Source organism: Musa acuminata, chromosome BXJ2-3, assembly GCF_036884655.1.
Source record: "Musa acuminata AAA Group cultivar baxijiao chromosome BXJ2-3, Cavendish_Baxijiao_AAA, whole genome shotgun sequence".
NCBI classification, from domain to species: Eukaryota; Viridiplantae; Streptophyta; class Magnoliopsida; order Zingiberales; family Musaceae; genus Musa; species Musa acuminata.
In genome coordinates, this window is record NC_088340.1 from 42,445,814 (window position 1) to 42,715,403 (window position 269,590).

Here is a 269,590-nt window from a genome sequence, read left to right on the forward strand (position 1 = left end):
CATGTACCATGTAATATTCGATTACAGAATCAACATAGAAATATATCACTTAAGAAACTCCTAGAATCAACTTAAAAGAACAATGAAATCAACATGTATATCACATTTGCCTGCTCTATTGAAAGATGGAAGTTTGTGTTACACTTGTAATCTTTGGTGTGGGCCACTTATCTGGAATCTCGTGAATGAGATATCCTGTAGACCATAAATTGCTGGTCCAAATTATCCACCCCACTCATGGTATTCTTTATACTTAAGCATATATATATATATATATATATATATATATATATATATATATATATATATATATATATATAGTCCAATCAACAAATTCAGGCATAGTCCAACAAGTTGTGTATGTGCAGTATCCAACACGCAGAAGTGTCGCTTTCCATTTCCAAGCTTTTGATTGGTTGGAGCTTTCTCGATTTCCATTTCCCTTCGTGACAGGTAGATTGTGAAATGGATGACGCTGTAGTGCTCGGACAAAAGAACATGAGTCAACATTCATGATTTCACTATAACTAAAAGACGCACTGAAACAATGAAATAACAATGGGCACAAAATAAATGCTTAAGAATAGATTGCGACTTGTCTTTTAGGCGTCTTTAAGAAGATATCTGTTTCCATATTTGATGCTACCATAAGTCCTACAGCACCCGGTAATTAGCCAAAGAGTACCACCACCATGATTCCTTCGATAAGCTCCACCCAGTTTCTGCTCCTCTACCTCGTCCTCCTCTTCGTCCCCTCTCCGACCGTTGCCTTCACGTGGCAAGTTTGCAGCACAAGTGCCGGCAACTTTACTGCCAACAGCACGTATGAGTCCAACCTCAACCTCCTCCTCTCCTCCCTCGTCTCCAACGGTTCCGCTCCTGGCTTCTTCACCGACACCGTAGGACGGATACCCAACCAAGTTCAAGGCCTCGTCCTTTGTCGTGGCGATACTAACCCCACCACGTGCCGTCTCTGCCTTAGCAACGTCACGGTGAAGATCCTCGGGCTCTGTGCCGACAACAAGGATGCCGTGGTTTGGGAAGATGAGTGCCTCCTTCGCTTTTCCAACCGGCAGTTCCTCAGCACCTTAGACAACGACCCGACTGGTGCCTTGCCAAACTTGAACCAGGTAAACTACGAAGCGGATCGGTTCAACAAGGTGGTGAACGAGTTGCTCGACAGCACGGCTGATTGGGCGGCGTATAACTCCACGAAGAGGTACGCGACCGGGCAAGCGTTCAACGTGACGCAGGAGGTTCCGACTATATATGGCCTGGCGCAATGCACGCCGGACATGTCGACGAGTGACTGCAGGCAGTGCTTGAAAGGCGTGTTACAGGGGCTCCCACGGAGCCTCAAGGGAGCTAGGAATCAGGGAGTGAGGTGCAATATAAGGTTCGAAGTTACCCCCTTCTACGAAGGCACCCCCATCATATCGCTCCTTTCACCATTATTGACGGATGCAACAGCTCCAACACCCAATCCTGCCGTCTGTCCAACCGGGAAAGAAGGTAAATATGCACCCTTATCACAATTAATTAATTAATTATATACATAGATCCATGGCAAATAGGCGACACTCATTCATTCTATAAGAGCCTAGGAAAGTATACCACTTGCTCTAATCTACCATTCAACACACGATCGATCAAGACAGGGCAAATCGAATAACCCGTGCTGCAAAAGAATGGCTATCGTAATAAAAGGGTTTTTGGCGTGTCCGCTAATACAATTCACATTGGTGCAGGAAAAACGAAGAAAACAACTATAGCAATTTCGGTATCCGCAGTGAGCGCAATACTGCTAATCTCCATATTTTGCACTTGGTACAGGAGATCGAGGAAGCGGGCAGTGAAATCACCTTGTGAGTGACTGACTCATCTTTTCCGGATGTCCCGTCTCCTTCGTTGCAATCGGCTAGTGCTTTGTGGAAAACCATTTGTAATTTACATTCTTGACATCGTCTGCTTAATTTGTCATAGATCAAACTGACTCGGAGCAGGCCACACAAGTGTTTGAGTCATTACTATTTCGTCTATCTATACTGCGAGTTGCAACAGGCGACTTCGCCGAAGCGAATAAACTTGGAGAAGGTGGTTTCGGTGCAGTTTACAAGGTACATCGGCACCATATTCTCCTCCTATTTCCAATTCAGTGTCCTCTTGTTTCCATTCTTCCGCTTAACCGTGAAGTATTGTGCAGGGACTACTGCCGGACGGACGAGTGATAGCGGTCAAGAGGCTGCTGAACTCTGGGCAAGGACTTGGAGAGCTTAAAAACGAGCTGCTTTTGGTTGCTAAGCTCCAGCACAGGAATCTCGTAAAACTTCTGGGCGTTTGCTTGGAGGAAGAGACGATGATTGTGTATGAATACGTGCCTAATTCAAGCCTGGACAAATTTCTGTTTGGTAATTCACGCTCTTAATGTGCTTTCTTTACAACTTTGATATCTGCAGTTCAAAATAAGAAAAAAGAAAGAAAAACTAAACCTTTATGATTAAGTTTGGAAGTAAAAGTTTTTGCCTCGATTCCTTTTTTATGGAGCAGATGCTGTAAGAGGCAAACAGCTTACTTGGGGAATTCGATACAAGATCATCTGTGGAATCGCTAGAGGCCTGCTTTATCTGCACGAGGAATCTCAACTAAAAATCATACATCGAGATTTAAAAGCCAGCAACATCTTGTTAGATGCAGATATGAACCCCAAGATCTCAGATTTCGGCTTAGCGAAGCTTTTTGACATTGACCAGACTCAAGGCACCACCAATCGAGTCATGGGAACCTTGTGAGTGGACTGGTCCAATGGTGTACCTATTATTTGCGTTACCTAACCAATCTTAATTCCACTGCAGTGGATACATGGCTCCGGAGTACGTGATGCAAGGCAAGTTTTCGATCAAGTCAGACGTATTCAGCTTCGGTGTTCTGGTTTTGGAGATTTTGACAGGAAGAAAAAACAATGACTCCCATAATCCAGAAGTTACTGAGGTCCTTCTAAGCTATGTGAGTAACCAAGTGGAGTCACAAATCACATTGATTGGCTTTGCATTACTACCGAAGTCTAATTCCGACTTTTGTGATGCATTTGAGTTGAGTTTCAAGTTATCATTTCCTTTGCACAGGTATGGGAGAAATGGCAAGACGGATCAGCCTTGGAGATAGTCGATCCAGCCTTGGGTGGTCACTACCAACAAAGCGACCTGTTAAGATTCGTGCAAATTGGGTTATTATGTGTTCAGGAAGATCCTTCTGATAGGCCAACTATGTCAACGATAGTTGTGATGCTCAATAGTGAAACTGTCTCTCTCCGAGCTCCTTCACAACCTGCATTTTATATGGGGAACGGTAACAAGGTTGCTACAATGTCAGTAAACCAAGTTTCATTATCAGAACCAGAATTACGATAGATAATAAAAGGACAATGTTAATCCTTCTTAGAGCGGCTACGATAATGCAATACATATTTTGCTTGTTTTATGTGACATTATTGCAATATGTAATTTCAAGGTTATACTATTAGATCTGACTTTGGCTTCCAAATTAGTAATTTTGGTTTCTAAATTTTGAGAGTCAAAGTCAACCAATTTTGATATCAGAATCAAAATCCATGAGCAACGTACAACTAATTTGACCATGGGACTCTTTTTTTTAATTATTCTTAAATTTTTAGGAATTTTATTTTACAAGAAACATAGTTATTTTTTCAAAATAAATTTGTGTTCAACAAAGCAAAATTTTTTTTATGAGAGTATAAACTTCTTATGCCTATCATTCGGGTGCTAAAGAATGATAATTTAATAACCATCTCAAGGAATATTTTCGTTGGTAATCAGAATTCCTGCTTGAGTTTGTTTGGTCAACAAACGTTAATTGCTTCAACATATTTAATGACCACAAAATAATTTTCCTTGACTGCCACAAAATAAGTTTGGGAACGGACTCAAAATTGAGTCGGATTCGGGCTCGAATCGAATCGACTAGGGATGTTGACCGAAGTCAACTTCTCACCGGCCCCACCTGCGTTCCTCGCCGCAGCCGTTCCTGTCGCCTGCGTTCACATAGTGCACCGCCGCACGGGGGGGCGTTTCACGCTCGCAGTCCTCCCCGCGGCCGCTGCCCGCTGTCTTCATCGCCGCCTCCCCGTGCGCCCGCACCACCCCCCGTAGCCACAGTCGGCCGCCGTAACCGCCCACGTGCAGTCGCACCTCTCCGCTCTCAGGCACCGAGCCCTCCACCTTCCCTTGCTCCTATAAATGGAGCTTTGGGGAACAACAGCGAGGGAAGCGAAGGAGATAAGAAGAGAAGTGAAGTGAGGATGGAGCCCAAATCCGACCAAAGTTCTTCTCCGGCGACAAGTCCGGTCGCCGATCTCCGTCGCCGGCCTGTCACAGTGCTCATTGCAGCAACCTGCGGAGGAGGAAGAAGAGGAAGTTGACTGGTCAACACTGATCAACTTTGATTTGACAGGGGTAATTTTGTTTTATTGGCAAAATTTGGATTTCTTTTCTAAGGAAATCGTGATGGTGTTGTTAATTTTTTATTATGATTTTTCTTCTCTTTGTGGATGTAAAAAACAATGCTTATGTCAATCACGTTAAATCGTCTGTCCTGTCATTCGATTTTCTCATCGACTCCATCTATATCGTAAAATTATGTAACATATTAATTCTTTCAACAAATAGTATCATAGTCTTAATGGCGGATATGAGATATGAGATCAAAAAATTAGATCGAAATATAATTACTCTATGATAAAGATGAAAGCTATCTTAATAAACAAGAAATTTCATAACACTCCCTGAGAAAGAAAAAATAATTGGATACCAACTAAGAGAAAACAAAAGCTGATCAAAGTGTCATGACAACCATGGAAGGTTATCGCAAAATAAACAACGGTAGAAATTTGGGCCATGAAAGAAGTTATAGACTTACAGTTAACAATTGAAACTTAAAAGGGAGAAGTACGTCCATGAAAGGAGATAAAAATAAATCTAAGTCAAGGAACATTTAGTGCTACTATGGCAAACAAAAGGTCACATCAAAGTAACTATAGAGCTTTGAAAAAATAATAATAATTCGAAGAAAAACATATTGTTGAAGTCTCGATAAAAAAAAATTGAGACGAAGGTACTTTTGACTTTCACATGTCACAACAAGTCATGTTAGTTCTTCACTTATGAACCCACCTAAGGAAAAGAAGATGTATTTATGAAGAATAACTTGTCGTGTAAGGTCGAGATTCCAAAGTTAAAGAGAAACTTAATTCCTAAGGTTTGACTACTCTAGCCAATGAGCCCAAATACAACCAAAATTATTTGGCAACAAGTCCGATCGGTCATACTTCGGTCACTGTGCTCATTGCAGCAGATGCAGAGGAGAGGACGTTGACTGGTCAACTCTGGTTAATAGGTCAACTTTGGTTAATAGGGTTAATTCTATATTTTTTTCTTTTTGATTATATTTGACATGCGAAAGTCCCAACTACTCTTCTCGTGATAGGAAAATGTGTATCCACACTATATTACTAATAAATAAATTAAAATTTTATTTATAATAATTAAGCAAATGTGATTCTGGATTCATTGGTCAACAAAATCTCATACGTTAATGAATCATTCAACTCTTACACCTTTTAACATGAGTTGATTTGTTTTCTTTCACGATTGAAGACAACCGCTAACATTCATCAAATACCCAAGTCTCACATATTAATCAATCAACTCTCATTCACGTTGACTTGAATGCATCGAAGTCTCCAAGAGACAGATATGTGTCTCATTCACGGTGACTTGGACGTTACCAAAATGCAAGACTTTCTCGGTCACACAATACAAAGTTTGGATGAGTGTTCACACCTTATTCAGTTATAGGTAACTACTACTTTCCAACGTCACACCACGTGGAAGTTAAAAGAGGAAATCAAGGAGTGGAGGCCTTTGATCATGTCATGAGAAATGTCCTACATTTCAACATCGCATATCTTCTTGACGTGCACATCGTGGAACATCAATGATTATTTTTTTTTCTTTTATATGAAAATACTTTCAGATTATTTACTCAAAGAGTCGGTCATAATTAGCTTTTTACCTAAGAACATTCTTTTTCAGGAGTTTACTTGGGATCATCCTTAAGACAAAAAGAGAAAAAAGTATGTTTTTTTTTTAAGATTATCTGGTGGTTTTATAGGGTTTGAGTGTGAACCTATCCAAATTCGTTATAAAAATATCTCAAACCATCTAAAAATAGAAAAACAAATGAAAATCATGATTAAACTCTTCACATCTAAATATCTAATATTCATCAAACACCCAAGTCTCACATATTTATCAATCAACTCTCATTCACGTTGACTAGCATGCATGCATCAGAGTCTCCAAGAGATAGATATGTTGTGTCGAGCAAAATGCGAATTTCTTGGTCACATGATAGAAGTTTGGATGAGTGGTCAAACCTTATAAACTCATAGGCAACTTATTTCCACATAAAAGGTGGAAATTAAGGTGCAGAGATCTTTCTTGACAATTAGCCTTTTTCATCGCATATGCAACCATTGAATATCCATGCTTTTCAACACCGGAAATCTTCTTGATGTGTTCATCGGAAACATCAACATTTACTTTTTTTTTCTTTCATATGAAAATGTTTTTAGATAATTTACTTAGAAAGTTAGTCATAATTAGCTTTTTACCAAGAGCTTTTTTTTTTCGGAATTTACTTGGGAGCATCCTTAAGACAACAAGAGAAAACATATCCTCTTTATTTTAAAGATTGTTACGTAGTTTTATAGGATTTGAGTGTGAACCTATCCAAATTTGATTTAAAAAATATCTAAAATCATCTAAAAATAGAAAAATTAATGAAAATACTACTTAATGTTATATTTGTAAAGATTGAGGTGAGTGGACTAAATTTTATAGCCTTCTACTCATAAATAAATTATGTTACACTCAGATTGCAAAATCAACCTAAAAATTATCATATTTGACTTCACAAACTCCAAAAGTCGCTTTAAAATATAAATAGACAATAAAATCAGTGTATATATCATATTTGTTTACTCTATTAAAATATCGAGGTAAGTTTGACGAGTCTCAAGTGTTGCACTCGCAAATGAACTGGTCAATGATGGAAATTAGGGCCACCTTATATGAATCATCCAACCCTCACATCACAATTAAGTGCCCTTGACTTTGATTAAGTGCATCTTAGCCACGGGATCGATTCCACACTCGGTGTGCGCACAAGTCATAAACACCCAACTCTCACATATTGCTAATGAGATAGTAAATATAATTGCATTTGTTTGAGATTGTTTTTTTTCCAGTTATTTTTCTTAGAAAATAAGAAAAAAGAAAGAAATTCAAGTATCTTAGTATGCTCAATTAGATAAAGATACACATAGTATGATCACAAAATATAATTGTGACGATTATTGTGGACATATATGCTCTTGATATTTGGTAGCCCATCACTCATTCAAGTGTAAGTCACTTTTTTTTCTCTCTTTTTTTTTAGATGAGATTATATAATTTTGGACTCTTTCTATAATTTATTCTTATTTTTTTAGGAATTCTTTTTATAATAAAATTAATTATTTTTTAAAAAATTAAAATTTGTGTTCAACCAAGCAAACTTGTCCAAAATTTTTTTATGAGTATAAACTTCTTATGCCAACGGCGAGGGAAGCGAAGGAGAGAAGAAGCGAGGTGAAGTGAGGAAGGAGCCCAAATCCAACCAAGTTCTTCTCCGGTGTGAAGTCCATTCACCGATCTCCGTCGCCGGCTGGTCACCGTGCTCATTGCAGCAGCACCTGCGGAGGAGGAAGAAGAGGAAGTTGACTGGTCAACTTTGATTGACAGCGGTAATTTTGTAATTTTGTTTTATGGGCAAATTTTGGCTTTTTTTCGAAGGAAGTCGTGATGGTGTTATTAAACCCTCCTATGGTTTTTTTTTAAATTTTATTTTATTTTTCTTGTGGATGTAACAATGATGTTTATACCGTAATCTAAGCTATGTTAAATCGTTTGTCTTTAATTTATCCTCTATCATCTAATTTTTTTTTATCGATTCGATCTATATCTCATGGCTATATAACCAACTAATCCTTCCTTCCAACATATGGTATCAAAGTCTTCTTACCAAAGATTATTGGGTTGCCCGACCTTAATGACCTGCATGAGATATGAGATCGAAAAATTAGTTCGAAACGTTAAGTACTTTAGTAATTATGAAAGCTATTTTAATAAACTAAACTTGTGACAAAGGTAATCTAGAAGGAGGTTAGCTCTGTAAAATAGATATAATTTACAATCAAAATTGATGTGGACACTTAGGAAGTGACGTGTGAAAGTCCCAACTACTTTTGTTGTGGTAGGAAAATGTGTATCCACACTACATTATTAATGAATAAATTGAAACTTCATTTATAATAATTGAGCAAATGTGACTCCGATTGATTGGTCAACTAAATCTCTGTTAACGAATCGTTCAACTCTTACATCTTTATCCCGAATTAAATTTTTCTTTCACGATTAAACTTTTCACATCTAAATCCCCAATAAATCATGAAACACCCAAGTCTTATATACTAATCAATCATGTCTCATGTCTTATTTCTTAATCATGGAATACATCAGAGTCTCCAAGAAACAAATATGTGCTTTATTCACAGTGACTTACGCCCAAGCATAATGCAAGACTTTCTCGACCACATGATAGAAGCTTGGATGAGTATTCGGACCTTATACACTCATCGGTAACTTCTTTCCAACCTCACACCATATGGAAAGAGAAGGTCTAAATAACCTTTCATGCTAATTCATCTCTTCCAACCATTCATCGCGTAATTAGAAATATTCATACTTTCTATCTAATTTTGATTTAAAAATATCTAAAATCATATAAAAATAGAAAAACAAATGAAAATAATTTTACGTGTCTAATGATGCATAATCAACATATAATATTGACATTAATGCTTGATGGTTCGGATGATACTTTATATTTGGGTAATAGATAATGGTTCTAGTAAAACTATTCATTAAAAAATAACTATCTACTTCAATTGAGATAGTTGTTACGTGTTTTACCTATGAAAGGCTTGGGTATGAACATTGAAGACTCGATGGTACGATCATTAATACTCCTCAAGTTACATGCATTTTAACTTAAAGAGTTAGAGGGCCCTTGTCGGATATGTCTAGACTTGGTTTCATGATTCATTGACTGAAAAACTTCCAGAGAATCCTTTCGTCTTGATACTAATTTTGTGACAAAGGTGATTTGGAAGCAAATTTGTTCTATAACATTGATAGATTAACCAAAATTGACATCTAACACTTGAAAAGTGGCACGTTGAAGTCCCAACCACTCTTTTCATGGTGGATAAAAGTGTATCTGCAGTACGTTGCAAGTTAATAATGAATACATTGGAACTCCATTTACATTAATTGAGCAATTGTGACTCCTCTTGACCGGTCGACAAAATCTCCTACGCTAATCTTTATCATGAGTTGGTTGTTGTTTCACAATTAAGCTCTTCACATTTAAATCTCCGACATGCAAGACTTTGACTTGCTCCTCAGCCATTCGATGAATATGGATGACTTGCTCCACACCACATAGAAGATAAAGATTGAAACCAAGGTGTTGTGACCTATCATTGGAAGTGTCGTCCCTTCCAATATTCCACTCCACACAGAAATATCCATACTTTCCAACACGGAAAGTCTTCTTGACTTGCACGTCGGGGAACATAAACAATTTACATCCTTTTTTGTTTTGTATAAAAATATTTAGGTGTTACCAGAATGCTTTATATAAGTTCCCGATTTGTCGCTATTTTGGGGTTTCTATAACAAAAAGCAGATTGCCACCAGTTCAGCTGATGATGGAGTCAAACTAGAAGAAGATGATGATGGTGATATGCTTGAAACAATAATATTATATGTTACTAGTATTGTCGTGGGATTCATAGTTGTTTTGGGGGGGCTTCTATCGGCGTAGTGATCATGAAACAAGGCATAAGGATTACTCTCTTCCAACAAATCGAATTTTTAGAAGAAAACCCTCAGAAATCATGCAATTTATTAACCTTAAAAGAAAAAAAAAGAAAAATCGAGGGCAGTAAACGAGAAAATATCGAGAAGAAACAGATGACACCAATCCGAATGATGTTCATCAAATTAAATTTAAGTAAACTAATTTTTAAATACTTAAAAATCTTGAAAATTCAAAATAGGATGATTTGATAATTCAAAAATTATAATAAAATTTATTAGTGCGACAAGGTAATTTTTGTTTGTGTTACATATTTTCTAGTGCAAATTTTTTAGATTTTTCTTTGGTTTTTTTCGAGGTGTCCCTTCTCATATTAATCTATTATCGCTGTACTAAGCAAATGCATTACACCCTTTGAACCAATCTATTATCACTATACTATGGGTTATGGATCGATCTAATCCTCATGTATATAGTATTAATTATACTACCTGTGAATATGTTTACAATATTTTTGATATTGTCATCAAAATACTATAAGTGTACTTAACAACATTATAACTGAGATATATATATATATATATATATATATATATATATATATATATATATATATATATATTCAAAATCTAATAAAAACTTAATTCATATAAAAATAGATATCATTATTATTTTAAAAAATAAATAACTTATGTCAATTATATATTTTATCGGTCTCAAAACTTATGAGAGTAAATAATGCTGATGACATAACGAGAATATAAATTTTTGTTGCTTTGTCGGATGAAAGATTGCTGTTGTTGGTGAAGGTTTATTAGATGGACAACGAATCGATGAGCACCAAGTGGTTTTCATTGCGACTCGTTGAATAGTGATGTCCACTTGACGCTGTAGCGGTCGATGATGGGTGAATTCCCCAAAAGCCTTGGGAATTTTTTTTTTTTTGGAACATCACGAGTCTGAAAATTTTTCACTAAGCATCTCTGGTTGTATAAACAAATTTATCCTTATCATTTTAAAAAAATTATAATAATTTATCCTTAATTATGCCTTCAAACACTTTATCCATCGACCCCCTCCCCCGGCATAAAGGCACAAGTGTTTAGAAAAGGAGAAAATGATGATTAATCGTGCCTACTAGTTAATGCATGGAGACATAAATGATCAAGAGAGAGGAGGGTGATCAATCGACAAAGACATGACCAAGCATGACACAGATAAAATGATAAATTTTAAAAAAATACTATATTTTTTTAAAAAAAATTGAGATATTTGTGAGAAAAAAACTAAAGTATTTTTTTTTAAAAAAATTCAACGTAATGATTCCACATCAAAGTGGATGATGGAATAAACTTTTTGAAACTTGTCCTCAAGACCCATCGATAGACTCGATTAATTAAATTTGTCATACTCGAATGTCATTGACTTTGACTTGAATATCACCCCCACAATAAACTTCTAAATCTTCTTGACCTCAACTGCCCATGATCAAATCTACAGAGAATCCATGATCAACTTCGTGGTGTTGTCGAGTATGTTTCTGATTTAGCTTTCATGCACATCATTTCATCGTAATACTAATCTTCGGACAAAGGTTATCTCGAAGGAGAATAACTGTGTAATATCTATAAACGTGACAGCCGGTGAAAATTAATGTAGACATTTAGGAAATTAGGGACCTCTCCAACTTACATAATCGTCCAACACTCTCTGGCATTAGAATTAAGTGTTTCGCAGCTTCGATCATGTTGTTGCTTTGTGAGTGGAAGTTAGGTCCCTCTCCAACTTCCATGGATCATCCATCCTCACATCAGAATTAAGTGGGCTTTTGTTGGATATGCCTAGACACTTAGTTTCATGACTCGAAAAACTTTCAGAAAATTCTTCCATCTCGATACTAATTTTGTGACAAAGGTGATCTCGAAGCAAATTTGTTCTATAACGTTGATAGATGAATCAAAATTGACATCAACACTTGAAAAGTGGCACGTTAAAGTCCCAACCACTCTTCTACAGTAATTGAGCAACGGTGACTCCTCTTGACCAGTCGACAAAATCTCGGACGCTAATCTTTATCATGACTTGAATGTTGTTTCACAGTTAAGCTCTTGGCATCTAAATCTCCAACATTCATCAAACACCCAACTCTCACGTGGTAATCAATAACTCTCAATGACATCAGAGTTTCCAAGAGACAGATGTGTCTCATTCACATTAATTTGCACATGAGCAACACGAAAAGATGCAAGACTTTGACTTGCGTCTCAGCCATTCGATGAGTATGGATGACTTCCCTCCAACCTCACACCACATGGAAGATAAAAGATAGAAATCAAGGCATCGTGACCTATCATTGGAAGAGTCATCTCTTCCAATATTCCACTCTGTCCATATCAAACCATTCATCACGGCATCAGAAGTATCCATACTTTCCAACGTGGAAAGTCTCCTTGACTTGCACGTCGGGAAGCATAAATAATTTATATCTTTTTTTTATTTTATATAAAAATATTTTTTAAATAATTTATTCAAAAAAATCTATCATAGCATTTATCGAAGAGCATTCTTTTTTTCGAATTTACTCGAGAGCATCTTAAGACAGAAAAAGAACAAGTATGCTATTTATTTTAGGGATTTTTACGTAGTTTTACGGTGTGAATCTATCCAAGTTCGATTTAAAAAACAAAATATCTAAAATCATCTAAAAATAGAAAACCCAATGAAATTACTATTTAATGTTCTATTTACCTTCTATATTAAAATTGAGTTGAATAAGCTTTTAAGTCATTATACTCATACATGTACCATGTTATATTCGATGGCAGAATCAACATAGGAAATATATCACTTAAGAAACCTCTAGAATCACCTTAAAAATAGAAAAGAAGAATGAAATCAACATGTATATCATATTTGCCTGCTCTATCGAAAGATACAAGTAAGTTTGTGTTGACTGCGTAAATCAACGCTAGTAAATCAACGCTGGATGGAACCCTCACATCAGAATTAAGTTTCCTTTGACTTCTAACTGCGTATTAGCCACACTAAAGTACGAGTATGCATGACCTTGACTGCGTATTAGCCACTGCATCAATTCTACGGATAATGTGCGCACAAGTCATGGGGATTTCCGGTGGTGATGTGCCTATATACATCACGCCCACAGAGGTCTCCTCTCCAACCTCACACCTTCACTCTTCTCTTCTCTTGAGCGCTCAATCGATGGCTGCGGCTGGTAGCGGCAGTTTCCAGAACGGACGTATTGCCTCGAAGCGTCTCATGATGTTCGTGGCCTTACTTCTCGTCTCCTGCTGTCCCGGCAATGGCTTCGGCGATGACGATCATGTCGAGGTGGAGGGAATCAGCAGCAGTTGCATGGAGAGCGAGAGGAGAGCTCTCCTCGCCGTCAAATCCGATATGTACGACCCCGGCGACAGGTTTTCTTCTTGGACCGGCAAAGATTGCTGTGGGTGGAGAGGTGTGGCCTGCGACAACACCACCGGCCATGTCACCAAGCTCGACCTGCGCTACCCCTACACATACGATTTGTGGGATATGTTTAACGATGGGGAAACAATAGGCGTGAGCAAGGTAAATCAATCTTTGCAAGAACTGAAGCAATTGAAGTATTTGGATTTGAGCATGAATAACTTCTCGGGTGCTCCTGTGCCCAAAATGATCGCTTCACTAGTCCACTTGCAATATCTCAACCTATCTTATGCCATGTTCGATGGACCAATTCCACCTCAGTTCGAGAACCTCTCAAACCTAAACTATCTCGACCTTCACGGATGGTATGATGATGATTTTCTACATGTCGATGATCTCGATTGGCTCTCCCGTGTTCCTTCTCTTAAATATCTTGATATGAGTTTTGTCAACCTCTCCAAGGCAATCAATTAGTTTTATGTAATTAATTCCATACCCGCACTTGAAGTGTTGCGTTTGAGCCATGCAGACCTGCCATATGTTCCATCTCATTTGCCCTCTTTTAATCTAACAGCCATTGCTACGTTGGATCTGTCTTGGAATTCCATCATCACGTCGACTATGCTAAGCTGGCTTTCTAACGCCACCAGCCTCGAGAACCTTGTTCTTTCTGGCTGTTGGAGTTTCACTATCGAGTCGGTACAAGTTGCTCTAGGAGCTCTCAGTAATCTGAAGGAGTTGGATTTGTCATTCAACTCCCTTAAAGGAGAAATTCGTGAAATTCTGAACAATGTCAGTAGCAGCAGTGGCCTGAAGCACTTGGATTTGAGCTGGAATCAATTATCTGGAGATATTCCTCCAGGGAGCCTTAGAGACCTGGAGTACCTGGACTTATCATTGAATTTAATTGTTGACGTGCATATCTTAGCTTCTCTGGGGAATCTCACAAACTTGCGACATTTAGACTTGGGGGGCAATTCAATCAGTGGAGAAATTCCACCAATCGTGGGAGATGCTGTCCGATTGGAGTACCTAGATTTGTCCAATAATGGCATCAACGGAAAAATACCACAGGCCATCGGCAACCTCAGTAACCTATTGGAATTAGATTTATCAGGCAACAAAATTGTGGGAAGGATACCACCGAGCATCGGCAACCTCACCAACTTGGTATACTTAGATTTATCATACAACAATATTGTCGGTTGGATACCACCGAGCATCGGCAACCTCACCAACTTGGTACACTTAGATTTATCAAGGAATAATATTGTCGGTTGGATACCACCGAGCATCGGCAACCTCACCAACTTGGTACACTTAGATTTATCAATGAATAATATTAGCGGATACATTCCAGAGACTTTGGGTACTCTCATCCATATGGAGGAATTAAATTTGTTTAACAATAGTATTTCTGGACAAATACCAGAAACCATTGGGGATCTTCAAAATCTACGGATATTATTTTTAAGCAATAACCATATTTCTGGGCAGATACCAAAGAAGATCGGTAAACTCCATCGCTGGCAATACTTGGACATGTCATATAACAACTTATCAGGTCAGATACCAACGATGGGTGATTTATGCAATTTGACCATGTTAGATTTGTCTCGCAATAACATTGGTGGAGAGCTTATAAATTCATTCAACGGTTTGTCTACTTGTTCACGAGGTGCATCTTTATCATCCTTAGTCATGAAGGGTAACAATTTGAGCGGGATTATTCCTTTAAGTATGGGCCAATTATCTCAGTTATATGAGGTAGACCTCTCCTCAAACTCGCTGACAGGCAACATCACCGAAGCACACTTTTTAAATCTTACGAGCTTATCAGAATTGATAATCGCTTCCAACTCCTTGAATATCATGCTACCGAATGATTGGCGGCCCCCTTTTAATGCCTCCATTATCGATATGAGCTTTTGTCATCTACGAGGGAAATTTCCTACTTGGATTCAGACTCAACAACAATTGCAGAGTCTTTATCTATCCGGAGTTGGAGTCTCAGGCAACCTCCCTATTTGGTTTTCAAATTTCTCAAAAGGTTTAAACAATCTTTACTTGAGCTCCAACCATTTGACTGGTCAATTACCTTCTGCTCCCCTATTCATGTTAGATCTCTCTAATAACTCATTTGTGGGACCTATTCCATTAGACTTCAGAGAAGCTACAAACCTCAAATTATTATCTTTGTCTCATAATCATATCAATGATAGTCTGTCTCCCTTCTTTTGCAATATATATTCACTTGAAGTCCTCGACCTATCTAACAATCACTTAATTGGAAAAGTCCCAGAGTGTCATAACTCATTTCCAACCTCTCTACGATCTTTGCATTTAAATAATAACAATCTATCCGGAACTATTCCTTCATTTTTGAAATACTGTGACCAATTAATTAACCTTGATTTAGGTGAAAATAAATTATTTGATAAAATTCCGAAATGGATAGGAAGAAACCTCTCGTCATTGAAGGTTCTTCGTCTGAGGTCAAACTTATTATATGGTGTTATCCCTGAGAACATAGTGAATCTCACTTCTCTTCAGGTTTTGGATCTTTCTTCCAACAATTTATCTGGTAGCCTACCATCATCTCTAGGAAATTTCACTGCCATGGTTGAGATACAAAATGATACTAGGTCAATGATTCATGTCATCACCTATTATTATACCGAGAGCATCTTAATAACCATAAAAGGATTAAATGTTACTTACACAACCATTCTCTCGCTGATGACATGCATAGACTTGTCAAATAATCATCTCTCTGGTGAAATCCCAAAAGAATTGACAAAACTTCTTGGATTGCGCTTCCTAAACTTATCCAAGAATCATTTGACGGGAAGGATTCCAGAAAAGATGGGTGACATGACACTATTGGAATCGCTTGACTTATCAGTGAACAGTCTCACAGGGGAGATACCTTCGAGCTTTTCTTCAATGCATTTCCTCGCTCGTTTGAATCTATCTTACAACAACTTATCAGGAAAAATACCAACGAGTGGTCAATTGTCGACCTTTGACTTGTGGACATATGTGGGTAACAAAGACCTTTGCGGTACGCCACTGCCAGATTGCCATGTTTATCAAACTCCACCTGACGCTAGAGTTAAACATGAAGATGATGAGAAGCTCGAAAAATTATTGGAGTACACCAGTATTGTGGTTGGATTTGTTGTTGGCTTTTGGCTGTTTATTGGCACGCTCATCATGAAGCAGGCCATCAGATTCACTTTCTTCCGATGGATCGACAAGGCTAGCGACTTAATCTATGCTCAGTTTGCAGTAAATCTTGCGAAGCTCAAACCCAAATGGCAAACAACGACATGAACTGTGGGTAAGTGCTCAAGTGTGTCATGTTATCCTTCGTAGTTAGTCGCATCGAAATCTTGTGTTAGCATGTAATGATGTTATCATATTATGCTGTCATGATTAAGCTGAAATAAGCATCATAGATGGTCTATAATCGTTATATGTATTATATACAAAGTTCATTGTTTCATAGAGATTATTTTATCCCGTTATTGTTCTTCTTACAATAATAATAAAAAATCAACCATGTTATTATGCTCTAATGATACAATTAGACAATAAAATTGTAACAATTGTTGTGGACGTGCTCTTGGTATTTGGCCAAAATCGATGTTTTATTCAAGTACCAAATCTTTTTTTTCTAAGATGAGATCGTATATTTTGATCATCATAATTCATATTACTATGAGACTCACTCTTAAAAAAAATCATTATTAACCATTTATATATCTATTTTTTTACAAAAGTATATTTTTTGAAAAAAATAAAATCCATGTTCAACCAATCAAATTTATCCATCAAATTTTTCTAGAAGTAAATTATTATTAATAAATACATTTTCAAATTCATGTCTATCACAGTCTAGACTGCTTATTCCCATCATTCGGGTGCTAAAACTCGAGATATTTGATTATATAATTATCTTAAGAAAGATATTCTATGTTTCTTGAATGACTTTTTTTTGGCAAATCAACATTTTATGTTGTGTGATTGTTTCAGCATACTTAAGTCTTAGGTTTTTTTTTTTGTTTCTTTTTCCTGGAAGTCACATTTTGCAGGACATGCAGAGCTTTGTTTTATGTGTTATTGGAATGCTATGCATAAGTTATCAAATTTGCTGCTGCTTTGGTGTTTCTATAATGAAAGCAGATGATGCTGGAGTCAAACAAGAAGAAGATGATGATGGTGACAAGCTTGAAACAATAATATTAGATGTTGCTAGTATCCTCATGGGATTCATATTTGGCTTGTGGGGTTTCTAATGATACAGTCATCATGAAACAAGGGATAAGGATTGATATATGTGCAGTTGAAAGCTGAAGTCCAAAATAATGACAAAGAATAAACTGAACTGTGGCTAAGTGCTAAGACTGTCTATGTATATATATTCCATGTATTTGTGTGTTCTAGTATTTTGAGTCACGTATGATCATTTGGCGTTGCGTTGTTGAAGACAGCTGCTTGTTTGTTGAACTTGAAAAAGGAATGTATATTCATTAAGTATCAAACTGCTCATACTGATAGAATATTAGATTTATCCGAGGAAATCTCTCTATTTTATTGAGAGAAATTTTTTATTCAGAAAAATTCTCTCACATAATCTGTATAAATATGAGAGGGACATGTTAATGTATTAAAGCTAAAACTTCTTTAATAAAGCTTCTTCAATAATTATTCTTATCTTCTATTTTTTTTCATTACATATAAGAAGGACAAAGGCATTACATTTCTATTAAAATGCTTCATAATTAGTTATCCATCTCTAAGTTATTATAGACTACTCATTTGTGTTGAAAGATAATGATATTGATTTTCTTGGCTAGTCGTTCTATATCACTATGAAGATTTTATAAGTCTCAAGACATTCTTATGTGATTCTTTATAAAATTGATCCATTCAAGTAAGCATGTACAAAACAATTACGTTTCCCATCATCGAAGGTTGGCCCTTTCTAAGGTCTTCAAAATAGTTTCTTCCGTCGGTTTGTTTGGGTTCTTGCACTTTGCAACCCTATATCTAACTATATATAACAATCTTTCATCATAGTGGGTTTTTCTTTTTCTTCGCCCATTATAATTTTGGTGTAAGTCGAGGCTTTGTTTGAGTCACCATTGAATTTCCACAACAATGTAATAAAATATTAATTGTAAGAACAGACTGTTACTAGTATTACTATTTCTTTAGATCATTTATATAAAAATAATGTTATATTCACAGAATGGTCTGTCACACTGTGACATGTTGACATCTAAATATGGTCAATTAGTGTCCTACCAAATCATCTCGAATTGAGGACATCAAAAATTGAATGCAGTAACCTAAGATTTAATTGGATAGCAAATATCTATGAATTACTTGTCGTGATTACCAAGTTCTAATATGACTCAAATTACGTGAAGAACAACATTAAAAAAAAAATACAAGTATGAAAAAAAATCCCTGGCAGTTATGATTTGATTGTTCTATACAAGCAGAATCCTAAAGAGGATGAGTATTATTGGATTTTATCTATAAGATTGTACTTTAAAATATATGTAAAAAAGTGTTTAAGAGTTTTTGAACTCGGATTTGAGTTGAATGAGATTTATTTTATTTTATTTAATTATTTTATTTCCTGTAAAACTATTCATTACAAAATAACTATCTACTAAATAGAGATAGTTACATATTTTTACTATGAAAGACTCTAGGTAGGTATGATCCTTGAAAACTCATTGGCTAATAAGCTCTTATTATAGGTTATTGCACCTCAAGTTACATACATCATAACTTAAGAGTTGGAGGGCTCTCGTTGGATGTGTCCTTGACTTAGTTTTCTAACTCGTTCATTATAAGTTTTAAGAGTACTGCTCCTCAAAGTTGCATGTTATCATATGCATTTATGGGGCATTATCGAGCATACTTCTGATTTAATTTTTATGAAGATCATTTGATTACGTCATTTCATCATGATACTAAATTTGTGACAAAGATTATCTCGAAGAAAGTTAGTTTTATAACGTTGATAAATGTAACAGATAATCTAAATCAATGTTGACACTTAGGAAGTGGCATGTGAAAGTTCCAATTACTCTTCTCGTGGTAGGAAAATATATATCTATACTATATTATTAATGAATAAACTGTAATTATTATAATAATTTAGCAAATGTGATTCCGATTGACTGGTGAATAAAATCTCTCACGTTAATGAATAATTCAACCCTTGCATCTTTATCATGAGTTAATTTTTTTATTTCACGGTTAAACTCTTCACATCTAAATCTCCAACATTCCTCAAACATCAAAGTCTCACATATTAATCAATCAACTCACACATCTTATATTTTGTCCGTGGTATGCATCAAAGTCTCAAAGAGATAGATATGTGTCTCAATCACGTTGACTTATGCCCGAGCAACACGATAAGATGCAAGACTTTGACTTGCGTCTCAATAACATGATAGAAGCTTCAATGAGAACATATGACTTCCCTCCAACCTCACACCAAATGGAAGATTGATGGAAATTTAGGTGTTGAAAGGCATCCCGGAAGAGTAGTTTCTTCCAATTTTTCACTCAATTCATATCAAACCATTTCATGAGAAATATCTATGTTTTCCAACGCCGAAAGTCTCCTTAACTTGCACGTCGGGGAACATAAACAATTTACATCCTTTTATGTTTTGTATAAAATTATTTATCGATAATTTATTCGATCATAATTAGCGTTTATTTGAGAGCATTTTTTTTCTCCGAATTTACTAAAGAGCTCTTTATTTTAGGGATTTTTACATAGTTTTACGGTGTGAATCTATCCAAGTTCGATTAAAAAAAAATCTCTAAAATCATCTAAAAATAGAAAACCCAATGAAATTACTATTTAATGCTGTATTAGCCACGCTAAAGTTCGAGTATGCTTGACCTTGACCGCGTGTTAGCCACAGCATCAATTCTACAGCTAATGTGCCTACAAGTCATGGGGATTTCCGGTGGTGATGTGCCTATATATACATGCCCACAGAGTTCTCCTCTCCAATCTCACACCTTAACTTTTCTCTTGTCTTGAGCGTTCAATCGATGGCTGCAGCTGGTAGCGGCAGTTTCCAGTGCGGACGTCTTGCCTCGAAGCGTCTCATGATGCTCGTGGCCTTACTTCTCGTCTCCTGCTGTCTCGGGCAAGGCTTCGGCGATGAGGATCATGTCGAGGTGGAGGGAATCAGCAGCAGTTGCATGGAGAGCGAGAGGAGAGCTCTCCTTGCCATCAAATCCGATATGTACGACCCCGGCGACAGGTTTTCTTCTTGGACCGGCAAAGATTGCTGTGGGTGGAGAGGTGTGGCCTGCGACAACACCACGGGCCATGTCACCAAGCTCGACCTCCGCTACCCCTATACAGACGATATATGGGATACGTTTTGGAAACCAATAGGCATCAGCAAGGTAAATCCATCTTTGCAAGAACTGAAGCATTTGGAGTATTTGGATTTGAGCGTGAATAACTTCTTCCATGCCCCTGTGCCTAAAATGATCGCTTCACTAGTCCACTTGGAATATCTCAACCTATCTCATGCCATGTTCGATGGACTGATTCCTCCTCAGCTGGGAAACCTCTCCAACCTACACTATCTCGATCTTCAGGGATGGTATGATGGTCAACTACACGTTGACGATCTCGATTGGCTCTCCCGTATTCCTTATCTAAAATATCTTGACATGAGTTATGTCAACCTCTCCAGGGCAACCAATTGGCTTTCTGAAATTAATTCGATCCCCACACTTGAACTGTTACGTTTGAGCGCTGCAGACCTGCCATATGTTCCATCTCCTTTGCCCACTTTTAATCTAACAGCCATCTTAACGTTGGATCTGTCTTCGAATTTGAACATGTCGACCATGCTAAGATGGTTTTCTAATGCCACCAGTCTCGAGTACCTTCTTCTTTTTGGCACTACGAGTCAATTTATCGATTCGGCAGGCACTGGGAGTCTCACTATCGAGTCGGTCCAAATTGCTCTAGGAGCTCTCAGTAATCTAAAGGAATTGGATTTGTCAGACAACTCCCTTAAAGGAGAAATTCTTGAAATTCTGAATAATGTCCGTAGCAGGGACCTAAAGCATCTAGACTTGAACTCGAATTATTTATCCGGAGATATTCCACAAACTCTATGGAGCCTTGGAAACCTGGAGTACCTCGACTTATCATGGAATTTCAATGTCACTGGACATATCCCAGCTTTGCCAGGGAATCTCACAAGCTTGCGATACTTATCTTTGAAGGGCAATTCGATCACCGGAGAGATACCATCGAGCATAGGCAACCTCACCAACTTGGTATTCTTAGATTTATCATCGAATAATATTGTCGGAAGTATTCCAGAGATCATCGGTGCTCTCATCCATATACAGGTATTATATCTCAATCACAATTATATTTCTGGACAAATACCAGCAATCATTGGGGATCTTCAAAACCTGCGTAAGTTGATTTTAGAAGATAACTTGATTACTGGACAAATACCTGATACAATTGGTGGACTCCATAACTTGACGGACTTGGATATATCAAATAATAATTTATCAGGTCAAATACCAAGAACAATGGGTGGTCTGTGCAACTTAACTTTGTTGGATTTGTCTCAGAACAGCATTGGTGGGGAGCTAACCAGTCTATTTGATGGTTTATCTGCCTGCGCACAACGGACGTCTTTACTATCCATACATATGGATCGTAACCGTTTAAGCGGTACTATTCCTTCAAGTATCGGTCGAGTATCTCAATTACAATATCTATACCTCTCCTCAAACTCTCTAGTAGGTAACATCACCGAAGCACACTTTTCTAATCTTACAAACTTACTCGGATTTACAATATCTTTCAACTCCTTGAACGTGATCTTACCAAATGATTGGCATCCCCCTTTTAATGTCGAATTCATTGGCATGAGCTTTTGTCATTTAGGAGCTGAATTGCCTGATTGGCTTCAAACTCAGACGCAATTAACAAATCTATATCTATGTGGAGTTGGACTCTCGGGCAACCTCCTGATTTGGTTTTCAAATTTCTCGAGAGGGTTGTAGAGTCTAACAATTTACAAGGTCAATTACCTTCTGCTCCCCAATCAATGTTGGATCTCTCCAATAACTCATTTGTGGGACCTATTCCCCTAAGTTTTGCAAAAGATACAAGTCTCTCTCTATTATCTTTGTCTCATAACCGTATCAATGGTAATCTGCCTCCCTTCTTTTGTGATATAGTAATTCAGATTCTTGACCTATCTAACAATTACTTAATTGGAGAAGTCCCGAATTGTTATTACTCATTCCCAACCTCTTTACCATCTTTACATTTGAATAATAACAATCTATCTGGAACAATTCCTCTGTTTTTGAAACATTGTGACCAATTAGTTACCCTTGATCTTGGTGAAAATAAATTGCATGGCAGAATTCCAACATGGATAGGAAGAAACCTCTCGTCGTTGAGAGTTCTTCGTCTGAGGTCAAACTTTCTAAATGGTACCATCCCAATGAATATAGTGAATCTCACTTCTCTCCAGGTATTGGATCTTTCTTCCAACAATCTAACTGGCAGTCTACCATCATCTCTAGGAAATTTCAGGGCCATGGTTGAGATACAAAATGATATCAGGTCAATGCTTCATATCGAAACATATTATTATAGCGAGAGCAGCTTCATAACCACAAAAGGATCAACGTTCGATTACACTACCATTCTGTCGCTGGTGACATGCATAGACTTGTCAAATAATCATCTCTCTGGTGAAATCCCAAAAGAACTGACGAAGCTTCTCGGATAGCGCTTCCTAAACTTATCCAACAATCATTTGACGGGGAGGATTCCAGAAAACATTGGTGACATGAAAACATTGGAATCGCTTGACTTATCTGTGAACAGTCTGATAGGGGAGATACCTTCGAGCTTTTCTGCTATGCATTTCCTGGAACGTTTGAATCTGTCTTACAACAACTTATCAGGAAAAATACCCACGAGTGGTCAATTGTCGACCTTTGACTCTTCGACATATGTGGGTAATAAAGGCCTTTGCGGTATGCCACTGCCAGATTGCCCTGTTTATCAAACTCCACCTGACGCCAGAGTTAAACATGAAGATGATGAGAAGCTCGACAAATTATTGGAGTACACCAGTATTGTGGTTGGGTTTGTGGTCGGCTTTTGGCTGTTTATTGGCACACTCATCATGAAGCAGGCCATCAGATTTGCTTTCTTCCGACGGATCGACAAGACCAGTGACTGGATCTATGTTCAGTTTGCAGTTAAGCTTGCGAAGCTCAAATCCAAATGGCAAACGATGACATGAACTGCCGGTAAGTGCTCGAATGCGTCACTTCTTCTACTGCACCTGAATGTCGTGTTGTCCTTCGTAGTTAATCGCATCAAAATCTTGTGTTACCATGTAATGATGTTATCATATTATGCTGTCATGATTAAGCTGAAATAAGCATCATAGATTCTCTGTATGCATTACATGTATTGGTTCTAGTATCATAACATCTCCATCTATCATCACTTTGCTATCGCCCAGCCTTCGCTTATGGATTGATACATACATATCTGACAACTAAAAAGATTAATTGCAAGAGTGTATGTCATACATACTCTGTTTGCTAACGAAATAGTTAATCTACCTATATTTAATCAATGTTTGAGAGTGGAGATTGTGTTCTTCGGTTATTGTTCTTACAATATATTATCATGCTCAAATTAGATAAAGATAATGACAATCACAATATAGAGAGACAATTAGACAATAAAATTGTATACACTATGGTGGACATGCTCTTAGTGTTTGACCCTAATCAATATCTTATTTCAGCGACAAATCATTGTTTTCTTAGATGAGATTGTATATTTTGATCCTCCTTCAAATTCATATAGTATGAGACTCACTCTTCATTTTCTACCAGAGAACATTTTTTTTCTGTAAAGATAAAATACATGTCCATCTATTTTTTTTCCTAAAAGTGAATTATTATTAATAAATAAATTTTATAAATTCATATCAATCCACTCTAGACTGCTTATTCCTATCATTTGGGTGCTAAAGCTTGAGATCTTTTGATTATATAATTATCTTAAGAGAGATATTCTATGTTTCTTGATTAAGTGTTTTTTTTCATTAATCAACATTTAATGTTATGTGCGTTTGTTTTCGTATTCATAACATGAGAGTATATATATATATATATATATTGTTCCTTTTTCCTGGAAATCATATTTTGCAGGACTCGAAGAACTTTGTTTTAGGTGTTACCAGAATGCTTTATATAAGTTCCCGATTTGCTGCTATTTTGGGGTTTCTATAATAAAAAGAAGATTGCCGCCAGTTCAGCTGATGCAGGAGTCAAACTAGAAGAAGATGATGATGGAGATACGCTTGAAACAATAATATTAGATGTTACTAGCGTTGTCGTGGGATTCATAGTTGTTTCTGGGGTTTCTATTGGCGTAGTGATCATGAAGCAAGGCTCAAGGATTACTCTCTTCCAACAAAATGACAACATTTATGGCTGGATGCAGATATGTGCAGCTGAAAGCTGAAGCCCAAAATAAAGACGAAGAATCAATTGAACTGTGGCTAAGTGCTAAGACTGTCTATGTAGACTTCATGTATTTATATGTTCTAGTGTTTTATTTCATGAATGACCATTTGGTGTTGTCCAGAAATAAGGTTATTGTTTAAAGATAACATCTGAGACATGGCATCAGGATTGCTCTGTTCCAGTTGATCGACAGGACTTGTGATTGGATCTATGTGCAGGTGGCAGTAAAGCTCAAGGAACCGAAATGCAAATGGCGAAGAATGACTTGAAGAATCGCTAAGCAACTCAAGCTCATGTCATCCTCTTCATGTTATGCTGTATTTATGTTTCATGTAATTGTTGTAGTCTCTTTAGAGTCTTAAATCTATTGGCATCTTGCTGCTGGTTTTTAGTGCAGTGAAACTTAATTTACTGGAGTTTTATAGAGTTTGAGCATTCGACGCTATAAAAGCACCAACAGCAACAGCACAGGCAGCAGCCTTCCCTTTTACATCATTGATGATGGATTCTTATCTTTCAGTACTGAAACATGTTCTCTGCTGAAATGAAACTATGATGGGCTGGTTCATGCGCATGAGGTTCCACGGATTGATGAAGTTGTCAGTGATCATGGGGCCACTAATGCAATATTTTGCTTTCAAGCAGTAGAGGATCTCATCGAGAGACTGCAGCCTGTTGAGCAGAGTTGCCAGCCTTGTTGGGCTCAAAGCCCATGAATACAGCTCATAATGGGTTTTAATTAATAGCCCGCATCTCCTTTTGACCTAATCGTAATCCAAATTAGGTGAATGTGATAGCTACGATATTTTTAGGTGAAAAACTGCAAAGGCATCAAATTGCAATAGCAACTTGATTCAAAAAAAAAAGAGAAAAGGGTAGAAAAATAAGAAAGAAAAAAAAAGAGGAAAGAAGACACAGACAATACAGAGAGATTGTTCTCAATTATCTAGGCAGTATTTTCATCTAAGATTAGATCAGATCTACAGTATATTTTTACTGTAATTACTTGAAAAGAATTTAGATATTATGCACAATGATGTAATCCTTGTATTCCAGTTATTCTCTTGATATTGTTGCTAAGGCTTTAGGTAAAAGATCGAGATTTGTATATTCATTATTCTTACTATTTGCATTGGTAGTTGAATAGTGATGCCTGTTTGATGACATAGCGATTGATGATGAGCTTATTCCCCAAAAGCCTTAGTTTGTTTTTTTTTTAACATCTTAAAATTTTTCACTAAGCATCTCTCTAGTTGTATAAAAAGATTATTTGATTATTATTTTTTTAAAAAAATTATAGTAACCTAGCCTTGATTATACCTCTGCCCTTGTTTGATTGGCATGTCCATCAACTCTCATGTAAAGGCAACAAGCGATTGGAAAAGGAGAGAGAGATGATTGGTGTTGCTCGCTAATTAATACATGGAGACATAAACGATCAAGAGAGGAGATGGGGGCGATCGACAAAGCTAACTTGCAAGTGAAGACATATATGACAATGGAAAAGAAGGGGAGGGGAATGATCGATAGACGGAGATATGATAAGCACGATGAAGAATAATGATCGATATGGATAAAATGATAAATTCAAAAAATACTATAATTTTGTTTAAATTTGAGGTCTTTGTGAGAAAAATACTAAAGTGAATTTTATTTTCTTCAAATATTCAATGTAATGATTCCATTTATAATAATTGAGAAAATAGGACTCCGATTGACTGGTCATCAACAAAATCTCATAATCATTCTAACTCTTGAATCAATGAATCATTCTAACTCTTGAATCATTCAAATCTCAGAGTTGATTTTTTCTTTCACGGTTAAATTCAATTCTTCACATCTAGATCTTCAACATGAAACACCCAAGTCTCACGTATTAATCAATCTAACTCTTGTATATTATATCTTAACCATGGAATGCATAGAGTCTCCTAGAGACAGATACGTGTCTCAGTCACGTTGACTTACGCTCTTACCATCGAACCCTCACATCACAATTAAGTGCCCTTGACTTTGATTTGCATCTTAGTCACACGATCAATTCCACACGCGGTGTGCGCACAAGTCCTGGGGACTTCCCGTGGTGATGTGCCTATATATACATCCCCACAGAGGTCCCCTCTCCAACCTCACGCCTTCTCTTTTCTCTTCTTTCGAGCGCTCAATCGATGGCTGCAGCTGGTAGCGGCAGTTTCCAGAACGGACGTATTGCCTCGAAGCGTCTCATGATACTCGTGGCCTTACTTCTCGTCTCCTGCTGTCTCAGCCATGGCTTCCGCGATGAGGATCACGTCGAGGTGGAGGGAGTCAGCAGCAGTTGCATGGAGAGCGAGAGGAGAGCTCTCCTCGCCATCAAATCCGATATGTACGACCCTGACGACTGGTTCTCTTCTTGGACCGGCGAAGACTGCTGTGGGTGGAGAGGCGTGGCCTGCGACCACACCACCGGCCATGTCACCAAGCTCGACCTCCACTACCCCTACACAGACGATAAGTGGGATATCTCAGACATCATGGAAACAATGGGTGGGAGCAAGGTAAATCCTTCGTTGCAAGAACTGAAGCATTTGAAGTATTTGGATTTGAGCATGAATAACTTCTCCCATGCCCCTGTGCCTAAAATGATCGCTTGGCTAGTCCACTTGAAATATCTCAACCTATCATATGCCATGTTCGATGGACTAATTCCTCCTCAGTTCGGGAACCTCTCCAACCTACACTACCTCGACCTTCGAGGATGGTATGATGATCATCTACACGTTAATGATCTCGATTGGCTCTCCCATATTCCTTCTCTAAAATATCTTGACATGAGTTTGGTCGACCTCTCCAAGGCAACCAATTGGTTGTGCATAATCAATTCGATCCCCACACTAGAAGTGTTGCATTTGAAGAATGCAGACTTGCCATATGTTCCATCTCCTTTGCCCACTTTTAATCTGACAACCATCGCTACGTTGGATCTGTCTCGGAATTCCAACATCACGTCTGCTATGCTAAGATGGCTTTCTAATGCCACCAGCCTCGAGTACCTCCTCCTTTCTGGCTGTAAGAGTCTCACTATCGAGTCGCTACAAGTTGCTCTAGGAGCTCTCAGTAATCTGAAGGAATTGGATTTGTCACATAATTTCCTTAAAGGAGAAATTCTTGGAATTCTAAACAATGTCAGTAGCAGGGGCTTAAAGCAGCTAGACTTGAGCAGGAATTATTTATCCGGAGATATTCCACAAACTCTGTGGAACCTTAGACACCTGGAGTATCTTGACTTATCACGGAATGCCAATGTCACGGGACATATCCCAGCTGTGCCGGGGAATCTAATGAGCTTGCGATACTTATTCTTGAGGCGCAATTTGATCACCGGAGAGATACCACCGAGCATAGGCAACCTCACCAACTTGGTATTCTTAGATTTATCATTTAACAATATTGTCGGAAGTATTCCAGAAACTATTGGTGCTCTCATTCATATGGAGGTTTTATATCTCGATCATAACCAAGTTTCTGGAGAAATACCAGCAACCATTGGGGTTCTCCAAAATCTACATGAGTTACATTTAGGAGGTAACTCTATTATTGGGCAAATACCTAATACGATTGGAAGACTCCATAGCTTGGAGTACTTGGACATATCAAATAACAATTTATCAGGTCAGATACCGAGAACAATGGGTGGTCTATGCAACTTGACCGTACTAGATTTGTCTCGTAACAATATTAGTGGGGAGCTAACCAATCTATTCAATGGTTTCTCTGTCTGTGCACAACGGATATCTTTACTATCTTTATATATGCAGCGCAATCATTTAAACGGTACTATGCCTTCAAGTATGGATCGAATATCTCAATTATGAGATCTATACCTCTCCTCAAACTCACTGGTAGGTAACATCACCGAAGCACACTTTTCTAATCTCACAAACTTGTTAGGATTTACAATATCTTTCAACTCTTTGAACGTAATCCTACCAAATGATTGGCATCCCCCTTTTAATGCCAGTTATATTGGCATGAGCCTTTGTCATATAGGGGCAAAATTACCTGCTTGGCTTCAAACTCAGACGCAATTAACAAGCCTTCATTTATATGGAGTTGGACTCTCGGGCAATATCCCGATTTGGTTTTTGAATTTCTCAAGAGGTCTCTATAATCTTAACATGAGATCCAATAATTTGCAAGGTCGATTACCTTCTGCTCCCCGATTGATTTTGGATCTCTCCAATAACTCATTTGTGGGACCTATTCCCCAAAGCTTTGCAAAAGCTACAAACCTCTCTCTATTATCTTTATCTCATAATCATATCAATGGTGGTTTTCCTCCCTTTTTTTGCAACATGCAATCACTTCAAGTCCTTGACCTATCCAACAATCACTTAATTGGAGAAATCCCAGATTGTCATGACTCATTCCCTACCTCTCTACAATCTTTACATTTGAATAATAATAATCTGTTTGGGCCACTTCCTTCCTTCTTGAAATATTGTAAACACTTAATTACCCTTGATATCGGTGATAATAAATTATCCGGGAAACTACCAACATGGATAGGAAAAAACCTTTTATCCTTGAAAGTTCTTAGTCTAAGGTCAAACTTATTATACGGTACCATCCCAGTGAATATAGCAAATCTCACTTCTCTTCAAGTTTTGGATCTTTCTTCCAACAATCTGTTTGGTAGTCTACCATCATCTCTAGGAAATTTCAGTGCCATGGTCGAGATACAGAATGATACCAAGTCAGTACTTCGTATCTATGACTATTATTATGGCGAGAGCATCTTAATAGCAACAAAAGGATCAATGGTTGAATACACAACCATTCTCTCGCTGGTGACATGCATAGACTTGTCAAATAATCATCTCTCCGGTGAAATCCCAAAAGAACTGACCAAGCTTCTCGGGTTGCGCTTCCTGAACTTATCCGAGAATCATTTGACAGGGAGGATTCCAGAAAATATCGGTGACATGAAACAACTAGAATCTCTTGACTTATCAGTCAACAATCTCACAGGGGAGATACCTTCGAGCTTTTCTTCTATGCATTTCCTGGCTCGTTTGAATCTGTCTTATGACAACTTATCAGGAAAAATACCAACGAGTGGTCAATTGTCGACCTTTGACTCTTCGACATACGTGGGTAATAAAGACCTTTGTGGTACGCCACTGGCAGATTGCCCTGTTTATCAAACTCCACCTGACGACAGGGTTAAACATGAAGATGATGAGAAGCTCGACAAATTATTGGAGTACACCAGTATTGTGGTTGGATTTGTGGTCGGCTTTTGGCTGTTTATTGGCACGCTCATCATGAAGCAGGCCATCAGATTCGCTTTCTTCCGATGGATCGACAAGACCAGCAACCGGGTCTATGTTCAGTTTGCAGTTAAGCTTGCGAAGCTCAAATCCAAATGGCAAACGATGACATGAACCGCCGGTAAGTGCTCGAGGGCGTCACTTCTTCTACTACACCTTAATGCCATGTTGTACTTCGTAGTTAGTCGTATCAAAATCTTGTGTTAGCATGTAATGATGTTATCATATTATGCTGTCATGATTAAGCTGAAATAAGCATCATAGATTCTCTGTATACATTACATGTATTAGTTATAGTATCATAACATCTCCATCTATCATCACTTTGCTATCGCCAGGCCTTCGCTTATGGATTGATACATACATGTCTGACAACTAAAAAGATTAATTGCAAGAGTGTATGCCATACATACTCTGTTTGCTAAGGAAATAGTTAATCTACCTATATTTAATCAATGTTTGAGAGTGGAGATTCTGTTCTTCTGTTATTGTTCTTACAATATATTATTATGCTCAAATTAGATAAAGATAATGACAATCACAGTGTGGAGAGACAATTAGACAATAAAATTGTAACTATTATTGTGGACATGCTCTTAGTGTTTGGCTGAAATCAATGTCTTATTCGAGTGGCGAATCTTTCTTTTCTGAGATTAGATTGTATATTTTGATCATTTTCCAAATTCATATGGTATGAGAATCAATCTTCATTTTCTACCAGAGTACATATGTTTTTTTCTGCAAAAAAAAAAAATCCATGTCCATCAAAATTTTTTTTCTTTCTAAAAGTGAATTATTATTAATAAATAAGTTTTATAAATTCATATCTATCCCACTCTAGACTGCTTATTCCTATCCTTTGAGTGCTAAAGCTTGAGACCTTTTGATTATATAATTATCTTAAGAGAGATATTCTATATTTCTTGATTGAGTTTTTTTCGTTAATCAACATTTTATGATATGTGCGTTTGTTTCGGTGTTCATAACCTGAGAGTATATGCATTTTTTTTGTTCCTTCTTCCTGGAAATCATATTTTTGCAGGACTTGCAGAACTTTGATTTAGGTGTCACCTGAATGCTCCGCATAAGTTCTCGATTTGCTGCTATTTTGGTGTTTCTATAATAAAAGCAGATGATGCAGGAGTCAAACTAGAAGAAGATGATGATGGTGATAAGCTTGAAACAATAATATTTAGATGTTACTAGTATCCTCATGGGATTCATAGTTGGCTTGTGGGGTTTCTATTGGTACAGTCATCATGAAACAAGGCATAAGGATTGATGTATGTGCAGTTGAAAGCTGAAGTCCAAAATAATGACGAAGAATCAATTGAACTGTGGCCAAGTGCTAAGATTGTCTATGTAGACTTCATGTATTTGTGTTCTAGTGCTTTGATTCATGAATGACCATTTGGTGCTGTTCAGAAATAAGGTTATTGTTTAAAGATAACATCTGAGACATGGCATCAGGATTTCTCTGTTCCAGTTGATCGACAGGACTTGTGATCGGATCTATGTGCAGGTGGCAGTAAAGCTTAAGGAACCCAAGTGCAAATGGCGAAGAATGACTTGAAGAATCACTAAGCAACTCAAGCTCATGTCATCCTCTTCATGTTTTGCTGTATTTATGTTTCATGTAGCTGTTGTAGTCTCTTTAGAGTCTTAAATCTATTGGCAACTTGCCGCTGGTTTTTAGTGCAGTGAAACTGAATTTACTGCATCACCTATTGCTTCTTTTCCAGAAGCAAACCAATGGTCCACAGGAGGGCAAATGAGTTGTCATAACATATGCAACATATTACTATGAATCGAGAATTGCTCCAGTGGAAGCATCATAACTCCATCCTTCACATACATTAAATTGATTTCAGTGAGTGTTTCAGCGGATTCCAGCTGAGAACAAAGTGTGATTGTGTTCAATATATCTCGATAAGAAGATATCAGATTGGCCATGAAGACTTGCTCATGCTTTCATAATGGATTTAACCATTCAAAGTATTTTCTATGGCCATGGAAGTTGCTGTTCTGTTGTCCTGAAGCTCTCCTTAATCTAAAGGAATTGGATTTGTGACACAACTCCCTTAGAGGAGAAGTTGTTGGAATTCTTAGCAATGTCAGGAGCAGGGGCTTAAAGCATCTAGTTTTTGGAGTATCTATAGATTCGACAGGGAACGTCGATGTCATTGGACATATTGTAGAAATATTGGGCAATCTCACGAGCTCGCAATATTTAAGCTTATCGAACAATCTAATCAGTGGAGAAACTTATCCAATTTTACAAGAAACATAGTTATTTTTTTCAAAATAAATTTGTGTCCAACCAAGCAATCTTGTCCAAAAAATTTGATGAGAGTATAAACTTCTTATGCCTATCATTGGCGTGCTTAAAGATTGAGAATTGAATAACCATCTCCAGAAATATTTTCTTTGGTAATCAGAATTCCTGCTTGAGTTTTTTTGGTCAAGCAACGTTAATTGCTTCGACATATTTAATGACCACAGCGAAAAATGATTATGTGGAATAATTTTCCTTCACTGCCACAAAATAAGTTTGGGAACTGACTCAAAATTGAGTCGGATTCGGGCTCGAATCGAATCAACTCGGGATGTTGACCCAAGTCAACTTCTCACCGGCCCCACCTGCGTTCCTCGCCGCGGCCGTTCCCCGCGCCTCCGTTCACACAGTGCACCGCCGCACGCGGGGGCGTTTCACGCTCGCAGTCCTCCCCGCGGCCGCAGCCCGCTGTCTTCATCGCCGCCTCCCCGTGTGCCCGCACCGCCCCCCGCAGCCACAGTCGCTGAAGTCGTCCGCCGCAGCCGCAGTCGCCCGCCGCAACCGGCCACGTGCTGTCGCACCTCTCCGCTCGCAGGCGGCGAGCCCTCCACCTCCCTTGCTCCTATAAATGGAGCTTTGGGGAACAACAGCGAGGGAAACGAAGGAGAGAACAAGGAGAGAGATCAAGGGAGGAGAAGTGAGTAAGGAGCCCAAATCTGACCAAAGTTCTTCTCCGGCGAGAAGTCCGGTCACCGATCTCCGTTGCCGGCCGGTCAGTGTCCTCATTGCAGCACCTGCGGAGAAGAGGAAGAAGAGGAATTTGACTGGTCAACCCTGGTCAACAGGTCAACATTGATGAACAGGGGTAATTTTGTAATTTTGGTTATATTTGGTACATTTTTGATGTTTTTTTCTAAGGAAGTCGTGATGGTGTGTTGTGATGCTCCTTTGTTGTATACGTATGATCGATGTTTATATCGTAATTTAAATAATGGTAAATCATTTGTCTTTGTTCTATGCATGTCATTCAATTTTTTCATCTTCTTGATTTATATCTTGTGGCTATGTAACCAACTAATCGTTCCAACATGTGATATCATAGCCTTTTTACTAAATTATCATATTACTAGGCTTCATGGATAAGCATAAGATATGAGATGAAAAAAGTGGATCAAAACGTAAAAATGAAGATTATTTTGATAAAAGAAAAACATCATAATACTATCTTCGAGCACAAAAAAAAAAAAACAGGATACCGATAAAAAGAAAGTAGAAATTGATCAAAGTATCATGACAACTTTATTTATGTGCATATCCAATCAAGCACTTTAAAATATTACCACAAAACAAATAAGCATAAGACCTTCACAAAAAAAATGACCCTCAAGCATATTTTGTACCTATTATGAATGACAGAAAGAACCTTAATGAATCAATACATTAGTGTCTTTTAAACTAAAATTCATGGATCTTTGAGAATATGAATGTCGTCAAGGAGAAGACAATGCTATGTTATTATTATTTTATATAAATTATTTTAGAAAATAATTTTATAGTGGAAAAGTACTTACTATTTCTCTAGATATTATGATTTCAACCTAGTGTCAAAAGAAGTTATAAGACTCACAGTTAGACAATGAAAACATCCAAAACTCACACCGAAGCTTTAAACTTCAGATACAAGTAGTGAGTTTAGGAAAAAAGATAAAAGTAAATCTATATCCAAATCTAGATTAAAAAACATTCAGATTTTTACTATAAAAGGAAGGGCCACATCAAAGCAGACTGTCGAGCTATAAAAAAATACAATAATAAGAAGATAAGTAGAATACTGAAGCTTTGTGCGCAAACAAAGAGATTGAGACGGAGGTACTTATGGCCTCCACATGCCACCAGGCCACAGGATGGGTGGCTTTTGGACTGTGTGTTCATTTCGTATGACACAACATCGATGTTAGTTCTTCACTTTTAAACTCACCCAAGAAGAAGGTGATGTGCTTACGGGAAGAAACTTAACTTCATTGGATGCTCTAAGCTATGGCTACTCTGGCCAATGAGCCCAAATCGAACTAAAGTTCTTCTTTGACAAAACATCTGTTCATCGATCATTGTCACCTGTCCGTCACTTATTATCGTTGCAACAATTGTAAAGAAGAGGAAGAAGAGGAAATTGATTGGTCAACTTTGGTTATTGTTCTAACTCTCACATTTTTATCATGAGTTGATTATTATTCGACAGTTCTTCACATCTAAATCTCCAACATACATACGTGGAACACCCAAATCTCTCATATTAATCAATCAACTCTCAGTGGCATCAGATTTATGTCTCATTCACATAGGTTTACATCCGAGGAACACGACAAAAATGCAAGACTTAGACTTGTGTCTCAGCCACATGATAGAAGCTTCGATGAGTATGGATGACTTCTCTCCAACCTCACACCACATGGAAGACAAAGTTGAAAATCAAGGCGTTAGTGACCTATCATTGGAAGATTCGTCTCTTCCATCTCATTCCAACCATTTCAAATCGTTGATCACATCATCAAAAATTCATACTTTCCAAACCGATAGTCCCATTGACTTGCAGGTCGGAAACATAAACATTTGTATCTATTTTTTTTTTTTTGTAAATTAACGCTCAATGGAAACCCTCACATCAGAATTATGTTTCCTTGACTTCTAACTACGTATTAGCCACACTAAAGTTCGAGTATGCTTGACCTTGACTGCGTGTTAGCCACGGGATTAAACTGCTTGTCTTTATTTTTATTTTGTCCTCTGTCATCCGATTTTTTTACATCTATATCTCATGACTATATAACCTATTAATCCTTCCAACATATGGTATTAAAGTCTTCTTATCAAAGATTATCAGGTTGCCGGGCCTTAATAGCCACCATGAGATATGAGATAGAAAAATTGGATTGAAACGTCAAGTACTCTATTGGTAAATATAAATATTATTTTAATAAACTAAACTTGTGACAAAGGTAATCCAGAAGGATGTTAGCTCTATAACATTGATAAATATAATATACAATCAAAATCGATGTCCACACTTAGGAAGTGACATGTGAAAGTCCCAACTACTTTTATGGTGGTAGTAAAATATGAATCTATACTACATTATCAATGAATAAATTGAAACTCCATTTATAATAATTGATCAAATGTATCTCCGATTGACTAGTCAACAAAATCTCCGATGTTAATGAATCATTCAACTCTTACATCTTTATCATTAGTTGAACTTATTTTTCACGGTTAAACTCTTTATATCTAAATCCCCGACATTCATGAAACACCTAAGTCTCACATACTAATCAATCATGTCTCATGTATTATTTCTTAACCATGGAATGCATTAGAGTCTCCAAGAGATAGATATGTACCTTATTCATATTGACTTGTGCCCGACCAAAATGCAAGACTTTCTCAGCTATATCATAGAAGCTTGGATGAGTATTCGGACCTTGTACACTCATAGGTAACTTCTTTCCAACCTCACACCATATGGAAAAGAAGGTCGAAATGACCTTTCATGCTAATTCACCTCTTCCAACCATTCATCGTGTCACGAGAAATATCTATACTTTTCTTTCAACATTGAAAATCTTTTTGACGTGCACGTCTGGAAACATCAACATTTATATATATTTTTTCTTTTATATAAAAATATTTTTAAATAATTTACTCAGAAAATCGATCATAATTAGTTTTTTACCTAAGAGCATTCTTTTTTTTTAGTTTACTTGGGAGCATCCTTAAGACAAAAAGAGAAAAAGTGTGCTCTTTGTTTTAAAGATCGTTACGTAGTTTTATAGGGTTTGAGTGTGAAACTGTCCAAATTTGATTTAAAAATATCTAAAATCATCTAAAAATAGAAAAACAAATGAATATAATTTTGACATAATAACGTCGATGCTTAGTTGGTGGGCATTAGTCCATTGGCTCTTTGAATGTGTGAGTAGAGCTTGGGTTCATTATGTTCTCTTCTTTATAAGCACTTGCTTCTTCATAAACAGTTATTTGAGTGATTTAAGAAAAAGAACAAGTGAAAAATCGAATGCCATGTCGGCATGAATCCGACACCAAGTTAGATGTCTAATCAATCTTAAGTATGTAATGGTGCATAATCAACATATAATATTGACATTAATGCTTGACGAACGACACTTTACGTTTGGGTAATAGCTAATGTTATGATAAAAACTATTTATTAAAAAATAATTATCTACTTAAATGGAGATAGTTGTTACATGTTTACCTATGAAAGGCTCTAGGTATGAATATTAAAGACTCATTGGTACGATCATTAATACTCCTTAAGTTACATACATTCTAAATTAAGAGTTAGAGGGCCTTCATCGGATATGCCTAGAACACTTAGTTTCATGACTCATTGACTGAACAACTTTTAGAAAATCCTTCCATCTCGATACTAATTTTGTGACAACGGTGATTTCGAAGCAAATTTGTTCTATATAACTTTGATAGACCAATCAAAATTGACATCAACACTTGAAAAGTGGCACGTTAAAGTCACAGCCACTCTTTTCATGGGGGATAAAAGTGTATCCGCAGTAAGTTGCAAGTTAATAATGAATACATTAGAACTCCATCTACATTAATTGAGCAATTGTGACTCCTCTTGACCGGTCAGACAAAATCTTCGGTGCTAATCTTTGTCTCATTCACATTAATTTTTGCCCGAGCAACACGATAAGATGCAAGACTTTGATTTGCGTCTCAGCCATTCCATGAGTATGGATGACTTCCCTCCTATCTCACACCACATGAAAATCAAGGCATCATCCGAAGAGTATCTCTTACAATATTCCACTCCATCCATATCAAACCATTCATCCAAATCACCAGAAATATCTATACTTTCCAACGCTCAAAGTCTCGCGGAGAACATAAACAATTTACATCCTTTTTTTGTTTTGTATAAAAATATTTTTAGATAATTTATTTAGAAAAGATGATCATAATTAGTGTTTATGGAAGAGCATTCTTTTTTTCCGAATATACTCGAGAGCATCACAGGAAAAAGAACATGTATGCTTTTTATTTTAAAGATTTTTACATGCCTTTACAGTGTGAATCAGTTTGATTTAAAAAACCAAAATCTATAAAATAATCTAAAAATAGAAAACCCAATAAAATTACTATTTAATGTTGTATTTGTCTTCTATATTATCATCGAGTTGAATAAGCTTTATGTCATTATATTTATACATATACATATACATATACATAAAGAACAAGCTTTATGTCTTTGTTGGATATGCCTAGACACTTAGTTTCATAACTTATTGACTGAATAACTTTCAGAAAATCCTTCATCTTAATACTAATTTTGTGACAAAGGTGATTGCGAAGCAAATTTATTCTATAACTTTGTTAGACCAATCAAAATTGACATCAACACTTGAAAAGTGACACGTTAAAGTCCCAACCATTCTTTTCGTGGTGGATAAAAGTGTATCCGCGGTACGTTGCAAGTTAATAATGAATACATTGGAACTCCATCGACATTAATTGAGCAATTGTGACTCCTCTTGACCGATCGACAAATTCTCCAACGCTGATTTTTATCATGAGTTGATTGTTGTTTCATAGTTAGGCTCTTTACATTTAAATCTCCAATATGAGTTTTCAAGATACAGATATTTGTCTTATTCACATTAATTTTTGCCCGACCAACACGATAACATGCAAGACTTTGACTTGCTCCTCAGCCATTCGATGAGTATGGATGACTTTCCTCTGACCTCACATCACATGAAAGATAAAGATGAAAATCAAGGTGTTGTGACCTATCATTGGAAGAGTCATCCCTTCAAATATTCCACTCCATCCATATCAAACCATTCATCACGTCATTAGAAATATCCATACTTTCCAATGCTGAAAGTCTCCTTGACTTGCACGTTAGGGAACATAAACAATTTACATCCTTTTTTGTTTTGTATAAAAATATTTAGGTGTTACCAGAATGCTTTATATAAGTTCCCAATTTGCCGCTATTTTGGGGTTTCTATAATAAAAAGCAGATTGCCACTAGTTCAGCTGATGCAGGAGTCAAACTAGAAGAAGATTGATGGTGATATGCTTGAAACAATAATATTATATGTTACTGGTGTTGTCGTGGGATTCATAGTTGTTTGGGGGGGGGCTTCTATCGGCGTAGTGATCACGAAACAAGGCATAAGGATTACTCTCTTCCAACAAATCAAATTTTTATGGCAGAAAACTCCACAAAATCGAATTTTTAGAAGAAAACCCTCAGAAATCACGCAATTTATTAACCTTAAAAGAAAAAAAAGAAAAATCAAGGGCAGTAAACGAGAAAATATCGAGAAGAAACAGATGCAACCAATCCGAATGATGTTCATCAAATTAAATTTAAGTAAACTAATTTTTAAATACTTAAAAATCTTGAAAATTCAAAATAGGATGATTTGATAATTCAAAAATTATAATAAAATTTATTAGTGCGACAAGGTATTTTTTTTTTGTGTTACATATTTTCTAGTACAAATTTTTAAGATTTTTCTTTGGTTTTTTTCGAGGTATCCCTTCTCATATTTATCAATCCAATCTATTATCGCTGTACTAAGCAAATGCATTACACCCTTTGAACCAATCTATTATCACTATACTATGGGTTATGGATTGATCTAATCCTCATGTATATAGTATTAATTATACTACCTGTGAATATATTTACAATATTTTTTATATTGTCATCAAAATACTATAAGTGTACTTAACAACATTATAAGTGAGATATATATATATATATATATATATATATATATTCAAAATCTAATAAAAACTTAATTCATATAAAAATAGATATCATTATTATTTTTAAAAATAAATAACTTATGTCAATTATATATTTTATCGGTCTCGAAACTTATGAGAGTAAATAATGCTGATGACATAACGAGAATATAAATTTTTGTTGCTTTGTCGGATGAAAGATTGTTGTTGTTGGTGAAGGTTTATTAGATGGACAACGAATCGATGAGCACCAAGTGGTTTTCATTGCGACTCGTTGAATAGTGATGTCCACTTGACACTGTAGCAGTCGATGATGGGTGAATTCCCCAAAAGCCTTGGGATTATTTTTTTTGGAACATCACAGAGTCTGAAAATTTTCACTAAGCATCTCTAGTTGTATAAAAATTTTTATCGTTATCATTTTAAAAAAATTATAATAATTTATCCATAATTATGCCTTCAAACACTCGATCCATCGACCCCCGCATAAAGGCACAAGTGATTAGAAAAAGAGAAGGGGATGATTAGTCGTGCCTACTAGTTAATGCATGGAGACATAAATGGTCAAGAGAGAGGAGGGCGATCAATAGACAAAGACATGACCACACATATAAAATGATAAATTTTAAAAAAATACTATATTTTTTTAAAAAAATTGAGATATTTGTGAGAAAAAAACTAAAGTAATTTTTTTTAAAAAAATTCAACGTAATGATTCCACATCAAAGTGGATGATGGAATAAACTTTTTGAAACTTATCCTCAAGACCCATCGATAGACTCCATTAATTAAATTTGTCATACTCGAATGTCATTGACTTTAACTTGAATATCACCCCCACAATAAACTTCTAAATCTTCTTGACCTCAACTGCCCACGATCAAATCTACAGAGAATCCATGATCAACTTCGTGGTGTTGTCGAGTATGTTTCTGATTTAGCTTTCATGCACATCATTTCATCGTAATACTAATCTTCGGACAAAGGTTATCTGGAAGGAGAATAACTGTGTAATATCTATAAACGTGACAGCCGGTGAAAATTAATGTAGACATTTAGGAAATTAGGGACCTCTCCAACTTACATAATCGTCCAACACTCTCTCACATTAGAATTAAGTGTTTCGCAGCTTCGATCATGTTGTTGCTTTGTGAGTGGAAGTTAGGTCCCTCTGCAACTTCCATGGATCATCCATCCTCACATCAGAATTAAGTGGGCTTTTGTTGGATATGCCTAGACACTTAGTTTCATGACTCATTGACCGAAAAACTTTCAGAAAATTCTTCCATCTCGATACTAATTTTGTGACAAAGGTGATCTCGAAGCAAATTTGTTCTAAACGTTGATAGATGAATCAAAATTGACATCAACACTTGAAAAGTGGCACGTTAAATTCCCAACCACTCTTCTACAGTAATTGAGCAACTGTGACTCCTCTTGACCGGTCGACAAAATCTCCGACGCTAATCTTTATCACGACTTATTGTTGTTTCGCAGTTAAGCTCTTGGCATATAAATCTCCAACATTCATCAAACACCCAACTCTCACGTGGTAATCAATAACTCTCAATGAATAAGAGTTTCCAAGAGACAAATGTGTCTCATTCATATTAATTTGCACCTGAGCAACACGAAAAGATGCAAGACTTTGACTTGCGTCTCAGCCATTCGATGAGTATGAATGACTTCCCTCCAACCTTACACCATATAGAAGATAAAAGATGGAAATCAAGGCATCGTGATCTATCATTGGAAGAGTATCTCTTCCAATATTCCACTCTGTCCATATCATGCCATACTCATCGAATGGCTGAGATGCAAGCCATACACACCATTCATCACGCCATAAGAAGTATCCATACTTTCCAACGTGGAAAGTCTCCTTGACTTGCACGTCGGGAAGCATAAATAATTTATATATTTTTTTTATTTTATATAAAAAATATTTTTTAAAATAATTTATTCAAAAAAGTCTATCATAGCATTTATCGAAGAGCATTCTTTTTTTCGAATTTACTCGAGAGCATCTTAAGACAGAAAAAGAACAAGTATGCTATTTATTTTAGGGATTTTTACATAGTTTTACGGTGTGAATCTATCCAAGTTCGATTTAAAAAAACAAAATATCTAAAATCATCTAAAAATAGAAAACCCAATGAAATTACTATTTAATGTTGTATTTATCTTCTATATTAAAATTGAGTTGAATAAGCTTTTAAGTCATTATACTCATACATGTACCATGTTATATTCGATGGCAGAATCAACATAGGAAATATATCACTTAAGAAACCTCTAGAATCACCTTAAAAATAGAAAAGAAGAATGAAATCAACATGTATATCATATTTGCCTGCTCTATCGAAAGATAGAAGTAAGTTTGTGTTGACTGCGTAAATCAACGCTGGATGGAACCCTCACATCAGAATTAAGTTTCCTTTGACTTCTAACTGCGTATTAGCCACACTAAAGTACGAGTATGCATGACCTTGACTGCGTATTAGCCACTGCATCGATTCTACAGATAATGTGCGTACAAGTCAAGTCATGGGGATTTCCGGTGGTGATGTGCCTATATACATCATGCCCACAGAGGTCTCCTCTCCAACCTCACACCTTCACTCTTCTCTTCTCTTGAGCGCTCAATCGATGGCTGCGGCTGGTAGCGGCAGTTTCCAGAACGGAAGTATTGCCTCGAAGCGTCTCATGATGCTCGTGGCCTTACTTCTCGTCTCCTGCTGTCCCGGCTATGGCTTCGGCGATGACGATCATGTCGACGTGGAGGGAATCAGCAGCAGTTGCATGGAGAGCGAGAGGAGAGCTCTCCTCGCCATCAAATCCGAGATGTACGACCCCGACAACTGGTTCTCTACTTGGACCAGCAAAGACTGCTGTGGGTGGAGAGGTGTGGCCTGCGACAACACCACCGGCCATGTCACCAAGCTCGACCTCCGCTACCCCTACACATACGATATGTGGGATATGTTTAACGATGGGGAAACAGTAGGCGTCAGCAAGGTAAATCCATCTTTGCAAGAACTGAAGCAATTGAAGTATTTGGATTTGAGCATGAATAACTTCTCGGGTGCTCCTGTGCCCAAAATGATCGCTTCACTAGTCCACTTGGAATATCTCAACCTATCTAATGCCATGTTCGATGGACCAATTCCTCCCCAGTTCGAGAACCTCTCAAACCTACACCATCTCGACCTTCACGGATGGTATTTTGATGATTTTCTACATGTTGACAATCTCGATTGGCTCTCCCGTATTCCTTCTCTAAAATATCTTGACATGAGCAATCTCGACCTCAGCAAGGCGACCAATTGGTTCCACATAGTAAATTCAATCTCCACACTTGAAGTGTTGCGTTTGAGCGATGCAGACCTGCCATGTGTTCCATCTCCTTTGCCCCCTTTCAATCTAACAGCCATCGCTACGTTGGATCTGTCTGGGAATTCCAACGTCACGTCTGCCACGCTAAGATGGCTTTCTAACGCCACCAGCCTCGAGACCCTCCTTCTTTCTGGCTGTGGGAGTCTCACTATCGAGTCGGTACAAGTTGCTCTCGGAGCTCTCCTTAATATGAAGGAATTGGATTTATCAGACAACTCCCTTAAAGGAGAAATTCGTGAAATTCTGAACAATGTCAGTAGCAGCAGTGGCGTGAAGCACTTGGATTTGAGATGGAATCAATTATCTGGAGATATTCCTCCAGGGAGCCTTAGAGACCTGGAGTACCTGGACTTATCAGGGAATTCTATTGTCGACGTGCATATCTTAGCTTCTATAGGGAATCTCACAAACTTGCGATATTTAAGCTTGGTCGACAATGTAATCAGCGGAGAAATTCCACCAATCGTAGGAAAATTTGTCCGATTGGAGTACCTAGATTTGAGCTGGAATCAATTATCTGGAGATATTCCTCCAGGGAGCCTTAGAGACCTGGAGTACCTGGACTTATCAGGGAATTCTATTGTCGACGTACATATCTTAGCTTCTTTGGGGAATCTCACAAACTTGCGACATTTAGGGTTGTCGGCCAATTCAATCAGCGGAGAAATTCCACCATCCGTAGGAAAATTTGTCCGATTGGAGTACCTAGATTTGTCCAATAATGGCATCAACGGAAAAATACCACAGGCCATCGGCAACCTCAGTAACCTATTGGAATTACATTTATCAGGCAACAAAATTGTGGGATGGATACCACCGAGCATCGGCAACCTCACCAACTTGGTATACTTAGATTTATCATACAACAATATTGTCGGTTGGATACCACCGAGCATCGGCAACCTCACCAACTTGGGACACTTAGATTTATCAAGGAATAATATTAGTGGATACATTCCAGAGACCATTGGGGATCTTCAAAATCTACGGATATTATTTTTAAGCAATAACCATATTTCTGGGCAGATACCAAAGAAGATCGGTAAACTCCACTACTTGCAAAACTTGGACATGTCATATAACAACTTATCAGGTCAGATACCAACTACGTTGGGTGATCTATGCAATTTGACCCGGTTAGATTTGTCTTTTAATAACATTGGTGGAGATCTTACAAATCTATTCTATGGTTTGTCTACTTGTTCACAAGGAGCATCTATATCATTCTTAGCCCTGAAGGGTAATAATTTAACCGGGATTATTCCTTCGAGCATGGGCCAATTATCTCAGTTACAAGAGGTAGACCTCTCCTCAAACTCGCTGGCAGGCAACATCACCGAGGCACACTTTTTAAATCTTACAAGCTTATCAGAATTGATAATCGCTTCCAACTCCTTGAATGTGATGCTACCAAATGATTGGCGGCCCCCTTTTAATGCCTCCATTATCGATATGAGCTTTTGTCATATAGGAGCAAAATTTCCTGATTGGATTCGGACTCAACAACAATTGCAAAGGCTTTATCTATCCGGAGTTGGAGTCTCAGGCAGCCTCCCTATTTGGTTTTCAAATTTCTCAAAAGGTTTAGAAATTCTTAACTTGAGCTCCAACTATTTGACTGGTCAATTACCTTCTGCTCCCCAATTGTTATTGGATCTTTCCAACAACTCATTTGTTGGACCTATTCCATTGAGCTTCGAAGAAGCTACATACCTCATTTTATTATCTTTATCTCATAATCATATCAACGGTGGTATCCCTCCCTTCTTTTGTAATCTGAATTTTCTTGAAGTTCTCGACCTATCGAACAATCACTTAATTGGAGAAATCCCAGATTATCATAATTCATTTCCAATCTCTCTACAATCTTTACATTTAAATAATAATAATTTATCCGGAATGATTCCTTCATTTTTGAAATACTGTGACCAATTAATTACCCTTGATTTAGGTGAAAATAAATTATTTGGTAAAATTCCGAAATGGATAGGAAGAAACCTCTCGTCATTGAAGGTTCTTCGTCTGAGGTCAAACTTATTATATGGTGTTATCCCTGAGAACATAGTGAATCTCACTTCACTTCAGGTTTTGGATCTTTCTTCCAACAATTTATTTGGTAGCCTGCCATCATCTCTAGGAAATTTCACTGCCATGGTTGAGGTACAAAATGATACCAGGCCATTGCTCCAAGGTAACAACTATACTTATATCGAGAGCAGCTTATTAACAACGAAAGGATCAATGGTCGATTACACAACCATTCTCTCGCTGGTGACAAGTATAGACTTGTCAAATAATCATCTCTCTGGTGAAATCCCAAAAGAACTGACCAAGCTTCTCGGGTTGCGCTTCCTAAACTTATCCAACAATCATTTGACGGGGAGGATTCCAGAAAAGATTGGTGATATGAAACAGCTAGAATCACTTGACTTATCGATGAACAGTCTCACCGGGGAGATACCTTCGAGCTTTTCTGCTATGAGTTTTCTGGCCCGTTTGAATCTGTCTTATAACAACTTATCAGGAAAAATACCCACGAGTAGTCAATTGTCGACCTTTGACTCATGGACATATGTGGGTAACAAAGACCTTTGCGGTACGCCACTGCCAGATTGCCCTGTTTATCAAACTCCACCTGATGACAGAGTTAAAGATGATGAGAAGCTCGACAAATTATTGGAGTACACCAGTATTGTGGTAGGATTTGCGGTTGGCTTTTGGCTATTTATTGGCACGCTCATCATGAAGCAGGCCATCAGATTCGCTTTCTTCCGATGGATCGACAAGGCCAGTGACTGGATCTATGTTCAGTTTGCAGTTAAGCTTGCGAAGCTCAAATCCAAATGGCAAACAACGACATGAACTGCCGGTAAGTCCTAAATTGTGTCATGTTTTCCTTTGTAGTTAGTCGGATCGAAATCTTGCGTTAGCATGTAATGATGTTATCATATTATGCTGTCATGATTAAGCTGAAATAAGCATCATGGATTCCCTGTATACATTACATGTATTAGTTCTAGTGTCATAACATCTCCATCCATCATCACTTTGCTATCGCCAGGCCTTCGCTTATGGATTGATACATACATATCTGACAACCAAAAAGATTAATTGCAAGAGTGTATGTCATACATACTCTGTTTGCTAAGGAAATAGTTAATCTACCTATATTTAATCAATGTTTGAGAGTGGAGATTGTGTTCTTCTGTTGTTGTTCTTACAATATATTATTATGCTCAAATTAGATAAAGATAATGACAATCATAGTGTAGAGAGACAATTAGACAATAAAATTATAATCATTAATGAGGACATGCTCTTAGTGTTTGGCCAAAATCAATGTCTTATTCATATGACGAATCTTTTTTTTTCTGAGAAGAGACTGTATATTTTTATCCTCCTCAAAATTCATATAGCATGAGTCTCACTCGTCATTTTTTTTTTTGCAAAGATAAAATCCATCTCTATCAATTTTTTTTCTAAAAGTAAATTATTATTAAAAATAAGTTTCATAAATTCATATCAATCCACTCTAGATTGCTTATTCCTATCATTTGGGTGCTAAAGCTTGAGACCTTTTGATTATAATTATTCCTATCATTTGCTTATTCTATGTTTCTTGATTAAGTGTTTTTTTTCATTAATCAACATTTAATGTTATGTGCGTTTGTTTTCGTATTCATAACATGAGAGTATATATATATATATATATTTTGTTCCTTTTTCCTGGAAATCATATTTTGCAGGACTCGCAGAACTTTGTTTTAGGTGTTACCAGAATGCTTTATATAAGTTCCCGATTTGCTGCTATTTTGGGGTTTCTATAATAAAAAGCAGATTGCCACCAGTTCAGCTGATGCAGGAGTCAAACTAGAAGAAGATGATGATGGAGATATGCTTGAAACAATAACATTAGATGTTACTAGCGTTGTCGTGGGATTCATAGTTGTTTCTGGGGTTTCTATCGGCGTAGTGATCGTGAAGCAAGGCTTAAGGATTACTCTCTTCCAACAAAATGACATCTATGGCTGGATGCAGATATGTGCAGCTGAAAGCTGAAGCCCAAAATAATGACGAAGAATCAATTGAACTGTGGCTAAGTGCTAAGACTGTCTATGTAGACTTCATGTATTTATATGTTCTAGTGTTTTATTTCATGAACGACCATTTGGTGTTGTCCAGAAATAAGGTTATTGTTTAAAGATAACATCTGAGACATGGCATCAGGATTGCTCTGTTCCAGTTGATCGACAGGACTTGTGATTGGATCTATGTGCAGGTGGCAGTAAAGCTCAAGGAACCAAAGTGCAAATTTTGATTTTTTTTCAAAGGAAGTCGTGATGGTGTTATTAAACCCTCCTACGGTTTATTTTTTTATTTTAATTTTTCTTTTTCTTGTGGACATAACAACGACGTTTATGTTATAATATGAGCTATGTTAAATCGCTTATTTTTAGTTTGTCCTCTGTCATTAGATTTTTTATCCATTCGATTTATATCTCATGGCTATATAACCTATTAATCAAAGATTATTAGGTTGTTAAGCGATCTTGCCATATGAGATCAAAAAATTAGATCAAAAGGTTAAGTACTCTGGTAATGATGAAAGCTAAATCCCCAACAATCATGAAACACCGAAGTCTCACATACTAACCAATCATGTCTCTCATATCTTATTTTTTAACCATGGAATACATCAGTCTCTAAGAGACAAATATGTGCCTTATTCATAGTGACTTACGTCCAAGCAGAATGCAAGACTTTCTCAGCCACATGATAGAAGCTTGGATTAATGTTCGGATCTTATACACTTATAGATAACTTCTTTTCAACCTCACAGAAGAGAAGGTCGAATTAACTTTCGTTGCTAATTCACATCTTCCAACCATTCATGGTGTCATGAGAAATATCCATACCTTTTTTTTTCAACACTGAAAATCTTCTTGACGTGCACGTCGGGAACATCAACAATTACTTTTTTTTTTCTTTTATATGAAAATATTTTTAGATAATTTACTCAAAAAATCAATCATAATTAGTTTTTTTACCTAAGAGCATTCTTTTTTTTTTTTTTAGTTCACTTGGGAACATCCTTTTAGACAAAAAGAGAAAAAGTGTGCTCTTTATTTTAAAGATTGTTATGTGGTTTTATAGGGTTTGAGTATGAACCTATCCAAATTTGATTTAAAAATATCTAAAATCATATTAAAAATAGAAAAACAAATGAAAATAATTTTACATATGTAATGATGTATAATCAACATATAATACTGACATTAATGCTTGATGGTTCGGACGATACTTTATGTTTGGGTAATAGATAATGTTTTCGTAAAACTTTATGTTAAGATAATAGATAATGTTATAGTAAATGGAGATAGTTGTTACATGTTTTACCTATGAAAGGCTTTAGGTATGAACATTGAAGACTCATTGCTACGATCATTAATACTCCTCAAGTTACATACCACATTCTAACTCAATAGTTAAGAGGGCTTTTGTTGGATATGCCTAGACACTTAGTTTCATGACTCGTTGACGGAAAAACTTTCAGAAAATTCGTCTACAGTAATTGATAGATGATCTCGAAGCAAATTTGTTCTATAACGTTGATAGATGAATCAAAATTGACATCAACACTTGAAAAGTGGCACTGAAGTCCCGACCACTCTTCTACAGTAATTGAGCAACTGTGACTCCTCTTGACCAGTCGACAAAATCTCCTACGCTAATCTTTATCATGACTTGATTGTTGTTTTGCAGTTAAGCTCTTGGCATCTAAATCTCCAACATTCATCAAACACCCAACTCTCACGTGTTAATCAATAACTCAATGACATCAGAGTTTCCAAGAAACAGATGTGTCTCATTCACATTAATTTGCACCCGAGCAACACGAAAAGATGCAAGACTTTGACTTGTGTCTCAGCCATTTGATGAGTATGGATGATTTCCCTCTGACCTCACGCCACATGGAAGATAAAGATGGAAATCAAGGCATCGCGACCTATCATCGGAAGAGTCATCTCTTCCAATATTCCACTCCATCCATATCAAATCATTCATCACGCCATAAGAAGTATCCATACTTTCCAACGTGGAAAGTCTCCTTGACTTGCACGTTGGGAAGCATAAATAATATATATATTTTTTTTATTTTATATAAAAAATATTTTTTTAAATAATTTATTCAAAAAAGTCTATCATAGCATTTATCGAAGAGCATTCTTTTTTTCGAATTTACTCGAGAGCATCTTAAGACAGAAAAAGAACAAGTATGCTATTTATTTTAGGGATTTTTACATAGTTTTACGGTGTGAATCTATCCAAGTTCGATTTAAAAAAACAAAATATCTAAAATCATCTAAAAATAGAAAACCCAATGAAATTACTATTTAATGTTCTATTTATCTTCCATATTAAAATTGAGTTGAATAAGCTTTTAAGTCATTATACTCATACATGTACCATGTTATATTCGATGGCAGAATCAACATAGGAAATATATCACTTAAGAAACCTCTAGAATCACCTTAAAAATAGAAAAGAAGAATGAAATCAACATGTATATCATATTTGCCTGCTCTATCGAAAGATGGTAGTAAGTTTGTGTCAGACTTTGTAACGCTAGTAAATCAACGCTGGATGGAACCCTCACATCAGATTTAAGTTTCCTTTGACTTCTAATTGCGCATTAGCCACGCTAAAGTTCGAGTATGCTTGACCTTGACTGCGTATTAGCCACTGCATCAATTCTATAGCTAATGTGCGTACAAGTCATGGGGATTTCCGTTGGTGATGTGCCTATATATACATGCCCACAGAGGTCTCCTCTTCAACCTCACACCTTCACTCTTCTCTTCTCTCGAGCGCTCAATCGATGGCTGCGGCTGGTAGCGGTAGTTTCCAGTTCGGACGTATTGCCTCGAAGCGTCTCATGATGCTCGTGGCCTTACTTCTCGTCTCCTGCTGTCTCGGCCATGGATTCGGCGATGAGGATCATGTCGAGGTGGAGGGAATCAGCAGCAGTTGCATGGAGAGCGAGAGGAGAGCTCTCCTCGCCATCAAATCCGATATGTACGACCCCGGCGACAGGTTTTCTTCTTGGACCGGCAAAGACTGCTGTGGGTGGATAGGTGTGGCCTGCGACAACACCACCGGCCATGTCACCAAGCTCGACCTCCGCTACCCCTACACATACACATACACATACGATATGTGGGATGTGTTTTACGATGTGGAAACAATAGGCGCCAGCAAGGTAAATCCATCTTTGCAAGAACTGAAGTACTTGAAGTATTTGGATTTGAGCATGAATAACTTCTCCCACGCCCCTGTGCCTCGTGTGATTGCTTCACTAGTCCACTTGGAATATCTCATTCTATCTTATGCCATGTTCTATGGACTAGTTCCTCCTCAGTTGGGGAACCTCTCCAACCTATACCATCTCGATCTTGGGGGATTGTTTCTACACGTTGACAATCTCGATTGGCTCTCCCGTATTCCTTCTCTAAAATATCTTGACATGAGTTATGTCAACCTCTCCAAAGCAACCAATTGGTTCTACATAATTAATTCTATTCCCACACTCGAAGTGCTGCATTTGAGCTATGCAGACCTGCCATGTGTTCCATCTCCTTTGCCCCCTTTTAATCTGACAACCATCGCCACGTTGGATCTGTCTTGGAATTCCAACATCACGTCTGCCATGCTAAGATGGCTTTCTAACGCCACCAGCCTCGAGAACCTTCTTCTTTCTGGCTGTGGGAGTCTCACTATCGAGTCGGTACAAGTTGCTCTAGGAGATCTCAGTAATCTGAAGGAGTTGGATTTGTCATTCAACTCCCTTGAAGGAGAAATTCGTGAAATTCTGAACAATGTCAGTAGCAGCAGTGGCCTGAAGCACTTGGATTTGAGATCGAATCAATTATCTGGAGATATTCCTCCAGGGAGCCTTAGAGACCTGGAGTACCTGGACTTATCAGCGAATTCTATTGTCGACGTGCATATCTTAGCTTCTCTGGGGAATCTCACAAACTTGCGACATTTAGACTTGGGGTACAATTTGATCAGCGGAGAAATTCCACCGACCGTGGGAGATTCTGTCCGATTGGAGTACCTAGATTTGTCCAATAATGGCATCAACGGAAAAATACCACAGGCCATCGGCAACCTCACTAATTTGGTATACTTAGATTTATCACGGAACAATATTATCGGATGCCTTCCAAAGACTTTGGGTACTCTCATCCATATGGAGGAATTATTTTGAAGCAACAACCATATTTCTGGGCAGATACCAAAGAAGATCGGTAAACTCCATCGCTTGCAATACTTGGACATGTCATATAACAACTTATCAGGTCAGATACCAACTACGTTGGGTGACCTATGCAATTTGACCGTGTTAGATTTGTCTCACAATAACATTGGTGGAGAGCTTACAAATCTATTCTATGGTTTGTCTACTTGTTCACAAGGAGCATCTATATCATTCTTAGTCCTGAATGGTAACAATTTAACCGGGATTATTCCTTCGAGCATGGGCCAATTATCTCGGCTACACGAGGTAGACCTCTCCTCAAACTCGCTGGCTGGCAACATCACCGAAGCACACTTTTTAAATCTTACAAGCTTATCAAAATTGATAATCGCTTCCAACTCCTTGAATGTCATGCTACCGAATGATTGGCGGCCCCCTTTTAATGCCTCCATTATCAATATGAGCTTTTGTCATCTACGAGGAAAATTTCCTGCTTGGATTCGGACTCAACAACAATTGCAAAGTCTTTATCTATCTGGAGTTGGAGTCTCAGGTAGCCTTCCTATTTGGTTTTTAGATTTCTCAAAAGGTTTGGACAATCTTAACTTGAGCTCCAACTATTTGACTGGTCGATTACCTTCTGCTCCCCAATCCATGTTAGATCTCTCCAACAATTCATTTGTCGGGCCCATACCGTTGAGCTTCGAAGAAGCTACAAGACTCACTTTATTATCTTTGTCTCATAATCATATCAATGGTGATTTCCCTTCCTTCTTTTGTTATATGGACTCACTTGAAGTTCTCGACCTATCTAACAATCACTTAATTGGAGAAATTTCGGATTGTCATAACTCATTTCCAACCTCTCTACAATCTTTGCATTTAAATAATAACAACCTATCCGGAACGATTCCTTCATTTTTGAAACACCGTAACAAATTAATTACCGTTGATTTAGGTGAAAATAAATTATTTAGTAAAATTCCCACATGGATAGGAAGAAACCACTCGTCATTGAAGGTTCTTCGTCTGAGGTCAAACTTATTATATGGTACTATCCCTGAGAACATAGTGGATCTCACTTCTCTTCAGGTTTTGGATCTTTCTTCCAACAAGTTCTTTGGTAGCCTACCATCATCTCTAGGAAATTTCAATGCCATGGTTGAGGTACAAAATGATACCAGGCCATTGCTCCAAGGTAACTATACTTATATCGAGAGCAGCTTATTAACAACGAAAGGATCAATGGTCGATTACACAACCATTCTCTCGCTGGTGACAAGTATAGACTTGTCAAATAATCATCTCTCTGGTGAAATCCCAAAAGAACTGACCAAGCTTCTCGGATTGCGCTTCCTAAACTTGTCCAACAATCATTTGACGGGGAGGATTCCAGAAAAGATGGGTGACATGAAACAGCTTGAATCACTTGACTTATCGGTGAACAATCTCACAGGGGAGATACCTCCAAGCTTTTCTGCTATGAGTTTTCTGGCCCGTTTGAATCTGTCTTATAACAACTTATCAGGAAAAATACCCACAAGTAGTCAATTGTCGACCTTTGACTCATGGACATATGTGGGTAACGAAGACCTTTGCGGTACGCCACTGCCAGATTGCCCTGTTTATCAAACTCCACCTGATGCCAGAGTTAAAGATGATGAGAAGCTCGACAAATTATTGGAGTACACCAGTATTGTGGTTGGATTTGTGGTTGGCTTTTGGCTGTTTATTGGCACGCTCATCATGAAGCAGGCCATCAGATTCGCTTTCTTCCGATGGATCGACAAGGCCAACGACTGGATCTATGTCCAGTTTGCAGTAAAGCTTGCGAAGCTCAAATCCAAATGGCAAACAATGACATGAACCGCCGGTAAGTGCTCGAGTGTGTCACTTCTTCTATCACATCTTAATGTTATGTTGGTCCTTTGAAGTTAGCCGTATCAAAAATCTTGTGTTAGAATGTAAAATGATGTTATCATATTATGCTGTCATGATTAAGCTGAAATAAGCATCATCGATTCTCTGTATACATTGCATGCATTACTTCTAGTATCATAACATCTCCATCTATCATCATTTTGCTATCGCCTGGTCTATCCATCGATACGTATCTGACAACTAAAAGATTAATTGCAAAGGTGTATGCCATACAGACTCTGTTTGCTAAGGAAATAGTTAATCTACCTATATTTAATCAATGTTTGAGAGTGGAGATTGTGTTCTTCTGTTGTTGTTCTTACAATATATTATTATGCTCAAATTAGATAAAGATAATGACAATCATAGTGTAGAGAGACAATTAGACAATAAAATTATAATCATTACTGAGGACATGCTATTAGTGTTCGGCTGAAATCATTGTCTTATTCGAGTGAAGAATCTTTCTTTTCTGAGATGAGATTGTATATTTTGATCCTCCTCAAAATATATAGTATGAGACTCACTTTTCATTTTCTACCAGAGTACAAATATTTTTTTCTGCTAAAATAAAATCCATATCCATCAATTTTTTTTAAGTGAATTATTATTAATAAGTTTTATAAATTCATATCAATCCTACTCTAGACTGCTTGCTCCTATCATTTGGGTGCAAAAGTTTGAGACTTTTGATTATATAATTATATTAAGAGAGATAGAGATATTCTATGTTTCTTGATTGAGTTTTTTTTCGTTAATTAACATTTTATGTTATGTGCGTTTGTTTCAGTATTCATAACTTGAGAGTATATATATTTTTTATTCCTTTTCCTTGGAAATCATATTTTGCAGGACTCGCAGAACTTTGATTCAGGTGTCACCTGAATGCTCTACATAAGTTCCCGATTTGCTGTTATTTTGGTGTTTCTATAATAAAAGCACATTGCCACCAGTTCACCTGAAGTAGGAGTCAAACTAGAAGAAGATGATGATGGTGATATGCTTGAAACAATAATATTAGATGTTACTAGCGTTGTCGTGGGATTCATAGTTGTTTCTGGGGTTTCTATCGGCGTAGTGATCGTGAACCAAGGCTTAAGGATTTCTCTCTTCCAACAAAATGACAACATCTATGGCTGCATGCAGATATGTGCAGCTGAAAGCTTTAGTCCAAATGACGAAGAATCGATTGAACTGTGGCGAAGTGCTATGATTGTCTATGTAGACTTCATGTATTTATGTGTTCTAGTGTTTTGATTTATGAACGACCATTTGGTGTTGTCCAGAACTAAGGTTACTGTTTAAAGATAACATCTGAGACATGGCATCGGGATTGCTCTGTTCCAGTTGAACTACAGGACTTGTGATTGGATCTATGTGCAGGTGGCAGTAAAGCTGAAGGAACCTAAGTGCAAATGGCGAAGAATGACTTGAAGAATCACTAAGCAACTCAAGCTCATGTCATCCTCTTCATGTTATGCTGTATTTATGTTTCATGTAACTGTTGTAGTCTCTTTAGAGTCTTAATCTATTGGCAACTTGCTGCTGGTTTTTAGCGCAGTGAAACTTAATTTACTGCATCACTTATTGCTTCTTTTCCAGAAACAAACCAATGGTCCACAGGAGGGTAAATGAGTTGTCATAACATATGAAACATATTACTATGAATTGAGAATTGCTCCAGTGGAAGCATCATAACTCCATCCTTCATATACATGAAATTGATTTCGGTGAGTGCTTCAGGGGATTCCAGCTGAGAACAAAGTGTGATTGTGTTCAATATATCTCGATAAGAAGATATCCGATTGGCCATGAAGACTTGCTCATGCTTTCATAATGTATTTAACCATTCAAAGTATTTTCTATGGCCATGGAAGTTGCTGTTCTGTTGCCAGAGCTCCTTAATCTCTCAAACTCTTTTAACTATTCAAATATTGCCATAGTTTGATGAACCAAATCGATTAATCATAAGAATGATTCTGGATGCTTATGTGGGTAGGAGACCACATGCAAGCCTCTTTATACCATTCGTACAACTTTTGGTCTTAACATACGGGAGTTTTATACAGTCCGAGCATTTGAAGCTCTAAAAGCACCAACAGAAACAGCACAGGCAGCAGCCTTCCCTTTTACATCATTGATGGATTCTTATCTTTCAGTACTGAAACATGTTCTCTGCTGAAGCCATGATCGGCTGGTTCATGCTCATGAGGTTCCACGGATTGATGAAGTTGTCAGTGATCATGGTGCCACTACTGATGCAATATTTTGCTTTCAAGCAGTGGAGGATCTCTGGTTAATCTCTTTTGCCCCCTTTCAATTTGACAGCCATCGCTAGGTTGAATCTATCTTGGAATTCCAACATCACTTCTACCATGCTAAGATGGTTGTCTAATACTACCAGCCTTGAGTACCTCGTCACTCTGGGAGTCTCACTATTGAGTCGCTACAAGTTGCTCCTGAAGCTCTCCTTAATCTAAAGGACTTGGATTTGTGACACAACTCCCTTAGAGGAGAAGTTGTTGGAATTCTTAGCAATGTCAGGAGCAGGGGCTTAAAGCATCTAGACTTGAGCTGGAATTACTTATCCGGAGATATTACACAAGCTCTGTATAGTCTTAGACACTTGGAGTATCTACAGATTCGACAGGGAACGTCGATGTCATTGGACATATTGTAGAAATATTGGGCAATCTCACAAGCTCGCGATATTTAAGCTTATCGAACAATCTAATCAGTGGAGAAACTTATCCAATTAGGGTACCAAGATTTGTATGCTACTCCTTATCACTAGAAAGGTACCACTGAGCATGGGGAACGTCACTAACCTGGTTCATTTAGATATATCAAGTAACTTTATTACCGGACAATTACCACCACCCTCATCAATTTAGAATACCTAGATTTATCATCCAACAATATTGTCGGAAGCACTGCATATACTTTTGAAACATTGTGACCAATTAGTTACCGTTGATCTGGGTGAAAATAATTTGCATGGCAGCATACCAACATGGATAGGAAGAAACCCCTCATCATTGAAAGTTCTTGGTGTGAGGTCAAACCTGCTATATGGTACCATCCCATAGAATATAGCAGATCTCAGTTTTCTTCAGGTTTTGGATCTTTCTGCCAACAATCTCTTTGGTAGCATACCATCGTCTTTGGGAAGTTTCAGTGCCATGGTTGAGGTACAAAATGATACCAAGTCACTGTTTGATTCTGAAGTTTATTTATTATAGCGAGAGCATCTTGATGACTACAAAAGAATCAATGGTTGATCACACGACCATCTCTCTGGTGAAATCCCAAGAGAACTGACCAAACTTCTCGAACTGCACTTCCTAAACCTGTCGATGAATCATTTGATAGGAAGGAACCAGAAAAGGTTGGCGATGTGAAACAATTGGAATCACTCGACTTATCGATGAATAATCTCATAGGGGAGATACCTTCAAGTCTTTCTACTCTATATTTCCCGAACCATTTGAATCTATCTTACAACGATTTGTCAGGAAAAATACCCACAAGTAGTCCGACTTTTTGATTTGTGGACGTATTTGGTAGTCAATGACTTATTCATGTGCGAGTCACTTTTTTTTTTCTTTTTTTATAAAATGAAAACCGGCATCAGTTCTTGATCATCGAGCTTTCACTCTACAGCTTTCGGCATGGCAGGAGTAATCCATTGGTCCCCTGGCCCTATCGCGTGGTGGCGGTGGTTTTGCACCTGGAAGCAACTTCCGACAACGAGCAAAGATCGCCGCATGTCGAGCGGATAGGCTGCAGAACGGAAGAGGGATGGAACCCATAGGGGAAGGGAGGAAGGACCAGAGGGGAAGGGAGCAAAGATCGCCACAAGTAGTCCGACTTTTTGATTTGTGGACGTATTTGGTAGTCAACGACTTATTCATGTGCGAGTCACTTTTTTTTTAGGTGAGATTATAAAATTTTGATCTTCCTCGATATTCATATTAGCATGGGACTCTTTCTTTATATTATCCTCAATATTCTTCCTCGATAAGTTTGGGAACGGACTCAAAATTGAGTCGGATTGGGGCTCGAATCGAATCAACTAGGATGTTGACCGAAGTCAACTTCTCACCGGCCCCACCTGCGTTCCCCGCGCCTGCGTTCACACAGTGCACCGCCGCACGCGGGGGCGTTTCTCGCTCGCAGTCCTCCCCGCGGCCGCAGCCCGCTGTCTTCATTGCCGCCTCCCCGTGTGCCCGCACCGGCCCCCGCAGCCACAGTCGCCGAAGTCGTCCGCCGCAGCCGCAGTCGCCCGCCTTGCTCCTATAAATGGAGCTTTGGGGAACAACAGCGAGGGAAGCGAAGGAGAGAACAAGGAGAGAGAGGAAGAGAGGAGAAGTGAGTAAGGAGCCCAAATCCGACCAAAGTTCTTCTCCGGAGAGAAGTCCGGTCGCCGATCTCCGTCGCCGGCAGGTCACTGTGCTCATTGCAGCACCTGCGGAGAAGAGGAAGAAGAGGAATTTGACTGGTCAACCCTGGTCAACATTGATGAACAGGGGTAATTTTGTATTTTTGGTTTATTTGGTAAATTTTAGATGTTTTTTTTTCTAAGGAACTCAGTGTTGCAACACTCCTATCATTCAAGTCTTTTATTGGGATTTTTTTTCTTCTCGTGAACACGGACTTACTATTTATGTCAGTAATCTGAACCATGTTTAAATCACTCATCTTTATTTTATGTCTAGTCATTAAATTTTTTCATTGACTCGATTTATATCTTATAGCTATGTAAAATACCCATAAGTTAAAATCAAGACGCGACATGATTATAAGAACCTTGGTAAAGTTATGGCACATTTGTAAGTTAAAGAGAAACTTAACTTCATTGTCCACTTTGGATGCCCTAGGCTATAGCTTCTCTGACCAATGAGCCCAAATCGAACTAAAGTTCTTCTTCGACAAAATATTTGTTCATTGATCTTTGTCGTCGGTCCGTCGCTTGATCGCATTGCAACAGTTGTAAAGAAGAGAAAGTTGATTGGTCAACTTTGGTTATTGTTCTAACTCACATCTTTATCGTGAGTTTATTATTATTTAACAGTTAAGTTGTTCACATCTAAATCTTAACATCCAAATCTCTCGCATTAATCAATCAACTCTCAATGGCATCAGATTTATGTCTCATTCACATAGGTTTGTATCCGAGAAACACGATAAAAATACAAGACTTCGACTTGCGTCTCAGTCACATGATAGAAGCTTCCGTGAGTACGGATGACTTCCCTCCAATCTCACGCCACGATAAGATGGAAATTAAGACGTCGTGACTTATCCTTAGAAGATTCGCCTCTTCCATCCCATTCTATTCATATCAAATCATTCGTCACGTCATAAAAAATCCATGCTTTCCAAACCGATAGTCTCCTTGACTTGCAGATCGGAACGTAAACATTTATATCTTTTTTTCTTTTTTTGTAAATGAACGCTCAATGGAACCCTCACATCAGAATTAAGTTTCCTTGACTTCTAACTGCGTATTAGCCTCACGTGATTCTCGTGGTGCTGTCGAGTATGCTTCTGATTTAGCTTTCATGCACATCATTTCATCGAATCCTTTCATTGTGATACTAATCGATAAACGTGACAGCCAGTCAAAATCGATGTACACATTTAGGAAATTAGGGCCCTCTCCAACTAACGTGAATCGTCCAACTCACTCACATTAGCATTAAGTGCTTCTCAGCTTCTATCATGTTGTTGCTTCGTGACTGGAAGTTATCCATCCTCACATCAGAACTAAGTGGGCGACCTTGACTTTGACTTGCATCCTAGCCACACTAAAGTCAAAGTATGATTGACCTTTGAGTGCGTGCTCGCCACGGGATCAAATCTACAGGGAATGTGCGCAGATGTCATGGGGATTTCCGGTGGTGATGTGCCTATCATTCGGGTGCTAAAGCTCGAGACATTTGATTATATAATTATCTTAAGAAAGATATTCTATGTTTCTTGAATGAATTTTTTTTGGCAGATCAACATTTTATGTTATGTGTGATTGTTTCAGTATTTTTTAACTGTAGGATTTTTTTTTGTTTCTTTTTCCTGGAAATCACATTTTGCAGGACATGCAGAGCTTTGTTTTAGGTGTTATTGGAATGTTATGCATAAGTTATCAAATTTGATGCCGTTTTGGTGTTCCTATAATAAAAGCAGAAGATGCAGGAGTCAAACTAGAAGAAGATGATGATGGTAATAAGCTTGAAACAATAATATTAGATGTTACTAGTATCCTCATGGGATTCATAGTTGTCTTGTGGGGTTTCTATTGGTATAGTGATCATGAAACAAGGCATAAGGATTGCTCTCTTCCAGCAAATCGACAACATCTATGGCTGGACGGATGTATGTGCAGTTGAAAGCTGAAGACCAAAATAATGACGAAGAATCAATTGAACTGTGGCTAAGTGCTTAGATTGTCTATGTATATATATTCCATGAATTTGTGTGTTCTAGTGTTTTGAGTCACGTATGATCATTTGGTGTTGCTTTGCCTTGAAGACACTGCTGCTTGTTTGTTGAACTTGGAAAACGAATGTAAATTCATTCAAGTATCAAACTGCCCATACAAGAAGGGCAAAGGCATTAAATGCCTATTAAAAATGCTTCATAATTAGTTATCCGTCTCAAAGTTATTATAGACTCCTCATGTGTTGAAAGATAATGATACTGATTTTTATAAGTCTCTGAGAGACAGATGTGTGTCTCAATCACATTGATTTGAGCCCGAGCAACACGTTACTATGCAAGCTTTTGACTTGTGTTTCAACCACATGATAGAAGCTTCGATAAGTACAGATGACTTCCCTCGAACCTCACACCACATGGAAGATCATTTGATTGAATCATTTTATCATGATACTAAACTTGTTACAGAGGTTCTCTCGAAAGAATTTAGTTCTATAACATTGATATACGTAACAGATAATCAAAATCGATGTCGACACTTAGGAAGTGGCATGTAAAAGTCCTAACTACTCTTCTCGTGGTAGGAAAATGTATATCCACACTACATTATTAGTGAATAAATTAGAACTTCATTTATAATAATTGAGCAAATATGACTCCGATTGACTGATCAACAAAATCTCTGATGTTAATGAATCATTCAACTCTTACATCTTTATCATGAGTTGAGTTTTTATTTCATGGTTAAACTCTTCACATCTAAATCTCCAACATTCATGAAACACCCAAATCTCACGTATTAATCAATCAACTCTCACATCTTATATTTTGACCATAGTATGCATGAAAGTCTCTAAGAGATAGCTATGTGTCTCAATCACGTAGACTTGCGCCCAAGCAATACAATAAGATGCAAGACTTTGACTTGTGTCTCAGCCACATGATAGAAGCTTCGATAAGTACAGATGACTTCCTTCCAACCTCACACAACACAGATATCATGGCATCGTGACCTATCATTGGAAGATTCGCCTCTTCCATCCCATTTCATCCATATCAAACCATTCATCATGTCATCAAAAATCCATACTTTCCAAAACCGATAGTCTTTCTTGACTTGCAGGTGGGGAACATAAACATTTACATCCCTTTATGTTGTATATAAAAATATTTTTGCACAATTTATTCAGAAAAATCAATCATAATTAGCATTTATCGTAGAGCAAATTCGGTGTTATCGTAGAGCAAATTCAGAAAAATCGATCATAACAAGTATGCTCTTTATTTTAGGGATTTTTACATAGTTTTATAGTGTTAATCTATCCGAGTTTGATTTAAAAACAAAATCTATAAAATCATCTAAAATTAGAAAACCCAATGAAATTACTATTTAATGTTGTATTTATCTTCTATATTAAAATTGAGTTGAATAAGCTTTATGTCATTATACTCATACATGTACCATGTTATATTCGATTACAAAATCAACATAGAAATATATTACTTAAGAACCTCCTAGAATCACCTTAAAAAGAGAAAATAACAATGAAATCAACATGTATATCATATTTGCCTGCTCTATTGAAAGATGGATGGAAGTTTGTGTTACACTTGTAACGCTGGTAATGAACGCTCAAATTCCGGTGGTGATGTGCCTATATATTCATGCCCACAGAGTTCTCCTCTCCAACCTCACACCTTAACTTTTCTCTTCTCTTGAGCGTTCAATCGATGGCTGCAGCTGGTAGCGGCAGTTTCCAGTGCGGACGTATTGCCTCGAAGCGTCTCATGATGCTCGTGGCCTTACTTCTAGTCTCCTGCTGCCTCGGCCATGGCTTCGGCGATGAGGATCATGTGGAGGTGGAGGGAATCAGCAGCAGTTGCATGGAGAGCGAGAGGAGAGCTCTCCTCGCCATCAAATCCGATATGTAGGCGACAGATTTTCTTCTTGGACCGGCAAAGACTGCTGTGGGTGGAGAGGTGTGGCCTGCGACCACACCACCGGCCATGTCACGGAGCTCGACCTCAGCTACCACGACACATACACATTCGTATACCCAGACCCATACTTATACACAACCGATACGTGGGATTTGTTTAACGATGGGGAAACAATAGGCATCAGCAAGGTAAATCCATCTTTGCAAGAATTGATGCATTTGAAGTATTTGGATTTGAGCATGAATAACTTCTCCTACGCCCCTGTGCCCAAAATGATCGCTTCACTAGTCCACTTGGAATATCTCAACCTATCTTATGCCATGTTCGATGGACTGATTCCTCCTCAGTTGGGGAACCTCTCAAACCTACACTATCTCGACCTTCAGGGATGGTATGGTTATCATCTACATGTTGATGATCTCGATTGGCTCTCCCGTATTCCTTCTCTAAAATATCTTGACATGAGCAATCTCGACCTCAGCAAGGCAACCAATTGGTTTTACGTAATTAATTCTATTCCCACACTCGAAGTGTTGCGTTTGAGCGATGCAGACCTGTCATATGTTCCATCTCCTTTGCCCCCTTTTAATCTGACAGCCATTGCTACTTTGGATCTATCTTCGAATTCCAACATCACGTCTGCCATGCTAAGATGGCTTTCTAACGCCACCAGCCTCGAGTACCTCCTTCTTTTTCACTGTGGGAGCTTGTCTTCTGAGTCGCTACAAGTTGCTCTAGGAGCTCTCAGTAATCTGAAGGGATTGGATTTGTCATACAACTTCCTTCAAGGAACAATTCTTGGAATTCTGAACAATGTCAGTAGCAGGGACTTCAAGCATCTAGACTTGAGCTACAATTATTTATCCGGAGATATTCCACAAACTCTATGGAGCCTTAGACGCCTGGAGTACCTAGACTTATCAACGAATTCTATTGTCAACGTACATATCTTAGCTTCTCTGGGGAATCTCACAAACTTGCGACATTTAGACTTGGGGGGCAATTCAATCAGTGGAGAAATTCCACCAATCGTGGGAGATTCTGTCCGATTGGAGTACCTAGATTTGTCCTCTAATGGCATCATCGGAAAAATACCACAGAGCATCGGCAACCTCACTAACCTAGTTGGATTATATTTGTCTTACAATCGTAATTTTGGACAAATACCAGAAACCATTGGGGGTCTTCAAAATCTGCAAATGTTATCTTTACAATATAACTCTATTTCTGGACAGATACCAAAAACCATTGGAGGTCTTCAAAATCTGCAGATGTTATCTTTAGAAAATAATCGTATTTCTGGACAGATACCAGAAACTATTGGGGGTCTCCAAAATTTGAAGTCGTTGATTCTTGATTTGAACTCTATTATCGGGCAAATACCAAATACGATTGGTAGACTCCATAGCTTGCTGCACTTGGACATATCACGTAACAATTTATCAGGTCCGCTACCAAAAACGATGGGTGGTCTGTGCAACTTGACCAAGATAGATTTGAGTTATAACAATATTAGTGGGGAGCTAATCAATCTATTTGATGGTTTATCCACCTGCGCACAAGGGGCATCTTTACTTGCCTTACATATGGACGGTAACCATTTAAGCGGTACTATTCCTTTATGTATGGGTCAAATATCTCAATTAACAGATATATTCCTCTCCTCAAACTCTTTGGTAGGTAACATCACCGAAGCACATTTTTCTAATCTCACAAATTTAATGGCATTAGAAATATCTTTCAACTCCTTTGACATAATCCTACCAAATGATTGGCATCCCCCATTTAATGTCCAATATCTTGGCATGAGTTTTTCTCGTTTAAGAGCTGAATTGCCTGTTTGGCTTCAAACTCAGACACGATTAACATTTCTATATCTACGTCGAGTTGGACTCTACGGCAACCTCCCGGTTTGGTTTGCAAATTTCTCAAGAGAGTTGCATACTCTTGACATGGGCTCTAACAATTTACAAGGTCAATTACCTTTTGCTCCCCAATCGATATTGGATCTCTCCAATAACTCATTTGCTGGACCTATTCCCCCGAGCTTCGCAAAAGCTACGAGTCTCTCTCAATTATTTTTGTATCATAATCATATAAGTGGTGGTTTTCTTCCCTTCTTTTGCAACATGAAATCACTTCAAGTCCTTGACTTATCTAACAATCACTTAACTGGAGAAATCCCGGTTTGTCATGACTCATTCCCTACCTCTCTGACAAGTTTTCAATTGAATAATAACAATTTGTCTGGAATAATTCCTTCGTTTCTGAGACATTGTTCACACTTAACTGCCCTTGATTTGGGTGATAATAAATTATCTGGGAGAATACCAACATGGATAGGGGAAAAACTTTTATCTTTGAATTTTCTTAGTCTGAGGTCAAACTTATTAGATGGTACCATCCCAATGAATCTAGCAAATCTCACTTCTCTCCAAGTATTAGATCTTTCTTCCAACAATCTATTTGGTGGTGTACCATCATCTCTAGGAAATTTCACTGCCATGGTCGAAATACATAATGTTACCAGGCCATCGTTGTTTGTCGACTATTATTATCACGGGGGCATCTTATTAACCATAAAAGGATCAACGGATGAGTACACAACCATTCTCTGGCTGGTGACAAGCATAGACTTGTCAAATAATCATCTCTCCGGTGAAATCCCAAAGGAACTGACAAAGCTTCTCGGATTACGCTTCCTAAACTTATCCAACAATCATTTGACGGGGAGGATTCCAGAAAAGATTGGTGACATGAAACAGCTAGAATCACTTGACTTGTCGATGAACAGTCTCACAGGAGAGATACCTTCGAGCTTTTCTGCTATGAATTTCCTGGCCCGTTTGAATCTGTCTTACAATAACTTATCAGGAAAAATACCCACGAGTGGTCAATTGTCGACCTTTGGCTCATGGTCATATGTGGGTAACAAAGACCTTTGTGGTACGCCACTGCCAGATTGCCCTGTTTACCAAACTCCACCTGATGCCAGAGTTAAAGATGATGAGAAGCTCGACAAATTATTGGAGTACACCAGTATTGTGGTTGGATTTGTGGTTGGCTTTTGGCTGTTTATCGGCACGCTCATCGTGAAGCAGGCCATCAGATTCGCTTTCTTCCGATGGATCGACAAGGCCAACGACTGGATCTATGTTCAGTTTGCAGTAAAGCTTGCGAAGCTCAAATCCAAATGGCAAACAACGACATGAACTGCCGGTAAGTGCTAAAGTGTGTCATGTTTTCCTTTGTAGTTAGTGGCATCGAAATCTTGCGTTAGCATGTGATGATGTTATCATATTATGCTGTCATGATTAAGCTGAAATAAGCATCATGGATTCTCTGTATACATTACATGTATTAGTTCTAGTGTCATAACATCTCCATCCATCATCACTTTGCTATCGCCAGGCCTTCGCTTATGGATTGATACATACATATCTGACAACTAAAATGATTAATTGCAAGAGTGTATGTCATACTCTGTTTGCTATCGAAATAGTTAATCTACCTATATTTAATCAATGTTTGAGAGTGGAGACTGTGTTCTTCTGTTATTGTTCTTACAATAGAAAATAAAATTCTACTGTGTTATTATGCTCAAATTAGATAAAGATAATGACAATCACAAAATGGAGAGATAATTAGACAATAAAATTGCAATCATTATCATCGACGTGCTCTTCGTATTTGGCCAAAATCAATGTCTTATTCATATGACGAATCTTTTTTGTTCTGAGAAGAGACTGTATATTTTTATCCTCCTCAAAATTCATATAGCATGAGACTCACTCGTCATTTTTTTTTTTTTTTTGCAAAGATAAAATCCATCTCTATCAAATTTTTTTTCTAAAAGTAAATTATTATTAATAAATAAGTTTCATAAATTCATATCAATCCACTCTGGATTGCTTATTCCTATCATTTGGGTGCTAAAGCTTGAGACCTTTTGATTATATAATTATCTTAAGAGAGATATTATATGTTTCTTGATTAAGTGTTTTTTTTCATTAATCAATATTTAATGTTATGTGCGTTTGTTTTCGTATTCATGAGAGTATATATATTTTTTTTTTTCTTTTTCCTGGAAATCATATTTTGCAGGACTCGCAGAACTTTGTTTTAGGTGTTACCAGAATGGTTTATATAAGTTCCCGATTTGCTGCTATTTTGGGGTTTCTATAATAAAAAGCAGATTGCCACCAGTTCAGCTGATGCAGGAGTCAAACTAGAAGAAGATGATGATGGAGATATGCTTGAAACAATAATATTAGATGTTACTAGCGTTGTCGTGGGATTCATAGTTGTTTCTGGGGTTTCTATCGGCGTAGTGATCATGAAGCAAGGCTTAAGGATTACTCTCTTCCAACAAATTGACAACATCTATGGCTGGATGCAGAAGAATCAATTGAACTGTGGCTAAGTGCTAAGATTGTCTATGTATACTTTCATGTATTTATGTGTTCGAGTGTTTTGATTCACGTATGACCATTTGGTGTTGCCTCGCCTTGTTTATTGAACTTGGATATGATTAGTGTTTCTTTTCTTCATCAACTACAAATCTGGTGTCTCCACACTACAAATTTGGTGTGTCCACGCTACATCTTTATCATGAGTTGATTTTTTATTTGACGGTTAAACACTTTACATCTAAATCTTCAACAGTCATCAAACACACAAGTCTCACATATCTTAACCATGGAGTTGGACTCAAACATAATTAACAACCCTATATCTACGTGGAGTTGGACTCTCCCAAAATCTCCTGATTTGGTTTTCGATTTTTTCAAAAGAGTTTCAAAATCTTATCGTGAGCTCTGACAATTTGATAAGCCAATGATCTTTATATCCCAAATATGGGACCTCTCCCATAACTCATTTGTCGGACCAATTCCCTTAAGTTTCGTAAAAGTTACGAGCCTCTCTCTATTGTCTTTTATCTCATAACCGTATCAATGATAGACTGCCTCCCTTCTTTTACAATGTTCAATCGCTTGAAGTCTTTTAACCTATCTAGCAATCATTCCCATCTTATCTATAATCTTTACATTTGAATAATAACAATATGTCTAGAACAATTTCTTTATTTTTGAAACATTGTGACCAATTAGTTATCCTGGATCTTGGTGAAAATAAATTATACGGTGAAATACCAACATAGGTAGGTCGAAACCTTTTGTCACTGAAAGTTCTTCATCTAAGGTCAAATCTAATATATGGTACCATCCCAACGAATATAGTAAACCTCACTTTCCTCCAGGTTTTAGATCTTTCTTCTAGCAGTCTAACTGGTAGTCTACCATTATCTATCGGAAATTTCAGTGACATGGATGAGATACAGAATGATACCAGTTCAGTGCTTAGTGTCTGCGATTATCATTATGAAGAGAGCATCTTCATGACTACAAAAGAATCAATGGTTGATTCTTTAATAATCACTTAATTGGAGAAGTTCCAGATTGTCCGAATTCATTCCCAACCTTACTAAGATCTTTACATTTGAATAATAACAATCTATATGGAATAATTCCTTCTTTTTTGAAACATTGTAAACAATTAATTACTCTTGATTTTGGTGAAAATAAATTGTCTGGTAAAATTCCAACATAGATAGGAAGAAACCTCTCATCCTTGAAAGTTCTTAGTCTAAGGTCAAACTTATTATATGGTACCATCCCAGTGAATATAGCATTTCTCTCCTCTTCAAGTTTTGGATCTTTCTTCCAATAATCTATTTGGTAGCTTACCATCATCTCTAGGAAATTTCAGTGCTATGGTGGAGAAGCAAAATAATACCTGGTCAAAGTTTCGTCCCTTCATTTATCATCACGAGAGCATCTCAATAACAACAAAAGGATCAAATCTTAATTACACAAGAATTGTCTGGCTGGTGACATGCATAGACTTGTCAAATAATCATCTCTCCGGTGAAATCCCAAAAGAACTGACAAAGCTTCTCGGATTGCGTTTCCTAAACTTATCCAACAATCATTTGACGGGGAGGATTCCAGAAAAGATGGGTGACATGAAACAGCTTGAATCACTTGACTTATCGGTGAACAATCTCACAGGGGAGATACCTTCGAGCTTTTGTGCTATGAATTTTCTGGCTCGTTTGAATCTGTCTTATAACGACTTATCAGGAAAAATACCCACGAGTAGTCAATTGTCGACCTTTGACTCATGGACATATGTGGGTAACAAAGACCTTTGCGGTACGCCACTGCCAGATTGCCCTGTTTACCAAACTCCACCTGACGCGAGTTAGACATGAAGATGATGAGAAGCTCGACAAATTATTGGAGTACACCAGTATTGTGGTTGGATTTGTGGTCGGCTTTTGGCTGTTTATTGGCACGCTCATCATGAAGCAGACCATCAGATTTGCTTTCTTCCGACGGATCGACAAGACCAGTGACTGGATCCATGTCCAGTTTGCAGTTAAGCTTGCGAAGCTCAAATCCAAATGGCAAACGATGACATGAACTGCCGGTAAGTGCTCGAGTGCGTCACTTCTTCTACTACACCTTAATGTCATGTTGTACTTCGTTGTTAGTCGTATCAAAATCTTGTGTTTGCATGTAATGATGTTTTCATATTATGCTGTCATGGTTAAGCTGAAATAAGCATCATGGATTCTCTGTATACATTACATGTATTAGTTCTAGTATCATAACATCTCCCTCTATCATCACTTTGCTATCGCCAGGCCTTCTCTTATGGATTGATACATACATATCTGACAACTAAAAAGATTAATTGCAAGAGTGTATGCCATACATACTCTGTTTGCTAAGGAAATAGTTAATCTACCTATATTTAATCAATGTTTGAGAGTGGAGATTGTGTTCTTCTGTTATTGTTCGTACAATATATTATTATGCTCAAATTAGATAAAGATTATGACAATCACAGTGTGGAGAGACAATTAGACAATAAAATTGTAACTATTATTGTGGACATGCTCTTAGTGTTTGGCTGAAATCAATGTCTTATTTGAGTGGCGAATCTTTCTTTTCTGAGATTAGATTGTATATTTTCATCATTTTCCATATTCATATGGTATGAGAATCACTCTTCATTTTCCACCAGAGTACATATGTTTTTTTTTTTTTTTTTTTTTCTAAAAGTGAATTATTATTAATAAATAAGTTTTATAAATTCATGTCAATCCCACTCTTGACTGCTTATTCCTATCATTTGGGTGCAAAAGCTTGAGAACTTTTGATTATATAATTATCTTAAGAGAGATATTCTATGTTTCTTTATTGTGTTTTTTTCGTTAATCAACATTTTATGTTATATGCGTTTGTTTCAATATTCATAACATGAGAGCATATATATATATATATATATATATATATATATATATATATATATATATATATATATATATATATATATATATATATATATATATATATAGTTCCTTTTTCGTGGAAATCATATTTTGCAGGACTCGCAGAACTTTGATTTAGGTGTTACCAGAATGCTTTATATAAGTTCCCGATTTGCTGCTATTTTGGGGTTTCTATAATAAAAAAGCAGATTGCCACCAGTTCAGCTGATGCAGGAGTCAAACTAGAAGAAGATGATGATGGAGATATGCTTGAAACAATAATATTAGATGTTACTAGCGTTGTCGTGGGATTCATAGTTGTTTCTGGGGTTTCTATCGGCGTACTGATCGTGAAGCAAGGATTAAGGATTACTCTCTTCCAACAAATTGACAACATCTATGGCTGGATGCAGATATGTGCAGCTGAAAGCTGAAGCCCAAAATAATGACGAAGAATCAATTTAACTGTGGCAAAGTGCTAAGATTGTCTATGTAGACTTCATGTATTTGTGTTCTAGTGTTTTGATTTATGCATGACCATTTGGTGTTGTCCAGAAATAAGGTTATTGTTTAAATATAACATCTGAGACATGGTATCAGGATTGCTCTGTTCCAGTTGATCAACAGGACTTGTGATTGGATCTATGTGCAGGTGACAGTAAAGATTAAGGAACCGAAGGGCAAATGGCGAAGAATGACTTGAAGAATCACTAAGCATCTCAAGCTCATGTCATCCTCTCCATGTTATGCTGTTGGGTGTATTTATGTTTCATGTAATCGTTGTAGTCTTTTTAGAGTCTTAAATCTATTGGCAACTTGCTGCTGGTTGTTAGTGCAGTGAAACTTAACTTACTGCATCACCTATTGCTTCTTTTCCAGAAACAAACCAATGGTCCACAGGAGGGCAAATGAGTTGTCATAACATATGCAACATATTACTATGAATTGAGAATTGCTCCAGTGGAAGCATCATAACTCCATCCTTCATATACATGAAATTGATTTCAGTGAGTGTTTCAGGGGATTCCAGCTGAGAACAAAGTGTGATTATGTTCAATATATCTCAATCAGGGGAAGACTTGCTCATGCTTTCATAATGGATTTAACCATTCAAAGTATTTTCTTTGGCCTTGGAAGTTGCTGTTCTGTTGTCAGATCTCAGATCTCTTCAATCTCTCCAACTCTTTTTACTAGTCAAATCATGCCTTAGTTTGATGAACCAAATGGATTAATCAAAAGAATGATTCTGGATGCTTATGTAGGTAGGAGACCACATACAAGCCACAATCTGCGACCAAGCTTTCTCTTTATACCATTCATACAACTTTTGGTCTTCACATACTGGAGTTTTATACAGTTTGAGCATTTGAAGCTCTAAAAGCACCGACAGCAACAGCACAGGCAGCAGCCTTCGCTTTTACATCATTGATGGATTCTTATCTTTCAGTACTGAAACATGTTCTCGGCTGAAGCCATGATCGGCTGGTTCATGCGCATGAGGTTCCACGGATTGATGAAGTCATCAGTGATCATGGGGCCACTACCGATGCTATATTTTGCTTTCAAGCAGTGGAGGATGTCATTGAGAGACTGCAGCCTGTTGCTGAGCTCCATCATCTGCGTCCTCAGGACAGAGTTCTCAGCCTGCACTGCAAAAAACCGCTGCGTGGTGAGGGTGAAGGTTGTCAAGATCTGGCTGTTCTCCTTCCTCAGCTGGCCGATCTGCGCGGTGAGACCATCCAAATGCTTCTGCTTGCGCATCCTGGACCGCCTCGCGGATTCACGGTTCGATATCTTTCTCCTCTGCATCTTAAGGTTCATCACTGCCTGCAGATCCTCTTCGGAAGCTGACTTTTGAGCAGGCTGGACCCAGAAGGAGTTCCAACAGGAGAAGCCATAGAAGTTTTGTTCTTTTTGCAGTGAAAATGAGATTCTTTCTTTCTTGCTAGCCTATGTAAATTTTAATGGTAGTGCTTCAGCAAAGAGTATATATTGGATGGAAATATAGCTGAATATGTGAATATATAGCAAGACTAATACTACCAAGAAAACTAGGAGATTCTATGTATATATATATGTATATATGTAGATCTCAGAACGAGCTCATGAAAACACATAAAACCAGTAAAGGAACACAACAGAGAAGGACTGAGCGAGATGGGTCCTGCGCCTGAGAATGATGTTGATCATAAACCCAGAGAGAAGGATCTCACTTAGGATAAGCGACATCAATTAGAAACGTCAAGAGCAACAGATGCTGCATGTGACAAACACACAGGATGCTTTAGTATACAAAGATCAGAGAAATGATTTTGCCCCTCCCTTCGCCCCGCCGATCGCTGTCTTCACCTCTGGCCGCTTGTGCCTCCGTTCCTGACTGCCTTCGCCTCCACCTCTGGTCATCTCCTTGCATGACCTCCCCACCCCTTTGCCCATCTCCCCCATTCACCCCTGGTAGCTTATGCTTGTCATCCCCACTCTGCTAGCTTGCCCTGTTCATCGAACTCCACCTGATGCCAGAGTTAAAGATGACGACAAGCTCGACAAATTATTGGAGTACACCAGTATTGTGATTGGATTTGAGGTTGGCTTTTGGCTGTTTATTGGCACGCTCATCATGAAGCAGGCCATCAGATTCGCTTTCTTCCGATGGATCGACAATGCCAGCGACTGGATCTATTTTCAGTTTGCAGTAAAGCTTGCGAAGCTCAAATCCAAATGGCAAACAATGACATGAACTGCTGGTAAGTGCTCGAGTGTGTCACTTCTTCTATCACATCTTAATGTTATGTTGGTCCTACGAAGTTAGCCGTATCAAAAATCTTGTTTTTCCATGGAATGATGTTATCATATTATGCTGTCATAATAAGCATCATAGATTGTCCATATATATTATATGTATTTGTTTTAGTATCATAACATCTCCATCTATCATCTTTTTGCTAAATGATTAATTGCAAGTGCACAATTCTGTCTTCCTTATCTTGGTCTCTTTGTTGCCAAAATCAATTATATTTCTTGAGATTATATACAAATTTCATTGTTTCATACAGATTGTTTTCTCCTGTTATTGTTTTTACAATAAAAGAAAAATCAACAATGTTATTATGCTCTAGTGATACAATTAGACAATAAAATCGAGGTTTTGTCGTAAGTCACCATTGAATTTCTACAAAAATGTAATAAAATGTTACTTGCAAGAACAAACTGTTTCTAGTCATACTATTTCTATAGATCATTTGTATAAAAAGAATGTTATATTCATAGAATGGTCTGTCACACTCTGTTTGCTGGTGACATGTTGACATCTAAATGTGGTCAATTAGTGTCCGACCAAATCATCTCGAATTGAGGACATCAAAAATTAAATACCAGTAACCTAAGACTTAATTGGATAGAAAATATCTATGAATTACTTGTCGTGATTACCAAGTTGACTCAAATTATATGAAGAACAACATTATAAAAAAAAAAATCTAAGTATGAAAAAAAATCCTTGGCAGTTATGATTTGATTATTCTATACAAGCCTTTTATAACTCGGGATCCTAAAGGGGGCGAGTATTATTGGGTTTTATCTATAATATCATATTTTAAGATATATGTAAAAAGATGTTTAAGAGTTTTTGAAATAAGGTTTGAGTTGAATGAGATTTATTTTATTTAATTTAATTAATTTAATCAATTTATTTCCTTGAAAACTATTCATTACAAAATAACTATCTACTAAATGGAGATAGTTACATATTTTTAGACTCTAGGTAGGTATTATCCTTGAAAACTCATTGACTAATAAGCTCTTATTATAGGTTACTGCTCCTCAAGTTGCATACCTCTTGTTGAATATATTCTTGACTTAGTTTTCTAACTCATTGACTGATAAGTTTTAAGAGTATTGCCCCTCAAGTTACATGCTATCTAACATATGCATTTATGAGATATTATCGAGTATATCTCTGATTTAATTTTCATGAAGATCATTTGATTGAGTCATTTTATCACGATACTATACTTGTTAAAGAGGTCATCTCCAAAGAATTTAGTTCTGTAACATTGATAAATGTAACAGATAATAAAAATCGATTCGACACTTGAGAAGTGGTATGTAAAAGTTCTAACTACTCTTCTGGTGGTAGGAAAATGTATATCCATACTATATTATTAGTGAATAAATTAGAACTTTATTTATAATAATCGAGCAAATATGACTTAGATTGACTAGTCAACAAAATCTCCGACGTTAATGAATCAGTCAACTCTTACATTTTTATCATGAGTTAATTTTTTTATTTCACGATTAAACTCTTCACATTTAAATCTCCAACATTCCTTAAACACCCAAGTCTTACATATTAATCAATCAACCCTCACATTTTATATTTTGATTATGGTATGTATCGAAGTCTCCAAGAGATAGATATGTGTCTCAATCACGTTGACTTGCGCCCGAGCAACATGATAAGATGTAAGCTTTTGACTTGCGTCTCAACCACATGATAGAAGCTTCAATGAGAACATGTGACTTCCCTCCATCTCACACCACATGGAAGATAGATGGAAATTTAGGTGTTGAAAGGCATCCATCCATATCAAACCATTCATTACGTCATGAGAAATATGCATGTTTTCCAACGTCAAAAGTCTCCTTGACTTGCACGTCAAGAAAACACAAACATTTACATCCTTTTATGTTTTGTATAAAATTATTTTTTGACAATTTATTCAGAAGAGTCGATCATAATTAGCGTTTATTTGAGAGCATTCTTTTTCTCCGAATTTACTAAAGAGCTTTTTATTTTAGAGATTTATACATAGCTTTACGGTGTGAATCTATCCGAGTTCGATTTAAAAAACCAAAATCTATAAAATCATCTAAAAATAGAAAATCCAATGAAATTACGATTTCGTGTTGTATTTATCTTCTATATTAAAATTGAGTTGAATAATCTTTATGTCATTATACTCATACATGTACCATGTTATATTCGATTACAGAATCAACATAGAAATATATCACTTAAGAAACTCCTAGAATCAACTTAAAAGAACAATGAAATCAACATGTAGATCACATTTGCCTGCTCTATTGAAAGATGGAAGTTTGTGTTACACTTGTAATCCTTGGTGCGGGCCACTTATCTGGAATCTCGTGAATCAGATATCCTGTAGACCATAAATTGCTGGTCCAAATTATCCACCCCTCTAATGGTATTCTTTATACTTAAGCATATATATATATATATATATATATATATATATATATATATATATATATATATATATATATATATATATTATTTATTTATTTATAGTCCAATCAACAAATACAGTCATAGTCCAACAAGTAGTGTCTCTGCAGTATCCAACACGCAGAAGCGTCGCTTTCCATTTCCAAGCTTTTGATTGGTTGGAGCTTTCTTGATTTCCATTTCCCTTCGTGACAGCTAGATTGTGAAATGGATGACGCTGTAGTGCTCGAACAAAAGAACATGAGTCAACATTCATGATTTCACTATAACTAAAAGACGCACTGAAACAATGAAATAACAATGGGCACAAAATAAATGCTTAAGAATAGATTGCGACTTGTCTTTTACGCGTCTTTAAGAAGATATCTGTTTCCATATTTGATGCTACGATATAAGTCCTACAGCACGCGGTAATTAGCCAAAGAGTACCACCACCATGTTTCCTTCGATCAGCTCCACCCAGTTTCTGCTCCTCTACCTCGTCCTCCTCTTCGTCCCCTCTCCGACCGTTGCCTTCACGTGGCAAGTTTGCAGCACAAGTGCCGGCAACTTTACTGCCAACAGCACGTATGAGTCCAACCTCAACCTCCTCCTCTCCTCCCTCGTCTCCAACGGTTCCGCTCCTGGCTTCTTCACCGACACCGTCGGACAAATACCCAACCAAGTTCAAGGCCTCGTCCTTTGTCGTGGCGATACTAACCTCACCACGTGCGGTTCCTGCCTTAGCAACGTCACGGTGGAGATCCTCCGGCTCTGTGCCGACAACAAGGATGCCGTGGTTTGGGAAGATGAGTGCCTCCTTCGCTTTTCCAACCGGCAGTTCCTCAGCACCTTAGACAACGACCCGACGGCTGCCTTGCCAAACTTGAACCAGGTAAACTACGAAGCGGATCGGTTCAACAAGGTGGTGAACGACTTGCTCGACAGCACGGCTGATTGGGCGGCGTACAACTCCACGAAGAGGTACGCGACCGGGCAAGCGTTCAACGTGACGCAGGCGGTTCCAACTATATATGGCCTGGCGCAATGCACGCCGGACATGTCGACGAGTGACTGCAGGCAATGCTTGAAAGGCGTGTTACAGGGGCTCCCACGGAGCCTACAGGGAGCTAGGAATCAGGGAGTGAGGTGCAATATAAGGTTCGAAGTTACCCCCTTCTACGACGGCACCCCCATCATATCGCTCCTTTCACCTTTGACGGATGCAACAGCTCCAACACCCAATCCTTCCGTCTGTCCAACCGGGAAAGAAGGTAAAGATGCACCCTTAGCACAATTAATTAATTAATTAATTATATACATAGATCCATGGCAAATAGGCGACACTCATTCATTCTATAAGAGCCTAGGAAAGTATACCACTTGCTCTAATCTACCATTCAACACACGATCGATCAAGACAGGGCAAATCGAATAACCCGTGCTGCAAAAGAATGGCTATCGTAATAAAAGGGTTTTTGTCGTGTCCGCTAATACAATTCACAATGGTGCAGGAAAAACGAAGAAAACAACTATAGCAATTTCGGTATCCGCAGTGAGCGCAATACTGCTAATCTCCATATTTTGCACTTGGTACAGGAGATCGAGGAAGCGGGCAGTGAAATCACCTTGTGAGTGACTGACTCATCTATTCCTGATGTCCCGTCTCCTTCATTGAAATCGGCTAGTGCTTGTGGAAAATCATTTGTAATTAACATTCTTGCAATCGTCTGCTTAATTTGTCATAGATCAAACTGACTCGGAGCAGGCCTCACAAGTGTTTGAGTCATTACTATTTCGTCTACCTACACTTCGAGTTGCAACAGCCAACTTCGCCGAAGCGAATAAACTTGGAGAAGGTGGTTTCGGTGCAGTTTACAAGGTACATCCGCACCATATTCTCCTCCTATTTCCAATTCAGTGTCCTCTTGTTTCCATTCTTCCGCTTAACCGTGAAGTATTGTGCAGGGACTACTGCCGGACGGACGAGTGATAGCGGTCAAGAGGCTGCTGAACTCTGGGCAAGGACTTGGAGAGCTTAAAAATGAGCTGCTTTTGGTTGCTAAGCTCCAGCACAGGAATCTTGTAAAACTTCTGGGCGTTTGCTTGGAGGAAGAGACGATGATTGTGTATGAATACGTGCCTAATTCAAGCCTGGACAGATTTCTGTTTGGTAATTCACGCTCTTAATGAGCTTTCTTTACAACTTTGATATCTGCAGTTCAAAAAAAGAAAAAAGAAAGAAAAACTAAACCTTTATGATTAAGTTTGGAAGTATAAGTTTTTGCCTCGATTCCTTTTTTATGGAGCAGATGCTGTAAGAGGCAAACAGCTGACTTGGGGAATTCGATACAAGATCATCTGTGGAATCGCTAGAGGCATGCTTTATCTGCACGAGGAATCTCAACTAAAAATCATACATCGAGATTTAAAAGCCAGCAACATCTTGTTAGATGCAGATATGAACCCCAAGATCTCAGATTTCGGCTTAGCGAAGCTTTTTGACATTGACCAGACTCAAGGCACCACCAATCGAGTCATGGGAACCTTGTGAGTGGACTGGTCCAATGGTGTACCTATTATTTGCGTTACCTAACCAATCTTAATTCCACTGCAGTGGATACATGGCTCCGGAGTACGTGATGCGAGGCAAGTTTTCGATCAAGTCAGACGTATTCAGCTTCGGTGTTCTGGTTTTGGAGATTTTGACAGGAAGAAAAAGCAATGGTTCCCATAATCCAGAAGTTACTGAGGTCCTTCTAAGCTATGTGAGTAACCAAGTGGAGTCACAAATCACATTGATTGGCTTTGCATTACTACCGAAGTCTAATTCCGACTTTTGTGATGCATTTGAGTTGAGTTTCAAGTTATATTTTCCTTTGCACAGATATGGGAGAAATGGCAAGACGGATCAGCCTTGGAGATAGTCGATCCAGCCTTGGGTGGTCACTACCAACAAAGCGACCTGTTAAGATTCGTGCAAATTGGGCTATTATGTGTTCAGGAAGATCCTTCTGATAGGCCAACTATGTCGACGATAGTTGTGATGCTCAACAGTGAAACTGTCTCTCTCCGAGCTCCTTCACAACCTGCATTTTATATGGGGAACGGTGATAAGGTTGCTACGATGTCAGTAAACCAAGTTTCAATATCAGAACCAGAATTACGTTAGAAATAGAAGGACAATGTTAATCCTTCTTCGAGCACGAGGGCTACGATAATGCAATAAATATTTTCCTTGTTTTTCGTGACATTATTGCAATATGTAATTTCAAGGTTATACCATTATATTTGGTTTCCGAACTAGTAATTTTGGTTTCTGAATTTTGAGAGTCAAACTCAACCAGTTTTGATATCAGAATCAAAATCGTAGTAGTTGACGAGAGACGTACAACTAATCACGGCCCCCCAGAGATATCATCGTTTGCTACCAACGACGTCATCTGTCATTACCAACTAAAATATTAATTTTTTTTCTTTTTATGTTTATTGACGATGTTAAGATAAATAGATCTAATTAACTAAAGGAATAGTTAATTAGGGTAAATGGACCTAAATATTTTATTTTCGTAACTATAAGGATATGAATGTAACTTTTTAAATTATATAGATTAAAATAGATGTTTCATTTTCGTAACTATAAAATTATCAATATAATTTTTTTAAAATTATATGAATTAAAATATTAATTATAATTAACTACAAGGAATAATATGTAATTAATCCTAATATAGCATAAAAATAATGACACTCGGTCAACACATAACAGCTGCTCCAACGAGTTGCGTGCACTGATACGGCTCATGGAAAGTTTATCTACCACAAGTGTCCGACACATCGCTTTCATTCTACCCATCTATTCCGCTCCAAAGCTTCGAAGACTTGGTAAGAGCTTTTCATGGATTCCATTCCTTCGTCAAAGCTAAAATGTGACATGGATATGTGCATATATGTTTTGATCGCCTACCCGACGCAGGAAACGTAAAGAAAAGGACATTTACTTCCGTCTTCGTGCTTAGGAGAAGGGAAAAAGGAAAAGATGATAAGAACATTTACATCCTTCTATGGAAGAGTAATATTAGGAATATTAAAAATATTCAAAATAAAATTATAGATAACAAAAAGGATTGCTAATAGAAATATTTTTATGTTTTATTTATATCTCCAGCTGTAGAGTAATTATATTACTACGAATACAAAAGATAATTGGTTGACTCTATCACTCATAAAACTTAAACATATCATACAATAATTTATCAAGTTAGATAACAACATTAAGTAATCCATGTAGTTTGAGCATGGGACTCTTTCTTTAAATTATTCTTAAATATTTAGGAATTCTATTTTACAAGAAACATAGTTATTTTTTCAAAATAAATTTGTGTTCAACAAAGCAAAATTTTTTTTATGAGAGTATAAACTTCTTATGCGTATCGTTCGGGTGCTAAAGAATGAAAATTGAATAACCATCTCGAGATATATTTTCCTTGGTAATCAGAATTCCTGCTTGAGTTTTTTTTGGTCAACAAACGTTAATTGCTTCAACATATTTAATGACCACAGCAAAAAATGATTATGTGGAATAATTTTCCTTCACTGCCACAAAATAAGTTTGGGAACGGACTCAAAAGCGAGTCGGATTCGGGCTCGAATCGAATCGACTAGGGATGTTGACCGAAGTCAATTTCTCACCGGCCCCACCTTTGATCCTCGCCGCAGCCGTTCCCCGCGCCTGCGTTCACACAGTGCACCGCCGCACGCGGGGGCGTTTCACTCTCGCAGTCCTCACCGCGGCCGCTGCCCGCTGTCTTCATCGCCGCCGCCTCCCCGTGCGCCCGCACCGCCCGCCGCAGCCACAGTCGGCCGCCGTAACCCGGCCACGTGCAGTCGCACCTCTCAAGCACTGCCACCTTCCCTTGCTCCTATAAATGGAGCTTTGGGGAACAACAGCGAGGGAAGCGAAGGAGAGAACAAGGAGAGAGGAGAAGTGAGTAAGGAGCCCAAATCCGACCAAAGTTCTTCTCCGGCGACAAGTCCGGTCGCCGATCTCCGTCGCCGGCCTGTCACAGTGCTCATTGCAGCAACCTGCGGAGGAGGAAGAAGAGGAAGTTGACTGGTCAACACTGATCAACTTTGATTTGACAGGGGTAATTTTGTTTTATTGGCAAAATTTGGATTTCTTTTCTAAGGAAATCGTGATGGTGTCGTTAAGCCCTCCTGCGGTTTAATTTTTTATTATGATTTTTCTTCTCTTTGTGGTTGTAAAAACGATGCTTATGTAAATCGTTTGTCCTGTCATTCGATTTTTCCATCGACTCGATCTATATCGTAAAATTATGTAACATATTAATTCTTTATATGTTATATGAGATCAAAAAATTGGATCGAAATATAATTACTCTATGATAAAGATGAAAGCTATCTTAATAAACAAGAAATTTCATAACACTCCTTGGGGAAATAGCCCTCTAGTAGAGATTTTAATTATTACGAATCATAGGATGAATCTTAGTGAATCAAATTCATTGGTGTCTTTTAAACTAAAATCATAGACCTAGAGAATATAGACGTAGCATCGGAAAAGAAGATAAGACCTTGTTAGTAGTATATTCTCTTCCTCTTTCATATAAAAGTTTTTAAAAATTAATTTTATATGAAAAGTGCACCATTTCTCTAGATATTATAATTGGACCTTAAAAGAGAGAAAGGAGATAAAAATAAATCTAGGTCGAGGAACATTTAGTGCTATTATGGCAAGAAAAGGTCACATCAAAGTAACTATCGAGCTTTGAAAAAATAATGATAATTAGAAGAAAAACATATTGTTGAAGTCTCGATAAAAAAAAAAAAAATTGAGACGAAGGTACTTGTGACTTTCACATGTCACAACAAGTCATGTTAGTTCTTCGCTTATGAACCCACCTAAGGAGAAAAAGATGTATTTATGAAGAATAACTTGTCGTGTAAGGTCGAGATTCCAAAGTTAAAAGAGAAACTTAATTTCATCGTCCGCTTTGGATGTCCTAAAGGTTTGACTACTCTAGCCAATGAGCCCAAATACAACCAAAATTATTTGGCAACAAGTCCGATCGGTCATACTTCGGTCACTGTGCTCATTGCAGCATATGCAGAGGAGAGGACGTTGACTGGTCAACTCTGGTTAATAGGTCAACGTTGGTTAATAGGGTTAATTCTATATTTTTTCTTTTTGATTATATTTGACATGTGAAAGTCCCAACTACTCTTGTTGTCGTGATAGGAAAATGTGTATCCACACTATATTATTAATAAATAAATTAAAATTTTATTTATAATAATTAGGCAAATGTGATTTCGATTGATTGACTAACAAAATCTCCGACGCTAATGAATCATTCAACTCTTACACCTTTAACATGAGTTGATTTGTTTTCTTTCACGATTGAACACTTCACATGTAAACCTCCAATATCCAAGTCTCACATATTAATCAATCAACACTCATTCACATTGACTTGAATGCATCGAAGTCTACGAGAGACAAAAATGTGTCTCATTCACGGTGACTTGCACCTTACCAAAATGCAAGACTTTCTCGATCACACAATACAAGTTTGGATGAGTGTTCAAACCTTATACACTCATAGGTAACTACTACTTTTCAAACTCACACCACGTGGAAATTAAAGAGGAAATCAAGGAGTGGAGGCCTTTCATGGAAGATTCGCCTCTTCCATCCCACATCCAACCATTCATCATGTCATGAGAAAATCTTGGATGAGTGTTTAGACCTTACACACTCATACACAACTTCTTTCCAACGTCACGCCACATAAAAGGTGGAAATCAAAGGTGTGAAAATCTTTCGTGGCAATTCACCTCTTCCATCCTATATCCAATCATTCAATATCCATGCTTTTCAACACCGAACGTCAACATTTACTTTTTTTTTCTTTTATATGAAAGAATTTTTAGATAATTTACTAAGAAAATAAGTCATAATTAACTTTTTACCAAGAGCATTCTTTTTTCAGAGTTTATTGGGAGCATCCTTAAGACAATAAAAGGAAAAATATACTCTGTATTTTAAAGATTGTTACGTAGTTTTATAGGATTTGAGCATAAACCTATCCAAATTTGATTTTAAAAATATCTAAAATAATCTAAAAATAGAAAAATTAATGAAAATACTACTTAATGTTATATTTGTAAAGATTGAGGCGAGTGGACTAAATTTTATAGCCTTATACTCATAAATAAATTATGTTACACTCGATTGCAAAATCAACCTAAAAATGTATCATATTTGACTTCACAAACTACAAAAGTCACTTTAAAATAGAAACATATAATAAAATCAGTGTATATATCATATTTGTTTACTCTATTAAAATATCGAGGTAAGTTTGACGAGTCTCAATTGTTGCGCTCGCAAATGAACTGGTCAATGATGGAAATTAGGGCCGTCTTATATGAATCATCCAACCCTCACATCACAATTAAGTGCCCTTGACTTTGATTAAGTGCATCTTAGCCACGGGATCGATTCCACACGCGGTGTGCGCACAAGTCAAGAGGATTTCCGGTTGTTTCACAGTTAAAGCTCTTCACATCTAAATCTCCAACATTCATAAACACCCAACTCTCACATATTGCTAATGAGATAGTAAATATAGTTGGCATTTGTTGAGATGTTTTGTTTCCGGTTATTTTTCTTAGAAAATAAGAAATGCTCAATTAGATAAAGATACACATAGTATGATTACAAAATATAATTGTGACCATTATTGTGGACATATATGCTCTTGATATTTGGTAGTCCATCACTCATTCAAGTGTAAGTCACTTTTTTTCTCTCTTTTTCTTTAGATGAGATTATATAATTTTGGACTCTTTCTATAATTTATTCTTATTTTTTTAGGAATTCCTTTTATAAGAAAAATAATTATTTTTAAAAAATTAAAATTTGTGTTCTACCAAGCAAACTTGTCCAAAATTTTTTTATGAGTATAAACTTCTTATGCCAATCATTCGGGTGCTAAAGATTGAGTCGGATTTGGCTCGAACCGAATCAACCCAACCGGGGATGTTGACCGAAGTCAACTTCTCACCGGCCCGTCCTGCGTTCGTCGCCGCGGCCGCAGCCCGCAGTCTTCATCGCCGCCTCCCCGTGGGCCCGCACACCGCCTGCCGCAGCCACAGTCGCCGAAGTCGTCCGCCGCAACCGCCCACGTGCGGTCGCACCTCTCCGCTCACAGGCGGCGAGCTCTCCACCTTCCCTTGCTCCTATAAATTGAGCTTTAGGGAACAACAGCGAGGGAAGCGAAGGAGAGAAGAAGCGAGGTGAAGGTTGAGGAAGGAACCCAAATCCGACCAAGTTCTTCTCCGGCGAAAAGTCCGGTCACCGATCTCCGTCGCCGGCCGGTCACCGTGCTCATTGCAGCACCTGCGGAGTAGGATGAAGAGGAAGTTGACTGGTCAACCATGGTCAACTTTGATTGACAGCGGGCAATTTTGTTTTATTTGGCAAATTTTGGATTTTTTTTTCTAAGGAAGTCGTGATGGTGTTGTTAATGAATAAATTTTTTCTACGATTTAATTTTTTATTTTGATTTTTCTTCTTCTTGTGTACGTAATAACGATGTTTATGTCATAATTTGAGTCATGTTAACTCATTTATTTTTATTTTTCATCATTTATCATATGATATTTTCACCGACTCGATCTATATCTTATGGGTATGTAACCTACTAATCTTTCCTATATACGGTATCAAAGCATTCTTACCAAAGATTATCAGGTTGCTGGGCCTTAACGACTAACATGAGATATAAGATCGAAAAATTAGATCGAAATTTTAAGTACTCTCTGATAAATATAAATATTATTTTAATAAATTAAACTTGTGACAAAGGTAATCCGGAAGGAGATTAGCTCTATAATATTGATAAATATAATATACAATCAAAATCGATGTTAACACTTATGAAGTGATGTGTGAAAGTCCCAACTACTTTAGTCGTTGTAGAAAAATTTGGATCTATACTATATTATTAATGAATAAATTGAAACTCCATTTATAATAATTAATCGAATGTGCTTTCGATTGACTGGTCAACAAAATCTCTGATGTTAATGAATCATTCAACTCTTACATCTTTATCATTAGTTGAACTTTTCTTTCACGGTTAAACTCTTAATATCTAAATCCCCGACATTCATGAAACACGAAAGTCTCACGTACTAATCAATCATGTCTTATATCTTATTTCTTAACCATGGAATACATTAGAGTCTCCATGAGATAGATATGTATCTTATTGACGTTGACTTGCACCCGACTAAAATAAGACTTTCTCAGCCATATCATAGAAGTTTGGATGAGTGTTCAGACCTCATACACTCATAGGCAACTTCTTTCCAACCTCACACCATATAGAAAAGAAGGTCGAAATGACCTTTCATGCTAATTCACCTCTTCCGACCATTCATCGCGTCATGAAAAATATCTATACTTTTCTTTCAACACCGAAAATCTTCTTGACGTGCACATCCGGAAACATCAACATTTATATATATATTTTTTCTTTTATATGAAAATATTTCTAAATAATTTACTCAGAAAATCGATCATAATTAGTTTTTTACCTAAGAGCATTCTTTTTTAGTTTACTTGGGAGCATCCTTAAGACAAAAAGAGAAAAAGTGTGCGCTTTGTTTTAAAGATTGTTACCTAGTTTTATAGGGTTTGAGTGTGAACCTGTCCAAATTTGATTTAAGAATATCTAAAATCATCTAAAAATAGAAAAGCAAATGAATATAATTTTGACATAATACCGTCGATGCTTAGTTGGTGGGCATTAGTCCATTGGCTCTTTGAACGTGTGAGTAGAGCTTGGGTTCATTATGTTCTCTTCTTTATAAGCACTTGCTTCTTTATAAACAGCTATTTGAGTGATTTAAGAAAAATAACAAGTGAAATATCGAATGCCATGTCGGCATGAATCCGACACCAAGTTAGATGTCTAATTAATCTTACGTATGTAATGATGCATAATCAACATATAATATTGACATTAATGCTTGACGAACGACACTTTTACGTTTGGGTAATAGCTAATGTTCTGATAAAACTATTTACTAAAAAATAATTATCTACTTAAATGGAGATAATTGTTACATGTTTACCTATGAAAGGCTCTAGGTATGAACATTGAAGACTCATTGGTACGATCATTAATACTCCTCAGGTTACATACCATTCTAAATTAAGAGTTAAGAGGGCCTTTGTTGGATATGCCTTGACACTTAGTTTCATGACTTATTGACCGAAAAACTTTTGGAAAATCCTTTCATCTTGATACTAATTTTGTGACAATGGTGATTTTGAAGCAAATTTATTCTATAACTTTGATAGACCAATCAAAAATGACATCAACACTTGAAAAGTGGCACGTTAAAGTCCCAACCACTCTTTTCGTGGTGGATAAAAGTGTATCCGCAGTACGTTGCAAGTTAATAATAAATACATTGAAACTCCATCTACATTAATTGAGCAATTGTGACTCCTCTTAACCGGTTGATAAAATCTTCGACGCTAATCTTTATCTCATTCACATTAATTTTTGCCCGAACAACACGATAAGATGCAAGACTTTGACTTGCATCTCAGCCATGGAGGACTTCCCTCTGACCTCACCACATAGAAGACAAAGATGGAAATCAAGGCGTCATGATCTATCATTGGAAAAGTCTTCTCTTCCAATATTTCACTCCATCCATATCAAACCATTCATCAAGTCATCAGAAATATCTATACTTTCCAATGTCGAAAGTCTCCTTGACTTGCACGTCGGAGAACATAAACAATTTACATCTTTTTTTTATTTTGTATAAAATATTTTTGGACAATTTATTCAGAAAAGATGATCATAATTAGTGTTTATCGAAGAACATTCTTTTTTTCCGAATTTACTCGAGAGCATCTTAAGACAGAAAAAGAACATGTATGCTCTTTATTTTAAAGATTTTTTACATGCCTTTATGGTGTGAATCTATCCAAGTTTGATTTAAAAAACCAAAATCTATAAAATAATCTAAAAATAGAAAACCCAATGAAATTACTGTTTAATGTTGTATTTATATTCTATATTAAAATCGAGTTGAATAAGCTTTATGTCATTATACTTATACATATACCATGTTATATTCGATGACAGAATCAACAGAGAATCACCGTAAAAATAGAAAAGAAAAATGAAATCAACATGTATATTATATTTGCCTGCTCTATTGAAAGATGGAAGTAAGTTTGTATTACACTTGTCACACTAGTAAATGAACGCTGGATGGAACCCTCACATCAGAATTAAGTTTCCTTTGACTTCTAACTGCGTATTAGCCACACTAAAGTTCGAGTATGCTTGACCTTGACTGCGTATTAACCACTGCATCAATTCTACAGATAATGTGTGTTAGACTTCGTAACTTAACTTCATTGTCCACTTTGGATGCCAACAAGTTGTGTATGTGCAGTATCCAACACGCAGAAGCGTCGCTTTCCATTTCCAAGCTTTTGATTGGTTGGGAACGTAAACTTTATATATATATATATATATATATATATATATATATATATATATATATATATATATATATATATATATATATATATATATATATATATATATATTTAAATGAACGCTCAGTGGAACCCTCACATCATAATCAAATTTGCTTGACTTCTTAGCCACACTAAAGTGATTGACCTTGACTGCGTCCTAGCCACGGGATCAAATCTACAGGGAATGTGCCTATACATACCCACAGAGACATCCTCTGCAACCTCACACCTTCACATTTCTTCTCTCTTGAGCGTTCGATCAATGGCTGCAGCTGGTAGCGGCAGTTTCCAGTTCGGACGTATTGCCTCGAAGCGTCTCATGATGCTCGTGGCCTTACTTCTCGTCTCCTGCTGTCTCGGCCATGGATCCGGCGATGAGGATCATGTCGAGGTGGAGGGATTCAGCAGCAGTTGCATGGAGAGCGAGAGGAGAGCTCTCCTCGCCATCAAATCCGATATGTACGACCCCGACAACTGGTTCTCTACATGGACCGGCAAAGACTGCTGTGGGTGGAGAGGTGTGGCCTGCGACAACACCACGGGCCATGTCACCAAGCTCGACCTCCGCTACCCCTATACAGACGATATATGGGATACGTTTTGGAAACCAATAGGCATCAGCAAGGTAAATCCTTCGTTGCAAGAACTGAAGCATTTGACATATTTGGATTTGAGCATGAATAACTTCTCTCATGCCCCTGTGCCTAAAATGATCGCTTCACTGGTCCACTTGGAATATCTCAACCTATCTTATGCCATGTTCGATGGACCAATTCCTCCTCAGCTGGGGAACCTCTCAAACCTACACTATCTCGACCTTCGGGGATGGTATCATGATGATTTTCTACATGTTGATGATCTCGATTGGCTCTCCCGTATTCCTTCTCTAAAATATCTTGACATGAGTTATGTCGATCTCAGCAAGGCGACCAATTGGTTTTACGTAATTAATTCTATTCCCACACTTGAAGTGCTACATTTGAATTATGTAGACCTGCCATATGTTTCATCTCCTTTGCCCCCTTTCAATCTAACAGCCATTGTTAGGTTGGATCTGTCTCAGAATTCCAACATCACGTCTGCCATGCTAAGATGGTTTTCTAATGCCACCAGTCTCGAGTACCTTATTCTTTTTGGCACCAGTAATCAATTTATCGATTCGGTAGGCACTGGGAGTCTCACTATCGAGTCGGTACAAGTTGCTCTAGGAGCTCTCAGTAATCTGAAGGAGTTGGATTTGTCATTCAACTCCCTTAAAGGAGAAATTCGTGAAATTCTGAACAATGTCAGTAGCAGCAGTGGCCTGAAGCACTTGGATTTGAGATCGAATCGATTATCTGGAGATATTCCTCCAGGGAGCCTTAGAGACCTGGAGTACCTGGACTTATCAGCGAATTATATTGTCGACGTGCATATCTTAGCTTCTCTGGGGAATCTCACAAACTTGCGACATTTAGACTTGCGGGGCAATTCAATCAGCGGAGAAATTCCACAAACCGTAGGAAATTCTGTCCGATTGGAGTACCTAGATTTGTCCAATACTGGCATCAACGGAAAAATACCACAGGCCATCGGCAACCTCAGTAACCTATTGGAATTACATTTATCAGGCAACAAAATTGTGGGATGGATACCACCGAGCATCGACAACCTCACCAACTTGGTATACTTAGATTTATCATACAACAATATTGTCGGTTGGATACCACCGAGCATCGGCAACCTCACCAACTTGGTACACTTAGATTTATCGAGGAATAATATTAGCGGATACATTCCAGAGACTTTGGGTACTCTCATCCATATGGAGGAATTATATTTATCTAACAATCGTATTTCTGGACAAATACCACAAACCATTGGGGATCTTCAAAATCTATGGATGTTATTTTTAAGCAATAACTATATTTCTGGGCAGATACCAAAGACGATCGGTAAACTCCACTACTTACAATACTTGGACATGTCATATAACAACTTATCAGGTCAAATACCAACGACATTGGGTGATCTATGCAATTTGACCTGGTTAGATTTGTCTTTTAATAACATTGGTGGAGATCTTACAAATCTATTCTATGGTTTGTCTACTTGTTCACAAGGAGCATCTATATCATTCTTAGCCCTGAAGGGTAACAATTTAACCGGGATTATTCCTTCGAGCATGGGCCAATTATCTCAGTTACAACAGGTAGACCTCTCCTCAAACTCGCTGGCAGGCAACATCACCGAAGCACACTTTTTAAATCTTACAAGGTTATCAGAATTGATAATCGCTTCCAACTCCTTGAATGTGATGCTACCAAATGATTGGCGACCCCCTTTTAGTGCCATCACTATCGATATGAGCTTTTGTCATCTCAGAGGAAAATTTCCTGAATGGTTTCAGACTCAACAACAATTGCAAAGCCTTTATCTATCCGGAGTTGGAGTCTCAGGCAGCCTCCCTATTTGGTTTTCAAATTTCTCAAAAGGTTTGGATGTTCTTAACTTGAAGTCCAACTATTTGACTGGTCAATTACCTTCTGCTCCCCAATTCATGTTGAATCTTTCCAACAACTTATTTGTCGGACCTATTCCATTGAGCTTCAAAAAAGCTACAGGACTCATTTTGTTATCTTTGTCTCATAATCATATCAATGGTGATTTCCCTTCCTTCTTTTGTAATCTGAATATCCAAGTTCTCGACCTATCTAATAATTACTTAATTGGAAAAATCCCGAATTGTCATAACTCATTTCCAACCTATCTACATTCTTTGCATTTAAATAATAACAACCTATCCGGAATGATTCCTTCATTTTTGAAATACTGCGACCAATTAATTATCCTTGATTTAGGTGAAAATAAATTATTTGGTAAAATTCCGAAATGGATAGGAAGAAACCTCTCATCATTAAAGGTTCTTCGTCTGAGGTCAAACTTATTATATGGTGTTATCCCTGAGAACATAGTGAATCTCACTTCTCTTCGGGTTTTGGATCTCTCTTCCAACAATTTATTTGGTAGCCTACCATCATCTCTTGGAAATTTCACTGCCATGGTTGAGGTACAAAATGACACGAGGTCATTGATTGAAGATTACTATTCTTACATCGAGAGCATCTTAGTCACAACAAAGGGATCAACGATTGATTACACAACCATTCTCTCGCTGGTGACAAGCATAGACTTGTCAAATAATTATCTCTCTGGTGAAATCCCAAAAGAACTGACAAAGCTTCTCGGATTGCGCTTCCTAAACTTATCCAACAACCATTTGACGGGGAGGATTCCAGAAAACATTGGTGACATGAAAATATTGGAATCGCTTGACTTATCTGTGAACAGTCTCACGGGGGAGATACCTTCGAGCTTTTCTGCTATGAATTTCCTGGCCCGTTTGAATCTGTCTTACAACAACTTATCAGGAAAAATACCAACGAGTGGTCAATTGTCAACCTTTGACTCATGGACATATGTGGGTAACAAAGACCTTTGCGGTACGCCACTTCCAAATTGCCCTGTTTATCGAATTCCACCTGACGCCAGAGTTAAACATGATGAGAAGCTCGACAAATTATTGGAGTACACCAGTATTGTGGTCGGATTTGTGGTTGGCTTTTGGCTGTTTATTGGCACTCTCATCATGAAGCAGGCCATCAGATTCGCTTTCTTCCGACGGATCGACAGGACCATTGACTGGATCTATGTTCAGTTTGCAGTTAAGCTTGCGAAGCTCAAATCCAAATGGCAAACAACGCAATGAACTGCCGGTAAGTGCTAAAGTGTGTCATGTTTTCCTCTGTAGTTAGTCGCATCGAAATCTTGCGTTAGCATGTAATGATGTTATCATATTATGCTGTCATGATTAAGCTGAAATGAGCATCATCGATGGTCTATAATCGTTATATGTATTAGTTATAGTATCATAACATCTCCATCTATCATCATTTTGCTATCGTCTGGCCTTCGTTTATCAATCGATACATATCTGACAACTAAAAGATTGATTGCAAGAGTCTCTGTCATACTCGGTTGGTCCCTTTTTTGCCAAAACCAATTATATTTCTTGAGATTATATACAAAGTTCATTGTTTCATAGAGATTGTTTTCTCCTGTTATTGTTGTTACAATAAAAGAAAAATCAACCATGTTATTATGCTCTAGTGATACAATTAGACAATAAAATCGTAACCATTGTTGTGGACATGATCTTGGTATTTGGCCAAAATCGATGTTTTATTCAAGTACCAAATCTTTTTTTTCTAAGATGAGATCATATATTTTGATCATCATCAAAATTCATATTACTATGAGACTCACTCTTAAAAAAAATCATTATTAACCATTTATATATCTATTTTTTTACAAAAAGTAATTTTTTTGAAAAAAAATAAAATCCATGTTCGACCAAACAAATTTATCCATCAAATTTTTCTAGAAGTAAATTATTATTTATAAATATATTTTCAAATTCATGTCTATCACAGTTTAGACTGCTTATTCCTATCATTCGGGTGCTAAAGCTCGAGACATTTGATTATATAATTATCTTAAGAAAGATATTCTATGTTTCTTGAATGATTTTTTTGACAGATCAACATTTTATGTTATGTGTGATTGTTTCGGCGTACTTAAGTCTTAGGTTTTTTTTTTTTGTTTCTTTTTCCTGGAAGTCACATTTTGCAGGACATGCAGGGCTTTGTTTTAGGTGTTATTGGAATGCTATGCATAAGTTATCAAATTTGCAGCTGTTTTGGTGTTCCTATAATAAAAGCAGATGATGCAGGAGTCAAACTAGAAGAAGATGATGATGGTGATAAGCTTGAAACAATAACATAGATGTTACTAGTATCGTCATGGGATTCATAGTTGGCTTTTGGGGTTTCTATTGGAATAGTGATCATGAAACGAGGCAGAAGGATCGATGTACGTGCAGTTGAAAGCCGAAGTCCAAAATAATGACGAAGAATCAATTGAACTGTGGCTAAGTGCTAAGATTGTCTATGTATATATATTCCATGTATTTGTGTGTTCTAGTGTTTTGAGTCACGTATGATCATTTGGTGTTGCGTTGTCTTGAAGACACTGCTGCTTGTTTGTTGAACTTGAAAAAGGAATGCAAATTCATTCAAGGATCAAACTGCTCATACAAGAAGGACAAAGGCATTACTTGTCTATTAAAATGCTTAGTAATTAGTTATCCGTCTCTAAGCCATTATAGACTCCTCGTATATATTAAAAAAATAATGATATTGATTTTATTGGCTAATCGTTCTATATCACTATGAAGATTTCGTAAGTCTCAAGACATCCTTACGTTATTCTTTATAAAATTGATCCATTCAAGTGAGTCCGTACAAAACAATTATGTTTCTCATCTTCCAAGGTTGGCCCTTTCTAAGGCCTTCGAAATAGTTTCTTCCATCAGTTTGTTTGGGTTCTTGCACTTTGCAACCTTACATTTGACTACATATAACAATCTTTTATCACGATGGATGTTTCTTTTTCTTCGTCCACTACAAATTTGATGTGAATTAAGCCTTTGTTTGAGTCACCATTGAATTTCCACAACAATGTAATAAAATGTTAATTGCAAGAACAGAGTGTTACTAGTCTTACTATTTATTTAGATCATTTATAAAAGAAGAATGCTATATTCAAAGAATGGTCTGTCACACTCTGTTTGCTGGTGACATGTTGACGTCTAAATATGGTCAATTAGTGTCTTTCCAAATCATCTCGAATTGAGGACATCAAAAATTGAATGCCAGTAACCTAAGACTTAATTGGATAGCAAATATCTATAAATTACTTGTCATGATTACCAAGTTCTAATATGACTCAAATTACAAAATTACTCGTTACAAAATAACTATCTACTAAATGGAGATAGTTACATATTTTAACTATAAAAGACTCGATCCTTAAAGACTCATTAGTTGATAAGCTCTATCTTAAGAGTTGAAGGGCTATTGTCGAATATATCCTCGGTTTAGTTTTATAATTTGCATTGGTTGATAAGTTCTAAGGGTATTTCTCCTTAAATTACATACTTTCTAACGTATATATTTAAGACGTATTCTCGAGTATATCTCGAGAATTGATAGAAATCATTTAATTGAGTTATTTTATCATCATACTAAACTTGGGATATAGGTTGTCCGAAAGGAGGATAGCTCTATAAAATTGATAAACATACATACAATCAAAATTGATATCGACACTTAGGAAGTGGCATGCACTCTTGTGATCAAAGAAAAAAATATATCCACACTATATTACTAATAAACAAATTGGAACTCCATTTATGGTAATCAAACAAATGTGACTCCTATTGGTCAATAAATTTCAAGCATTAATAAATCATTCAACTATTACATGAGTTGATTTTTTCTTTCACGATTAAACTCTTCACTTCTAAATCTTCAATATTCATCAAACGCCCAAGTCTCATATATTAATCAGTCAACTCTCATTCACGTTGACCAACATGCATGCATCAAGTCTCCAAGAGACATATGTGTCTCATTCAAATTGACTTGCACCGAGCAAAATGTAAGACTTTCTTGGCCACATGATAGAAGCTTGGATGAGTGTTCAGACCTTACACACTCATACACAACTTCTTTCCAACCTCATGCCACATAGAAGGTGGAAATCAAAGGTGTGAAGATCTTTCGTGGCAATTCACCTCTTCCATCCTATATCCAGTCATTCAGTATCCATGCTTTTCAACACCGAAAATCTTCTTGACGTGTTCGTCAGGGAACATCAACATTTACTCTTTTTTTTTTCTTTTATATGAAAGAATTTTTAGATAATTTACTTAGAAAATAAGTCATAATTAACTTTTTACCAAGAGCATTCTTTTTTCAGAATTTATTGGGAGCATCCTCAAGACAATAAAAGGAAAAGTATACTCTGTATTTGAAAGATTGTTACGTAGTTTTATAGGATTTGAGCATAAACCTATCCAAAATTGATTTTAAAAATATCTAAAATCATCTAAAAATAGAAAAATTAATGAAAATACTACTTAATGTTATATTTGTAAAGATTGAGGTGAGTGGACTAAATTTTATAGCCTTATACTCATAAATAAATTATGTTACACTCGATTGCAAAATCAACCTAAAACTGTATCAGATTTGACTTTAAAATAGAAACATATAATAAAATCAGTGTATATATCATATTTGTTTACTCTATTAAAATATCGAGGTAAGTTTGACGAGTCTCAAGTGTTGCACTCGCAAATGAACTGGTCAATGATGGAAATTAGGGCCGTCTTATATGAATCATCCGACCCTCACATCACAATTAAGTGTCCTTGACTTTGATTAAGTACATCTTAGCCACAGGATCAATTCCACACGCGGTGTGCGCACAAGTCATGAGGATTTCCGGTTGTTTCAAAGTTAAAGCTCTTCACATCTAAATCTCCAACTTCATAAACACCCAACTCTCACATATTGCTAATGAGATAGTAAATATGGTTGCATTTGTTGAGATTGTATTTTTTCCAGTTATTTTTCTTAGAAAATAAGAAAAAAGGAAAAAATTCAAGTATCTTAGTATGCTCAATTAGATAAAGATACACATAGTATGATTACAAAATATAATTGTGACCATTATATTATTGTGGACATATATGCTCTTGATATTTGGTAGTCCATCACTCATTCAAGTGTAAGTCACTTTTTTTTCTCTCTTTTTTCTAAGATGAGATTATATAATTTTGGACTCTTTCTATAATTTATTCCTTTTTTTTAGGAATTCTTTTTATAAGAAAAATAATTATTTTTTTAAAAATTAAAAATAGTGTTCAACCAAGCAAACTTGTCCAAAAAATTTTATGAGTATTAAACTCCTTATGCCAATCATTCGGGTGCTAAAGATTGAGTCGGATTTGGCTCGACCCGAATCAACCCAACCGGGGATGTTGACCGAAGTCAACTTCTCACCGACCCCTCCTGCGTTCCTCGCCGCAGCCGTTCCCCGCGCCTGCGTTCACACAATGCACCGCCGCACCCGGGGGCGTTTCGAGCTCGCAGTCCTCACCGCGGCCGTAGCCCGCGGTCTTCATCGCCGCCTCCCCGTGGGCCCGCACCGCCTGCAGCACCCACAGTCGCCGAAGTCGTGCGCCTCAGCCGCAGTCGTCCGCCGCAACCGCCCACGTGCGGTCGCACCTCTCCGCTCACAGGCGGCGAGCCCTCTACCTTCCCTTGCTCCTATAAATGGAGCTTTGGGGAACAACAGCGAGGGAAGCGAAGGAGAGAAGAAGCGAGGTGAAGGTTGAGGAAGGAACCCAAATCCGGCCAAGTTCTTCTCCGGCGAAAAGTCCGGTCACCGATCTCCGTCGCCGGCCGGTCACCGTGCTCATTGCAGCACCTGAGGAGTAGGATGAAGAGGAAGTTGACTGGTCAACCATGGTCAACTTTGATTGACAGCGGGCAATTTTGTTTTATTTGGCAAATTTTGGATTTTTTTTTCTAAGGAAGTCGTGATGGTGTTAATGAATAAATTTTTTCTAAGATTTAATTTTTATTTTGATTTTTCTTCTGTACGTAATAACGATGTTTATGTGATAATTTGAGTCATGTTAACTCATTTATTTATTTATTTTCATCGTTTATCATATGATATTTTCACCTGACTCTATCTATATCTTATGGCTACGTAACCTACTAATCTTTCCTATATACGGTATCAAAGCATTCTTACCAAAGATTATTAGGTTGCTGGGCCTTAATGACTGAGATATAAGATCAAAAAATTGGATCAAAATTTTAAGTACTCTCTAATAAATATAAATGTTATTTTAATAAACTAAACTTATGACAAAGGTAATCGAAAAGGAGGTTAGCTCTATAATATTGATAAATATAATATACAATCAAAATAAATGTCTACACTTATGAAGTAATGTGTGAAAGTCCCAACTACTTTAGTTGTCATAGGAAAATATGGATCTATACTATATTATTAATGAATAAATTGAAACTCCATTTATAATAATTGATCGAATGTGCTTCCAATTGACTGGTCAACAAAATCTTCGATGTTAATAAATCATTTAACTATAACATCTTTATCATTAGTTGAACTTTTCTTTCACGGTTAAACTCTTAATATCTAAATCTCTGACATTTATGAAACACGAAAGTCTCACGCATTAATCAATCATGTCTCATGTCTTATTTCTTAACTATGGAATGCAGTCTCCAAGAGATAGATATGTATCTTATTCATGTTGACTTTCTCAACCATATCATAGAAGCTTGGATGAGTGTTCTAATCTCATACACTCATAGGCAACTTCTTTCTAACCTCACACCATATGGAAAAGAAGGTCGAAATGACCTTTCATGCTAATTCACCTCTTCCGACCATTCATCGCGTCATGAGAAATATCTATACTTTTCTTTCAACACCGAAAATCTTCTTGACGTGCACGTCCGGAAACATCAACATTTATATATATATTTTTTTCTTTTATATGAAAATATTTTTAAATAATTTACTCAGAAAATCGATCATAATTAGTTTTTTACCTAAGAGCATTCTTTTTTAGTTTACTTGGGAGCATCCTTAAGACAAAAAGAGAAAAAGTGTGCGCTTTGTTTTAAAGATTGTTACCTAGTTTTATAGGGTTTGAGTGTGAACCTGTCCAAATTTGATTTAAAAATATCTAAAATCATCTAAAAATAGAAAAGCAAATGAATATAATTTTGACATAATAACGTCGATGCTTAGTTGGTGGGCATTAGTCCATTGGCTCTTTGAATGTGTGAGTAGAGCTTGGGTTCATTATGTTCTCTTCTTTATAAGCACTTGCTTCTTCATAAACAGTTATTTGAGTGATTTAAGAAAAATAAACAAGTGAAAAATCGAATGCCATGTCGGCATGAATCCGACACCAAGTTAGATGTCTAATTAATCTTACGTATGTAATGATGCATAATCAACGTATAATATTGACATTAATGCTTGACGAATGACACTTTGACGTTTGGGTAATAGCTAATGTTCTATAAAACTATTTACTAAAAAATAATTATCTACTTAAATGGAGATAGTTGTTACATGTTTACCTATGAAAGGCTCTAGGTATGAACATTGAAGACTCATTGGTACGATCATTAATACTCCTCAAGTTACGTACCATTCTAAATTAAGAGTTAAGAGGGCCTTTGTTGGATATGCCTTGACACTTTGTTTCACGACTTATTGACCGAAAAACTTTCGGAAAATCCTTTCATCTCGATACTAATTTTGTGACAATGGTGATTTCGAAGCAAATTTATTCTATAACTTTGATAAACCAATCAAAAATGACATCAACACTTGAAAAGTGGCACGTTAAAGTCCCAACCACTCTTTTCGTGGTGGATAAAAGTGTATCCGCACTACGTTGCAAGTTAATAATAAATACATTGGAACTCTATCTACATTAATTGAGCAATTGTGACTCCTCTTGACCGATCGACAAAATCTTCTTTGTCTCATTCACATTAATTTTTGCCCGAACAACACGACAAGATGCAAGACTTTGACTTGCGTCTCAGCCATTGATGACTTCCCTCTAACCTCACCACATAGAAGACAAAGATGGAAATCAAGGCGTCATGATCTATCATTGGAAAAGTCCTCTCTTCCAATATTTCACTCCATCCATATCAAACTATTCATCAAGTCATTAGAAATATCTATACTTTCCAACGCTGAAAGTCTCCTTGACTTGCACGCCGGGGAACGTAAACAATTTACATTCTTTTTTGTTTTGTATAAAAATATTTTTGGATAATTTATTCAGAAAAGATGATCATAATTAGTGTTTATCGAAGAGCATTCTTTTTTTCGGAATTTACTCGAGAGCATCTTAACACAGAAAAAGAACATGTATGCTCTTTATTTTAAAGATGTTTACATACCTTTACAGTGTGAACCTATCCAAGTTTGATTTAAAAAACCAAAATCTATAAAATAATCTAAAAATAGAAAACCCAACGAAATAACTATTTAATGTTGTATTTATATTCTATATTAAAATCGAGTTGAATAAGCTTTATGTCATTATACTTATACATATACCATGTTATATTCGATGACAGAATCAACAGAGAATCACCTTAAAAATAGAAAAGAACAATGAAATCAACATGTATATTATATTTGCCTGCTCTATTGAAAGATGGAAGTAAGTTTGTGTTGCACTTGTCACACTAGTAAATGAACGCTGGATGGAACCCTCACATCAGAATTAAGTTTCCTTTGACTTCTAATTGCGTATTAGCCACACTAAAGTTCGAGTATGCTTGACCTTGACTGCGTATTAGCCACTGCATCAATTCTACAGATAATGTGTTAGACTTCGTAAGTTAAAGAGAAACTTGACTTCATTGTCCACTTTGGCTACGACTACTTCGACAAAACATTTGTTCAGCGATCTTTGTCGTAAATAGAGAAATTTGATCTCTATTGCAACAGTTGTAAATAGAGAAATTTGATTGGTCAACTTTTGTTATTGTTCTAACTCTCAATGGTAAGTTGTTAACCGTTAAGTTGTTCACATTTAAATCTGGAACACCCAAATCTCTCATATTAATCAATTAACTCTCAATGGTATCAAATTCATGTCCCATTCATATAGGATAAAAATGTAAGACTTCAACTTGCATCTTAGCCACATGATAGAAGTTTGGATGAGTATGGATGACTTCCCCCCAACCTCACACCACATGCAAGATAAAGATGAAAATCAAGACGTTGTGATCTATCATTACAAGATTAGTCTCTTCCATCCACATGGAACGTAAACTTTATATATATATATATATATATATATATATATATATATATATATATATATATATATATATATATATATATATATATATATATATATATATATATATATATATATATATATATATATATATATATATATATATTTATTTATTTTTTTTTTAAATGAACGCTCAGTGGAACCCTCGCATCATAATCAAATTTGCTTGACTTCTTAGCCACACTAAAGTGATTGACCTTGACTGCGTGCTAGCCACGGGATCAAATCTACAGGGAATGTGCCCAGATATCACGGGGATTTCCGGTGGTGATGTGCCTATACATACCCACAGAGATATCCTCTGCAACCTCACACCTTCACATTTCTTCTCTCTTGAGCGTTCGATCAATGGCTGCAGCTGGTAGCGGCAGTTTCCAGGACGGACGCATTGCCTCGAAGCGTCTCATGATGCTCGTGGCCCTACTTCAAGTCTCCTGCTGTCTCGGCCATGGCTTCGGCGATGAGGATCATGTCGAGGTGGAGGGAATCGGCAGCAGTTGCATGGAAAGCGAGAGGAGAGCTCTCCTCGCCATCAAATCCGATATGTACGACCCCGACAACTGGTTTTCATCTTGGACCGGCAAAGACTGCTGTGGGTGGAGAGGTGTGGCCTGCGACCACACCACCGGCCATGTCACCAAGCTCGACCTCCACTACCCCTACACATACGATGTGTGGGATATCTCAGACATTATGGAAACAATGGGTGGGAGCAAGGTAAATCCTTCGTTGCAAGAACTGAAGCATTTGACATATTTGGATTTGAGCATGAATAACTTCTCTCATGCCCCTGTGCCTAAAATGATCGCTTCACTAGTCCACTTGGAATATCTCAACCTATCTAATGCCATGTTCGATGGACTGATTCCTCCTCAGTTGGGGAACCTCTCAAACCTACACTATCTCGACCTTCAGGGATGGTATGGTTATCTACATGTTGATGATCTCGATTGGCTCTCCCGTATTCCTTCTCTAAAATATCTTGACATGAGTTTTGTCAACCTCTCGAAAGCAACCAATTGGTTCTACATAATTAATTCAATCTCCACACTTGAAGTGCTACATTTGATTTATGTAGACCTGCCATATGTTCCATCTCATTTGCCCCCTTCTAATCTGACAGCCATCGCCACGTTGGATCTGTCTTGGAATTCCAACATCACGTCTGCCATGCTAAGATGGCTTTCTAACGCCACCAGCCTCGAGAACCTCCTTCTTTCTGGCTGTGGGAGTCTCACTATCGAGTCGGTACAAGCTGCTCTCGGAGCTCTCAGTAATCTGAAGGGATTGGATTTGTCAGACAACTTCTTTAAAGGAGAAATTCGTGAAATTCTGAACAATGTCAGTAGCAGGGGCCTGAAGCACTTGGATTTGAGCTGGAATCAATTATCTGGAGATATTCCTCCAGGGAGCCTTAGAGACCTGGAGTACCTAGACTTATCATGGAATTTTAATGTCATCGTACATATATTTGCTTCTCTGGGGAATTTCACAAACTTGCGACATTTAGGGTTGTCGGCCAATTCAATCAGTGGAGAAATTCCACCAATCGTGGGAGATGCTGTCCGATTGGAGTACCTATATTTGTCCTTTAATGGCATCATTGGAAAAATACCAGAGAGCATCGGCAATCTCACCAACTTGGTATACTTAGATTTATCATACAACAATATTGTCGGTTGGATACCACCAAGCATTGGCAACCTCGCCAACTTGGTACACTTAGATTTATCAAGGAATAATATTAGTGGATACATTCCAGAGACCATTGGGGATCTTCAAAATCTACGGATATTATTTTTAAGCAATAACCATATTTCTGGGCAGATACCAAAGAAGATCGGTAAACTCCACTACTTGCAAAACTTGGACATGTCATATAACAACTTATCAGGTCAGATACCAACTACGTTGGGTGATCTATGCAATTTGACCCGGTTGGATTTGTCTTTTAATAACATTGGTGGAGATCTTACAAATCTATTCTATGGTTTGTCTACTTGTTCACAAGGAGCATCTATATCATCCTTAGTCCTGAAGGGTAACAATTTAACCGGGATTATTCCTTCGAGCATGGGCCAATTATCTCAGTTACAAGAGGTAGACCTCTCCTCAAACTCGCTGGCAGGCAACATCATCGAGGCACACTTTTTAAATCTTACAAGGTTATCAGGATTGATAATCGCTTCCAACTCCTTGAATGTGATGCTACCAAATGATTGGCAACCCCCTTTTAGTGCCAAGATTATCGATCTAAGCTTTTGTCATATAGGAGCAAAATTTCCTGATTGGATTCGGACTCAACAACAATTGCAAAAGCTTTATCTATCCGGAGTTGGAGTCTCAGGCAGCCTCCCTATTTGGTTTTCAAATTTCTCAAAAGGTTTAGAAATTCTTAACTTGAGCTCCAACTATTTGACTGGTCAATTACCTTCTGCTCCCCAATTGTTATTGGATCTTTCCAACAACTCATTTGTTGGACCTATTCCATTGAGCTTCGAAGAAGCTACGTACCTCATTTTATTATCTTTATCTCATAATCATATCAACGGTGATATCCCTCCCTTCTTTTGTAATATGAATTTTCTTGAAGTTCTCGACCTATCGAACAATCACTTAATTGGAGAAATCCCAGATTGTCATAATTCATTTCCAATCTCTCTACAATCTTTACATTTAAATAATAATAATTTATCCGGAATGATTCCTTCATTTTTGAAATACTGTGACCAATTAATTACCCTTGATTTAGGTGAAAATAAATTATTTGGTAAAATTCCGAAATGGATAGGAAGAAACCTCTCGTCATTGAAGGTTCTTCGTCTGAGGTCAAACATATTATATGGTGTTATCCCTGAGAACACAGTGAATCTCACTTCTCTTCGCGTTTTGGATCTTTCTTCCAACAATTTATTTGGTAGCCTACCATCATCTCTAGGAAATTTCACTGCCATGGTTGAGGTACAAAATGATACCAGGCCATTGCTCCAAGGTAACAACTATACTTATATCGAGAGCAGCTTATTAACAACGAAAGGATCAATGGTCGATTACACAACCATTCTCTCGCTGGTGACAAGTATAGACTTGTCAAATAATCATCTCTCTGGTGAAATCCCAAAAGAACTGACCAAGCTTCTCGGGTTGCGCTTCCTAAACTTATCCAACAATCATTTGACAGGGAGGATTCCAGAAAAGATTGGTGATATGAAACAGCTAGAATCACTTGACTTATCGATGAACAGTCTCACCGGGGAGATACCTTCGAGCTTTTCTGCTATGAGTTTTCTGGCCCGTTTGAATCTGTCTTATAACAACTTATCAGGAAAAATACCCACGAGTAGTCAATTGTCGACCTTTGACTCATGGACATATGTGGGTAACAAAGACCTTTGCGGTACGCCACTGCCAGATTGCCCTGTTTATCAAACTCCACCTGATGCCAGAGTTAAAGATGATGAGAAGCTCGACAAATTATTGGAGTACACCAGTATTGTGGTAGGATTTGCGGTTGGCTTTTGGCTGTTTATTGGCACGCTCATCATGAAGCAGGCCATCAGATTCGCTTTCTTCCGATGGATCGACAAGGCCAGTGACTGGATCTATGTTCAGTTTGCAGTTAAGCTTGCGAAGCTCAAATCCAAATGGCAAACAACGACATGAACTGCCGGTAAGTCCTAAAGTGTGTCATGTTTTCCTTTGTAGTTAGTCGCATCGAAATCTTGCGTTAGCATGTAATGATGTTATCATATTATGCTGTCATGATTAAGCTGAAATAAGCATCATGGATTCCCTGTATACATTACATGTATTAGTTCTAGTATCATAACATCTCCATCTATCATCACTTTGCTATCGCAAGGCATTCGCTTATGGATTGATACATACATATCTGACTACTAAAAAGATTAATTGCAAGAGTGTATGTCATACTCTGTTTGCTATCGAAATAGTTAATCTACCTATATTTAATCAATGTTTGAGAGTGGAGACTGTGTTCTTCTGTTATTGTTCTTACAATAGAAAATAAAAATCTACTGTGTTATTATGCTCAAATTAGATAAAGATAATGACAATCACAAAATGGAGAGATAATTAGACAATAAAATTGTAATCATTATCATGGACGTGCTCTTCGTGTTTGGCCAAAATCAATGTCTTATTCATATGACGAATCTTTTTTTTTCTGAGAAGAGACTGTATATTTTTATCCTCCTCAAAATTCATATAGCATGAGACTCACTCGTCATTTTTTTTTTTGCAAAGATAAAATCCATCTCTATCAATTTTTTTTCTAAAAGTAAATTATTATTAATAAATAAGTTTCATAAATTCATATCAATCCACTCTAGATTGCTTATTCCTATCATTTGGGTGCTAAAGCTTGAGACCTTTTGATTATAATTATTCCTATCATTTGCTTATTCTATGTTTCTTGATTAAGTGTTTTTTTTCATTAATCAACATTTAATGTTATGTGCGTTTGTTTTCGTATTCATAACATGAGAGTATATATATATATATATATATATATATATATATATATATATATATATATATATATATATATATATATATTTGTTCCTTTTTTCCTGGAAATCATATTTTGCAGGACTCGCAGAACTTTGATTTAGGTGTTACCAGAATGCTTTATATAAGTTCCCGATTTGCTGCTATTTTGGGGTTTCTATAATAAAAAGCAGATTGCCACCAGTTCAGCTGATGCAGGAGTCAAACTAGAAGAAGATGATGATGGAGATATGCTTGAAACAATAATATTAGATGTTACTAGCTTTGTCGTGGGATTAATAGTTGTTTCTGGGGTTTCTATCGGCGTAGTGATCGTGAAGCAAGGCTTAAGGATTTCTCTCTTCCAACAAAATGACAACATCTATGGCTGGATGCAGATATGTGCAGCTGAAAGCTGAAGCCCAAAATAATGACGAAGAATCAATTGAACTGTGGCTAAGTGCTAAGACTGTCTAAGTAGACTTCATGTATTTATATGTTCTAGTGTTTTATTTCATGAATGACCATTTGGTGTTGTCCAGAAATAAGGTTGTTGTTTAAAGATAACATCTGAGACATGGCATCGGGATTGCTCTGTTCCAGTTGATCGACAGGACTTGTGATTGGATCTATGTGCAGGTGGCAGTAAAGCTCAAGGAACCAAAGTGCAAATGGCGAAGAATGACTTAAAGAATCACTAAGCATCTCAAGCTCATGTCATCCTCTTCTTGTTATGCTGTATTTATGTTTCATGTAATTGTTGTAGTCTCTTTAGAGTCTTAATCTATTGGCAACTTGCTGCTGCTTTTTAGTGTAGTGAAACTTAATTTACTGCATCACTTATTGCTTCTTTTCCAGAAACAAACCAATGGTCCACAGAAGGGCAAATGAGTTGTCATAACATATGCGACATATTACTATGAATTGAGAATTGCTCCAGTGGAAGCATCCATCCTTCATATACATGAAATTGATTTCAGTGAGTGCTTCAGGGGATTCCAGCTGAGAACAAAGTGTGATTATGTTCAATATATCTCAATGAGCAGATATCAGACTGGCCATGAAGACTTGCTCATGCATTCATAATGAATTTAACCATTCAAAGTATTTTTCTATGGCCTTGGAAGTTGCTGTTCTGTTGTCAGATCTCAGATCTCTTCAATCTCTCCAACTCTTTTAACTATTCAAATCATGCCTTAGTTTGATGAACCAAATGGATTAATCAAAAGAATGATTCTGGATGCTTATGTAGGTAGGAGACAACATACAAGCCACAATCTGTGACCAAGCTTTCCCTTTATACCATTCATACAACTTTTGGACTTGACATACTGGAGTTTTATACAGTTTGAGCATTTGAAGCTCTAAAAGCACCGACAGCAACAGCACAGGCAGCAGCCTTCGCTTTTACATCATTGATGGATTCTTATCTTTCAGTACTGAAACATGTTGTCGGCTGAAGCCATGATCGGCTGGTTCATGCGCATGAGGTTCCACGGATTGATGAAGTCATCAGTGATCATGGGGCCACTACTGATGCTATATTTTGCTTTCAAGCAGTGGAGGATGTCATTGAGAGACTGCAGCCTGTTGCTGAGCTCCACCATCTGCGTCCTCAGGACAGAGTTCTCAGCCTGCACTGCAAAAAACCGCTGCGTGGTGAGGGTGAAGGTTGTCAAGATCTGGCTGTTCTCCTTCCTCAGCTGGCCCATCTGCGCGGTGAGACCATCCAAATGCTTCTGCTTGCGCATCCTGGACCGCCTCGCAGATTCACGGTTCGATATCTTTCTCTTCTGCATCTTAAGGTTCATCACTGCCTGCAGATCCTCTTCGGAAGCTGACTTTTGCAGCAGGCTGGACCCAGAAGGTGTTCCAACAGGAGAAGCCATAGAAGTTTTGTTCTTTTTGCAGTGAAAATGATATTCTTTTTCTTACTAGCCTATATAAATTTTAATGGTAGTGCTCAAGCAAAGAGTATATATTGGTTGGAAATATAGCTGAATAGTGTGAATATATAGCAAGACAAATACTATCAAGAAAACTAGGCGATTCTATGTATATATATATATGTATATATGTAGATCTCAGAACGAGCTCATGAAAACACATAAAACCAGTAAAGGAAGACAACAGAGAAGGACTGAGCGAGATGGGTCCTGCGCCTGAGCGTGATGTTGATCATAAACCCAGAGAGAAGGATCTCACTTAGGATAAGCGACATCAATTAGAAACGTCAAGAGCAACAGATGCTGCATGTGACAAACACACAGGAGTCTTCAGGATACAAAGATCAAATCTTGGAGCTGATAGAACACGGAATTCCCCTCAGTTTTCGGCAGCAAGGTGGTATCTTTACACCAAAGATCAAGAAAAGGTCAGATTTTGAAGCTTGTTTGCAGAATCTTTAGAGAAAATTTTGGCAGAGTTTCCCTAGTAGATAACTGCAGAAAGATCAAGAATAGGGAGGTCAGCCAAAGTAGAAAGCAAAAGCAGCAGCAAGAACAAAGAATTGATCTGTTGGGTTTTCGATTTTAGATTGAGAACCCAAGAAAACTCAAAAGCAGGGCCACTGGAGCCATGGGGATGACAAGAGGAAGAAGGATAGAGAAGAACAAAGCAGCAGGACCTGCAGAAAGCTAAGCAAGGAAGAAGAAGAGAGGGGGAAAGGGAATTGGAGCTTGGGGAAGGGGTGGTATTTATAGAGCGAAGGAGGAGAAAGAGCTCTGGAATCTTGTGTATATACAATATATGTGTTCCATGATGTCAGGCATCAAAGATACTATGATTTCCATCTACCAAACTGGAAATAGTGTTCATCATCATGCCTTTGTGGCTCCTTTAGATCCATTGATGATTCATGGCCTTCATTTAATTTAGTCCACCGTCATCGGAGAACTTCTAGGAGAAGATAGACTGGGATTTTGTATTGTCAAGACATCTAAGTACCACACATTCATTCAATCAAATCTCTGCATATGTAAACACAACTATTTCTTCTGTTCAATGATGTGAAATGACAAGTAAATTTGTTGGAATCTTCATATCTAAAAGCTTGATTGTAGAGTTAAAATATATTGATTAAGTCCATCCGTATTTAATGAACTAAAATTTAAAGCAACATATGGCATATTCTTCACTGTTAAAGGGTCATTCAAAGCTGCTAGTCACAGTTCATACTGTTGACATTGCTAATGGCATTGTGGTCATTGCATGGTGGTTGGAATTGTATCCCTGCCCTGATGATTCTAGTCAATATCAAATATAATTACCTGTTTAATGTTTACATAACCTTTTTCCTTTTGATTGTTTTAGAGCCATTTCACACTAAACCTCAAAGCATCAAAGGCATCACTTTCACACTTGCTTAGAAGACTAAAACTCTTAATTGTTGAAGCAGGATAAATGACCAGACCATTGCCTTCAATTATTTGCAAGAGAAAAGAATGGAACAGTATCCATTCCTTCAATGAATTGCAAATGAAAGCTAATAATTTGTGCAAACATGGATCATGATGTTTACTTTTGTTGTTTTCTGAGGATTTGGCCTTAACATGAATAAATTAAGCATCATTGACTTGATTAGCTAAAGAACTTTAAGATCTAAGAAAGTAAGAGAAAGCATAATCTTGTTGAAGATGGAAACTTTAGCAATATGAAAATGTTCCATTCTATAAAGTAAATTCTCCTTGTTCATAGCATTCAATTAGGATATCTTTAGAGAGAGAATTACTTGTATGCTAAGCTATTTTGACAGGGCTGCAACTTTTCCTCACCATGGTAGCCATTTCCAAATTGATTAAGATAGGTCTCTTGGTCATCTACACACCTGGCCAAAACTGAAGGACCATGTGACTAACTTTGAGGCTTCAATCTAGATGTGATATAGAGTAGCTTTGTCACCCTTCTGCTACAAGACTCTAGAAGAGTATCCTCCATTAACACAACATCTCAGAGCTTCTTGTCCTCTGTATGTTGCCCTCTCCACATTATGTTGCAACTCTAGCAGCATCAAGATCAGTACTCCACCCATTACTATAAACCAACAACATATATGTAAATTTCTACTTAATGAAAGAAATGTGAAAAATGCAAGTCATCACAACATGTGATCCAGAAGCTTGTTGAAGGTCAAATGCTTCCAAGTGAAGCTAAGAATTCTGGCAAGAAGGTGGCTTCCCATGATCTACCTTGAACTCCCTTCAAGAACCCTAGAAAACTACGCTGCAGCAGGTGACATGACAAGGAGAACCATGTTCTTTTGTACCTTAAAGGCCTGTGTTGCTTGGGATTCAAGAGCACCAAGCACAGGTCTGGGAATGGAGCTTTTACATATTATATATCCTCTGCAGCAGTAAGATTCTTACGTACACTGCATGCATGCGCATGCACATGGAAACAAGCAAACATGCCCACAAATGAACGAATGTTGATTAGAAATATTTCAAACAAAGATTAAATTTTAGTTTCAACTATTATGTTGATTAGAAAAGTCATTCAAGTTCTTTTGATGTCCAGAACCAATAGGTATATTACTGATCAAGAACAAACCTTCACATGGAAGACATGGCGCACACAAAAATCTGGTGGTGTTCACGAGAATATGTTCCATGTTCTTGGAGTGACCCTTTCTCAGCACTGTCAGCATCACCATTCTTAATAGCATTAATGTGCTGATTGGCTGATGCTTTTTTTCCTAGCACTGATTGCTTTTTTTCTCGGACACCTCCAATGAAAACAATAATGACAGGTTGTGATTCGGGAGAGTGCAAAAACACAATCTAGCAAACAATATTCTGCCAGTTTGTGGGGCTGACAGCACCTAAAGAAGGAGAAAGATTGACAGGGAAGGCACAGATCATGCAGACATGCCGTATGAACTTTCATCACCAAAGGATCTGTTGAATTATGTGGAAGACATCCATTTGAGAGAATGGTGTATGAATTTGACACACTGTCAGTATTCTTCCATCTGTTGAAGGCTTCTGTTAAGCAGCATCAGAAACTGAGAGGCTATTATAGTGACTCATGGAATTATGATAACGCTTCATCTAACTTTGTCATAGTGATAAGAATGAAGAGAAAAAATGGGGGCAAGTTTCAATGGAACAAAACATCTTTCTTTGATTGTTGATATGAGAGCAAAGATACGACAGCAATCAAATATGGCTGACATCTCCTACAGTTGCAAAGATATTGAGACAAAAAAGATGATGAGATGACAACCTTCTTCTCCATTTGTCAGGGAAGGAAGAAAAGATGTATCATCCATATCCTAACAAAAGTAGTCTCGGAACTTCTTTTGCATATTTTTCATGTTCGATTAGAGCAAAATAATGGAGATATTGCGTGGTCCTATCCAAAAACTGGGAGCTTCATGTGCAGTCAGCAATCAAGAATGATCACAAGTAATGATGAAGATCTTGAATGGTCATATATTGACGTCATACTGGTACATCTACTTGTAAATTGCATGCAGTACTGTGCACCAAATACACTCCATTGAATGGCCATTGTTTTTACTGTGGTAAAGCTTGACTTTGCAGCATGGAAAGGTTCTTACTGGCCTAACTGCAAGAATAAAGCTCATTGCAATTGTGATGGTAGTAACCTAGAAATCTCTGGCCCTCCTCTCTCGTTCATCAAAGGCAGAATGATCTGAGTGTTTTGTCCTCATTTTCCTTCTTCCTTTTGGAAAGCAAATGCAATCCCTACTAAGCATAAAGCTCCCTCTCGCTAGGTTTTGCGGTGTCAAATCCCACTCTCTCTCTTGCGCGTCAAAGTTCTGATGCCACGCATCAAAGAAGGACCTTCCAATCTCCTCCATCTTTTGCCAAACACTTTTAGGAAGGAAGAGAAATTTTTTAAAACTAAAAAATATTTAAAAATTAATAAACTAAAAAGTATATTAAAAAAATAATATAAAATTTAGTATGGTTCGATAAATCTTGTTTATATCCTCGAATAAAACTAAAGTCTACATCATCTATGGTTCGATAAATTAAATTAAATTCTTTATCATATGACATCAATTACGTGACTTCCTTATATACCATCTCATATACATTTTAAAGAATTTATTTTTTTTCTCACCCTCTCTAAAAATCTTAGAGAATACCCTCTCTAGGATACTCTTGTTTTCTCTCAAAAATATACCTCACATCTTGTTTTTTCTCATCAAAATCTAAAAATAGATTAGATATTTATAGGATAATCAAAGTTTAATTTTTTTTTATGAAAACCTTTTTATATTTAATTATAAATTTTAAAATACTTACCCATCTCATCTCAATAATATCTACTTTATATTTCAACTTTTATCAACCACTACCATCTCCACTTCATCAACCACTACACGCAGTGACCAATAAACATAGTGGAAGAACTACCATCTCCACTTCATCTTCCACCTGCAAGCAGTGGCCAATAAACAAAATGGAAGTGCTGCCATGGGGCAATCCGAATCACACCTTTATCCTTTGCCCAATCCTACATGAATCAACTGATCAAAAGCAGTTTGCTTCCCCTTGGCAGCAGGTCGTGCATGGAAAAAGATGCAAAGCACGTCACTGTTAAGCACGTTGATATGTTCTGAGCTCACTGTACTTGATCCACTTTTCCCAAAGGGAAAAGAAGAGAGCAAAAGCTTGGTGAGGAAGGGTTTATGTGAAACCATAATCTCACTCACAAAACCTACTCAATCCTTTAAACACACACTTCGCCAGGCTTTCATTTGGATGAACCTTCAATGAGACACTCGTAGAGTTCATGTAGGGTAGGAGTATAGCAGCCGCTATATCTTAATAGCGTACATTGGGAACACAGTACAAAGCATAATTAGACATCTTTGGAACAGATCTGAGTCTTGCTTATGATATATAAACACAGGCAGCAGGTTTCTGTACATTACAAGCAAGACTCATACCTGCTCTAAAGACGAGCACAGGTTCATTTGAGTTCAAGAGATGCTTATGGATGATAGTAATGCTTCTCCTCGCAGATCATCTCCACGATCATACTTTCTCCAAGATCTTCATTGATGTCAAGTTCAATGAGAACCTCAGCTGGAAGTTTAGCAGGGTTGTAAAGAGGCGACATGCAAAGGTGCTCCTCTTAGATGGATCAAAAACCGGCATCTTCTGCAGTAAATCAATGGCGAAAGGATTGCATGGGAGGGATTTGCTATACTTGCAGGCCTTCGCTCATGGAGACATGCATACTGAGAATGAGCTAAAGCTGGCCACAAGGCACTCTGTGCCTGGGAAGATGAGCTCTCGTTCAAGCAGCTCAGACGAGATGCATGCAACTGATCAAACATCCATGGAGGTCTCGACATACGAACGAGCATTTCCCACTGCTCACACCAAAAGCACAAATCTTGAGTTCACAACTAGCATTGATGGGAGGATTCCAAGATTTCAGGTCCCTGTGAAGGATGTTTGCCTTGAGATCGATTGTATTCCAATCCTTGTAGAGACTGTGATCAAATGAAACAGCGTAAGGTAAAGATTGTCCCCAAAGAAACGCACATTCTTAGACCATATGGATCCTCAATAAAGTAGAGATATGGTGCCTACAATATATGATTATATAATCTCAGATCAAAAGCAGAAAGATTGATATGATTCTATATGCTATTAGATACATGAAATCCTCAATCGGCAGTGATTACTGGGAAGATTCCCGACAAATGCCAAAGAAAGATTTGGTCACTCTCCTGCTGACCGCTAATTTTGACGGTCCAAATTGAATGCTACCAATTCCTTGGGATTACTTTACATCTTCTGTTCCCACCGACACAATTATAACCCTTTCTTGAGGAACGTTCGTGGAAAGATATTTCTCTTCAATCATTAAATCAAATAAATGAATAAATAATACCTCAAAAAATCCCTTTTCCGGGAGCTATCTCGACGACACGTGTCATCCTCTCCTGATCCTGATTTTTTCCGAGTATCTGATACGTTCACCGACAGCTTCCCGTGGTTGTCGGTTCGCACATAAATAAAATGACTAAAATACCATTTGGATTATTATATAACGAACCAGCCATAGGGGTAGTTTTGTCTTTTAAGACGCGAGCTTTGATGGTATGACAAAACGTGAAGTACGTAATTGCCCTCCTCCTACTTCACAAACTCTAGCAGGGAAGCTACGGTTAGAGGAGAGATTAGGAATTTTATCGTCATTTAGGCCTTCGATTATACTACGAGTTCGGATCTCCTGCTCTTGTAACGAGAGGATTGGGATTGGAGTGTCGGGATTTGTAATGCCGGCTGTTCGCATTGCAAATTCCCCTCTGTTTTCTCTTTAAATTAGCCCCCTTTCCTTTCTTGGTTGATGAGATTTTAGTTTGTGTAGCTTGGTCGTACGAATCTTTTCTTTCCTGAACTTTTTGATCGGTTGTTTCAACTATACTGCAGGTAAAGCCTTCTCTCGATCGATCGATCGATCGATCGATCGAAACCTTTTATTCCGCTGTTTTCGGGTGATGTCCGCTCTATAGTTTCTTTGAGTTGTTTGGGATTTGTAAGCTTATGTTCTGCATGTATGAGATGTGCTGTATATGTTGTAATTTTTGGGAAGGGAATCCATTGGAATATTTCTTCTGTTGATTAAAAATCTCAACTTTGACTCTGAACTGGTGGAAGTAGTTTTTTTCTTTGTGGATTCTGTGGTATTTAGGTTAAGATGTAAGGAAAGAGTCCTTCTGATGTGAACTAGTTGTGATGCCTATCATAACGGGAATGCCCGAATTAGACGGGTCTATTTTGGAAAATCAAGCTAGTTAGATAGTGTTATTTGGTGATTGTTTCGTGTGGATTGTTACAAGACAGATTTTAGACTTTTGTTTGTTGAATTTTTAAAGGGGCTATCTCCATGAGGTTATGATAGATTATGTTGTAACTGAACTTCGTTCCTTCTCCTAATTCTAAAACTGTGGATCCTTCTTCCTTTTACGCATCCTAGATCATGATTTCAAGTCTGTCTTAAATGGTACAATGAATGTCAAGAAACAACTTCTCCCCTTGTTGGATATGCCATTTTCAAAATTAGGCAGGTTTAGGAAACGTCCCTGGTTGAGCCTGACATTAGAAATTATGAAGCAAACCAGTCATACAAGAAGCCATGTGCTATGTAATGTTCTAAGAACCCACATTCCTTATTTGCTGTATTGTTCTTCCTTTTACAGTGCAGCATGATTTGTCCTTTCTTTCTATCATAGTGATTTACTTTCATGGTATAGTAGGGCACACAATAATTGTCTGAACACTTGAATTCTGAATTGTTGCTATGATACAGACAATATGAATTCTGAAGTAAACTTCCGCCGAAAGTAAGAAAGGTTCTGAAGTGAAAATTTTTCCTCACACGCAGGTAGGGAATGAAAAGAAGACTATAAGCTTTGATCTCCGACCTTCAGATGCCATTAATATGACTGTTCAATGCAAGGTATCTTTTAGTTTTCAAAATAGCTTAAAGATTTTGGTGCATGGGTTTAAAAACTTTTACTAGGAGTTTGTACTGTAGAAATGTTTGAACGTAGTTAATAAAAACTCATCCATGCACTTGTTTCAGGTTAAGATCAAAACGAGAATAAAAGGTCTAGGTTGAATCAAAACAAATCTAGACTAGGGTTGAGTTCAGGGCACCATAGATCTTAGATTGTGTACCTAGTTGAGAACTTTTGAATATTTCAATTCTTTTTCTAGTTCATTTTATATTGTGGCACAGAACATATTATTTGTATTTCTATATTGATTGAGTTTGGATGAGAGTCCATCTTATTCTCCTAGAGTATGGGATGCCCAAACTGCAAACAAGTACAGGAGTAAATTGAGTATTGGTATACCATACACATCACATGTTTGGTACATGTAGCCAGAAAATTCATTTGCCAAAGTATCAGCATGGTGAAAATGGCTCTTATAAACTAATGTTGTGCTAACAAAAGTTAATTTCTTTTAGATATGTACATCAAAATGGCTGCTTTAAACTAATGTTAACAACAATTAACATGTGCACCTAATTCATTATAATATGCTTAATTTGTCAGGTAACCATTTAGACTGACAATTTATGCTTTTATGACTTCAATCTTGTTAGCTACCCCTATATATTTGGGAATCAGTATCACCTTCAGAGTCCACATTTACACATTTATGCTTATAACATGAAAATTTTATGTTTATATTTTAACCAATTCGTCATAATTCAACTCAAATCATCTATCTGTGTGTGCTTCCTTATGGCTTTGACTGATACAGGTTCCTATACAAGTAGACAGAAATCTTGTATACAGTGACAGAATGAGAGTGGTCAAGCCAAGCAAGTTGACAATGCAGGCTCCTCAATCAGATGGAATGCTGTTCGTGGAACTTGACTGGCAGAAAGAATGCCTTGATATATTTTAAAATTTTAAAGATATCATCCCTTTCAATTTAAATCATATTCTGGCAAAATTGTTTAGATGACAATCTGATCATTGCAGCACACTCTGTTCTCCGATTTTCCAAGTCATGACCATCATATATGTTAATGTGACCACAGAACATTGGAAAATTTCACAATTTAAGGGCCACCCTATTTCCTTGATTTTTTAGGAGAGAAAATTCTGCCTAGTCCCGTACCTTCGATGTATGTAATATTTTACAAATTTTCTCTTGGTATTTCCTGTAGTTTTCTCGAATTAGATGTGTGCTTTACGAGAATCCATAAAATGATTATTTATATTCATTTGTTTTTCACTTTACATTTTGAATAATTGTGGCTGAAATTATTTAAATCAATGTCATGTATTATCCCATGATACGAGCTGTGATGTTGACAGGCCTGATGGCCACCCTTGCTTCGGGACTGAAGAGTTCAATTTGATCCAAAACATGCTGACTGCTGCTGTTGAGGAACGATACTTAGATGCTGGTAAAACATCATTTCTTATTTTGTGCCCTTCGTTTTATCCATTGTGCTGGTAATAAAACATCAAAATTTTGAGAATATATTAGTGAGCAGTTGGAAACAGTTCTTTGTAATTAAAGTTTGATAACTAACATATTGTAGACATTGTGATATGCTGAAACAATTTTTAAAATGTTGGGAATAATTCTTTTCCCTCTTTGTGTATAAAAATAGGTTCTCATCAAAATACCAACTTGATATTAAAATGCTAATATCAATCAGTACAACATAAACAATAGAGCAATAAATCAAACACAGTGAGACCAAATCTTTTTAACGTGGAAAATCCAATGTGGGAAAAATCATGGGATCGTAGTCCACCTCAAACTTCCACTATCAATAATAATGATAACAGGTTTACAGTAGGTCTTCTATAGAATAACTAGAGGATCAGAATAACATCAAGATCATAGATCTTGGCTCAAGAACAGCAATGATGGATCTCCTCAATAGAGAATTCTAGGTCTCATAAAGTGGATATCATAGGAAAGTACCTTAGAGAGGGTAAACTGCATATCAACACCGATCGTCAAGCAGAAAAACTCAGAAACGTTACTTTTTCTCTCTATTTCTCTCTCCTCTTTTCTCTGCACACCGTAGGCTGCAATCTCACTGTGCACGCTGCACGCTCACTGCAATCTTGCCTTTGCCCTTTCTCTCTTGATTTCTTTGATTTGGGCTGATGGCCCAAATTTGTCCAAGCCCACATATATGGGCTGGACCCAACAATTCTTCCCCTCCAGCTCATATGGTGGGTTGTACCAAGCCCGCTCTTCGCCTACATGCTTCAAGCGCCTACATGCTTCAAGCTTCTCTTAGGCAAAGACTTTGTCAACATATCTGAACCATTATCATTGGTATGCACCTTTTCCAACTGTAATTCTTTCATCTCAAGCACATCACGAATCCAGTGATATCTCACATCAATATGTTTGGATCTAGAATGGTATGTTGAATTCTTGGAGAGGTGAATGGCGCTCTGACTGTCACAGTAAACAGTATATACTTCCTGTTTCAAGCCCAATTCCTGTAGAAACTTTTTCATCCATAAAGTTTCCTTACAGGCTTCAGTAACTACTATGTATTCTGCTTCTGTGGTTGATAGAGCAACACACTTCTGTAACTTAGACTGCCAAGAGACTGCTCCTCCTGCAAATGTCATCAAGAATCCCGAAGTGGACTTCCTGGAATCAGTATCACCTGCCATGTCTGCATCTGTGTAACCTTCTAACACAGGTTCATCACTGCCAAAACATAAACACAACCTGGAAGTACCTCTTAGATATCTTAATATTCATTTCACTGCTGCCCAATGTTCCTTTCCAGGATTTGAGAGAAATCGGTTAACAACTCCAACTGCATGAGCTATATCTGGCCTAGTACAAACCATAGCATACATCAAACTGCCTACTGCAGATGAGTAAGGCACTCTGGACATTTCTTCTTTTTCTTTCTCACTTGTAGGACATTGTTTCGAACTCAGTTTGAAATGACCTACAAGTGGAGAACAAACTGTTTTGGCTTTACTCATATTGAATCTTTCAAGAACCTTTTCAATGTAAGTCTCCTGAGATAGCCAAATCTTCATTTTCTTCCTATCACGAAGAATCTTCATGCCAAGTATTTGTTTCACCGATCCTAAGTCTTTCATGGCAAAAGACTTACTTAGCTCTCTTTTAAGCTTTCCAATTTTTCCAACATCATGGCCAACAATCAGCATATCATCAACATATAGCAGTAAAATAATAAAATCATCATCTGAAAATTTCTTCATAAACACACAATGATCAGATGTGGTTCTATCATACCCTTGGCTCATCATAAAGGAATCAAACTTCTTGTACCACTGTCTAGGTGCCTGTTTGAGTCCATATAAGCTTTTCCTAAGCTTACATACCAGATTTTCTTTTCCCTTGACTTTGAAACCTTCTGGTTGCTCCATGTAAATTCCTTCTTCTAAGTCACCATGAAGAAATGCTGTTTTTACATCAAGTTGCTCAACTTCTAAATTCAAACGGGCAGCCAAACCAAGAACAACTCGAATAGAGGACATTTTCACAACCGGAGAAAATATTTCTTCAAAGTCAATACATTTCTTCTAATTGAATCCTTTCACAACTAGTCGTGCCTTGTATCTCTGTTGTGAGCTATTGCTTTCAGTCTTCAATTTGTAAACCCACTTATTCTTGAGAGCTTTCTTCTCTTTAGGCAACTTTACCAAGTCATAGGTGTGGTTCTCAAGCAAAGATCTCATCTCTTCTTGCATGGCATTAACCCACTCACTCTTATTCTCATGTAGAATAGCTTCTTAGTAAGTTTCTGGCTCTCCCCCGTCAGTAAGCATAACATACTCATGTGGAGGATATCTGGTAGAGGGTTGTCGCTCTCTAGTGGATCTTCTCAATTGAATCTCAACTGGTGGTGGAGGTAGCTGTTCAATTGGTTCAGAATCATCAATTGTAGGTGTATCATCACTAGTATTCTCACCACAATCTTCTTGTTCATCTCCCTCATGATCATCATGAACTACAAGTGAAGGAACTGGACCCAAACTCCAAGGAATATAAACAGAGGTTTCTGGCTTCTCAACATTATCACCATCATCAAACAATTGGTCTTCAAGAAACACAACATCTCTGCTTCTAATAATCTTCTTATTCACTGGATCCCATAATCTGTACTCAAACTCTTCATGACCATATCCCAAGAAGATACATGCTTTTGCTTTATTATCAAGCTTGGACCTCTCATCTTTGGGAATATGAACAAATGCTTTACACCCAAAGACTCTCAAATGATTATAAGATATATCTTTTCCTCTCCATACTCTCTCTGGAACATCACCTTGCAGAGGAACTGATGGAGAAAGATTTATCAGGTCAACTGTAGTTCTCATAGCCTCCCCCCAAAATGACTTCGGTAACTTGGCGTGAGAAAGCATACACCTAATCCTTTCTTCAATGGTTCTGTTCATCCTTTCTGTCACACCGTTCTACTGAGGAGTTTTAGGAACTGTTTTCTCAAGCCTGATACCATGGAACCTGCAATAATTCTCAAAAGGACCCCTGTACTCGCCACCATTATCTGATCGAACACACTTTAGCTTTCTATCAGTTTCTCTTTCAACATTGACATGAAACTCCTTGAAAGCATCGAGTACCTAGTCTTTAGATTTCAAAGCAAAAGCCCACACTTTTCTAGAATGGTCATCAATAAAAGTAACAAAATAAAGAGCACCTCCAAGAGTTCTAGTTTGCATAGTACAAACATCAGTATGAACTAAATCAATAACATCAGATCTTCTAGATGATGGATATGTCTGAAATGCAACTCTATGTGTTTTTCCAACTAAGCAATGATCACAAGATTTAAGAGATGTACCTTGCAACTCTGGTAAGAACCGCTTTCTAGCAAGAGTTTGAAGTCCCTTCTCGCTGATATGTCCAAGCCTCTTATGCCAAAGATCTATACTTTCACCTTTTCGAATTACATTAATCTCTCCTTTGTGTAGCTTAGCTTCCATGATATAAAAAGAGTTAATCTTCTTTCCTTTTGCCACAATTAGAGAACCTTTAGTGAGTTTCCATTTACTTTCACCAAAATAATGTGCAAAGCCCTCATCATCAAGTCTACCTGTAGATATCAAGTTAAGACGAATATCTGGAACATGCCTTACATCTTTGAGTATTAATTTGCTCCCACTACTGGTCTCCAAGCAAATATCTCCAATACCCACAATCTTAGATGTACCATTGTTTCCCATTCTGACATTACCAAAATCACCGGCAGTGTAAGATCTAAAGAAATCTCCATGAGAAGTAACATGAAATGAAGCACCAGAGTCAATTACCCAATTACTGTCCTGAGCTACAAGGCTAACACAACCTTCATCACAGACAATAGTGATATTACCTTCAGCAGCAACTGTATTGATCTCTTTCTCATTTTTCTTTATTTCATTCTGTTCTCGCTTCCAAAACCTACACTCTTTCTTCATGTGACGTGGCCTATTACAGTGAAAACATTTGATATCTCTTCTAGACTTGGATCTTCCTCTATAACCATATGGATTTCTGCTATGACTTCTTCCACGTCTTTCTTGTTTTTCAGTAACAAATGCCCCAGAAGAAGATTCACCCTGTTCTTTCCTTCTGGCATCTTCATTTAGCAAACTGTCTTTAACCATATCTATGGTTAGAGTCCCCTCTGGCGTGGAGTTACAAATAGTCACCACATACGTTTCCCAACTTTCTGGTAAAGAGCTGAGAAGTAATAATCCCTGCATCTCATCATCTATATTCATTTTCATAGCAACCAACTTGTTTGCAAGACTCTGAAATAGGCTTATGTGCTCAACAATGTTACCACCACCATCTTTATACTTCAAATTTACAAGCCTTCTGAGGAGAGAAATTCTATTTCCCACAGTCTTTTTCGCAAAAAGGTTTTCTAACCTTTGCCATACAACATCAGCTCTGGTTTCATCTGAAATATGCTCATGCAAGTTTATATCCATCCATCTTCTAATATAGGCAATAGCTTTTCTATGTTGAACTTCCCATTCTTCATCGTCCATAGTAGAAGGTTTATCTTTAACCTTGATAGGCTTATATAAATCTTTGCAATAGAGCAAATCTTCCATCAGACGCCTCCAAGTGGAATAATTTGATGAGTTCAATTTAATCATACCATCTGACTCTATTTCAATCACACAAGAAAACTAGCACCAAACAACCTGTTGCTCTGATACCACTTGTTGGGAAGAAACCTGTTAATGCGGAATAATTCTTTTCCCTCTTTGTGTATCAAAATAGGTTCCTCATCAAAATACCAACTTAATATTAAAATGCTAATATCAATCAGCACAACATAAACAATAGAGCAATAAATCAATCACACAGTGAGACCAAATCTTTTTAACGTGGAAAACTCAATGTGGGAAAAACCACGAGATCGTAGTCCATCTCAAGCTTCCACTATCAATAATAATTATAACAGGTTTACAGTAGGTCTTCTCTAGAATAACTAGAGGATCAGAATAACATCAAGATCATAGATCTTAGCTCAAGAACAGCATATCTTCGTCATGTACGATAGATCTCCTCAAAAGAGAATTCTAGGTCTCATAGAATGAATATCATAGGAAAGTACCTTAGAGAGGGTAAACTGCAGATCAACACCGTTAGGATTGTAGAGTTTGCTGCAAGGATTCTCCACATAAAATTTGGGCCAAAACTGACAACGTTTGGCCATCGATCGTCAAGCAGAAAAACTCAGAAATCTTACTTTCTCTCTCTATTTCTCTCTCCTCTTTTCTCTGCACGCTGCAGGCTGCAATCTCACTGTGCACGCTGCACGCTCACTGCAATCTTGCCTTTGCCCTTTCTCTCTTCATTTTTTTGATTTACCCAAATTTATCCCAGCCCATATGTGGGCTGGACCCAACATAAAATTGTCTGAAATTTTTCAAATAAGATAAATTCTAAGGAAAAACAATGCTAGGAGGCCACAAAGCAATTCAAAAGGTGTCTTATTGATTACTGACTACTCTTAGATGTTATGTGAACTCTATATGTAATGCATAGATTTTGGATTCACTTGCATTAGGCCCAGTTGCAAACCTCTTCAAATATTTACATACACTTTGCAAACCAATCATACCTAACCAAAAAAGTGTCTTATTGACTATGTATAGATGTTACATAGATCCATATGTGATAACCTTCTTCTCGACTTTCAGCTCAGTGGAGGGACCAACTTCATCAGCTCAGATCCAATAGAAAGAACTGGACATGACAGGTTTTGGTGCAACCCTATGCTCCCTGTCCTTTTTTTTTTGGCATATTCTTGAAATTCTTGTACCTGTCATAGGTTTTTTTTTTTTCTTATGCTGCTGCAGTTCACTGGGATGTATATATGTTGTCCAATCATGCCGGAAAAATGTGATCATATATAAGTATATGTAAGTAGCAGATAGCCATTGATCTTGCAGATATATATGTATATATAGTTTGCAACTCCATGTTGGCATCATTTGCCTGTATATATATCAATGTAAGACAAAGGATCTCTTATTCACAAGACAACCATGGCTTAGCTTAGCATCCATCTCCTGCTAATGTTGCTTGACTTCTGGTTTTCACCACTGTGGAGTGTTGACATCTTCAAAGTCTGAGGCCTCCAGCAAAACTTCACCTTGCAAGTGCTATTATAAATGTAGATACTAAACTTTATCCAATTGGACAATCATATTTTAATGTGCTATTTGTGGATGAAGTTTAAAATCATTGCTGTTGGATGCTAAATTCTCTGGACAACAACACTACTCAGATTTCCAGAAGACAGACCAAATGCATGTGCTACTCTACTGTTCTTGTGCTTGTGGGGAGGACACGGAGAGAGATTATTGTCTCAACTGTGGGTGTGTAGTATTAAGATTATTAATATTTATTTTTCCAAAAGATAAAGGCAGATTCATTGCTTTAAGAAATGAGTATAGTTTGTCCTGGAGCTCAGAAAAAAAAAAAAAAAACAGTAGGTCAGTCTTGCCTCCAGATAAAATTAGATTTAGTCATTTTTTACATGATTTGCAAGTCAGTATATTGGTTCTCTTTCCAAAAAAATATCAGAGTTTAGTGAAGTGAAAGAATCTAGCAGAGAAAAGATGTCAATAACCAGATGAAAGATACTCCATGAGGGTTATAGTTATCTTCTTGCAAGATATTAATGATAATATCAAAGTGCATCCAGCTCCATTTTAAGATTAACAAGTTACACATATCTCTTTCTCACTAGAAACTTCAACAAGAGCAATCATCATCATCAGGTGAGGGAAATCTCCACTAGATTTTTTTCTAGAGAATGTCGGGTCTGTAAGCCTACAAAAACTGGACCACTAGACAATGAAATCTACTTGTCATTCCTTGTCTGTCCAATCTAACGTCTTTTTGTCTGCCTCACTGAATCAGATTCTCAACTTGTAAAGATAGCATTTGATCTCTGATTGTAGCTTCCAACTTCTAAATGATGTGCATCATTTTTCTTTGAAATTTTCTTTTACGATAATATTCTCATGATGATTGAGTGGACGTGCTTTACTTGTACGTATGATAGAGTAACAACGTGACAAAGGTATAAGGTTAGTCTGCAGATATATTATGATTCAAGAAAACTATGTATTCAGAAGAAGTAAGATATAACGAGTCAAACCACTTCGCAATTAAATCTCTGTTTTTGGCATGTCTACTCTTTATCGTCAATCTTTGTTATTGCTATGCGTATTCTTTACAGCCAAAACGAGAATGATTTGGGCAAGCGGTACGAGGAAACTGGTGTGCGGATTCCGAGTCTAATTTGGTGCAGCTATCAGGGAACGCTTCCTTATGAATGCTTGAATGCTGGGCCACCACACGCGGGACCGCAGTCGCCTCCGCGAGGTCCGAGGAATGAGAGGCTACTTTTGCCGGGTGGTGACTTAGTCAATGTAGGTGATCAGAAGCCCGACCCGAGCTTCCTACGTCCTCTATACGTTCGATGGCCCTTTCTCGTGCTCGGTTTCTCTTTTCCTCCTTTGGCAGTGCGAAACGGTGGAATAAAGCAAAGAGGAGAATAAGAGGAGTTCCGAGACTTACGCTTTCTTCTATCCGTCGAACGCCTGCAGCAGGAGGTCCAACCCACCGTTCGGAAGCCGCCTTGATGCCATCCGCCGGCGTTTAGGGTTCCCTGGCGGTTTTTATCTTTGCCTTCTATCATAGGCTGCCGGCGTCGTGCTATCTCTCTGAGTAAATTTTTTGAGCCGTGAGGTCCGTGTCCTCGTCTCTAGGGTTTCTGATTTCGACTCTTTGTCTCGGTTTTTAGTTTATGATGGCTCCGATAATAGTTTCTTGATTCAAGTTACGTTTTCTTTCTGCAGACATGTCAGGACCACTCGATCGATTTGCGAGGCCCTGTGAGTTGTTCTTCAATTACGTTTTCCTTTAATTACTTAGATATTTCGCACAAAATCTTTCTTTTGATGCTTTAAGGTTTCTGATAGTAATTTTGCTCTTTTTGTTCTTTTTCGGGTTTGGAAAATTTTCATCTATCTTTCTTTTATGAAATATTTGATTTTTTGCTTAACTATCTCTAGCAATTGTAGAACTTTTAAAGATCTGGTTTTTTTTATCCTGGATTGGGTGAAATTGTAAATCAGGAGGATCGGATAAAAAAAAGATAAAAAGATCAATGTGAAATATGGTATTTCTTTAAAAAAAAAAAAAAGACATCAAAAGGAGAACTTGGAATATGATTTGTGCAATAAATTAAAAAAATATAAGGCCCATTCGAAAGAAGAGTTTGTTTTCCTTCCAAGAAGCTTCAAGGATTGTTATCCTCCACCTTGCAGATCCTTTTTTACGTGTGGCAGCCATAAGTCCCCGTCATATATTACGCTTTTGACAATATAGTGATAATCTAATAACTACAAAGTGGTATGCCAAGAACAACCGAACCAAATCACCTGCAAACCACTGTCACCATGTGGCCTATGATGCCTTTGATCATCACTAGAAATGCATTTCACCTCTTATACACCAGGTTGGCGTCGCACCAGCACATTGGACAAGGACTTTCCAATTTACATGTCTACTATGAAATGACAAGAGCTTTTCTTGTTGGTCATGCACTCACATTTTATTAATATGGTTCAACTTGTTGAGTTACCAAGATCATAAATTATATTATATGTGCTTCATAACAAATAGGCTTGACATAGTTGACGCATGCCCTTTGGGGTTAAAATGAATTAGTACATTGGGTTTAGGTTCAGCATTATGCACCTTTAAGTTAGCTAAGAATCTACTTGTTGTATGCTCCATAAAGTTTGGCAATGCTTTTTTAAAAAGAATTTACTTTTATCCTTATGAATTTCATAACCTGATATGTTGAAATTACTTCATTGGATGATATATGATGCTCTCTGAATGTGTGATTTTTTTGTTATGGAGTTGCAGGTTTCGAGGGGTCTTCCAGTCATGACGAGAAAAAAGAGCGGAAATCAGATGTTGAGAACTCAGAAGATGAGAGAAGGACAAGAATTGGATCTTTGAAGAAAAAAGCAATAAGTGCATCTACTAAATTCAGACATTCTTTGAGGAGAAAGAGCAGAAAGAAGCATGATACTCGAGTTAGCTCTGTTTCAATTGAGGATATAAGAGACATTGAAGAGCTACAAGCTGTTGATGCTTTTCGACAGTCCCTAATGCAGGATGAATTGCTTCCGTCAAAGCATGATGATTATCATATGATGTTAAGGTAACTGTCATTTACTTGCAATGTAGTTTTTCCTTTTTGTTTACTCACATGATCTCCAGTAAATACTCCTCTTTCCTTTCTAGTTTATCTATTGCTTCAGTCATTTGAAGCAAACTATATTGGCATTCTTTTCCATTTTGAGCAACTGTAACCCCTAATGATAATCTACCAAGTAAGCAAATATACTTTTGAATCAAAGACTGTCTCAGATAAAATAGATAACTGAATAGAATCTTTGAAATATGTGGAATGTGATCCATAAATAAAGATAAAAAATTGTGTCCCCTATAATATCTTTCTTCATTTAGGTGTTGAAGCTACTTAACAAGTGTCAAATTAGGATACTTGAGTTCAAGGTTATCATGGTTTTAGGACTCTTCCAGAATAATCAAGAGTGATCAGAGTGCATTCTTTTAGTGCTTTCTTGGAGTGAGGCTTAAGCTCAGCTTAATGATATATCTTAAAAGAAGTGGCCAGCCGCCAGTTTTTATCTCTGTCCTTGTACTTATTCTGTTCTTACATAACAGGAATACACACAATTAACTCCATGTTATGTTCATGTTATGCTTGCAGAATTTTCCAGAAATAGGAATTAGGATATATGTGCACTAAGGACTATAGAAAAGAAATTCATCCATATATGGGTCCACTATTATGTTTGTTGAACATGTAGCTAGTATGAGATTAACATAGCAGTCCAAAATCCTGGTTGACCGCATATAACACCATTGCTTGAAAGTGTATCTCTAGTCATCCATGTAAATATAGGTTGTTATCATAACGAAAGGGAACATCTGAACTTCTTTATGATTGTTGTTGTTTGTAATGACCTCCGTATGGTTTGTTGGAAATCATCTTTCATCTTGGCTTAATGGTCTTGTGCTTCACAGTGAGACCGAGTCACACCATTTGAACTTCTCGATTATTGTTCGTGTCCTTGTGCTCATTTGAGAAAGGGTCACTTATTCTCCATTCACTTACATTATACACAATTTAATAAAATTGTTTGCTGCTACTAATTCAAAGCTTTGTTTAATCATGTCGATGTTGTAGGTATCATGCCTTTATATTTTCCTTTGGAAGTTGTTATCTTATTTACTTACCTAATGGCATTTTTACCTTTAGATTTTTGAAAGCACGAAAATTTGATCTTGAGAAAGCAAAGCACATGTGGTCAGAAATGCTTACATGGAGGCAGGAGTTTGGTGTTGACACCATTGTTGAGGTAATAAACAAGTTGGTCTTCCTTCCTGAATTAAGTTTCGTGAATTTCATATACCTGTAAAAGAGCAAATTTATTTTATTCTTCAAGTCAAAATAATTCAATTGAGGATGAGCATGGGCATCATGGTAATGTTGCTCCTTCATGATCAGAGTAACCATAGTTCTAGTGATGAAAACAACCACTCAAATTCTAGTGATGAAAAGAACCCCTTCCTATGTAGGAATAAGGTTGCATATGTTGGCCCTCTCCGTGCCTCATATTGATGAGGTTTTTCTTGCTCTAGACCACCCTAATATCAGTTCAAAAAAATCTAATTATAACTAAGGTAACGTCTAGATATCTGTTGATATAGGATATTTCAAAGGTTGCTAGGCTCAAAGGGATTCAGAGAAAAATAGGAGAAGAGAGAAAAAAAGGAATAAGCATAGGGGAAGATCCATTTCAACAATGAAGACACAAGCAGAGCAGATTCAAATAAATACCTGTACTTGAAGGGAGAGATCGATATTGATGAATCTCATCTTGAATAGCTTCACTTGATTGTTGAGACTCGAGATAAATCCGATTTTCGTAGATGTTCTGCAGCTCCAGTGGCATCAGATTCTTAGCAAATTAGGGCATTGGTGGATTTTTTAATGTAAGAATTAAAATCCTAGCCCAACACTGATATTTAAACTGATATAATACCAACCCATCTGGTACCATATAATGTACCCAGTGTCAATACCAACCGGATCACTACGAGAAAAGAGAGAGAGAAAATGAGGAGGTGGCGGCGAAGTGCAATGGAGGAGAGAAGACAACATCGCAATGCAAAGCAGTGGAGGAGCATTGCTGCAGCGAAAGAGGAAGAAGAAAGATTAAAGGGTTCAATGGGTACCGGACTACCGGTGCTAGGCAATAAGCTTACAACTCAATTTCCAGCCTACAGCCTCATGCAGCCGGTTACCAGTCAGCTTACCGCCTGAAAAGCCTGGTGCAGTAAGTTTACCAGGAAGTACGCTCGGTTTCGAAGTGGATGTAGCAAAATTGCTTCGTCCATATACTGGTCAGCTGTCAGACCAATAAAAACTGGTCTGCTGGTATAATTGGACGTGTTATATTCATGTGGGTGCATGTAATTCTTTTGGACCACTCATTTTTTTATAAGGAGAAATGCTTTTCCTTTCCATTCATTCACTTCAAGACATATACTAGTGAATTATGGTTCAACATATTTGGACATCATAATACCATTTGCTACTGTACAGTAGCACAGATGATGAATTCCACTGTTATCACTCACAAAAAATGGAGAATTTTAGAGGGTCTGCATAAAAGAATTGATGCAACATGGTTAAAACCCAAAAAGTGGCTCATCTGCACAAATGCCTTTTGCCTCCTGACAATTCTAAAAGGAAGCTATCAAAAGAGTGGTAAATGAGATTGGTACCGGTGTTTGAGCTGGGGGGGAGCTGGGGGGAGCCTTCCCGCTGATTGATGGTATATCATTTAAATACCAATTTTCTTTTGTGTGAAGTATCTCTGAAGAATCTGCCTAAACACGGTGTACAATCATAATATATACCATGACCAATCTGTTCATTTCCTTTTTACTTCTAGTGTCTTCCCCTGGTACATAGCTAAGCTTTACTACAGATTTGAGGTGGCTTATACTTGGATCCGATATGCAAAACTTCACTGAGGTTGACATTTACCTAATTTTATCTCTTCATCAGGATTTTGATTATACAGAGATAGAAGAGGTTTTAAAGTACTATCCACAAGGTTATCATGGTGTGGATAAAGAGGGGCGACCTGTCTATATCGAAAGGCTCGGAAAAGTTGATGCGAACAAGTTAATGCAAGTGACAACAATGGAACGCTATGTAAAATATCATGTGAAAGAGTTTGAAAGTTGCTTCTTATTCAGATTTCCAGCTTGCTCAATTGCTGCAAAAAGGCACATTGATTCAAGTACAACAATTCTAGATGTCCAAGGCGTGGTATGTTATCAACATTTCACTCTGGATAACTTAATTGCAAATGTTATATAACTTTGATTGTCAGAGTGTACTGACAAGTTATCTGTCAATACTGATGATGCTATTTTGCTTTAGGGCCTCAAAAACTTCACCAAGGCTGCAAGAGAACTGATTATCAGATTGCAAAAAATCGACAATGATAATTACCCAGAGGAATGTGATTTATCTTAATACTTGTTTTTTTAACTTCCTCAAGATTCATTTTTTCATATTTTGTTTTGAGATCTATATTCTATAAAAAAATCATATGTTTAGTTAAGGCACCTCAGTAGAGTTCATAGGTGGCAAAAGATCCATGTAGTTGATAACTATCTTTAACAATTTGATAATTTTATGCAGACTTTGTGCCGGATGTTTGTAGTTAATGCTAGTTCAGGTTTTAAGCTGCTATGGAATACTGTGAAGTCATTTCTTGATCCAAAAACTACTTCTAAGATTCATGTAAGCCTATTGTGTCCTGTTTCGTAGCTTATATTTCCTTTTACTGTGATTTGAGTAAATTTCAAGTCTCAACACACTGCTTTGGCAATTATTCCCCAGGTTCTTGGAACTAAGTACCAAAATAAGCTTCTTGAAGTAATTGATTCCAGGTTTCTTCCCTTTCTATGTTGATTTGCATGTTCTTGTTATTGAACCGTTTGCTTTCTCCTCTTTATCTTTGTATTCTGAGCAGTGGTTTTTCTGGTTTCTCTAGTGAGTTGCCAGAGTTTCTTGGTGGTAGTTGTACATGTGCTGAGCATGGTGGATGCCTCAGATCTGATCGAGGTCCATGGAGGGACCCCAATATATTGAAGGTCTCTTTTAACTCTATGTATGCAAACATGCACTCCCACGTGTGCACATGCATAAACACATACATGCAGTTGTTTTCAAGCCTGGTTGGAAGATAATATTTGCTTGTTTGAATTGTGACAAGATGGTTCTTAATGGTGAAGCACAATGTGCTAGGCAAATTGTTGCTGTTTCAAACTGTGAGGGAAAGATTATTGCTAATGCTAAGCCACGATACCCAACTGTAAGAACTGCAATATTTGCTCGTCTTACCGTTATTTATGTTTCTAAAAGTCATTTAGTTGGTGCACCAGATAAAAGGAAGTGATACATCAACAGAGTCTAGCTCAGAAGCTGAAGACATTGTTTATTCGAAAAAAACAAGCAACTATATCCATAATCCTCAGTTGGACCCTGTTCATGAAGAGGTGAAGTCTAATTCCTTTGGAGGTTAAAAAAGGTTTTTATGGGTTTAAACTTTCATAGCATTGTCTCTTGTTTTCAAAAAGGAAGCTTTCAGATTGCTGAAAGGTGAATTCAACCTATAACATGTAGGTGATATCTAGTCATTCCTGGCTGGTGCATTTTGATAAATGCCACAAGGGCATTGTACATACTTTGCAAGAGATCTTTGGGATTGACTAGAAGTCCAAGAAAAGAGGGCCAAATGAGAATTAGATTTTCATGTCAGTGTATATATTTTGCTCTAAAAGTTTTTAATTTGTTAAATATGATGTTATCTTGTCTAAAAAAATATAAAACTGTGAAAGTCAATAAATCTTATAAGTGACACATGAAGGATTTCACATTAGTGAGTATGCTGAGTGCTGGTAAAATTCGGACAAGATTTGTATCTGCAAGCATGTTTCAGCATTGGGTTTTAACACATTGCTTCTACAAAGGCACCAGGCAAAGGTGTGCCAGCACACCTTGAAATGCATGGATGCCTGTGATTGTGCCATGCTAGCACATACTTTCTACCGAACAGCATTGTGAATTGTTGCCAATTGGGTGATAACTTTTCTTTTTTCTCTTAGAATTATGGCAATAAGTCAGGCAAACAGTCTGGATCACTAAATTGATTTTTTATCAAAGCTTTATATGTATGGTTATATTCTTTGCAATTAAGTACATAATTATCATTAAAGAATCCCATTGTAGCAGGTCAGCGTAAAATTTATATATGTATGAATGTCACTATTGCTAAAATGTTACTTAAACAGGTTATAATGAATATGCAGGCCAAAATTGTTGGAAAGGCTTGTATATCTGATGCCTCTTCTGAGTATGAAGATTGTGTGCCCATGGTTGACAAGGTCGTCGATGTAGGATGGAAGAATCAAATTTCTAGTTCAGTATGTTCTTCCTCTAGAGGTTAGTGAAACTATCATTGATCATGCTGAAGCTATTGTAATTCATTATTCTTAATTGTTGAAATTAAACCTGGAGAAATAAGAATCCCAAAGGACATCCCCAAGGACACATGTTTACTAAAATTCCAGATGAACTATTTGACTTATTTCCTGGATGGAATGGTTTTCCGGCCTTTGATTAGCGACATCTAGCCTACTGAAGGTACTATTGAAGAATGATTGAGCACAAATCTCATTAACCTTTTTCTTTTCCATTTTCTTGTTATTCTCTGCATGTTAATAGTAAGTTGAGTACTAAGGTTGATTGTGAAAGAATGATTTAACGATCTATTTGACATGGTCGAATTTAATTTTCACTTGTTTTACTTATATATATATGATGCTGTGCATGTCTTGTTTATGGATGGACATAGTTCACTTCCACATAATACAGTTGTAACCCGTTTTCTGATAGAAACCTACATCCACATCTCAAAAAGTTCAACCTTTTCATATGTTCACATTTTTATCAGAACATACTGGTTTAATGTAATTCTTAGCTTTTTATCGTTGTTGGTCATCTAGTTTGTATATATTGTAATATTGATGATAGACTTGGTTAATTACACAAGTTTGCTCATAACAGGTAGATTTTGGTTGTTTGACATAAGTGAACCTTCAGAAGGAATTCGAGCTCAAATTGTTACATGGCTTATGGCCTTCATTATGGCTCTCTATGCAATGTTCTGTTCAGTTACAAGACGTGTGACTAGAAGACTCCCAGATAATATGCTCAAGTCTGATCATTGCTATCCTGAATTCGACCCAAATCCTATGCCTAAAGAGGAATTTCGACCTCCTTCACCTTCCCCTACTTTCAAGGACATAGATATGCTTTCATCAGTCTTGAAAAGGTTGGGAGAGTTGGAGGAAAAGGTTGACAAACTTCAAGCAAAACCATCTGCAATGCCTCACGAAAAAGAAGAATTGCTTGATGCTGCCGTTCGCCGTGTGGATGCTTTAGAGGCTGAGCTCATTGCAACCAAAAGGGTGAGCTTTATATTTTGGATAACTATGCTTTATAAGACAATGTAGATGATTTGGATTCTCAAATCAGTACTCTCGACATGATGCATGGCATGAATGCTTATCAGAAAAAGTGACTTTCATTTTGTTCTCGTAACTGATGACATGAAAATATTTCTTAATTGATCAAGCTGATGGTCATAAACCATATATGCAGCTCCAATGCTGCAATAAGAACTGTTTTACATTAAGATTGGCTTTGTGCTCATCGAACAAATTCTTCTGTTCTATTTCACCTTATGCTTTACTGTAAATTTTGTATTCTTTGACATTCACTGGATTGTTTACACAGCTTTGCAGTTCAGCTTTTTAGTTTCATCAGTCAACAAATTGGTGTGGCAACAGTGGTTTACGTAGTCTGCAACCAGATGGGTTACTGATAAGGAAGTCATATAATTACCTTTAGCATAGTTTTTTTTATGAACAGTTGTCAACAATTGGGACATTACAGCTTCTTGTTGTTGTCGTCATCATCGTTTGTAATACTACTGAATAAAATTTACATTAACATGAAATGGTGAAGCATGCATTAGTTAATTTTCAAACAAGTCTACAACTCAACTGCTTATAAGATTTAGCCCTAAAATAATGAGCATTGGAACACAAATTTATCTGACAATAAGATATTTGACAAGAACCTATTAGCATTGAACATAATCACCATTTAGATGACTAGTAAAATTCATATAAATACATTTTAAAGAATATAATGTAATGCATTAAACATTAATCCAGATATGCACACGAATATTGCTGCCATATTTTTAGATGCATGGTATGTCAGCCCACCTCTAAGAGTTTATAGTGAATAAACAGCACAAAACATCACATGATTCTAGTTATTTATAGTGCCTTCAGAGTTGGATTTGCTGTGTGCATCAATGAGATTAAAATTGTTCATCCTCCTCTAGCTTATGGTTTCATTTTGAATTAACAGAATTTGTAAATATTTTTTCTGTTTCATCTTGCGGGTATTTTATTGGGCTAGATTCTGCACAAGTTTGTGGGTTAATGCATCTGCTAACACATGCTTGCTTGCAAGACACCTATTGCAATGCTGGTTTTAATCTTTGGAAATGCTGCCAATCAAGAATGACCTCAAGACATCAAAATAAAGAGGGAGATGGCTGAAAAGGGCCATAAAGATAATATAGTGTAAGAAACCATTGAGGTGTTCTCTTATCCGAATGCCCACTTGAGGCATGATCTTTCCAAGTTGACCATGGGCTCCTAACCTAGGCTAGTTCTACTGCTCATGCATCTAAAAGCACAATTGAAATAAGCTGCTTGAAGTTTTGTGTTTCTTATTTTTGTAAATTTATTTGTATTTCTGATGGGTGATCAGGCATATTAACTTGTATTCATTAATTGTTTCTGATCAGGCTCTATATGATGCTTTGATGAGACAAGAGGAACTGCTTGCATATATTGACCAGCAAAAGGTGGCTAAATTTCGGGTAAGTTACAGTCAACTAAATATGCCTTTAACCAGTGGTTTTATTTTTTTGCATGTTTATTTTATGTGACTATTTCAAATGGAAGATTTAACTTATTATATGGTTTCATCAGTCCATATGTTCGATTCCTTTTATTCACACTAGATAAACTCTCAGCTTTGGTTGGTAGTCTTGTTTGTCTATCTGGAACATCTTTTGAAGAGAATTTAGATATTCATATACCACCCAAGTCCTGGCTAACACGTGAAACATATGGCTTCTATTTTTTCAGTGTGTGCTCCTTTAGGTTAATTCTCTAAATTAGCTTATTGCTGCCGTCAGTTGACTAGTATGAAAGTACCCCAATCTCAAGCGATGAAAACTACTTTTGAACAAAAGGAAACAATATGACAAATAATCAATCAGGAAGTTGCCTTAATTTGGAACTGGTTGAATTTTGGTCCATTGTCGGTCTGTCTCTCAGAACACTCATAAGATATCTGGTTGAAAAATGTGATTGTGTAAGTGATTTAGGTGATCATCTCTCTTATTATCACTGGCACTATAAGATCTAGGGTAAAAGAAAGCATGAAGTGTGTGTCATCAGGAGTGGACCAGCTTCGATCACTATTAACCTTTAAGAACAGGAATTATTATATATGAAACCCAACTGCTCGAGGTCAAAGAAAACATCACTTATATTGAATTACAACAGTAATAATAGCAGCCATCTGTCATTTTCAAGAAAACAATGGTTAATGATGAAGGCGAGGAGGTGTTCTTTCCAATAAATTTGTTCCTTCTTTTGTAATAAAATTTTTACTTGTTAGAGAGGATAGCAACTCCGTCAGGGTTTATCTTTGAGGTTGTGTTTGAGTGTTACTTCATTAAATGTATTGCAATCTTGAGAAACATATATTGAGATTATCCAGTGCCCTTGAGTAACATTTGGTGCAACTAGATAGTTGTTCTCGAGAGATATCATCATTCTGTAGTATAGATTTATATGATGCTTGTGATTTCCTAATTACTTTTTTTCCTGCCGTTCTGTAGAAGAAGAAATGTTTTTGCTTTTGAAGCATAACATCGGCACCAAATGACGCGACAGCTTGTTCAAAAGGAACTATATGATGTAATGATTTCCTAATTACTTCATACTCTGTTTTGAAATTGAAGAAAATTTTCTTTTCAAGCATAGCATCAGCGCAAATGACACGGCCAGTTCGCTCTGCAGTTTGTATTTAGTTTGAGACCACAAGGAACTTCCAACGAATATAGATTGTGAGATTTTTCTGCTTAATTAGATTGGGATTTGCTCTCTTGCTGAATCTTAAATCTTCGTCACCAGTAACATCCGGAAAGAAAGTGGCATTCTTATAGTAATGCACCTTATGTAATTCAATGCCAAACAAGATCTCGGGCTAATTAGATATTACTTTTGTAGTTAAGTGTTTTTTAGCATCCTGGTTCTTTGATTTAAAAATTTATATTAAAATTTTTATAATTATGAAAATAAAACATGTAGCTTCATTTATCCTAACATAGTTGGTTTTATTGATAGAAGCATGAAGATGATGAGTAAAAAGGTAATTTTAATATTTTAGTTATGTTTTTAATGATGGATGGCAAACGTTGTTGGGGCTCACGGGTGATTATTGTGGATGAGGAGGGAGAGCGACAGGTGAAGTTAAGGTAAAGGGAGGAGGAAGAGGACAGATGTCAATGCTCTGCATTTACATTGATGTTGTTCAGCAATTGTGTCGGTGACTAGAGACATATGCAACGTGGTGGTATTGATTAACCTTGTAGGCACTCCAAAGCACACATCTAATCGTCGAAGCATTGCCCAATTGCCCTTTTTCACTATCGAATTCTACTCTCGGAACTTGATGGCAAACCAAATGCGATCGTGAGGGCCACCCTTAGTGGTAAGGCCGTGATTGTTGCCTGGTGTGGACTAACATGCAAACTACCACTTCCACGCACCATTGTTCGCGTCGCAACCTCATTCTCCGACTCTAACCTAACAAGACGACCTCCATCCTCTCCTCAACCACCCCATGTCGTAGCTTCGTGATCGTCCGCCGAGGATCTACAGGCTGCTTCACCTAAGGCGCCATCGTAGACTCGGAGGTGGAGAGGCAAGAGTTAGAGGATGAGGAGGCCATGAAGTGCAAATGGGAGGTAGCAAGATCGGGATTGTAGGAAGTGCAATGGGGGCTGACACGCCACAAACTTACGTCGGAGATACCCCAGCCAGCATCGATGGAGTGGCAAACATGGTGAACCATGAGGAAGTTGGCGCTGTGAATGAGCGCATCATAGGCCCAAAAAAAAAAGGTCGCATCTGGCTAGTAGACCACTACTCCATATTTGCATCGTCCTCTTTCTCTCTCTTTGCCTCACCTCTCATTGTCGCTCTCCTTCTTCATTCACAACAATCACTCACAACCCACGATAGAATAAATGAAACTACATATTTCACTTTTATAATTATAAAAATTTTAATAATCTAGAGATTGAAACATTAAAGAGATCTAACTACACATGATGATTTATAATTAACTCCAAGATCTACAATACTTGTAGACTCGTCAATTTGCTGGTGAGGGTACAGATGCTGATGCCCCTGCAATTAACTGCCCTGCTTTTGCCTCTCGCAGCAGAGTAAAAAAGTGATCATAATCAGAATGAGTACAAGATGGATTTGATCGATCATCTGCTATGAATTCTAATGATACCTGCCCTTGCATCAGTGGTTGCACCACAGGTTTTTAGCTATGAATTGTAGTGGTGGATGACGAGGTCTTCTTGCCCAGAATACTTTTGTGGCGGTGGATGGGATCAATCCCATGTTGTTTCTTGCAGATCGATACGATACACTCATCCGGCACATCACTCACTATCAGTAGTCGTCAGCTGTGGACCTCGGTTCAACCTAAGCAAGCATTCTTCGTTTAGGAGACTGACATGGTCGTTATGGCTGTGGAACAATTAATTTGAGTCCCAATAAGAGATTAGGATTACTATGCAATATACTAACACAAACCAGGTCAACTTTCTCCATTGAAATCAGAAACAATGGTTTTTGAGCTTAATGCATTTGATGCAGGACATCGACGTTCTTGTTGATTCAAAAGTTCATGGAGATCAGAGAGACTTCAGTTAAATCATTCTCATAAAATCATACAATTTAATGATTCAAAATACATAAATGTTCTAAAACCATAAACACATCCAACGATTAAATGCATGGTTTACATGAGTTAGAACTGATAAAATACAGAGCAAAGACTCATTAAGAAGGAGATACATACGATGTCAATATGAGAAATCCATTCATCAGAATCCCAAGGAGGGTAACAGCAGTAGAATGTAGATAATTGCAACTCCAAACTAGATCAAGGGGCTCAAAAAAGTTAAATATTTAGCATCAGAAGAAAAAAGGAAAAAACAATGGACCCAAAATCATCTGCAGCAAGTTGAAGACTTTGGACCTAAAATCTATTCCACATTTTCTTGAACATTCTAAGGCTTGAAGTCATTCTTTGAATTGTTCTAGTAACATAAGTTATCTTGTTTCAGCAAGTATAGATTAATGATGGATTGAAACTAAGAAGTAATTCTATCAGAACAATGAAATGGTTACACTGTTCACAGGATGCAGTAAGACAATGAAACTAACTGATCATATCCCAGTAGAGGGTAGAATGAGGCATAAGCAATCACTCTTTCCCACTAATAGGTTTCTTGAGTATTTTGAGTCACATCAATCAAGCACTGGCAGGAAAAACTTGAGTTCTATAACAATTCGTGTAGCCGAAAAAAAGAAAAAAGAATTACAAGGTTCTTCTAGCTGAATAAGATTATACACATGAAAAGTATTATTCGAATCCGAAAAACATGAGAAAATAAACTTGACCACAACAAAAGCAGAGTTCCAGCCATGCAAATTTTGATCTTTCCAGTATCAAAACCTATGAACCACAAAGTACCAAGCAACAAACTTAATCACAACCACTGCAAGGAAACAAGATGAGACCATTACCAACAGCATTGATATACTTATCAAAATTTCAGATGTATCAGAACCGCTACTCAATTTCCTTTAACATATAAAACTATGACTCTGTGACCAGTCTTGATGGGACATCATTAGAGAAGTCTTCATTAAAGAACATCCATCTGATTCTGTGTCACCAAGATGCAAAATATTAGACCAAGCATGAGTGATAACAACAAAAAACCTACTATCCAGAGAAGCAGAAAAGAAAAGGAGAATGCTCTAAAGAAGCATATATTATCTTAATAAGAGAGCATCAAGGGCTTTTAGTACATCATTAACCTTTTTATCTTGGTAAAGAAGCACAAGATTCTTACATAAATCCAGTGGTACTAATACAAATAGCAAGTCAAAGGCACATGAACTGGCTATTCCCAATAAATCATGAAGAAATTTGCTTCAGCTATTGAAGGTTCAAGTGCTACATCAAAATGCTCACCATAATGCTGATGAAAACATCAGAAAGACAAGAAAACCAGTACTTAAAGTATTGTGTGTGTGTGTGTATATATATATATATGCAAAAAAGGAATTCCTTTCTTCTCCATCAATTCAATAAACAGTAAAATCAAAGTGGGTTTCTAACAGAGTTAAAATGTGAAAAAGCATTAAAGAGGAGAAAGGTGCATCCTGGAGTTTCCAAATATACACTAAGATAAAATACAGGTACAACAAAAAGACAAGAAAACCAGCATTTCCAATATTTTTATCCTGAGCAAGAACATAATTCTCTTTATCAGCATAAAAGAAATTTTAATATCTCCATCAGTGGAATAGACAATAAATTCAGAGTCCGTTTCAAACAGAGTTTAAAGATGCAAAAGTTTTAAATAGGAGAAAGGTGCAACCTTGAGCTTCCAGATTCACGAATATACACTGAGATAGACAGTGCCAGGTTTTGCTGCTTTCCAGCTTTGATGAAGTTTCATCATTGAGAAAATTCACATAAGTAATTTAGGTGGATCAACATATTTGTTCTAAAAGATCAAAGATGACAATAAAGACTTCTAGTGAAGTTCCAAGTATTATCTATACAGTTTCCATTATAAAATCTTGTATATGTAGATAACTCAATGCTTCTATTAGAAGATTCTGTTGCAATGTAAAGACAGTGACCTATTCAGAAAACAAAGAAGTAATGAAGAAAAACTACATGGATCAACAGCATGGATGACATGAGGGGGGGGAAAGGAAAAAGAAACAAGACAACAATAGCAGGTATAACCACTCCTGCACATAATTGTAAAGCTGCAAGCTTACAAAAACTCAGCCCCTTCGTTTCCAAAGGATTCCTAATTGTTTACAAGAAAAAGCAATAAGTGACATATTGCATGACAGTTCCTTCCAACAAGCATATTCCTAAAATGTTATATCCATTTTCAGCAGCCAGTAGTCGTGAATTTCAAAACATGCCAGACTTCTGCATTATTTCTAGAAACTACAAAATCAGCTCTGTTTGTAAGATAATTTTAACAAGTTCACCTCAGAAGAGCAAAGATTCTTCTTCGCATATGAAAAAAGGAGAGATAAAGAGAGAGAGAAGAGAGGGGGCAAGGCAGTTTGGTCAAATCACTATCCAGATTTTCATAATACTTCTCATGCCAATAATTTACCGATATCAATCTTTTTGTGATTAATTAGAATTGCCTCAGCTCGTAAAGCATGTAGACTTGATCATTTTCTTCATCGTTTAACCAACAAAGTAGAAGATCATGCAATTCAAGAAACAAAAAGCAAACCACCAAAGCAATTATGCAGAGAAATAAATTCTTACCGGTTTGCAACCTAAAATTTTGAAATTGATTAAGAGGTTTATCTCTCACAGTATACAGAAATTTAGCTGAAACTAACTTCAGGAACCAGAAACAAATGGTAGCATAATAGTTGAGTCTCATATCTAAACTCATTATCTTGTTAGTATAATTGACACGATATCGCATTAACAATAGTCCTTTGATTATTGGCATTGTTGAAGAATTTTAGTTCTACTCAAATCAATGTAATCCCTACCTTACACGAAAATTTTGAATTTTGCTAAATCATTGCGAACCCTGTGTATCAAGTTTTTGCCTTACATTCTCTTAAAGAAATTAATCTTAACATTATCTCAAGTAGCTGAGTAGAGCTTGTTTAATTTCTTGCAGCCCTCTATTAGTTTTCAAATTTTGTAGAGATTACATTCAGTCAAGAACTTTTCTTATGCCACTGTCCTCAAGTTGCTAAGGAATTGTTTCGACCCTCTTCCCGTAAGATTGGCAATTACATTGGCTGTCATATTTAAGTCAGCAAGCTGTGTTTAAACATTTAGTATTTCTTATTGAATTGGCAGTTTAATGAGTTGCCATATGTGGTCCTCTAAATTATGGTATATAGTTCCTAGGCATCTTAAATTGAATTCACAAATGTAAGTTGAACACCATGTACAGCTAATCATCATGTTCTTATGTGTGGTGAACAAGTTCACCAAGGCAAAATAATTTCCTGATCACATAGATAGAAGAAACAGATCTAACAAGCACAAGATGAAAGTCTGACCAAAGAGCCACACTCTACTAAGAAGGTAAAAAGTTCTCGGACTAGAAAATTTACCTGAACTTATCTCGTAGAACATGCAAATACATCAAGCAATCCACAACAATTCCACCATGTTGCGTGATGCACAACCGGTGCGGCACCAGGCGACACCTACATACATCCAAGTGATTCCCCAGTCAGCGCACTAGTTTAGTTCCATGAAAGGAGTATGGCAAAAGTCAACTTTAGCACCTCAGCAGTCGGCAAATTTTCAGCTTTCCCAGCAACACAGCGGGCGTCGCCACTCTCACCAAGCTGATCGACAGCCTCATCCGCATCAGGAAGCGGCACTTCTTTCACTCCGCCTGAAGTCTCCTCAAGAACCTTAGCAGCAACCTCATCAAGACGTCTATCCTCTTCAGCCAAAGCGACAACCTTTTCAACAAGAACAGCCGATTCCTCGGCTACTTCCTCGTCTTCCTTCTCGGATTTAGGGAATTCGACAACCACATCCTCCGATTCAGCGAAGGACTCGACCGTAGTGGTATAAGCTGGTTCCTCTACAGCAACGAGGGACTCAGCTTCAACTTCCTCTGCCAAGGCCGCTCCTTTGCCGCTCTCCGCTGTGCTATCAAACACAACAGCATCAGATCCTAACAACTCCTCGGCAGATCGAGAGCGATGGTGCTCCTGAGATGACGAAGACGATGAGGAAGATGTCGGGGATCCATCGTCGCTCTCCTTGCTATCCTCAGCCGGCATCAACTCATCGTTATGCCCACTATCTGAAGAATAACCAGATAGAAACGAGTTCAATAAAGAAAACATAGATACGCATAAAACCAACATCAAAAGGGCAGAGAAAGAAGAAAAAGAAGCCACCTTGAGAAGAAGGATCGGCAGAAGGGAGGGTCATCTCCTTCTTGCGCCTGGCCGCCTTCCGCTTCTTCGCACCAGACGGCATGACGATCGATCGATGGATCCAAATCTGTGGATGATATACTCTTCTTCTCCCTCCTCTTCCCCGAACTCAAAATCAAATTTTTCGTGTAGCAAAAGGGATCAAGAATCAAGAAAAGGAGGAAAAGTGGGAGCTTAAAGGGCGTTATCGTTGACGGGGGTGTAGTTAGGAAGGGGGAAGAGATTTAAGTGGGAGGAAAACATTGGCAAGGAAGGGATGGGCGGGGAGAGCGGGAGAATTGGAGTCAAGGAGAGCAGACAGAGACAGGGGAGCGGGCCTACTGGCGTACAGGTGGTGGTGGTGGTGATGGTGTTGTCTGCCTTCTTTTGTCTTGTTCTGTTCTCCGTTCGCCTCTTTTTTACCACCTCTTGATTGAACTACACGAAGTCGAAAGAAGCAAGGGAAAGAGGGATCGCGAAGGAGAAGACGAGTCCAGAGACTTCCCTTCTCCTCTTATATTCCTCTGTGGTTGTTCACAGCCCCTTCTGCTTCAGAGAGAGAGAGAGCAACGAAGAGCGGAGGAAACCTTTGGGCTTCAGTCTTCCCTTGTCTTTTTCTTTATTTCTTTTGTCATAAATATTGAATATGTATAGTTCTCAAAAATTAAGATAGAATATTTATTCCACCAATTTTAGTATAAACAAATTATTTAGATATTATAATATATTCCTTCGGATATCTAAATTTTTCATAAATATGGTATTTTTCTCTTATACATTCGGATTGACCACTACTATTCTATTATGACTGTCAATATGTTTGTAAAACATCTAGAATATTTCAAACAATTCCATTGATTATTGGTCGATTAACATGAAAAGCCACTGTTTTGAAGTTTTTCTTGTGCTCTGATTTTTAATTTTTATCTTTGTTTTATTAATATCTAAATAATTTTTATCATTGTCATTTTCTTGAATAAACATTATCAGTTATCACTATCATCCAACCTTGATTGTCTTTGGCCCTTTATATCGTAATGCTCGTATCTATTTGGTCATGTTGTCTCTATTATTCTTTTTTATTTTTACTTATGTATGCTTCATTTACTATTAGGAAAGATATCTATAAAAATAAGTGATCCAAGATTTTTCTTCGTACCATTCACAATACCCATGAACACATTATCATTATACTAACATTGAATGATCCATCGAAGTCTAACCAAGGGAAATGAGGTGATGGAATTTAAATAGAGAACGCAAGCGATAAAAAAACCTCATGATTGGATGAAGATGATCATCACATACAAAAGGCGACTACGATTGAACGAAAGCAACGATGATGGGTGAAGTTAAACACAAATAAAAGTCGCTTGGAGAAAAAGATGACGATGATGAAAGATATTTAAGGTATTAGAGAAAGACAAAGTACCGGATAAAAAATATGACATCTTATAAAAAATAAAAATATAAAAGATGAATTTTTTCATCAAAATCTTTGATTATTATTTGACTTGCTATATCAAATATCCAAAACAGATATACAAATAAACTTAAGCCACGTCAATGGATCCAAATACATATCATTAAATTAAATGGTTGATGTCCATGAGATCATCATCTTAACCACAATTTTCACTTAGTTATTTTTAAAATATATCTTAATATTTATTTATTAAAATCATATATATATAATTTTCAGATGATTCGTTGGGTCTGCATGCTGTCACGAGGGTGGTGGCACACTTGTGCCTCGATCGGCGTGCATGCACATCATTTATTGAAAGAAGAGGTCGACCTTGCTGTATTATTGTCCCCTCATGATGGATGAATGGTCGTACATATATGCATACATGTACTTGTGCAGTTCCAAAAAAGAATAACATATCTCCCTCCTCCTAAGTCAAGACGTTGCATGACCCACACGCTAATTTGAATCCCACTCTCCTACGATGATTTCGACATATAGGAAAATATAGTTTCATAAGATGGGATCGAGGTTCCCAAAAGCTACCACATGGCATAACGTGATGATGTACGTACTGAATCATGCCGACACTATACAAAAATATATAAGATAGAAATATAAAATAATATGTTTCATTAATATGAAAATATATGTTTTTTTTAAGAAGCATGACATGATATTTTGAGTGTTGACATCTGATTTCGATTATCATCTTTGAGTCGAGTGATGGATTTGATTTGGTCTTAACCTTGTTTATGTAAAGAGATCTAATGTCATTCGAAGTACTCCATATTATGTTAAACTTGAATTATTTTTCTTATATATACATGTGTTAAAAGTAATCATTATCGATGTTTGAATCAATCCAACATGATCGAAATCCAAAGACATACAAGTGTCGAGTGACTCCGTGATAACTCTGTAGTAGTCTTGAGGTGATACTTGTACCATGGTCGATATCGAAGAAGATTTTTCGATTTGATTCCTTCGATGCTCAAATTAGTTCGAAGTTTTTTTTAAAATATAAGGTTTTTTTTTATCGAAAGAAGAGCCTTTTAACACAATGTCCAAGGTTGATTTTTATACCTGGTCGATGGGGGGATAGTTTGCAATCGTCCAAATGTCACATTTTGACGTTTTTATCCATATGGGTTATAAGGAAGAGACAAGCCCGAATGGTCTTCCTTGGATTGTTGTCCACTGAGATGGAGTGGAGGATAATTAGTATCTTTTCTTCATACACTAGCCTCCATACGATGAAATATATCAGATGATGATTGACCGTCTAACATGTTCGTATCAACATGAAAATAATTAGTCTATTTAATGCTCATGTAAGTTTTGCTATGTGGACGAGGAGGAATTAAGAGAGTAAAATTAATCATTTGGTATCACGAGAAAATTATTTTATAATAAAGTGTATAATAAATGATAAAATAATTATTTTCAACTAAATTCGATGTAAATTTATAATTTTCTTTAAGAAAATAATTGCATTTCAATTAGCATATATGAGAAGACTATGAACGCAATAGGACTGCTTCTTCTGATAACATGGAAAATATCCACCTCCACAAATTTGCAATCATTCTAAAGTAATTCAACCATTTGGATTTACCACCAAATTCAAATTGATGCATTAAAAGAATCACTAACCATAAAGCAAGAAGAATTGGACATGATAGCTGAAGATGCATAAGAACATACAAATCGTGAGAAAGAAAATGCAGCAAAAGTAGAGATCAGAATCATGGCTCAATGTATGATGGCTTCACATTCGAATGGTGAGCCCATGATGAACACCAGGGTTGAAGGCCCATCCTCCAACCCCATATGCCCATTATCCTGTCATATGTCATATTAGCTTCAAACCAAAAGCGTATCTCTACTTGTAATCTTCAACATGATTGATATATATATATATATATATATATATATATATATATATATATATATATATATATATATATATATATATATATATATATATATATATGATTTTTTTTCAAAAATCTATTTTTTTTTAAAGTGCATATGTTTTTGTTTTCTCTAGATAATATCTTTTATTTTAATAATCTCATAAATACTCTTTTCTTCCCTTCTCGATCTATTACCTTTGCCACATTCACCCCATTGATACAACTCGTTCGTTGCCTTTGCCCTCTACTATGACTATGAGGCCTTATTGTCATTGTGTGATGCTCTTTCCTATCTATCGTGCATGTCACGTCTATCCTCTCCTATTATCACCGTAAGTTATCATCATCTCTATGTAACGCCCTTCCTTATCAGTTGCACCCATTACCTTTGCTCATTCTTGAGAGGGGAGGGTGTTGCAATGGGTGAGGAAAGAGATTGACGGGTAGGAGACGGAGGTGATGTGTGTGACAGGTTGGAAAGGACACTACACATAGGTGATAAGACTTAGAAACAGAGGACAGAGATAATGGATAGAAAAGGATTACGATGTTAAGGAGGCATAGGCAATAGAGACAATAAGTTAAAGGAAGGGAAGAGTATTTATAAAATTATATAAAATAAGAGATACTATCGAGAAAAATAAAAAAAACTAGGGATATTTTTTGAAAAAAACGAAAAAGGAAAGCTTTTTTAAAGGAATTCACTCATGTGTATATATATGAAAATGCATCAAAAGCATTTGTTATTGACATCATCGATTGCATCATGTCGGGTGATATACTATTAGATTATATCAAATAAAAATCAAACGAATGAAAAGTCAAAGAAATCGAGTTCACATTCAACGATCAATGGCGACTCACCCGACTCGACACTGTTGGTGCCACCGCTTCTCTAGAAACTCGACACCTGTCCTTCTCCCACCTCCTTTGGAGTGCAACGCCTGTCCACCCACGTAGCATTCCACATCCTTCCATGTCCGGCCACCGGTGCCACGAGTCAACTCCAGCTCAATCCATCTTGCAGATCCTCCATCCCAAATCTCGATCCGCTGACTTCCAATCTTCCGCCATAACTTTTGGGCCCGTTGTCTCTACATCATGGAAGTTTCTCTTTGAGGCTTTCAGCGTTATGATGATGCATGCAAGACCGTCATAATCTTTGACCTTTTTGTGACATACCATTAATCTCGAGTTGTATGTCGAAATTATTCGAATAATAATAATAATAACATTTTTTGCTTTTAATTTTCTTACTCTATGGGAGAACTGAGTCTTTATGCCACGTCAACATGGCCGGGCCCCGTCATTATGCGGCAGCTAACGCGGTGCCGAAACGAGAACGGAATTCCTTTTCACACGTGATCCGAGTTGACTCCTGTTTCTGCCGAACGCCAGTCCGAAAGACATCAGAAGTCAACTCTCTCTCTCTCTGTCTCTCTCCTTCTGCCCCTTTCCGCGCCTGTATATATTGCTCTGCTCTTTGTTGAGATCCAAAGCCATCCCCTTCTTCTTCTTCTTCTTCTTCTCCAGGATAGACAATGGTCAATAGACAGTGGCGTCGCGGCCAGACCATCGGCCGCGGCTCGACCGCTACCGTCTCCCTTGCCGCCGCCTCCCCCTCAGGCCACCTCTTCGCCGTGAAGTCGGCCGAGCTCTCTCTCTCCGCCCACCTGCAAAGAGAGCAAGCCATCCTCTCCTCCCTCCACCACCCGAACATCGTGTCCTGCCTCGGCTTCGACGTCGCTGCCGAAGCCCCCTGCGCGCCGCTTTCCTACAACCTCTTCTTGGAGTACGCCCCCCTTGGTTCGCTCTCCGATTGCATGATGAAGCACGGCGGCCGCTTAGAAGAGGCTGCGATCCGTTCCTATACGGGCGGCATGCTCCGCGGCCTCGCTTACCTCCACGCGAAGTCCTTCGCGCATTGCGACGTCAAGAGCCAAAACGTCCTGATATGGCCGGACGGGCGCGCCAAGATAGCGGATCTCGGGTGCGCGCGCTCGATTGCCGGGGACGGCGATGCGGGGCGGCCGATCGCGGGCACGCCGATGTTCATGGCGCCGGAGGTGGCGCGAGGAGAGGAGCAGGGCGCGCCGGCCGACGTGTGGGCGCTCGGGTGCACCGTCATCGAAATGGCCACGGGGAGACCGCCGTGGCCTGATGTCGTCGATCCGGTCGCCGCTCTGCACCGTATCGGCTTCACATGTGACGTCCCGAAGCGCCCCACCTGGTTGTCGGACGAGGCCAAGGACTTCTTGGACAAGTGTTTGAGGAGGGACGCGAGAGAGCGGTGGCCGGCGGAGCAGTTACTGGAGCACCCGTTCGTGGCGAAGCCGAGTACAACTAGCTGCTTATCTGAGAGTGCTCTCGACCAGGAATGGATTTCCCCAAAGAGCACACTGGAGCAGGTCTTATGGGACTCTGTGGCAGACGAAGAAGAAGAAGACGAAGAGATGGAGGCGGAGGAGAGGATTCAGCAACTGGCCACGTCCGGCTTTCCGACCGCCAACTGGGCACAGGATGACGATTGGATCACAGTAAGGATCAGCGAGGAGGAATCTACTGCTGTTCCAGTAGATGGTGATGAAGACAACGTTGGATTTGGTGTTAATGCTCATCACAGTAATGCTGTAGCGACGGCAGAGGAGAGAGAATTATGTACACCTGTTAGATATGTTGATAATGAAATGTGTTCTTTGATTATTTGAAGCGTTTTCTCTTTTATATACACAGCTTTAATTTGGTTATGTGCTCGTCACTTCCAAGAAGCCACGGGCTTTTTGGGGTCGGGGAACAGAGCTTATGGCCATTAAAGACGCAGCTCGCTAGGTTGCAGGTCGCAAGAAGATGCCCATTAGCAACAATTACTACCTCAATCTATTAATCTCTCTCCTACATGCGGTGGATGCAGCTGGAGACAACTTTTTGACGGCGCCGTTTAAAGATCATATCAGAATCCAGTTGTGTCTGCGCATAAATTCTGTTCTTTTTCGAGAAGGAAACATGAGAAAGATCACTAGATCTGCATTGGAATCTAAGAGATCCAATTGCAAGTAAAATGTTTCTCCTTAATCAAAGTCAATCGCTTTGTCTCTGTTTCAGATCTTTCATCGCGACCTGGAAGACATCAAAATGGTGTGAAATCGTTCGAGACTAGAAAGCTTGATCGGCCCTACTCGGGGACCAAATCAACATGACCTTCTTCTAGATTTCAGTTCATCTAGAAGAGGGAGCAGATGGATCCTAACCAGAAACAGAGCAGCTTACCGACTCCGTTGCCGACTCGAAGACGTTGCATGCTCTTCAACCTGTTGACTTTTGGTCGATTGTTTGCTTCGGTTGCGTTAGTTAAAGAAGGGTTTCAGAATCTTCTTCCTTCTTCTTTTCAAAGTTGACTTTTCATTTGAGGCAGCGGGAGGTCAACGAGATGTCAGCGAAGCAGGTCGTTTGGTTCACATCCTTATCGCAAGTGGCCGACGACTTTCTCCGAGTTCGGTCAGCTGCCACGGTTGATTACCAGTGTTTGTTCTCGCGCCAATTGCTCGAGTTTCTTATTTATGCTAGAGATATTTTAGTCTCTAATATGAGTTGACAAAGACGAAAAGTCTACTGTATCCATATCAACCTGAACACTCTTCTCTTCACCCCAACTTGGGTTGGAAGGTTATGACAAGTCAATGGAAATGGCCAAATGCCAAGGAATTCATGACCAAGCACAGCAACATTAAGAATAATCCAAGTTTGGGCAATTATGCTATAATGGGCTTTTTTTGTTGCTTTTAGGCTCACATAAAGTCTGGTGTTTGCCTTTACCTCAGTGTGTGATATTTATTCAGAAACATAATGTCTTCAATAAACAAAAGAAGATTAAAGATGTATCCAAAAATTTTTAGTAGATTATGCTGCTAGTTTCTTAGGTCAACTCTGCTGTAAAACTCTGGTTCTTGTTCAAGATAGAGGAAATTCCATCAGCATGTTCTACCTCATGTTGTCTCAGTGGCTTAGTCTAAAAACTACAGAGTAATAAACATGACACAGCAGTTCTTGCTCTCCTCGCAGTTTGAAGTAGCAGCCATGTTCTACCAAAGTCAGCTCTGCTGTTTTCCAGCTCTACCTTGTCTCATCTGGTGAGGACACAGACACAGTCCTACGGCCGTACTAAGGGAAGGCAGTGTTTGCGTTGCAAGTCTACTTGTGTTGTGGGTTATGTCCGAGATTTGATGTTTGGCAATCGCATTAAAATAGCTTTAATGCTTGGATTCAATAGAATCAACCAAACAAAACAAAACTCAGAAAGGATTTCTGGGTATTTCACAGTTGAAGAACATGGCCATAGAGTCTTTGTCACCCATTCTACAGCCTAAAACTTCATGATCTTTATGGTCGTTGATGTCCATATATTTCTTGGTGAGCTCTGGCATTGAGCTCAACCAAGCTGCCATGTCTACTGCTGCTTCAAGGTACAGCCAAAGAACCTCCCGCCAGCTGACCCAAATTGTTAGACAATCCAGCTTCAACTCTGCAGGACAAACAGGTGGAGATACCCTAAAGACTTGCAGCTGCAACAGGACAAGGTGATAGCAGGGCACAACCTGTACAAAACTATGAAGTCTGTACCCTTCGTGCTTAATACTGTCTTTAACCAGTACCGTGATATCTTTTTGTGGGCAAAGCAACAGGCCAAAGTGGCCAGTGCCAAATCCCTAGGGTGTCTGTGACTGCTGATATCTTTTCCCCACCCCCACCACCTCCATGGATTCTAACCTTCTTTCTCTGAAGCTTTTGCCTCTCTAGCCCCCCTATCCAGGGTTAGATTATTCCCAGACTCGTCTTTATGCTGAGGAGAGAAGCTTTGGAGAGGATGAAAGACACTACCGTGGCCACTGATGGCAACATGAATCACAAACACTGATGCAGTACTCCCTCCATTATCCTTCTGCAAGCAAAGCAAATGCCTGCTGCAGTTCACTCATCTGAGATGAAGTATCCTTGCGATGAACAGGACCTTTCTCCGGGAGGCTCTTGCGTCTGAGCGGCTGAACCACCCGGGGGAGGTTCACGGGTCGGTCCCAACACGTCAGCCGAAAAGGGCCACGTGGGGTCCAACGCAACAACAGCGATGCTCGCTGCACGCGCATGCTCGGGTGCACCTCCGCTTGCTGCTGCCGCTGCTGCTCATCAATGGCGCGTTGGTCGTCTCCTGTTCAAAATTTTCGTCTCCTCTGCTGCGCTTCTTTTACTCGCGCACGTCTCTCTCGATCTCATCGGCATTCGCGTCGGTCGTCCCGCTGCGCTTCACACACATACACTCTCTCTCTCTCTTGCCTTTCTCGTAAACGTAAAAGAAAAAGCGAGCAGAGAGAGGGGGTGAGAGAGAGGGAGAGAGAGAGAGAGAGAGAGACAGAAGCAGAGAAAAGAACAAGAAAAAGGAATAGAGGAGACAGACTCGAAAGCAGAAATAACAGCTGACACTCTTTCTTTGCCCCCCTCCCTTCCTCTCTCTCCTCTATTTATTTTCTCCCCCACCCTTTGTCTCCGTCACTCACCAGAGATCCCAACCAAAGGAGAGAGGAGCAAGAAAACAGAGAAAGAAGCAAAGAGAAGAGGTGGGACGGACTCACCAGGGTCTCTTCCGGAATGTGGTCAGCCCTCGGGACCTCTCCTTCCCCAACAAGGAGGAGGAGGAGGAAAAGGTCAGTGCACTGTTGCTAATCCTCTTCCTCTTCCTCCTTTGTCTCTTAAAAGATTCTTCGCGTAGAGTGGTGTTGTTTTTGTCATGTCGTTAAGGGTGGGTGGGAAAGAAGGAGGAAGGAGGCGGCTCTCCTCTTCTTCTTTCCTTTGCTTTTGATGCTATTTTGCTTCCTAGTAAGTATCATGATATGTGGTATGAGTGAATCCCTCTGGGGAGGGAAGGGACTTGTGGGAAAGAAACACTGTGAACTTTTGGTGGAGCTATTCATGTGGATGACCGCTGATTTCTCTTCTGACAAAGGTGAATATGTAGCAGGCAGACATAAAAGGAGAAAGAGAAGATTCAAGTGATCGCAAATGATGAATTTGCTGATCCCAAAAGTTTTACTTCTGTGGCCAACCAAGATGAGAAACCTGTGGGCTGACAGATGATACTTTGCAGTAGGAAGGATAATATTCTTCAGGTTGAACATTGCATCAATTGATATATCATCTTACCAAGATGAGAATGATGATGCAAAATTCAAATATTTATCTGTATTTTCAGTTTAATGGATGATTCTGTCCAATGCTGATGAAAGCTAGTTAGTACGTTGTGATAGGTCAGCTAGAGTTGATCTTGATAAACTTGTGGGAATTGTGACAGAATTGTTTTCAGTGGAAAAGCAAAGTGTGGAGAGGCCATTGCTTTGACTTGTTTTTAAGGCCTATCTTTTAGAGGTTGACTGCTTCTAATGGTTGTAGAGAAGAAGGAAGCTCTCAAGAAACTGGAAAATTGGTCTTCAGCAGATGGGTTGATCAACATAGACAAACCTTGCTGATGATGATGAGGGAGAAAGAATATAAAAGGTAAATGAAATATCAAGGGCATTAAACATAGTGATACATGGACCCTAATGTCTGACTTTAATCTGCATTCTTGATTGCCAGTGTGCCTCAGATACATATTGGACACTTGGCTATGTAAGGAACTTTCTTGTCTTTTGAGTCATAAGATGGGCTATGAGGATTCCTTGGGACAACCCTACTCTGGAGACCATAAGAAGCATTTGCATTCAGAAAATTGTTGATGAGCTAAACATTATGGACTTTGTGGAATGCCTTAAGATTTTGGAAGTTATGTTAATTTTTGAGTTTTAGGGAGAAATAATTATTTCCACAATGGTTATTTTCAAAGAATGTACAATATGTGCTTATTACATTCTTCTACTACTTTGTACACAAAAAAAAAAGAATGTATATTTCTTTGAGTGAGGGCAAATTTGGGTTGGTACATAGAAGCTATTGCCTCTTTGGAATGATCCTACTGAAGAGCTGGTAAAAGTCATCTGTAAGGAACATTATGCACTTTGGTTTGAATGAAGCCCTAAAAATCATCTGCAAGGAGCATTATGTACATTCTCATTTGTGCTAAATATTTTACGGTACAAGGAATGTCTATGTAGAGCTATGAAAACATTCAATATCTACGAATAATCCTTGTTTAAATATTAAGCTTGTGCTTACCCTGTTCATAGCAATTGGAAGTACCTTTATTAAAGGATGGGTCGATATCTTCTTTTACTAGGACATCCACTAGTATGATTTTTGTTCTTTGTAGTTTCTGATGTTGAGCCAGACAATTGAATGCCTCCTTAACATATTATTCTTCATTTCTAGGTACCAAGATGATGGTGATCCAGGCAACAACAATGTGCTCCTGCAATAAGACACCAAATTCTCTAGTCCTTTTGATTCTATTAGTCAACATGAATTAGATAAGGACATGCTTGGAGAACTAGGGAATGAAGCCATTGGTCCGCAAGACATAAATATTTTGGGTCATTATAAATGACATTTCTCATCTCTATTTCTAGTTCAGTTCAATGACATTCAGTTCAGTTCAATTCTCTTCCTTGTTGGTATTTACCTAGGTTTATACTTCAGTTCAATTCTCTTCTTGGGAGATGAATGTTGACAGGTAGCAACATATATCTTCACAAAAAACCAAGGTAGAATTCGGCCATAAATTCTATTCAGAGCAAAAACACTTACTACACATGCCTTTACAATTTGATTTGGTGCATGTACTTCTTATTTGTATGAATGAACGAACATGCACATCTCCAACTTGCAGGGTTTGCATGTGTGTATCTTCTGCTAATGCCATCAGAGAAAATCAACAAACAAGTCCAATCTAATGTAAATGTTTTGTTACCTCAAAATATGTAGCTGTGGCAACTTGAGACGTATAATTATCTGTTGTTATCTCAACATATATTTCCTGAGACAAATGCATATACAAAGCTGTGTTGTTGAGAACTGTAGGTAACAATTGTTGTAGAGTGTCTTAGTCAATACAAGAGATTTGTTAACTCACCTTCATGCAAGTACAAGCATCTACAGCTTCTGGTGACCAAGGGCTTCATGACCTCTTTGACAATCCACCACAGCATGCAAAATCCAATTGATTGTCAGGTTCCTTTCAAGTGAGAGTTCTGAGTCATTGATCAGGTTCCTTTCAAGTGAGAGTTCTGAGTCATTGATCAGATAATACTTGCAGAGACAACAAAAGATGGTGTAGACTGCAAAATCCAATTGATTGTCAGGTTCCTTTCAAGTGAGAGTTCTGAGTCATTGATCAGATAATACTTGCAGAGACAACAAAAGATGGCGAAGACTATATATCCCGAATAGGTTTTATGCTTGCAAGATGGGCCCCGAATAGCTTTTATACTTGCAAGATGGACAAGTCTATACATTTGTTAAATAAGTCCAGATTAGATAGCACAATAAATTACAATGTCCATCTGACTGGTCCGAACTGGTTCTTCTTAATACACACTGTGAGAAGAGTAGAAGAACTACAAGATTCGGCTTTGTGAGTCAGCATGTGGAGTCAATGATCATTCTGTTTTTCAGTTGCCTTAAAATGCTACAGTTCCTGCATAACAAAAGAACAGGTCCAATATAGTCATGCATTTAGACCATGTAATCATGCAGAAATTATATCATTTATCGCAGAAAGAATGTTCCCTGATTCAGAAGTCAAGAAAAGGGAAAGCATGACAAACATTTGATATATTCAAACACTGGTCAGAGGGTTTATCAATTGGGAAATCTTCAGCTACATAAGTAATAAATGTCTCGACTCTGTCCTTGGGCGGATACACTTGTGTTACGAGACCGAAGAATATACCACAGTGTCTTTCAAGAGAAACAATTAGTGCCAAACAAGAGTTGTCAGGCAAAATGATATATAGGCAATATCTTCTATGAGAATATACCAAGCAGCAATCATATCATGAAAATGTGCCAGGTTAGAAATCACTAAAATTGAAAAAAATAGAATCCTTTTCTGAGAATGATGACTTCATATTGAGTAGAAGATCACTGAAAAAATTTCCATCCCCAGATACAAAATTTGAAAAGAAAGCAGTTGGAAAGTGAAGGCAATTGAGGTGAGGTTGAATTGGAACAGTGCATATGCTCATTTTTTTCATCACATAGAAACATTGCAAAATGGCCATGAACAGCTGCATGATGCATAATGGTGGTAAAACAATGACACTGTAGAATGAGCACGATGGCATAATTGCTCACTGTGAATGCATAATAACCACAAATAACCAGAGATATACTTGCTTGTGGATGCCTTGTGTATATATAAAGGAACTTTTGCCAATGTTTACTCTCATTTTATGTCCGAACAATGTTATCCAAATTGCAATTATAGCTAATACTGAGTTGATTTAGACTGTCCAGATCATTAATAGTTCCATTACCCAGTTCACCAGAGTTTCTAAATGTATGTACTTTCTCTTAGCAGTAATAACGCAATAGACAGAATAGTTGCATCTAAGAAAGACATTTTTCTTCTAAATACACAATGACAAGTCAAGACAAAGAAGTCACCTACATCTATGGTTAGTATCTAAGAGAACTGGAATAAACACAGAAATATGAGACTGTGATACTAAAAGTATCAGCCACGTTAGATATGATTTGATTTCAACAGATTGATGCAGAAGCAAAAAATTAAGACCACCTTTGCTCACAAAGATTTATCCTATTCCGTCATTTCAGTGATCTTGTAGTCTTAATAAACTTGTTTCAATGAATCCAACTTGTACCTAGTAAACAAAAAACATGAGATGGGGAAATTTAGGTGAAATTACCAAAAAAACAAAACATAAAACTGCAAAAAGACGAAAGCAGAATGCATGAGCTAATGTAATGTTACACAAATATAGGAAATTCACTCGTTAAAATACTCTCACGCAGGATGTTAACCAGTTAAAGTAAAATAAAATTTTGATACATGCGCTTACCTGCTTCACATTGGTGAAAACTAATCACCATCAGCAGGTAACAAGTACTCATCACCATGGCCCTCAAAGCTAGCAGCCGAAGAAACAAGTGCAAGGGTGTTCACTGGCGACACTAATACAATCAATTTGAGAGTTATTAGAAATTATTGATCAACAGACAAAACTACAACTTTGAAATGTGTCTTACCCTCTGTTTCATCTCCTATCCAATCTTGTGCACATATCAAGCATTCTACAATCACTGCATCGGTCGCACTTAAATAGTGATTTAATGATCTCGCTTCACTGTCTAACGGAACTACTGAAATAGGAATTGCTAAAATATCACGAGCCATCATAGAAAGAGCAGGATATTTGGCAGCATTATATTTCCACCAAGCTAAGATATCAAAATTGTCATCAAGACTTTTTGAGGGATGAACAGCTTCCTCCAAGTACATATCCAGATCAGATCTTGCTGGATGACCTGATGACGTCTCTTTAAGATACTGATCCAACCCACGTTGTGTGTCAGATAGTGTGACACGAGAAGATTTACATTCTGCACCAGTCCCATGGTCAGCACCGTCATAGCTACTACTATTTCCACCATAGGAGGCTTGGTTTTTTGAAGAATTAGCAGACTGGCCTATATATTCATTGTACAGATTTACAAAGCTGTCACGAACATTATCGATCTTTGTCTTGGCTTCAGATGCATCATCATAAATTCGATTGAAGAAGTATTCAACTGGCTTCATCTTATATCGAGGATCTAAAACAGAAGCGATTGCCATTGACATTCTAGTTAAATCCCAATACTGTTCAAATTTCTCAAGCATCTCTTTGGCCATTGATGCAACAAAAGGCTGCGGGCTACTGCACCAGGACTTCAATAGCAAATGAATACCACACATATCTCTAAAAAATAGATTGGAAGTTGGGACTCCTGCAGCAGAAAACTTGACCATAGCATCATTGTAAAGCACTTGTAGACACCCAACAATAGCTCTAACATCACTCCAATCCTTCGGTGAAAGAAAGCATGTGTTTTCCACATCATTCTCTGCTAAGTTCTTAAAAGCCTCTTGATATTGACATGCAGTTTCAAGCATGAAGTATGTTGATGGCCAACTAGCTGGAGCATCAAGAACTAATGGCTTTTGTGGGATGCCCATTTGCTCGGCATCTTTCTGAAATCTTGCTAGCCTGTCTTGTGAGGATTTTACATTTTGCACGCAAGCACGGACTCTATCAATGATTTCACAAGCCAATTCGAGGCCTTTCTGGACAACAAGATTCAGCAAATGACCACAAGATCGGGCATAGAATAGATCACCATTTGAAATAAGGAAACCCTTCATACGAAGGGATCCAAGAAGCTCACTTGCCACCAAATCACTGGTTCTACAATTGTCGAGAACTATGCTACATAGCTTCCCATCGATATTCCACTCCTGCAACTTCTCCAATATAATTTTACTGATTTCTTGTTCCTTCTCTGGACATCCGACATGAGCAAAGTTAAGGATCTTCTTCTTAAGCCTCCAATCATTATCAACATAGTGGCACGACACACAAGCATACTCTACATCCTCATTCGACCTCCACACATCGACATTGAGGCTGACCCGAGAATGTAGCCTGTCTAGTACTTCATGCAACCTCAGCCTCTCATTCTCGTACATCTTCATGCAATCTGCCTTCACGACATCGGCGGACACCAATTTAAAGAGTGGCTGAAGATTCCTAACAAATGTCCTGAAGCCGACATGATGGACGATGTTGAACGGATACCCATGCAGAATGACCATGCGGGCGAGATCTTGCCGGCTTGCCTCCTGATCAAACTGGGAGTGATCGGAACTCAGAACACCCTCACTCTTGGCGTCGCTCGACGTGAGGACGAGCCGGCGGACGACCAGCTTCTTGCGCTTGATCCGCTTGGTAGATGTGCAAATCACCAGGTGGTTCTTCAGATGCGTCGTCCCACTCCGGCTGCTCGCCGTGAGCTGCTTCTTGCAGTGGTTGCATACGGCGACGTAGCTCCCATCGGCCTTGCGCTCCTTAGTGAAATCATTCCAGACCAATGATCGCAACTTCCGGGCTCTCGGATTGTGAACGGCAATCGCGTTGCTTTCATTGGCGTCCATCCTAGTCGACTACGGCATATACTCGATCATCTACAGCACGATCATATCCATATCTACGAACACGATGATACACCATATAAAGAAGAAACATCAAAGAAAGAAGCTTACTTGGATTGGAGAAAATGAACAACGATCATATGACAACCCGGTAAGAATTGCATCAAACAAGACACGAGCTCGATGGTATGTCACCAGAAGCAAATGGCTCGAAACAGATATCTTCGAAGCCCTAGTCGGAGCTCCGGAGGAAGACGGATACGACCCTCGATGTAAGCGATCGAACGCCTACTTAGGACAGTCTTGGGGCGGGGGGCGAGGGCGAAGGCGAGGAACAGGGCGGGGCGGGGCGGAGCGGAGTTAGGGTTTCGGTTTCGGATGGGAATGGGGGATCGAATCGAATCGATGTGGGAGATGAATAAGCGGATCGCGTTGGTATCAAACGCTATCCCGAGTTAAATAAGTTGGGTCGACTTATATCGGTGGTGTTACCGGGCCGGATCGCTCAAGATACGAACTCGGGTCCGATAATTAATGGATGCGGATTATCTTAGGAAACCGGGTCAGATGTTGGATCTTTTCATGTTGTTGGTTACGGATTATCCATACTCGACCCGATGCTGACTTTGAAGTTGCTGTTGAACACTTGATTCAAGTCTCTTTTGGGTTTCGAGCGCGATGAAACTTTGCGGCGACGGAGGCGCCACCTTCCACTCCCTCCTCGCCGACTACCGTTCTCTGCTCGCCCGCGGTCTGCCCCCTCCCGCGCACACCTTCCCTCCCCTCCTCCGCGCCTGTGCCGCCTCCTCGTCCGTCTTACTCCCCCTCGGCCTCGCCCTCCACCTCCACGCCCTCCTCCTCGGCCACTTCCCCGCCGACCCCTTCGTCTGCTCCTCACTCCTCCACCTGTACTCCTCCTCCGGCTCCCTCCCCTTCGCCCGCCGCGTCTTCGACGACAGCCCACTCAAGTCTTCCGTCGTCCCCTGGTCCGCCCTCATTGCCGCCTACTCCCGCGCCGGCCGGCCCGGAATCGCATTCTCTCTCCTCCATGACATGCGCCAGAGTGACGTCCGCCCCAACTCTGTCACCTTCCTCTCCCTGCTCCCGCTCGATCTCGTTCCCCTCCAATGCCTTCACGCCTCCGTCGTCCGCCACGGCTTCGAGTCCGACCTCGTCCTGGCCAACTCCTTGGTGAGCGCCTACGGGAGGTGCAGCGTCGCGCTGGCTCGGTGGCTGTTTGATTCAATGCCCCTTAGAGATGTCATCTCGTGGAACTCACTGCTTTCCGGTTACTCCAGGATCGGTTGCGTTCGGGAGGCGTTCGATTTGTTTGCCGAAATGAGAAGCGACGGAATTCACGCCGATCATCCAACGTACGCATCTCTGTTGTCCTCCGTCGTCAACAGCAGCGATGGAGGAGGAAGAGAGGGGTTGGTTCGTTTAGGCAAGTTAGCCCATGCGGCACTGTTAACATCTGGGCATGAACTGGACGCCCACGTCGAGACCGCGCTCACCGGCATGTACTTGAAGTTTGGGGTCTATGGCGACGCGTTTCTGCTCTTCGAACGCTCGTCGGACCGGCGGGACGTCGTGTCGTGGACCGCCATGATCTCCGGCCTCGTCCAGAGTGGTGCAGCTGACAAGGCACTGATAGTTTTCCACCAGATGCTGCGGTCGGGACCGGCGCCCGCGGCTTCGACCTTAGCCAGTGCTTTCTCAGCCTGCGCGCAGTTGGGGTCGTCCAAACTCGGAGCTTCCATCCATGGTCATGTGTTCCGGCAAGGCTTGCACCTGGATATTCCTGCCCAGAATTCACTCGTCAGCATGTACGCAAAGGGCGGTCGTCTGAGGCAGAGCCTGTACGTGTTTCAGGCGATGGAGGATCGAGACCTCGTGTCGTGGAACTCGGTGATCTCGGGCTGTGCTCAGAACGGTCATCTGGTTGAGGCCTTCTTCCTTTTCGGCAGAATGAGGGTGGAGTCGCAGAAGCCTGATACGATAACTGTGGTTGCGCTCTTCCAGGTATGTGCCGCCATGGGCGCGCTTCACCATGGCAAGCTGGTTCACTGTTTTGTGATCAGACACGAGATAGATCCGTCCATCGCCCTCGATACATCTCTGGTCGACATGTACGCGAAGTGCGGCGATCTGAGAGCGGCTCTGAGATGCTTCGCGTCGATGCCAGAACAGGATCTCGTGTCGTGGGGTGCGATCATCGCTGGATACGGCAGCCATGGAATGGGAGAATTGGCTCTTCGAGTGTACAAGGATTTCCGCAACAGGGGAATGGAGCCGAACGATGTCATATTTCTAGCCGTGCTCTCGGCTTGCAGTCACGCAGGGCTTGTTTCCGAGGGCCTCAGGATTCTGAAGTCCATGACAGAGCAGTTCAGCTTGAAGCCCAGTCTCGAGCACTGGGGATGCGTCATCGATCTCCTGTGCAGGGCCGGAAGGTTGGAAGAAGCGCTGGGTTTCGCGAACACGATGACGCCGAGGCCCAATGCAGATATCTTGGGGATGCTTCTTGATGCTTGCAGGACGAAAGGATTGGTGTCATTAGCGGAGGCGGTGGCGAATCAGATAGCTGCGCTGAGGCCGGATTCTGCCAATAGCTACGTCCAACTGGCTCACAGCTACGCCGCGATGCGAAGGTGGGATGGCGTGGGAGAGGCGTGGGTGCAGATGAGAGAACGAGGGTTGAAGAAAGCACCGGCATGGAGTTTCGTGGAATTGAATGGGATCATCACCACATTTTTCACAGAGCATCAGACGCACTCTCAGCAGGATGAGATACTCTTTTTGCTGAAGATGCTCAACGGCGAGATGAGAGAAATCAGTGGAAGCTCCGCGTATCGGCGGTGGGAGAGCAGTATGTTGGATTTTGGGGGCGATTCAGGTGAGATAGGTGACGGTTGCTGGTCTGCGGTTGCATGAAAGAGCAAGCAAACAGTTACTTGAGAAGTCATGGCAAATGCAGGCTTCGAGATGAACATAAGATACGAAAGCCCTGCTTCAGGTAAAATTGAGAGGACATTGGAAAAAGCAGTGGCGAAGCTGTGGTTTTACCTTGCTGTGCCAACCGTGAAATTGAACATTAATCAGCTCATCAGAAGCATCATATGACGAGAAGCCAAGCACCATCGGAGAGTCATACTACAAACAAGGCTAGTGGTCTCGGGACCGACACGGTTTGTTTCGGGTCCGAATGACGGGGATCTCCCTAGGCGGTCCTCGAGACTGTCGAGGCGATCGGTTGCGGTGTTCGATTGGGACGGGGTCGCCGTTCCCTCTGGGCAGGAACTCCTCGTCTGCGCGTCCGGTGGGGACCTTCGGCTTTGTACCTACACAAAGGTCGGGTCGGGGTGCTCGGCCTGACCCCCTCGACGATCTAGTCAGATGAAGTGAAGAGGTGTTTTTGTGTGTGTTTTCTTCTCTCCTCCCTCCCGTTCAGAATACGAGGGTATTTATAGGGAGGCTTACTATTTTCTGATGTGTCCGCTTGCAGGGGGCAGGCTGGTAGCGTCTGACACTGGTGTTGGCGTGGCGTGAAGGATTGGGCCTGAGCAGGGCATTAATACGCCTCGGTCGGCGTTCTGGTCCATTTGACTAGGTGGTGTCAGGTCAGCCGAGGCGTTTTCTAGGGAAGTTGATGTCATCCCGAGTCTTGTTGTCAATATTACCCTAATCACCCATGAGAATAAGAACACGGGTGCCAAGAAACATAAGAAAATAGGTATCAATGTCTCTTGGCGAATTAATTATATATTACATTAGTTAACTTTAGTATTGGTCTCTATAATTTTAAAAATTATATTGATATCTCTATAATATTTAGGTATTTTTATCTTAATATTATCGATTTTATTAACAAGACACGAAAATAAAATATAAAAATATATAATTTTAATCTTTCAGTTGGTGGTGATGGATGATGGTGCCGCTAGAGCTACGGATGGTTGTTATGGATGAAGAGAGCGACAACAAGAGAGGACTGCTCGGTAACAACATCAACAATGGGTATGATGGTGTCCTCTACATCGACGACGTACTTAATGTCGAATTCCAAGACACATTTTTCTATCGTCGTCAGATACCTTTGTTGGAAGCTCGACAATCACTTGTTGCTAGCCTTCCAGAGCTTTCCTTTCCTATCGACGTTAGTCGTGATGAGTATAACTCCTTCGATGTGCCTCCCATATCTTGTTTTTCATGCTCATGTCGAAATTAACGCAATAGTGGGGGGAGCAATAGGAGCTCTAGCGACCCTAAGTTTTGGGTCGAGCGATTCGCCCAACGGGTTAGTGACGAGGCACTCGCCATCTTTGCTATAGATGTTGCGGTGGTCACCACCATCTGCGTCGATATCGATATAGTTGCCAAGCGACATTGCTATACATCTACATTGACGTTGATGTAAATGTCGAGTGGTCAAAGGATCACTTGACATTTGCATTGACAATTCTTTCATCGCTCAATAACTATGTTGATGTCGACGTAGATGATGGTAACTATCACGGTGTCTATGATGAAGATGGTATTCGCTTCATCGCTAACTCATTAGGCGAATTGCTCGACCCGAAGATAGGGTCACCGAAACTCCTAACGCACCCCTCGTTATCATGCCAGTTCCAGTATGGACATGAAAAAGAAAAGATGGGGGGACTCATCGGAGAGGAAATCTATTCATTACGATTATTGTTAACCAGAAAGGGAAACTCAAAAAGGTTGGTAAGCAAGCGATCGTTGAGACGATAGTAAAATAATGCAAGTAAAATAATGCAATTCCCAAAATTCAACATTAAGTATATAGTTACCAAGCAATCCTCATCTCTCATTGTTCTCCTTATCCACAACACTCACTCTCATCCTTAACATTGTTATCATCCACCATCATTAAAACTATTTTTTATTTTAATAAAATAAAAAAAATTTAAATAAATAAATTTAAATATTTTATTATAATTTTTTTAAATATAAGAACCGTGATGTTAAAGATAACTAATTTTAGGAATAATGTATAATTACTCCATACCGCCGTTGAGGCTACCTTCTGCTACCTTTGTTCGAAGCCGCTCAATTACCAGATGGCTCGGTCGTTGTTCCTGTAGGAAGTCCGATATAAACATCCCCCAGCTCACATAAGTTAGTACAGATTGTTGTCAGCCGAATACAAAATGTTTAATCACCATTTCACACCCATAATGTCATTCGTCTCCATGACACCCACCATACATCAGGTTGGTCAACCAGCGAAATCGGAGCATACAGCTTCTGTTACTAGCGACCAAGGGGGTTTGATTATAGATTTCAAACATCGGCTCTGTTCCGGAGACATACATTTAACAGTAAATATGGATCGAAGACAAGTTCTGCAGAACATTATAGAACAGTTCAGACATGACCGAGTAACAAAGTAACACTTGCCATGAGGTGTGACTCCAAGCATACACATATACTCAACATAGTTCCCCTGACTAAAATAGACTGCTAACTAATCATCATCGTCAAGTACACTTCGGCGTCGCTGGATCTGACAAGTAAGGCCAGAAAGAAAAATCAGCATAATTGTATTTTGCTTCCAGAGGAATAAACAAGGCACAAACTAATGCGTAAACAGCTTTTATGTTGCATGGCTAAATGATAAGCATGGTTAAGTTCATGAATGTTCTCATGTAATACATCTTATTTTCAAAAATAAGCAACTTACAGTAACTTTTGTCTGTTTGCTTGTTTGGTTGTTGATCTGCTCCAGAAGTGAAATAAGCTTCTCTTCCGATACCTAAAAACAAACACGCCAACATGGCACTCTTCCAAGTCTCATGAGGGCAACAGAAAGAAGGAATTTGCACTGGAATGTGTATAATTAAAAATTACACCTTTTCAGTTAGCTGTCCCATTTGAGCAGCTCTAAGAAGAACATCCTCCACGCCTCTTGCTTTATCAGGTTTCACCAAAGCAATACGAGCAACTATCAATAGAACAAACATCAGTTGGACTGATGCAGCTTAAAATTACTTCGCGAAGAACAAATTTCATGGTTGTATATAATTGTACAATAAGCATCATTTACAAAGATCGTAGTAGGGTTGGTAACAAGCCTTGCTAGGTAAAAACTTCAATCACTAACAAGCCTTCCTAACAATAAATTTCAATCACTAACAAGCCTTGCTAGGTAAAAGCTAGTATCTTCTTGACCACAGTGAATTAGCAATTAGACACAATTTTGGAAACCCAAAATAGCAACAAATTCTGTAGGCTTGGTCAGGTTGACCATTAAGCAAGAATACCTCACATCACACTTAGGGTTTCTATATCTACTAAATACTAGTTTTATAGGTCCAAAAATCCAGAGAATAAGTAACTCCAGTAAGAGGTCAAGCTTGAAAAATAGACGCAGATGTTTGACCCATGTATGGGAGAGTGAAGAGGCAGATAAAATGTACAAATAGATAGGGTGTCAGATCTTTAGGATTTCTTGCAAGCTCATTTACCCATCTTCTGAGGCCCTTCCGTAAAAGGACATTATTTCCCAAAATGCATTTCTCTGCCCATACCTATATTAGTTCCTGACTAATGCAATGATTAGTAAGAGCAGAACACCTAGAGATATTTTTAAAATGTCAACATCATCATCAGTCTTTGGGCTGTGGCCTCCAATCATATATGAGATTGACTATAAATCTATACTCTTAACTCGAGAAGGCTGGATCGATAATTTATGTTTAAGTCCAATGATACTTCATCAACCTAACTAAACCTTGAATGGAGTGTGTGCCAAACTCTGGCTGTGGAGATTAAGACAAAAAATGGCCTATAGATGGGTCCTAGTTCGTGCACAACAACCACATGAAAATTCTCATACGTGTTTTCATGATTCAAAAGAGTCTAGATAAAACAGGAAATGGCAAGTCCTGCATATTGGGCAAGGTCCCATCTACAAGGCAAAATAAGCAGAGAGCCAACAGAATACAAGCACAGAGGACTACAAGTACAAAGTATCAATGATTAGGAGATGATGCAGTTGCACAGCAAATATATTTCATAAAATTGCTTTTGCAGGTATTGATGTTCCTCTGGATTATCTCATAAACACAGTTCCAAAAAATGACATGGATATCAAAAATACCCAATTATGAATTCTTGAATGGCCACAACTTTCCAATTTATAAAGCTAATCCTTTTCAGTCTTAGAGGGAGGGATGCCAGGACTCCGCCAAGAGAAAACTTGAAAGAATTTACTTAATTATGACAATCTTCAAAAAAGGCACATTACTTGCATCATTTAGTGAAGAAGAAGCATTTTGGAACCCTTGATCATTTTTCAAAAATGGAACAGATATTTCCAGATTGGTGATGACACCTCAATTGATTTTTGGTCTCAGAAACATAAACTTGTAAAATGTGGTAAGTGAGCATCCTTAATGTGTTCGTCAAAATAATTGTCCCAGACATACATGCTAGAAACTGAGGTGAAAGATATAAGGCAAATAATCACTTAAATCCCATCATAACAGTTCACTAAAATCCATCAATTCTTTTGGACTATCAGTAACTTATGGTAATGTACCACTAACATACTGAACTGAGAGCAGGTAATAAGAATAAACTTGTACAACAGAACAGCTTTAACAACATTCAAAGGCAAACCCATATTGTCAGAAGCTGTCAGGCAAAATTTTATCTCATCCAATACTTACGCCTTTCTCTTGCTTGAGCTGATAATATCTGACTAAGCATCAGTTGCCTATGTTCTTCTGCTTCTCTGCATTTCAAATTACATATATATGATTCTGTAAACGTACATAAAGTTGCAAACTTGATCCAGATGAATTCACAGGTTAAACCTTTTGGCCTCTTCTTGTGCCTTCTGCGGCTCACCATTTTGCTGATTACCCTAATTAAAAGAAAACACAAGCCAACAAACATTAGTTACAAAACAGGCAGTATTTAAGAGTTTATTATGCCACCAAGATGACTTGCAATGCCATGTTTTGCCATCAACTCTTGCATTCTTCTTTGCCTAATGGCTTCTAGCTCCGGGTCATCCTAAGAAGAATATTGACCATATTGTCAGTTTAGCAAATATAAGGTCCAACAAATGTATGTAGAAACTAAACTCATGTCCTTAAATAAAATTCAGGTCTACTATATCTTACACTTAGTCTCAATGTATGCAATTCCTGAACCACGAATCCTCCTAAAAAAAAAGGCAAATAAAGGCAAAAAAATGAAAATAAGGGAACATCAAAACCACCGAGTATTTTCCTTTTCTATTTGTCAACATGAGCCCAAAGTAAAAAGATTCTGTCAGCAGACGACAACTAAAATGAAGCATCAACCACGAGAGTTTAGGGGGAAGAAATCGGAAATACGATCTTCTCCCAAAACAGGTGTGTGATTCAAATGTCATCAATCATTCCGTCTTTCCGTGGAAATTCGACTTTTAGCGATTATTCTCAACATTATTTCCCGAATCAAGAACATTGCAGACAAGAAATTGAACAATCACAAGGAACCATCTTAAAAGACACAAAAAAAGGCCCACAATCACTAGAAACGCAGCACCCACTACTCGTTTGAACCCCGTAAAAGGGAGAACCAAAACATGAGAGCGAGATGTAGTGATACAAAAGAGCGCTGCCCTCAAAGCTCATAAGAATCAAAGTAATCACGGCAGAACAATTAGCAAGAAAACCACATCACCAACAAAACCCTAGCTTACGATCGACATTTTGACAAGCAAGACGCAAAAGAAGGGAATTTGTGAGAAGAAGAGAGGGATAAGCGATCAATTCATACCATGTCGCGAAGGTTTCGAGATCGGAATCTCAGCAGAGCTCGTCGGAGTGTTGGAGTCGCTGCTCGATCTCCGCCCCGGCTTCTCCTTTGGCGGATGTATAACGCTACCGCTCTCCTTTTATAGAGTCGGTGGTAAGCAGAAGCTGTATGCCACGCACCCTTAATAGTATTAGATCCATTAACCGTAAACGGCAAAGAATTGGATCCATTAACCCTTAATAGTAGATCCGTTAACATATCGGATCTGCATCCTCTTTCCACTTTCCTGACCATTAACCTATGATGACGACATCAATTATTCCTCCGTAAATACATTAATTATAGGTATTTTTGATTCAAATCCCCAAAATATCGTCAGGGATCTGTATACATGATTGATCTTTGACCCGCCACGCACCTGGTCTGTTATTGGTTAATAGATGTGGGCTTATGTGGAGCCCACTTAATCTTATCAGAAGGGAGGTTAGCCGGACGGGTTGCCTAATCGAGTCATTTTCCTTTAATATTTGTGAGATGATCATCCACCGTTGGTTAGCCTACGGACTTCACATACGTATCCTCCCGTTTCACGTCCGTTTCGTGTTTTAGGTTTTCGCTCCCGTCTTCTCTCTCTACGGACTTCCGCCCACGCGAAGAGCCGAAGCGTTGATTCCCATGGCCGACAAAACCCTCGCTTACTCAGCCGCCACCGTCGCCGTCGCTGGCGACAAGGAGGAGAAGGCTTATAAGCAAGACTCGGCTGACGGCGAGGAGGAAATGGTCTTTGAGGAAGCCATCGACGGTGGTGAGGAGGAGACGGCATATAAAGAAGCCGCCGTTGACGTTGAGGTGGATAGTGCCGATGAGGAGGCCGCTGTCACCGCCGGCGACCGCGACGCCGCCGTCGAGCTCCTCGAGGAGATCCGGGCGCTCAAGGATGAGCGGTCCGACCTCCAGCGCGAACGGGCTAATCTCCTCCGCGACCTGTCCGACGCCCGAACGAAGCTTGTCGGCGCTGAGTCTGACCTTAAGACTGTCGCCGGCCAGGCCAGCCGCCTCGAGGGCGAGCTCCGCATCATTCAAGACGATCTCTCCACCGCAAACATCGTCTCTATGGAGCAGGAGGAAATGGTCCGCCGCCTCGAGGGCGAGCTCCGCATCGCACAAGACGCCCTCTCCACTGCGCACATCGCTGCTATGGAGCAGGAGGAAAAGGTCCACCGCCTCGAGGGTGAGCTCCGCATCGCACAAGACGACCTCTCCACTGCGCACAGCGCCGCTGTGGAGCAGGAGGAAAAGGTCCGCCGCCTCGAAAGTGAGCTCCGCATCACACAAGACGGCCTCTCTACTGCAAACATTGCCGCTACTGAGCATGAGGAAAATGTCCGCCGCCTCAATAACTCCATCAAGGACCTCGAAGCCAAGTTCAAGGTCAAGATCAACGACCTGGAGACCACGGTCAAGGTTCTCGAGGAGGAACTCAGGGTATCCAACCAGAAAGAGAGGGATGAGGCTGAGAAGTTTGCCGCTGTGGAAGAGGAGTTGATGACTAAGATCGCTGAATTAAGGTCTACGGTGGAGATCGATAAGGAGGAAAAGGCCTTTGAAATTGATGGCAAGGTAGATGCTGGGGTCCTTCCTGTGCACTCCCAGGCGCTGCGGACGTCGGCCGTGATTGGAATTGTGGCCTTGGCGGCAGGGGCTGTAGTGTGTCTTCAGCTCGCAAAACGGAGGTAGAATTGGAGTGAGGGTTCGTGATCTATCTGACTGCTTTCTGCTGATAATTTTTGTTGGCCTCTGCTCTGTTCTTTTTCTTGATTCTCTATCGTGTCAGTCCAAAATCTTCTCACGGAAGTTTGATTGGGCTAAATGATCTTTTACATCCTGTCAAGCAATTCCACAGTAGTTCTGAAATCTTTCATGATCGGACTAGATAGGTTCATGGAGTGGGATTTAGCAGTGGTTTCACTAAAGAGTTATATCAACGTTATTCAGGTTGATGTTTCTTGTGTTGTTCTGTTGAACGTGTAGTATGATTATTGCAGCAAAACTGTTCTTGCTGATAGCTACACTTCAAAAAGCTTGAATCTTTTTGTGTTGAATGATCTCTTAATAAAGGACTGGTTCTCCTCTGTGTCATCTTATTATCATTTGGAATGTTTTTGTGTTTCATTGTGAAACAGTGCTTTTGCAACATCATAATACTTGTGACTGAAAGAATCTTTTGTACAATAATATTTTGTGTTATCTTGAAGATGTGATCAAAATGTAATTATGTCCTTGCTTCTGGATGCCTCTCTCCTGGAAAGACAGGACCCAAGAGATAGAGCTCCAGTATGCTTGGCTTACCCGGTCAAACTGTTATATGGCCTATAGCATCAATTATTTTTTTGATTGGTCTTGATACAAACTAATGAATGATTGCTTTATTTCAGTGCACTGAAAATAAATCTACAATGTTGATTGTTGTCAATCAGTCAGGTGATTTCTGTTATTTTGATGTGAAATATCGAGTCAGCACCATTTATATCTTGGTTCAGGAGTACACTCTTTTTAGTTCCTCTTATGTTGTCATATGATGTCAGTTCTTGGTAATTTAGTTTTTCAGTATATCATCATCTTATTTTATATTTGGTGTATGATATTTCTAAAAAAATATGTTTGGTGCATGATTTGATTCTTGAGTTGGTCCTTATTTCTTTCTTGGTCCTGAGTTGTCGTTACTTTACTGCATTATTGATGTTGCACATTGTAATGTTATCTGTAATAATGTAAATGATGATATGGTTCATGATGAGGTCCAAAACTTGGTTGAGGGACTTGGATGAGCTGGTTGGTGTTCATGAATCTCTCAGATCACGTTTGTTTATAGGATGGTAGAGCTTATGCTATCCTCAGTTGTCTCATTCAATGTCACTTAACTTACAATGTCATTTTCTCATGATATCTTATTTGTTTGGTCTCATCTGTAGTTTTTTTTTTCCTTTTTGTGGCTGATTTGAACTTTAATGAGGTTTTCAATGGATTAACTGGTTGAAAATTTTATTTAGTACTTATAAATTGTTCAGGATGATTGTTCTTAGGCATACAAGTGGTGTGGTTGTTATTTTGTTAGGTTTGAGATAAGCTAATAAATAGTGTCTTCATGTTGTTAAGCTTACTATATACCGCAATGTTATTGGCTGAAGGGGCTATTGTTTTAGTTCATTGCTACTATCTGTTACATTTTGTTTTAGTAGTACTATATGACAATTCTCTTACCTGGATAAGCAGCATAATCATGTGCAAGCATGACTGATTCAAGAGGCCACACAGCTGTTGAGGTGCCAAGTAATCAGCTAGTGATACTTATGCTCATTTTTTAGAGTTACAACCACTTTGCATTTGATTTTTTTTCCAACTTGCTGATAGTAATTTATTGAACTTTATGGTGCAAAATTAGTATCTACATTCGACTGTCAGGAATTTTGTATGGTCAAACTGGAGTTCTAACACTCAAAGAAGAGATCAGACAATTTGAACTTCAAATTGACACCCAGGTATTGGTTATAGTATAAACATTTTATGTAACATTTCTTTGTTAACCTATAGTATTTGTTATCTTATTTGTAGTATTACTAACTAGATGCAATGTATGGTACAAAAGTTAGAAAATGGGTATGTTGCTTGTAAGCGTAGACCTTCTTCAAGTTTAGATTTACAGGGCTAGCAATTTAAGGTACTGTTTAGCTATGTACATGTTCCCCAGTAAAAAGCATTTTAGCCATTGAGAAGGCAAATGACAGTAGACGACCAAGTTCATCTTAACATTACTTGTGTCAACTATTTCTGAGTTCCATAGTTTATGGATGAACAATACGTTAATTGTGTATACAAGTATGTATGGAGTACGTTTTGGTTTTGCAGGCCATATGCTCAGCTGTTCTTCCATGGATTTGTCAGTGGTGACTCTTGGACGAGATCTGACAGCGTGATCTTTCCACACTTCCCAGCGTTGAGTTCATCAAACTGGTTGCAGATTAACATGATGTCCTTCTCTGAGATCTTCCCCATCTCCTTGAGCTTGTAGATCACAAACTCTGATTTGCTACAGAATGTAATGAGGTAAGTAAAGGTCATACAGCAGCAGGTTCTCTCACTTTGATCTGAAGCCATACCTTATGGATCCATTATTGTCCAGGTCTGCTGCCATCAGATCTCCCGCGGTCATCTTCCTCTTGAGCACCCACTCTGCAGTCCTTCGATTCCTTTTCTCAATCCTGAGCTCGGTCAGATACAAGAAGGCCTTGGCGACAGCGAGAGTGCTCACCAGCAGCCATACTGATGCAAACAGCCTCCCCTTCATCGTCAAGAAGGTGTAGTCCCCGTACCCCACTGTCGTCACGGAGGTCACCGAGAGATAGAAGCTGTCGAGCCAAGCCAGCCCCTCCAGGACGTGCACCATCACAGTCCCCACCGCAACACAGCAGATAACGACACACAGTGCCAACCCCACCTTCATCCGCACCCTCATCCGCCCCTTCCTCATGTCCATCACATACGTCCTGAAGATCACGTTGCGACGGCTCTCGTCTACGGCGCTGAGCAGCACTGCCTCCTGCTTGTCGAGCACGTAGGTCAGCAACCCATTGAGGAGGACATCCACGAAGCCGAAGCCCACCAGAATGAACGCACAGGTAAAGAGCTTGGTGAAGCTGGTGTGAGGCACTATGTCGCCATACCCGATTGTGCACATGCTCACGATGGCGAAGTATAGCCCGTCGACCAGTGGAAACGTTCTGTGCCCCTTGAAGCTCCCTTGCCTCACCATGAAGACGATGATCCCTACCGAGATGTACAGGATTGCTCCAACTATGGCTTGCCGCACAATCCATGGTGAACGCGTGGTCGGAGAATCTGTAGGTTCGGCATCGAGTGCCAGGGCTTGACTTTCCTTGATGCAGGTGAATATGGATGGAGCAGAGTAGGACCGGCGAGAGGCTTTAGTGGAATGCTCATTGGGCTCCTTGATCACTGGTGTGTCAAGGAGTGGAGCAGCATGAGTGGGTATGGTTCTGCAGCATGGAAAACTGGTGAGATAGCTGAAGCGATGAGATGAGTTGCTGTTGCGATGATCTGAGAGCTCATGAGAGCAATTCTGTATGGATTCCGGTGTCTTGGTTGACAAAAGCTTGTCCATGGACATGAAGCAGTGCAGGAATTCGTGATCTGAAACTTGGAGCACTACTCAGGTATGTTGGAAGTTGTTGGGTTGACTATTTGGTTGGAGTACTGGTAGTTAATCCAACCTGTCTGTCCTCGTGGAATAGAAGTTAGATTAGCTTCTGAACACCCAAGAATTAAAAGGCTAGTAAGTTATGTTTCTGAGTATTTAGCTCACAATTTCTAAGCTTAGACTGTGTATATATATACACAAAGGATTAACATCTGTTGCTTCTTTCAGATTCCTGCACTAAATCTTCAGGGAAATTACACCTGCAAAAAGGGAATTCTCCAGCTGCAGTTCTTCCATATTGACCAGCACACAAAGCACATTACTCTGGTTCATAGGTGCCAACAATAACTCAGATCAGAAGCTCTCCATTCCTCTGGTTCCGATGAAAGGATTCATGGAGGAACATAAAATGAAGTAATTGTGTCATTTATGGTGATCCCTGCCTTTTAATGGTCTGAGCTCTCCAGAAAACTGGTAGAGACTACAGTGAATTTTGCCTTCAAATACTGCATTACTATATTTTGCCATTTTACCCAATATTTCCTTTTTTGTGTGGTAAATTTCTACCAAGAGTATTTGTTTGTAGATTTTATTAATGTAGCCATGACTACAATAAAGGTATTACAGATCATTATACATTAGATTTGGTTAATGGAAATGAGCGTCTGAAAGTCTTGATGGCTGACCTTATGGTGATTACTTTGACAAAATAGAAATGATTAATCCTCATGTTATTTTTCTTATAAGATTGTTGCTATGAGTTTTGACTATAACATAATTCAAATATCGAAGGTAAGATTGGAATGAATCGAAAACAGGTTTGGTGATGATCTCCCAGTGAGAGATGATACAAACTTGAATGTTGATGGGACAGGTTGGTGGTGGTGAATGTTCAATTTTTTAGTGGTGATGATACAAACTCGTGTGTTGGCTGCAGACCTATCATTGATAGCGAATCCCCAGCTATCAAAATCGAACTGGAATGTGCTGTCAAGGAGTACAAAGTATCAGTACCATACGCCGAAGTTTTTGGTTAATAATTGGGGAAATTCTTAAAAAAGACCCTTAAAATTTTTTATTTTTTTCCTGCAAAAAGTACTGTTTTTTTAGCTTTACGTCACATTCTCGGAAAGATATTTATCTTTGGCTACGTTGTGTTCATCCTTGTCTCACCACTTTTCGTTTTATCGCTCTCACGGTATGATAGTCGTATTTGTCTTTGAATGTTTTTCTGTCGTATTCTCCTAGAAGTTGCTAAGGCCCTTGAGCCAGTCGCACGTTCTTGTTCTTGTCTGTCGCTAGTATCGCATTGTTGCTTCGCTCACACCTCCCTCTATCCTTGCTAGTTAGAGCGTGACCCCATCGAAAAGGGTGGAGTAGGCGGCATGGACCTACATGAACTCACCCACAAAATCGCCCTTATGAACGGTGGTGATCATGTACGGATTGCACTTAAGAACCAAGTAATCGTACATAATCTTGATCTCCAGGCCATTAGCACAGGGGGAGACACTAAGGGTATCATAAAAGAAGGAGGACGCGAATGGCGAGAGAGAAGTAATGCACAAGTGCAGGCAAAGATGGATGTGGGCAATACTAGCGATAAAGGGAGGCTACTAGTGAAGCAATAACATGACGAAAGAGGCCAGCATGATAACAACGATTGACGATGATGAGGGTTTTAGTGTCCTATACGAGGATGTTAATCGAGGGGATGGTCATAAAAGACAAAGACGATGAAGGTAGAGTAGAAGACAACCACATCATGATGAAAGTGATCGACGATGGGTGGAACGTGACCATAACACGATAGATAATATGATCAGAGTTATTGCTTGATGTTTTGCTTGCATCGATACCAATCAAAGCCTGAATCAGTCGACAGGTCATCTCCATCCAATCCACTCATATTAAAAAAAAAAATTGGTCCGTCTGATAATCTTGATATTCTCGCACAAGTCGCACGCCCCACGTTGCAACCTCCCTCACACATCACGACACACCTCTATCATGCATAGTTGCTTATGGTTATGCCTTTTCCTCCTCATTCCTCTTCCCCCCCCCCCCCCCCCCCCCCCCCTTGTACTCTCCACCTTCATTCTCCTCTTTCTCTACCGTCTCTTCTCCTCATTTCTTCGTACTTTTCTTCCTCCAACATCCCTTCCTATTTTTCTTTCTTTTTGAATCACCATTATGTATCGATATATCAACATATAATAAATCGATATCAACCGATACGTATTAATCCGATTAGATCATCAAAACAGATGCAGTATCCGAAACGAAAAACCTTAGATGATTCTATCGCACGTATGGAATATTCTACTTAATAATCAGGTTGATGTAAAAAATTAAAATATATGATAATTAATTACTGAGACGTCAAAAGGAGGAGTACATGAACAAGAAAAAGGAAGAAGAAGAATTAAAGTCACGATGATCATGCTTCCGAACTAGGAAGCAGTACACGAACAGTTCTTGCAATGAGAACCGGAGAATAGTCGAAAAGATTGCACAGTACTATTCCTGGTTGCCATGGCCATGATGAGTATGTGCTCAAGAAAAGAAAAGAAAAGAAAAGGTTGCAGCTGATCATGCTTTACGACCCACGGGGCACATGCTATTCTATCCTTTGCTCCTACAACGACGCCAAAGGCGAGGATTCGTGCATCAAATTTAGCCCACACATGATCGGTCCCTGGTAAAAGAAGATGCAGGGCATAAAGGACTGCATCTTTGCTTCATCTTATTGCCCTGTCACTTTTTGTTTCTTGCCTCTTCGATTCTTGCTGACCTCGATGCGGGTGGAAAGGTGAAGCAAATTGGACGCCCACATACTCGTCGTCCTTGGCTATATCTACTATATACCTTTTACCTTTTAGTAGTCGTCTGAATGATCCACTGATCATTTTGATTTAAGGTCATTTCTAACAAATTTTATATCTAAAATAGAGATCATTGATTTAAGGTCATTTTGATCCACATTCCATCACCATGACTTTGATGGAGACACCTGAGAACATGTAACTTCATCGCATAACCTGATGACTCACTAGCTTTCTGAGGTGTACTCAGCAGACACAAGTTGGTTCTCGAAGTTGTCAAAGGTGGTGGGTCAAGTGACTGCTACTCCATGGGAAAACCTTTCGACATATCCTCCAAGGAGACACAAAGTCGAAGACAAGAGGCAGCACATTCCGCTATCCCAAACCATGCAAGTGGGAGGCAGGAGAAGGAAGAAATGGATTCCCAGCTTACAGCCAGGAGAAAACAAAGATACCCCGAAAGCTCTCTCCACTTCTGGTTGTGAATAGCTCGAAGTTGCTCCTCCAAAAGGTGATGGAATGTTCCCACCGACCCTTATCCTCCTCCTCCCCATGCAAACCATTACCCTCAACAGCAATCAAATAAATATCTCCAGCGCTCATGGCTAATCCTAAGCCTCAAGACCTTCTCAAGTATTCATCTTTGTCCTATAAATGTCCCACCACGCTTCCATCCATGTCACTACCACTGTTCACACCTGAGTGGCTAGCCATGGAGAAGCTGCCCAGGTCGCAAGTGGCGAAGGGGGCGTTCCTTCTCTTGCTCCTCTTCTTCCCCTTCATATCCTCGTCCCTGAGAACCTCTTACCTCTACTTCCTTCTCAACATCCTTATTGTTGCTCTAGGTGTCGAGGCCGGCTTCCTCGACGCCATCTCCAGGCATCAAGAGGAGAAGAAGGCACACAACACCGCGGCAGCTCCCACCGCCGGAGGTGCTGCACCCGTTGACGCAGCTAACCATGTGGCTGAGGTTGTCAACCCGCGTGAACGGGCTCCGCAGCAGAAGCCGGTGGGGCAGAAGTCCGCGAAAGTTGCGCCGGGAGAGCAGACGCTCAAGCGCTGCCCCTCCAAGCCGAGCCTTTTCTTCATCGGTGGATTCGAGGGAGACAGTGCGGGTAAAGAGTGGGAGGAGGACGAGGAGGAGGAGGAGGAGGAGGCTGGAGAGCTCAGCAAGCAGGAGCTGTTTGCCAAGGCGGAGGCTTTCATTGGCAACTTCTACATGCAGCTGAAGATGCAGAGGGAAGAGTCGTGGAATAAGATTCAAGGGCTTTATCACAGGGCTTTCTAGGCTTTCCATGATGCATGTTTAATTGCTTCCATATCGATGTGGCATGATTTATATAGCACTGTCATCCCGATCCTTGAATTATAACTTGCTTTTTTTTTATTTTATTAGAAGGGTCACAAAGGAGGGAAGTACCAAAACCATTTTTCTTTGGTACACCTCATTCTTTCATACATGTTTCTCTGAAAGATACATGTATACATTGACAGTTTAGTCAGGATGGTTTCTTTAAGGTGGAAGGTTGGGATATGATAGTGGAGAGCAGAGAGAAAAATTGAGAAAATAGAGAGCTGGAATGATCATTAATAAAAATTAATAGGATAATATATTTTTTTCTTTATAGTCCTACCAAACTTAATAGGTAGGATCTGTCCTATTCCTACTTACTTATTTCAAGCTATCTTAGTTGTTTCCATGTACAAAATGGCCGAAATTGCAAGATGCATAAGCTCACAAAGTATCCATGCAGAGTATCTTGTCCTTGCAAGCAAAAAGATTATTTTTGTTAACGCAAAAATAATCTGATGCAAATAGTAAAGGAGTAATCTTACCTTGGCAGCTCAGTCTATCTGATGTTTTGAGTGCAGAAACTGATGATATTAGATGAATATTGCTCCACTGCTTCCACTGTAATTTCTCAAAACGAATCAGTTTTCCATCCTTCTGCTTCTAAAGAAGAGAAATTGGAGCTTGGTAAATATCTCAAATCATTTTGAGTCCATTCTGCCATGAAACTTTGTCCCATATAAGTGAAAAACAAGCATCTGAAATTAAAATAGTAAATGTACACTGGAAGAAGTATCTGTTTGCTTGTATGGAAAAAAAAAATTGTAGTTGGTTTAAATTAAAACTAGTTAGTAATAAACACTTTGTATAAGCCACATGAAAATTCGCTCTTTGTAAGCTAAACATCAGTCACACAAATTTTCACTATGAGGTACCTTTACATTTTGAGGGAAGGGTTTACCCACGATGCCATGTTGTAGGTTCTACGCAGACCTGCATCTTCTTTCATATCAGTCCAATGATTTCTCTTTCAGATTTCGTATGGCATCGGTCTCAAGACAACGGTCGCCTTCCTGCTAATATATGAGGGTGGTGACAGGTTCTTCATTCATTTGTAACTTCCACAGGTCATGATCGGTTTTCCTAGTGTGAAGAAATGATCTGATTGCATCATTGAACTTCCAGAATGGCTGTAGTATTAAGCTACCCATTCCAAGAGTTAGCACGAAATTAGGAGTTAGTGAACAAAAAAGCACCCGCATCGAATGGTCCAAGCAAACCCTCATTCAGAATGCGCATGGCAGCATTTCGGGAAAACTTTCTTGCAAATAAGAAGCACGGTACGAAAGTGCCATTGCACTGACACCACTCTGTTCGATATTCTGTCTCATAGTAGACATGATTAATGTTCTGCAAAGTGAAGAAATAGACTTTTCTCACATAAAGAAAATTCAAAAAAATGCACTGAACTATTATAAATTGTTCATATAATATCCTCAAGTTATGTGGAGAAGTGTGCACTATGATATGTAAATATGAACAGTAGATGATACTAACCCTTATTTCCATAATGTGCTCCAGGCTCGCATCAGGAAACTCGAACGTCTTAGGATGCCAACTTCTTTTGTCCTTCGTATCTATAGATTGGTTCCATGATGTATATGTTAAAGTTCTTCTCTCTAGTTCATCTTCAAGATGACTCATCTAGAAAAAGAAAAGCTAATAATCAGAACAAAAGAAAAAGAAGAAACATTTTATAGAGCTTTCCAAGTAGAACTCCTGTCTAAATGCCCATTGTGCAATGAAAATTCAATGCAATATACAGATAATAAATGCAGGATTGTGCTAGCAAAATAAATTTAAAAACAAATCAAATCATCTTACAGAGAGTAATGTTTGCACGTAGTGTTCATCTGGTATACAATCGTGTTCCTTCTGGGCAGCTTCTTTCTGCACAAACATAAATCAAGGATGACTATTGAAAGGAGATCCCTTATGGTAAAATTTCTACCACCCATCCAAGCTTAAAGATCATACTTTGAAACAATTCATCCTTTAAAAATGTTTATGTTAGCATGAAAGGTGGACAACATATGAGCTAATTCAGATTTGAACACCTGGCTTTCTGATAAAATGCAGACAAATTTAATTCAAGAAATATGACAAAACACAAAGCTATATTAACTGCACAAACATGACATTTAAAATTTGTGCTCTTTTTTATTTTCCAATGAGAATATGAGATTATATTATGATTAGATCTGAGTCCAAGATAGTAGAAGTTCTGTAATGTCAGAACACTAACCAACAGGCTCATGTTAAGAGGCTTTCTTCATAGTGAGATCTTGCTAGCAATCTCAACTCATAGATGCAGATGTATCCATTCCTTCCAGTACTCTTGTTCTCAGATAAAGTATCTACACGTTACAAGATCTCGTTCATCAATAAACAAACAGCTTAGGTACCAGATCATTATAAATTTTATTTGTCCCACAGGTATGTCTTAACTTGTAAATCAATAATTGTAGAATTCCCACATGGTGTTATTTTTGCAGTCTTTTAATAGTTGAATATGAAGACCCTGAATTATGACATCTCTTTCCAGCTTTGCACCGTTTTATCTTCAGAAACTTTCCGAAGCTCACTTGATTACAGGATCATCAAGCTTTTGACGAAAATACTGGATGTTCATTTTATCCATGTTTATTTTATCAATTATTTCTCATAAAAATATTTCCATCAATGGGTAAAATGTTTTAGAGGACGGACCTTGCTACAGTAGTAAGGTTGCCCCTTTGCATCCTAAAAGATCAGAGTTCAAATTACGAAAATAATCTTTTTCAATATTTAAAGATAACGCTGCATACATTGAGCCTTCCCAAACCCCGCATTGGTGGGAGCCTCATGCACTGGACACACCCTTTTTTTAATGGGTAAAACCTACAACATAGCTAATGTATAGTACCTTTTGAAGTTCCTCTAGTAATACATTCTATTCTCTATAGGTCACGCACCATCAACTCATTAATTAATTCTCATAAAAATATTTGCTTCGTTGTCAAAAAGAGAAGATATTTTTCTCTTCAAAAGCATGTGGCAGCTAGTTCTTTTGGTGAAAGAGAATATATGAGAGAAGAGAGCCTATCCAACTCGTTCATTAAGAAAACAAAAGATCTTTTAAAGGAAAAAAGAATAAAAAGTTATGTAATACAAGCAACAAGGCACAATAAAATGCAGTGCAGTGGGGATTAATCCACTGCACATTATTTAAACAGAGCCCATAATAAGAAGTATCTAGAAACTAGAAAGTTTTATTTTTTTAATAATGTTAACTTTCTGGGAGCGAAAATCACCATAGGTTTTTGAATGAGGCCTCATGACTGACTGTTTTATTGTAGATTTTGGAAACAGGATGTGATCAAATGATTCTACTGCCACAGAACAACTGGGGCAAGGAGCAGCAACCCATCCTTTCTGCATAAGCAAATCACTTGAATGGATCCAGTTTATAAGAGCCAAGCACACAAAGGACAGTCTTTGCAGAAACCAAGACAACCAAATTTGCATATGGATGCCAACGGGCTGCCATGAGTTGAGCAGATAGAAGGAAGCAACAGTGAATAATCGAGAGGAAGAGAATCTCCAAGAGAAGGAACCAGACCTCTTGTGATTTGTCTTGTGGTCTCCAAGAAACCCTAATATAATTTCTGTACTCTGTACTATATTTTAGAATTTCTATTTTTCTAATTTACAGACCCTACAAATGAAACAGCTCCTTGAAATTGACAAAGCCCATGGCAGATTAGATCATCAGGTGCAGATAGAGAAGTAGAATGTCCAACTGAGGAAGGTATTAGCTAAAATGTAGCAGATGGACTTGAAAAAATATATATAATCACCATTTTCTCTCAAAGAATGTTTTATGTTAATCTATATTTACACCTCCTTGCCATGATCAGCACTCTGCAAATTGTGGAAAGTATCTTGCCTGTTTCATATATTTGCTTTGAAGTAATCTTACAACTCCAAAATTTTAAACAAAAAAATTGCCTGAATAACATTCAGAATGATGTCAATATATGAAAGCAACAACTTAATGGACATCATTAACATATCATAAATTAATGTAGCAAATTGAAAAGAGAGTGGTGGAATTGAAACACCAGATATATTACACAGCTACAAACGACAACTATTATAAGTTTATCCTACGAGGTTATCCTTTAATTAGAAGGATAATGGAAGAGTCTACTCACATTATTCTGTTTTGCACCAAGTGCTAGTCCTGTTTGCCGCTGCAAAGGAACAAGCACAATAAGAGTCTAATGGTTTAAAAAGCGAAAAATGTTGAAAGTGAATGACAAGTAGATTGAAACTAGTAGCAAAGACCAGATAAGAGTTTGCTATGTTCAGTATGCTGCCAAATTGGCTTGCTAATTTTGCTAGGCAAACATTAAGCTCTTGTATTTGGAAATCTGAGTTCAAAGGGAACTTTCTTGTGTTTTGCAGACTGAATTTTTGAGAGCAACTGATATTAATAGAATAAATGCTGTCTGCAAAAGTAAAACTATATTTAGGAAGAGTATGCAGATTCTGAAGATGTAACCTGTTGGCTACAGGATGCAAGTTAAGGACCAAGCCATTTTATACTTGTATAAAATGAATCCGAGATGCCTAGAATGAAAGGATAAAAGAAAGAGAGAGGAAAAAAAAACAAACTAACAAGGTAGCTACCAGACAATCTACACTCGTATTGGATAGAAAACAGAAAAACTACAAGCAAGAACCTTGTCACTTCTTCTACCATTTAGCAGTCAAACTCCTGTGATTAAGCCAATGAAACCTTATCATGTAAAAATGCGAACCTGTCCATCATTAACTGATTAAAACAATTATTTTCTGGCTTAAAATAAATTTTATCTAGGTCTACGGAGTTTTTTTGCTTTTCCCTGCAATCTTGAAGCCACAAGCACAAAGTTGTCATAGCAACAAGATAGAGGCATGAATTAGTTTTAGATCAGCACATACTACTTTAAACAAAGTTTTATGAGGGTAATCTACCTAAAGTCATTTCCCTAGCAATACTGAGACAACATGTCCTTTTGCTATCCGATTATCCTCAAAAGTCAGCATTTAAAATAAGATAACAGAAAATGAAAAATATCCATTTTCCTATCTGAACCTGTGTTCACATATTAAAAACTATTTTTTATCTCACAATAAAACATTTAAAATTACAAGTAATGGTTAAATATGGGCTAATTACATATTAAACCTTGAAGTTATACCTCTTTAACATCCTAATCCCTAGACTTCAAAAATTTACATTGAAATCCCTATAGTTATAAGAGTGAAACATCTAGCTCTATTTATCCTAATATCGTTTGTTTTATCAATGGAAATACGAAAACGATAAGAAAAAAGGTAATTTCAATGTCCTAGTTACGTTTTTTATGGTGGCAGACAACGACGCTGCTAGGGATCGTGGGTGGTTACTATAGATGAGGGAGAGCGATGGCGCAGATGTTGACACTCTGGATCTGTGTCGATGCCGCTCGGCAACTTCATCGGTGTCGATGCAAATGCAGAATAGCCCTTTCGTCGCTCTGCATCTGCGTTAGTGTCGATAATGATGCGGGGAAGAACAACGTTGCTCTGCATCTACATCGGCACCATGCAATTGCCGAGCGATGCTGACGTAGACGCAAAGCATCGACATCTACGTCATCGCCTCACCTCTCGCCGTTGCTCCTCATCCACAACAGTCACCTGCGAACCCCAACGATGCCGCTGTCCGCCACCATCGAAAACGCAACTGGGACGTTGAAATTATCTTTTTGCTCATCGTTCTCATACTTTCGTTGGTAAAACCGACAGCATTAGGATAAATGGAGCTAGGTATTTCACTTTAATAACTATAGGGATTCTAATATAAAATTTTTAAGTCTAGAGACTGGGATGCTAAAGAGATCTAATTACAAGGGGTAATATATAATTAACTCGATTAAATACTGCTATTAGATTATGGTTGTGCTAAGGAAGGCAGGATAATGTTTTAATTGTACACTTCAAATTACAAGATGTCCTCCCACATAAGCTTGTCCAATAAATAGTCAGAATATGACCTAAATATCTTCCTAGTTTCATTCAAATATCTTACCCAGTTATTGATGCTCAAAATGAATCAATTCACAACAATACTAGATCCAGGAGTACTTCTATTTTCAATTTAATTAATTAGTACTAAAACGTAAAAAGTTTAGAGGGAGTTTAGGTTGCTCTTCCCTTTATCGAAGAACATGATGTGCCAAAATTTGCATAGCTGATGTAAATTCATCAAAGATAACCTCTAGAAAGCAACACAAGGTTGAGACTGAGGAAGAAACAAGTCCCTGTGGATAACAATTATTGCCTCTGTTCTTTAACCAAAAAATAACAACAGCTAACAACTAAAATCCCTAATTGCACTTGTGCTAAAAGAATTTTGGAATGCATATTTATCGAAGCTAAAGGTCATTTGAATTTTGACTGCTTTACTAGAAGAGAAAAATTAATTGTTTAGATTAAAAATCTCTATGCTGAACCCTTTGCTCGATAGAAAAATCCATGATAGTGATTACATTAATCAAGCTTGAGATTTTCCAAGAACAGACTACTCTGAGTCTGACTACACAGCACATAATATCTGTGTCAGAGAGATGAGTACAATTAAGGGCTATCGATATGTAAATCTCATTTTTCATTTTTTTTCTCTTATTTACAGTAAAAAGCTAGATACTTATATTGCACAAGTTCACAGATACCTCAAATTAGATAAAAATTTATCACAAAGGTCCACAAAAGACATCAGAAGCAAAAATCTGAACCATGTACATAATTTTACTCCTTACCTTGCAGAATTTACTGAACACTGGAAAAACGATAGTATCAGCCACAATAGTCTCAGCATGCTTTCTAACCAAGGTAATCCACTGAAGGAAAGTGTTAATGTAGTTAAAGACATGATGAAAACTTAAAAATTGAACAAAAGTTGATTTCTTGTCTTCTAAATGAAAATAAAAAAAAAACCTACTGATGTTTCTAGATCAAAATACAACAGCTATGAATATGATAACCTGGGATCCTTTTCTCCATCTGTCCTTGGGTATTGTAGGAAACATCTTGGCATTATAACGTACATCCTTCCTGTCAAGAAAGCTAGAAGAATGACCATATAGCTTAGTCTTTTCCATGTCTACATTGAAAAATGTCAAAGCATAAGAACAATATGAAAAATAACCTTTTGGTAGCCTACCTATCCACAAAACTTTTTGAAGAAGACAACATGTAGCTATATATATAGCTGAAGTTGTAAAGAGGAACACAGCTGCCATATAAAATCAATGAATCAGAAATTAAAATGGCCAAGAACATCGGAAGTGATTTCAGAGCATCAAAGTTGTAAGACAACAAAAAAATTAAAAATGGCCTGTTATAAGATGGGGAAGAAAAAGGAATCAGTTGAAAGTAATAATTGCTTGGCTATGAAACCAACGAAAAAAAATATATGGGATAACATTAACTTGAACATATTTGGAAATACTAAGACAACAGATTCTTCTTTTCTTTTTGTCTGTCCAGTGAATTGCATCCACTTACCATAAGCAAAATATCTTCAGCTAGATAGTTAACTATCATTTATAACTATTTCCAATTAGATTAAAGGCAGTTACATGGAAAATGAAATAGCTTCTTCATGCAATTTTATATGAATGTATTTATAGAATTGTAGTAGCACTAAAACAACAACAAACCATTCAGGTTATCTTAGAACAAGCCTCAATTATCAAAACACATATGCACCACTTATGACATACCATGCTAGATCCATAGAAGTTTGAAGTTCACAAGTCTCAACTCTTATAGGAGTTATATACTATGCGAGTCATGAAGATCCATTAGGGCTTCATATAATATATATTCATCACACCTATGATATGCCATGCTAAATTGAGATAAATTAGGAAGCTATAAAGCCTCAACTCTTATAGGACTGCAACCATGTGAGATATGACAATCCACCAAAACTTCATATAACAGAATCACAAACTTATCCTTCTGTATACAAGCAAAAGTATGATTACTAATGACTGATTAGAATCCCAAAATATACCCAAATAACTATCCAATCAAAACAATAGGATACGCTTCCAAGTCAGATGATAGACAAGCTACTGATCCACAATGGATTTACTTAGGGTTGAACATTCAACATTCAATCAATGTTTTTGAAATATTAGGAAATTAGGACTCAGTCGATAAGGCTTTTTCTTACCCCAAAGAAAAAATTTTTGGTTGATATGCAGTCTTTGTAGTATGTTATTATAGAAGAAGGCCCTATAAAAAGTTTAGTTAGAAATTAGAATAACTTTTGGTGTTTAGAAATGTCTTCTAAAATTTAGGGGGATTTTGACAATTGTGTTGATTAGCTTTCAATGAGAAAAAAAATGCATAAGATATCCTTTCTACCTTCATTGCTCTTCTTTTCTCAAGTATGTTTCTAGCTTTTTCTCTTAGATTTCTTTAAAAAAAAAACTATTGTAACCAATACTTGGGGACAAATCACATTGCTTTACATTTACAATAAACATAAGGTAGAGGTCAATCAAAGACCTTTCTAACTAATTGATAGGAATATTCAGAACTATCCAAACTATGATTTTAGAGTAATGGCATACGGCAAGTATCAACAAAATCAGGAAGACCATGTCGTAGGTTCAACATTTATTTACAAAAGTTAAATTTCTATCGTAACTTTTTTTGGGTTAGCAATACATGTCTATACTGTCAAAATTTGATGCAACAACAAAAATTGGGTTTCTAAACCTGATTAACCTAGTTGTTTCTCTTTTTGCAAAGCTTGCATCTCATTGCCGCACATGAGAACAGGACACACATGAGCAAGTAAATAAAGTGAATATTGGTGCAGATGTTGTTTTAGTACTACTTAAGACTGAGTATCAAAACTAGGGAGTAGGATTCTTTCAAATGACAAATGAAAAGATTCCTAAAGAGTTGGTGCTAGACATTTCACAAGCTTATAACTGAAAAATTAAATAAGAAACCACATATGGAAATAAGAACGTCATTTCCACGGACCACATGCTTCATTTTCCGATCAGACATAAGCCCTAAAATATATTTTGTTTCATGCATATCATAAAAAAAAACAAAAAATCATGGGATAGACATGAAAAAAAAATGGTATTAATCTCCAAGAACGACTCGAGAAACACCCACTACCTATCGGAGATCAAGGCAAACCGTTGGTTAGCCGGATCCTTGAGGGCCACAGCGAGCAGCAACCGCTCTGCTTCGATCATAGTGGCCTCACCCCACACCACCTGCAAACCCCAAAACCTCTATGCCACAACATCAAAATTCTGCTCGAGATTCAAATGATAAAATAATAACTCAGAGAGGATTGCAAGACCCTTATGCCATTCTGAAGCTGACGGCCAAAGAAGAACGGCGATCTTGTCGTCGTCCTATCGAACACAAAGCCCGGCTCCGAGTGGATATATATCGAGTATTTCTCCTCTTCTGCTTTCTGCACAGAGCACCAACAGAAAAACTCTAGATCGCATCAAAGAAGAGAACCGGAGAAAGGGATTCTTGACGATGGCGATGCCTGGAAGAAGGTGTGCCAGACGAAATCCAGCGGGAGATTGGAGCGGGCGAGGAACAGGAAGGCGATCTTGGGAGGGGCGAGCAAGGGCACCTCCACGAGGTCGACCGGGGAGGGCGATCTCGAGCAGATGCGGATCAGCGTGAGCGTGCACGCGAGCACCGACACGCACAGGATCAGCTGCAGGCCCAACCGGAGCCTGCTTCGGGCGACGGGCAACGCGGCCAACGCCAGCGACGACGACGACGAGGGCGCCCTCTTCTTCATCGTCGCCGTCCCGGCGATGAAAGGCTTCTAATTCGATCGCCCACCGCGATGCCGCCAACGGCTTTGGTTTGGGTCGATAAATATATAGTGGAAAATGGTATGCTTATTGTGCTTTGAATTGTTGCGCGTAATAACTAACAAATATTTCGTTTGAAATCTCACGAGTTTGTGGAGTCGATAACAAACAAATACGTATCGATTTGGTTAGTATTGTTCCAAAAGCATTTTACGAATCTCAAAGTACAATAAAAAGGGGAAATTCTAAAGGAATTAAAGTACTTGTCATGCAAAGATTTGTTGGAGAGTGTCTTTTGGTTGGGTTGGAAGGGAAGCAAAGACCCACCACTACTACATGGAGGAGAAAGAAAGCATGGGGAGAGTAGTCACACGTCTTCATTTGTGTCAGCTCACATAAGGATTCAAGGTTCCTCTCATAAGGTGAATGAACCTTGAATCTATCCGTCAACACGACTTGATATCAGCAAAAAGTATCAAGAACTTTCATTTTAAATATTTTCCTTGAATCATAGTTATCAGAATCTGATAATACCAATTAAATCGATAAATCAAGAATCGGACTTTGAGCTAATTATATATTACTTTTGTAGTTATCTATTTTAGCATTTCGTTCCTTATATTTTAAAAAGTTATATGAATATTCGTTATGAAAGTGAAACATATAGATCTATTTATCTTAAAGTCATTAATTTTATTAATAAAAATATAAAATATAATATAAAAAAATATTTTTAATGTTTTCAATTAGTAGTGATGGACAACGTCAGTGGTAATGAACGATAGTACCCCTTGGGACTATTATGGAGGAGGAGAGCGACGGTGAAAAGTAGGGCAACTTTGTATCTGAGTCAACATCAACATAGACACCGAGCGACGCTGCTTGACATCTACCCTTTAATTGTTCAGTAACTATGTTGATGTCAATGCAGATGCAAAATAGTACTTATTTCTCGTCGCTATTCTCTTCATCCACAACAGTCACCCGTGACCTTTAGTGGTATCATCGTCTACCACCATCGACATTGTTTGTTATCACCAACTAGAATATTAAAATTTTTATTTTATCTTTTATTTTTATATTTTGTTGATAAGACCGATGATGCCAGAATAAATTAATCTAGATGTTTCACTTTTATAACTATAAAAATATCAATATAATTTTTTAAAAATATAAAATTTAAAATGTCAAATATAAATTTTATAACTATATAATTTTTAAAAAATATAAAAAATATCAATATAACTACAATGGGTAATATATAATTAAACCTCAGTTTCGATTGCATGATATTTTGAATCGAAATAATCGACTTGCTCAATCAAATTGGTTTCTCAATACACTCTATTTTTTTATATAATATCTTGTCAAAACAAATATATTTATATTTAGACGGAATAATTCATGAAATGGCATATGAGTCCGATCGACGAAAGAGAAGGTTGTCACCACGGATCTACCATGATCAACTACTTTGTGAAACCAACCTCCGCACCGTCCTCTTGACATGACCTATCTTGAGAGAGACCTGCAAGCGAAGCCAATCCTTCCCCATTTCGCACATCCTTCATCATCCAATAATAAAATTTTCACATATATATTATCCGGGAAATAATATGAATTATATTAATTTTTAGAACATGATGATTCATTTGAACCTTGTTTTGAAAATGCATGTTTAGGTGAGATTAGACTCACCCCAAATCATCAACATATTGAATCATAATTACATGTTTCGATTTTGATTAGGCAAACCATAAATCCAAAAACACTTAAGCTATTAGGAAATAACTTAGTACAAGTATAAGCTCTAATATCCCCTCTCCCTCTCTCGTGTGTAAATATTTTAACTTGAGGTAACAACAGCTCATGTATGCCGCACTCGTTGACTGAATCGCACTGACTTTGACTTTGAGAGCTCAATCAATGTGGTCATGTCGGCAGGAAGCAAAGTCCATTTTCACAGACTACAGTGGAAGATACACACAAATACTGTCACGTTTGAACACGGAAACTGCACGGCGGCTGCTGAGGCGAAGTCATGGCGAGAACAAAAGCAATGTTAGAAGGCACAAATAGCAACGAATTATGGTGGAAATAATTAATTAGCAACATAACTAATTTTCTAAATTATATGTCCAATATTTCTGATTTAGTCTCACATTAGAGTATGTGGTTCTTGATTTATCAGAACCAGTTGAGGTCCTAATCTGCTTTGTGAGTGTCCAACAAAGAATAAATATCTATATGATCACTAGTGATGTTAGTATTAGAAAAGGTATTTTATGTCTAATATTACATCTGTTTATTTCATAGAATTAATCTATGCATCCAAAGAAGTTAAAATGAAGGTGAATTAGGATCAGGAAGATCATCTTATGATTAAGATACCCAATTTGCAACTTTGTTTTGCATCATCCTATTACATGAACACATTATCAGAAGTCATATTTTATTTGTAGGATACATTTGATGTCTTTTTCTTTTCTTTTTAATCAGGAGAAGATTACCTTGCACTTGTGCACTTTCCAGGGTGGAAGAACACCATCGGAGTATTGTATTGAGATGCTGCTCCATATTAAAGGGACACACTAAGGTTGAGTTGTTTTCGGTCTTTAAGTATCTTTGATGAATTTTTTATATTTAAAGCTACAGTTGATTTTTTTTTTCTCTAGTGAAAAAGTAAAAAAAATATTTACTAGAAAAAATATTTTTATTCGTGAATACAAAGGTATCGTTTTATTAGAAGATAAGATGAGAAAAAATCATTTAAGATGACATAAACATAAGAAACATTCGGATACTCAAAAGAAGTCAAATGATCAATATTAGTAGTATGAGAAGAGATATAGAAATACTTAAAAAAGATCTTAATAGAAACTATAAATAATGAGCTAAGTATTTTGAACTTAACTAAATATATATATATTTTTGACATATCTAAATAATGAGTAGTTGACCCCAAGTAATTAGGATTTACAGTTTTATTATTGTTGATGATGATAAGGTAAAAAAAGAAAGGAGAAAAAAAAAGGAAGCTATATTGAATTTTAATTCTTATGGATCAACTTTTATCAAACTGATGTTGTTTTACTATTACTACATTTATTTTTCTTCTTTTTTTCTTGAAAAGATTATTGCTACAATGAAGTGGACACAATTTGTCATATTATTGTGCATTTGGAGTTGAGCAAGCATAAATGTGATTCCAGGAATTGCATGGAGTGTCATTGGAAGCCAAGTATATGCTGGTTCTTATACATGAGAATTGCATCAGCCTGTTGCTGCATCAATCAGCATGCTACAGAACCTTTGTGCACTGCAATTTGCTGCAGGTATCAGGGAAGTCTTACCAGTGATGATTCCTGGGAACAAGGTTGAACATGTGAAGCCTGCAGGAGAAATGTGCAGAGCAAGTGTACTCGTAGTGTAAATGCTAATGGTGCCGAAAGGTAAAGAAAAGTTTGAGTTCCTTCTGAACAAGATTCTCATGTTCAGGTTTAATCTGCATCTCGAGGTAGTCTTCTTCCCCTGTTTCAGTCAAGTTTGGTGCTTCCCATGAATAAATAACTACAATAATCTGCACAGATTCTGATCCAACATATGCCTGCTCAGTCTGGAGCGCTCTCAGACAGCAGCTTGTACTGGAATCTATTTCTTTTCGAGCTCCAGTTGGAATCCAAAGTGGAGCTCACACAGCAATGCAGTAAAAAGCTTGAGAAGTACACCGATCCGGTTGATCTCAAAGCACCGCACGTGGAAGCACAATGCAGAGTTACAGGCTCAAACGTCACATGCAACCATTGATGAGCAAGAAGGAGAAGAGTAGTTTTCTTGCAGAAATCCTTCGACAATGGCAAGAAGAAGAGCACAGTCAAAAAAACTATCTCATAGTCTATATGGATCTGTGACTATTTACATGGAGCTGAAGTCTCGCCATGACATTGGCAGGAAAAAGAAGATGAAATGGCTAATCATGCCAGCAGAGGAGCATGACGACGCAGCGTTGGATGATGTAAAGCCTGGCCTTTTGCTGTCGCAGCGCCCTGCTGAGCCCTCCTCTCTGCGGCACCTTCCCATGGCTCCTCATCTTCATGCTGGCCAACACGTTGAAGTACCGATTCCTTCGTCTCTTTCAGCACTTCAGATGGAGTGTTTGCAGCTCGGTGGCTTTCTTTGGCAACGCATGGAGGGCTTATATAGGAGGAGGAGGGGGGGGGAGGGGGAACGGTGTGGGGGAGCAAGGAGGTGGTCCGACACCCGAAGCTCTCGCGTTGGCAGGAGCGTGCACCGCGCCCGTCCTCTGGGCCAGCGGCCACGCTCCCTGGCGGCCGTACGCCCTGCGCCTCGTGAGAGTGTGGAAGGCCCGTCCACCCGCATGTGCGCCCTTGCCACACTTGCACGCAGTTTGATGAGTGTGGACTGTGGAGGGGACGGAACTCTGGAGCTCTTCTGTATCTTAATCCCTCTCCGCCTCTCTCCACTTTGACCATAGCGAGTGGTTTCATTTGCCTCTGTAAAAACGAAGAACAAGAACTATGTTCTTCTCCTTTCTTCATCCTTTTGGAAATCTAAACAAAAGTTCTATATATACACAATTGTTAATGATGCAGTAAATGAAGCTGTTCGGCAAAACAGTACATCTAAAGATTCAACCACAGGAATGCAAATAAGCTGCAGGCCTCATGATCACTCTCCGGAATACAACCATTGAGATTCCATTAGCTGCAATCTCTGGTTCAGCAACTCCAAGAAAAGAAAGCTCACAACTCCCGTCAACACCAGCTGGAGAACACTTAGCACTCAATCAAAGGTTTCATATATATCTAATCACAGCTTGGCTCATCGCACACTTCTTCACAGTGGTTGCTTTATATGCTTGTTTGGGGCTTCTGCTTTCACAGACACAAAACTGACACTATCTCCTTGGATTAAAGATGGGTTGTTCATCCGAGGGAGTACGAGGCAAATCGTCATGTTGCCCTTTGAGATGGAGTAGAACTGTTGCCACAGTCTCTCAAAGAACAAGTTGGTGTAGACTGCTTGGCTCTCAACACCCCTTCGCTCTTATTTGGGCTACAAGGCATGTCTGTCCCTCCACTGTACTGTGATGTTAGACTATTACTGGCTTTCAAGATAGCCGAAGAGTCGAAGCTTGAGCCGTTTCATCGTTAGTTAACTCGTTTCTGAAGTCGCTTTCGTTATCGTGATTGTTCTCACTCAGTCGTTAGTCGTAACCAAAGTCGTGCTCAGAAACACTTCGCGAGGGTTAAAAAGAGTGGGAATCGACTCCCCAACCAATTCGAACCGAGGCGAAGAGAGCAAGGGAAGCAGAAGTGGCACCTCGAGGTCCTTATCGTACATGCCGGATCTATTGATTCTTTGAGGCTCTCGACGCTCTCCCGAGCGGAGCAGTGGTTTCTGATGGGAGAATGGTGAAATATTTGGTCGGTCTCGCTTAGGCTTTCTTGTTGACGGCGGAAGGGAAGATCTCGGTCCCTTTTCGGGATTCGCGATTGTTTTCTTGGGTCGAAAGTATGAGGGGAAGGGCCGGTGATGACGGCAATCTATTCAATTTCAAGCAGAGGAAGCGGTCCGGACGGAATCGGTGAGCTTCCGATCATCGGTTCATCTCCTCTTATTGTTTTCTTGGATTTCTGCTTGGAAAAGGCGAACCTTTTTGCGTGAATCTTCATAACCTTTCTTCTCCTCTTCTTCTTTTCTTGGACTTTCTGGGTGGAAAGTATAACGTGAGAGCGTCTGGAGACGACGACGACGACCCTTCCAAATTGAACCGGCACTAGTGTTCTGAATCATCTTTTCGTTTCTCTTGCTGTTTTCTTGGATTTCTGATCGTTGAAGACAAAGCTTTTCGCGTTAATCTCAACGTGTTTTCTTGTATTCTTCCCTTTGTAACACACGGTTTCCTCTTTCTTCTTGAATTCCAGTGGTTCTCTTTGTTACATACGTGAATTTGCCTTCTCTTTATTCTAGCGGAAATGCTCAACTTGAAGCTAATTCTTGCTTTTCTTCTTGTTTCTATAAATTTGCCTTCTCCTTTTTTGTTTCTTTCTTTTCTTTCGGCCACATTGCGAACCTGTTTATTTTGGTTTCAAATGTGGTCTCATGCATTGTGATGAAGGTCTGGGCAACACCAAACGTCGACTACATCAGCTCCAGCTGCGGATCATGGGTTACATCTTCTACTTACTATGTTAGTCTACTCCGTCATTGCGAGTGTCAAACATCCAAGGTTAGATTGTTGCATTTCCTTTGGCTTGTCGTTGTTAATTTACATGTATTTATGTTCTTCTGGAAAATGTTTGTTTTGAGGTGTATTGTTTCTCTGTTCTTTTCTTTCCTGTACTTGTACAGAACATTTTTTTGACCGTCAGAAACATCTACCAAGTTTTTGGTTTTTACTTATTAAAGCTTGACTGTGCCAACATTTGTTTTTGGACTGATACAGATTCACACCATCTAGTGTAGATATGGTTTCCAAGTTCAAACTCCTGTGTCATTGAGGAACAAGAAATTGGCAAATTGAGCACTGATGATGAAAGGCCACAAGCAAATGTTAAGTGAACCAACTCAAAGAAGCACATTATTATTACACGTGTATGAAGATACATCTCCAAGTGTTTGATACTCAACTTGGTTCAAAGATTAAAGTTGTTTAAAATCATACAAGAAGTTGCCGAGTTGCATCTCAGCATGAATAGGATATACTTCTTCAAACATAGCAATAACCCAAATTATTCTCTGCCAAGCATGTCACTCTCCTTCGCTGAGGATCGGAACAATCAGAGGTTTCAGCTGCGCAAGATAGACAATTGCCCACCTAGAAAGACAAGAAAGTAATGTGGTAAATAGACAAAAGAAAAACACGATAAAATGATGCTGATCACAAAAAGACTATAAAAGACTTCCAACACCATCTCTTATGCTGATCATAAAAGAAAAAATTCTCAGCTTATGTACAAGATCTCAAGTGGGGTGATAAACATCGCATGACAGATACGGCCAACCTATCATCTTCTTCTATTGCTCCATTATCTAGTTTGGCAGCTGTTTGTCTTAACTTGCATATATTATAAGTCATGCTCCTTTGTGATACTTTTTTGTGTTATATCAGCATTATGGGTAACTTATCTTAGATAACATGGAAGAAAAATAAAATGAGAAATTGAAACGATTCTCATTCATACAAGAATGTCATGACATAGAACGATGTGCTAAAAGAAAGCAACAAGAACAAATAAGGAAACTTACATCATCCAACAGCAAACTGTTGCCGTGATGACTAATGTTAAATGAAACCTGCAAAACCAAAACGTCTTTAATCATTTCATATTTTCATACCCCACACAATAACCAATAATAAAAATGTTTGACAAGAAATGAAAATGATAAAGTATGAGAATAGAATGAACCTTCATTTGTCGTGCATGTAAGCACCCTAAATTCCCTAATTAAATGCAACCCAAAACTCACCATCCAAATGTTGGAGTATTGTCTAAAGCTTAGGTTCTTAAAAAGTGAATCTAAAATCAAAATAGCATTTTAAAGCTTGATGCCCCAAAAGTGTTAACTGGGCCCATAATTCAATGTCAACTATTGAGCTAAATTCATGTCAAATTGAATCTAACTTGTCTCAAAGTTCAATTTATAATGAATAGGAAAAATTAAAGTGGTTAATTTTACAGTTTTAAGGAGACCATACTCTTACTAATATTTAGGCAATAGCTCATGATATTGTTGACCACCTATTACCAGTGCAAGTTGGCACCCATAATTAGTAAAACAGTGCAATGGCACGGAATGACTGTTCTGGCAGCCGCTCAGCACCAGTGATGCTGTCAGAACTTGAATCTTATGCTTTGAAAAACTCATTATACATCAAGGCTTTTAGTAAAATGTTTGACATTTATCAAATTGTCTGGTGAATAGATATTCCAACTATCTTTTAGGCAAAAGTCCATCAGACTTGAAAGATGTAACTCAGTTATGATTTATGTTTGCAGAAAGCAACTCTTCTTGGCTGAATCTTGGGAACAACGAGATGATGGGACAAACGAGATGTGCTGCTAACAAATTGTAAAAGGTTTCGTCATTAGTCAAATGAGCAATGGCTAATTGAAGCTATAATATTCTCTATGTATAATTCATGGTCACCACAAATACCATTAAATTTGCTGCAGTATATTTTAATGGGAAAGGTTGAAAGACAGTGGCATCAATCAAAGGAGACTTTATCCACATAAAGGGAGTCCTCAGTCTTCTAGTTTCTCTCTGCTAATAATTTTAGAATTCAAATAGGTAAATCTAAACAGTAAATCATAAGCGGGAGGAAGTTGGTTGAAATAAATATTCCATTGCAAGTGATTATATTACAAAATAGAAAGAATAGAAACTGATGGATCTTACCTAGGGATGTCAATTATACCCGTGGGACTTACCCCCTAATGGGGTGGGGATGGAAAAAATAAACGGAGATGGAGGCCGGGATAGGGGGCACTTTATATACCCACGCAAATATGGAACGAGAAAGGGTAGAGCACTCTCTACCTGGTACCCTACCTATTAATATGCAGGTTGAGATGTTAGGACCAAACACTAGATGGGCCAAGCTTTCATTATTCAAATTAGACTAGATGAACCTTGATTGAATCGATTATGATTCAATTAAGAACTATTCGGTTTAATTGAATCAAATGAAACATATTCTCATTTAATAGTAACAACTCATCCTCGTGGCCCCACGCATGCACACTCAATTCCTAATCGCAAGTGGCGCCACAGTGGTTGTTTGACTTTGTCTTCATCGGTCCTCTCTCCATCGACAAATGACGATTCCTCCAATGATCGACGAGATAAACAACGAACAACAACAACGATTCCTCGATATTCCTCTCTCTTTCTCCTCCTCTTCCAATCACACATTGCCTTCTCCCTCCTCCCTCTTCTCGGCTTCCCCCTTCATCGAAGCACCCCTGCCCCCTCATCACAACCATCACAGCTCACCCTGGGGCCCTTCCTCTCAAACGTTGCAACCCCCGCACCACTCCCCCTGCGCCTTTCCCTGGATTCTCCTCCATATTCCCCTTGCCTCTCGCCGGTTATGGTAATTTTGATTTTGTTTATATTTGAATATACTTTTTTATGTGTAAATTTTAATATTGTTAATTAGGTTTGATAGTAATTTTGTTTTTTTTTTAACTGAATAAATTAATTAAAAGGATATAGAGAACCCGTGGATTCCCCGCCCCCAACGAGGATTCCCCATCCTTGCCCCCGCCCTTCTAAATGGGGAATATGGGGGATCAAACGAGGATGGGGATGGGGGAGGCATTCTCCACCTCACCCCTCCCCATTGACATCCCTAATCTTACCCTAAGCACTAATACAAAAACTTGATTTCATAAGACTAATTCTAGCTCTCTATATTTCAAACTCTTTTCCATCTCATTGCTAACCATAGGCAAGTCTTTTGGCAATATCTTGGGCTCAACACCGATAAAGGGAAGGACTCAAAACTTGACAGAGGTCAAAGACATGCAACCTATAGTTGATTGCTAGCACCACAAGGTAAACAGAAAGTCATCCATATAATCAACCTCTAACAATTCATCACTGCAATTTCCTGACTCTGATCTTTGGCTTCAATGTGGAGTCAGGAATCTGCGAAGTCGACAATGTCGAGAGACCATGTCATGAAGATGAGTTTAAGAAAATTTGAAGGGTATATATATGGAAATAGTTACAAAGAAAAAATTGGTTCTTGAAAGAGATAGAATAATAGTTTTTCGACCATTTAATAGGGCCTTCCCACATCTATGATTAGATCCTTTAAATCAACAAATACCTGCAAATGAATCTTAAAAACATTTTGCACAACATTTATTTATACTATTACCGGAGAAAGATTTGTTTTTTCTTCAAAGCAATTCAACCAAAGATCGCAATGCAATCTACATCATCATATCAGGGAAAAAATCGAAGGATCGACATCTGGAGCTAAGGAGATCAAACCAAGTCGAATTTGTCCTAATCAGGGATTTGTGGGGGGGTACCAGATGCAAGATTAATCGAATGAAGAACATTACAGATTGACAATTTTCAGATAATTTTGGTGCTGAATGCATAGAAATAGAGGAAGGGAAGGAAAGGAAGCGATGACGTACAGATTAGTGGAGGGGCCGCGGTTGCAGCAGAGGCGGACGAGGACGGAGGCGACAACGCCCGCCACGAAGAAGATGATGGTAGTCATCAAGAACCCCATCGGAAGACCCTTCCTCCGCTACGATTCGATCTCCTCCTCCGCTGCGTCGTGTCCTCTTTTCTCTGATCGGCCGTCGAGGAAGTTGGTGCTCAAATCCGTACCCTATAATTCATTGGATTCGGGTTTTGAGTCAATTTGGGCCATGATCTATGCCGGCCCAGTCCGCTGGTTTGACCCAACCCCTTTCCATTTCCCATTAACGCGATCTAAAGCTCAATATTGAATTTGAAAATACCTGTTGCCGCTCTTTTTCCTCGCTGTTCGTGGAGCCCTAGCTGTCCCCGTCTCCCATCTCTCTCGCTGCTCTGCCGACCTCTCGGTGGCCAGCAAGAGCCGTAGGATCAGCCCAGCCAAAGGAGCAGGAGAAGCGACAGCAAAGCCAGCAGCGGCGACCACAGAGATAATGTATTTGATCAGTTCCTTTCATCCTCCAATCTTTCTTTGGTTACATAATAGATCCTTATATCTCAATTTGGATCTTTTCTCGAACTGTGTTTCTTCTCCCTCCATTTTGACCTAATTTTTATTTCTGCAACGCGATTAATGTAGTTTTCTTCCTAAAAAGTTCCATTTGTTAGCATTTGATGTGGATCCTCTCACATCTTGGATTGCAATCTTTCGTCCTTATGCAAAAATCAATGTTGTTCTTTAAATTCTCAACTTAGCTCTCAGTTTTTGTAGCCATAGGAGTTAGTATTGTCACAAAACAAAAGTCTAGATGGTGGGGAAGTATCCATAAAACAGATTCCAGATGTGAAGGCAAGAAGCTTGTTTTCAAAATCAAACAAGGGTCATGAACAAGGCCATCATCTTGTTGATTCATTCATTCCTATATCACTGATTGATAGTTAATGATAGTTTGCCATCATCTTTTTTCCTTTGAGTTTGATTGGTTTTGTTGGTATAATGTATCTGTTCATCGTCTTAAAAAGTCAATGTTACTGATATAAGAGTCAAGCTATAGTTAACTGCTGAAAAATACATTGAACAATTACATTGTAGTGAACTTAGTTGAAGTTGATGAAGTGTTTTTGCATTGAATTTGTTATATATGTGGTTGCGTAAGACCCTTGCCACCACCTGTGTCTACGGATAAGTTTGTCAGTCTATTGTAGTTTGCAAACAACATTGTTATGCACTATCGCTTATTTAGAATTCCAGATGATCAAACCGTGCATTTGCTGAAGCATGCAAGACGGGTGCATTGGATGTTCAATCTAATAGCATTTTTTGTCGCCTACTTATTAAAATGATGTGAGCTTAACGTACCTTCGAGTTAGCATTATAGATATGAAGATGACACAATATTAACCGTCTTGTTATACAGTTCTTTAGAAATTTCAATGTCATGTGCACTTTGGCCTATGAAATTTTAGGGTAATATAGTTGTGCTACATTTGAGTTGCAGCAAATGGCACAAGCAGCAAGGCTGAATCTGAGGCTGCAGAAGGAACTTAAGCTGCTTATGACTGACCCACCTCATGGAGTCTCCCTTCCTTCACTGTCTGATAACCCAAACCTACCGTCTGTATCACTTTTAAGCATTGAGGCCCGTAAGTTAATATATTTTTTTTGTCAAATTTAATGTTAGGTTCTTCTTTTGATGCTGTTTGTTGGGTGACTTCGTTTTTTCTTGGAATACAGAGATTGAAGGACCTGAAGAAACTGTATACTCCAAAGGCATTTTCACCGTCAAGATTCAAGTGCCTGAAAGGTGTCTGTAACTTTAGTTATCTTTGGTAGATCAAAGAGTGTTTTTCTCATTCCTCACTGTTTGTCTCTGTAAAAAATTTCTGGTAACAAGATTGAAACTATTTGAATGCAGATATCCTTTTCAACCACCGAATGTGACCTTTGTTACACCAATTTACCATCCCAACATTGATAATGGAGGCCGCATTTGTCTTGATATTCTCAATCTGCCACCAAAGGTGCATGATATAGTCTAAATTGCTATCTCATGATGAAAGCTACAGTAGGTTTTTCCTTATAAACAAAATTGCATGTGTGAACTTTCAAATGATCATATTTTCATGTATGTGTCCACAAGGTCTTACATGTTCTTTAGATACGCAAAAGTCCAATGAGCTTTCAGAAGTGCCCTTCATGACTATTAGTTGTTCCCATATAACTGTTGGCCAGACTTTTCTACTACCTCCCTTCTACTCCCCTCTTTCTCTCACCCTCACATGTCCTTCCACCTGTGTATTCCTTTCTTTACTTCCCATTTGCCTTCTTTCTCTCCTATTCTCATGGTATTTCTTCCTTGTGCTCCCATTTGTTTTTTGGTTGGGCCTGAGTGGCATCAAAAGACAATGATGTGATATATATATTATTAAGCAGGGGTAGAGAAAAATCAGCCAAGTTGATGAAAGCTCTGAAGCTATCATCAATTTATAGTAATATATATGTTATTTAAAACTTTCGAAGAATATTCATGAAATTTTTTATCCATAGGGTTGCATATCCAACTACCCCTTTTCTGTGTGAAAATTAATGATGTGATACCTTCTTTGATATTGTTCTTTTCTGGTCTTTGCCTGAGATCTTCTGTGTACAAAACATGACAAGAACTCTTATTTCACAGGGTGCATGGCAGCCATCAATGAACATTTCAACTGTCTTAACAAGCATTAGATTGTTACTGAGTGAGCCCAACCCTGATGATGCTCTAATGGCTGAAACTGTGAGTATTAGTGATGCCATACATGACACAATGTGATTGCAGCAATTTAATTCTTTTTTGTCTATCGTTTTCTCAGAGCAGGGAATTCAAGTATAATAAACATGTCTTCGAGCAAAAGGCCCAAACTTGGACAGAAAGATATGCTAATCCTGGCTCTACAGGGAGAAGTAGTGATCATGCCCTTTCGACCAGCCTGAACGTGGTAATGGATAGCATCTATTTCTTTTTCTTCTTGATCCTATTTTGTTGAACTATAGTGGAACAAAAATGTTCAAGAAATCAACGAGAGACTTAGTGATGCTTCTTGCATTTCAGGCACCATTGGAACACATTCACGAAATTCCAGCCACTGAGATCCACAGGAGGCACAAGAAGCTTCGCCTAACATGTCAAGATCTATCAACAAACCCAACAACACCTACTGGAATCAGCAACAATGATGAAAATCAGAATGTAGTACCTACTCAACAGCGATCTGTATCGGACAGGCAGCAAACAGGTTCATCTCGTGTTGAGTGGTCGCTGTGTGCCAGTGCCACAATTCACAAAAGATCTCTTGATGAGCATGCTGAGGAAGCTGTGAAAGATGATCCCAAGCAGGTGGAAGCAAGTCCAGAATTCCTAGAGACAATCATCGTATCTGACAGTGAAGAAAGCGATGATGAAGATGATTCACCCTCACAATTTTTGCGAAAGAAAATAGTTTGAGATATTGTCTTAGCCTGAGCTGAAAAAAGAACAAGAAGCACTGTGAATCTACCACAATTCTGATCCCGAGCTCAGTTGTAATATACAAAGTTGTATTCAAATCTTTTGTTTTGAGGCATTGACATGATATATAAATCCAAACTCCAAAATGTTGCCATGTATACGATGTGATGCCTTTAGAACAACTATTTGGGTTCACAGATAAAACTGCACGCCTTTTCTATGTGGATGAGATACGTTACCGTACACGAGACAGAGAGAGATAGATATGGGCCGGGCCGTAATGTCCATTGGGCCGGCCCATTAGCCAACCAGCCTTGAACGTGGTTGGAAGGGTTGGCAGTTGCCGCTCTCAACTCCTCTGCCTTCAAAAGCGTACATTCTCACGGCATCTTTCAGAGACTTCGAATCCCTCACTACCTTCACCGATATGCTGCTTCGATATCTCCTTTTGCTGCTGATACCATCGCCGGCGACGTCGCAGTCATGGCAACCAAGCGAGATTCCCAGTACTGCTACCAACAGTACGTCTTCTTCGAGATGTGCAACAACCGAAAGCCATTTTGCTCAGTAAGTGATAGACCTTTGGACTTCTGACGCATTTCCCTTTCAGCTGAAAGGCGTTGGAGCAGTGCAAAGAGGCTGGGAAACCCGCTAATGACCGGAGATGGGAGGCTTTTGGCTTGTTCAGGGATGAATCTGTTGTGCTTTGATAAGAATGGTACAATTGCGTGGATCGTCCCTTTCCAGTATACCTGCAGATTAGACATAGCCCCGGTCAATGATGACAGAGGCAAGGTAGATCATAGCAATCTTGTTCTTGCAATATCCTCATCGAAGATGTGGAACTTCAATCAATGGATCGAGCAACAGGGGTTCCTTGATCTATTGACTAGTGTGAAGCAGTCATCAAATTATTTTGTTGTCATACCATTTTAACTTAATAGTTTCTGATAATTTGCATACTGTTAGATCTATTTGGTTGCGGAAGATCGGGTTTTGAGAATAACACCCCCAAATATTGGTCGTTCTGCATCCACAGTCGAAGTATTCTTTGGCACGAACTCAACCTTTGGTTCATCAGGGGAAATAATTGGAATTTCGATAAGCATCTTGTATGCATCAGTATTCGTTTCTGTAAGAAATCGAGGACTGTTTGCTTTACTGCTGAAAGGAGAACTTCTGTGGACTGCTGGGCCTATGCTTTATCGGTTTGGTTACCGTCAAGGCTGTAAGAGAAACATCACAGATTGCTACTTCAATTCAGTTCCTGTTGTTGATCAGTGTGAGGGGACTCTTTATGTAAGATTCTATGCCATATCTTTTTCTTGCTTCTAATAAGCTTGATATATGATGTTCAATCTAACTTGCTGCTTTACCCATATGTCAGTGGACAGTGGCACCAAAATTGTAATATACTAAATCTGGCATTCTTATGCAATCCAAAATCATTAGATTGAGCTCATATTGGATTACAATTTTGTGTTCTTAGGAAATGGTCATAGTAGGTCACAAGAGCTCTTTCCAATTAAACCTTTCACAAGCCTGTATAGTATCGTTCAATAGTGGTTGATTGAATGAGATATCTAGAGCTCAAATTCAGTAAAAAATTAGTATGACAGGCGAAGATGCATCGCTGAATTTGACTATTGATTGATAAATAGAAGAGACAAAAGTTGATTCTCTTTAATACAGCTTGTAGTTGTAAATATGCAATATAAAGTATATCTCTTATATATGCAGCCTAATCTTACTATATACTGAAGTTGCTTAGTTGTGCCGTGTGCAGGTTTCGAATACTGAAGGACAGGTCTATTCATTGTATATCCGGAGTCCTCACTTCAGATGGATCCAAGATTTCAGCTCAATAGACAAGAAGATCAATATCATACCTGGAAATAATGGGCATTTGTATCTAATCTTCCCAAGAAAGGCGGTACTCATGTCACTCGATGTTGCTACAGGAAAAATGTCGTGGCGAAACAATGTCGGTCCCTTGAGTGCAGAAACCATCTTGCCTGTTGTGGATTCTAATGGTAAACAACCAGTCATATGACATTGAAAATTCTGTCAGATTGAATGTTCTAAGATGCCTGAACCGAAACCATTTCCACTCTCAAAATTCTTTCATTGTCATATTGATGTTCTAACATATTACTGATAGTTTGTCCATTTTACTGCAATGTATATAAGGCTGGATATCGATTGGCTCATTGGATGGATATCTGTATTCCTTCTCCCCAGTGGGGGATCTGAAGAAGTTCCTGCAAAAGACTGCATCTGATTCAGTCATTCAAGCTACTCCAGTCCTGGACTGCTCAGGATTTGCAGTTTATGTGCCTCAAACAGTCATGGAGGGGAAGTCAAGCCGTGTGATTGGTGACTATACTTTCATCTCTGCACTAAAGCCACTAAGTATTGTGTTCACTCTACTGGCACCAGCTACAGGAACTGTTTATTGGGCTGACAACCATCATGGTAGATCTTAGTAATCTCATCTTCCTTTCGAAATATACAAGATTAACATTAATAGTACTATTGATCTTATATCAGGTGAAGTGTCATCCTTCTTGTCCAAGAGCGATCTACGCTACTTTGAATTGGATGACAGGATTCTTCTTACTGTTCTTTCTGCAGGAAGTGAGTTTGTTATCTATGTGGAACACATCTTTTGCAATCTTGTTCTCTCTGCCATCCTCTGAAGGTGTTTGTAGCTTAGAGAAGCGCTTTTACGTAATCTGAAATCTTCTGTTTTTGCTCTAAGAAAATGTATTATCTTCCTTTAAATCTTATCCAACAAAAAAACAAGGATTAGGGGGTTAATAGTGTCATATAAACTCATGTATTTGCTGCACAAGGGAAAGTGTCTTCCAAGAAAATGATCATGGCTACTTTCTCCTGTTTCCTCTTCTTAGCTTGCAGAATTGTTCAGGAATTTGCACTGAAAAATTATCCTAGTGTGATAATTATCTCAGCTGTCAACTGATCAAGAAAAAGAATAAAAAATGCAATGCTTTGCCTCCTAACTTGGTGCTATATGTGAATGCAGGGATAGGCAGCAGTCTTCCATGCTATTCTGCAGGTAGCAGTCACTTGCATAACATCTTCACTTCTGATACTTCATCCGACATTTGATGCTGCCTCCTCCTCCTGTTTGTTTGATCAGGCCAAAGAATTGCTTGGACCTGCTCACAATCGAATCCCAGATTCGTCACCACTGATGCAGGTGAGGACAATCCCGCTTCTTGGTTCTGATTCTTCATGCGATTACCATCTTATTCTTCCTGCTAATTGTAGGCAATGAAAGAGCAGTCCTGCTCTTCCTGTTCTTCCAGTTTGTGATACTGCTCATCTTAGGCGGAACAGTGCGATCTTGCTGCGTCTTCTGGAGGAAGAAGAAGCTACAAGATCATGGTCTCGGGAGATTCCTCGACAAGAGGGTGAGTGCATGTAAGATTCTGCACCCAGCACCAACTTCATCTCTTCTCACCTCACCTCCTCATCAAATGCCAGAGGTCTCTTCACAGAAGGAGGAAATCATTCGACAGGATGATCTCAGAGCTAGAGGAGAAGGCAGCTGAAGACGCCACCAACGACGAAGCACTGGAGCGACTGGGAGAAGCGGTGACAGCGAAGGAAGGAGTGGTGAGAAAGCTATCCACTTCTTACAGCCTCGGCAGGGACAGAACAGGTTCACGTCGAGGATCCATCTTGCCATTGTATGATGACGGGAGGAAGAAGAGCCATTCTTTCCACTGTGCAAGGAGAGAGAGCGTGACGATCTTTAACACGTACAGCGACACGTCCTCTTCAGATGAAAGCAGGAACAGCAGCAGCTACCACCATGAAAGTGGCAGTGGCGGCTGCTCGGACGAAGCAGGGCCTTCGAGCAGAGTCGCTGCGGCCGAAGGAGATGGAGAGGGTTCATCGGACGCTGCTTCTGAAGCGAGAACGTTCGCAAATCCGATGTTTGTGGAAGACGAGAGTGACAGCGTTCGGCATTCGCGAGATGAGGAGCTCACGAGGGACCCAATGCAGGAAGGTGTGGGTGCGAGGGGAATGTGGTTGAAGCGGAGGAGAACACTGTCTTCAACTAATTGAGCTGTTAATTAACTCTACATTGAGAATGTATGTGTGCGTGTGTTTGAGGATGAGGAATCTAATGGAGATGTTGGCAAGTGTTTCTTTATTAGGGGTGGGGGAATTAAGAACACGAAGGATATAGGTAAAAGGAATACGTAAATCATGTTCGTTTAAGGGAGTCTAATAAATCAGAAGATAAGATCGAATGAGCGAACATTATTATCAAGGATGCAAAGGAGAATAGAATTAATGTGATTCGTATAAGGCGAAGGTTACGAGAGTTACGGTTTTATCTTTTCATCGATCAAGATACAAAGTTAAGTTATCAATTATTTGAAAAACACAAAGTGTTAAAGTAGTTAGTTGAAAGAGACAAGAAAGTGATGATGAGTCCATATATACTTAGCTACCCAAAATTAAGTTATCAATTATGTTAGTTGCAAAAGTAGATCTATCGATTACAAAGAAAGATATGTAAATGCGAGACAATGGATAGTAGAACCATGAACATAACAACGTTATAATCTCGTAGAAGAAGGATTTTCACGAAGTTATTGATTCTTTGCTTTTACAAAAAGAAAGCGTTTGATCGTGAAAGAGGTCAAAGAGATGAAGAACGTAAAAGTAAACTTCAAATATCGAGACAAGACTGAAGGACAGAAACCTAAAAACTTCATAAGACCAAGGTCGATAAATTTCTCATCAAAATAGTCGGGAGATTCTTTTGACCATGTTTCGAATGGAAATTGTTTATCTCGTTCTTCCCATGACCTGAATACTTACTGTTCTCATCTACTTTCACCAAATTAAGCAGTCAAGTTTTTATAATACTTGAAGGATTACCTGATGAAGAACTCTACGATAAATGATCGTGTCGAGAAGCAGCTACACAATGTTCAGATTGCTGGTGTTACATTCATGCATAACATAGCATAAAGTGAAGCATTAGGTGATGAAAGGAAGTTGGAGCGAGCAAGCAGCAGCAGCAGCAGCTATTTCCATCCAAATCCCAAATTTTGTAAGAACTTCTCCATGTTACATGTGAATACTGTTCATCAGATGATAATGCACAAACTGATTGATTTATTACCACCGAGAAGATATTATCAAATGTCAAAATATAAATTAAATTCTGGTTTACAATACCGTTTGATATAGTTCGATAAGAGTAGTGTTTGTCACTCCGACAATCTATCAATACATGAACACGGTATAACTATAGGTTCATACCAAACATAGAGCTTGTATCGAGCAATATATGGTTTATATCAGGTAATTTTTTTTAATATTTATTTTTCTTATTTTTTTAATTTGATACATATAATATATATATAATATACATATATATACATACCTATATACATATATAAATATATATATATACATACATGTATACATACATACATATATATATACATACACATATACATATGTATATATATATATATACATATATATATATATATATATATATATATATATATATACATATGTATATATATATAAATATACATATGTATATATACATATACATATTAATCTAAATCGGTCTGACTTCGTTGCCAAGTCAAGGGGAGACTTGACTTGACTGAGATAAGCCCGTCGAGAAGGCTTGCCTTCAAAATAAGTCTGTTCCTTTCTTTTTTGTCCTTCGTTGTTCCTTCTTCTTCGGACTGACTTCTTATCTTTCAGTCTCCGACAAGTACAGTTCATTGTTGCTTCTTCTTTGGACTAACTTCCTCTTCTTCTTCATCTTTCGGTCTCCAATATTCTTTTCATTGTTCCTTCTTCTTCGGACTAACTTCCTCTTCTTTATCTTTTGATCTCCGATATTCTTCTCTTCTTCTTATCTTTCAAACTTCGATATTCTTCTCTTCTTCTTATCTTTCAGTCTCCGACATGTACTGTCTCCGATATTCTTCTCTTCTTCTTATCTTTCAGTCTCCGACATGTACTGTCTCCGATATTCTTCTCTTCTTCTTATCTTTCAGTCTCCGACATATACAGTTCATTGTTCCTTCTTCTTCGGACTAACTTCCTCTTCTCTTCTTCCATCTTTCGGTCTCCGATATTCTTTTCTTCTTCATCATCTTCCAGGCTCCGACATGTACAGCAACATGTATCAGTACATCGGTACAATATCATATTAACGGCTACATACAAGTCCAAACAGGATCCAGTTGGTAAGAGACAGCAGTACTTGCTTGAAAGCACATCTACTAACAAAACAAAGTATCGAACAGAAAACAACTATATGTAAAAGGAAAGCAGAGATGGATATGAATCTTTTTTTTAAAGGCGAACAAAAAAACAACTCATCATTACCAAATACACATTTTCTTTACAGAAAACAGAAGGCACCAGTTTATAAAAGATGACAGCCCTCCGCATATTCTACTTACATTTTGCAAGACAAAATAAAGACAACAAGAACTGCACAACGACACAACTTTATACTGTTTTTTCTTTTATTTTTCAGGAGGATGGGTCAAATAAAAGAACAATCAACTTCAAGAAAAACACACACAGAGATCTGTTGGTTCTCTCATACTGCATAGATAGTTCACATGCTCCTAAGGAAGCTTCAAGTTTCTGAACACCTCTACTTCCTGATAACTACTGTCTTCTTCTGCACAGTATATCATCTTCTATGTTGTGTTATTATATACAACTCAGAGTAGGGTACAACCGTACAAGTGTTTTCTGCTTCGTGCTCATTACCCAACTGGCTCCTCCAAATCTGCCAAAGTAATTTTGTATCTCCATAACGAGATATCCTTTTCAGATAACGTCACCTGCTGTGGTCAGATGTAACACAGAAAAGACGTTTCATAATCAGAGAAGCATAGAAAGCTATGAAAACATAGCTAGGTTTTCAATACATTCACGACGGACTCCTAATATTCCAAACAACAGACTGCATTATAAATATAAGATTTGGTTGATAGAGATAAACAAGCATGACTCATTTCCGTGAAGCTTGTGCTTCAATTGAGAGAGATGAGACACAATTTATACTTGAGAAATGGAAAGAGTCAAAGTACATGGATCTGCTTGTCCAATTTCCTTTGGACCCAGAAGCCATTTAAGAAAGTGACTAAAAGCATCCAAAGGTCACAGGAGATATCTCAGTCAAGCTCTCCAAGTTATCCGAGACTCTTTGATGTCTTAATGTAGGCCGAGAACACAGAAGTAGCAAAATAAGAGAAAAATCTAGGAAATGTTACATTGCCGAACTGAGAGCTTCATGACTCCTGTCAGGGAGCATCCAAAGGTCACAGGAGATATCTCAGTCAAGGAGCTCTCCAAGTTATACGAGACCCTTTGATGTCTTAATGTAGACCAAGAACACATAAGTAAAAAAATAAGAAAAAAATCTAGGAAATGTTGCATTGCCGAACTGACAGCTTCATGACTCCCGTCTCTCCTTTCTCCTAATTCCTCTAGCAAACCTTACTAATATGTAGTAGAAATCATCATAACATGGTCTGTGATCCTAACAGGTCCCGGTAACCTGTATAGGACTACATTTAAATCCTAATATTGATTTACCCCAAGAAATTCTGATTACCTTCTGGCTTATATAGTGAGTTTCATTGGATATATAGGCTACTAAAAGAAGGCGATCTGAGGCTTGAACATCCAAAACAAATTGAAATAAATTTAATAGAAAAGAAGAAATATCTTCACCTTTGATGGCTCTTGGCAATGAGATCTCATGAATTTCTTATGTCACTTCTTTGGGTCTCACTAGCAGATGCATGACTTTCAGCTCCTTCACCATCACGCCTGGCAACCTTCAAGACCTTGTTTTCAAGCGACAATTCAAGCTCTCCTTTTCTCTTTTGTTTAGTTCGACAAGCCAATGCTTGAGATGCTGCAACCGCACGCACACTGAAAGAACTTGAAAGTTGAAATTTAATGAATGGTAATATGCAACTTGGAAATAACATAAATTTATGAAATAGATTGCATACATTGTGGAGTGTCTCAAATTGTAGCGCTTTAATCCTGGGATTTCTGTCCCAGGAATATTTTCTATTTGAAAGCAACATCCTAGTGATGATACATCCTCGGTGTGAGCTTCAGCACATTCTCCTTCAAGACTCATCATTCCATATTTAAGATCAAGGCACCTCTTCTTAGAACATACTGTTACTTCATCATCATTTAAAGAATATTTTTCTTCAAGACACTTATCCTTGATAAGACATTGTGCTCTGCAAGTTGACTGTTCACTGTGTTTAATTTGAGAGGCCTCTTCAAGGTTGGCATCCTCAACAAGTGCATTAACGGAACGTGACTTTTTAACAAGTATGGACTTCCTTCTCACACTGCGACCAGACTGTTTCTGTTCCAATGGCCAAAGCAAAGAATTCAATTCAGGACGGATAGAACATCCCTCCCTGTACTTTTGTTCATCCACAGAGTGTAAAGTTGGCTCTTCCAAGTCCCTTACTCTATCATTTAACTCAAATATCAAAATATCTGCAGACCTATCTGCAATTTGAGAATCTCTTTTTGTGGCATCATCATCATTGTTTGATCTTTCTGGTTCTGCATTGTACTGGACTCCACCGGCAGACTGAGCCCACTGGAAAGCATTAACATCTCCAGGCAGTGGCCCAGGCTCAAGATTGTCTTCATGCTCTAAAGGTTCTCCATCAAGACAAACAGACTTTTCACTGTGTTCTGTAGCTTTTTTACCAGGAGAAAAATTCAACAATCTCGAACATCTTTGCATACATGGTAATCGTGCTTCCAGTTTGACAGATCCAGGGCAAGTTCCCTGATCAGATACTTCAACACTTCCACCTGACAATGCTGTGTCCCCTCCATCCTCAAATCCACAGTACCTGCAAGCCTTAAGCTGCTCAGCTGATGCAGGCAAATAGTCACCCTCCTCTGCAGGTTCTACCACTTGGTCCTTGTTGTTCCGGCTTAGGGTTCCTGATGTAGATTGGCCAGCTTCACTTTTCTTTCCAAGAACTAAAAGCTGTTTCTCACTTTTTAACTGATCCTCCTGCTCTTTCAACTTCAGAATATTTGATTCATCTAAACTGCTCAAAATCTTGCAATTGTTTAGAACAATGTTGCTTCTCCTGTTAGAATTATCCTCCTTTTCAAGCAATGTTTCCTTAACTTTCTCTGGGATTCTCTGCATAATTTCATAAACAACATGAGCATTTTCACTGTTGAATACTTCAAGAACATCCATCTTCTGATGTGTTGTTTTATCCTTGAAGGCCTCTTCATCCGATATAGAATCCTCTAAATCCATCTGGGCATGAATGCTCACCTCCGGATTCTCCTTTCTCAGTCTTTCCTCTTCAGTGCATCTCCATTGATCAAATCTTTCTTTTTCATCAAAGAGCTGCTTCAAACCTTCTTCTAGTGACAATCTTCTCTCACCTAACAATTCCCACTCTTTCACAAGTTTGCCCCTTCCTTGTCTCATTTCTTCTTTTTCATTTTCAATTGATACTTTCACGGCACTCAACATTATATCATTTTCTTTCTCTCTGTTCTTCAAGTTCCCAATTTCTCTCTCCAAAAGTTGTTCTTTCTTGAAAAGCTCTCTCTCTCTGTTCTCAAGTATAATTTCCTTATGTGCCACCTCTTCAATTCTCCCTTGCAGTTGTTCATCAACAGCTCTTTTCTTCTTCTCTGTCTCCAACTCAAACTCGTCTTTTTGAGACTCTAGGATGGAATTATGGAAATCAGTGATTTTCTGGATCTCCACCTTCACAAATTAAGAAAGAAATGTCAGGCTAACTTCTGAGGGTATGAAAGCTGGAAATAATGAACTCCACAAGATTAAGGGAATGCAAAAATTCAAGATAGAGTGAGATGACTCAAAATGTAATCATCATCTTATTGAAATAAGTTTTACGTGTGCAGTTGCAGTAGGATAACCACACAAATGTCTGACAACCACTACCAATGACATCTCAAGGTCCAGAAATATAAATTTAATAAGAAATGACAAGCTTCCAGATCATGCATGGCAGGTGGCTATAAGCTGATATTGCCAACTTTGGCAATATAGCAGGTGTACCATCACATGCAATACAGTGTTGTTACAGTACCTTATCCATGGAGTTTGTAATGTTGAGTGCCGACTATGATGTGAAAGATCTGGACTCACTATTTGAAAGGAAGAATATGTTTCTTAACAGGTCAAACCACAACTGAACTGCAATGCGTAGCCAATGAAATCTTGCACACATATGAACATCGACAATGTTTAATGTTTCAGTAAGATCACCACTTCCATACAATTTCTTGATGAAAGCCATCAGATATCACAACAATCAGCTGCCCATGCTTGTGAATGGGGATCTGTTTCCATTGTGGTAAACTGGGACACTATTATAGCAACTGCTAGAAGCATCATTAGGATGATTAGAATGAATCATCAAACCCTTCCAACACATGCTGATCCTTTAGTTGCTTATTGTCTTGTCATAGTTATGGATAAGTTCCTCTGTGAAGGATGGATAAGCACAGCACATAAACATGACACAATATGGACTCCTGACAATGATGATATTACAGTAGCAGGATACAACTCGGTATAGATACTAAATAATACATGGTTCGCCTTACTGGTCCGTACCGGTGTACCGACCAACTATTGGTATGGTACGTACTGAGTTATACCAAGTCATACCAAACGTATCAACGCATAATATATGAAGGCATATTGATGTACCGCCCATACCAAGCAATATGTCGTGGTATGACGAACCTTGAAATAATGTGTATCTTCTAAATATCACTAACAATTTTATGTATGAAGAAGATATACTTATTATCATATATATGACTTACAAAAAGAATCAATTATTTGTAAGTACTTGAAAAGCACACATGAAACACTAGTGACAAATTCAAAATTATAGTACGTTAAAAGTAAAAAAAATTCATAAATTGCAGTTAGTTAACAAGTCTAGAAGCCTTATTCAGATAATATATACAAACACACACATATGTGTGTGCGCGCACATGCTGAAATAGCTATATATTGAAAATTTTGATGCAAAATGATAAACTTGTCCTTATAACTTAAGCTATTGACACATGGTGAGAAATATTTAGCAAAGCAAGAATTTGAAATGTCTATATTTTGTATGTGCAAAGTGATGCAGATTATATTCATCCATTTCCAGCACACCCACAAATTTAGCAAATTAAAGTAGTACTTGATATTTGGTAACATAGTGTACATAGGTATACAATCAGAAAAAGAATCCGTACAAGAAATGATCAAATCGTTATCCAAGAAGACATCAAATTTTATCGATACCAAGAGCAAAGTAGACTAAATCAAGGAATAAAGTACAAAAAGAACAAAAGAGCATTACCATGATATTATATGTTTTCTTGCTAGTTACAATAAAAAAATGTCAGCAACCTAGACATTTCAACTATCATTTTCCAAAGTCAATCAATACAAGAAATTTATGTCCAAATTTGACGAACAAAAACCATGCTTCAAACTAATTTATGCATCTAATTTAAATGATTAAGCAAACATAATCAAACTGCCCTAGAAAACTGTAACCAAGCGTGAGAATGTTTCTTTTAATCCTGCTCACCAAATTTCCATTGTTGAAAGGAAGTCATATATTCGAATTTCATTTAGAAGTGCTAGTTTTGCCTTCTTTTGTTTGTGCCCTCTTTCCTATCTTAAATGACTTAATACTACGAATACCCAAACCTCATCCTTCATATGGTACAAAATTATATGAAAGTAATAGACAATAAGTAGAATTTTCCGAAAAAAATATTCACTTCATAACATGCACTTACTCTTTCCTTATTGTTTAGCTGTTCTTCAATGGCAAGTAACTCATTCTCTTTCTTCTCTAGAAACTCTTGCTTTAGAAGAGCTTCCTGCAATCATTGTTAATTAGGAAGAGGAAAAGAAAAGATGAAAAATACATAAGATGACATAAACCTGCAATAGATAAGAAGGAAATGGAAAAAACGAACTTTTTCTTTAGCATCTAAAGCTCCAATTCTCATGCACATATCCTCTTCTTTCAATTTAATCAATTCATTGGAGATCTCCAAGGTTTTCCGTGCCTCCTCAAGTTCCTTTTCTTTCTTCCTAAAGGTGTTGTCTCTCTCATTTGTCTCCATCTCTCTCTGGTTTTCAGTGCTATGCCACTTGCCAAGCTTCTTCTGATTGTCCTGCAGCTGTTGTTCCCAAGCCCGCAAGTTCTCTCTTTGTCGAGAAAGATCCTTCTCAAATGCTTTTTTCCTATATGCAATAAGTCAGACCCAAGATCATAAGTTATTTGAAAGAAATCAATATGCTTCAGCACATATCAATAAAGTCCTAGACCTGATAGTTGACAGAAAATGCATACTCAGCAATAAAGGATGAGGTTTGTTTAAAAAGTTCATGCTCACGAGCCTCCACTTCCTCTAATCTTCTATCTACCTCTGAACTTTTCCGGCTCACTTTTGCCAATCTAGCATCCAAAGAATGTTGCTTTTCTTTGATCTCCAGGCATTTCTCTTCGATAGTGGCCTCAAGAGTATGTGCTTCAGACAGTTTCTTCTGGGAATCCAATTTAACCTCAGCAATTTCAGCATGCATATCATTCAAAGCCTTCTCAAGCTGAATCACAAAATAAAAAAGAAATTGAATAAGACCTATAGAATGGAGAAATATAAACTGTAACTTAGATCATTATAACAGAAAGAAGGCTATAGAAGTGGAGAAATGAGACATGTTGATAGTGTTTTTTAGCATAACAAGCATAACACTATATCAAAGATTCAAAATATCAGTGAGATGAAGACACAAAAAAGCAATCCTCTGGACTTTCTTGTAAATGATGGACAGAAGATACAAAAAGTTGTCTGTCTCTTTTAAATTTTATCGTCTGTCTTATCACCTTTCTCTTTCTGTTACTAAAGTTCACTTGCATATTCAAACCTTGTCTATTTAGTCTAAAATTCTCAAAATAAAAAGTTATCAATATATCTTGAGTTTAGAGCTAAGCCTTGTTCTACATTCATTCATCAGATGAACTTAATATTGAACAGGCTAAAACATGGAACTTCTTATTACATCCGACTAATAAATTCATCCACTGGAGCAAATAGACAAACTTAAAATAATCCTCGATATAAAATCTATAATGAGTAATCATTTATCCTGTCTCCTGTTATCCTATCACCAGTGCCAACTCTATCGTGTCCATCTATCATATATTATGTCATCATATGTAGCACAAGACTTAATTTTCTAAAACTCATCATGTTAAATTCTAAAACCTAATCAAAAGTTTTTCATTGCAATAAAATGTGTACAATTCCTTTTCTTTTAACTATCTTAATGAGTAAATACTTCTTCGGTAATCTTTAAAGTTTAAGACAAACTCATCTTCACTATTATAATGGGAGAGGGAGGGCTCTGCATCCAAATGTCCAATGCATCACTCTTGGTCATAGGAGTAAGTATTTATTCTCATGTCCAAGCACCAGTTATAAAGAGGATCTCAATAACTGGTTCAAGTGCATGTGCATGAAAATCCCATTTTCAATAATACTAATCCAAAATATTTATCCATCTTTATTATATCACAGGGTCATGTTTAATCCCATAATAGATTGTCGCATTGTGCAACCTTGCACATCCTTCTCATTGCTATATATTACCAATATGTTTTTTCCATTATAATTTTTTTGACAAAATCTTGTCTTAAACAACATAACTATGACCTTCTTTAATCAATCGTTTGCACCAAAATTTCTTATGTATCTACAATAGCTGGTCCTTAATCATCTTTTTAAACTTGTTTTTTATATTATTTTGATCAAATAACTTCTTAAACTAACTCTTCCATCTTTGCTGATTGGATCTTAATATTTGACAAGAATGCTTTTGTCTGAATCTTTAAGAATTTTATATTCTCTAGACATCTACACTCTTCTTTAGTCACTGTTTAAATGTAAAAATTACTGTCAACCTTATGTTTAGACCCACTATTAGCTTTTAAGTCCATCCTAACAATTTGTCAAATTTATATATGCCTATTTTCTCAACAATCGCTTTTGCAGCTGATTTGATAACTCTCCCTTCGGAACATACAAGAAATTTTTTTGTGACTGATTAGAAGTGATTAGTCAATAGTATTAACTATTAACATGATATCATTAAACTGTGTTTTCATTAACCATTTTTCATTACTTCCATTGTTAAATTTCTCCATCTTTAGAACACCACCAATTATCTCACCTTCATTACCTTACACACAGTTCCAATTAGACTATATATTATATGCTTTCTCTGAATCTCTGGTATAGTTTGGGATTTTTGCATTTTCTTCATAATGAGAATTTAAAACTATATTTTGTCCACTCTTCTATCAATGGATGTCCATACAGATGATTAGATATTTGCCCCTTTTGTTAAAGTATGTACTAGAAAGCATAAAATCCTAAGAATAAAAACATCCCAAGTAAAAGATCATGGTATTATGTAACACATTCTTGTAATGTTTTATTTTTATCTAGGCAAAATTCAAATGCAAGGCGATGAATGTTAGGCTTCAGAAAATTCATCCCAACAGCCATGATCAGCAAGTAGCAAAAAGTACCTTGGCGGCATTATGATATAAGTAAATCAAATATTTTTTATGGTCAAAGAAGTGCGCATAAAAGTTGAATAACTATCAATTAGTAAGGTGTTCCATAACGATAATTCATTTTTTTCTATATTATATGTAGAATGTTCACTTAAATTACAAGATAATTCTTCTAGATAATTAATTTGGGGCATATGCAGAATTTGCATAATATATGAAGACATGAAAAAGCATAAATTTTAGCAATTCAATTTATTAAAAGAATTTGGAGAGCCAGTAAAACAAAATGTTGCAGCAAAAAAGAACTGAAGTGTTACCTATCATAGAAATACTATTCCAAGAACAGCAAGGATAAAATAAGAAAAATAAGATGCTACAGATGATTATTTCATAATAGATGCATTTGCTTTTGGCAATATGGAATTTGGAGAAAATAACTATCTAGCATCTACTAGTCATTTACATGAATGATGGACTGCCTCTGAAAGCCCATAGCCCGCCTCAAATTTCCCTCACTCTTTTCAAATTCAGCAACAGCAACAATGTGTGCTGCTTGCATACACTTTTGAAGTTGTGCCGCCTCAGACATTTCTTGCCTTAACTTATCATATTTAACAGCCCATTCCTTCTTCTCTATCAAAAGGAGCCCCATATGATACTGGTACTGATAAAGCTGAGATAAAATAGACCAGTTAGATAACAATTTATTATCAAATGTTAACTAGGAAAAAATTAAAATAAATTCGAAGTCGAACCAATTCATGTCACAAAATAACAATAGAATATGTGGTCCATGATAAATAACAGTCTGCATTGACCCAAAAAGTAGAGATGAAATTGCACAAGAAAGTGACTATGGTAATTGTACTAAGAATAGCAACAAAGAGGAACTCAATTGCTGGATTTCATGAATAGATGGATCAGTTGTAAGGACTAAATGCAACAGCCAAGTGGCTGCTCTACAATGTCAATTCTGGGGAAAGATATTTCAGAACTGGAGGTAATAAGAACTCACTGAATCATGGACACTAATCTGTCACAAGGATCAGCAATATCATGATTAAACCAATTCGTCAAGTTGACTTTACTACTAATCAAGTAAAAGTAAAAGAAATTTACAAGAAAGCAATTGTTTCCTATGGCTCCTCTAGAACCTAAGCAACATGGCGAATTCAGTCAACGAAAGTAAGCAATGCATATGTTGCTTGGTCAAGTCTAGAGGCATATGTTCTTTTCCATACAGAGAGAGAATTTTAGCCAGAATGCTTGATACTAGTGAAGACCACCTACAATCAATCCAAATTAACAGAGAGCTATGCCAACATAATATTCTCCAAATTATCCACCATAATTTTCAGCATATAATTTCTTATTTTCTCTGCCCTTTTTCATGCAAATTCAAAACATTTATCTTTCTATTATGTCCTAACAATGAATTTCAATATAGAAGTTTCTAATATAAACAGTTAACTAGCTGAAGCACCAAGTGGGTGTCCTTGAAGGCATCTGTTCAACAATTCTTTTAAATGGTAGCATTGTCAGAGCCCTAAATCTCAATCTTTTCTTTCCCAAAGCTTTATATGGGTCCCATGTCACCTCATTTTGACTTAAAATTCACAAACAAATACAACATCTTCTTAAAATTTAAAAGGAATCGCTGAAATTCAGAGCATGTACTTCGCACATCAGGCATAAACATGCATGCTGGATGGGCACGGTTCAGGAGCTCTGTTCCTTTATTTCCTAGAACCTAAAACTTGATCTGATTCCTTTAATTTAGTTTAAATGGTCCAGAGTTTAACTGACATACATGGTTCTCAATTTTCATATGATCATAGCACAATTACGTAGTAAACTCTTTCTTCTTGTTTGATCTTGAACATGCTTCTATTAAACCCCCAGAAAAATGAGAAAAAATTTGATCCAATTTGTTGGGTATGCATGATATCTAAATAGTAAAAAAAACCAAGTTTAGCGGTGAAAGCACCAAAATATTCCTTTAACTGCGCAGATAAAACATATACTAGGAATGAAAAATGCATCATTCTTGTTCTTCTTGAAATTCATATAAATTTCTTTTCTGAATTTGGTGTTATTGAGATATGTGCACCTTACCAATAACTCAGGTGGCCAGGATCTTAAGAAGACATGCTAATGACTAGACTCTCTTGCAACCTCAAGATTATTTAACCTATCTGGACATTCAGATAACATGCTCCAACTTACCTTCATGTTATGACAGGCCATGTCCACTAAACAAAATCCAACAGTTTTCAACCACATGAATGATGTGATAGGAATGATAAGGAATTTCAAACAGAAGAGATTGGTGTGTATAAGAGTCCATCTCAATTTTTGTAGAACGTGGAAAAAGCTTAATCATTTCATAATGTGTATAGAACAGATGATGCAGCAGACACTTAACAAACTTACGATAAAACCTTGACCAATCAAAGCAGAGCTCAGGATCCAACCATAGGGAAAAAGAAGCAAAGACAAAGTAGACAAAGGTTGGGCTGGCTATCTGAACGAACAATTCTTCCTTTAACAAGGGAGCTTAACAGAAGGTTCGATCCACTTTTTGCATCTCATCATGGAAAAGGAAGATGGCTTTTAACTTCTCTTTTCAATTTTTCTCTGATAAGTACAGGAATGGAGACTTAAAATTGTACTTCCTAAGTAAAGGATCAGCACCTTTGTTCTTCCAATTTCTTTAACTTTATATAAATATTAAAAGTGCCGTTTCAACTTGGATTTGATATGCATCTGGACTCCATTCTTATTTCTCATTTGCAAATTCTATTTTGCTAAATTTCATATTTAGGCTATAGAACATATGGCCCAAGCCCTAATTTCAGATTTCACCTTTCCACAACTAGTTTACAAATCCTACTATTTGTTCTAATTTAATTTTAGAATACCTTACTGCAGGAATCTCTTTGGAAAAAAAACTCTGAACCATTTGGCACTGACGAGATCAACTTTCATCATTTTTGACCTCATACCTCTTGAAACTAACAAGCAAAACAGATATGATATTTGAAAAAAAAAAAAAAAAACTAGCCAATTTCCAACAGCTGTAATACAATATTCCTAAGCAATATAACCAACATAATCATTTGGTTCCAGAAAATATTTAACCAAACGAATAAGGGTCGTTAACGTTTTAATAGAACTTCCATATATGCAACTTTAGGTCTATCCACGTTCATGGCCTTTGAAGTGATCTTGCTGTCCCTTCTTCAAAATTGCACGCTGTCTTATTTGCATCTCAATATTTTATGTTAACTCTCAGAGAAAGTTGATTCTTGACTTATACTAGTTGTACTATGGTCCCTTTCTATCTCATTCATAAGCATACATCAAATAGCATCTAAGCCCCACTTATGCATCATATATTATTTTTCGCTTTTCATCGTTCATGCAATGCATGGTTCATTTACGATCAATCTTTAAGTTATCTAAGAGATGTAGCATTCCTATTATAATTAAGAAGAAATGCAATGCAACAGAGTGAATGTAGCTTGATATAAAATCAAGAATATGGAGACATGGTGAAAATCAAAGCAGTGTATCACGCCACAGCTAACCATCGATGAAAAGGAAAAAGATGGGGCCTTTGAACCTCTTTCTCAAGCTCGGATATTCTTCGAACGAGTGCTTCTCTGTCCCTCCTCTGCAACACCGCCTCATCAAGAAACCCCGCTTCTCTAAACCGCCTCCACACCTGCGCCTCGCTCTGTTCTTTCTCACGATCCTCGCCATCACCACATAAAGGAAGCTCCTCCGGTTGAGGAATCGCGTTCCCGGCCACCACCTCCCTTCCTTTCCTCGTGCCAGGTACCACGCCGCCCCAATTACCAAAACTTGATTGCGCAGGCCCATTCCTCCGCGCTGCGACAACCCTGGGCGAAAGAAACAAACCCTTCTTCTGCGGTGCAAGCATCGTAGCTCCCCTTCATAACTTCAAGACATCAATGTTCTACATGGCAACAAAACCTACATGAATCAGGTTTGTGGCGAGAAATAACAAAGGAACCGCGGTTCTACACGGAAAAGACGATGATCGGAACCACTTCGGCCGATCAAAGCCCTAAATTGAATCCTTCCGAGCCCCGAAGTCTCTCTTGGTCGGAGAAGCGATGGAAGGGCCCTCTACTTTCCACCTTTCCTTATTTTGGTCGGGACGTTCAAAAGCTTAATAAAACCCAAGAGAAGTCGGCGGAACGGAGTAAACGGCTGAAGTCTAAATGCGAGGCGAAACGGAGAACACACTTTTGTAATTACACCCCTCCATGTCCGACATTTGGAAATATTTCTCTTGACAGCAAAGAAAGGAAGGGATTTTAATCTTTACAACCCTCCGAGTTCTTCTATTTAGATATCAATACTAACTTAACGGCTAAGTTAAGGTTGGGGAAGAAAACGGGAACGGCATTTTCGTAATTATATTTACCTTCCTATATGAACATAGGATTAACACACCAAAAATGTCTCCCGGAAACTACCTCATGTGACCTGGTTCTCTCGGATGCCTGAACTGTGGGACCCGCATGTGTGATAGGTCGGTGGCGTCTTTTGGTACCCAAAACACTGGAGCGTGTCAAGTACATGGCATTGAACTAAAGCAACACGTGGTTATAGCCACTTAATTAGAATGTTGTTGAAGGACTAATTACAGTCTATATTATCATCATAATTTTTATACTTAAAAAAATTATGTTAATATTTTTATAACATAATACATAATACTAAATTGACATAAAAACGATATTCAAAAATATAATTTCAGCATCTCTTTTTTTATAATTTTATCGATAAAAAATAATTTTAATATTCTACATATTAAAAAATAATTAAAATTATATTTGTATTTATTATTTTTAAAAAATTCAACGCATGATATTACATATTATATTTTTCATCAATACAACTAACAACATCAAAACAAATAAAATTATTTATTTCACTTTTAAAATATAAAAATCTCAGTATAAATTTTTTAAATATAAAAATCATAATACTAATACAATCCAAGTTAGATTTAAGACATAGAATAGGAAACAAAATTCATTGTTACTGTACTTATATATTTTCAAATAAATGATATATTTATTGTGAAAAATATGATTGCATTTGCAATGACTTAACAATTAGGATAAAAAATCAGGTTAAATTTCTTCATAATATATACTATCTTAATAACACAGTAATGGCTACTATTAAGTAATGGCTATTCTTAATTAGATTCAAATGATGAACAAACAACAATTGAAGGCAAGTTCTAGTTAATGTAGCATTTAGTCTTGGCTGCAGATTTGGGTACCCATTTTCCAGTCAATCACAAGCATTGCAGCAAAAAGTCAGGAGGTTCCACACATAGTGACGAATGAAATCAACAAGAAATCACAACGGTGATGCTTCTTTGAGATTTCAACCACGTTGTAGTGTGCCTTATTGCATCCGCAGCAGTGGCTTGTTGAAGATAAGATCAAGCTTTGTCTCAGTAAAAACCAACGTTTTTTGGATCTCTTTGATCAGATTCAGCAGCCTTGCCTTCATCACCAAGAAAAACAAGCCGACCTGCAGAAGTTTTGACCCATTTTAGTATTACACTACATGTAAAAATCCATCTCCATGCATTAATTCATTAACATCTGGCTTCCTTTTCAGGACAGTATTGGCTCCCTCCCTAGGTTGCCAAAAGATCTAATCATCAGTGCGACTTTAAGGAATTTGTACTGGAATGCAATTCAACTAGTGTTTTTTAGTTCAGAACTTTGGCAATATGTTGCACATCATAGCATCAAGATTTTGGTCAAAGACCTGAGGATATATCAGCTCCTAAGTTTGAATGAGAAAAATGCTTATTCATCAATTTGACTTGTTCAGTATTTGAACAAACTGAATTGTTGCATATACTATGGCAGACAAAAAATTATTAAATAGTTATATTATGGAGCACGATAACTCAATCATCAATGACACAGTGGCTTTCAATTCATCTCTGGAAGCCAAAATCCAAAATGCAGAATAAAATAATGGGCAGAAATTTTGCATATATCATCAGATCTCTGCCGACTACCTTTTCTTAATTAGCAAAAGAACAACTAATCTGCATTCTACAATTATAGGTTAATGATCATTACTAAGTTTTCAAACTTTAGAAAGCAAAAAGGAAAGGAAATGAAGGTACCATCACGGCGGATTGCAACTTCTCTTATGCGCCTAACAAGTCCACTAATTGGGTCACTAAAGACTTTAGTCTCCAGGTTGCCCTCCAAATACAAAATCGACCTATAACAAAGAAAGTAACAAGTAATTACCACTGAAAAGAATACAAACTCTGACTGAATAGAGATGCAAAAAACAAACTGTCAGTTTATTCGATCCATCTCATATCACAATTAGCACTTCCCCATCACATAATATTAGTCATTTACAAAAATTACTTTAGACACAAACAAAATATTAAAGGAATTGTTCATATCATAGTAAATCAAAAGTTTAGATTACATTGATATTACCTATATTCAACATGTCTAGAAGCCATGTACCCTACACATATATATCATACGTTAACATTAATAGATCATGTGTAATAACATTTCATAGGCATGAAGTATCCAAGAAATAGTGGTCCAGTACAGAAGACTCCCACTAAGATGATGTCCATAAAGGGTCACCTTTTAAGGAACTTGCATCTGCAAATAGAGTAGACTATTTTCATGACTAGAACTAATCACAAAAGGACCAACCTTACCACGATGCCATAGTCCACCCTCTTATTGTCTCCTCGATCAAATGCACAAAAAAATAACTAAAAAACCAGATTTGGTCTTTGTTGGAAGTGATGATATGCTTTAGTGCCTTTTTTTCTTTTTTACATCGTCAAGTTTCCTACATTAGATGAACTGTAATTAGCAGTTGTTCTTCAAATAAAATCTAAGGTCGAGCATCCTAGACATCTCTTGTCCATTTAGCACCAACAGAACAAATCTTGTTTACATAAGATTTAACAAGTCACCTGAACACCATCGCCCATTTCAAATATTACAAATAATCAGCTGCTTCATTAGGCATCAAGATGCGAAAACAAAGCTTACAAAGGCAAATCAATGCATTTAGATGAGCAGCATTATGGATAAAAAATAGTTGATTTCATATCACAATGTCAAAGTAAATCACTAGATATTACTCAGCTATATCATCAGACGACACTCACCCAGGCTTGACGTGCTTGAGGGCGAGGCTGCCGAGCCGGTCAGGGTACACACTGACCCTGTGCCACTGCACAGCGCACCGTTCTGCATACTCTCTCGGCTCCTCATTGTCAAGCGGCCGGCGGTTGTTCCGGATCCCTCCAGTCCCCAGCGAGAAGAGAACCACGGCGCGACCGCTCCTCAGGTTCTTCTGCACCGGCCGCTGTCCCACCTTCCCCACAAGGATCGCCTACGAGACAAACAGACCTCTCGATCAAAAACGAGACTCCTATGGTCAACCGCGTTTAAAGGAGTTAGTTCAGAGTTAGGGTTCGCTACAACTTTTCACCTTGTAAACGCCTTGATCAAGGCCGTTCTCTAGGGGGCGCTGGAAGGGACGAAGCCGCTGGGGGGTCTCGCCTGCGGCTGTGGCATCTTCGGCGGCGGAGGCGGCGGCGGAGGGGGAGGAAAGTGAAGGGTGAGAGGTTTCGTCCGTGTACGAGTGGAAATCTTCTGAGTCGGCGTCGGGGGAGGAAGAGGAAGAGGAGGAGGAGGAGGAGGAGAAGCGTACGGCGGCGGGGAGGAGAAGCGGGTGACTAGTGGGAGGAGCGCGGAGGCGCCTGGAGAGGGACGCGAACGCGGAGAAGGAAGAGGAAGCGGCCATAGAGCGGAGTAAGGTCTCTTCTTTGGTAGTAAAACCCTAAAGCTCGAGATGGGACATCGGGTTTTAGATGGTTTAAGAAGGCTATCTCGACCAGAAAAGAGGTCACCCAAGAAACATACACTCGGGTCCCGAAATGGAGCGACGACGGCCCGCACAACTCCGAGCCTTAACGCTGGGACGGGTGGCCTCTCTGCATCAAGTGTAGTGGGTAATATAATATTTATTTGATTAGTTAATGAGTTAATGATCATGATATTAACGGGCTACGCAGTTTATCGGATCCAACATGATGTGGAAGCCGAAGTCTGTTGTTGGTTGTTTGATGTGGAAGCCTATTCGGATCCAACATGATCGTGTCGCTAATGGCCACGGTGGGGAGAGAGGTAGCACTCATTCTGATCTCTCGGTGTTGGTTTCCTTCAACTCGTTTCTGTTTCTACTCGATTAGCAACAGATCCAAGCTCGAGTCTGGAATTAACATGGCTTAATCATGTTAGGAGAAGCAGTACGGCATGGAGGAGCTGCAGCAAATGCTACCGGAGATGGCAAAGGATTTTGGCTCACCTTCTTGGCCTTGTTGGTCTGCTGATAGAGGATCCTCGCGAGCTTCGAAGTGGTTTGCAGACGACATGGCAAGGGCGGGAGAACATGAGTTCGCTGTCTTCCTCTGCATCTTTTGTCGTCGGCTGCAACAGATCGAATGGCACCGCTCCACGCATCCGTCGCCCGCCGCCCTTTACACCTCCTCCCCCGGTGGTGCCGTGTTATCCCTCCATGGATTGGCTCCTCATGAAACCTCCACCAGCTGTAAAATACCATCTCCACCAACACTTCTGTCCGCTGCCTGAGAGCTCCCAAAAAGCACCCAGCCGTTACAGAACGGCAGCTCCTTGTTTCCTTGCCCCATTCCACCGCTTTGACCTAGTGGGGTTTGCCTTATCTTGGTCCATCCCCGGCCAATTTAGTTGCTCCCCAAAACCAACCCCCACTTCCCCTCCTCCCCTTCCATTCGATGCTGCCATCCGCGCGGTCCGTCGCTTTCTTCGCCGTGCTCCTGCTAGGGTTGCTCGTGTCCGGCGTGTTGACGCCCGTGGCGCTTGATCGGTCGGCGGAGAGCGAATCTTGGGGGACCGCACCTGCCGCCGCTGCTTCTGCTTCCCCTCTTCTTTCTCCTCCTACTCCTTGGCTTTCTCTTCCTGCTCCGCCTACTAGCGAGATCTTCCAGGAAAAAAAATGGACCGACCGGCCATTGTCGGGGGATTTGGTACCGGTCGAGGAGTCTCCTCCTTTTGTCCCGGATCCCAAATCGGCGTTGCTATTGAGTTCGGCTGAAAGGTAAGCACTTGGATTTTGGATTGGTTCAAGTAAGAGCAGGGTTTTCTGCTATCGCTCGTATGTTTTTGATTGGTTGTGTTTGTTAAAGATCTAACTTTTTAACGTTCAAGACACGAATTTGAAGATAGTTGTCGTGAAATTTGACTCTCTCCTTTCGAAATTCGACATTACTTGCAGCTTAGTAGAGGCTAGCTGCTGCAACAATGACAATTTGCTAGCTGTGATAGGCGTTCTTTTAAGCATGTCGACTTGTGCGAATATGTGTTTCAAAGTAGCAGTAGCTTGATTATGGTAATTCCTGAAATTCTCATGTGGCTCGATGAAACATTTTGCACCCACTAAGAACCATTGGCTTTCTGATATTTTCTATATTAGCTTATGGAAACAGTTGTTAGATGAATGCATAGGTTTACCTTCAAGTGGGTGAAACTAATACTAGGTGTTTTCAAGTTTTGTTAGTGCAAGTAATTTTGGATCTATGAATCTTCTTTTTCAACTTTAAGCTTAAAAATCCTTCTTTTCAGGTAGACAGTGACCGTGTGATATGTGTTTGTGCTGTTTTAGGAACAAATTGATCTGGTTATTTAACAACTACTAGTTCAACATGCCAAAGCTTTTTCTGACATACATGACATGACATTGTTGGTACAAGCAATAACTTTTTGTATATGTATGAAATATCGTGTTTTTTATGTGAAATCTTTTGGTTGTTTAAACCTATTTATGTGTGTGCTCTTTGGGATACTTACATATATGTTGCTGCATTTTGATTTTTGTTTTTGTTTCTTATTGTGTTGCATCAGTAAGGAGGGCAGATTCTTCCTCGCTTTGCCAAATGGTACTATCTATTTCATGAATAAATCTACAAAACCTCAGTGGGAGCTTTTGATAGGGGTGCCACTATCATATTCATGGAGATGTCCTTCAAACGATGATCCTGATTATATTGTGTTTTCTGATAGCAATGGGGAACTTTATGAATATAGCAAGGATGCTGGCATAAGGGTACGCTCACGAATGTCTCAGTGTTTTTTGTTATGTTTATAGTCTCTAGCATGTGCTTTTCGTGTGGAGATCACGACACATGAAAAAAGCAAACGATTGGGAGATGGCATGGGGGCTGCTGGTCCGTTTCCCATTGTATATACTATATAACAAGGTTCGAAATATCGTACCGTACAGGCGTTTCGACGTTCGCTCGGTACGGTACAGTATGGTAGACCGAGCGGTATATCGTTCGGTATATTATATATATATAAGATTATATATATTTATATTTTATATTTATATATATATTATTTATTTATTTAAAAGCCGATGTCACATCGCCTCGGCGACGTCGCCTTTTCCTTCCCCACGCGGGGCGACGTCGCCTCGTTTATTTAAATAATTAATATATATATATATATAAGCGTCTCGGCGACGTCGCATCGCCTCGGTGACGTCGCCGAGCCTTTTTCTAAAAATATATATATAAATAAATATATAAATATATAAATATATAAATAAATAAATAAAATATTATTTTATTATTATTATTCGTTCCGTCCGGTAACGGGTGGTCCGCGTACCGATATACCGTAGGACTGGTACGTACCGCCCGTACCGAGCGGTATTATTCGGTATTGCTTACCTTGCTATATAGTATAGACCAATAACATTGTTACTATTAGTGTGCATTTCAACTGACTTCTTCTATCTTATTCTTTTTCATGCTGTAGAAACATGACTGGACAGTGGAGGAATATATGTCCAGAGGGCACCTGTGGTTGAAGGATCAGTTATCACCACTAGGCCATGGCTTGTCAACGCAATCTATTTATGGTCATAGTTGGCTATTTATTCTCTCTGTGCCTATATTTGCATTTTGCTGTTTTGGGTTGAGAAAGCTGTTCAAGAATGATAAAAAATATAATGATTTGAAGGAAAAGCAATCTGTCATTCCTAAGAAGAGAAAATCTCGGAAGTCTGGAAAGTTGAAAAATGCTACCATCAGTGTTAGTCATGACAGACATACTTTATCCATGAAACAGAATGTTGAAACCAATGGGCATAATCAAATTCAGGTCAATGGAAGTTATTCATTTATACCTGATGGTGATAGTGATGGGCGTTGGGTTGGAAGACTTTTTGTTACAAATATTGAAATCGGTCACGGGAGCAATGGTACAGTCGTCTTTGAAGGATTTTTTGGTGGTCGTCCAGTTGCTGTCAAACGGCTTCTTCGTGCACATCATGATGTTGCCTTTAAAGAGATTCAGCATCTTATTGCCTCTGATCGACACCCAAATATTGTTCGGTGGTATGGAGTAGAACAAGATTTGGATTTTGTGTATATCTCACTGGAGCGTTGTATTTGCAGCCTAAGTGACTTAATATGCATATGCTCAGATTCTTCTTCACATTCAGTATCTGTGGAAAATCAAACTTCAAACTCTGTGGTTGAAGATAAAGTTCAATTAAGCTTGGTGAAAGGTATCAGAAAGGATGTTAACTTGTGGAGATCAAATGGGCTTCCTTCAAGCCAACTCTTAAAGATAATGAGGTGCGGGTTTGTTCTTTCCCTCGTATGTCTCTTCACTGTAGATTTTGTGTTGCTCTGTTACTTCTTTGTCTCCTTGTATATATATTTGAGTCAATATTTTTTTATAAACAGCTTATAGGTCATCTTTTATCTTACTTGTTGGCATTGGGTGTTTACTGAACAGTGAAGAATTACCCATTTAACAGCCATTGTTTCCTTAAGAATATAAGACAATGACAATTTGAATCTCATTTGATTGAATTTAGCAATTTGGTTTTTTCTTAGAAGTAGCTTCTTGATTGCAATATTATTTTCTTTCACAAAAGAAAACTTCAAAATACATCAGAACCAGCTCTGCTCTGTACAACAGATGATGGCGAAGTTGGGAAGAAGTTAAATGCATATTCATTAGTAACACAGTTTCTTAAGCACAAGAAAACTTTGTACAACAGAGGATGACATATGTTTCTATACAAAATCAAGAGTGACATAGTTTCTTAAACAGAATAAAAACCTAAATTTATAGTATTGACTGGAAAACAGCGGATGTCAAATTAGCAAAAAAGTTACAGTTAATACAATAATTAGAGTGAAAAGCCTCATCTAAGTAATCCAATTTGTTGTTATTGTTGTTGTTGTTGTGTCTCATAGGAGCCTTTGACATGTCTAACTTTAAGGCAATAGCATTTGATTCTTTTCCTCAAGTTGCTTGTGTTGTCTATTTATTTTGGAAATTGGCTATGCTAATTTGCAAATTTTGGTAGCTATTGATCTTTTTTTATACTGTGGATCTGTTGTTTTTAAAATTTTAATCGTGTTTGTTTTACAGAGATGTAGTTTCTGGCCTTGCACATCTACATGAACTTGGAATCATACACCGGGATCTAAAGCCTCAAAATGTGCTAATAAGCAATGACGGACATCTTAATGCCAAGCTTTCTGATATGGGTATAAGCAAACGCCTACTTGAAGACATGTCTTCATTGAGCCGTAATGCTACTGGTTAGTGCACAATGAGAACTTTATATCTCTGGTATCTGACAAGTGTGCTTATTCTTTTATTATCCTTAGAAATTGACCAAGTTCAAGCATGTTTTAATTTACCATAGGATATGGTACCTCTGGTTGGCAAGCACCTGAACAACTTCTTCATGGGCGTCAAACACGAGCTATGGATTTGTTCAGTTTGGGTTGCATACTATTCTTTTGTATTACCAAAGGAAAACATCCATTTGGCAATCATTTTGAAAGGGATGCCAACATTATTCACAATCGCATGGACCTCTTCTTGGTGGATCATATACCAGAAGCTGAACATTTACTTTGTCAACTGTTACAGCCTGACTCAAAGATGAGGCAAGCAGACCTTTTTTCACAATTTCCATGGTTACATTGCAGTCATTCCCTCTGCTCATTTTTTCTGATTTGCTAAGTACATGCTTCTTGTGTATCATCAGGCTGAATGCGGTAGAAGTATTGTGTCACCCTCTTTTTTGGAGTTCTGAGACATGACTTTCATTTTTACGAGATGTAAGCGATCGTGTTGAATTAGAAGACAGAGAAAATGAATCGGAGCTGCTAAAATCATTAGAAAATAGTGCGCCAAATGCATTTGGTGGGAAATGGGATGATAAGTTAGATGTTGCATTCATTACAGACATGGGTCGTTACAGAAAATATCGTTTCGATTCCATACGTGACCTTCTACGAGTAATAAGAAATAAGTTGAATCATTACTGGGTACTTCCAAAAGAACTCCAGGTAGCCTCTTCCATCCTTTTATTTGAGTATATTCATCTTAAATTCTTGAGATCAATTTGCTCTGTGTGTGTAACTTGGTTCAAGTAATTTCTTTGTGTGGTTTTCTTATGTAGATATTTGTAGTTATATTATCGCTTTGTTGAACCAATCAATTAGAAAGTGTGCTTCTTGCTTCATAATGTGTTGCTAGTTTAGGTACCACAATATGTATGCTGAACATATTATTTGGTTTCCAATACTTTTCCATTTTGTCTGATCATCATCATTTTTTTCAGAAGGAGCATTTTTCACTTCGGCTTCAACTGTATGAAAAAGAACTTGAATTGGATATACTTGTTGGGTTTGTTTACTTTTACCCTTTTTTTTTTTGGCTTGGATCTCAAATAAAATATTGCTCATCATCCCATTATTCTCTTTACTTGGTATACCAAATTTAATGGTGTCATACTGATCCACTTGCTAATGCTGATTAACTAGTTGAGGGTGTTTCATGTGTTGTGTGCTTTGTGAATTGAGTCTCATATATAAAGCAGTACTTGCAAGGGTATTTGTTCTTTATGCTGAAGTATTTCCAACGGCTGCAGGAAACTCTTGGACCTGTTCCTCAACGATTCGATATGTACTTTGCAAGTCGATTCCCAAAGCTCCTAATTGAAGTCTACAAAGTGGTTTACCGATTCTGTAAGGAAGAGGATTACCTTAGCAAGTATTTCCAATGCAGCAGCCTTCTGTAGATTCAGATCTTCTGTTCCAAAGACTTGAACCAACGGATTTGACTCGACAATGCTGATCATTGTTGTAAATATTTTCATGTTGTAAAACTAATATGAGAAGTGCTTGTTTTGTTCTCTCTATCTCTCTCTCTTCATTTGGGGAAGGTAGGACTTCTTTTGCTTCTACTAGTATCGATTTTAGTTCTAATCCATGATCGGTAGATGTTTCTTCTCATCTCTGTATTGGATGATCTTTGAGTGTAGTTGGATGAATTGAATGAGGCATCCTTCCTCTTTCATTAGGATGCTTGTCTTCTTAGTTCTTGTATAAGCGTAGAGTAGATCGGTGCGTTCTTTGTGTAGATGGATTCTCTCTGCTTTTGTTTCATTTTTTATCGGAAGAGAAATGCTGATCATGAGGTTGGCAACCTTCAAGCGGATTTTTGGTGATCTTCTCAAAGTTTTATGGCAAATATGCTTCCCGGTGATGATCGGGTCTCGCTGGTTCGGGTTTTCCTCTTATGCGTAGTGCAGTAATGTTGTTGACGTCACTCCGGTTTGTCTCTATTCAACAGACCATGTCAGACACAGGTCGATGCAGCGAGCGCCGGTTTCTCCCACCATTGGCAACAGCCGCGGCTGTTCGATCGCATCACTACCCGATAAGACATATTTTGGATCTCAATCACGACTCGGTCCACCGTTAGCGTAAGTGCAAACATGAAACCTCAGGACATGAACCGAGCATCACGTCGAATACACCCTTACATATTTAGCACAAAGGCTATCTCCCTTTCACGTCGATCGAAACCCATACAAGGAGGCATCTTCTCGACAAGTCACGTTCCGAAAAGTTTGGGACGGTGTTGCTTAGCATCGTTCCGCACATACCGGGCGATGATCGTACAAAGGTACAAACTCGTCACTCAGGGAGTCGGTCGCTACGTCAAACCCACGTACGACTGAGGCAGGAATCCCCTAACCCGAGCCTGTGTGCAGGGCTAGAGGATCCGAGAAAAAAGATAAAAATCACTGACTTAATCTTCAAGAGGCCTAAGTCGAGAATCCCCTGACCCGAGCCTGTGTGCAGGGACGCGACTACTCCCAAGCCAACTCAAACCCTTGACGGAGGCACGTTCAACTCGACTTCTAATCTAGCCCAACCTCGGGACCCACCCGATCGATTGAGAGACACACTCTCATTGATATGATCTTATAAATAATTAATATTTATACAATATAATGATATAATCTTATAAATAATTAATATTCTTAGTCATATTTTTCAAAGCCGTTAATAGATTACATTAAAATAGTTTAGGTGCATTTACTTAACTATCCATAAGATTTACCTGTCTAAGTTTTGTGCTTAATTTACAGAATGGCCATATTTTCTTACTGTAGGAGCACAAACATCAACGTTGTCGACTGATCATATCATATACTACAATGCAAAAATTATATTTTCTTACTGTAGGAGGACAAACATCAACGTTGTGGACTGATCGGGTCTGTGGAAGCTCTTGGTATGGGGCTGGGTTGGAAAACCCTACCGCCCCGCCATGTTTGTCTTACATGGAGTGAGGTCTTTTCCAATGCCTCCAATGCCAATGGTTTCCAGGCACCCCTCTCTGAGTCTTTTGAGGATTGGTGTGACATGCGATGGTGAAGAAGGCGCCGGGAGGAGGGAGAGGAAGCACAGGGATTCCTACAAGCTGTGGGGATGGGGGCATCGCCGTGCCCATACCTGCTCTGGCTGAGAGATGCAGGTTGATGGTGCTTGCCGATCCCTCCCATGCCTATGGTTTTTAGTAGCTCGTTCCTCTCCCTTGCCCCTCTTGTAATGCTCTTACGTTATGGATGCGGCTTACAGTAAGAACAGGTGTTCTTATTTCAGCCGCCTCCTCCACCAACCATTCTGTCCGCTGCCGGAGAGCTCCGACAAAGCACCCAGCCGTTTCAGAACATCCCCCCTCTGCATCTTTTGTCGTCGGCTGCAACAGAATGGCACCGCACCACGCATCCGTCGCCCCCCTCCCTTTAAACCTCCTCCCCCGGTGGTGCCGTGTTATCCCTCCATGGTTTGGCTCCTCATGAAACCTCCACCAGCTGCAAAATACCATCTCCACCAACCATTCTTTCCGCAGCCTGAAACCTCCGACGAAGCACCCAGCCGTTTCAGAAGGGCAACTCCTTGTTTCCTTGCCCCCATTCCACCGCTTTGACCTAGTGGGGTTCGCCTTATCTTGATCCATCCCCGGCCAACTTAGTCGCTCCCCAAAACCAACCCCCACTCCCCCTCCTCTCCCTCCATTCGATGCTCCCATCCGGGCGCTCCGTCGCTTTCTTCGCCGTGCTCCTGATAGGGTTACTCGTCTCCGGCGTGTTGACGCCCGTGGTGCTTGATCCGTCGGCGGAGAGCGAATTTTAGGGGACCGCACCTGCCGCCGCTGCTTCTGCTTCCCCTCTTCCTTCTCCTCCTACTCCTTGGCTTTCTCTTCCTGCTCCGCCTACTAGCGAGATCTTCCAGGAAGAAAAATGGACCGACCGGCCATTGTCGGGGGATTTGGTACCGGTCGAGGAGTCTCCTCCTTTTGTCCCGGATCCCAAATCGGCGTTGCTATTGAGTTCGGCTGAAAGGTAAGCACTTGGATTTTGGATTGGTTCAAGTAAGAGCAGGGTTTTCTGCTATCGCTCGTATGTTTTTGATTGGTTTTGTTTGTTAAAGATCTAACTTTTTAACGTTCAAGACACGAATTTGAAGATAGTTGTCGTGAAATTTGACTCTCTCCTTTCGAAATTCGACATTACTTGCAGCTTAGTAGAGGCTAGCTGCTGCAACAATGACAATTTGTTAGCTGTGATAGGCGTTCTTTTAAGCATGTCGGCTTGTGCGAATATGTGTTTCAAAGTAGCAGTAGCTGGATTATGGTAATTCCTGAAATTCTCATGTGGCTTGATGAAACATTTTTCACACACTAAGAACCATTGGCTTTCTGATATTTTCTATATTAGCTTATGGAAACAGTTGTTAGATGAATGCATAGGTATACCTTCAAGTGGGTGGAACTAATACTAGGTGTTTTCAAGTTTTGTTAGTACAAGTAATTTTGGATCTATGAATCTTCTTTTTCAACTTTAAGCTTAAAAATCCTTCTTTTCAGGTAGACAGTGACCGTGTGATATGTGTTTGTGCTGTTTTAGGAACAAATTGATCTGGTTATTTAACAACTACTAGTTCAACATGCCAAAGCTTTTTCTGACATACATGACATGACATTGTTGGTACAAGCAATAACTTTTTGTATATGTATGAAATATCGTGTTTTTTATGTGAAATCTTTTGGTTGTTTAAACCTATTTATGTGTGTGCTCTTTGGGATACTTACATATATGTTGCTGCATTTTTATTTTTGTTTTTGTTTCTTATTGTGTTGCATCGGTAAGGGGGGCAGATTCTTCCTCGCTTTGCCAAATGGTACTATCTATTTCATGAATAAATCTACAAAACCTCAGTGGGAACTTTTGATAGGTCAGCCACTATCATATTCATGGAGATGTCCTTCAAATGATGATCCTGATTATATTGTGTTTTCTGATAGCAATGGGGAACTTTATGAATATAGCAAGGATGCTGGCATAAGGGTATGCTCGCGAATGTCTCAGTGTTTTTTGTTATGTTTATAGTATCTAGCATGTGCTTTTCGTGTGGAGATCACGACACATGAAAAAAGCAAACGATTGGGAGATGGCATGGGGGCTGCTGGTCCTTTTCCCATTGTATATACTATATAGTATAGACCAATAACATCGTTACTATTAGTGTGCATTTCAACTGACTTCTTCTATCTTATTCTTTTTCATGCTGTAGAAACATGACTGGACAGTGGAGGAATATATGTCCAGAGAGCACCTGTGGTTGAAGGATCAGTTATCACCACTACGACAATGACATCAACTTTTTATGTTGTTGATGCTGATAGTGGGGAGTTAATTTATCATGATAATGAGCCTTTTAGTTTGCCAACTGTTGGTGTTCCTATGGCTAAAGAACAGTCAGTTGCATCCAAGCTAGAGACTGGCAATGCTACTTATATTACCATCATAAGAACAGATTATTTCCTGAATAGTTATGATATAAATAATCATTTATGGAGTGTGATGATTTCTCGTATCAGTGCTCATAATGTTGGCCCTGGACTGACAAATACCATGTATGATGAAATGGAAACTTCATCCGTGTCCGGAAGAAATATTCCTGTCTACTTTACTGGCGAGACTGATCAACTACCTAACCCCAAGGCTATGCTTCCTCCCTCATTTTCTGAACCAAATACTGGGATGTGGGATGGACAAGACTATGAGCAAGCTTATGAATGTGAATCAGCCAGTAAGTGTTCCTTAGGAATTGTCACAACTTCCGTTATGGACCATGACCAGATAGTGGAGAGACTAAACGATGAACATATTTCTTTAGTTGGATCACGAGGCTTGCCTACTTCCCCAAATGGATCTCCACTGGGAAATTGCATTTTTGATAGGCCAAAATTTCCTACGGCAAATTCTAGTTTTGTAAACTCAAGACAGAGACCCAGAGGTCCAATCAACTGGCTTTATCATGAACAAGAGAGTTCTAATACATCACGGAACTCATTGGATGATTCAAATACTTATTCAATCGATGGACATTCTCATGTTCAGCAAGGCCGTGGCTTGTCAACGCAATCTATTTATGGTCATAGTTGGCTATTTATTCTCTCTGTGCCTATATTTGCATTTTGCTATCCTGGGTTGAGAAAGCTGTTCAAGAATGATAAAAAATATAATGATTTGAAGGAAAAGCAATCTGTCGTTCCTAAGAAGAGAAAATCTCAGAAGTCTGGAAAGTTGAAAAATGCTACCATCAGTGTTAGTCATGACAGACATACTTTATCCATGAAAGAGAATGCTGAAACCAATGGGCATAATCAAATTCAGGTCAATGGAAGTTATTCATTTATATCTGATGGTGATAGTGATGGGCGTTGGGTTGGAAGACTTTTTGTTACAAATATTGAAATCGGTCACGGGAGCAATGGTACAGTCGTCTTTGAAGGATTTTATGGTGGTCGTCCAGTTGCTGTAAAACGGCTTCTTCGTGCACATCATGATGTTGCCTTTAAAGAGATTTCGAATCTTACTGCATCTGATCGACACCTAAATATTGTTCGGTGGCATGGAGTAGAACAAGATTTGGATTTTGTGCATATCTCACTGGAGCATTGTATTTGGTGACTTAATATGCATATGCTCAGATTCTTCTTCACATTCAGTATCTGTGGAAAATCAAACTTCAAACTCTGTGGTTGAAGATAAAGTTCAATTAAGCTTGGTGAAAGGTATCAGAAAGGATGTTAACTTGTGGAGATCAAATGGGCTTCCTTCAAGCCAACTCTTAAAGATAATGAGGTGCGGGTTTGTCCTTTCCCTTGTATGTCTCTTCACTGTAGATTTTGTGTTGCTCTGTTACTTCCTTGTCTCCTTGTATATATATTTGAGTCAATATTTTTTTATAAACAGCTTATAGGTCATCTTTTATCTTACTTGTTGGCATTGGGTGTTTACTGAACAGTGAAGAATTACCCATTTAACAGCCATTGTTTCCTTGAGAATATAAGACAATGACAATTTGAGTCTCATTTGATTGAATTTAGCAATTTGGTTTTTTCTTAGAAGTAGCTTCTTGATTGCAATATTATTTTCTTTCACAAAAGAAAACTTCAAAATACATCAGAACCAGCTCTGCTCTGTACAACAGATGATGGCGAAGTTGGGAAGAAGTTATATGCATATTCATTAGTAACACAGTTTCTTAAGCACAAGAAAACTTTGTACAACAGAGGATGGCATATGTTTCTATACAAAATCAAGAGTGACAGTTTCTTAAACAGAATAAAAACCTAAAGTTTATAGCCTCTTCCATCCTTTTATTTGAGTATATTCATCTTAAATTCTTGAGATCAATTTGCTGTGTGTGTGTAACTTGGTTCAAGTAATTTTTTTGTGTGGTTTTCTTATGTAGATATTTGTAGTTATATTATCGCTTTGTTGAACCAATCAATAAGGAAGTGTGCTTCTTGCTTCATAATGTGTTGCGAGTTTAGGTACCACAATATGTATGCTGAACATATTATTTGGTTTCCAATACTTTTCCATTTTGTCTGATCATCATCATTTTTTTCGTCAGGAGCATTTTTCACTTCGGCTTCAACTGTATGAAAAAGAACTTGAATTGGATATACTTGTTGGGTTTGTTTACTTTTACCTCTTTTTATTTGCTTGGATCTCAAATAAAATATTGTTCATCATCCCATTATTCTCTTTACTTCGTATACTAAATTTAATGCTCGTGTCATACTGATCCACTTGTTAATGCTGATTAACTTGTTGAGGGTGTTTCATGTGTTGTGTGCTTTGTGAATTGAACAGTACTTGCAAGGGTATTTGTTCTTTATGCTGAAGTATTTCCAACGGCTGCAGGAAACTCTTGGACCCGTTCCTCAAGGATTTGATATGTACTTTGCAAGTCGATTCCCAAAACTCCTAATTGAAGTCTACAAAGTGGTTTACCGATTCTGTAAGGAAGAGGATTCCCTTAGCAAGTATTTCCAAAGCAGCCTTTTGTAGATTCAAAATGCTTGTTTTGTACTTCTTGGATGCAATAACTAAACCCTAGTATATTATCCTAAAAAGGTTGTATCTACTATGTTTTAATCCAAATCCTGCTTAATTCATTGCAAATTGTGATTCACATTTGGAATTGAGAGGTTCAGAAACCACTGTTCGGTGATCTTCCTGCACTTTAGTGCCTTTTTGTTGTTTGAATCTCATGTTGGTTGAGTGCTAGTATTCAATGAAAAGCCGAAATGTTGTGTGACATGAAATATTCATTACAATCAACAGTGCTACCAAATAACAGGACATGCTGTAACCTAATTGAAAGCGGGTGAAGTGGTATGAGTCAGGAGACATCATTGCAATGTAAGGATCACAATTCTTCCAGTTGTTGTTGCAATCCAACTTTCTTACAATCATGTGATCCGATGTAAGGCCTTTGAAGCCATTCAATCAGTATACACCACATTGACCTAAATCAATTGTATTTTTTTTTCTTTTGCCGTAGGTTATACAAAAATGATTCTATGTTTACAAAATGCTACCCCATAATTCCAACACCTCCTGTTCTCCATTACCACGCTAAACTCACTTTCTCCTATAAGATTGCAAGCAATGATGGCAACAATAGCTGAAGCAGATGAATTCAAGCAACAAAATCATGCAACACCTGTTGATCCAAATTGGTGTTCAGATTCGATTGCATCTTTTGCAGCCTGCACGGCGAGAAGGCTCTGTTGATTGTCTGATACAGGAAAGCTAACATCACAGTGCTGCAGCCCGAGTGGTAGAGACCCCCCACTGTTTTGACCTAACTCAGCCATCTGATACACCAAAAACCCCGTCTGTGCCAGCTAGAGCATCTTGTAAAAGCTGGAATCTTGTCCAATCGATGGATATGAATCTCGTGTAGTTGTTCCATCTCGGAAAGCAGCAGCTGATGTGGCCACATTCATGGTTGGGACGGTATTGGGTCTTCAGGAGTCACTTATCTGGCTCGTTTTGCATCTTCCAGTTGCGGGGTTCTGCTAGTCTTCATGGTCCTCAGAGGGTTGGATGTCTTCATTCAGTTTGGGTGGATTTGATAAGGAAGAGTTTGAGTCAATCTCGGTATCTCCAAACTCTTCGTTGTACATGTTTTCGATCATAGGTTTCCAAAGACGAACTCGTGCATTTATGAACCAGTTTGAAACCTGAATGAAAGGAGTCTAGATGAGGAAATGTGATGGATAATCTTAAAATATATGCAACAGATTGCTCAGTTTCTCAGTTGCAGATTGACACGAGCTAGGAATTAGTTCATTGGCAGGTCCAACTTGAATCAGGAACAACCTTTTTTTTTATGTCCATACATTTACTAATCATCAACATCGAACGACAAAGAATAGGATAAATTACCATTTCACTATCGATCGTCAAGCAGAAAGATGGTTGTTCATCAGGAAGCATGTAGAAACAATTCCTTAGCCGTAAAAGGATCAAGAGGTAAAAATGTGGACATGAGATGATATAAAACGTGAAAGAGAGAAAAACATGAGAAAAGGACAGTAAACGGAGTCGCAACAAAGATATTTCAGGTGAAAAAAAGACAGTGGTTCTGCCTTTTCCAGTTAAGCAATATATGCTTCTGATATCAATAGCATCAAAAAAGAGCGAAATCCAAACAAAACCATGCCTCACTAACAACAGATCCAAAGTCAATCGAGAATAAGAAGTTTACCTGACTTCTCGTCAAGCCTGTCTGTCTTACAAGTACCAGCGTCTCAGAATCCTTTGGGTAACTGGCAAAAACGTATCACAGCATTGTGTTAGAGTGAAGAATCATTGTACTCACAAAAGAACCAGGTGGAAAAGAAATGTTGTTGGAGCTTATGGATGAAGGAAGTGCTCAAACAGCCACGCACGGAGAATAGAGACAGATGACTCGGGCAAACCCCTCTATGGCCTCCAAGAATGCTGTTGCACCAGACCATGGTTGGTCGAGTCACTCGAGGCCATGGTGGTTCGAAGGTCGAACAGGACGGGAATCACAAGAAGTTATGATTGGCAAGAATTGCCTACCTTTACGGGCTTAGCGTAATTGGTTGAGTCACTCGATGTTACGTTAATACGTCGATTTGATCCCGATCCCCACTAGAGATCCACCGGGGGTCTCCGATTCACATAACGGAGTGAGTTGTGTGATTTGCGAGAAAATAGTGGGAGTAGACTAAGATATAAATCTATATCTTGATTGTATAATTTTCTACAAAATCTACATGTTTTTTTATTTCTACTGCATCTTTATTTACAGAATAATATCGCTTTCAAATCCCTTATGTGGCATGCATCACTTAATGTCAATCGTCTCACTGGTCCAAATTATACGGATTGGCTTCGTAACCTGAGAATCGTATAAAAAATGTGAAGCTCAAACAATATTCACCCTATTCGTGTTGAATGCATCATTTAGTCATTCTCCTGAGGGCTGTACACTCCAAAGAACTCGAGGTGCATACCCAAGAGAAATTCTAATGAATTCTAGTTGTTGACTAAATAATAAATACTAACAAGATTAGCAAGTGGTTTTAGATGTGAGCTTGCTGCTATTGCATACCGATACACTATCTATCATTTTTTCTCGTCGAAAATTTTCGTTGTCCCTTTGTGCTTGCAGTATTTTGCTGTTAGCAATAGCTTCTTGATATAACCGATCATATGTTTATACAAGGAATTAAAACCAAATATTTTTATAAAAGATTTACCTTTGGAAAAAAAAAATTTATCCCCAGAGTTCAACTGGAAAGGATGCAAACAAAAAACTAGCACCTTGAAAATACCACAAAGAATGATCCAAGGTGGTAGACAAAGAACAAAAGCAATGGAACCAAAATCAGAAGTCTCAAGTTTTTCAAACAGCTTTATAAATGATTATAACTGAAATGGAAGAATGGCTGACAGAAACAGAAAAGCTAGCAAAGATCATGCCAAGACCTTTAATGATTTTGAAACAAAAGGTAGTGAAAGCTTTTAGAATGTTAAAATAAGTACAAGATGTCTCCTTCAAAGTTAATTCCCATGGCTTAGCAATCTGGCAGTAGACACACTCGGGCCAATAGGAAAGAATGATTAGAACTGATCATGCTATTTGAAACCACAATGTTTTCAAAGGATGGTTAAAAACAAATCGAAATGTACCTCCAATCTTTAAATTGTAATCACAATGCATCAAGGATGATTTTTATCGTTTAATCGATTTTCGACAATGTTCATAGAATTTCTAAAAGAAATAATAAAGCCTGCTATAGAAAAATAGGATGGAAAATAATCCTTAAGGTTCCAAAATAATGAGAGTCGATTGATGATTGCTTGAATTAACAAGCCTAATCAAATTTACGTTCTTACATACGAGATATGTGATTCTTGCTGGGAAAAGAAATGCGTACCTGGATAGAATTTGGGCATCGAGATCTCTCCTCAGATTGAAAGCCGATCCGTAAGTAAAGTCCAAACCCATCCTCTTTTTCTCCTCCCAAAATCTACTCGTCTAATCGAAACGAAACCCAAAAGCATCAGAACAACGCCAACAACAATTAGGGTTAGGGTTAGCGTTAGAGTTCGACATAATTGGATGATAATACCGAATTCAAATCGGAAAAAGGGATGCCGGAGAGCCAAAGTAACGAAACAACGCGAAAAGAACCGAAGAAGGACGGGATCGGAGAAGGCGGTTTACAGAATCGCGACGGGATTGGAGGGGGTGGGATCCAACGATGTCGCCCTCAACGCCGTCCAGCCCGAAGCGGAGGGCATCGTGATTCGCCACCACCTCATGCTCGATCACCGATTTCAACGACATCTTTGCCTTCCCTCCTCACTCTCGCTTTGTCGGGAGCTTCAAGATTCGTGTATAACTTGATTGACGTCTAGATGATTTGTGACGGTGAGATTTCTTTTATCGTTGTTAAAATTTTAATTTATTACCATTATTGGAACTAATTGAGCAATAAGCTCAAGTCAGCCAAAATTGGATATTGGATTTTCCATTCTAACATATTAATAAGAAAAATATAATTAAATTAAAATTTTGTGTAATAAGATGAATGTGACGATTGTGATAGAATCAACGATGATAGAGGGATCAAAAAGCACGGAGAGATTGAGCTATTAGTAAAGACGAAAGATCGACGACACAAAGACAATAAGGATACAATAAGAATAAATGACTAAGTAGATAAGAGGATGTGATAACCCACCAGCTAGATCCAAATCAAACTTTGACTTGATTAGATTGAAAGTCAATGATTTAAATCATTTTATAATGATTACTTAGTATTTATTATTATCCAAATTATATGAATTACTAGTTTAATATAATTACTTGATTATCAAATAATTAAATTTATTTGAGTAAAAAAATGTTAATGAAATCAAATGTTATCGGATTTATACTCAGCAATGATCCGATTCGGTTCGATTCGGACGGGATCAGCTTAATATAAAACAGGGGATAGAACTGTTCCCACAACAAAATCAACGCTCACAGGCTCGTGAGATCGTTTCATTTGATCCGAGTTGGACTCGGGCGACGGCTAGATGGTGTTGGATGGATGAAGTCCGATAAGATCAATTCTGACGCATACGCATGTCATCGAGTCCACCCGTCATCATCTCCACCGAACAACTTGGCATGCGGGTGGCTCCGGAACCGTCTGGAAAACGAACACCTCTCGATATCGTTATGTCCGGTGGCAGCGGACGCAGAAATTTCTCCAGCACACAGTAAACGTCATGCCGTCCGCCACCGGAATTGCAGCTCGCGAAGTTTCCTGAACCTGAGGCGAAGCATCTCCATGCTCCCTCTTCATGTCTATCCGCACTCCATATATTTTGCGCCCTCTCTCTTTATATGTACCTCGATGAAACAATCTCAGGCGTTGGAGAGGCCGGCGAGCGTCTAATTGTGGTGTGGGGTGGCCATGGGAACGGAGCATCAGCCGCAGAAGAAGAAGCATAAAGCCCGACCGGCGTCCTACTACACCGTGCTTGGCGTTGGCCGGGACGCCTCCGTCGCAGAGATCCGCAGCGCCTATCGGAAGCTTGCCATGGTATGTTGATGCTTCTCTGGCGTACGCTCCTGTGCATCCATGATAACTTGGTTGGAGATTCTTAATGGACACGATGGATGTGTAGAAGTGGCATCCCGATAGGAGAGGGAGAGAGCCGTGGACGGTGGAGGAAGCCAAGCGCAGGTTCCAGCAAATCCACGAAGCTTACCAAGGTGATGAATCGCACATACTTCCTCCTAACATATTAAGCTACACACATGCACTGACGAGACGCAGGAGCTTAAAAGTTCTTAGCTTTCTTGATCTTCTTTTCTCCTTGGCAACAGTGTTGTCGGATGAGAAGAGGAGGAGATTGTACGACTCTGGACTTTACGATCCACTTCAAGACGACGAGGAAGAAGTCGAGGTAAGTAGTGATGGCAAACCGCGCCGCTGAATTGCCATGATTATAGGCAGTAGAACGAAAAAAAATGCTAATTTTGAGTTTGGTTTCGAACCTCGAAGGGCTTCCATGATTTTGTTCAGGAAATGGTGTCGCTAATGGCCAGGGTGAGGAGAGAGGTAACACTCATTCTGATCTCTCGGTGTTCGTTTCCTTCGACTTGTTTCTGTTTCTACTCGATTAGCAACAGATCCAAGCTCGAGTCTGGAACTAACATGGCTTAATCATATTAGGAGAAGCAGTACAGCATGGAGGAGCTGCAGCAAATGCTACCGGAGATGGCACAGAATTTTGGCTCACCTTCTTGGCCTTGTTGGTCTGCTGATAGAGGATCCTCGCGAGGTTCGAAGTGGTTTGCAGACGACATGGGAAGGGAGGCCAGAAGAAAAACTCGGCTGCATTACCCTGGCGTGGAGCTATTTGGAAGCATGAGTCGCTGAGACTGTAGTCCTCTTCAGAAGTCCCGAGGCTCTTTTGGTCGGAGAACATGAGCTCGTCATGCACAGAATAAAGCATGGGCTCGTTGTCTCCCTGTGCAGTGGTTGATGAGAAGAGTGGCTGGTCAAATCTCGCCGTTCTTAGCAGTAGAAATCCTTTTTAGGCTTTTCTTTTCGTGGTTAGGATTACAAGGTTGTTCTCCATATGTCAATGCCAGTTCTATCAATCTTCTTCGTTTTTGCTGGTCTATAATTCTTTAACGCTTCAGCTGCTGCTGCTTGCTACCACAACGCATTCCAGAAAACAGAGCTCCCACCGCAGTCATGTCAAACGTTTGTCCCAGCTGCAGACAAATCAACAACAAGAGAAGAAACCACAAACACATTGCCAGATTACACCAAACCTTTTGTGTCTACTCTCAGAGAAGAAGACAACACAGAAAGAAACCAAGCTACATCCTTGCCGCAGGGCTTTACAACTCAGAGGTGCCACCTCCTCAGCAAAAGAGAGAACTCTCCGCATCCCTCTAATCTATCATTAGTTGCACTAACACTAGCAAGTCATCTGAGTTAAACTAAAACATCAACTTTCCTCTTCTTTTTGGGCTTTTTGTTAGACAATAATCTATCATTAGATACGCTAACACTAGCAATTAGCGTTTACATAAACATCTTCTTTTCCTCCTTCGTCTTTTTTGTGTTCTCAGTCTCATTTCTTCCATCACTGCACTAAATGACAACGAGAAAAGCTAGAAAAGTGCCGACGAGTACTACAACTAGTTCTCATCAAAAAGGTAGTAGTACTATTACTAAGAGTGAACGAGGAGGCCAGAGGAGGAGAGGGACAGCAATAGACGAGCAGCCTCCTCCACTTCTTTACCAGCTTCCACTGCCGCCTTCTCCTCGCTCTGGCTTCTCCGCTGCCTCCGGTGCTGTAAAAGCAGCAGCTTTAGCGTCCTCTCCTGCTTCTCTCTTTGCCGTCTCTTCAGCTCCTCTGTGCTCAACACCTTCATTGCAGGGGCAGGAACGTTCCCAACCTGGCTATTGGAAGCAGAAGATGAAGTGGGAGTGGGTGGTGCAAGCCCCTTTCTCCTCTTCCTGTATTTGATCCCACATGCATTGCAGAGAGACTGCCAAGAAACAGAGCCAATTAACCATCAGAAACAGAGAAAAACCCATTTAAACTAAAAGAAAAGGCAATTAAATCTCTCCAGATAAACAATACAGAGGGGAAGAATAGCAGATTCAAACCGTAAAAGAGTTTGACGAGTCCCACAAATCAGTAACAAGCATTTGCTATACAAGACCATCATCGACTATAACTTCCCCCACTCCAAGCAAAACTAAGCTCTCAAAACGCAAAACCGAAGGTGGAAAGGAAACAGAGTGGGCAACCTTGGGGCCTCCAGGCCCGCTCCTCCACAGCGGTGTCTCTGACGTCCGGCAATCCGCGCAGACCCTCGGGGGGGTATGAACCACAGCATCCGCCGCCTTCACTACCGCCACCTTCACCCGCCTCCGGGTGTACCGCTTCACCGTCACTCTGCGATCGCAAAAACCGTCCATCGCAGCTCGGCGGCCGTGACGGGATCCCCAGTTCCGAGGCGCGGCGGTTCGGATCGCCGTCGACATCATTGCGCGAGGACTTCTTTTGTCGCTCCCACAGCGGCCGAAATATACGTAAGCGAAGAGGGCGAGGGTTTTTATACGCACGGGTTTTATCCTTTTTTGTTTTGCATATATACCCTTAACACATCCATATTTACGTATATAATTTAGAAATAGCATATTTATCCATTATAAATTCCCAAACAATCGCCATTATTGTTTTGGTACCAAAGCATACCATCATCTAATTTCATTTCCAAAAGAAAAGTGCATGATGAAACCCATAAAATTTCTGAGACGATGGTTGAGCCGACAAAGATCGTTAAGTGAGGAGGAGGCGTATACAGAATTCGAAGATCGTGGGGGGACAAATTCTGACAGTCGTACACAAAACAGAATATACACAAAAAGACAAAACACGTAAGCGTAGATCAGTTTTTTTTTTTGTTTTTTGAAATATTCGATCAATTTTAATCAAATTCGAATAATTGAGAAAGGAAAAAAGGTAATCATGTGGGACCCTCAACGCCTCAACAGCAAGGGACTCCGTCACGCCACGTCAGCTCAAATTAGTTGGGCTTCGTGGTGTCTCAAGGAAGACGGAGGTCGAAATCGGTTACAAAACCGTTCGAGCGACCCTGCTCTCCTTCGCACCGAACACAGCACTCCGCAATCCCGTCCTCCCCCTCCATATATGCGACTCCGTTCTCTCTCTCTCCTCGTTTGGCGAAGGTAGGACTTCTTTTGCTTCTACTACTATCGATTTTAATTCTATTACATGATCGGTAGATGTTTCTTCTCGTCTCTGTCTTCGATGATCTTTGGCAACCTTCGACCGGATTTCTGGTGATCTTCTCAAAGTTTTGTGGCAAATATGCTTCCCGGCGATGATCGGGTCGTGTTGGTTCGGGTTTCCCTCTTATACGTTGTGCAGTAATGTTGTTGACGTCACTTCGGTTTGTCTCCATTCAACAGACCATGTCAGACACAGGACGATGCAGCGAGCGCCAGTTTCTCCCACCGATGGCGACCGCCGCGGCTGTTCGATCGCATCAGACGGATCGATGGCCCGTCTCTCTCCCGTGTCTCATACCGGTGTTCAATCGCGTCACCCAATGAGGCCAGCCCGGCGATCGCGACTCCTCCCCCAGCCGCCTGCTCCATCTCCATCCCTCATCCTCTGTTTCATTCGACGAGGTCGAGTCCGCCTCCACGCCACCATAATCCGCCTCTACCTTTCCCGCTTCACCCTCCTGTGCCAGGCGAAAGCCGCCCGACAGCATCTCGGTCCGGTCCTGCGGGTACCTGAAGCTGGACTCCGTTCGGTTTCGAACAAGCGGTTTCCCGTCTTTAGCCCCGTCATGGTCGGTTCAGTGAGTATACCATTCCTCGTCTGGCTAAATTTTATTGTCTATTGCATTTGTACAAATAATTAATATTCTTAGTCTTTTTTTCAAAGCCGTTAATACATTACATTAAAATAGTTTAGGTGCATTTACTTAACTATCCAGAAGATTTACCTGTTTAGGTTTTGTGCATTAGTTTACAGAATGGCCATATTTTCTTGCTGTGGGAGCACCAATATCAACGTTGTCGACTGATCATATCATACATATTTTAATGCTGTCCGTCCGATCTGAATCATCTGATGGTTCACGTGTCCATATTTGCTCTGCCAAGTTTGGCAAGTGACGCAAATAATTGAAAGTTCCGTGAATAATGGGCCTTTGGCAGTATCATTAGGCCTTAGCCTAATCGTACGACCTGATTTGATAGCATAGTTATGGGCCAAGCCCAACTATACGTCACGAATACGAAAGCCATTAAACAAACGTACGGTTGGATATGCTTTACTTTGAGGACAAAGCATCAGAAACCACGTGTCCACCTGCACATCACCCAAATCCATCACGTAAAGTTCAGTGGCATCCGAAAACCAGGGGCGTCATGGGTGGTCTTCCAAAACCAGGCGTCGCTTCGAAGGAGTCCACTGCCTTCTTATATTTGTTCGCCGGTGCAGCCGAAGTGGCCAGCGCAAGCAATAGGCTGCAAGGCGACAAGGAACGGGAGATGATCGGGTCTCTGGAAGCTCTTGGTATGGGGCTGGGTTGGAAAACCCTACCGCCCCGCCATGTTTGTCTTACATGGAGTGAGGTCTTTTCCAATGCCGCCCATGCCAATGGTTTCCAGGGACCCCTCCCTTTCCCCCTCTGAGTCTTTTGAGGATTGGTGTGACATGTTATGGTAAAGAAGGCGCCGGGAGGAGGGAGAGGAAGCACAGGGATTCCTACAAGCTGTGGGGATGGGGGCATCGGCATGCCCATACCTGCTCTGGCTGAGAGATGCAGGTTGATGGTGCTTGCCGATCCCTCCCATGCCGATGGTTTTTAGGAGCTCCTTCCTCTCCCTTGCCCCTTTTGTAATGCTCGTACGTTAAGGATGCGGCTTACAGTAAGAACAGCTGTTCTTATTTCTCTTAGCTTTTCTTCTTTCGTATTTTGATTGTGTGTAGTAGTGTGTTGGTGGCTGCTCTGTTTCCGAACACAAGCAGGTTCTTGGCAGGTGGCTGTTTCTATCTATTGGTGTTGGAGTATACGTTGGGGAGGTACTTTGGTACTCGTTGCTGCCACATAAAATCTTAAGATGCCTATAATTGATGCGTCTTCTATGATGTGCCTGTCTCACAAGACTTTAGGATACAAAGCCTAAGTGATTCATTGTAAGGCTGACATAATTTTTTGAGGCCATTAATGATTGCTGTATGAGTTTATTTCAGGGATAGTGCACGCAGACATAGGCGGGATAGGTGCGTGCTGTAGTTGCACAAAGACGAGTTACCAAGGATGAACTGATCACACAATTGTCTCAATAGAAAGAAACAAAATCTCGGAGGGCACGAGTGGGAGTTCACTTCGATGTGGATGTGTGCATAAACACACAAGATTTTTTTTGTACCCTCTTCATTTTATGGTCAAATGGACATCTCTTTCTCTTCGTAGGCTTGACATGGAAATCTGAAGGGTAATCGCTATCTGATGTTGTGGTATTGACCTTATACATGTATTCTGGCATCACCCTTATATTGTGGTGTAAATGAGTTGAGTGTACTACCCACCTCGAACATCCACATTGGCATGTTTCATATAAATCAAATAATCTATGCCGAGTGCGTTCTTCATCTCCAACTTAAAGACGCTCTATCACAGTCAAACTTGCCCAGAAAAAACTCGATTGAGATCTTCTGTGGCCAGACGCTAATACATCTCTGGTGCTGCCAATTTTCCCGGAATAGGTAGCAGGTGATATGATATTTAACCATACACACACTGGGATAGCTGAAACATCATTGATCTGCTTCAAAATAGGAGAGAGCTTTACAGAGGCATCCTCCTTTGAAGCACAGAATGCACCAAGTGTATTCCAAGTGGCAGTCATCGAATCAACCTCTTATGGTTTGAGGCACTGCTGCTCTGTTTCAATTATAAGAATGTCAAGGTGACCAAAACATGTTCCTGATCTCTGATCAGTAGAGCTCCTCGAATCAAAATTCAGCCTATGTTAACAAAATGAGTCAAATTACACACAGCGACTCAACTTGTAATTGGATCTCATAATTTACTATCAGATCCTCATTAATAGATTGTGTGGCAGTCTCTGTTCCTTGAAAAGAAATGGAGCTAATAAGTTAATGTTAATCATCTCTTGTGTTTTATACATTATTTGTGATGTTCTGTGGCATATGATAAAAGTTCCAATTTTGTGCCTTATTCAACGTACAAGATATTGTCATAGCTACTACATACATACATATACAAAAGAGAGAGAAAGAGAGAGAGAGAGAGAGAGATATGCTACTTGTCATCAAAATAATGAAAGAAAGAGAGAAAGACAACTTGGACATGCCTTGTGATGAAAGAATGAAACCAGGTGCATGTGGAAATAAACACTTTCTTTATTGAGGCATCTAGCTAATCTCTTCACATGCATAACAAAAACAAAAAATCTAATCAATTACTTCCAAGATCTTTCTTATGTTCTTGCATGTTGGAACAGAGCTAAGCTGGCACACAAGTAGAGAGAGATGTCACTTCACTCGAGCCACATGAGGGAGTCCCTTCACCAAACCCTGTGATGAATCATTTAAGCTTGGAGTCATCAAAATGATGTTTCCATGGCAAGCGATAAAGAAACATGATTTGGTGGAACATTAACAGCTCTGTTTCTAGAAGCAATTTTATTAGCAATTTCTGATCTTGTGCACAGGCCATGGAGGAATATATAAAGGTAAACTAGCCATGGTTGGAGACAACCAGCACCAATAAACTAAGCAAGAGAGCAAGGGGATGGAGAGACCTTCCTTCACCATGTTGCTGCTGCTGCTCCTGCTAATTTTAGCTGCTTCTGTTCATGGGATCTCAGTAAGCCATGCTAATGGAGGTGAGCTCTGTCTTCAACCACGGTTGCCCATTTTTCTGGTTGAAACTTGCCCCTGCTTTCTCCTTGTTCCCTGTGTCTTCTTCCTATTTGCAGATGAAAGAACAAGGGTTTTAGGTGGAAGAGTCGGAGACCCACCTCCTTCTCCTTTGGCCAGTCCTTCAAGGCGTTACTTCCCACCCCATGCAGAATCGCCATGCTAATGTGTTGCTCAGTATATGTCTCTGTTCATGTGCTCCTACTGAAGTGCTATGTGAGGTGTCGTGGACTTATTATTATGAGGAAGATGAAATCCATAATTATTATGTGAACATCTTTGATCATATGACAATGTTCCTCAATATTATAATCTTATGCATAGAAATATCTCATACAACATGTAGAACCTAAAGTTATTTGGGTGTGTATGGGATAAATAGATACAGGAAGAGACAGATAAAGTTCCTCAGAAGGATTACAGATCATAACCTCTGCATTCTCAACTCTGTTAGTAATCTCATTTCAAAGACTGATTAGTTGTTGTAGTGGTAAACAAAGAAGATGATAAGGTTAGTGGGAGGGAGGGAGTTTTTCCTTGACGAAGGCTGGCGCTATGTACTTTGAATCCATCTGCTAGTGTTTGTCAGAGTCCACTGAGCTCCCACAGAGCAGACGTAGTCACACAAGCACACACCGACAGGGATGAGACGTCTTCCCCTGTTGCGAGGTCAAGGTACGGTCATCTCAACTGTACCCTCTACTTTAAAGCAACATAAAGGAAGACATCAATGCGACTGCCAAATCTCTGTCTCATCCGTTGAATATTCCCCGTCACCAAACATTAATGACACTGCAAATTGTCGTTCGCAGTAAACGAAGCCATGACACTAACAAAATCCTCTAGCAAGTAGTCTCATCTTCTTCATCATCAAGAGGGAAAAGGAAGTGCACACTAAGAGACATCGAGAGAGAGAGAGAACAGAGAACAGAGAGGCGAAGGTAGATGGATATGTCGGACCAGGAAACTTGATTCCCCGCAGTGCAACGTGACTCCCCCGTGAGATCCGCTTGGAGAGGGCGCCTGCAAAGCTCTTTGGACTGCTTTGTTTGTTCTTGGCGGGCTTCCTCTGCTCATGTGGCGTCGAGGTAGCTCAGCACGAGGAGGGAGGATCGCCTCTTGCCGCTGCATCTGCGTCCACCTCCTCCAGCATCGCCGGACTTTGGCCAGAACACCTTCGCCTCCATGAAGGGAAGAAGAAGAGTCTGGCAGCTGAAGTAAGACAACCAAGCAAAAGCTCAAGTTGACAAGCAACCTTAGAAGAGGAGGAGGAGGTCAGAAAGAATAAAGGGAGTTAGGCAGGAGACCATGTAAAGAATATATACATATATATAGTGAATGAGAGAGAGAGAGAGAGAGAGAGAGTTTAAAGGAGTCTGGGATTAGGGGGTGGGGAGGATGTTTGTGGGAAATGCAAACCGCACTTGCACGGATTTCAAAGAAGAAGAAACTACAGATCCTACAAGAGTTAGTGTGGATGACAACTGATCCTTGAGATTTGTACGTCTTGCTCGATTAGGTGCTTAGAAAAGAAGTAATGATGCAGCATCCACCTCGTTCTAACATCAATATTATACGTATCCATGCAAACATGGCATAGGATTCACGCTTCATGACAGTGTGGGTCGCTTGAGGTCAGGCACAGAGCATGGGAGGACCCAATTGGGAAGGACGAGTCCCCTGCTGAGTGACAAAAAGTTAGGACTAGTGGCCAAAATAGGAGATTCTCTCCTTCGTTGGGACGGCTTTTTGGCTCACTAAAACCCCATCCATCCGTCCTCTACCGAGTTCTTAATCCGACATCCTCTCTCGACCAAATCCACGCTAGCTTTGGTGGTCTCCATTCTTAATCCCAAGCACGGCATCCGCTCCTTTTGATGAGCCTTCACGTCATCGGCACGCATCAATCACATCAACATAAATGTTTCATAGTTATTTGTCGATATAATATTAACATTATTGGTTTGTACATATGTATATATATATTATATATAGTGTTTTCATGGAGGGGATGAGATCGCAGGGGAGGGGTGACGTAGGTAACGTGATCAATCATTGGGCACACGAACGGCCCCCACTCGTGGCAAGGCCTCTGGGAGCGTGCCATTTGTCGAGGGGAGAGAGAGGACACGAGGGCGCACCAACGTTCGGTGATGATCGACTCATGATCATCCAGTTGTCTATAATTTCTATTCCGATGACAAAAGGATGGAGAGATTAAATGGAGTGGTTATGTAGACGTCGATGGGAGGTGATTAGTCTCTCCTGATCACTGACATTAAAGTCTAATTGAGATCAAAATTGATATAAGCATAATTTTTTTGTTGTCCTATAATTATTTTCAGACATTACTGAAATGTATGTGCCCTATAACCATTTTCGATCGTTATCGAAATATATATCTTCGATATCACATAATAATATTGTTTTACCTTCTAGAGCTCCTGAATTAACTTGTGGATATTGATAGGAAGATATTATTATTTTTCTTTGAATACATATGATGTGTTTAGACAAAGAAATTTTTTGTTTAAAAAATTAAGTTTTTATTTTTTTTTAATATTTTTTATTATTATTATTTTTAAAAAAATATTACTCTTAGCTTCTATCCCACTAATTATCACCTCAGTCCTATCATATCGTCACCTCATCCATTGAAATCATTGCTCTCATCATCTTTCTTCATTATCATCATAATATGTATTGTTGCTATAGTTTTCATCGTAACCTCCATCTCAAATGCCTCTGGCTATATCATATTTCATAAGGATGTTCTCAACCCTCTCATTTGCCATTGATTTTCAAATCTTTCCACGAGCAAAAGTGCCCTCACTCTCTCTTGCTCATCGATATCACTTGATCAAAGAGCATATTAGCTTATGAAAGAGGTGAGAACGATACTTGATATGATGAGCTATGCCAACGAGGAGAGAGGGGATGCCCTATCGTGGCCACCTCTTTCTCTTTCGTCAAGGTCAATAACAAAACCTTAGTAATGCTTTGATAATGACGAATGAGGGTGAGGCCAATGAACAAACAATCACGCGAAGGTGAAGGAGCACCGTGACATCCTATGTTTTTTTTTTAGTTTACCCTTAGATAAATACACATGTCGGTGCATTAAATTCCATTCAGATAGTTTTTTTATAATAATTCAAAGCATTATATTTTAATAATATTTATTTACTTATTCCAATATCTTACTGCTATTTTGGACGTAATATGATCCTGGAAAGCGACGAATGGAATCACCTGTGGGTGTGGCGGCCGCCGCGGCGTTCGACGAATCGGTAGGCGACAACAGCCCTTCCGAATGCCCTCTCCGATCAAAATTCTCTGCTTCCGTCGACAGCGTGGCGACACGACCGCACCGCATCGATCCGAAGATTCCCGGTGGCGCGACGTCAAAGAATCCCGATGAGACCCCGTCGATGGAGCTAAAGACCGACAGAACAATCCAAACGCAACAATGGACATACGAGTCGACCACCACACCCAAGATTCTGTCCGCCACCATCGCCCCCATCTCCCAGCCGCCATCGAAGAGTTCGTACCTTGAGATCAAACCGCTGTAAAGATAACTGATGATTCGGGTTCCTCAGAAATGGATAGAGGAGGAGGACATGGTGGTGGCTTTCTTCTTCGCTCTGCTTTCAACAGCTTCTGGCCAAGTTGCGACAGTGCCATATCAATCCCTCACGCGATCTCTGCCATTGTGTCACCTCCACTTCGCTTCTGTCATCCGATATCATGATCCAGCGAGTGCCGTAAGGAATCCATCCGGAGCTGCTTTTGGCATGCCAAGAGAAATGTTCTAGTTTGAGCCTCGAGCACACCTCTTTTCTACTCACTCCTATAAGTAGGAGTGTGGAATCCTTCATCCTACTTCTTGAGAGTGTCACTTCTCCCTCGGTGGTGGTGAGAAGCAATGGAGGCTGTCAGGTGATGCTGTTGACAGAAGATAGAGAGCACAGATGGTGACTTGCAAGCTCTTCTGCATCTCACTCCTTTGTGCTCTCTGTTCTTCTGGCATCACCTTCCGCCCCTCGCTGCACATCATCCGACACAACCCCACTGTTCTATTGCTTACGACTCATCAGAGACTGCCATGGGAATCCACCTTCTTTATTCTATGTGTTCTGACCACCATCTGATTTCTTCTTCATCCAGATCACATGAAGGCATGAGTTGTAATCAGACTTCCTCTGTAACACCAACTTCCTTTACGGTGGCCGAGACGTGGAAGAACTCGGTGGTGGTGTCCGAGAAGAAGAAGAGGCAGCACATCGCCACACTGCTCGCCAGCATCGGAATCGGCCCAAATATCCAGAGGAAGAGAGTGAAGGACAGGTAGAAGGCCCTGAGCCCCGGCGACCAGAAGAAGCTCCCCCGGTTCAAGCTACGGGCCACGTAGTCGGCCGGCACACCGCCGGCTTCACCCGTCGTCACTAGGAAGCTGGCGTGGGCGTAGTAGCGTATGGACTGGACGTTGCCGAGGAAGGCGAGGATGAAGCAGAGGGAGATGGTGAAGTACTTGATGGTGTAGGCGGCGGGGGACTCGTTGCCGTAGAGGAAGAGGGAGGCGGACGCGGTGGTGGTGGTGAGCCTCACGAAGACGCTGATGACGGAGGTGAGGGTGATGGCGGTGGTCGCCAGCACGGTGGACGCCATGATGTTGTTCCTCAGCGTCTGCACTGCCAGCACGCCGTTCTGCGTCGTGTCCTGCATGCACGTGCTCAAAGGCCATGAATTCGATCGGAACTCCCCGCAGAAGAAAAAGGGAGGAGAAGGAGAGGAAGAAGAGATGGAGACTCACGGTCATCATGGCTCGCACCCAGCGTTCCCTCGCCTGAGCGTTGAGGCCGATGACGGTGCGCTTGGGATCTCTGGCGATGGTGAAGAGGAGCCACGGATGGTAGGTGGCCAGTAACAGCAGACCCAGGGGAACCATCACCATGTCCAAGGACTTCTCCTCCATCTCCTTGTCGTCGCTCTTCTCAATGTGGCAGCTCAGAAGACGAAGACGAAGACGAAGAAGAACAAGCGTTTGCAGTCTGAGAAGAATCAAAGAAAGGGATACGCCACAGGGCATTTAGTTTGACTGCGGCCTTCTTTTCTGTGCCAGATGAATCCATACTTCAATATTAAGTGCGTTGGATTCATCTGCCCTTCATAGTTCTTCGAGTTGACCTTATCAGATCGAGTTGCCGCCGAGGTAGATCTCTAGAGAGAAGGAAATAAATAAAGCATATTGAAGCACTTTCTTGGGCCAATTTTTGTCCAAAAAAATAAAAAAAAAACCTTAATTTTCACTTCCCTTTATTTTATTTTCGATAGCATCCCCTTTTTTTTGTTTATTTCGGCCAACCTCTACTTCTTCTGCCCCCTCATCGTCGTTTGTAGATGGGGTGGACGCAATGGTCGTGAAGGTCGAGCGGGAGGGCGGGGATTGAGAGAATGAGAAGCATGACACTTTATACATGGATGATGTGGTGAAATGACGTCGTGACTACTATCGTTAGATAAGCAACATGGGGGAGGAGGGGTAACTATAACCACCGAAGCAGCAAGTGCATACCGATAACCATCAGGCCGATCGTTGACAACCACAATGATGGATATAAGGCAAAAAAGGCGATTGAGATAAGGACGAGGGTGAAGACGACGAACAAAGAATGATATGACAACAATGTTGGATGGATGATGGATGAAGGCACTAAAGAATAAGAGAGACGAAAAAAAAAAAAAAAAAACAGATACAAGTAACAAAGGCGGTGAAGAAAATAAAGACCAAGAGTAATATCATCTTCTAGAAAATAAAAACCACTCTACCAAAACGCAACGCTCCACAGAAGAAAAAACACTTGAGTTTTTTTTTACTTCTTTCTTTTTACTCACAAAATAACATAATAAGCGTGAAATAATTTAGTAAATGAATCAGCAGATTGTGGCACCTCCAAGAAATCTTAACTTACTTTCGAAGGATAAAAAAAATCATCATTTTTGGTACGCTATAAAGCAGACATGTTGAGTGCGTTTCTAATTTGTAAGTAATGAAGACTCTGAACCTGTTTGCTTGTTTGAGTTGACCGGTGGCATTTGTTTGACATCTTGCATTACACAGGTGATTCCAAAACCGATGCAGCCCGTTGCCGTGTTACGAGAGCCATATACAAGGCACCCAAACTGACACTCATTGACGCAGCTTATCATGCAGCCGGCATAGCGTTAACCATCCATCCTCGACGTCACCTGCACCACAAAAATTGGTATATTGAACCGAACAAGTGCAGCATGCAACTTTGCATCATGAAAAGTATTTTGTGGCTTTTCTAGTTTTGCATGGAGGTTTTATTGATTCATTTATTAGACAGGTTCAGCAGTTTCATTGCTGGATAAGCATAACCAACAAAAGTGTTTGATCCTTTCTTCTTCTCTGTTTGGTAGCCAAACCACAATTTGTTAATATATCTGTTATCAAATGACCTTCATTTATATTTGCAATCAAAATGTGAAGAGACAGAGATAGCTTGAAGTGAAAAAAAAGACGATTTGCACCATCATCCTTGCTACCAGTTTGTAATTGAATTTGACTTGTTCTATGAAAGGCTTACTTGAACAAGATATTGACACAAACTCATCACAATGCAAAATCCAGCCCTCCTAAGAAGATCATATGATAAACTGTGTTAGTTTGACTGTAACAGGTATTTGGATATTCAACTTAATTAAAAATAAGGCCTAACAGTACAAGTAAATCGATCATTATTTAGGTATTTTGTAGCAAAGACCTTCGGATTACTATGATCAAGTCAGAAAACATTATAGATCACCTAAGGTAGAAAGTGTAAGTATCAGCTAAAAGGTCTCGTACCATAAGTTGCTTTGATTTTGCTCCTTCCTAATTCATCCATAATTTCAATACTCTATCCTTGCCACCAGATGCCACTTTTTCACCATCTGGACTCCAGTCCACGGAGAAAACCTGGGGAGGAAGATGAAAAGGCTTTGATGCTCAATAATGGAGATTCACATTCCTAAACTCACTAGGTTTCTTGAAAGAGCAGTACCTCGTCGGCATGACCTGGTAGGTCTTGTTTCAACTTCTGTGTTCGAATATCCCAGACCTGGTTCATAAACCACCAGTGTGAACGAAACAAAAGATCAAGAAGGGGCATGAAGACCATGCTCTTGTCATTACATAGCAACATTACAAGATAAATCTTACAACGCGATATATGTTACTTTATATTAGCCTGAGATGAACAATTCCAAAACAGCATCAACAAAAAATGTGTCATGTTAAAAAAGGCTAAAATACCAAAGTTACAATTTGTGAGTACATCAAGCTGTTACAAGAAAAACCAAAATATATATATGAACATCTGGTGGTCAAAAAAGAAATGAATTTAGGTTTTAATGATACTCTAAAATCACAAGTAACAAGATGCAAAAGCTACCTTCAGAGTGGAGTCTTTGCTTCCACTAAGTAGAAGCCTACTGTCAGCAGACCAGCTGTTGCAAAATAAGTAATGTTACCAACTGCTGTGGCAGTATCAAAAATGAAAGTAACAACACAGAAGAAAAAACATGCTGGACCTGATTTGGTACACAGGACCAACATGTCCACGGAATGAAGCAACAAACTTCCCTGTAATACCATTCCATAACTTGACAGATTTGTCAAAGGAGGCACTAGCCAACCATTGTCCATCCGGTGAAAAGTACACATGGTTTACAAGCTGGATTAAAGACATCAGCTGGTTAGTAAAATGTCCTATGGGCAAACTTAACTTTTAGGTAATAAAAAATCTCGACTGTACTAGAAATTATTATCGTTTAGGCTAATTCATGAAAAGCTTGAAGATACTCAGCATTTCGGAGCAATATATAAATCAACAACATGAAGCCTTATATGAAAACAGGAAACAAATATCTATACTAATTGCTTACCAGATTATCCTTAAAATTTATAATACTAGTGGAGAAAGTTGACAAAACTCCAGAAAATAATTTCTAAAAAGATCAATGAATGATTTAGTATTAACCTGTTGATGACCAGTCATGCGTGCCTTTGGGTGCTTACTCAATGCAGGTTCCCAGAGAAACATAGTAAAATCATCAGAACCCGAAACCAGCCTCTCAGGAGCATTACCTTTCATCTGGTTGTATCTAGCAAGAGCTGCCTAAGTTAACAAACAAGATGAGCCTTATCAGTTAACTATCAGAAGGTTAAATGTTCATCATTGTTCATATCAAAGAAATATCATGCTAAGCACCATTCTCCCTTTTACAGAAGGTATCATGGTTCCATTAGTACATGTGCTGGCAATTAAAGGTAAGGGGGAATTCACCGGCTAGTAAAATAGATGCAGTACCTCTTTCATTTCCTCTGGTGATGAATATGTTTTTCTGGTGTGATCAAATGCTCCTGTGCGGAGAATATATTCAGTGCTCAAAGCTAGGGAATTAACCCAATGGCCATGTCCCTGAAATCCACATTGTCATCTAAAAGGTGACTAAACAATGCTGAAATTTATGCAGGTAATCTCAGCAAGCTAAGTTGAAGGTTAAAACTATATTAATTTTTAAGGAAAAGTGCACATATGTAGTCAATGAACCTTTTTACCATAAAATGATAAACTCTAGATTTTGCTCCGTAACCAATTTAAATAACTCATCAATAATTTTGTAAGCTTTTTCATAAAATACCAGCTTGAAACATTATAGTTGAATGCTTATTGTAGTCACCAAATTAGGAAAGAAAAGAAAGGCACACAATAATACAGCCCTGATAGAAAATTAATAGTTAGAAAAGATGTATCATTTGGTCAGGATATAGATCAGGTGAAAAAAGGCCCAGTGTGCATGTTATATAGGCAAAAAGAAGAGAAAAGGCTCTGGAACCACAAAACAAAAGACAATTTGCAGGCAAGCATCCTATAACACCCACAAATCATTTCAAGTGTTGATGTGGACTCATCTGAAAACTAAAGAACCAAAAGCTTTTTCACACTATTGGAACAATTTCGACTGACATCTAACTTAATATCCAACATAGTGTTCAACTCATTTCCAAGACATGACCACTGTACCACAAATAAACAGAGTACATACTTCAAGTTGAAATAAATTTGTATTTCAAGACATAATATAGGTCAACATGCAACTATATGAGAATGATATTTGAGCTTGAAAATTTTAGTTCCACATTTAATGAGATCTTCTTCGGTTGGAAGGAGTTGCTTACAGACATAGGGGTGAAGATAAGAATTAACAAAATCATGGCAAACCAAGAACAGTAATACAAAAAACTGTGTATGTTCAGATAATTGCACATTAAACATGCATGGACACAAGTGCATTTACTTTTATGGATGTACAACGAGTTAAAAATTTGTGCAGGAGCTGTTGATTATACTAAAATAGCTATGCATCAAATATTTTCCATTGGTTAAAAGAAAATCAGCTAATAAAAGTTAATCCTAATAAAGGACAGTTGAGGAAAATTATATCGTAATACCTTCAACTCACGGATTAACTTTCCCTGAGACGTTTCCCATACTTTGATCGTACAATCCTGAGAGCTGCATGCAAGAGTTGTGTTGTTTCAAGTATAGAAATAATAGCAACAGACATAATTTAATCAATATTTTTATGTCTTTATGATGAATTTTGAGGGAGAAATGTTCCCATCTTTGCCTAACACTGACCCAATGGTCCAAGCAAGAAAACCAAAAAACTAGCTCAAGTACAATGTAATTCCTCTTATGTATAATCCTATACTGCAAAAGGAACATGTAGAATATGACAATGCATCATAGATTACCATAACATATGAAGTCACATACTCTCAAAGCATCATGGATAATTTGCTAAATGAGAAGAAAATTGGTAAAGAAACATTCGTATGAAAATAACAAAAGCTTACATAATTCAGACCAATCCCTTTCAGTAGTTGCAACTATATACGAAAGGTTTATAGAAAATATAAGAGACAAAATTAGTGAGAAGCTACCAAAGCATGTTAGATACATGGGAATTGGGAATTAAAATATATAATAATAAGACACACAAGTGAAGCAATGAACTTTGAAGAAATGCATACCCTGTATATATCATCCCATCACCACCCCACTTTACACAGGTAACTGCCAGAGTGTGACCAGAAAGACAAATAACACACTTCCTCAAAGAAATATCCCAAATACGTGCATCCCCATCCTTACTGGAACTAACAAAACGGCGACAAGGAGCTTGCAAATGCACAGGCTCCCAGGAAATACCAGTAATCCATTTCTTGTGTCCCTGCCAGTTGATAATGTTACCAAATACATCTTGTCACCAGTCACAAATTTGTAATAAGTGCACATAAAAATATAAATGTCTGACCAAAATATGTTATAGTGGAACATTAACAAGTACAAAGATATCAACAGCAACATATTATTAGTTAAAGAAAAGAATAAAGATGAAATAAATTTTGAAAATTGGAAAAAGCAGTGGTTTTGAGAGTCATATATAGCAAATATATTTAAAGAAACAATATATTCAAATTTCTAAAAGAACATTTCTAGAGCATCAACAAGTTCCCTACAACTTGTCAAATGACTGCAGTGGAGTCGTAATTTATTGGTTTAAGGTATTGCAGATTAGAACACTTCACATGATGTGCCACTCTCGTTTTAATTGTTTTCATTGAGACATTATGCCATATATTTTACTCCAGTGATACGGTAGCAAGAAAACAGAGACCCAGCTCCCAGCCTTATTATTATTTTTACTCAGACAGCAGTTTTGCTTGAAATTTATCTTCAATGTTCAGCAGCAGCAGCAGCCTGAGGAGAAAGAACTACAAGACCATGGGGCACACGTATGATGTATCCGTTGACCCTCTATTTAAATGGTTGATTGATGGAATTTGGGATTCACACAAAAAACTGATGGAAACAACCCAATTGGATACTCAGATCAGTGTTGGAGCCACAACAATGTGAGCATGCTAACGTAAACAATGCTGCTTCTTTCTAGGGCAGCATAAACTTTTTTTTATATACTTCATAGCAGAGAATAATAAAGCAGTGATACAACAGAAATAAAAATACAAAGACATAGACATGGAGTTCTTATAATTCTGGAGCAAGAATAACAGAAATGAAATATTAATTAACTGATAGTGGCCGCTCGAATGTAAAGAATGATTATGAAAAAGCATCAGAATATCAAACTTCTGTAGCACCAATAAATGCCTGATGCTCTGAGGCTAAGTATCCAGAATGATGAAAGGATGAAATGTATGAAGCTAAAGTCAGGATTGGCCCTTGTGGTCCAGATCAACTAGTTGGATCAGACCAAATTAATTCCCTAGATAAAACAAGATCGACTAATCTGAACCAATCCTTTCTAGGAACCTATCATGGCTGATGCTTACAATCAACAAGCAAATGGGTATAAGCACAAGAATCAAGAATGATGAAAGATGAAAATGTGCAGGATATTGGTCCATGCAGTCAAAGTTGACAAAGATCAACTGGGACGATCAAGCCAAATTGGTCAAGATTAACCCTGATTGTTTGATATCAATTGATTCAAGCCTTCATCCAGAATAGACCAGTCAAGACAAATGCCTGCCATTCTTAGATCATGATTGCTAGACCCAAATAAACTAATCAGATGATTGGTGGGCAACCGATCAGCCAATCTCTAAAGCTATGGCAACCATTGAAAGGTAGTTGAAAACTTGAAATGAAAACAAACTAACATGATCCATTTATTCTTCCAAGAATGATAGAATTGGTCATGAAGAATATTTCGGTGCTATTGAATATTAACAAAAGAAGAACCATCAGTCCTATTAGTCTAAACGATATCAATTAAATCAAACAGTAAGCAATCCGCAACTGGCATTAGATTGATGCTCTTATAGTGCCACAAAACCCTTAACTTCTATAAGCAAGGAGCCCGTCTAATCTTAAATTGCATAAAGATACCAAAACAAAATTAACATCTTCCAAGTATTGTAATAAAAACTAGCATGGGCTACTAAAAAAAAAATGAATATAAGCAAATACATGTACTTACAAGAAGTGGACCACCGGACTGTTTCCCAGTTTGTGGATCCCATGTCAAAAGTTCACCAGCTTTGCTACCACTCACAAGATGTTTACCATCCGATGACCATGCAATGCAAAGCACCCAATTTTTATGACCTAAACAAATTATGAGGTAGCATTATTAAATCCTTGAATACAATAAATACTTTGGTCTAACAAAATTCAAAAAATCTCAAGTCTCAAACATATGTATTTATTCAGTCTTAGGGTTACTAATCCAGATGCTACCACTGAGAAAAGTTAAAAACATAAAAGAACTCATGGACAAACAAGGACAGTCAACCAAAACAAGAAGTTATTTAACCCTTTGATGACATCTTCCTCTTTGCTAAAAGATTAGACAACAATTTTCTGCCCATTAACCATCCAGAAGTTCGCCTGATTCTGCAAAGTTAGTGTTACATCCAAAACCATGTGTTTTTTTTTATCTTCTGTATGTTTTAGTTTGGAAGAAGCTTTTTCTTCCACAAATCAACACAAAGATAACAAATATCAGCTTCCCTTTACAGACAGAAAATAGAAGGCTGCAAGAAATAAAGTTACACCAAAGAAGTAGCAGAAATATCAATTACTACATATTCTTGGTCACATGAAAGCCTTCCAAACACAAACAAACAAACATGCTACCTCTTAGATGGACCTTTTAAGAAAATTCATAGGACAAAACTAGAAGGAAATGGTGTAGATATATGTAAAGAAGAATCATGCAGGAAATTGGGGTGAGGTATCGGAAGTTTCTTAAATTCACCTGAGCAAGTGAACAAAGGGGTCTGAGTATTAAGATCCCATAGTCGAACAGTTGTATCACCAGAACCACTGGCCAAGTTCTGTCCATCAGGGCTGAAGGAAACAGAAAGTACAGCTTCTGTGTGACCTGAATAAGATAAATTTGACCGGAGTTTAGTATAGCATAAAACTAACCATAACAAAGGTACAATTAGTAAGAATTTATCAATAACAAAAAGAATTATGCAGAACACTTAAAGCTTTTTAGAAGCTTTATTTGGCCCACATAGTAGCGATTAGCATAAAAAGCAAAATAATTGGTTCATCGGCAAACCTATTAATTTATACTCTAGACTCCCAACCATAATGGAGCTACACCAAGGGTAAATCTGAGTTGCATCTCATTTCCACCAATTAATGAAATTATTAAGTTTCCACCAAGTGGGTTCTCTCTCAAATTCCCAATGAGGTCATCAAATATAAAAACAATCATTCTTCAATCCGCAAGTTCCCTTCTAGAAAATTGAAACTAAAAAGCATCTGCCAGCAATTTCTTTGGATGCCAAGTGAAATGACAAGCATGTTTGTAGCTTCATTACTAATCTTCCAGCAATATTCAAGTCCTCATCCTAGTTACACCCCAAAACTGTCACACTAGATAACATCAGAAGATAATAAACATGTCTTGATAGAAGACAAAGTCAGTAACAAACCAGCTATAGTTGCAGAACATCGATTGACTGGACGGATTCTGAATAGTGCTTGAGGTTGGTAGACTATGCGTAGCACCTTCTCCACAGACACTGCACAGATTATACATATTAAACTGGAAAGATGAACATGATCATAAATTAAACTATTTTCCCACACTAGCAAGAAACACAATTTATTTTAGTGCAAAGTCACCATTTTGTTCAGAAGTAGATTACTGAATCTATCTAAGTAGAGATATAAAGATACCTTTGTTCTTTTGCAAATAAGAACCAAGCTGAACGATAAGCTCCTGATCTGATATGTAAAATGCATAAGGCATTTTTTCCTCCTATTAAACAGATAAAGTTCTTTGTCAGAGGATCCATGACTAAGTCAAATTTCCAAATACAGCCACATAAAGAAAGAAGAAATAAAGTGAAGTAATAACTAACAAAGAGAAAGGATGCATCAATAGTAAACGAGACAGGAGATGGTTAAGATACATTCTTTAGCAGCTTGTTGACAATTTCCTGGAGCTGTGGTGGACCAGCATTCTGTGGGAGATAGAGTGGAGCACCAAGGGGCTCTCCCTCAGGATCAGTTAAAAGGCACATTACAGTATTGCTACTGCTGATTTCCCTCCCTTCTTCCATTACTTCCATTTGACCGTAATATAACCTGGCAGAAGAAAGAAAAACAAGTCTTAAATAGCAATAGAATGAAATATAACAAGATTCTTTCTCATCCGAGATGAAAAAGAAGTGGTACTTCTTGAAAGCAATTTCTTTGATAATTTAATACAGGTTTGCATTATCCAATAAATAGAAAAACAAAGTCGATACCAGTATAATCAAACGAGCCGAAGTGCCAAAACGTCCGAGACGCTCCCGAATATTAAAATATTATAAATATATAATAATAATAAATAAACAAGGAGGAGAAGGAGGATGGAGAGGGAGTTGTTGGGGTATGGGGAGGGGCGTTGCGGTATGTTGGCAGAGGAGCAAGGAGATATCCGAGGAGCAGGAGAGGGGGCTGTCGGGGTATGGTAGGTGGGTTGCTGTCGATTGGGAGGGGAAGACGGAGGAGGAAGGAGAGGGGGTTGTCAAGGTTCGGGAGGAGGGAAGGGAGCTATCAGGTATGAGGAGGAAGAGGAGGAGGATATCGGGGAAGCTCGGGCGGATCCCAGTAATACAAATGATGGTAAATCAAATGATGCAGACCTTAATGATCGGAAGAGATGGGGAAGTGGGACGGAGAGGCGGTGGTGACGGTGGCACGCGCGCTAACAGGTGAAGGGAGACGAAGGCGTAAGAGGCTTAGGGTTTCTTTTCACCGCCGTCGAAGGGTAACGGGTCGGGCGTCAACACCTGTTAACGGGTCGGATGGATCTCGCTCGGGAATTAAAACACCGAACCCTGACCCAAATCCGACCCATTAGCGGGTTGGAAGTTGAGAATCGATCCGTGAGCTTGCGGGTCGAATCTTTTCATCCGATCCCACACTCTTGCGCAAATATCAAATAATTATTAGTAATTTTGAAAGAAAACCTCTAATCCCTTTATTATCCTCTTTTATTGATAATATTTATTGTGAAAACTCATGTCCACCACTTATATAATCATAATCAGAATTAACTTGTTTGAGTTAAAATATATATATATAAATATAAGATATCAAATACATCCCTAATAATTTAAGTTTTTAGGTTTTTGGGTATATATATATATATATATATATATATATATATATATATATATATATATATATATAAAGAAAGCTGATGCTCTAAATATAAAAAGGCTCCAACATAATCCACTAGTAATAGGGAACATGAGATCCATCGTACACGTGTTTTGCACGCAAAATTTGACCGTTCAAACGCCCATAATCAAAGTTTCGACGTCCAATTTGAAGCGCTTGAGCTTTACAAGATCTTACTGTTTCACGACAGGTTAATGGGAAGAATTTAATGACTTCTTCTTCTTCTTCTTCCTCCATGTCGTCTTCCCCCTCACTATTTCTTCGTCCTTCTTCTCCCCTTTGATTTGCAGCAGATGCGTATACCTTGTTGGCCACTTGTCGAACGTCCCCAACAGCCCCCCGCCGTCGAGAATCTCCGGTGCCAGCGAGAATCCCGTGAGAATCCTGATGTTCTTATCCCGGGGAAGGGAATCTTCGTCAGGCTCGCAGATGGACTGCACTGTATCCGAACTATCACACTCCCTTCTGTACTGCAGAACGATGCTTGAGAGCTGGTGGTCCTCCATGAACTCGTCAGGAATCGTCTGCAGTGATGATCATGTGATCTGGTAACTTAGATGCTGGATTTTACGCAGTATGAGGAAGATGCAGGCATTTACCTCAAGCATCCATCTCACGTACTTTACGTTGTTGACATGGTGGTTCATGTCCAAGTCGTTCCATTTTGGCTACACAAAACGATGGACGATGAGCTTCGACAGAACTGTAACGCTCTATTGATGAGGGGAGAACGTTTACCCACCTTCAAGTTGGAGTTGACGTACTTTGCATTGTCATCGAGCTTGTCGATCTTCTCAAGAGCTTCTTCTTGGACTGCTCTCGTTTCGGTGAACCACGGGGAGATCTCGTCTCTCACCTCTTCTGGCATCTTGGAGAGCCGCCTGGTTTGCTGGTTCATCATCACCCAAGTGCTGCTCAATCCAGTTCATGGCATCATCGGATCACAGAGAAACATCGAGGAAGAGAGAGAGAGCAAAAGAGATAGAAGTACTGTTCGTGCCTTGTAGCACGGCAGAAGACTTGCCCTGAGAAGCGACTTCGAAGCAGCCAATCTCTTCGCATCCCGTTCTTCCCTGACGCCCCAACCCATGTGTCGATCTCCACCACCTCTCCCCTGCAATCGCCTCATATATGATGCGTCTGCTAGAGAGGGCAGAACATAAGATGAGCACAAAGCAGAGATTACCAGATAGGATACTCGTCGAGAAGGACGTGCATCCTTGTGACCACCCAAATGAGATTGTTCCTCATCATGCCATGAGTAGCTCCGAATCCATCACCGAGCAGACCGGACAACCATACGTGATTCAGTGCTGTTTCCTGTCAGATTCACAGAAATCAATCATCATCTACTTTTGCTGGAACGGAAGGACCAGGTCATGTTTACCTGGAGGAGGTTGAGGATGGTCTCCAACGTTGCAGTCTTGTCAGGCCCGACCTCGTAAGATCGTATGACAACAGTCTGCCTGTATCTGACGCCACCTTCGACTATAAGACCCTGTCGAAAAGGATCTGTCAACTGCTTCTCCGTGGGAACGCTTTGCCGGATCTGCTCCGCAGTCAAGGAGGTCGCAGGATTGAAGGCGACCGCGTAAGCCACATCCAGCACTGACGGTCTTTGGACACTGAGAGCCGAGGTCGCTTGTGGAGTGTTGTTTATGCTTCCATTCTCCCTAATGGAGGAGCATTTGGTTGGGAGGTAGAGAGCACAAGAGAGAGATGCCATGGAGTTGCTGCTGCTCTTGTGATACGTGCGTGCGTGCGTGCTGCATTGTTCTTATAGATGCCTGTGGGACTCCAAAGTTGGCGGAGAGGGCAACAGATCCTTGAGCTGGTTGGCCAAAGGACAGATGACTTGTTTGTCTTTGGTAGGCATTTGGCTTCACCGATGCTTTGTGGAGTAGGAAGGAAAGGAGGGGTTCCTTTCCGGTGGTGGGAACATAGAAGATGGTGGTCCTCAGAAAGATCACCTTGAAACTTGCATTACAAGAACAAAGTAGTTTGGAAGCTCACAGGTCTCTTTCATGTCTCCTTAATTTATCTAGGATGTCACAAACACAGCCAAGATTCTGCCCAGTATATATATATATATATATATATATATATATATATATATATATATATATATATATATATATATATATATATATATATATATATATATATATACCGAACAATATATTAAACGGTATATAATACCATACCGTATCGTGCAAACGTCGAAATTTCGATACGGTATGATATTTCAATAGTTGTTGTGAACGTAATGTAGAGTTAGCTTTTTATGTCAACATTAACAACAAACTGCCCTTACTAATTCTAATGCAGAATCTTGGCTGTGCTTGTGACATAACCTAGATTCCGTGGTTCACCGAAACGAGAGCAGTCCAAGAAGAAGCTCTTGAGAAGATCGACAAGCTCGATGACAACGCAAAGTACGTCAACTCCAACTTGATGGTGGGTAATCGTTCTCCCCTCATCAACAGAGCGTTACAGTTCTGTGGAAGCTCATCGCCCATCGTTTTGTGTAGCCAAAATGGAACGACTTGGACATGAACCACCATGTCAACAACGTAAAGTACGTGAGATGGATGCTTGAGGTAAATGCCTGCATCTTCCTCATACTGCGTAAAATCCAGCATCTAAGTTACCAGATCACATGATCATCACTGCAGACGATTCCTGACGAGTTCATGGAGGACCACCAGCTCTCAAGCATCGTTCTGGAGTACAGAAGGGAGTGTGATAGTTCGGATACAGTGCAGTCCATCTGCGAGCCTGACGAAGATTCCCTTCCCCGGGATAAGAACATCAAGATTCTCACGGGATTCTCGCTGGCACCGGAGATTCTCGACGGCGGGGGGCTGTTGGGGACGTTCGACAAGTGGCCGACAAGGTATACGCATCTGCTGCAGATCAAAGGGGAGAAGAAGGACGAAGAAATAGTGAGGGGGAAGACGACATGGAGGAAGAAGAAGAAGAAGAAGTCATTAAATTCTTCCCATTAACCTGTCGTGAAACAGTAAGATCTTGTAAAGCTCAAGCGCTTCAAATTGTACGTAGAAACTTTGATTATGGGCGTTTGAACGGTCAAATTTTGGGTGCAAAACACGTGTACGATGGATCTCATGTTCCCTATTACTAGTGGTATATGTTGGAGCCTTTGTAAATTTAGAGCATCAGCTTTATTTATTTATTATTTTCAAATTATATAACGGGGTGTGATACATACCGTTTTTCGCTTTGGGGAGGGGGGGAGGGAAAGGGTGATGGATGTGTGGAGCGGTGTCATTCGATCGATCTGTTATTGCAGGCGGTGACAAAAAGATGCAGAGGAGGATGTTCTACGCGTATCTGAAACGATTGGGTTCTTTGTCGGAGCTCTCAGGAGGGGGAGAAGGCAAGGGGTGACGGATGCATGGAGCGGTGCGTTGCAGGCGGCGACAAGCGATGCAGAGGGGGATGTTCTCCGCGTATCTGAAACCGCTGGGTGTTTTGTCGGAGCGCAAGCTCGACCTGGCCAGCGCCGCCATCGCAACCTCCCTCAGCAGCGTCACCGGTTTCAGCCTCCTCGTATGTCCACCGTCCCTCCTCTCCCCATCCCTTTCTCGTCTTCTTTGCTTCACCTTTTGGGATAACAACTGTACCTCCAACACGGAGCAAAGCGGAGGACCGATCGAGTAGGTCCAAATAATGTTGGTTGGAAGCTTTTCCATGTGAAAGGGTTTGATCTTTGTTTTCCTTCGTTTCAAATGGAGCAGCGTCAAGGAGGAAGAATTCCTATAAATATAAATATAAATATATATATATATATATATATATATATATAATGATAATAATAAAATCATATATCTTAATTATTTTAATCAGTTACATGTATCTTTTATCATTGAGATCTATAAAAATTATATATATATATATTCCATTCCGTTCGGTAACAGGTGATCTGTGTATCGGTCAACTGACAGACCGGTACATACCATCCGTATCGAACGATATTATTTAAAATTATATATTTTGGTTTACAGGGTCCAATATTTCTCGGATTAATTGTTTTAAGATCTTATAAATACAAATGGAATATTAAGCTTTTACATAGTTGAGTGACATAATGAGTTTAGTCTCAACAAAGATTGTGTTTGAAGGATTTGGACTGCTTTCAGCTGTGCTCACAGCCTCATCTGATACAGCTATAATGCATCAGAATAGGAGATGATGATGATGAGTTTATTGTAATTGCTACTAAATATGTAAACATTAGGATACAATGATCAGCATAATAATAATGATCAATTTTAAGGTTCAGAAGATTTCACCACACTATATATGCAAACAATAGAATATATAGTTGATTGGAATTACAACTACTGAATACTAAGTTTTTAGCAAATTGTAGTTGCAAGAGTGATTTAACAATGTTAATTATTGTTTCTCTAAATAATCCCCTAAAATGATCAGTAAATGTAAGTATCAATTCATAAATGAATGTCGAATGTAAATTGGGGGTTGATATGTATATGTTATGACCATTATATCAGGTTATGAAGACCTTTAGGCATGTTAAGTATATCCACTATCATAAAAGGTTAGATACTGAGCATGAAAAAACCATGACAGAAGATAGAGAGACACATCAAGTAATTGGAGCTTTCAAAAGTTTCTCTAGCATTACACAAAACCCTTCACTTCCATGTTTACTTGGTGAAAAACTTCATTAAGTATAACTCACCAAGTAAAGAACTACTCCCTTCTCAAGCATCTACTAGGTCACAGTTTCACAAAAAACCTACGCTTTCATGATCACTTTATTTCAACTAGACAGTGGTACATCAGACTTTAATGAATTGATCATCACCGGTGATCTCAATAGTTTGAAACGCCAATTGCATTTGGAAGCAAAACCTCCAATTGCAATAGCATGGTTGATCAAAGACTTCATTTAACCAAAATTTAGCCAATCACTAAGCAGTTGTTTTGTCTCCTCACCAGTTATGACAATCATATCTTGACAGTGAAAATTGGATGAAGAGCAACTAACTAGCTGGTTCACTTCAACATATTCTGTAAAGGTAACCTTTCGTGGAATATTCGCTCCCTTGCCATGGTTGCCTGCAAGATTAAGCCAAGATGTGTCAAAAGATTATCATCATAGTTTCAACACTAAAAGTGTTCATTCCATTAAGGATCTCATCAGCTAGATGCATCTCGATAAGAAACTGTTTCCAAACACGCAACGAAACCGAAATGCCACAGATGTCTCTAAACATGGTACTGGGTCCATCAAGACTGAATTTACATGGTTTGGAGTTTATAGTTTAGTGTTTCTTACGGTCTAGTAAAAAGTATAATACATGCAGGTTTCAACAATTCATACATGACAGTGAAGAACATACCTGATTTTGCCAATTTGTAAAGATTGTTATTAGTGAAAGGAGGATCGTCTGAGTTGTAGACCCACACACTATACCAATCCAAAGGCCTTTACCTCCTATGTGCAATAGGAAACCCAGAACAACAGCGATGGGAATACCAAACAAATAGAATGATCCGAGGTTCACATAAGCACCTAGATGCTGCCATCCGCATCCTCTAGCAATGCCTGCAATGTCAAATCATAGCCAAATAGTCGTAAGAATGAAAAACATTTATTTAAGCGAAAAGAGGAACAACAAGCAACAATTTCCTTGTTGAAGAATGTGGTTTTTCCTGCTTTTTCTTTAAACTTATTTCTGGATGTTATATATTCCTTTTCAAATTGTGTTGATTCATGTCATCCTGTTCAAAGAGATTATTTCTTGGCGTCGTTATGTTCCTGAGTTACAACCGACAAGGGAAAATTCAACAAACTAAGGTCCCTCTTCAAAGTAGATTAGCTCAGTGCGGCCATACATGTTTGATAAACAAGTTTGTTTCAAATTCAAGTGTTGCAAGTCATGTGCAGTGGTGCTCTTTGTATGAAGATATATGTACAGTGCCATGGCTTACTGTGTGGCAGTGTACAATACCAAGACCCTACGTGCACTGGGTTTGCTGGGATATATCTAGCTGGTGGATGTTAGGTTGCATGTCCAACAAGGAGGTGAATTTCCTCTATTTGTGTCCTAGCAAGCAGATGAAGCTGATCGTCAAGGTGGCAAAATACCAAGATTGAGACTGTTGTAATTTTGGTGTGTATAAAATTGTTGTTCGTTTCTTGATGTGGTAAGGATGCAAACAGATATGATTGAGTTTGATCCTAGTAAGACATAGTTCGGCTGTTTTTCTATGCGCAAGTCTCTTACTTCAAACAAGAGGTTGGCTCCATATGAAGGGTTTTAATCTAGCAATGAAAAATGTGCAACACCATGGTGGTGGACATAACCATATGGCATTAGTGGTCGAAGATAAAATGTGATGGTTAGTCTCCTGGATTTAGAAAAAGAGTATCTACAGAGGTTTTGGTATAAACGTCAAATGGTTTTCTTTTTGTACTTGTTTCTCCAGAAGTGAAGAATGGAGGTGCTTTCTGGTCCATAGAGGTAGGCATGGTTTCCACAGATCATCTAAAATCCGTATGTCCATTTGTGTTGATTTTTTATCTTTCTTGCTTTTCATTGAATGTGAATGACAAGGATCTCTGTTTTGCTTCCATGGCACTACATCAGATTCCCAACTTAATGTTATTTAGATTTTAGGCAACAGTAATAGTTGTAGCTCACTCCATTAGGGGGAGCGCCGCAAATAAGCAACTCCATCCATATGAGTACCAATGATTGGAGAACAAGAATCTATATAAATGAAAACAGAATACCATATGATGATTCTAATAATGGAACAGTTAGTGGAATGCAAACATATCTCAAGAACTATGACTCCATAATAAAAGAATAGACATGAAAGCAAAGATAACGAGAGAATAGATAACCTGAGAGGACCCCCTGTAAGCTGTCAAAGACTACCGAAAAGCAGACCAGCGGAACCATATCAGTAACATAATTCATGACCTCCTCCTCGGTGCTATAAGCATAACCCAAGATGCGGCGCATGGCTAAAAGAGTCCCGCTCACAAGAACAGCCTCAGAAATAGCAAGAAACATTGCAACACGTACTACTAACTGAGCACCTTTTGGGTTCCAAGCACCTAATTCGTTCGAGACTCGAGTACTATTGACAAATAAGAAAAACATATTTAAAATATGATTAAGTGACAAGATATTTTACAAGTACATTTTTCTATTGTATGGGTTTCAGGAGTACCTTGCAGCACAACCAAGACCATATGGAAAGCAATAGAGCAATGTGATGCTATTGAGGCTGTTCAGAAATGCAAAAGCACATCAATACAACGATTACATACCAAATGAATAATTAAGTTGTTAATTTAACATACCAAATGGAGAGGACTGATGTTTCGAGCTGCGGATTGGGCAAGAGCCCAGAGAGCAAGATAAGCAGCTCAAAAGACCACCATTCAAGACTGCAATAAATGTTAGTTGAACCATAATTCTCAAAAGTCCATACAAGGAACAAGAAAATATAATACTATGACAGTCAAGACAATAATTACCATATCATTAATGCTGATGGCAGTGCTAGCCGTAAGAATTCATTAATGCCTCTAAATGCTTCCTTTGAAATTGGTGCACGAGTAGCTCTGCAGGAAGCTGAATACCTTATGTACATCCCCAATATAAATACATTCAGCCAATATGATATACTTATAGAAAGAGCAGCCCCAACATTTCGTAAGCCTGACTTGAACACCAAGACCCAACATAGAGGGATATGAAGGCACAGTGTCATCAGAGAGCTTAAGAGCATTGGAAGAATTAAGCTTTGAGACAGAAGGAACTTCATTAGAGGCTGAGCAATGGCATAAGCAAACAATCCAGGTATCATCCACACAGCATATTTTCCAGCTTCTTGGGATATTAAGGGGTCTTGACCGATTAATTGAAGAAGCTTTCCCATCGAGGCCCATACAAGCGAGATAGGAAGGCAGACCACTAAAAGAGAGAATATGGCTCTATACGTGTGGATACCTAGCATATGGTACTGTTCCGCTCCATAGGCTTGTCCACATAGAGTTTCTAGACCACTTGCCATTCCTAACTGTAGATTAATTAAATAGTAAGCCAATGATTAGTAGGTTAGTATGAAAAAACAGAACATAAAATGCAAGCTTAAAAGAATAAATCAAGCATTGAACAGATACAAAGTAACAGAAATGTATGTTTCATCTTTCAAACTTGAAAATCTCTTCACTACCTGTTATACTAAACTGTCAAAATGAATAACAAAGACTACAATCAAATTTGAAAAAATAACATTGGTGGCAACAACAAAAAAAGTCAAAAGTAAGCAGCACTCTGTGGTAGATCAGATAATTTAAGAAGTGTCAGGATCCACTATATGAAGAATCATGAAAAATCCTTAAAAAATTATATGGATCTTGGCAATCATAGTTTGTACCATGGTATGCAATACCGAATGGTACCGCCCGGTACGGGCGGTATATACCGGTCCGACGGCATACCAGTACGCGCACCTCCCGGTACCGAACGGAATGTGCTACAGTGCTACAGTGCTATAGTAAGGAAGAAAATATATAAAACTGTTCGGTATGCCATGGTGTACCCCTCAATACGTCGGTACCGTACCGTACCGAGCCAACCTCGAAACACCAGTATGATACCTTGGTCTGTACCATACTGCGTTGCAAAATGTCCCATGTTTGGCTGTGAAATGTTAATCAACATCAACCCATCTTCAGTAACATACATGCCTTTAACATCTAGAAGTGATAAAAAAGGTGAATATTAGAAATTACACGCATGTGCACAAGAGTGATCCCTTAGATGAAGTGCAGCTTTATCTGTTGTAGTCCACTGTACTTGATTGAAGTTATTTTAACTCAAGTAAGATTGGTAAAACCAAAATTAACCGGATCAAATGAAATTTCAATTCAGTCCCATGATAAACATGCAGATTGTTCACTGTCATAGCATTGCTATCGCAAGTAATCAACCAAACTTGTTTAGAATTCAAAACAATATTATGGTCTAGAGCAGAATCGATAGGTAAGAGGACTCACCAGTATTGTTAAAATTATCACCTGTTGGATCTAAATCATTCAATCACCTACATAATTACATCCACCAAAATTTATCCATACCATGCCCACACATACTAAGAGGTCGAGAATTAGTGCCAAAATATTGTTATTGATTCGTCGCCGAAATGACCAAGGTTTCAGTCATGAAACCGACCAAGTTGTGTACATTTACCCACTCTAAATCTTGCACTTGCAAAAGTCTCATGCATTGGGCCACCCTTTATACATACTAAGCTAAGACGTGGTAGATAGAAAGAGAGGTTCTCTGCTTGTCAAAAATCTAAAAAAGCAAAAGAATGAAGAAAAAAAATTCCTTCCCTTCATCCTTTCCAAGGTCAGATGGAAGCAACATCAGCATTTTCTGTCTTCGTATATTTCTTTTTCAGTAATTCCAACTGATTATATTTTTTTGCAAAAGCATAATACCTTTGTATATTATGTTCATCCATATAGATGTATGTCATAATAGATTACTTTCAAACACTTTTAGCAAGATTCAAAACTAGGTATAGGTTAATTAGTTGGTCAGATCTTGTCTAGAAATTCTAAAACATGATACCAGTTATTGTTACTAAATATATGCTCTAGTGTGATAGATATAAAGTTCCAGCAACAGAGGTGCATAATCTGAAACCAATTAGACTTCTTCCTCCTTGACGCTGCTCCATTTGAAATGAAGGAAAACAAAGATCAAGCCCTATCACATGGAAAAGCTTCCAACCAACATTATTTGGACCGAATCGATCGGTCTTCCGCTTTGCTCCGCGTTGGAGGTACAGTTATCCCAAAAGGTGAAGCAAAGAAGACGAGAAAGGGATGGGGAGAGGAGGGACGGTGGACATACGAGGAGGCTGAAACCGGTGACGCTGGTGAGGGAGGTGGCGATGGCGGCGCTGGCCAGGTCGAGCTTGCCGAGGTGACCCACCATCATGCTGGAGACCACCTGCACCAGGAACTGCGACATGGTCACCGCTACCATGGGGGCGGCGACGTAGCCCAGCCGCCGCGCCTCCTCCATGAGCTCTCTGCCGCCGTCGCCCCATCCGAGCCTGCTCGCCCATCCCTTTCCTTCCCTTCCTCCACCGCTCTCCGTCGTCAACAGAGACTCTTCCATCTCTCAGCTGCCCTCATCTCGACGCATGAGGTCGTTATAGTACATTAGTCTGTTCTGCTGTTCCTGATGATGTAGTTTAGCTGAAGTCCTCTTAAAATAATCTACATTTCGATAAGATGTCAGACAAGCAAATCAAGACATAAATATAACTATGCATTTTGTTATACGTATTATTAGCTTTACATCAATAATTCTTTTTATTATTAAATATTCATATAATAGTTGTGATTTCGCTGTTAGCTGCATAATAAATCAGTTATATTATGCATTAATTCTTGAATCCAACTCAAACACTTATTTTCTATGTTCGTAATTCCAAATTTATGTTGGCTTAAGCTATATATATATATATATTTATGTTGACAAAAAATATTTATATAAAATCTTAGATATCTTGTATTAATTATTCAATAAGATAGAAAGTTCGATTAAGATATTATTTATAGAGTAAAAATATAATAACTAAGATATTATTCATGTATGATCATTAATTATTTTTATATTAAAAATTATAAATTAATTATAAAATCAATAATATTTTATGAATTATGAGTGTTGATAGTTATATATATATATATTTTACTAAGATGAGAATGTTAAGATAGATGTATGGAGTTACTATAAATGATAACAAAATTATTCATGAAAAATTGAGTTATCACATAAAATGAGAAAAATTTAAGTATCATATAAAATGAGAAAAAATATTTAAGATGATACGAGGATATGATGAAAATACATCTGCATGTGATAGTAGAACATAAAAAAGATGTGAACATAAACTATAAATAAAATTTTAGGTATACTGAACTTAATTTAATATATGATTTTTATAGATCTCAATATCGATGAAGAATGTATGTAACTGATCCAAAATAATTAGGACATATGATTTTATTATTATTGATATATATTTATATTTATACAATACCATCAACAAAGTATAATTATCCATATACATGGAAAATATTTGACTCAGTTGCCATGAAAGCTACATGTAGTCGTTTAGTGGTTGGAAATGTGGAATTATGTGAATCTGCCAAAGAGTTTCTATGATATGGCGACATGCTTATCTTGTCCTCTTTATAGTACATAACTATGTCAGTCCCTTTCTTACTTCTTTACAAAATCTCATACGTTTGATCGATGTTTTAACCTTTTTCGATCAAATAGTTTTTGAGAATTCTAAATTCATCGACACTTAACCATTGGAAGTTTAATTTCTATGGTAACACACTGATAAGATAGGGTTTTAATTTTAATTGAAAGTCACATCATGCATGATCAAATTATGCGTGAATTTTACAGAGCTCACCAGCCATCTGATCTCATAAAGCCAAACAGAGGAAGACTTAGAACACGTACCAACCGCCGCCGGGTTTGACCGTCGTACGCGACTACGTGGCGTATACAGAAACGGGTGTCCTTTGGGCTTCTGTGAGTCGCCATCGACAGCGTTCCAATGTACTCGACTTGATTCACCCTCACATTCTACATGGATCGATGGTTGGGATGGAAGCATCGGTGCCGACGCATCCGTAGCCGTCCAAATCCAATAAAGAAAATGAACCAGGAAAAGATTTCTCCTCTATGACTTTCGGGAGTGTTCATGAACCTTAACGTCGTGATCGAGGTGTCAACATAGATACTCGGATGATGGTGACGAGTATTAGGTTGGGTTAAGTTTGAGCTTCTTTCGAGTGCAGTCTTCTCTCTTGACGAATGATTTGTTTCTTCATCATCGGATTCTTGCGCACAAGTCGAGATCGGAAAGTGATG

At 38.7% G+C, this 269,590-nt stretch overlaps 35 protein-coding genes and 4 long non-coding RNA genes across 69 annotated transcripts; 25 read left to right on the top strand and 14 right to left on the bottom strand.

Annotated features, from left to right (window-relative positions):
* Positions 1-637: 637 nt before the first annotated feature.
* On the top strand, positions 638-3,561 carry LOC135608407 (cysteine-rich receptor-like protein kinase 6). The gene is made up of 7 exons (XM_065101256.1): positions 638-1,512; positions 1,749-1,865; positions 1,984-2,117; positions 2,204-2,408; positions 2,548-2,785; positions 2,853-3,003; positions 3,123-3,561. Exons 1-7 carry the CDS (start codon positions 693-695, stop codon positions 3,405-3,407), a joined length of 1,950 nt encoding a protein of 649 aa, XP_064957328.1. The 5' UTR covers positions 638-692; the 3' UTR covers positions 3,408-3,561.
* A 9,558-nt stretch (positions 3,562-13,119) lies between these two features.
* On the top strand, positions 13,120-13,902 carry LOC135607635 (receptor-like protein EIX1). Its single transcript, XM_065099588.1, has one exon. It carries the CDS (start codon positions 13,120-13,122, stop codon positions 13,900-13,902), a length of 783 nt encoding a protein of 260 aa, XP_064955660.1.
* On the top strand, positions 13,453-54,235 carry LOC103975101 (receptor-like protein EIX2). Its single transcript, XM_065101253.1, has 3 exons — positions 13,453-13,590; positions 14,003-16,771; positions 53,852-54,235. The coding sequence occupies exon 2, from the start codon at positions 14,050-14,052 to the stop codon at positions 16,762-16,764; it is 2,715 nt and encodes a 904-aa protein (XP_064957325.1). The 5' UTR covers positions 13,453-13,590; positions 14,003-14,049; the 3' UTR covers positions 16,765-16,771; positions 53,852-54,235.
* On the top strand, positions 20,476-25,428 carry LOC103980109 (receptor-like protein EIX1). Of its 2 annotated transcripts, none has more exons than XM_065101254.1 (2): positions 20,476-23,796; positions 24,715-25,428. In XM_065101254.1, exon 1 carries the CDS (start codon positions 20,527-20,529, stop codon positions 22,525-22,527), a length of 2,001 nt encoding a protein of 666 aa, XP_064957326.1. In that variant the 5' UTR covers positions 20,476-20,526; the 3' UTR covers positions 22,528-23,796; positions 24,715-25,428. The 2 variants fall into 2 exon arrangements, with proteins under 2 accessions (XP_064957326.1, XP_064957327.1); XM_065101255.1 differs by having other exon boundaries at positions 24,817-25,428.
* Positions 23,328-23,789, top strand: LOC135607636 (receptor-like protein EIX2). The gene has a single exon (XM_065099590.1). The coding sequence runs from the start codon at positions 23,328-23,330 to the stop codon at positions 23,787-23,789; it is 462 nt and encodes a 153-aa protein (XP_064955662.1).
* On the top strand, positions 27,201-28,886 carry LOC103975176 (receptor-like protein EIX1). The gene has a single exon (XM_065099591.1). The coding sequence runs from the start codon at positions 27,201-27,203 to the stop codon at positions 28,884-28,886; it is 1,686 nt and encodes a 561-aa protein (XP_064955663.1).
* LOC135608405 (receptor-like protein EIX2) lies at positions 41,929-47,067 on the top strand. Of its 3 annotated transcripts, none has more exons than XM_065101248.1 (2): positions 41,929-45,685; positions 46,563-47,067. In XM_065101248.1, the coding sequence occupies exon 1, from the start codon at positions 41,968-41,970 to the stop codon at positions 45,676-45,678; it is 3,711 nt and encodes a 1,236-aa protein (XP_064957320.1). In that variant the 5' UTR covers positions 41,929-41,967; the 3' UTR covers positions 45,679-45,685; positions 46,563-47,067. The 3 variants fall into 3 exon arrangements, with proteins under 3 accessions (XP_064957320.1, XP_064957321.1, XP_064957322.1); XM_065101249.1 differs by having other exon boundaries at positions 46,572-47,067; XM_065101250.1 differs by having other exon boundaries at positions 46,665-47,067.
* LOC103980105 (receptor-like protein EIX1) lies at positions 49,697-52,945 on the top strand. Its single transcript, XM_065099592.1, has 2 exons — positions 49,697-51,001; positions 52,172-52,945. Exons 1-2 carry the CDS (start codon positions 49,697-49,699, stop codon positions 52,943-52,945), a joined length of 2,079 nt encoding a protein of 692 aa, XP_064955664.1.
* A 6,807-nt stretch (positions 54,236-61,042) lies between the features above and the next one.
* Positions 61,043-65,939, top strand: LOC135608406 (LRR receptor-like serine/threonine-protein kinase GSO2). Its single transcript, XM_065101252.1, has 2 exons — positions 61,043-64,597; positions 65,483-65,939. Exon 1 carries the CDS (start codon positions 61,591-61,593, stop codon positions 64,588-64,590), a length of 3,000 nt encoding a protein of 999 aa, XP_064957324.1. The 5' UTR covers positions 61,043-61,590; the 3' UTR covers positions 64,591-64,597; positions 65,483-65,939.
* An 8,425-nt stretch (positions 65,940-74,364) lies between these two features.
* On the top strand, positions 74,365-77,195 carry LOC135608408 (cysteine-rich receptor-like protein kinase 6). Its single transcript, XM_065101257.1, has 7 exons — positions 74,365-75,218; positions 75,459-75,575; positions 75,693-75,826; positions 75,913-76,117; positions 76,257-76,494; positions 76,562-76,712; positions 76,832-77,195. Exons 1-7 carry the CDS (start codon positions 74,402-74,404, stop codon positions 77,114-77,116), a joined length of 1,947 nt encoding a protein of 648 aa, XP_064957329.1. The 5' UTR covers positions 74,365-74,401; the 3' UTR covers positions 77,117-77,195.
* An 8,581-nt stretch (positions 77,196-85,776) lies between these two features.
* On the top strand, positions 85,777-90,671 carry LOC103974174 (receptor-like protein EIX2). 4 transcript variants are annotated; one of them, XM_065101261.1, is made up of 2 exons: positions 85,777-89,301; positions 90,205-90,671. In XM_065101261.1, exon 1 carries the CDS (start codon positions 85,809-85,811, stop codon positions 89,292-89,294), a length of 3,486 nt encoding a protein of 1,161 aa, XP_064957333.1. In that variant the 5' UTR covers positions 85,777-85,808; the 3' UTR covers positions 89,295-89,301; positions 90,205-90,671. The 4 variants fall into 4 exon arrangements, with proteins under 4 accessions (XP_064957333.1, XP_064957334.1, XP_064957332.1 ...); XM_065101262.1 differs by having other exon boundaries at positions 90,218-90,671; XM_065101260.1 differs by having other exon boundaries at positions 90,227-90,671.
* Positions 90,672-97,689: 7,018 nt separating this feature from the next.
* LOC135608409 (receptor-like protein EIX1) lies at positions 97,690-102,704 on the top strand. 2 transcript variants are annotated; one of them, XM_065101264.1, is made up of 2 exons: positions 97,690-101,049; positions 101,992-102,704. In XM_065101264.1, the coding sequence occupies exon 1, from the start codon at positions 97,728-97,730 to the stop codon at positions 101,040-101,042; it is 3,315 nt and encodes a 1,104-aa protein (XP_064957336.1). In that variant the 5' UTR covers positions 97,690-97,727; the 3' UTR covers positions 101,043-101,049; positions 101,992-102,704. The 2 variants fall into 2 exon arrangements, with proteins under 2 accessions (XP_064957336.1, XP_064957337.1); XM_065101265.1 differs by having other exon boundaries at positions 102,094-102,704.
* A 437-nt stretch (positions 102,705-103,141) lies between these two features.
* Positions 103,142-103,777, bottom strand: LOC135608410 (bZIP transcription factor 11-like). The gene has a single exon (XM_065101266.1). The coding sequence runs from the start codon at positions 103,775-103,777 to the stop codon at positions 103,322-103,324; it is 456 nt and encodes a 151-aa protein (XP_064957338.1). The 3' UTR covers positions 103,142-103,321.
* A 6,260-nt stretch (positions 103,778-110,037) lies between these two features.
* Positions 110,038-119,101, top strand: LOC135608411 (uncharacterized). Of its 2 annotated transcripts, XR_010485517.1 has the most exons (5): positions 110,038-110,308; positions 111,264-111,338; positions 112,717-112,808; positions 118,585-118,643; positions 118,744-119,101. It is a non-coding gene; the product is annotated as an uncharacterized LOC135608411 (long non-coding RNA). The 2 variants fall into 2 exon arrangements; XR_010485516.1 differs by having other exon boundaries at positions 118,585-119,101.
* A 1,053-nt stretch (positions 119,102-120,154) lies between these two features.
* On the top strand, positions 120,155-131,329 carry LOC103979956 (phosphatidylinositol/phosphatidylcholine transfer protein SFH6). Of its 5 annotated transcripts, none has more exons than XM_065101267.1 (15): positions 120,155-120,646; positions 120,757-120,792; positions 121,835-122,135; positions 123,261-123,360; positions 125,079-125,345; positions 125,460-125,535; positions 125,722-125,825; positions 125,925-125,974; positions 126,079-126,178; positions 126,301-126,399; positions 126,458-126,583; positions 127,397-127,529; positions 128,154-128,557; positions 129,976-130,050; positions 131,083-131,329. In XM_065101267.1, exons 2-15 carry the CDS (start codon positions 120,759-120,761, stop codon positions 131,104-131,106), a joined length of 1,893 nt encoding a protein of 630 aa, XP_064957339.1. In that variant the 5' UTR covers positions 120,155-120,646; positions 120,757-120,758; the 3' UTR covers positions 131,107-131,329. The 5 variants fall into 5 exon arrangements, with proteins under 5 accessions (XP_064957339.1, XP_064957341.1, XP_064957343.1 ...); XM_065101269.1 differs by having other exon boundaries at positions 120,171-120,621; XM_065101270.1 differs by having other exon boundaries at positions 120,173-120,646; positions 126,470-126,583.
* Positions 131,330-133,845: 2,516 nt separating this feature from the next.
* Positions 133,846-138,066, bottom strand: LOC135608412 (uncharacterized). Of its 2 annotated transcripts, none has more exons than XM_065101273.1 (4): positions 137,489-138,064; positions 136,859-137,391; positions 136,682-136,777; positions 133,846-134,220 (listed from the first exon to the last, which is right to left on the bottom strand). In XM_065101273.1, exons 1-3 carry the CDS (start codon positions 137,568-137,570, stop codon positions 136,688-136,690), a joined length of 705 nt encoding a protein of 234 aa, XP_064957345.1. In that variant the 5' UTR covers positions 137,571-138,064; the 3' UTR covers positions 133,846-134,220; positions 136,682-136,687. The 2 variants fall into 2 exon arrangements, with proteins under 2 accessions (XP_064957345.1, XP_064957346.1); XM_065101274.1 differs by lacking the exon at positions 133,846-134,220 and adding an exon at positions 134,229-135,004 and having other exon boundaries at positions 137,489-138,066.
* Positions 138,067-142,335: 4,269 nt separating this feature from the next.
* LOC135606607 (mitogen-activated protein kinase kinase kinase 18-like) lies at positions 142,336-143,953 on the top strand. Its single transcript, XM_065097652.1, has one exon. The coding sequence runs from the start codon at positions 142,435-142,437 to the stop codon at positions 143,599-143,601; it is 1,167 nt and encodes a 388-aa protein (XP_064953724.1). The 5' UTR covers positions 142,336-142,434; the 3' UTR covers positions 143,602-143,953.
* Positions 143,954-146,136: 2,183 nt separating this feature from the next.
* LOC135608414 (uncharacterized) lies at positions 146,137-149,208 on the top strand. Its single transcript, XR_010485518.1, has 3 exons — positions 146,137-146,586; positions 148,244-149,041; positions 149,078-149,208. It is a non-coding gene; the product is annotated as an uncharacterized LOC135608414 (long non-coding RNA).
* On the bottom strand, positions 148,544-153,453 carry LOC103979953 (zinc finger BED domain-containing protein RICESLEEPER 1). 5 transcript variants are annotated; one of them, XM_065101277.1, is made up of 6 exons: positions 153,135-153,453; positions 151,082-153,035; positions 150,895-150,997; positions 150,612-150,696; positions 148,944-149,507; positions 148,544-148,847 (listed from the first exon to the last, which is right to left on the bottom strand). In XM_065101277.1, exons 2-3 carry the CDS (start codon positions 153,024-153,026, stop codon positions 150,915-150,917), a joined length of 2,028 nt encoding a protein of 675 aa, XP_064957349.1. In that variant the 5' UTR covers positions 153,027-153,035; positions 153,135-153,453; the 3' UTR covers positions 148,544-148,847; positions 148,944-149,507; positions 150,612-150,696; positions 150,895-150,914. The 5 variants fall into 5 exon arrangements, with proteins under 5 accessions (XP_064957349.1, XP_064957347.1, XP_064957348.1 ...); XM_065101275.1 differs by having other exon boundaries at positions 150,895-151,006; positions 153,135-153,452; XM_065101276.1 differs by lacking the exon at positions 150,612-150,696.
* A 223-nt stretch (positions 153,454-153,676) lies between these two features.
* LOC135608415 (pentatricopeptide repeat-containing protein At4g04370-like) lies at positions 153,677-156,806 on the top strand. Its single transcript, XM_065101279.1, has 2 exons — positions 153,677-156,432; positions 156,529-156,806. The coding sequence occupies exon 1, from the start codon at positions 153,702-153,704 to the stop codon at positions 155,955-155,957; it is 2,256 nt and encodes a 751-aa protein (XP_064957351.1). The 5' UTR covers positions 153,677-153,701; the 3' UTR covers positions 155,958-156,432; positions 156,529-156,806.
* A 1,486-nt stretch (positions 156,807-158,292) lies between these two features.
* LOC135608417 (uncharacterized) lies at positions 158,293-162,110 on the bottom strand. The gene is made up of 7 exons (XM_065101281.1): positions 161,823-162,110; positions 161,004-161,069; positions 160,868-160,917; positions 160,721-160,785; positions 158,900-158,991; positions 158,731-158,802; positions 158,293-158,553 (listed from the first exon to the last, which is right to left on the bottom strand). Exons 1-7 carry the CDS (start codon positions 162,093-162,095, stop codon positions 158,515-158,517), a joined length of 657 nt encoding a protein of 218 aa, XP_064957353.1. The 5' UTR covers positions 162,096-162,110; the 3' UTR covers positions 158,293-158,514.
* Positions 162,111-165,586: 3,476 nt separating this feature from the next.
* Positions 165,587-166,986, bottom strand: LOC135608416 (two pore potassium channel c-like). The gene is made up of 2 exons (XM_065101280.1): positions 165,959-166,986; positions 165,587-165,888 (listed from the first exon to the last, which is right to left on the bottom strand). The coding sequence occupies exons 1-2, from the start codon at positions 166,984-166,986 to the stop codon at positions 165,717-165,719; spliced, it is 1,200 nt and encodes a 399-aa protein (XP_064957352.1). The 3' UTR covers positions 165,587-165,716.
* On the top strand, positions 165,767-167,650 carry LOC135608418 (uncharacterized). The gene is made up of 3 exons (XR_010485519.1): positions 165,767-165,905; positions 165,982-167,032; positions 167,245-167,650. It is a non-coding gene; the product is annotated as an uncharacterized LOC135608418 (long non-coding RNA).
* A 2,632-nt stretch (positions 167,651-170,282) lies between these two features.
* Positions 170,283-171,228, top strand: LOC135608419 (uncharacterized). Its single transcript, XM_065101282.1, has one exon. The coding sequence runs from the start codon at positions 170,443-170,445 to the stop codon at positions 171,127-171,129; it is 687 nt and encodes a 228-aa protein (XP_064957354.1). The 5' UTR covers positions 170,283-170,442; the 3' UTR covers positions 171,130-171,228.
* Positions 171,229-171,876: 648 nt separating this feature from the next.
* LOC103979947 (glycosyltransferase BC10) lies at positions 171,877-181,305 on the bottom strand. Of its 2 annotated transcripts, none has more exons than XM_009396217.3 (10): positions 180,803-181,305; positions 180,605-180,721; positions 180,415-180,515; positions 178,427-178,498; positions 178,248-178,317; positions 178,023-178,103; positions 175,389-175,427; positions 173,017-173,082; positions 172,690-172,836; positions 171,877-172,542 (listed from the first exon to the last, which is right to left on the bottom strand). In XM_009396217.3, the coding sequence occupies exons 1-10, from the start codon at positions 181,064-181,066 to the stop codon at positions 172,363-172,365; spliced, it is 1,137 nt and encodes a 378-aa protein (XP_009394492.2). In that variant the 5' UTR covers positions 181,067-181,305; the 3' UTR covers positions 171,877-172,362. The 2 variants fall into 2 exon arrangements, with proteins under 2 accessions (XP_009394492.2, XP_009394491.2); XM_009396216.3 differs by having other exon boundaries at positions 178,248-178,329; positions 180,803-181,299.
* A 6,354-nt stretch (positions 181,306-187,659) lies between these two features.
* LOC135608422 (V-type proton ATPase subunit e1-like) lies at positions 187,660-191,451 on the bottom strand. Its single transcript, XM_065101284.1, has 3 exons — positions 191,267-191,451; positions 188,355-188,402; positions 187,660-187,923 (listed from the first exon to the last, which is right to left on the bottom strand). The coding sequence occupies exons 1-3, from the start codon at positions 191,362-191,364 to the stop codon at positions 187,857-187,859; spliced, it is 213 nt and encodes a 70-aa protein (XP_064957356.1). The 5' UTR covers positions 191,365-191,451; the 3' UTR covers positions 187,660-187,856.
* Positions 191,452-191,638: 187 nt separating this feature from the next.
* LOC135608420 (probable ubiquitin-conjugating enzyme E2 37) lies at positions 191,639-194,896 on the top strand. The gene is made up of 7 exons (XM_065101283.1): positions 191,639-191,769; positions 192,773-192,917; positions 193,009-193,078; positions 193,190-193,295; positions 193,952-194,050; positions 194,127-194,252; positions 194,366-194,896. Exons 2-7 carry the CDS (start codon positions 192,776-192,778, stop codon positions 194,756-194,758), a joined length of 936 nt encoding a protein of 311 aa, XP_064957355.1. The 5' UTR covers positions 191,639-191,769; positions 192,773-192,775; the 3' UTR covers positions 194,759-194,896.
* A 273-nt stretch (positions 194,897-195,169) lies between these two features.
* On the top strand, positions 195,170-198,947 carry LOC103980092 (protein GAMETE EXPRESSED 3). The gene is made up of 10 exons (XM_065097653.1): positions 195,170-195,282; positions 195,372-195,556; positions 195,731-196,060; positions 196,548-196,794; positions 196,952-197,236; positions 197,312-197,398; positions 197,808-197,840; positions 197,925-197,984; positions 198,056-198,198; positions 198,272-198,947. Exons 1-10 carry the CDS (start codon positions 195,189-195,191, stop codon positions 198,857-198,859), a joined length of 2,052 nt encoding a protein of 683 aa, XP_064953725.1. The 5' UTR covers positions 195,170-195,188; the 3' UTR covers positions 198,860-198,947.
* A 2,168-nt stretch (positions 198,948-201,115) lies between these two features.
* LOC103979944 (nuclear matrix constituent protein 1) lies at positions 201,116-213,655 on the bottom strand. Of its 3 annotated transcripts, none has more exons than XM_009396210.3 (8): positions 213,074-213,655; positions 209,912-210,121; positions 207,220-207,473; positions 206,840-207,110; positions 206,657-206,740; positions 202,819-204,584; positions 202,532-202,735; positions 201,116-201,636 (listed from the first exon to the last, which is right to left on the bottom strand). In XM_009396210.3, the coding sequence occupies exons 1-7, from the start codon at positions 213,392-213,394 to the stop codon at positions 202,558-202,560; spliced, it is 3,084 nt and encodes a 1,027-aa protein (XP_009394485.2). In that variant the 5' UTR covers positions 213,395-213,655; the 3' UTR covers positions 201,116-201,636; positions 202,532-202,557. The 3 variants fall into 3 exon arrangements, with proteins under 3 accessions (XP_009394485.2, XP_064957357.1, XP_064957358.1); XM_065101285.1 differs by having other exon boundaries at positions 202,532-202,744; XM_065101286.1 differs by having other exon boundaries at positions 201,116-201,639; positions 202,532-202,744.
* Positions 213,656-214,665: 1,010 nt separating this feature from the next.
* On the bottom strand, positions 214,666-217,506 carry LOC135608425 (uncharacterized). The gene is made up of 4 exons (XM_065101297.1): positions 217,000-217,506; positions 216,674-216,900; positions 215,645-215,745; positions 214,666-215,031 (listed from the first exon to the last, which is right to left on the bottom strand). Exons 1-4 carry the CDS (start codon positions 217,312-217,314, stop codon positions 214,952-214,954), a joined length of 723 nt encoding a protein of 240 aa, XP_064957369.1. The 5' UTR covers positions 217,315-217,506; the 3' UTR covers positions 214,666-214,951.
* A 206-nt stretch (positions 217,507-217,712) lies between these two features.
* On the top strand, positions 217,713-223,966 carry LOC103979941 (serine/threonine-protein kinase/endoribonuclease IRE1-like). Its single transcript, XM_065101288.1, has 8 exons — positions 217,713-218,649; positions 219,453-219,654; positions 220,371-221,194; positions 222,003-222,175; positions 222,283-222,529; positions 222,631-222,934; positions 223,210-223,274; positions 223,519-223,966. Exons 1-6 carry the CDS (start codon positions 218,327-218,329, stop codon positions 222,683-222,685), a joined length of 1,824 nt encoding a protein of 607 aa, XP_064957360.1. The 5' UTR covers positions 217,713-218,326; the 3' UTR covers positions 222,686-222,934; positions 223,210-223,274; positions 223,519-223,966.
* Positions 223,967-225,152: 1,186 nt separating this feature from the next.
* On the top strand, positions 225,153-230,437 carry LOC135608423 (serine/threonine-protein kinase/endoribonuclease IRE1-like). Of its 8 annotated transcripts, XM_065101292.1 has the most exons (6): positions 225,153-226,287; positions 226,465-226,578; positions 227,095-227,292; positions 227,519-229,095; positions 229,874-229,935; positions 230,167-230,437. In XM_065101292.1, the coding sequence occupies exon 4, from the start codon at positions 227,596-227,598 to the stop codon at positions 228,919-228,921; it is 1,326 nt and encodes a 441-aa protein (XP_064957364.1). In that variant the 5' UTR covers positions 225,153-226,287; positions 226,465-226,578; positions 227,095-227,292; positions 227,519-227,595; the 3' UTR covers positions 228,922-229,095; positions 229,874-229,935; positions 230,167-230,437. The 8 variants fall into 8 exon arrangements, with proteins under 8 accessions (XP_064957364.1, XP_064957368.1, XP_064957361.1 ...); XM_065101296.1 differs by lacking the exon at positions 227,095-227,292; XM_065101289.1 differs by lacking the exon at positions 226,465-226,578.
* A 332-nt stretch (positions 230,438-230,769) lies between these two features.
* Positions 230,770-234,150, bottom strand: LOC135608426 (BEL1-like homeodomain protein 6). The gene is made up of 4 exons (XM_065101298.1): positions 234,017-234,150; positions 233,727-233,827; positions 232,022-232,082; positions 230,770-231,494 (listed from the first exon to the last, which is right to left on the bottom strand). The coding sequence occupies exons 1-4, from the start codon at positions 234,137-234,139 to the stop codon at positions 231,330-231,332; spliced, it is 450 nt and encodes a 149-aa protein (XP_064957370.1). The 5' UTR covers positions 234,140-234,150; the 3' UTR covers positions 230,770-231,329.
* A 901-nt stretch (positions 234,151-235,051) lies between these two features.
* Positions 235,052-236,466, top strand: LOC103980091 (uncharacterized). 2 transcript variants are annotated; one of them, XM_018823422.2, is made up of 5 exons: positions 235,052-235,388; positions 235,474-235,561; positions 235,676-235,755; positions 235,854-235,910; positions 236,034-236,466. In XM_018823422.2, exons 1-5 carry the CDS (start codon positions 235,260-235,262, stop codon positions 236,229-236,231), a joined length of 552 nt encoding a protein of 183 aa, XP_018678967.2. In that variant the 5' UTR covers positions 235,052-235,259; the 3' UTR covers positions 236,232-236,466. The 2 variants fall into 2 exon arrangements, with proteins under 2 accessions (XP_018678967.2, XP_009394650.2); XM_009396375.3 differs by having other exon boundaries at positions 235,054-235,388; positions 236,025-236,466.
* Positions 236,467-238,443: 1,977 nt separating this feature from the next.
* On the top strand, positions 238,444-242,646 carry LOC135608427 (uncharacterized). Its single transcript, XR_010485520.1, has 3 exons — positions 238,444-238,568; positions 238,812-242,273; positions 242,367-242,646. It is a non-coding gene; the product is annotated as an uncharacterized LOC135608427 (long non-coding RNA).
* Positions 242,647-246,501: 3,855 nt separating this feature from the next.
* LOC103979939 (uncharacterized) lies at positions 246,502-247,381 on the bottom strand. The gene is made up of 2 exons (XM_009396203.3): positions 247,124-247,381; positions 246,502-247,029 (listed from the first exon to the last, which is right to left on the bottom strand). The coding sequence occupies exons 1-2, from the start codon at positions 247,283-247,285 to the stop codon at positions 246,502-246,504; spliced, it is 690 nt and encodes a 229-aa protein (XP_009394478.3). The 5' UTR covers positions 247,286-247,381.
* A 777-nt stretch (positions 247,382-248,158) lies between these two features.
* Positions 248,159-257,169, bottom strand: LOC135581209 (notchless protein homolog). 3 transcript variants are annotated; one of them, XR_010485522.1, is made up of 16 exons: positions 257,063-257,169; positions 256,343-256,517; positions 256,107-256,188; positions 255,860-255,949; positions 255,169-255,294; positions 254,389-254,516; positions 252,416-252,615; positions 251,831-251,894; positions 250,686-250,796; positions 250,356-250,493; positions 249,907-250,049; positions 249,768-249,822; positions 249,378-249,434; positions 249,182-249,292; positions 248,922-248,970; positions 248,159-248,559 (listed from the first exon to the last, which is right to left on the bottom strand). XR_010485522.1 is itself a non-coding variant. In XM_065101300.1 (15 exons), the coding sequence occupies exons 2-14, from the start codon at positions 256,499-256,501 to the stop codon at positions 249,209-249,211; spliced, it is 1,437 nt and encodes a 478-aa protein (XP_064957372.1). In that variant the 5' UTR covers positions 256,502-256,517; positions 256,682-257,148; the 3' UTR covers positions 248,159-248,559; positions 249,182-249,208. The 3 variants fall into 3 exon arrangements, 1 of the variants encoding a protein (XP_064957372.1); XR_010485521.1 differs by having other exon boundaries at positions 256,682-257,148; XM_065101300.1 differs by lacking the exon at positions 248,922-248,970 and having other exon boundaries at positions 256,682-257,148.
* Positions 257,170-257,794: 625 nt separating this feature from the next.
* LOC135607638 (palmitoyl-acyl carrier protein thioesterase, chloroplastic-like) lies at positions 257,795-259,329 on the bottom strand. Its single transcript, XM_065099593.1, has 6 exons — positions 258,991-259,329; positions 258,790-258,923; positions 258,604-258,717; positions 258,346-258,514; positions 258,203-258,271; positions 257,795-258,127 (listed from the first exon to the last, which is right to left on the bottom strand). The coding sequence occupies exons 1-6, from the start codon at positions 259,327-259,329 to the stop codon at positions 257,795-257,797; spliced, it is 1,158 nt and encodes a 385-aa protein (XP_064955665.1).
* A 2,903-nt stretch (positions 259,330-262,232) lies between these two features.
* LOC103979937 (protein DETOXIFICATION 12) lies at positions 262,233-267,829 on the bottom strand. The gene is made up of 7 exons (XM_009396201.3): positions 267,542-267,829; positions 265,150-265,694; positions 264,973-265,059; positions 264,840-264,896; positions 264,508-264,746; positions 262,997-263,202; positions 262,233-262,712 (listed from the first exon to the last, which is right to left on the bottom strand). The coding sequence occupies exons 1-7, from the start codon at positions 267,809-267,811 to the stop codon at positions 262,650-262,652; spliced, it is 1,467 nt and encodes a 488-aa protein (XP_009394476.2). The 5' UTR covers positions 267,812-267,829; the 3' UTR covers positions 262,233-262,649.
* Between the last annotated feature and the right edge of the window lie 1,761 nt (positions 267,830-269,590).

What these genes read in the sequence shown, in the direction of transcription:
- LOC103979947 (XM_009396216.3), bottom strand. Translation starts at nt 181,066, where the DNA reads ATGAAGAAGAGGGCGCCCTCGTCGTCGTCGTCGCTGGCGTTGGCCGCG. An exon ending in TCAAAAAGTTTTGTGGATAG is followed by an intron (nt 178,330 to 178,426) that starts GTAGGCTACCAA and finishes TCATTCTTCTAG; the next exon opens with CTTTCTTGACAGGAAGGATG. An exon ending in AGCACATTATGGAAATAAGG is followed by an intron (nt 172,543 to 172,689) that starts GTTAGTATCATC and finishes TTCACTTTGCAG; the next exon opens with AACATTAATCATGTCTACTA.
- LOC135608419 (XM_065101282.1), top strand. Translation starts at nt 170,443, where the DNA reads ATGGCTAATCCTAAGCCTCAAGACCTTCTCAAGTATTCATCTTTGTCC.
- LOC103980105 (XM_065099592.1), top strand. Translation starts at nt 49,697, where the DNA reads ATGGCTGCGGCTGGTAGCGGTAGTTTCCAGTTCGGACGTATTGCCTCG. An exon ending in TCGGCAACCTCACTAATTTG is followed by an intron (nt 51,002 to 52,171) that starts GTATACTTAGAT and finishes ACTTCTCTTCAG; the next exon opens with GTTTTGGATCTTTCTTCCAA.
- LOC103979956 (XM_065101267.1), top strand. Translation starts at nt 120,759, where the DNA reads ATGTCAGGACCACTCGATCGATTTGCGAGGCCCT. An exon ending in GTGTTGACACCATTGTTGAG is followed by an intron (nt 123,361 to 125,078) that starts GTAATAAACAAG and finishes TCTCTTCATCAG; the next exon opens with GATTTTGATTATACAGAGAT. An exon ending in AGTATGTTCTTCCTCTAGAG is followed by an intron (nt 127,530 to 128,153) that starts GTTAGTGAAACT and finishes TGCTCATAACAG; the next exon opens with GTAGATTTTGGTTGTTTGAC.
- LOC103980109 (XM_065101254.1), top strand. Translation starts at nt 20,527, where the DNA reads ATGGCTGCAGCTGGTAGCGGCAGTTTCCAGTGCGGACGTCTTGCCTCG.
- LOC135607638 (XM_065099593.1), bottom strand. Translation starts at nt 259,329, where the DNA reads ATGGCATCTCTCTCTTGTGCTCTCTACCTCCCAACCAAATGCTCCTCC. An exon ending in CTCGACGAGTATCCTATCTG is followed by an intron (nt 258,718 to 258,789) that starts GTAATCTCTGCT and finishes AGGCGATTGCAG; the next exon opens with GGGAGAGGTGGTGGAGATCG. An exon ending in ACGTCAACTCCAACTTGAAG is followed by an intron (nt 258,272 to 258,345) that starts GTGGGTAAACGT and finishes CGTTTTGTGTAG; the next exon opens with CCAAAATGGAACGACTTGGA.
- LOC135608415 (XM_065101279.1), top strand. Translation starts at nt 153,702, where the DNA reads ATGAAACTTTGCGGCGACGGAGGCGCCACCTTCCACTCCCTCCTCGCC.
- LOC135608420 (XM_065101283.1), top strand. Translation starts at nt 192,776, where the DNA reads ATGGCACAAGCAGCAAGGCTGAATCTGAGGCTGCAGAAGGAACTTAAG. An exon ending in TTCTCAATCTGCCACCAAAG is followed by an intron (nt 193,296 to 193,951) that starts GTGCATGATATA and finishes CTTATTTCACAG; the next exon opens with GGTGCATGGCAGCCATCAAT. An exon ending in TTTCGACCAGCCTGAACGTG is followed by an intron (nt 194,253 to 194,365) that starts GTAATGGATAGC and finishes CTTGCATTTCAG; the next exon opens with GCACCATTGGAACACATTCA.
- LOC103980092 (XM_065097653.1), top strand. Translation starts at nt 195,189, where the DNA reads ATGCTGCTTCGATATCTCCTTTTGCTGCTGATACCATCGCCGGCGACG. An exon ending in TTGGGCTGACAACCATCATG is followed by an intron (nt 197,237 to 197,311) that starts GTAGATCTTAGT and finishes ATCTTATATCAG; the next exon opens with GTGAAGTGTCATCCTTCTTG. An exon ending in TCTTCCATGCTATTCTGCAG is followed by an intron (nt 197,841 to 197,924) that starts GTAGCAGTCACT and finishes TTGTTTGATCAG; the next exon opens with GCCAAAGAATTGCTTGGACC.
- LOC135608405 (XM_065101248.1), top strand. Translation starts at nt 41,968, where the DNA reads ATGGGGATTTCCGGTGGTGATGTGCCTATATACATCATGCCCACAGAG.
- LOC135608425 (XM_065101297.1), bottom strand. Translation starts at nt 217,314, where the DNA reads ATGGCCGCTTCCTCTTCCTTCTCCGCGTTCGCGTCCCTCTCCAGGCGC. An exon ending in CTCAAGCACGTCAAGCCTGG is followed by an intron (nt 215,746 to 216,673) that starts GTGAGTGTCGTC and finishes TCTTTGTTATAG; the next exon opens with GTCGATTTTGTATTTGGAGG. An exon ending in AGTTGCAATCCGCCGTGATG is followed by an intron (nt 215,032 to 215,644) that starts GTACCTTCATTT and finishes AAACTTCTGCAG; the next exon opens with GTCGGCTTGTTTTTCTTGGT.
- LOC103979939 (XM_009396203.3), bottom strand. Translation starts at nt 247,285, where the DNA reads ATGGAGGAGAAGTCCTTGGACATGGTGATGGTTCCCCTGGGTCTGCTG. An exon ending in GGGTGCGAGCCATGATGACC is followed by an intron (nt 247,030 to 247,123) that starts GTGAGTCTCCAT and finishes ACGTGCATGCAG; the next exon opens with GACACGACGCAGAACGGCGT.
- LOC135608409 (XM_065101264.1), top strand. Translation starts at nt 97,728, where the DNA reads ATGGCTGCAGCTGGTAGCGGCAGTTTCCAGGACGGACGCATTGCCTCG.
- LOC103979937 (XM_009396201.3), bottom strand. Translation starts at nt 267,811, where the DNA reads ATGGAAGAGTCTCTGTTGACGACGGAGAGCGGTGGAGGAAGGGAAGGA. An exon ending in CCATCAGCATTAATGATATG is followed by an intron (nt 265,060 to 265,149) that starts GTAATTATTGTC and finishes CATTTATTGCAG; the next exon opens with TCTTGAATGGTGGTCTTTTG. An exon ending in GGTCTTGGTTGTGCTGCAAG is followed by an intron (nt 264,747 to 264,839) that starts GTACTCCTGAAA and finishes ATTTGTCAATAG; the next exon opens with TACTCGAGTCTCGAACGAAT.
- LOC103980091 (XM_009396375.3), top strand. Translation starts at nt 235,260, where the DNA reads ATGGGAACGGAGCATCAGCCGCAGAAGAAGAAGCATAAAGCCCGACCG. An exon ending in CCTATCGGAAGCTTGCCATG is followed by an intron (nt 235,389 to 235,473) that starts GTATGTTGATGC and finishes ATGGATGTGTAG; the next exon opens with AAGTGGCATCCCGATAGGAG. An exon ending in AATCCACGAAGCTTACCAAG is followed by an intron (nt 235,562 to 235,675) that starts GTGATGAATCGC and finishes CCTTGGCAACAG; the next exon opens with TGTTGTCGGATGAGAAGAGG.
- LOC103979944 (XM_065101285.1), bottom strand. Translation starts at nt 213,394, where the DNA reads ATGCTTGCACCGCAGAAGAAGGGTTTGTTTCTTTCGCCCAGGGTTGTC. An exon ending in TATCCGAGCTTGAGAAAGAG is followed by an intron (nt 210,122 to 213,073) that starts GTTCAAAGGCCC and finishes ATTTTATCTCAG; the next exon opens with CTTTATCAGTACCAGTATCA. An exon ending in AGCTAAACAATAAGGAAAGA is followed by an intron (nt 204,585 to 206,656) that starts GTAAGTGCATGT and finishes TAATTTGTGAAG; the next exon opens with GTGGAGATCCAGAAAATCAC.
- LOC103979953 (XM_009396224.3), bottom strand. Translation starts at nt 153,026, where the DNA reads ATGGACGCCAATGAAAGCAACGCGATTGCCGTTCACAATCCGAGAGCC. An exon ending in GATAGGAGATGAAACAGAGG is followed by an intron (nt 151,007 to 151,081) that starts GTAAGACACATT and finishes TGATTGTATTAG; the next exon opens with TGTCGCCAGTGAACACCCTT.
- LOC135581209 (XM_065101300.1), bottom strand. Translation starts at nt 256,501, where the DNA reads ATGGAAGTAATGGAAGAAGGGAGGGAAATCAGCAGTAGCAATACTGTA. An exon ending in AGTCCGGTGGTCCACTTCTT is followed by an intron (nt 252,616 to 254,388) that starts GTAAGTACATGT and finishes ATCAACTGGCAG; the next exon opens with GGACACAAGAAATGGATTAC. An exon ending in CACCAGAGGAAATGAAAGAG is followed by an intron (nt 250,494 to 250,685) that starts GTACTGCATCTA and finishes TTGTTAACTTAG; the next exon opens with GCAGCTCTTGCTAGATACAA.
- LOC135608410 (XM_065101266.1), bottom strand. Translation starts at nt 103,777, where the DNA reads ATGGCTTCTCCTGTTGGAACACCTTCTGGGTCCAGCCTGCTGCAAAAG.
- LOC135608426 (XM_065101298.1), bottom strand. Translation starts at nt 234,139, where the DNA reads ATGTCGTTGAAATCGGTGATCGAGCATGAGGTGGTGGCGAATCACGAT. An exon ending in TCCAATCCCGTCGCGATTCT is followed by an intron (nt 233,828 to 234,016) that starts GTAAACCGCCTT and finishes CGTTTCGATTAG; the next exon opens with ACGAGTAGATTTTGGGAGGA. An exon ending in GATGCCCAAATTCTATCCAG is followed by an intron (nt 232,083 to 233,726) that starts GTACGCATTTCT and finishes CGTTTTTGCCAG; the next exon opens with TTACCCAAAGGATTCTGAGA.
- LOC135608417 (XM_065101281.1), bottom strand. Translation starts at nt 162,095, where the DNA reads ATGGTCAGGAAAGTGGAAAGAGGATGCAGATCCGATATGTTAACGGAT. An exon ending in TGATGGCAAAACATGGCATT is followed by an intron (nt 160,918 to 161,003) that starts GCAAGTCATCTT and finishes TCTTTTAATTAG; the next exon opens with GGTAATCAGCAAAATGGTGA. An exon ending in AGCTCAAGCAAGAGAAAGGC is followed by an intron (nt 158,992 to 160,720) that starts GTAAGTATTGGA and finishes TTCTATTGATAG; the next exon opens with TTGCTCGTATTGCTTTGGTG.
- LOC135608406 (XM_065101252.1), top strand. Translation starts at nt 61,591, where the DNA reads ATGCATTTGAAGTATTTGGATTTGAGCATGAATAACTTCTCCTACGCC.
- LOC135608416 (XM_065101280.1), bottom strand. Translation starts at nt 166,986, where the DNA reads ATGTCCATGGACAAGCTTTTGTCAACCAAGACACCGGAATCCATACAG. An exon ending in GACAATAATGGATCCATAAG is followed by an intron (nt 165,889 to 165,958) that starts GTATGGCTTCAG and finishes TACATTCTGTAG; the next exon opens with CAAATCAGAGTTTGTGATCT.
- LOC135608412 (XM_065101273.1), bottom strand. Translation starts at nt 137,570, where the DNA reads ATGCCGTCTGGTGCGAAGAAGCGGAAGGCGGCCAGGCGCAAGAAGGAG. An exon ending in TGCCGATCCTTCTTCTCAAG is followed by an intron (nt 137,392 to 137,488) that starts GTGGCTTCTTTT and finishes GTTATTCTTCAG; the next exon opens with ATAGTGGGCATAACGATGAG. An exon ending in AAAATTTGCCGACTGCTGAG is followed by an intron (nt 136,778 to 136,858) that starts GTGCTAAAGTTG and finishes GGATGTATGTAG; the next exon opens with GTGTCGCCTGGTGCCGCACC.
- LOC135607636 (XM_065099590.1), top strand. Translation starts at nt 23,328, where the DNA reads ATGAAAACATTGGAATCGCTTGACTTATCTGTGAACAGTCTGATAGGG.
- LOC135608422 (XM_065101284.1), bottom strand. Translation starts at nt 191,364, where the DNA reads ATGGGGTTCTTGATGACTACCATCATCTTCTTCGTGGCGGGCGTTGTC. An exon ending in CGCGGCCCCTCCACTAATCT is followed by an intron (nt 188,403 to 191,266) that starts GTACGTCATCGC and finishes TTGGTTTTGCAG; the next exon opens with GTTTCATTTAACATTAGTCA. An exon ending in ACAGTTTGCTGTTGGATGAT is followed by an intron (nt 187,924 to 188,354) that starts GTAAGTTTCCTT and finishes TTGTCTTTCTAG; the next exon opens with GTGGGCAATTGTCTATCTTG.
- LOC103975101 (XM_065101253.1), top strand. Translation starts at nt 14,050, where the DNA reads ATGCTAAGCTGGCTTTCTAACGCCACCAGCCTCGAGAACCTTGTTCTT.
- LOC135608407 (XM_065101256.1), top strand. Translation starts at nt 693, where the DNA reads ATGATTCCTTCGATAAGCTCCACCCAGTTTCTGCTCCTCTACCTCGTC. An exon ending in CTGTCCAACCGGGAAAGAAG is followed by an intron (nt 1,513 to 1,748) that starts GTAAATATGCAC and finishes ACATTGGTGCAG; the next exon opens with GAAAAACGAAGAAAACAACT. An exon ending in AATCGAGTCATGGGAACCTT is followed by an intron (nt 2,786 to 2,852) that starts GTGAGTGGACTG and finishes ATTCCACTGCAG; the next exon opens with TGGATACATGGCTCCGGAGT.
- LOC135608423 (XM_065101292.1), top strand. Translation starts at nt 227,596, where the DNA reads ATGACATCAACTTTTTATGTTGTTGATGCTGATAGTGGGGAGTTAATT.
- LOC135607635 (XM_065099588.1), top strand. Translation starts at nt 13,120, where the DNA reads ATGGGGATTTCCGGTGGTGATGTGCCTATATACATCACGCCCACAGAG.
- LOC103975176 (XM_065099591.1), top strand. Translation starts at nt 27,201, where the DNA reads ATGGCTGCAGCTGGTAGCGGCAGTTTCCAGAACGGACGTATTGCCTCG.
- LOC135606607 (XM_065097652.1), top strand. Translation starts at nt 142,435, where the DNA reads ATGGTCAATAGACAGTGGCGTCGCGGCCAGACCATCGGCCGCGGCTCG.
- LOC103974174 (XM_065101261.1), top strand. Translation starts at nt 85,809, where the DNA reads ATGGCTGCAGCTGGTAGCGGCAGTTTCCAGTTCGGACGTATTGCCTCG.
- LOC103979941 (XM_065101288.1), top strand. Translation starts at nt 218,327, where the DNA reads ATGCTGCCATCCGCGCGGTCCGTCGCTTTCTTCGCCGTGCTCCTGCTA. An exon ending in CAACTCTTAAAGATAATGAG is followed by an intron (nt 221,195 to 222,002) that starts GTGCGGGTTTGT and finishes TTTGTTTTACAG; the next exon opens with AGATGTAGTTTCTGGCCTTG. An exon ending in ATTGAGCCGTAATGCTACTG is followed by an intron (nt 222,176 to 222,282) that starts GTTAGTGCACAA and finishes AATTTACCATAG; the next exon opens with GATATGGTACCTCTGGTTGG.
- LOC135608408 (XM_065101257.1), top strand. Translation starts at nt 74,402, where the DNA reads ATGTTTCCTTCGATCAGCTCCACCCAGTTTCTGCTCCTCTACCTCGTC. An exon ending in GTTTCGGTGCAGTTTACAAG is followed by an intron (nt 75,827 to 75,912) that starts GTACATCCGCAC and finishes AGTATTGTGCAG; the next exon opens with GGACTACTGCCGGACGGACG. An exon ending in CCTGGACAGATTTCTGTTTG is followed by an intron (nt 76,118 to 76,256) that starts GTAATTCACGCT and finishes TTTATGGAGCAG; the next exon opens with ATGCTGTAAGAGGCAAACAG.